Genomic DNA, 279668 nt, shown 5'->3' on the forward strand with positions numbered 1-279668 from the left:
CACATTTCAAACTAATTTTGCACAATTTATTCTTATGTTGTGCTATAACACCACTGTCACAGGTTAAATTTGAGCACTCAAAAACATGTTGACCTCCGCCATATTATGTTTGTATCTATCCCTAGTCAGGAGAATGTAATTTAATGGTTATCGTTGGTTGGTGTCTGTCGTATTTTTCTTTTGTTTTTTTCTTGCATTAAGTCAAATTTTTTTTTTCATTTAACACATTTCTCACTATATTTAATGCCGGAGCCAATGTAGCTGACGGTACAGTGCGGTGTTTGCTTCATTTTTTAAGGTGACCTACAGTTGTTTAATATACGTAGACTTACTCTGTTGGATAGTTATCTGTTTGACAATCATACTATCTTCCAATTTTATAATGAGAGGTGATTGATCTCATATCTATGAATATTAAGAAAGGGTAATAATTGATTTAAAAGCAAAATTACATTTTTATTTAATAAAGCATAGTTAATGAACAGAAAGCAAGAGGTGTAGATGTTGTGTCAAGGGAAATATTGGGAATAAATCATGCATTATTTTTTATGTTTTGAAAAATATAAACAAGTGAAACATCGATAAAACGCGTTTTAGTCGTAATGGCAAAAGCTACGAGTCAGTTCGATTGGTTGACCATGATTAAAGAAAAAATCTGTACAGTCCTAAGAGTCAAAGCAAATATTTAGTCGGAATCTCCATTGACCAAACTGGAATAGAAATTCAGGGAACTAATATTGACTAGTCAGTTTTTAATGAAAGAGAAACAATCGTTTAATGTACTTTTGCTTTTGAGAGAAAACACGCAGTTAGACGTTCATAAATTCGAATTTTACCAGATTGTTCGTGTTGGATAATCAAGCAATTTACTAGTCCAGGTATTAAATAAGGAAATAAAGGAAGAAGTGGTTTGCTTGCGTTTTCTATACAGGGCTATAATTTTTCATTGAATAAGTTTTATGTCTGAACCTTTATCAAATGCTGATTTAAAAGTATGTGTTATGCACTTGTACAAAGCTTAATCATTAGTATACATGAAGATCACCAGTGTATATAAAAACCGATGTATTGGCTTTATTTTGAGATAGATTCAAAGCGTTATGCAAAAAACATATAAGGTTGAAAGAACAATAGTTAATGTTGGCTTGTCTCTTTACTTGTCTAATTATTTTGTATGTGGATGTCAGACTATGAAACTACACCCAGAGATGTTAAAAGGGTTGATAGTCTAATTTGATGGAAACATCATTGCATTTCATTCTACCAATAAGCTGACAAGACAACATTTTCTCGGTAATAAGTAATAATAAACGTTCTTATAGTTCTTACAGATACAGAATTTGATCAATTGGGTAAATGGAAGCTGTTAAAGAAAGAAAAGTATCAATGTACGCAATTTCATTTTTATGTATCATTCACTCTGTAGACTTAAAACAATGACGGTATGTGGGAGGTACACTAAAAAATAGTGATAATAAAACAGTCAAACGCATTAGGGTTATAACTTGGTCATAAATTAAGGTGGTAGTAGTTTATCGGTGTACAAATCTCCAATGAATGACCATTTAACTTCAAAAAGGAGGGGTGTAATGTTTTTTTCCTAAAATCGTATTCTGAACCACAATTTGACCGGGGAGGGGGTATTGCTGTCATGCAGATGTCAAAATAAATTATTTAATCCCGATTTTTCCTTCACATTAACTTGATATAAAAAAAGAAAATAATTCAATTTGATTTATAGCGTCGAAAACTAATGAAAATTGTTCAGACTCGTACAAAAACCATAACCCCTACCACCTTGAAATTAAATGATTGCTTCCTTAGGGCAAGTCAAATCAAGGGAATGTCATGATCTACAAAAGAATCGAGACCGGGTTGGAGTCTGCTGCTATGTATTTTCCACTCGACTTCCGAACTCACACTCAATTAAAATGACACAATCGAGAAGAGGACATACTCTGTAAAATTATATAGGTTTTACTTGTATCCAAGGATCTAACAGGTAAAATATCAAAAATACCTAATTTCAAAGAAAATTCCAAACGTAAAGTCCCTTGCCCAATGGCATAATCAAACACATCGAACGAAGCTTTTGTGATTTGTATGACAGATGAATAAAGGTCAATACAATTGACAACTATGTGTGACCAAAACAAACAGACATACTATATTTAGGTTAAATATGTCAAAAATAGGGGTAAAGCAATAAACATTGTGGTTAAATCTTAATCACTATAAAACAAACAAATATGGCAAAAAGGCATATATACAAAGCACCTGAGCAAAATTAGAATAAAAAAATGAACATAGCGCAATAACACAATGGCGGAATGCATATGTACCGAGCCACACCAAAAAGGATACTAGTATTACCAAAGATTAAACAATACAGTAAAGGTTATTGATGTACAAAGACAAATAAAAGAACACTATATAACACGTAATTGAGACGAAATATACGTCAGTACCTAAAATCTACACTTCAAGACCATTTTCATCAAGGTGTTGGCATCTTCCGCTAAACGTATTTTTTACAAAGGACGAGCGTTCGTTGACATAACCCTGGTTCTTCAACTTTCTATTGTTGATGTATTGTAAAGTCTTAGTAGCAACTCCAAGCTCTTCAATACCGAATGAGAGAGGACATGTTTATCCCGTATGCATATGAATTTCATATATTGCTTCTACGCTTGGGGAAATTGATAATTTCAAAATGAAGAATGTCTCCATTGTACTTAATTCTAGTACTGAGATGACCGATAATGTCAAGTTGGAGGTATAAGTCTAAAAATGAGTCGGAGGAAGCAGTGTCTGTTGCTTTTTTAATGTATGAATGTGTAAGAGTACATTAGTTCTTACACTTTATTAATATAACTTATATATGACTTTACTAATTAAATGTTTTAGAAGATGGAAACTGTATCCCATTTTTCAATTGGTTGTCATTTTATCAGATGTTATACATGAACAGAAAAAATAGAAAGGTGGTACATGTATTATTTGAGATATATCTGGTTTTTATTAAGTTACACTTGAGGTAAACTATTTTAAGAAAGCTGTGAAAATTGCATTTTTTTTTCGAATAGATAGGGATTTTGAATTGATGGTATGGCACCTTCTAACACACAGAACAATGATAAATAATTGCAACAGTAGTACACAGCTGTACCATACACATACAACAAAATAAATATACTGGTCAAATCATAAGCCGCGTAGGCTTCTCAAATTTGAAAGAGGTCCAACACAGTCACTTGAAATTCAGCACTAGAATGCATGTTATGTGTAATGCACCAATATTCAGCCAGTCCAAAGGTATACACATAAATTTAAAGCTGTTTTCGGCAATCATGGTTCGGCACCTTGCTTGATGACAACTTTAAATAATGATGAACAATAAAACCAGAATAATCTGAACATGTTTTGGTACCAACCATTAAACATCTATCAGCTATCCACAACTACCAAAAGCCATATGGTCACCTTTGTTCATTCATATTTTATCTGCATCAAAATAGTCTATGGTAGATAAAAAGTCATTTCCATCATATCCTCCTTTAATAAAATGAAACAGAATAAAAACTGAGCAATAAATCTAAATTATGGTTTAAAAGAGGAAAAAAAATAACAAAAATAACGAACTCCGTGGAAAGTTCTAAAAGGAAAGTCCTTAAGCAAAAAGTTATATCACAAAAATACTGAACTCAGAGGAAAATCCAACCGGAAAGTTCATAATCTCATGACAAAATCAAAAGACAAAACACATCAAAAACGAACGGACATGAACTTTAATATTCCTGACTTGGTACAGGCATTTTCAAATGTTGAAAATGGTGGATTAAACCTGGTTTTAAAGCACTTACTCTCTCACTTTGATTACAGTCTCATCAAATTACGTTATATTTACAATGATGCGTGAACTAAACAGACATACTAAATAAAAACGTCAAATGTCAATACCAAAAGCTTCAACACATATAACACATCAAACAAATTGATGACAACTGTCATATTCCTCACTTGATATAGTTTTTTCTTATGTAGAAAATGGTGGATTAAACCTGGTTTTATAGCTAACTAAATCTCCCATTTGTATGACAGTCGCATAAAATTCCTTTATGTTGACAACATTGTGTGAACAAAATAGACAGACATAATAGTCAAAAATGTCAAAAATAAGGGAACAGCAGTCAAAATTGTGTTAAAATCTTGATCACTACAAAAACAAGCTGCTATTTGATCGTGTTGTATCTTTTGTATATTCCCCATTTCCATTATTAGTTTTAAATATTACAATAAAGACAATTAAAAAGGCATATAGACAAAGCACATTGGCAAAAACGAAAGACAAGTATGCAAAAAATTACCATCGTACAACAACACAACGACTGAATGTACAAGTACCGAGCCACGTGAAATGGATAATGTTGCAATATTTGCATGTAATCATAACCCATTTGATTTTATAAGCAGTTGCATCACTTTTTCCTTTACATTTTTTTTTACATTTTGATAATAGCTTTTTCATACCATCCACCTATTCCATCTGTGTATTGTTTCTGTTGAGACTTTATCGCATTTTTCGAGTAGTTTGATAATGTTCTAATTGGTTTCTAGCCATTTTTACCTACTCATATTCTATAACAGAATAATTCCTGCAAGTCATCCGATGACATTTACTGTAGATGATAAAAAGAACTTAGCAAGGATTATTATCACATTGACGTCAATTGGAATTATTTCAGAAGTACAGTAAAATACTATATTGATTAAGGGTTTAGTCAGGCTTCGAGTTATCCTGAAACTTACTTCTCTAGAGGCGAAGTTACTATGGATCCTACAAAATTAGAAAATATGATGAGAGTACATACAATCTGGGTTTCTTTTCTAGTGTTTGACAGAAGAAAGTTTTTAGCACAGGTTTATGTCCTGTAAAATTGTTTCTCTTCATATGGGATATAATGTTACATGAATGCTTACAATTTTCCTTCATAAAATCATATCGAAGTCTGAATTGTTGTGTCCTCATCTTATGAAAGAGGTAAAACACCGATTTCAATTATTCCCCCATGTCTGTTTCAGCTCCTTAAGTGTATTTATGACTAGTGAATTCAATTCTTCCTTTGTCGTGTATCGGATACTAGCTTTATTCCAATTTAAACAAAATTAGACGAACTTTTATTAGTTTAATGGAATTATAATTGTGTGTTTGAAATGTCATATGAGTTAACCATCTAATTCTAATCAAGCAATTCTTATATAAATAAATGCCACTCATGTAATTAGATGCTGGTACGTATAGGATATTTTCTTAATTTCAAAATATATACAAAGATATTTAGAGTATTTCTTCTATTAGTGATTTGAAATGATTCTTGTCAAAAAGCAGCAACAAATTTAAGTCACATATTTAGTGTAAACTTTCCATGTTTGTTTTCTGTACCACTAATATACTTTGTTATAAACTTTCATGGGTATACCCATTTAATTAATTGCCATTTCTACCATCCTCTCTACCATGCTCACTGTAAGTTGAGAACCAATTTGAAAACTCTTCCAATGGATCTGTATATCCACATTTAATTAGTAAAGTAACGAGAACTTCAAGGGAAATTCAAAACGGAATGGTCTGTATAAAATGTCAATTTATTTAAACGCTGTTTTTTACAGTACCTTTAATATACTTTCTTATAACCTGTAAAACCATTTTTGAACTGACATGTCTAATAACGAAGACTCATTGAATCAGCACTTCATCATATCTACCATGTTCACAACGAGTTTAGAACCCTTCTTAAAACTCTTCCAGTAAATAAGTATGTGGATATTTAAACAATATAACAAGAACTCCAAGAGAAATTCAAAAAAGGAATGTTCTTTATAAAATGACAAAATCAAAAGCTCCTTCACATCTAACGAATATAAAATCAACTGTCCTAGTCCTGACTTGGTACAGGCATTTCCTTATGAAGAAAATTGTGAATGATTTAACCTGGTTTTATGGATGACTAAAATTCTCATTTGTATGACAGTCGAAAAGATCTAGAATTCCATTATATTGACAAAATTGTCAAAGAAATAATCCACAATGCTTTTTTATACAATAATTGCAGCATACGTTTTAAACATATTGCTTTGGGACACCATATGGCATTTTTAAGCCCCAACCGTAGCGGAAGAGGGGGAATTAATATTTCCCCTTGTCCGAATGAACGTCCAAAAGTTGGTTTCCGTTTTCTGACTTTAGTTTGCCTCAATCAAATCTATGAAAATTAGTCACACTGCTCATTGATTAACATGAATAACCGCTGAAGAATGAATTTTGGTGGGGTTACTTTTAATGGTCTAGAGTTATGTCTCTTTACAAATGGAAAATTTGCTGAATTTTGTTTTACCTATAACTTCGTTGTCGTCAAATGTTATGTCCCTTTATAACTTTATATGATATGCTAGCAGGGGGGGGGGGGGGGGGGGGGGGGGCACATTTGTGTCCCATGGACATATTTTCCATTTATGTTCATAGTGAACAAAAAGGAAAAACATGCTACACAGAAGAACAAATGATATATATGGTGGAGTCTACCATTGACAATTTATTTGTTGAATTTGAAGGTAGACTAAGACTTTTTTTTAGCAAGTTGTAGGGTATCCTATGTCGACCTGTTCTTATTTTACTATTGAACGAAATCACTTCAGTCTCACGTCAAAACAAAACAAAAATCTAAGAAGCCCGATCATTTCATTTCACATTCTGATATACTGATTATATTCTTTGCATTTATAATCCCAGCTTTTCGGATTGGGTTCTATTAATATATCATCCAGAACATGTCTCAGAGACATTTTTCGGAGACTGACAAGAAGTGCCTGTGCTCCAGAACTAGAAATTAAAGAAACAACAAAAACAGATTCTTCAACCTCAAAAAAAGAACTATACCTTGAATTTGATATAAGTGGTCATTTCAATACTAAAAATATGACAAACGCGAAGATTTTAATGCTGAAATTATCAATTGTCCCAAACCTTTGCAGTAATATAACAACTGTACCTGCATATAGGATATAAATGTCCTAACTCATTGAATTCGAGAGCTGGCAGAGTAGCTGCTACTCATGATTTATAAAACGTCCCAAGTATCCAAGCAGATTGTTGACGAGCCTAAGTTATGTCAAAAGAACGTCTCGTTCTGTTTCTCAAAAATTTCATTGGAGGATACCAAGACCTTGTTAATAAATATTCCTTATCAACTTCACGAATAATACATGATGGTATTGAAGTAGAAATGCTAGGTACTTGCTTTACTTATCATCCTAATTACGTGTTAAAGTTCCTCTTTCTGTTCGTGTATATAATTTTGACCTTTACTGTGTATTAAATTTTGTTATATATACTTATGACGTGGATCAGTACTTATTCATCCTGGCATTGTGCTGTGATCAATTTTGTGTTTTTGTCAGTCAGTTTTGCTTATGTACTTTGTCTACATGTCATTTTGTGTTTCTTTGTTTATACAGTTTTTTGTTTTTTTCTAGTGATTAAGATTATAATAGGATGTTGATTGCTGTACCCCTGTTTGACGTTTTCACCTATAATTTCTGTTTTTCTCACGCATAGAATCGGACGATTTTTTAATTACACAAGAGGAATGGTGGTATACCGGATTACAAATCAATTTTGATAGAAAAATTTTCACAGAAAGACCGAGATATGCTATTATCAAGAAGTTTATTGTAGTCAATCTGGGGTCTGTTGTTCAACTTGTCGTTAGTGCTAACGCATCGTTTAAATTTCTTAATCATTCGATTAAATTTAATCATATGATTAGTGTGTTGTTCAACTTGTCGTTAATTTTAACGCTGCGTTAAAAATGCTAAAACTGTCGTTAAACTTAATCGACCTCTTTGAGGTGTATTAAATTTTAATCATATGATTAAAGCATCCAAGATGGCTGCAGTACCAATGCAAAAATAAGTTTATCCTTGAAATATGAGATGTTTAAGATATATTTAGCTCCTTGAAAGAGATTTCAGCTATAAAAATTCCTTTCTAGAACATGCAGATAAGCAGGAAATGTATCATTGTTTGTACGGAATCTGGAGAAGCTTAGGTTTCCAATAATTTCTGTCACCGTCCTAGATATCCATGTTCTCACTGGCAATCATTTATTTCTTATCCATGGTTGGACCACATTGCACTATATTCTAGTTGATTTCTATCTAATTTGTTCGTTATGATATGCATGAAATATTTGCCACTGTCAATTTAGTAAACAGCATTAAATCGATCGTTTTATATGTGGTTGCCATCATGATATAATGATTGTTATCATGTCTCAGTTTACTACTTAGTACAGCCGTCTGATGAAAATAATATATGTTCTACTGGGCATAGGTACTTTCTTTCCCTGGAATGAGCAACAATAGTAAAGAAGAAACTGCTCACTTTTCATATAACACGAGTTTAACCCTAATAAGGGTTTTAAATGGGTTCATCTTGTTCTAGTAAGTTTTTTGTGTTATTTAATTTTTTCCATGTTCTTGTTGTTTCTTCCTGTAATAATATAGTGTATTTCTTTGTCCAAAATAAAACAAGTTGTCTTATAAAACTGTCTCATCTTTTATGGTTAGCAAATGCTGTAAGTTGATGACTTTGTCTTTAGGTAAGATACATTTATTGATCTGCTATTGTAAGGTGCCTAATCTGTGACTGGCTATGACTTATCAGTGTATTTTAACAGTAGATGTAGCAATTTCATCCATGTTTTTGTGGGGTTTATAAGTACATCCCTTTTTCTTTGCTGTGTAGTGTTTTGTGGACATGTTTTTGATCCGTTTGTCCCATTTTCTTTAGGTCATTCTTTTGTCTGTTTTTCCTTCAAAATGTGGTTATTTATTGTCCCCTTTGTATCTTCTACGCTGAACGTTGTTATCTGAATTGACAAAGCCATTATGACTATCTGATTAATTAGTTATTCAAACTTTCTACTGAAAGAGGTTTATTTTTCTTTTGTTATAAATTAGACTTATTGTTTTCTGAATTCAGCTATTTCATATTTATCATGTCAGGGAATAAATATAGTGGACTATTAGGTATCCATTTTTTTTTTTTAATTTTCCCCCTGTTGGTGCCTATATTTGCTTACATACACGCACATTATTTGGATAGTTGTTTCATTGGCTTTCATACCACATCACCTTATTTTCATATGTATGTAAAACAAGATTCTAAAGTTCAAAACCTCCATAGAGATCTATGATACAACAGAAACAAATATAAAGATTCAACAATACTTTTATTTTTTATGAATTAAATGAACACCTGACTTTTCTTTGATAAAAAGTGCAAGTTTCTTTCATGTCATGAATTGCAAATTTCTTAATTTGGCAAAACAAAAAATAGCAGCATTAAATGCTAAAATACTGATACAGTGGTTAAATAACAATTATTTGAGTTGTTCTAACCATAACTTAGAGACACACAATTTATATTCTTGTAACGCAGAATACATTTCAATGAATTTTAAGTGCAGTCTCAACCAAACAGATATTTCTAATGGTTTAAATAGGAGATTTGGAGCACACACTTTAATGTGTTATTCAGTGCATAAACTTAAAATAACCGGATTAAAAAAGGGAAAAAATGAGGAAATTCCATCTGATATAGATCTATTTTTAGATTACAAGTTCGTGACATTTCTCAATTTACAAATATTTATATTTTTTTTAAATTTGAAATAATTGTTTTTTTAGCATCAAATTGTTAACCAATAATCAAAACTGAATGTCACTTATCCTTTAGAAATCAAATTGAAATTTGAAAATTTCTGAAATAAAATATGTGTTCTTACTTCAATCAGGTTGTACAAAAAAGTAAAATTATACAATTCTTTAAAAGTTTAAAACAAGGTCGGAGACTTGTAACCAAAAAATGAAAATGTCCACTTTGTTTTTTGGACTGGATTTTACAACAGCTTGTATCGAAGTATACTGCAAAGTATTATGGGAGTAACAAAACAAAGTATAAAAATAAGAAAGAATAATAAATAAACAGAAACATAACACAAATTACTGTAACTATAGCACCTTTGGTTAGGAGAAAACTTTCAGTTTTCCCTTTGATTATAGTCTTTTACAACATTATAACAAAACATTTACACATCCATGATTGTAACGACACATATATGATTTGATTATTTACAATATTTTGAAAGCCCTTTTCAATCATATTATTTATGGTTCACAACATTACTAAACAAATGGCAAAATGAAGCTACAATGAGCACATAGTGTCCATATTAGCAGTTTTTTTTCTCATATTACTTTCCAAAAAACAGTTACTTCCCTTTCTTTAAGAGAAATCTTGAAATTTATATAATTGATAGATACAGATAAAGCTCTTCGGTTTAACATCTTTGGCTTACAACAAACTAAAAAACGAAAATTGCAAAAGATGTAAAATAAAGCTATCCGATGTTAGGCAAATAAACAAAAAAAACATAAAACTACAGTGTTTGTCTCACTTTGGTCAGAAAATTATTTGTTTTTATCAAACCGATATGTTTACCTGTATAATTTTCTTTTTTTGATAAAAAATAATTATTTACATAGTTTTCTTCTTTCAAGTTGGATATTTCATATTAAAAACATTAAAATAACAATATACGACCAATTTTAGTGATCGTATAAAAAAGATGACGCAAATTGTTACCCATATTGTTGGTTTTGGAATTCTTATCAATACAATTTCTAACAACAGTGAGACAAACAGTAGTCAAAAAAAGAATTTGGGATACAAATGTGGTAAAAAAAAAAAATTCAGTTCATTCAATACAAATGCTCAGTTTTCCAGCCATTCTACTTATAAAATCAAAATCTAAATTATCTTTTATTTTTGGTTTTTAAAGTTTCACCAGATAGTCTGCTTTAAAATCTAACACAGATACTAAGTTTCTGTTAATAAAATTAAAAGAAATTGAAGACAGAAGGATGTCTTTTTCTTGAAGTTTTCCTGAATTAAATTCTTAATATTGCAAATACTTCAGTGTTATTTAAATATCATCCAGTGGCAAATATTTCTAGCAAATCTAGGACATATTTAAAAGTAAATTTACAAGGCAGGTTTGTAAAATGAGGTTCTTAGATAAAGAAATCGAGGAATTTTGACAGCCACCGGAAACAATGTTGCCAATGGTCTGACAGAAATTTTTCTTTGAATATAGTCACCTAGAATTATTGCAAGGGTAATCTTTACATGCAGGGAGATAACTATCCCAGATAAGACATTGAAAACAGAACATTTATTTGAATGACCTTCAGTACTATTAAAGAAATTTTGACAACAACCAAGCAAAAAAAAGGTTTTGTCAGTTTTACACTGTCAACAAATATTTTATAATTAAGAAATGTGAAAACCACTGTTTCCTAAAATCAACAAATGAATGCAAGTCTGGAATTTAAAAGGTAAATAATTGGATCATGGTATGTACTAAACAGTTCTATGCATTGTTCTCAGTTTTTTGGAGGCATCTTCGCAAAAATGTGTATGCATACCTTGGTTGTAATTTTTGTACAATACTGGTAATATAGCTTACATATGACTTTAGTGATCAGACTGTTTAGAAGATGAAAACTGAATCCCATAATCATGCTAATGCAATTGGTTGTCATTTTATCACATGTTATGCATGAAAAGAAAGATACTATTTGTTTTACAGTCTCACACTTTCTGTATCAATTAATGGTATTTTCTACAGATCTTCTGACAGTAATAACACATGGACAAAGATATACAACAAAATCTATATACTGGTCAAATCTTGAGCTTCGTAGGCTTATCACAGATAGACAGAGGTCAAATGTCACATGGTAAATCCACCTCTAGAATACACATAATTTAATATGCACCAATATTCAGTCAGTCCACAAGTATACACATAAATCTAAAGCTATTCTCGGCAATTATGGTTACGGCACCTTGCTTAATGACAACTATAAATAATGTTGACAAATAGAACCGGATTATTATGACTGGTTTTGGTACAAACCATTTAGCCATTATCAGCTACGGTATGGTTCAGCACCAACTGTTACACCGTGACCACTACGACCACATGTCATATTGGTCACTTCTGTCCATTCATTTTTATCAGGATCAAAACATTCTACGGTAGATAAAAAGTCATTACCATCATAACCTCCTGCAAAAGAAAAATGAAACACATTAAGACTTGATGAATGAATCTAAATATGGTAAACATAGACTAGGAATATCATCATAACTTTACAGTTTATCATTTTATTTGTATAATTTTGTGTGTAAGTGTGCATAATATTATCAAAATTTTGCAATGTCTATATACATGTAAACATTTAGGGAGACGGATTGATATAAGGGAAACCATGTTTCCGAATCCCTATGTTATATTTTATCACTGTATTTATATGTGTATGTCATGTACATGATTTTTTGAAATAAAAATATGTTTAAAGTAAACATACAAAACCCATTAGATTTTATAAAAAATTGCATTTCTTTCATTTTTTTTTCAATTCTAATACATGTAAAAGATATTTAATAATATCAACTCATTCTGTAAATTCTTTCTGTTGAGACTTTATCTCATTTTTTAAAGATGCTTCATCATTTTCAAATTAGTTTCTAGCCATATTTTTTTTTATCTATTTATACTCTATTACAGAATAATTCCTGCAAGTCATCTGATGACATTTATCGAGGAATAGATAATTAGAACTTAGCAAGGATTATTATCACATTGACGTCAATTGGAATTATTAATTAGTGGTTTGTGAAATACGGCAAAAAAAACCAAAAAAATGCAAAAAAAACAAAAAACGTTTACAGCAGCTATTTTTCTTTTTGTTATTTCAATTTTTATGGTTTATAAATGAAATTGGGTTAACTTAGAAAGAAGTCTTAAATTGTACCTGTACTTCAAAATTGTAGAAACATTTATTCAGTTAATTTCTTTAGTACACTTTTTAAGCTGACAAAATTATATAAAACATAGACTGAAAGCATTATGTTTTTATTCAAGAAAAAAGCACCAAATAAATATCTCCTTTTCATCTGTTTTATAATCCAAATAAGTATTTTAATTTTTGCATTAAAGGTCTTTTTTATCATTAGCTTGTGTTCCAAATTATTTTGTTTTGAAGGTTAAGAAGATTTAACTGATGTTTTCTAATTTTTCTTGTTGATTCTTCTGCTTTTCAGTCCTGGTTTTATAATGATATGAAAGAAAAAATGTTGAAGCATAGATATCTGGTCCCTCATTTACAAACTTTTGATATTTTCTCAACAACTTTTAATAGACAAAGTTTTTAAAGCTTAATAAGTTAATATGTTGTCAGTTAAGAAAGAAACCAATATGATATACAGGTACATGCCAGGGTTGTAGATTATGCAATGAAAACAAACAAGATAAAAACTATATCTTACCTAAAACATAAAGCTTCCCACTTAATACACATACACTTAAAGCACTTCTGGGGCTCCTCATAGGGGCTACAAATTCCCAAGTTTTTGTACAAGTATTATATCGTTCTACTGATTTTAATTGTGAGCTGCTGTCATAACCACCGACTGCATAAATATGATTGTCCATACCAACAACACCTGAAAAAATACATATAATTGTTATTATTTCCAATAATCTTAGGGTTATAACACTTTGCATAAAACACATGTATTGTCTCTAAATAAATGTTTCATTTTCTTTTCTGTGTTTTTTTACAACATTGCAACTTTGCATGATTGAACATATTTTGTTTTATTTAGCATCAGTGAAATAACGATTCAATTAACTGTACACATCTGATATGTAAATGTATTTTGACCACAAACACATACTGGTACATTGCAACTTTGCATGATTGAACATACTTTGTTTTATTTAGCATCAGTGAAATAACGATTTAATTAACTGTACACATCTGATATGTAAATGTATTTTGAACACAAACACATACTGGTACATGTATAATGTACTTATAATGTTATCTAAGCATGCTAAGTAAGCACATCGTTGTCAACTTTTGTCATGCTTACATCTACTTTTTGAACTTCATTTAAACTTTGGTGGATAGTTGTCTAATTGGCAGTCATACCACATCAAAAATTAAGCAGTGTAAAAATTTTAATTGAATGTAACATGTTGCTCTTATACATGTTATATAGTACAACAAAGGATACCAATAATATATTGAGAGCAACAAAAAAAATGGACAGTTCCAAATCTAAATAATAAGATATAGTTTTTTGCATTGTATAAAGCCTACTGTTGCATTTTTTTTTAGTTTTTATGTAAATTACCTGCTCCACTTCTTGTTGTATTCATAGGAGGTATAGGAGACCATTCATTAACTTCAGGATCGTAACATTCAGCACTCCGTAATCTATTTGAACCATCGTAACCACCGACAGCATATAATAAACGGTTTAAAGATGCAACACCAACACCAATTCTTTTAGTTTTCATAGGATCAACGTTAGTCCAAATATCACAGTCGGGATCATACCTGAAAAATAATACAAAAATTATAACGATTTGCAAAGTGTATGAAGTTTTTAAATAGAACTTAAAATAATTGGCAGACAAGTCGAATTCTTAGTTTTAAAGACCCTTTTCTTGGTATGTTTCAGATAAATTGGGTAACTTTTATTTTTCATCATGTTTAAGGCTTTTCCTCATTGTTCCTGGTATGATTTCCGATAAATTCAGTAATTGTTCTTTTTTAAAAGGTTTTCCTTGATATGATAAGTTTGGTAACTGTACTTTTTTAAGGTTTTCAAAAAATATTTGAAATAAATAATAGGCCTTGACAGTCATGGGTCATAATAACATACTAAAATATCATACAAGTATGGAAAAATATTTCATTCATCATGTTGAAGTTGTTTCTTTTTTAACATTTATAAATATCATATAAATATTTGTTTTTCTTACAATCCTATATATCAAGTACTAGGTACTACTATGTGGAAGTGGTTACTTTACTGATTAGTATCTAAAAGTGACCTTTAAAATGACCGCCTTTATTGTCAACATAAGATTACCACAAACAATGACATGCCGAAATATTTGTGACAATTTTCCAGTACCAAAAAACCAAAAGAATACTCAGTTAATGAATTATTTATTTATTGAACTTATTAAATCATCACGATCGCTGATAAATCTGTCAAGTTTACATAAGAAACTGTTGATAGACTTATTCTAACCCAGATCCCCTGGTGGGGGATGAGACAATATCTAGATCTATAAATGTATACATTGCATTTCATAAGATCATGGTGACCATGATAATGCTCTTTTTGTCCTGAAAAAACTGGGCTATGATTTGTTCTATTTTTAGATGACATTTTATTGTTAATTTGATTTACCAATCATTTTAGGATTGTTCTGATATTATCATCATGATCATTGAACAATTTAATTAATCTCAAATTAAACTGTCATAACACTGAAACAACTTTGTAATAGCTATGTTGAAAATATCTCTTTGTACATAATTTAAAAATACTCGGAATCAAATAGAGCCAGCAACCCGACAACTTACAAGATAATTTTAAATGAATCAAGGTATACTTCTTCACCTACATGTATAAACTTCTATGTACATATAAGGAGTACAGATAAAAATAGTGCAAGAGATAAAAAAAAAAAGATTATAAATTAAAAATGATAGCTCTAGGTGAAGTTAAAGGTCAAACAGAACAAACATAATTTTGTACATTAAATATTCATGTAAAGTTTCACCTGGATGATGATGTTGCAAAATACCCACAATTAAAATCCACCCAGGATTTCATTGAAATGGATAGACCCCTATATTTCTGAGTCATTTAGACTAAATGTCAAATGTATTCATTTTCAAAGGCCATTGTGATATGTAATATACTTCTGGTTTGTCTAAATACACTGCAATACATAATACAACTGAAAAGGACCAAATAGTATTAATTCAATATTAAGGCTAATTCTTGATATGCATTGTTGATGAATTCAAAATTGGTACTTGTTTACATGACCTTCATGTATTGTACATATAATTTATTCAAATGAATTTTCTTCCTGAATTACTGGTAAATTCCAAACCAGAAATTTAGAATTCTTACTATAAAATGTCTCATTATTTAAAGTACCAAATATGTATGTGAAAGACAGCAAACACCTTTACAATAAAATGAAATCATACCAATAAAATAAATGTTTTTAAGTAACATCCTTTCGAAGTCAAAGATTTGAAGACCAAATATTTATCAGGAACTATGAATTGGCATTAAAGATAGCTCAGAAGTTGAACATATTTCCTATGCAAAATTGCCCATTCACAAACTAGTTTCCATATGAATAGTATGCTGCATAAAAAAAGGACCGTTATAAACAGCTTAATCTGTATTGGTCATGGTTTAACAATAAGAACTAGAAAAGAGTTCATCAGTGTTTTGAATATTGTTAGTGATTTTTCTGTTATTTTAATTCATTAATTGATCAAAATATTTTTGATAGAATACTGGACCTCAGAGATATTATATCATATAAGCATTACAAAAAGTTTATTAAATAGTGAGAAAATCAACAATATTGCTATAAACTTCAATGTTGTTCTGAATGTATAGCAATAAAAAATAATGAAAAAAATGACCAAGAAAAGTCTTATTTACAAGATAAATCGATGTTAATAATGTTATTATACCATTTATACTGAATTGTGTGCAACCAGTAACTTATGTCTTTTGATTGGCCACAATTAAACCAATTATGTAAAACAATATAATAAATATGCTCTAATTCCCACAACTTACTAACAACACAACACACAGCTATAAAACACTCCATGAATCAATCACCAATCACAAACAATATGTTGCCAATATTGTTTTCTAGGCATTATAGATTGTGTCGGAGTAACCTTTAGTGTTATTCAAGCTGTGCAATGCACCAGCTTTTTCTACTTTTATTAATCCCCAAAACTTGTACAAGAGAGATTTTCAAAACCAACTCACCTTTCTACAGTACAATGATGTTGCTGGCCTTGAGAGCCACCAACGGCATAAATCATATTGTCTATAACTCCTACTCCAACACGATTCCTTGGCACAGACATAGGACACTTTGTCACCCATTGTTTCCTTAAAGTATCATACATTTCTAAAGAATTACAATCCATATTGCCATCTGGAGAATTGTTTCTACCTCCAACCACATAAAAAGCACCTTTTACAATACATGCACTTAATCCACTTCTCGGTTTCGGTAAATCTGGCAAACGATTCCATTGTTTTGTACATGTGTTATAATATTCAAAATTACTAAGGGACTGTCTTAGATAACCACCAGCAGTGTATATAACTAGAGGTGAACACGGTTTTCTTGGTTTTTCGGGTATTGACTGATGTAATTTTAGTCCTTGAAAAATTTTAGTCAAGTATTCCTGACATTGAGGCATTTTCTTTAAAACTTTACAATTGTTTAATTGTTTTTCTAAGAAATGAGGGGCTAAGAAATGACAACGAACAGCATAAAGTAATCCCTCTAATTTGCAAGCACGCTTCTCTAAGTCATGTTGCACCCATCGTATCACAGCATCAAAAACTTCAGATTCACACCGAATATTTAATTCATCATGTTTTATGAAACTTATTAATTGGCAAGGATTTAACGTCAAAAACTCATCACAACGTACAACTTCTGAGAAATTTTTGAAAATAAATTCCCGAGCTTTTGTTTCAAGTTCATGGCACCCATGTTCACTAGCAAAATCTGCTATTCCAATACAGTTACTAGGATCTAACTGATGTTCTAAAAATACACTACATGCTTCCACAACATGGTTCATTTGAAACATTGTAGCGGCCGGTAATAAGTAGCACACATTCCTTTCATTTACACGAACTTCAGCAGTGTATGCAAACTCTATTAACACTGCAAGTGTACATGCAGTTATTCCATGAAGAGGAATCGTGGTCATGCCTTCTTCCTTCATACCACCGGTAAACATTGCACGAAAATAGGGACTAGCTGCAGCTAACACAATTTTATGAGCTAAATATTTGTCTTCCCCGACAACTAATGTCACATCACATAATTTAGTTAAGAGTCTTAAAGTACTCATAACATCCAATGCTTCTTTTGGATGTTTCATTATGGTAAAGTTCATGCTACCATCAGCAGGTTTTTCTGTTGTCAATGGTTGTATCCTATAACAGGAAGAACTGTCTGTTTTCATCTTCGACTCATAAACTTCCTCGGCAGACATTTTGGATGTTTTTGTTATCGTCGATACTAAACTGGATCCAACATACTAATATCAGAATATTTATACTTAGAGAATGTCTTGTATTGGAAATGACAGAACCTGAAAATAGACAAAAGAAGTATAAATTTATTTTTCTGCACTTAAATGTCTTTCAGCTAAATTCTGATGACTAGCAAATAATTCTTACCATGATAGCTATTTAATGTCCAGTGGCAAGTATTACATACATATCAAGCTGAAAACACATCATTGTGATATGAATATGAACCCTTCTCTGTACAAGACTGACATACTGAGCAAGATTGCATGCTTGCCAATAGCATTATTCATTTTTAAAAGCTGTCATTAAAATACAACTGACCAGCTGCAAAAAAATATGAATGAGGTTGGGAGTGTTTCTTCTCCCAAAAAAAATCAACAATAACAAATTGTAATTCATCAAAAAAACCTGTAATAAATCATCATATGTTACTAAACATTTTATATCAAAAGACAATATGACTTTATTGTTTCACATCTAAATTGAATAGTACATTAAAAATAAAACAACCCTAAAAGGGTCTTTTAGTTAAGCGCTTAAAATACTTATTTACCTCAGTGAATAGAAACTAATTTTCTATTAAGACTGATTGAAAGGCATGAAAAACTATTTCACCTTCTGACTTCACAATGACAATGCAGAAAAATATAATCCATTTTATTTATAATGAATTCCTTAAATAAAACACGAGAAAAGTCAGCAAGTCAGCGTTAATTAACATGTTTCAGCTGAGATATCAACAACACTCCTGAATATTTGTCCTACATATCTATCTTCCCTAATTTAAAAACTCATCTTAAAAAATTCATACTTATAAATCCGTATTATATCATTTCAGGAAAGTTTCCTGACAATGATCCTAATTGACAACTTTTACAAAGAATATTCCACCTACATTATATCATAAAAAAACAATACTGATGATGCTGTCGATCTGTACTCTTACTGAAATCCTTAGTCATTCTAATTATTATCATTATTGATTCCTTGATGTATGTATCTGTTATATTAATATTTATCTATATCATTATGCTTTCCCATATATTCACCTGTTATGATTGCTTCATGACGTTAATCGTTAATCGTAATCAGCAGTTCTTATAACTGCAAGTCATCAGCAACATACGTAATTAGGGACACATGCCAATATTGCTTTCAATTTCAATCAATCAATTGCATAAACAAAAACAAAAAAGAAACTTACATATATAGAAAATGTTGAAGTATAAAAAAGCAAAGGAACCTGATGTGTATTTTTAGCTATGAGTTGATAGAAAAGGTGGTGCTACGTAAAGATGATTGAAACAGCAATCCTATAACATAATTATGTCCCCCCCTATTTTTTAAAATTTTCTTTTAAATCCCCAAAACTGAGGTTCAAACTCAACATGGTTTACCAATATAATTTCCCCTAATGAGTCAGTGAAAGTTATTTCAACAGGGAATAGATATAAGCCTTTTAAAATCTCACAAAATATTGTTATTCTTACATACATTTTTGATCTACACGTATTTAAAGCTGAACTGTTATAAGCCTTTTATTATAAAATCGAACTATTATTATTCTATGATATATTTTTGATCTACATGTATTTAAAATATGAATGTATGGTAAACAACATTCCAACACTAACCAAATTTGCATTGTTTTGTACAAGAACTATTGTTTAATGGTAACTTGAAGTCTCATGAACTTTTTGGCCTATCATGTGCCATATAACTTATTTGAAGTACTATCGTTGGGTAGCTGTCTCGTTGACATATACCCTACGGTGTTTATTCATTATGAATTTCATTAGGAGTATCATATCACATTTAAATCTATAGACAAACACAAACTTAAATTACTCTGTAGAAATTCTCATACTGACAACATCTAAGACCTTTAATTGGCATTGTCTTTTGTCCAAATTATTACAATTGTATATCATGTGGTTATTTTTATCTCTTAAACTATTTGAATATTAAAGTTTATAAGTTGGAAATGAAATAATGTAAGCTTTGAAAAAATAGCTGAATCACAGTGCAATGTTTTAATGTGATCACCAAATTAAAATGTCACCATGCGATGTATCATCTTTAACATTCAAACAATTTTTGGTATTTATAAGGAGGACAAAAATGTATGCGAGAAGTCTATATTAAATATTAAATGGCAAATTTACAGTAAATGGCGGTGATATAAAACTCTATGTAAAACATACTGTGGATTCATTTATTTTCGTGGATATCAATTTTCGTGGATTGAAGAAAACTTGCATATTCGTGGATACTTGATTTCGTGGTTAAGCCAATCTCTGTATACAAAGCCTATTGAAAATATGACATTCGTTGAACATTTAAATTCGTGGTTCACTTGTACCCACGAAACCCATGAAAATTGGTATACAACGAATAATAATGAATCCACAGTATTCTATCAGTATCACAGTAATTTCGTAAAGCAAACAACAATCAATGAATCGTTAAAAGTAATAACCTAGATCTCAGCTTCAACAAAGTTAATCTTATCATGCTTTTAGTTATTCATAGCAAGAATACCAAACTTTTCAAAAGTATTCTCCAGATGGTTTTTATTTAAACAGTGCATCAAATATAATTTTAATCCAGAACAAATTTTTAGAGACAATTAATAAATATTGATAAACACTTTTTCAAGAGTTAGTTTGTTATAGGTGTATATCAAAAAATTTGAATGACCATTGATCCCATCTAAATCATAACAGATAAAATAACGTTGATTCAGAGTACTAAGGTACAAAAACAATTTGCTAAAATATACTTTTTTTCTCATTAGAAGTTGCACAAAGCTTAAGCTGCAATGGATAAATTAAACTGAATTTTCTATTCTTACTTTCTCTACCTCTTAAACAGAATGCAGTAAATCCCATATCTCAGAGCCACTTTTACTTAGTAACTAGAAATTGCTTATTTTTATCCAGAAGTGACAAAAATATAGCCCAAGATAACTTGATTTAAAAAAAAATTCAATGTTCTTTAGTAAAAATGGTTTCTTTTTTACAGTGATTATTTTAAAGGAGTGGAGGTTTGTCTATCATTACACTTACATCCATAATTATCTAATGTACATGGAAATACATACCGGTATAAATCTTCAATAAATATGCAAAATTTTAAACAATCTTTAATAAAAAATCCTTTTAAATGTTATATAACTGATAAAACATCCTGAAAGTATAACTTAAGAAAAATTTAATAACTGAAATAGTACAGCTCGTATCGACTCATAATAAAAATAATTCCCTTAAGCTTCCAATTCAGTAAATGTGTCACAACAAAATTAGTTTCATACTTAATTACCTTTTAAGTGAATAAAATCCATTTCTGTTTTCCAGAGAAATATAAAATTTCTCTTTGCACCTGAATATCCATGTTATCACAAATATAACAACTATTATTATAGATTAAAACCATTTTTAGTTAATTCGGAAAAAGTCTTGACACTCACTAGTAGTATAATCTTGGTGAAAATCGCTACCCGTAAAGTTGATATCACATGATCATTTAAATGTCCTACGTATTGTATTGAATGAAATAGCATTTTTTTTCCAAGAGTGGTAATTGTAACAGGTAGTGCTTGGTAGAGTTGCAAGAGATTCAGACTACCATGTTTTATTATGGGGGATTATCTCGGAAAACCTCATTAAAATTAAGCTTATTGGATTAGTAACACTGCTGAGTTTTTCTGATGGCCTTTTATGAATATCCTTACTGTTCATATTTTTGCTACCTGGTCAGTATATGACCTCCAATATTATTTCGGTCAAACCTGGCTAAAGGACAATTGACCAAAAACAAAATAGGAAGAGAAACTGAAAGAGGACAATAATGGGTCATAGTATGAGATAAACTAATCCTGAGTACTTTCAGAACATTGACAAACTATACATGATACTGAATAATGTATAAGATCCTTGCAGAATATTCATCTTTCAAAGTATACTCTTAAGTTCAGTTCAATAATTCATTTAAGCAATAATTCAATTTTTGCAAAATACATTTGATGATATATAAATTCAAGTTGAATTAAACATTTCATTTTAGAAAGCTATGGTCATTTATAATAATTAATCATGTCATATATAATCAATGTTTTAAAATAAACATTGTATTTTTTAAACTAAAATTTATCTTACTGTGAGTATTCGGCATGATGGCAAGATATCACTTTGTAGCATGCTCACATCCAATATAAAACAAAACATGCTATATGTGTCCTCCTACTAAAAAGTGCATGTCATTTTCTATGCATGATTGAACAGTTCAATATAAATGGTCAAATTTAAATGGTTTTGCTGAGTCACAAAGGTAAACTGGACAGAGGTGATACAATAGTATATAATCTCTAGTCAACATTATAAAGCAATTTTACCTGGGAAAATTACATGGTTAATCAGTTAATCAAACAGATGGTCTTTCCAAAGTCAAACAATGACTCAGCAAAAAATCATAACTGTCCACTAATGTTTTATTCATATTATTCTTCAAATTAAAATGTTCATTAAAATTCATGTTTCATATATCTATATGTTACATGTATTATATCAAACCGAAAATCAGTACTAACTATATGTCAGCAGTTCATTTGTTTATTTTCAGGAGTTGAGGTACAAATAAATTAGCATATCATTTATAATTGAATTTGTATATCAACTTAATTTATTAGTCTTTGCATGCCTTGTCATCTCACGTTAGAATGGTAGGAAATTGGACAAACAGAGAACGCATGTTTAGAATCTTTCCATCAAAGAGAAGGGTTCTTTTAGTTGGTTCAACTGTAATACATCTACAGATAAGGACTACCTCTCTTTTGCATTTATTCACTTCTTCAAATTTTATTTATGTAAATATTAACTGTAAGATTTTTATTCATGCAAATATTAAATGTAAGATTTTTATTCATGTAAACATTAACTGTAAGATTTTTATTCATGTAAATATTAACTGTAAGATGAAAAAAATATCTTTCTCTATTTGGTCTGAAGCACTTATTCTAGATGGACCATCATAGGAACTCTCAAACCAATGAATTTGGAACCCAAAGATGTCCAAGTACTTGAATACATAAAAAGCTTAAACACAGGGGTGGATCCAGGCATTTAAAAAAGGGGGGTTCCCAACCTAGGACAAAGGGGGGGTCCCAACTATATGTTTCCATTCAAATGCATTAATCGTCCCAAAAAAGGGGGGTTCCAACCCCCGTAACCCTCCCCCTGGATCTGCCACTGAAACATGACCAAGAGGGACATAAAAAGAAGAGCCAAATCCATCTAAGATCAACTTTGTCTGAGGATGTTATAATGAGAATTTGTTTTAAGAAAGAAACCTCTCCTCTGAGAACAAAGTACTATAGTATGAACATTAGACATTTCTCCATCTAAGTTCAACTTTATCTGAGGGAGTTATATTAATAAGGTTAAAAAATTTGCCAGAATGAAACCTCTCCTCTAAATGTACTATCACAATTGGACAGGACATTGAACCTAAGATGAACAAACAAGGAACAAACAACTATTTAGTAAGATTTGCACACTGATGATGGATGACGAGGCAATAAAAACATTGCCTGACATCAATATTGAACAAATGGTATCGATTTAATCAAATTTGCATCATCATCAAACACATTTACCTGTTCACAGGTATATAGCAAATCGTCAGAAATCATCAAGCTAAAATCCATTAAAACTCCTGTCATTTTGTTTTTAAAAAGATCAATTTCACAAACAATACAGAAATGACAAGATTAAAGTCTATAGAAAATTGTGATGATCTCTTAAAGATTGTAATCAAAGAACAATGGTAGTAGATTATATTTCCAGAGAAAATGGCAGATAATGACTCAGCTGTTTTTAAATGTAGCAATTCTTCCTTCTATGGTGGTTATTTTCACATGGCTATCTTAACTGTGTATTCTTTACGTTAGATTTATGACAAAAATTTGATACAAATCTTAGTGATGGTTCACACTGATAGATAGTATTATATCAAATGTTAAATATCCATATATAATTAATTGTTCTACCTCCAATCTTGATTTAAAAATGTACATCCAGACATATTACAACGAGACCTTCAGGGCAAAGTATTATTTTTCAAAAACAACTTGTAAATAAACTGTTAAAACACAGATTTGTACCAGATATCTTTGTCATTGGTAGGGGATGTGATATGTTTTTTTAGTATTACAAAGCCGATATAAAACACATTAATCTTATAAGTCAATTCTAAAAAGTTTATCTTTTATAACAATAATAAATAGAGACACAGGATTTTAGTTTAATATCCTTTGTAATAATAATGATTGCAGGCATCGAAAATATTTTGGGGATGCATTTTCTAATTTCGTGTAATTTCATTTTTCTATATATAAAACGCAACCACTGCTATAACCAAAACCTTCTAAAAATCTACATAAACAATACAAATAAATCCCTTTTCAATTTCTGCAGTTTTAATCTATTAAAATTTTCAAAATATTTTTTTTTTTTTTAATCTGCATGTAATGCAACTATCGATCTTTTTTGGTAAAAGTATGTTTATTTGACTTCCTATTGACGATTTACCTATGTGAACGTGACTACAGACGGTTAAAGAATGTTGTACAATTACAGGTATGAGGTCAGCAAACCACAAAAATAAAAGTATTATAAGTGGGTCATAATAGATATACATTTTCATTTCGCTGAGTAACACGCATGCCCAGTTGAAGGTAAACGTGAGAGAGAATTTCTACCTGAGTAACCACCATTCACTACAATCCAGACTTTTATAGTATATCATAGGTGAAATTAATCAATGAAATGTACTACAATCAAAATGAACTCAATGACAATTTCTCTACGTAAATAAAACAATAATCAATCCTAGTTCTTTTCGTTAAAACTTTTAATATTAAAGGTTATCTTACAAATAATCACAATATCAGCATTATATTGAAAAACAGCTGACAAATATTGGAAAAAAATCATATTTGTTTTCAATCAGTTTTGTAAATTATTAATAATTCATATCTTTTCAAAGTCAGATGAATTTTTGTTGAAATAAACAAATAAAAATGCTGGACTAAATGTTTACAAGAATAAAAAGACCTTTCATAGGACATGTATGAAGATAAAGCCCTAAGGCTTGAAACACCAAATAAAATTTATATTCTAAAATTATACTTTTTTCAGGTAATAGTATGCATTTTTATCTCTGTGTCCTTGACAGGTACAAAAATACAAAACTGCAACATAATCCTTATTATTTATTAGGACTGTCATAACCACACAACTATGACTTAGCTTAATATATTTTAACTGCGCACTGCACTGCATAATAATATTTTATTCAAATTTGCAATTGAACTTGCTGTACTTTCAAATATTATAGATACAATAAAATTGATAATGGAAATGGGGAATGTGTCAAAAAGACAACAACCCGACCAAAGAATAGAAAACAACTGAAGTCCACCAATTGGTCTTCAATAGTTAGAAAAACCTGCACCCTGAGGTGTGGTTCAGCTGGACCCTTAACAAAAATGTGTAATAGTTCAGTGATAATCCATGTCATACTAAACTCCGAAATATATAAAAGAAACTTAAATTCAAAATCATACAAAGGTTGGAGGCTCTTGACAGGCGCAAAAATGCAGCAGGGTAAAACATGTTTATTGAGATCTCAACCCTCCCCCTTTACCTCTAGCAAATTAATTATTATTTATTAGTACATTCATAATCACACTGCCATGGTATAGCTTAATATATTTTGTCTGCCCACTGCAATGCATTATTTCATAGCTTGATATTGTTTCATTTAAATTTACAACTGAACTTTCTGTACTTTCAAAGATTATAGATACAATGTACATTTTTAACCTTATTTTTATGAGTCTTGATCACTTGTCTTATTATTCTTTTGAAAAAAACACTTTTTGAAAATGTACAATGTAAAACATGTATATGTAACTCAAATCCGTCAGTAGTGAATTGGTCGTAAGTAATGTAATTTCTATTAAATGCACTTAAAATGGCAAAAAAATTTATATGAGGACCAAAGTTCATGCAAATGTTAGAATATAATGTATGACTGCTATTTTTGATTGATGAAAAATACAAATGTTTTGCTTTCATGATATACAATGTAAAAATTCTAGAGTAAATATGCTTTTCACGAACAATACTACCAAGGTAGATGGTATGTCTGCTACTTCCTTTACAGGAATCGTAGTAAACAACAGTATTTCCTTTCGAACCAGCCTTTCAGACTCCTTGGACATAAGCACATTTTACATTTATAAACTTCAATTGTATTAATCCTATGGAGAACAATGTATGTTGAAAAAATTCATACCAATGTCAATTAAAGTTGAAAAAATAATTTCGGCTAAGGAAAATTTATATAATCTTTCTTATATTGGCAGAGGGCCGCAGAATTTAACCTTAAAATTTCATCAATAAAAAAACTTAACCAGAGCAGCACATCAATCTATTAAATCAAATCTTAAAAAAGTTTGATCAAGTGTTATGAAAACAAACTGGTGATGCAAAAATTATACATCTGATAAGGGCATAAAACACCTTTACATAATTACTAATTAATATATATCCCTATTAAAATCATTGAAGAGTGACTTGTCGTGGTTGACTTGAATATTTAAATGTAAGTCTTACATTCCAAAGACTTTGTCACTCACGTTCACCTTCATGACTCGGCAATTCTTCGTCTTTCTGCTTTTTCATGTATATCATAAGGTGTTCTCATTGATGATATTACATTTCTTACTTCCTTTAAAGAAATCATAATAATCAAGTCATATATCTTAATATCTAGTTTTTTTTTATGTTTATGGGCATTAACTTTTTATAAATCTATAAATAAATTCAATGATTTACTTGATAAGATAAGTATTCTTATATAAATAAGAGGAGATTTAGGGTATTATTATTATTTTATGTATAAATCTAAAAAAAGACAGCATCCTTACATAAATAATTAAAATATATCTTCTGCTTATATATGAATTTTTAAAATTTTAAAAATCCCCACTTTGATATGTTTAGAAGAAAAAAGATAAATCAGATTTCCTTCCATTGCCTTTGGAAAGTTCCCTTTTGGTGTTTAGATAAACCACAAAGCAATATCACCATCAATGTACATCATACAAAGAATATACATTTCAAAGTTTCCCTCCTTTTGTTGAAGCCATCTGCATGATACCTGATAGCCTTAATATCAAAACAGAAACACATATTTTAATGTAGCCTATAGCTGCATGTATAATATCATACAACACCTGATGTTTGCACACGAATTGCATTTAAAATATAAAGCAGTTTCAAAAATAATTTACATGTAAAGTATTTTCAAACTAAACAAAGGTGACAACAATTACAGCTGATACAAAAACAATCAAGCTAGGGCTTTCTTGATGCTCATTTTTTAACAAGCTAAACTCTGAGCTATTAATAGAAAATCTATTTTTAACATCATTTTTTTACAGACCTTGCAAAGAATCTATTCCAAATGGATAAAAAATACAAGTGATAAGTTTTACCGTCTTTTGCGCAATATTTATGTTGCCCTTTAGATGACTTTACAAATGTATTTCCATACTTGTGTTGTTGGGTTGTCGCATTGCAATATTCTTATCAATTGTTTAGTTTGCAACATGCTCTCAGCCTAATATATGCAAAATAGAAATTAAAATGGTAAAAAAATTGTTACAGGGTATAAACAGACAAAAAAACATATGTATGCTACTAGCGAAATATAGCTGAACTTGATGACATTTGTAAGCATATACATAGATAAATGATGCATAATTAGTATACATTTATACATAGTTCAAGGTCAACTTAATGATTTTTTAAGATTGCAAAATGCAAGCCTTGCAAGTATAATATTAAGTTCCCTACCTCTCATTCTTATTGAAGACAATTATCTGCATGCAAATCACTCAAAAAACTGCATATAAAGCGATGATCAAACATCAAATGATTAAATCGTCTTGTTAACGTTAGACTTCCAAACAGTTTATATTTATTCAACATTTTAGGATAATGATTAGCTATGACTTATATTTGTGAACGTGATAGAGAAACTAAGAGTGCTACATCATTTAGAGTTAGAGATTTTTACACAGAACTGCAAACGTGACGAATACAAATTCAATGCTTCATCATATTTAAATTTCACTGTGATTAAATCAATCAGCTGTGAATATGATGAGCATTATAAAAATGGTTTATAATTAGTTTGTTTTGTTACAATGAGGCTTATCTTATGTGAACGTGATCAGGGTTTTCTGAGTGCTTAATCATTGTTTCCCTAAGCATATACGTTTGTGGACGTGACCCAATGATTTCTCCTGCTTTATCATTCTGTTTTTAAAGGTTTTTCTGTAGTACCATAGAGAGAGAGGAACTCGCTAATCATTAAACATTCTTTAACGTTCGTCGCTCACGTTCACACCGATGATGGGACAATTTTATCGGAGGTACTCAACACAATATTATAATCTTTATACCTTTATATCCTTATTGATTATTTTCTACAAGATTTACCTATAAAATACAGGTAACAAAAAATAAAACAGAATTTGGAATTATTTAAAGAACACTTCATTTTTATAAAATTAGCCGAGTCATGTATAATACTGTTTGTTTACAATAGTTTAGAATGAATTATAACTATAAATTTATTATATGCATAAATCATACTTCTTGTTCTCCATAATAATGTTTATGTTAATGGTTTTTTTACAGTGGTCATAATAAAATAATTATTTTTTAAAGTATGATAACTTAGTGATAACTTAGTGATAAGTGAATAGCTTTAATATAATTGTGATTTTTAAACATCTCTGCTGAATGACTGTCATTTAATTTAAAAATTCTTCAGGAAGCTTTATTATTTAAATTATTTTTTTTTTTATTAAAAAGTTGCTGGTTCAGGAAATATACAAAAAAAGTCAGGTACCTGTAATTCAGTGGTTGTTGTTTATTGATGTATGACATAAATAAATCAGGCCATAGTTTTCTAGTTTGAATTGTTTTACATTATACCATGTTTAAGGCTTTTTATAGCTTGCTAAGCAGTATGGGTTATGCTTATTGTTGAAGGCTTTATAGCCACAAAAAGTTATCAACTACTACATCATTTATTCTCTGGTGTATAGTTGTTTTTAGTTTCTTGCAAAGATGTTATACGTAAAAATAAATGGGAAATGTGTTCATGGGACCATATCATGCTCCCCCTGGCATGTAACATTATCAAGGGACATAACTCATTGACAGTAAAAGTGATGCTACCCTTATTCATACTCTTATGCGTCAATAAGCATTGTATATAAGATTCATAACATACAGTTGAAGCAAACTTAAGTTAGATAATTTAGGGTGAAAATCAGATTAAACATGACACAAAAAATACTATGACACAATATATTACAAAACAGACTCTTTGATCATTCACTAGCCTACAAATGGATTTAGTAAAACAAGGTTTGTGGATTTTAACCACAACTTTTCTGTTACATTTTAGTTAACCTATGGACACTAAGGCTGGTTTTGAAACATTTGTGTTAATTTGATGGTTAAACTTTGACCTTGTGCACAGTTTTTTAACTGTATTACATTTAACTCAATACATGTGATACTCACATAAAACAAATAACATATTACTTTGATGGTGTCCAAAATAAAATAAGTTGAAATTCCATAAAAAGTTTTGATGACTTAGCCACAATAACATGACATCATATCAGCACATTTCAAAAGATTAAAGCTTTGACTTCTTTTTTGGCTTTGGATAACATCTGAGCTTATTACGTACATTTTGTAGGCGTCTTATCTGTTTTTGTACTTTTTAATACTTTATCATGTATTTGGTTCTTTAAAGAAGATCCTTAGTTTTGATAAACAGATTAAGAATTTACACTCAGTCTGAATGTTAACCAATCAAATCCAGCTATTTGGCAGGAAAGCTTAAAAATATTTGGATTTGCCTATAATTGTTCTTTCTTTTAAAGCATTATTTTCATAATGATAGATTCAAACAAAAATGCAGATTTACAACATATTTCAGTTCTTCTGTCTATTTATTTTGTTCTTGATTAAATGTCAGGGAAAAAGAAGGACATTCAATTCAAACATGTGAATTTTTGCTAAAATATTCATGCATGTACATTAAAATAATTTAAAAGAGGAAAATCTAATTTACCTTAAATAAATAAGTTAGCAGATGATTCCACTTTATATTAACAACAGTACATGTACAATATATGTCTTGATTTCTGGCAAGTTTGCCAAAAACATACATGAAATACTGTGTGCACTTTTAAGAAACTAAGAATAGCATTACATAACACAGTTAGGTTTTCAGTTCATACATTTATTTGTTGTGTCAAAACACTCATAACTATTTATTTATCTATGTCTTTCTTTATTATTTGTTAACATATGGGCAAACTCATGTTTTGCGGAAGGAATCGTTTCTGACAAAAAAAGTATAATTTATGAGAGGTACATATTACCATCTGCTGAAGGTTTAATAAAAGTTGTATTGATACCTATTCAGGGCGGATACACCCATTTTAAAAAGGGAGGGAGGAATCCCAACCCAGAATAAAGAGTATGTCCCAATTTATATGCATTGATTTTCAAAAAAAAGAGGTTTCAACCCCTGGAACCCTCAGGGATCCTCTACTGCTATTCACTGTTTAAAATAATAACTATAAACCTCAGCTTTGGTACTCGGGGAGTATGATTGTGACTTATTTTTAAAACAATTGATAACTTTTTCATGTCACAACTTTTTAAAACTGATACATTAGGAAAAAATACAAATACTACAAATTCAATCATGTCTTGAAATATTACACTAGTTATCACTTGGTTTTATTATAGTCTATTTTTTCAGAGGATAAGATTTTTGAAAAAATCTTTCAAAAATCTTCAGTGAAAGACAGTTTACAAGTGATGAGAAAAGCTCAAACTGTTATGGGACTGTGTTTTGGGATAGCTCAAAATTTTAATTAAAAGAAGCCATTATAAGTCTACCTTTTTTACCTATAACTTTTTAATAAATTCTTATTAGATGATAAGATATTGGTTATAGTCAAGATAGCGTAGAACATAATTCTTAAAAAACTGAAAAGAAACTGTCACAAACAGGATGTGTTAAGTCATCATGAATTCCTAACGTTTAACACGGAGCTAAGTAAGTCTGGGTATTTTTTCAAATAAAAAAGGCCAATAGAACTTTATTATTAGATTATCATCTACCTCATGAGCCATTATAAATCTGGTAGACATAGGAATTATTCTTCAGTTGTAATTCTTATTGTAATTTATTTGGACCAATAGGACCCATACATGTCTACATGTCTTATCTGGGCCTTTTATAGCTGACTATGGGGTATGGGCTTTGCTCATTGTTGAAGGCCGTACAGTGACCTATGGTTGTTTTAAAATGTCTGTGTCATTTTGGTCTTTGTGGATAGTTTTCTCATTGGAAATCGTACCACATCTTCTTTTTTATACTATATTCTTTTAATCAGTTACATTATAAAAGGTCTAATATATTGACTGCACAAAATTTGGGCTTCTTTTGAACAACTGACTATTTGTTGGAATTCCTTGATTATTTTTTAATTGGAATTGACTAAAATACAGGTACTTCATGCATATGGCATCTTCAATTCTGTTCAAATTGGGTAGATTCATTGAAATCAAAAAAGGTAGTAAATTTTTAGACAGGGAATTTATTTTTTTATTTTGTCAATTTGTCATTTCCTGTCATTAATTGACCTGAAAAGTTGCAAATCATTGACATATAAAATTCATGATAAAATATGTCCACAAAATATGGTAAAAAAAAGGTTAACCTGCATATCATAAATACGTACTAAAATAACTACATGTATATATGACATGTTAATTCTGAAATATTAAGACCAACAGAAATGGGAACATACATGCATGTTTCTTTTTCAAGTTTCTATTGGTAATACATTTAAAACTCAGTAAAACCCAAAGTATACAATATTAAGTTTAATAATGTCTATATACATGCACTTTTAAATATTTAATGACAAAAGCTAGCACTCAAAACTGAGTTAACCAATATAAATCAATATAATGAATACCATAGTCATTTTTAATATTCTTACTCAAGTTTTACAATTTAGAGGAAGGGATGAATTCATTTTTAAATAAATATACAAATGTATTAAAGTGTAAAAAATATTTTGTCAGACCATAAATTTCATATACCAGCTAAGTTGCTATTTTTAATTTTTAGAAAACATTGACAGTCTGTAAATAATAAATAAACTTACTATTGCTTTATCAAATCTCATACAAAAAAAAATGAATCTCAGAAAAAAATTTAAGATTTAATAATCTGACGTAAAAAAAAAGTTACCTGTACAATCCATTAAAGATCAATTACCAGCTGAAATGTTGTTCGAACATCAATTAGATCTGTTGAAAATAATCAGGTAATTGACGTGGTTAATAATTCCAGGTGAGCGGTCTCTTACGTTCAAACAGATGTAAACATAGGTAAAAACTTGCATACCACACCTTACTGGCAAAAATACATGTGTAGATAAATGACAATGACTTTGCAAAAATATGTATGGCATTGTTTCAAAACTCAAGAGTCTAATTTGTAAAGACCATTAATATTCTTTATCAAATGTTCATTTAAATATATCTCGTAACATAATTACAATACAAATATCATGCTAGATTTACAAACATATCATTAACAATGTCTATAATCCTCCCTAAACACTTTATTTGATTATCATTTCATATAAAAAATTTAAACACAATAAAATACTAAGTCATACCTCAGAATTCATTACGAAAAACAATACATTCCGTAATCATGATAATGTGATACATTTGTTAATTGAAAAGATTTGTGTCTTGAAAAGACAATCATTCCAAAGGATTGCCCAATATCATCACAATGCAATATACAATGTATATATATTTTAACTCTAACATACATGTAGTACAAAATGTAGCTGAGAATACTGAATACAAAGAAAATTATGAAAACATGTTCCCATACAGATCAAGCTTGGAACAAAATGAACATATTCTTATGCTTACAATGTATATATATTTTAACACCAACATACATGTAGTACAAAATGTAACTGAAAATACTGAAATATTTCAGCCTTAAGTAGATATAGGAAGATGTGGTGTGAGTGCCAATGTAGTCTTTACAAACAAACATATAATCTTTCTAAAGGAACCAATTAAATAAAAGACATTATTAAGAATTTTTACTACCTTCACTAAACTTGTGTAAACTGTGACAGAAAATGCAATAAAATAAAATCTCTCAAAAGGTTTTCCAATTCTAATACATGTGCATACAAAGAAAATCATGAAAACATGTTCCCATACAGATCAAGCTTGGAACAAAATGAACATATTCTTATGCTTACAATGAAGATATATTGTGACACAACATACATGCACAGGTTCTTGTAAAAAAATTACCATCTTCACTTTCAGATGTGCCTTAAAATTAAAGACAATTGTGTATTATAACATTGAAATTTAGAAAAGGAAATATATTATAAACCATGAGAGCAATTTTACAAGCCTGGGCTGCTGCTCAGTGCAAAGACTGTTAATAAACTATCCCAGTATGTTGTCCTTCAAAAGAATTTTCAAAAATATTTTTAGTCTTAATCCAAAACCCCAAATCTTCTGTTACTTCATAATGACCGATGAATACAGTTAATTCACAGATCATTTTCCATAATGCTAAAAAATAATAATTAAACAAAACAGAAAAGCAACTTATAGTTTGGATAATAATTTTCCAAGAAGGCTTTAATTCAATGTTTGAAATATTTGATACCGGATGTATCAAAATGATAAGAAAATTCAATACTGTTATATTAGACATATAATAGGAAGATATATAAAGTTTCTACACTTTGATAAATGATGTAGGTATCAGTTAGTAACATACTTTGCAAAATTATTCAAATTGTTAGATGATACATGTACATTGTATTATACAGAATGAGCAGAGACAGGGAAAAATGTCATAAAAATGGTCATGATAGTGGTCACAGCTGGTTGTTGAAATAAATTAAACAGAAGTGTGACACAAAAATGTATATAACCACAGCTTCCTCATAACCCAATTACAAAAGACCAGGAATAAAAATTATATGTCAAATTAGAACAAGCACTTAGAGCATATTTCCTAATGCTTGTAAGTAAAACTTGGTACATTTGAATTCAATTGAATGTTATCACAATCATATTGGTACAATATACAAAGCAAGAAAGCTAACCAAAGTCTTGCTCTACATGTTTCAATAGGAAATTAGCTCTAAAACATGAAACTGATTAAGCAGATATAGATCTGTAAAGTTTCAATACATTTCAAACAACTAGCTATAGGTAAATTTAAAACATTATCAGACTTTACTTAATATGGAAAACTTGTTAATTTCTTGCTTTGGGAAAAAAATTAATCTAATACAGAATTGAACAGGATATGCACTACAACATGTATCAGCATATCAATGTGAAGTAATTCTATTAATATAAAAAAGATGTGGTATGATTGCCAATAAGACAACTCTACACCAGAGACAAAAATAACACAGAAATTAACACCTATAAGTCACCATACAGCCTTCAACAATGAGCAAAGCCCATGTCGCATATTCAGCTATAAAAGCCCCAAAATGACAATGTAAATCAATTCAAACGAGAAAACTAACTACCTAATTTGTGTACAAACAAGAATATGTCCATAGTACACTATCATTTTTTGTGTTCAGTGGACCATAAAGATGGGGTCAAAACCTACATTTTGTATTAAAATTAGAAGATCATATCATAGAGAACATGTTGACTAAGTTTCAAGTTGATTGGACTTTAACTTTATCAAAAACTACCTTGACCAAAAACTTTTAACCTGAACTTTGCGCTATCATTTTCTATGTTCAGTGGACCGTGAAATTGGGGTCAAAACTTTAATTTGGCATTAAATTAGAATAATCATATCACAAGGAACATGTGTACAAAGTTTCAAGTTGATTGGACTTCAGCTTCATCATAAACTACCTTGACAAACAAAATAAACCTGAAGAGCGACAGACAGACGAATGAACGGTACGACGGACAAACGGACGCAGAGACCAGAAAACATAATGCCCCTCTACTATCGTAGGTGGGGTATAAAAATAAACGTAAAAAAACAAAAAACACATAAACTTTTAAGCTTACTCAGCTGCCATGACAGAGCTAAGAATGCAGAAAGATGAGTAAAACACCCAACAAGAAACATTAATTCTATGATCCTGAACAATGATGAAAATTGGTTCCAAATTGAAGAATTTGTATTAAAGTTGAATAACTGGGAAATGGCAATGTTTTATTATGGGATATGCTGATAACAAAATGATTACTTATCAAACTGAGGTGCAAAAGTTTACATGGTAGGTAAAGTTTATAAGGAAATTCAGTCCGGTTTCATCCTAAATATTTTTGCTGCTTTACCTATCAAGAGTATAACATTATTAATTTCATTTAGAAAAGGAACAAATCAAAAACATTTAATTGTTGACTAATGTACTTTATATCAAATAATATTGTCAAGAGGATTGACCTGATGAGACACACTTTCAGATGCTTCCAAACATTAGTTCCAGGAAAGAAAAAAAAAATTGAGAATGTGTCCCTTGGACACAGATGATTCCCCCTACTGCATATTATTTTTTTTTAACCTTATAAAGGGACATTACTGCATAACAATAAAAGTGATGCCACTCATATTGTAACTTGATCTGTGTTTTATGGTAATAAGAATTGTATATAAATTATATAACATTTGGGTGAGACAAACTAAAGATTGAGAAGGGAAACTTATTTTAGGACGTAATTATCGACAGAAAAGACACTTAATGCACCTTCACACAGCAGGGGCATAAAAAAACCAACATTGAACAAGAATGTACCAACTTCATACAATGGTTTCCGAAAATGGAAAAAAAATCCAATATATCTAAAAGCAAACAATACAATAAAACAAAGTGGTGAATCTGTATTCTACCTACATATCTTATCATGCAAGAGAATTTTTGCTGACTTTTCCTTGTATCTTCTTGCATTTTTTTGTGACAAATTAAATACAAAGGAATATAGTTGTAGCTCACAAATCTTGGATTTAAACCAATCATTTTACAATGAACATGTAGAAATTTAAGTTTCCATTTTTTCTCTTTTTCTATAAAATATCAAAATTTTAATGAAATAGAAATTGCTTGTTTCTATATATAAGTCCTTTTTTCTGAGGTACTTAACTATCTCAATAAATGATATATACAATTGAAATGTAGAGACCCCAAAATTGTTACTGTTATTATTCTAGTCAAATTTCTCTAGTGCCATTAGCAACAAATTATAGTAGTAACTATTTATTGTTAAGCAGGGTTCTCACTAAGGCAGGCAGGTCCATGAGTCCTGGACTCATCAAAATCTGTCTGGACTCACCATTTTCAAAACTGACAAGTCCACAGATGCATCAAGATTGAAATATTTTGTATATTTAACTGAAAACATTTAAACACAAATATCATCATTTTATAGCAAAAGTTTAAAAGTGATCTGAATTTAATGTCATTTCATTGCTCTGTTAGGCCATGGAGACTAAAATATTACATTGTATTGCACATGTTGCAATAAAATATTTTCTTCTTGCTGTTGGACTCATCATGGCCAAAAATGATGAGTTCCTGGACTCGCCTTCAAAAATCCATAGCGAGAACCCTGGAACTTAAGGTTATTCTATCAAAGCATAATATAAATGATATGGGGTATTCTGCATCGCAAAGCAAATATCTCCACATCAAAATGTCCTATATTTCCCTCTGTAAATGACACAAGGCTTTCGAGATGCGACAGCCATACTTCCACATCACACATAAGATGTGTCAGGCATACTGCCACCTCTTCCATAGGACATACATGTATTGTCCATACATTGTAAGGACATTTCATTCGACCCATTGGTGGCCTTCAGTTGTTATCTGCTCTTTGGTCAGGTTGTTTTCTCTTTGACATATTCCCCAGATCCATTCTCAATTTAACAAAAGAATTTATTCCATTGTGGTAATAACATAAAATCAAATCAAAGAGCCAGACAACAAATATAATGGGAAAACTAGATTATAACAAATTCAAAACAATGTGTTGTAATACCAACATGTAAAACACAACAATATCAAATGAATTTTTCATTAAAAAAGTGATCTAGTGGAATAAGCTTGAGGCACAGGTGCTTGATATATATGTACAATGTCAGTGGGTCAGACCAGGTTTTACTGTCAACGAGGCATTCACTATCGTAAATAAATTGGTGTTTTATAAAGGATAGCAACTGCCATTGACAGTAAACTTGCCAGAATACTCATCATGTTGAATGTGGGCAGTATTTGGAAGAAAAAAAAGAAACCCTGTCAAGCTCCTGTGCTTGAAGTGTGTCTCATTGGGGTCTAAGCATGATGTCAGATTGCCGATTTTTTGTAAGCACAACACATGAAAATCAAATTATTGTGTCGTGAAAACGGGAAATGAGGTCTTGCGGGACCCGGGAAATGACAAAAAAAAATGAGAATTGCCTACGTATATAGTGGAAGCGGGTACGGGAATTTGACAAAACAGTAAGCGGGATCTGGGATTGGAACCCCCCAATGAGGCCCCACTTGAAGACACTGTAGACTGTGTGGCCACATCAAGCCTTGAGTGCTTTAAACTGCTCTCATGCACCATCAATAAATTGACTTCGCTCTCTCAAACTTTGTATCTAAGACAGTATTGGTATAAACAACCTACCAGTAGTCGTACTGATACAGATAGGAATCCAGCGTTTACTCTAGTTTTTAAACTTATATTAAAATCATTGAGGTTTACCATCCCCTTTTTGGCTTTTTTAGTTTTTTATAGATACTTAAATTATGAGTTTAGTGGTTAGGTCTACGGAGTTATAAAAAATTTAAGCAGAATATGAACTTCCATATCTTACCACATATTTATATTAATGTTCAGTCCATTTTTTCTTTAACTGTTGTCTAGATTAGTATAATCAAGAATCTTCGATATGTTGCTGATCTAAAATTCATAACCGGAAGTCGATAATTGTGTCATCATTCTACGTCCCAAATACGTTTACAATAATGTGTTTACTAATCAAGCGCCTTTATGAATTAAGTTTAAAACAATATCAGAAAAAGTGAAAATGTTTACAAAAACTGTCATCAAATGATTGATCCCAACAGCTGCTGTGCCTTAGAAATGGAATCTGTTGATATTTATGGTATTGCTTTTCACTTCAAATTTGAAGCTGACAACACTAAACCCGTAAACTGCAAAAATAAGCAGAAGAATATTCTCAAACTTGTAGTTTGTTGAACTGAGACTGGGTACAAGTTAAATCGGCACCTGGTCAACCTAAAGAAAAAGTCAAATCGGCGCCCGGTTAAATCGGCACCTGGTCAAATCGGCATAATCGGCACCCGGTTAAATCGGCACCTGGTCAAATCGGCACCTAATTATAGTCTAATCGGCACCCATTCAAAGCAAAATCGGCATCCATTCAAAGTAAAATCGGCATTTGATATTGATATAATAATAATATAAATAATTATGATATAAACAATAAAAAAAATTCCATACCACAGTTTCTTTTGTCAAGCTTTTTGTTGAGGATTCGACTATTGTAGAAAAAGGGAGACATAGTGATCCTACATACCATCATCAGCAGTGTTGTAGGTAGGGGCGACGTCTACAAATATTCACTCTGTGGTTAAATTTTTTGAAATTTTGATAATTTTCTCAAACTACAGTATCCTGGATTTCTACCAAACTTGGATAGAAGCATGTTTATGATCAAAAGCTAGTTTGTAGAAGGAAAGTTTGTAAAAATATATTTCCTGTTTTTTTTTCTGCATGTACGTAGCTTTCTTCCAGTAAACATTATATACAAATAACAATCTGCAGTTAAAGTTCCTAAAACATTTATTAGCTTCTTAAAAAAGCCAAGACACTGGATTCAATGGAACTTTTACAAATCTTTTATATGTACCTAATGAGGTAGAGGAGTTTTTTTTATTTACTTATCATACCTAAAAGATAATCAGATATACAAATTTATGAGAAACCTTATGCTCCTTTTGGTGTCAATGCCTACATTATAGATACATGTACACAATGTATTGCCGAAAATCATATCCTTTATGTTGATGTGGAAAAATTTGGTAAAACAGAAAGAAGAATTTGGTCTGGCCATGATTTATCTAGCCTTTTCGTGATTACTTACTTGGATTTCAATGAAAAAAACCTGATTTTATTGTGAAATTAAAGGAAATATACCGGTTATCATGGTTATGTGAAAATATTTAAAATGAACCGACCATTAATTACTGTTAATAAGAGTTTCTCAAAAGATAATCATAAATGACCCATCAGAAAAACAGATTGAATGTAGAAATAAAAATATGATTGTTAATTAGCTCAGGGTAGTTTAGTTGTAATAAGCATGTATGATTGTAGCTTTTTCTTTCATTGAAGAAAAAAAATAATCCTTGATTTTTCAGGAGGATCTTACATGGCTGTCTACCAAAATTTAACATATATATATATATATAGATTCTACCACTGCATCGAGTGTAATACGATATTTATCCACTCAAGACAGTTAAATTTTCAAAAACTTTATTTTATTTTTGTATACAGAACGAATTGTGGATGGTTGGGAGAGAACAGAGACAAAAAACGGTGTTCCATACTATATCTGGTAATATTATAGACTTGTTATATATCATGTATATATGTACCATAAAATGACTTTAGCATGCCAATGATTATAAGTCAGTCAAGTATTCATTTTTCATGGTTAACTCTTGTATAAAGTTACAGGTCAAATTTATTGATTTGTCAAAACAGCAAAGAAAAGTGCAATAATGATGTTATTTAAAAAAAAAGTTACAGGTCAGAAAATAATAGTACAATTACTGTGCATATCTTGTCTGAGAGCAATAATACATGTTATCATAAAACATTGTCACAATCTTTTTTCTTTAGAATTGCATAGTAAACAATCTTCATACATGTATATTTGGATCATAAATATGATGAGTGCATTTCTATACTAGTGAACTTCAACAACTTTAATCTTCAAAGAGTTTGTTTTTGATATTTTCACGATCGCCTTTCAAGTTTGATTTATAATTACTATAATGGGATGGTACTAACTTCTGTTTTACCACAATTATCTGGGTTTTTATTTAAGGAATGACTGTAATATTTTTTCTGTCTATGAAGAAATAACATAAAAAATTTGGTGCACACTGAATAATGCACGTAGCAGGTTATTTAACTGTGCACCACATCTTTTATGTTATTTCAAATAGACAGAAAAAAATATTACAGTCATTTCTTATAATTCAATTCTAAATTCCATTTTAAACCGTAGAAAACCATGAAAAACCGTTGATGACGTCACGATCACATGACTTAATTATGTCTATGGGCTCATAACAAAATAACGTCAGCCAATCAGAAGACGCGTTACATCCAAAATTAAATTATTACCAGTTATAAATGAATTCTCTAGTGATTTATACTATGAAGGAGATGACAGGGATTTTGAAATGAGGGATACAGTGGGTAAAAAAGAGTAGTTATTGGATAAAGGGGCTAGAAAAGTGGAAAGTGGGATAAGGAAGGTAAAAGTGGAAAGTAGGAAATGGAAACCCCTTGTCACGCCTTTCTTCTTTGTTTAAGCATATATTTTAGTTTCCATACATTTGGAAATTAGTATGGCATTCATTATCACTGAACTAGTATATATTTGTTTAGGGGCCAGCTGAAGGACGCCCGGGTGCGGGAATTTCTCGTTACATTGAAGACCTGTTGGTGACCTTCTGCTGTTGTTTTTTCTATGGTCGGGTTGTTGTCTCTTTGATATATTCCCCATTTCCATTCTCAATGTTATGTGATGTAGATAAACTGTTTTGAAATTAATTATGCGTCTTATTTAATTACAGTCACAAATTACAAAGAACAACATGGGACCATCCATACTTATTAAAGACAATGGAAGAATTGGGTAAAATTTGATAGATAGAACAAATCATGATCAATGAACTCGCACCATTTATTCTGCCCATTGCATAAGTGTTAATTGCATAACAGAATTAATTGACAATACCAAGAGATGTGGTCATCATTATACTTTTATAAAACGGCAAACATCTTTCTTAGCCACTTCATTCAATCTGACGATGTAACAATATTCAGGAATATGCAAGTTTTTCTTAATCTACAAATATTGGTACACAGAAAAATAAATAAATCCACAGTATTTTATTTACATTTTAGTTTGTCCTTAGATCTTTGTATTCACAATCAAAAGTTGCAACATTATAAAAACAAAACTAATTGTTAGTAAGACAACAAATTTAATGAAGCTTGGAGAGATGCTTTGTCATGTTTATTATTCTCTAAAGATAGAGTTCACAACAAAGTTATGAAATTACAGTTTGCATTTTGCATATTGTGGATTCACTTTTTTTCATGGGTACCAATTTTCGGGGATGAAGAAAATTTTACATGTTCCAGGATATTTAATTTCATGGTTTTTGCCGAAGTCTACATATAGCTTTTGGAAAATTTGTCATTTGTTGAACTTTTAATTTCATGATTCAACTGTACCCATTAAAGCCACAAAAATTGGTATCCAAAGAATAATAATGAATCTACAGTATTACAAACATTTACATGTATATACATTCTTTGATTATAGTTCTTCCTGGAAAGTTTAAAATCTTGGAAATAAGCTTCTTTAAGATCAAGTAGAAGTACCTACAGAACAATTGTCAAGCTTAAATATAAATTTCCTTTATTTTACTGATAATTATAAGACATATTTTTTATAAATTAGATTCATTGATTGAAATTTAATATAATTAAAAAATTAAAAGCATACCCAAATGTTTTACAGGAGATTACAGTCGTATAAAGTATGCTGCTTACAGAACAGCTTTTAAAATCAGACATCTACAAAAGAAATTCAAACGTAAGTATGAAATAATATTATTATTTATCAACACAGGCCATATGCCAAGAAAAAGATAATTTAATTCGCCAAAGAATTTTGAAAATTTCTTAGTCTTGGTGGCTGACTGACTTCATAGCGAAGTCACATTGCTATCAATTGTCATAAGGGAGACAACTTGTCATTTGCAAGTCGCACAGACAAACTAAAATGGTGACTAACAACCAAAGACTTATACTGTTGACATCAAATGTAATAAATATAACAGTGACTTTGAACATCCTCTAATTTAACATTTGTGAAAAGTTGATTAAAAAATTGTGGTCTTAAAAATTTTCCTCATAGAAAAAAGTAAAAGTTCTGTGAATTAGGAACAACATTCTGTTTTATTCTGAGATTGTTTTCCAATTATAGGTTTGTATAATTTAAAACTAAAACTTTCCTTTATTATAAATATACACACGGATTTGTCTTGAAAGTGATATAGTTTAAATTTTAATCTGTAGATATCTTTATCTTTTTAGAGATAATGATTTAATGATAGATGACTTGCTGTTTATATCCTATTACAAGTTTATATAATTACTTTATGGGTGAACAGTCAAGTTTTATAATTGAGAAGTCAGATGATTCATAACTATATGTCTGCTGTCTTAAAATAGCAATGAAACTTTTTTCTCCAGAATTATATGAGGTAGATATCTATCTGCCTTTAGACTTAAATTTAAAATCTGAAAAATGAAAAAAAAAATTAAATTAAAATCTATTTTTTTTATTTTATATTGAGATAGCATTGTGTTATGTGTTGAAATCATTTAGAAAACATAATTAAAAAAAAAAAGGTTAAAAGCCAGTACCGGTAGTCAGTTGGACTTTTATTTAAAAATAAAATTTATGTTTGACTATGAATCTATTGATGTGGTGCAATATTAATCACTGGAAAACCAACTACGGAAAGTTGACCCTTTTTTAAGGGGCCCATTTTGAAACACAAATTTGGGTTTTTGGACCTATCAGGATGAATTTCAATGAGATGATTAATGCTAGTTCTTAATCTTTATAGATTTGCTAACTGTCAAACACAGTTTGACTGTTATGTAAATAATGTCTGTTAAAATGATACATTGAGTTTATCATTGACCGTGTTGACTTGTCCTTAAAGTGCTTTGAACTACATTTGGACAAATTTATTTCTCATGAGGTGCATTGGCCTTGAACTAATTCTTAGCAATATATTTTGATATCAATCAATTAAGTTTAGTTTTAAGTATCAATTTATATTAAAATAAAAATTGAAAGTAGAGTTTACATTGCAAGAATGATTTGGTAATTATTTCATTTTGGTTGTGTAACCTTGTTGCATATCAACAGACAATGAACAATCATAATATACAAGACACAGTCAAAAACAAAGTATAAAAGGTGCAATCACAATAGATATCGGAAGATGTGGTGTGAGTGCCAATGAGACAACGCTCCATTCAAATAACAATTTTAAAAAACCATTATAGGTCAATTTAAGGCCTTCAACACGAAACCTTGGCTTACCCCGAACAACAAGCTATAAAGGGCCTCAAAATTAGTGTAAATCACAAACCTATTAATAAAATTTGTCCTTATTGATTTCATTCTCAGGCATAGGAAATAACTTGGATGCCAATTCCACTAAAGTAATGCATGTAATAGTAAAATGTGTATCTCTGTCTCCAGTGACAATTCATTAAAAATTTCAATTCTTTGGTGAAGATTTCGTCTATTTATCATTTTCTCAAAGAATACATCAAATAAAATTTGAGGGGAAAAACAAGGACAATCTTTATCAAAAGATTGTTGTTGTCCATGACAATTCCAGTACTGTTTTATATAAGGCCTTAGGGGTCATCATTCATCATCTAAAATTAACAAGTGTTAGAAATTCAAGTGCTATAACTCTTCACATCAAAAAAGGATGTTGACATAAACAAAAATTAAATTGTATATCAGTGTTTATGACATGTATAACATTCTATAAAAATGTTCAATCAGTCTGGTTTGTTATTTTGTATTTATCATCTAGCCATATGCATTTTATGGAATAAATAGACATGTGCTTTTTAGCCTTGACTTTATATCAGCTGAGATTAAAATCAAATGAATACACACCTGCCGATTGTTTGCATTATTTCTTTCAAATTATGAAATATAGAAGAGTTTATTTTACAAGAAAGTGCATTCGATAGATTTAAGTACATTTGATTAAGTACAGTGTTGATATCAAAGATACAATTTAAAACTTTTTATCAAATGTAATGTGTAAATGAAAATAGGTTACAGCATGTACTGGTAACCTAACCCCCTTTTGTCATTTAAGCCACAAAAACTGTTTAATAACAATATATATAACATCTAGCTGCAAGGTTAAAAAAATAAATGTATAGAATTACAAATTTTTCTTTGTGATTTTTCAGTGGACCAGATATGTATAGCAACAGTAAAGGATACATTTGATCGTCATGGTTATCCAGATGGATATGATGAAATGATCAGCTGCACAGAACTCTTTGCAGTGTTGAATGACCTTTACCTTCATTTAGATAAGGGTATTTCCCTTACTAGAGAAGAAGCAGAAATACTTGGAGAATTGTTACAGAACTTCATGATGAACCTTTTTGATGTGTAATATATTATTTTTTAGAAGAAAAATACATTAAAAAAAACTTTCCTCTCTTTCAAGTTTGAGCTTTTTTTATACCAATTTTCACATGCACACCAGTTTCCTGACTGTTGAACTCTTCTTGTTAGTTTGATTACCTTAAAATTCAGTCATTTAACTTCTAAGGTGTAGTTTTAAAGCCATGTTGAATTGCAATTTAATTCCATTTTCTACATCAATACCTATTCTAACAATTGGGGTAAAATACATGTGGATAACATCCACTTCAAAAGATTTTTTTTATCTATATACCATATTTAAACAGTGAGGAAAAATGTATTGTTAATCTTTATATATTACAACAGATAGAACATTTCATTATATTGATACAAAAAATGCGTTGAGTGTAGTGCACTCTGCAGTTCTTGAGGATGGGATGGATTGAGAATTAAAGCAAGCACTAACTACACTCTTCTCCCATCCACATGCATTAAATTCTATTATTTAACTACTTCAAATGCATTTCGTTATAAACTTACAGGACACATCTTTTGTATGAAATAAATTAAAAATAATCTGTTTAAATCTATTTTACAGAAACAGAACTGGTTGTATAAAGGTGATGTCTGTCAAGGTCATGTTGATAACTATGTGTGCTGCCAGACTGGCAGAGAAATACAAAGGTTTGTCTATTGTAGCATTTATTTTGAATGAAATCTGCATGGAAAAAACAAATGTTTAATGTTGTCACTTCTTTATTTTTGCATGATTTAATGTTTCCTTTGGGTTAAAAGATCTTAAGGCAAGATAAGTAGGTTTCCGTTTACTTTTACATGTGACATGACCATAAGTAATTACAATAACAAGTGGTATACACATTAGTATTCAGAATAAACTAATGATATAATGTTTGGACAGTCATATTAGGATCTAAAACTGTGTTGATCAGAGATCAGTTTTTGTCGAGCCTTCGACTTTAGTCGAAAAAGCGAGACTAAGCGATCCTACATTCCGTCGTCGGCAGCGTCCACAAATATTCACTCTGTGGTTAAAGTTTTTGAAATTTTAATAACTTTCTTAAACTATACTGGATTTCTACCAAACTTGGACAGAAGCTTGTTTATGATCATAAGATAGTGTGCAGAAGTAAATTTTGTAAAAATAAAATTCCATTTTTTCCATATTTTACTTGTAAATGGACTTAGTTTTTCTGCGGGGAAACATTAGATTCACTCTGTGGTTAAAGTTTTTAAAATTTTAATAACTTTCTTAAACCATCCTGGGTTTGTATCAAACTTGGACAGAAGCTTGTTTATGATCATAAGATAGTATCCAGAAGGAAAATCTGTAAAAAAATAAATCCATTTTTTCCATATTTTACTTTTAAATGGACTTAGTTTTTCTGTGGGGAAACATTACATTCACTCTGTGGTTAAAGTTTTTAAAATTTTAATAACTTTCTTAAACTATCCTGGGTTTGTACCAAAATTGGATAGAAGCTTATTTATGATCATAAGATAGTATACAGAAGTAAATTTTGTAAAAAAAATAATTTATTAGATTCATAAACTATGCTTGATTTTTACCAAACTTGGACAGAAGCTTCTTACAGTCAAAAGATTGTATCAAGAGGAATGTTTTTATTGATTTTATTCATCATTTTTATTGAGCCTGTGATTTACAGCAAAAGTAGGCGAGACACTGGGTTCCGCAGAACCCTTACCAAATTTTTACAGACCAAATTTCATTGTTAAAGAAATATTTAATAAGAATATCCTCATATAATCTGAATATAATAATAAACAGTATGGTGACATTTGCAAGTGACATTGCATTCATTGTCTACTGTACTAGCTACTTTACTTGTATAATAACCTAACATTTTGAAGAGAAAGTTACCAAAGGTTATCAGTGATTTTTTAACTGATAAGTAATTTTATCTGCAAAATGTAAAATTATTATACAAATGAAAGAGAGGATATCTTTCTATAGACCTTATCGCTATTTGTTCACCCTTACTGAATGTCAAAAACCTTCCTGCAACATTTTGACTTCAGAAAAGAAAATTTATTTTACACAACAGCACAATAGTAATTGTTCTATGATGTCATTTCCTCAGGTTATGTGTAGCAAATTTTCAATGTTCATGATGATAGATTTCAAAACAAAATTTACATTCTTACTAAGAATCTATAAATTATTGACTGTTGAATATTACTAACAATCAACAAAACTGCCAAGTGGTCTATTTTTGTTGTAACTTGGACTAAACCTTTGTATGATGTTTTTGTTTTTCTAGTTTTTATGCATTTAAAAAAAAGAAATGTTTGCACAATTTTGTTTTATTGTAGAATAAATTTATATTTTTTTCAGGTTGACCAATGATTATTAGGTACTGATCATTATAGATATATCCTTGTATTCTCCTGTCACTAAATCACAGCATTCTTTCACTAACATACAAAACAATATGCATCCAATATGATAGTATGTATAAAAGTACATGTATTTGTGAAGAGCAAAGAAAGGATGAAATATTTGAAAACATTTTTTTTTTTACAGAAGATGATAAACACTTTTTCTTCACATGCTTTAAACATAGAGATGTCTTACTACAGCACCATACCCAGTCTTTATTTATGTATGCTGTATTTAACCTCTGATATGCCAGTTTGCTGTACACTATCATTCATTATCATCTTTGTCAACTAACTGTTTTGAATATTAGTTTTGAAATTATTCTTCAAAATATATTTTCTAATAGTTTTCATTGTGCATACCTGTAGCCAGAGGGGGTTTGGACACACCCTTGAAAACATATAGGCACTGTTAAAGTACTAAATTATCTGTAACTTGATGTTTGACAATCCATACTCAATAACCAGTATAGTGGGGATTTGGGTAGTATTTACATATATATTCAGATTTATATATCTAAAATAAAATATATGTTTGGTTCTGCTTGCCTGACTAATACTATTTTTGTCATTTACCATACAGCTTATATTGAGTTTTCTAGCAAGTATTCAAAGAGCTAAAAATTATTAAAAGTAGTTTGAGTGTCTCAGAAAAATAGAATATTTTACTTGGCCTGCTACCTATCTGCTCCAATTTTTTACTTTACAAGTCAGAATTGCATTTTTTTTGTTGTTCTAAGAATATTTTTACAGCAATGTTTAATCATTGTTGAATGGGTCCAAAACAATATCTTGCTTCAAAGCATCATCAGAGAATGTCGTAATATATATTCCAACTCATGAGTCTTTAGCTGTTTATATTTGTTTATTGTTTTGTACAAAAATCAGTCTGTTAGTCTTCTCATTTGAATAGTATATATTTTGCATTTCCTGACCTTTTATAGCTTTCTATTGTGAGTTGGATTTTCTCATTGTTGAAGGACATACGGTGGCCTATTGATGTTTACCTTCAACATCAGTTGGTCTCTTGTAGAGAGTTGTCTCATTGACAATCATACCACATTTTCCTACTTTTATATTGACAGTGCCATGGCAAAAAATTAAAAAACGATGAAAAGACAACAGCAGTCTTTCAAACAAAACATAGAAAACTTGAGACTGAGCAATACAAACCTTACCAAAAGCCAGGGAGTTATCTCAGGTGCTTCAGACCAATAACAAGATCCTGCTTCACGTGCTACAACTCTCATGAGAAACAAATACTGTTTTGATGGTGTATAATTTTTATGCCCCACCTACGATAGTAGAGGGGCATAATGTTTTCTGGTCTGTGGCTCCGTTCGTTCGTCTGTGCCTCCGTTCGTCCGTCTGTGCGTCCATTCGTTCAGGTTAAAGTTTTTGGTCAAGGTAGTTTTTGATGAAGCTGAAGTCCAATCAACTTGAAACTTAGTACACTTGTTGCTTATGATATGATCTTTCTAATTTTAATGCCAAATTAGATTATTACCCAATTTCACGGTCCATGGAACATGTAAAAGGATAGTGCGAGTGGGGCATCCGTGTAGTTTGGACACATTCTTGTTTGTTTTTGTCATTGTTCTTGTGGATTTTTTTTCATGACCTCAATTCATAGCTTGACAACACAAATGATTATGACCCAGCATTGATCAAAACATCATGCATAAATGTTTATATGAAATATTCACAAAAGTCTTAATTATACATTTAGATCATTGTCATGGCTCTGTAGTAGTATTACTGTATTAAATGCCAGTCTTTGTAAGAATCAGGCAATTTTGAAAAAAATCAAAACAGGGCTGTAAAAACCCACCTACTTAGCCATCCTATTTTGAAGTAACACTCATCCTGAGTTAGAAATGGATGGTCTTTAGTGTCTGTGTGTCTGGTAACTTGGGAAATCTTTAGATAAACTTTGGTTAGAATGATAGCAATTTATAGAGTTAGCTCCCCTTAATTGTTAATTTCTAGTGCATTGTAACCAAATTTTATCTCCAATTGAATTACCAGAACAGGACAATGAAACTAATGGTATATTTTTGCATCATTATACATTTTGAACATAAATTAATGTCAACCTGAGTGGGTTTTTGTTTGTCATGTTTTCACCACTGCCTGATTCGAAGGTAGACTTGCATTTAAATAGGATGACAAATGCTATTGGGAACTATTTCAAAGCGTTTTAGATAGGCAGTGTTTCAAGATAACAAATTGATTTCATTTTTTCTAATTGTTTAATTTGCCTATTTACCTTGTGTTTAAATGACAAAGACATTTAACTGCAGATATCTTTTATAATCATTGTTACCAAATTCATTTTCAGCCTACTACAATGAAATCCATGATCCTAGTACATTTATCAGCAGTACCAACTTTGCCTTGTTCTTAGAAGATTTAATACAGGTAAAACCAAATTAAGTTGTGCCAGTGGGAAAGATCTGTTTGTGCCAAAAATGCGTCATTTTGCGCCACAATATTTTTTCTCAAATGCACCACCTGTTTTGAAATTACATGATTCATTTGCGCCATAAATAAAATATACGATTGCGCCAATTAGAAGAAAAACGACTTCCCTCCTCCTTTATTCTGACTTGGAACCGGCAGTTAGATATTATAAGTTATCTACGTTCATATCCGTAGATATGGATATTTGAACACCCTGAAGTACCCCATTACACCATGAGGCGTATGGGTTAGCAACACCCAGAGGCTATGGGTTTTGTAGCGACGTGCGTTAACCAATCAAAATCCTAGATATATACTAAGCCGGGGATAAACTTTCTTCTAAGTGTTATTTCTCTCCAGATGATCATCTTCATGGTGCAATATCTCCGAACATATGATACTTGTTAAGCCAAAAAATAAGAACAAATATTAATCATCAATATTTATGATAGATATGTGTACAGATAAATTGATGCAAATGAGTTCAGGATATTGGCACAATTGATACATTTGGAAAACAAAATTTGGTGCAAATGATACCCCTGAATAATAGTAATTGGCGCAAAAGGAATGCTGTCGTGCCAGTTCAAAAAGGTGCCAAAATTTTATAAATATACTGTTGTGATTCATAATTAAGTAAAACCGGCTTCTGTTTTAGGTTTACAGTTTTTAGCAGTAATATATTCTCTTGTGTTTCCTTTTTCAGTTGCCAGATGTTTTACATGAAGCTGGTGCGTTTGGTAAAGATGTATCTCCTGCAGTAACTAACTGTATACAGATGGTAGGTTTTATAATTAATCTTTGTAAATACAGCTTATTCACAGACCATGCCACATAAACATTCTAGCTTTAGCTTTCATGTCAAAGATATACAGTTTGGAATTTTTTCCAGTATAAATGCATTTGGATAACCATCAAAAGAAATTCCAAGGAAGACTCAGAATTAGGGAAGATTAGTTCTCAAAATTGGGAGGGATATTTTTTTGAAAAAAAAATCGACGTTAACCAAAAAAAGAAGTGAATGTGAACTTTCCATTCCAGTTTAATTCATTTTATAAAACTTCATAGTTTTAGTTGAGAAATTTCATTGTATATTATTCTCAGGTGCAACTTATAGTAAATATCTGTTCTATAATAAAAACAAATTGAATCTGGGCAAATGTTGGTTTTATGTTTCTTTTTCTAAATTGATTAGAATGAGTTTAAAGGACACAATCAAAGACATTCTTTTAATCTGACTTCTTTTTGCTGAAGTTGAAAATGCATTATTTTTTCAAGAAAGTCTTTAATATGGAAAGAAAACATTTTAAATTCAATATTTTTTGAGAAGGATACTGATATCTTTGAAAAGGATGATCATGATAATTTGATTTTAGTTTCTTACTGACAATGGCGTTCAATACCACTGAACTAGTGTATATTTGTTTGGGGGGGCCAGCTGAGGGACGCCTCTGGGTGCGGGAGTTTCTCACTGCATTGAAGACTAGTTGGTGACCTTCTGCTGTTGTTTTTTTTCTATGGTTGTTGCCTCTTTGACACATTCCCCATTTCCATTCTCAATTTTATTTACTAAGAATCCACTGTTTTATTTCAGAACAGCAGTGGTGTTGGAATATCAGAAGATGTTTTCTTTCAATGGCTGTTGAAAGAACCCCAAACACTTGTATGGTTACCAACCTTTCATAGAGTAGCTGCTTCAGAATCAAGTAGGTTTACATGTTTTACAATAAAAACAGTCTGTGACATTTGTTTAGTAAAAGGCTTGACCCTTATTATTACTTTTTATGGGTACTGGAACAGATGATTTTCAAATTTTGACTGATGACAAAATGGAGTTCATGACTTATATTAGCCATATTCACTTTTGCATATCAGGAGTAATAGCCCTTGATAGACTTTTATATGCACTTGTGTTGTTTCCATGCAATAATTTATGAACTGTTCAACCCATGCTTTTTTTTAATTTTGTCATGCAATTACTGATGATTTTTCGATATTGAAGATTTTAACCCATACCATTCAGGAGTTATGGCCCTGAATAGATTGAAATTTACACTGTTTGTTGTTTCTTTGCAGTAACTTATCAACTGTTAAAAATTTTCATGTAACTGATTGGGACATAGGATTTGAATAAACCACCATCGATATCAAACAAAAATGCTTATTGGAATACAATAAAAAAAACTAAAAAAAAAATTAAATCTCTTTAATCTGTACTTGCTGTCCTCTTAATTTCCACAATGGTCACCTGCAATATAATAATACACCTATTTTTTTCAATTTACAGCTCATTTTATGTTGGAAATTACTCTAGTTGCAGAAAGTTTTTTCATTAACAATGAGAGATAACTCATTTCAAACTATTGCCTATATAATGAAGTTTCTTTGCTTTATGCTATACAATGTATTGTTTGAATTTCACAATGCAACAAAATTTACATAACTGATTATAGGTTAAACACATGTTAGTTATTATAAACATATTATATAAGAAAATTGAAGCATATTGTTTGAAGTTAAAGATTCTAAGACCACTGCAGGAAAAGTGGGTCAGTCTCTTTAATTCACAGATATTTGTCGAACTGTCTCTTTTCAACAAAAGATTTATAGACAATTTAATGTGTTTTATAACATAATATCTGTTGATTCATCACTTTCATCACATTCTTTTCTTTTGTAGCTTTTTTTGTGCTTAAAATTTGTGTACTTTTAAATTTGAAATTGTCTTAAAACATGCCTCAAGGTTATACCTTGTAAAGTTCACTGTTACATGAGCAGATTATGTTTTAAGTTACAAAATATAAATGAAATTTATACCAAATAAAAATATTATTTTTCATTGTAGTTAAACATGAGGCCAAATGTAACATTTGTAAAAGTTGTCCTATTGTGGGATTCAGGTGAGATCTGTGTTTTAATGACTGACGATAAAAACTATCATCTAAGGTGCTTCAAGTTAAATAAAAGGGTCATGTGATTTTAAATTTGAAGAGGAAACTATAGTCATTTTATACTTTATTTACCTGTATTGAAGAAATGTTTTCTAAGATTTTTTCTTGTACATGTATATTGCCATTAAAACCAAGAGTTTCAATATGAAAAAGTCAACAATATGAAAATGTTATATAGCAATTGTATACATTGATGTTAGTTCAAAAAAACTGTAAGAACTATGATGGTAAAAAGCAAGTATTAAAACCTTTAAATTATTGATATTTGGCTTTTGAACATTTGAAGAATATTTTTTAACTTCTCTGCTTCAAATTACAAGAAAGTTATACACTTATTATAATGTAATAATTACATTAGATGTATGTTTCATTATAATACGTTATTCTGATTGGCTAACAGCACATCACATGTTATTCCGTAAACAATTGCATGAGACAATAACATTTATCATGCATGATGACACGAGGTCCCACAATAAAGTGCACAGGTGAATTAAATAAAACTGGATAAAAATCGTGTTTTCATGATCCTAGCTAAAAAATGTAATTATAAGTATTGAATGCTTCTTTTTGTAACTTTATAGGGTTGTAAAAGCGTTGACCGTGCGTACATTTTAAGAATGAAGCGCTTCTGCGCTTCATACAAAATGTACTTTGGTCAACGCTTTTACACCCCAATAAATTTACAAAAAGAAGCATTCAATTCTTAAATGTGTTCTGTGAAAAGGATATTGATATCCAACTGAAAACTATTCATCTTCTGAAGTCTTCCATTTTAAATAATACAATATACCAAGGGGTGATCAAAATCCATAAGTATAAGAAAGATAGATGGACAACACCATAGCCTGAAGAATAAAGACCAAACAAAACAAAAAAAACAAAACAGCTTATTCATTACTCAATTAAACCTACATTAACTAATAGCTGTGATAAATAAGTAACAGTATCATTTCTAGATTCAATACTTGAATGTCATGAGCGATGATAAAAAATCATCACTCCTACATCATTATGTACTGTTTATCTTAAAACCAAATTGTTTTGGGAACAGCAGAGAAGAATATTTATTTAATATGTATCTTCTTTTGTAGATATAAATGTCTCAAGTGTTTCAACTTTGACATGTGTCAGAATTGTTTTTACACTGGAAGGACAAAGAAAACCCATAAATTAAAACATCCAATCCAAGAGTACTGTATGGCTGTAAGTATGTTAAGTATGTGAAGATAAGATGCTTCGGTGTGCACAACTTTTAAACATCTTTCAAGCTTACATATTAAAACTCAAGGAAAATGTTTCATTAAAACCTCAAAATAAATTTCCTGACACAAACATTTATTATTTCAATTTATTTGCATTTGTTTGATTAAATATAAGATATACAAATATTGCTGCCTAACATTTAGTGTATGTTAATTTTAGTTAAAACAAACCACATTGTTTTGATTTATGTTGATTACAAAAACTTATCTTCATGAACGTAGATAGTTTAAAATTGATATTTACATTTATAACATGATTATCTCTTATAATACATTTGTATCCCTTAATGCATTAACTTTTGAAAGGTTGTAATTGCCAATAGAGGTTAATTAATTATATAATAGTTCTTGAAAAACTGGTCATTTTGGTGAAACATGTATATGGACTGCCTACAGGACAGTGGTATTGACTAAGATAGTGATAATGACTGAGCCGAAGGCAAGGTCATTTTGCTGTCGCAGTCAATACCACTGTCCTATGGGCAGTCCATATATCACCATAATGACCAGTTTTTCAAGAACTATTATGTTTATTTCATTGAGAAACAATGTTTTGGAAAATTCTCATAAATTCAAAATGCCTACAGCGAACTCGAGTAGTTGTACTATTTCTATGGCAAAGAGTGAAGACCAGTCGTAGTAATACTGCCATTCATTTTAGTGCAATTTTTCAGTATATAAATACTTAATCAAGTTATCTTTAATTTTAAGATTAACGAAAACATATTATAAACAATTCAACAACTTTAATATAATATCAAAACAGAAACATGTTTTATAAAAGGTTCATCTCTTTTAACAGAGAAACCACGCCCCACCGGTCATTAACAGAGAAATCACGCCCCAACGGTCATTATCAGACGAAAACCACGCCCCAACTGTCATTATCAGATGGAAGCCACGCCCCACCGGTCATTATCATGTAAAAGTTTGTTAACAACCGTTTTTTTTCTGTTAATGACTGATGGAATTCATTATTGAAGAATGATTTATGTCATGTGACTCCTTTTAATCCAATAAGAGAATCTTATTCTCAACCGATATGAAATATTTTTTAATAGAACAAAAAAAAACAATGCTCTATTCTTTATGAGTTCATGTTGTTTTCAAATAAATGTTTCTTTCAATACAGTTTTGCCTGATTTGTCATCAAAATCAACTGTTACAAAAAGTTTGTATTTTCAGTTCAAGATTTATTTGTTCGTGTATTAATTACATGTATATATTGTAGACTACAACAAAAGAAGACACAAAAGCCTTTTTGACAACAGTCCGTAACAATTTAAGTAAGAAATATAGACAGAAGTCTAAACTGAAGTATTTGCCTATCATGTCAGAAAACCAGTATCATCCTCATACATGGTAAGTTCTTTATATTTGTATAAATTCAGTGCTATTGGGATTTCTTGTGCTGTGAATATTTGTTAAATGTATATATTCCATGAGTTGTATTGCTTATGAAGAAAGTTATAATTACTTATATAAGGCAGTTTTATGCTGTAGTGAAATTATCATTTATAACTTCAAATAATTATACTTTGAATTTGAAAATAAAGTAATGACTCAAAATTATTCATTTTTTAATCCACGAAAAAATTGAGACCTAAAATAATAAGTTATGTCCACAGTAATCTCAAAATCAATTTAATTGAGAACAATTTCAGTTCATTATTCCTATTATTAGTTTTCATGTAACTTTGGGAATATATGTAAAAAGTTATTATGGATTTCTGCAGCTTTGATCAAACATCTTTTTAAATTTCAAACCCCCCTTTTTTTCCTATTGGTAACCATTGGAATGGAGCGCAATATATTGCCAAAAAATTGGTCTGATATATTAACATTGTTTTACTTGACCCACAACTTGAGTAAAAATTGGTTTTTCAAAAAATGTAGTTTCAATAGACCACTTTCGAGTTCATCCGTCACTGGAAAAAACTCGTCAATTATACGCGCCTTTATCACCGTCATTTGTGCGTTTAGGGGCGTCGTCACTTTCCTTCCAATGTTGAGGGAGTGGTTGGAAAACTATAATTCTATATTGTATTTATTATTCGGCAAATTGAATTCTCAAAATTGACAATCAACACTGCTGTCATTAGGGAATTGTCAATAAGTACCTACAGAGTAACCATTATTTCTAGTTTATCCTGCACAAAGACGATCACTTAGACACTTGATGAACGTAAATAGTGCAGGGATACAGGCGACCCCCTCTATCTGGTAAATGACATCATAAAGGCGTGCATAATTGACGAGTTTTTGCGGGTGACAGATGATCTCGAAAGTGGTCTATTAATATTAGGGATGAAGCTTGATGGTTCATGGCATTCCCTCTTAAGTCTTCATCCAAATTTTAAGATATTCTTTAGTCATATTGCATGCAACACATGATCTTGCATTCAGAATAAAATGATAATTCAAACTTATCTGTCACAAGAATATTATAGAACAATTTTGTAACTATTTTGAATAGAAGATAGAGAAAATTTATGTTTATTATGTTTTTTAAAGGAACAATAGAATTGAACCTCCTGTGCCTAATATTCACTCAGCAATGACAGACAATGCTCACAAACTCACTCAAGCAGAAAAACATCCAAGTACATACGACTTGACACAAGAAGTTGACACACCAAATGATGAAAACAAGGTAAGTTTTCCTTGTAAAAAAAAGAAGATAAAAGAACTTTTAACAATTTAAAAGACCACACCAACCACCAACACCTGACTGTTCTATGCCATGCATTGATTTTTTTTCGGTTTAAAAATGCATAGGATACACTTGATTATGGCACAATAAATGAATAATTTGACCCTTAATGAGGCCCTCCTCTGGGTGTGGGATTTTATCACTGTGTTGGAAAACCTTGGTGGTCTAAGGCTGTTTTCTGGTCTTAGTTTGGGTTTTTGTCTCTAGATGCTGGATGTTTAAACTTTACAGTTTTAATACTAGTTAATGCTTCGTTCCTAAAATCATTTTACATGTACTGAATATATGCAGATCTGATGAAGTGTGCATATTATTTGAATTTCAGAAAATAATTGGTGTTTAAAAAAAATTTGAGCAGTCAAAACTTGGGAATCATGCAAACTGGAAACTGTATTGGTCATTTTATACTTTTGGGTATACACCCCCTTTGTTTTAGTTCTATACACAGTCATACTGCAATAAAGCAAATTAAATTAGTTAAATATTTGTTTGTTGGCAAATTTTATTCATCTAATTTTTTTAAATCTCTTGGTCAGATAAAGGTAGAAATTTTACTCATGTTTTAATTTTTTAGGAAAACATGACTTTTACTGTTCTAGTTCATGCTGAAGACAAAAAGAGAAGAATCTCAGATACTAAAGCAGAAGATTCAGATTCATTAATACAACAACGAAAGGAATTGGAAAAATTCATCAAACAGCTGGAGGATGAAAACAGGTAATTATGAAAGGAGGAGCAAAAAAGATTACTGTAACAAAAAAGGTTGGGGATTGGATATCTCTTGATATAAACTTCAGATTTTCAATTCCATGTTGATAATAGATGATCCTTTGACAAGTTTTATTATTTTTGAAATTAAATAACAAGAGTTGATATCTAATTATACCCCACGCAACAAGTTGCGGAGGGTATTATGTTTTTGACCCGTCCGTCTGTCCGTCCGTCCGTCCGTCAGTCCATCCGTCAGTCCGTCCGTCAGTCCTGTTTCTTGTCATCGCAACTTCTCTCAAACCACTCAACAGAATTTCACAAAACCTTTTCAGATAATAAGGACATACTATGTAGTTGTGCATATCGACGGGAATTTGCGATTCAATTTTTTTTCTAGGAGTTACGTCCCTTTGAACTTATTTACTTTAATGTACTACTGCAACAGTTTGTCATCGCAACTCCTCTCAAACCACACATCAGAATTTTATGAAATTTTTCAGATAATAAGGACATACTATGTAGTTGTGCATATCGACGGGAAATTGCGATTCAATTTTTTTTCTAGGAGTTACGTCCCTTTGAACTTATTTACTTTAATGTACTACTGCAACAGTTTGTCATCTCAACTCCTCTGAAACCACACAACAGAATTTTATGAAATTTTGTAGATAATAAGGACATACTATTTAGATGTGCATATTGGCAGGAAATTAATTTTTATTATATTTTTGTTTTTCTTACACTTATTTAATTTCTCCAATGACAATGTGGGGACGTGGGGTATGTGAGCGTGCTCACTAAGGTTCTTTAATTTACATTGTTGTTCAAACTATATGTTAGGTAATGGCAATGAACAAAACCCATACTGCAAAGTAAGTAAAAGAAAAACATAAAATATACAACAACAAACACATATAACAACCACTGAATTACAAGCTCCTGCATGACTTTGAAGCAGGAACAAACACATATAACAACCACTGAATTACAAGCTCTTGACTTTGTAGCAGGAACAAACACATATAACAACCACTGAATTACAAGCTCTTGACTTTGTAGCAGGAACAAACACATATAACAACCACTGAATTACAAGCTCTTGACTTTGTAGCAGGAACAAACACATATAACAACCACTGAATTACAAGCTCTTGACTTTGTAGCAGGAACAAACACATATAACAACCACTGAATTACAAGCTCCTGACTTTGAAGAAGGAACAAACACATATAACAACCACTGAATTACAAGCTCTTGACTTTGTAGCAGGAACAAACACATATAACAACCACTGAATTACAAGCTCTTGACTTTGTAGCAGGAACTAACACATATAACAAACACTGAATTACAAGCTCCTGACTTTGAAGAAGGAAGAGATGATGACAGTCCACAACCATAAGAGAATAGTTGCTTTCTTTCACTTGTCAGTTGATTTAAACCTCCAAATTATGCAGATTAACATAATCCAGTGACGGTTTTCCACAAAAAAGCTAACAAAAATATAATTATTATACTGTATGAATTTTATATTTGTAATACAAAAATATAATTATTATACTGTATGAATTTTATATTTGTAATACAAAAATATTATTATTATACTGTATGAATTTTATATTTGTAATACAAAAATATTATTATTATACTGTATGAATTTTATATTTGTAATATAAAAATATTATTATTATACTCTATGAATTTTATATTTGTAATACAAAAATATAATTATTATACTGTATGAATTTTATATTTGTAATACAAAAATATAATTATTATACTGTATGAATTTTATATTTGTAATACAAAAATATTATTATTATACTGTATGAATTTTATATTTGTAATACAAAAATATAATTATTATACTGTATGAATTTTATATTTGTAATACAAAAATATTATTATTATACTCTATGAATTTTATATTTGTAATACAAAAATATAATTATTATACTGTATGAATTTTATATTTGTAATACAAAAATATTATTATTATACTCTATGAATTATATATTTGTAATACAAAAATATAATTATTATACTGTATGAATTTTATATTTGTAATAAAAAAATATTATTATTATACTCTATGAATTTTATATTTGTAATACAAAAATATTATTATTATACTGTATGAATTTTATATTTGTAATACAAAAATATTATTATTATACTCTATGACTTTTATATTTGTAATACAAAAATATTATTATTATACTCTATGAATTATATATTTGTAATACAAAAATATTATTATTATACTCTATGAATTATATATTTGTAATCCATAGGAAACTTTTGATTTTTTTCTATTGGTAAACAGATTTATATTTATTTTCAGACAATTGCATCAACAGTTGTCAGAATTTCGAGAATCTTCTGATACAGAGAGCAACTTGTCAGGGGGTGAACCTAGAAAAAAGGTATGTATGGATAAGTTTAAAATAAATATTGTATATAATAGGTTTTATGCACCATCTAGAGGCATTATGCTTTTTGATCTGTGAGTCGTTCAGTCTGTCCTTTAGTCTGTCTGTCCAGCTTTATGTTAAAGCTTTTGGTCAAGGTAGTGTTTGGTGAAGTTGCAGTCCAATCTTCTTGAAACTTAGTACTCATGTTCCCTATGATATAATCTTTATTTTAAATGCTCAATTAGAGTTTTGACCTAAATTTCATGTTCTGCTGAATATAGAAATTGAAAGTGCAAGTGGGGCATAGTACTATGGACACATTCTTGTTTTATTTTAATCTTGTTTCCCAAAAAAAACATTGTAAAGATTTTTCAATGGTTAATAATCATGTTTTATTATTTTATTTCAGAGTCTTCCATTAGCACCATTAGAGAATACTTATTCTGTTGGTTTAAATGGTCGTGAGCGTGCTAACCCAAGTCCAATTAAGCCTGAAATCTCTCATGTTTATCTTCGACATCGCAGCCATAGGCCACAGTAAGTTGAAAGTACTCAGTTCTGAAATTTTCTACTCAACATTCATTACATCCATCTCATAGAAGTGTTGTTTGTTGAGATTCTTGCATGAAATAAGGAATTTACAGTTGTTTGGATTATCATCTTGTCCATTAATTTTTTGATATCCGTATGAATGAATAAAACAATTAGGAGAAAAATTCTTAATTCATACCATAACATAATAAGATATATGTAAAGAAGGTTATATACATGTAATATATTGAGCGCTGCAAAGTTATTAAAGGATTTAAATAATAAACTTTACTATTTCAGAATCTTAAGGGTAATGTGTCATTAGTCTGCTGCCAAAGGTGGGTGGTATTCTCAGGGCACCCTAGTTTTATCCACCCATTAAAGCTGGCAACCAGACTTATCAGATGATACTGAAAGTACATCAATTAATCATTCCAGTATTTATACACCCAAAATGACTGGCATGTTTTCCACCAAGTGAAATCCAGATAAAAAAGAAAGGTGTATTAAATGATTTTTAGATGACATTTGTATCCCTCCTTTATTTTTATTTTACAGATATAGTCCACTTTCGTCTCCTGATGATCCAGAGAAATTATCAAGATCCAAGATATCGGCCATACATCGATACTCAGACAGTTTCGTGACAGAACCATGTAGTGACAGCAGAAATAGAATGTCTTATGATAGTTTAGATTACATAGATGTCAGTCCATCACATTTTACATTACCAAGCTATGCACACAGTAGAGCTTACATTGACGAGGAAGCAGAGATGGACAACCTTGTTCACAAAATGGAGCAGGTTTTCCCAAGCAACCTTTCTTACTCAGGTATTTTTCATTTAAAATATGTAACAGATTCTCTGGTTTGTTCTTGGGGGGAAATGGAGTAGGTGTTCCAAAGTATCATATTTTATTTCAGTATTGCTAAAACAGAAAATGGAAATCATTTTTCCCCAACTATCAAATCAATACTTTAAGCATGACAAAAAATAAGTGTGGAAGACTGATTATTTGAATGAATTTTATAAGTTCAAGGACCATCACTCTGCACAAAATTATCAGACCAGAATAAACTTTGATCTTGATCTGTAACTTGTGATCATAAAACAATGTACTAAATATCAGATCAATTTCTTCAAGCACAAAGAAAAAAGGTGTGGAAAACTGATTTGCCGGACTGATTGATGGACAGACAGACTTAAATGACAGTATCAGGAGTCTGACCAGCCCTTGTATTAAAGGCATGTTTCAATAATCGTATATTGTTTTATAATTTCAGCCTACTCTACAACAGCCAATGATGAAATGTTACAAGCAGCATCTACCATAGGAGCTGCCATGTCAGACTATGTCAGTGAAGCTATTCATACCTACTACTAGCAGAGCTTCCATTGATGTCAGAGTTTGTCTTTGGGTTATCTGCTCATTTTTATTATCAAATGATAACCATGTATGAAAAGAAATGTCAGATTTTGTCTACAGATATTGTCATTGAAGCTTTTTATAGTTGGTAATTCATGTACAAGTTATTAAAGTTCATTTTTTACAGCTTTTTTTCTTGCATTTTGGTACATAAAGTTACATTTTAATCCAAGAATAATTAATGTAATTTCAGAAATTTTTCAAATGTTTTTTTATTGTGAAAATTGTGTATAAAGATAAGTGTCTCAAAAATAAAACTTTCATGTTAAAATTTTTATAGCATTTTCTGTAATTGCAATTTTAACATTTTCATTTGCATCGATTGTTTAACATTTTTTATACTTTTTGTTGTGAGTTGATATAGAAAGGTTGTAGCAATCAGTGTGGTGACAGTATTTTACATTTTGTGCAATATTTTTTTTATTTGTGTTGTTGATTTGTAGTTTTCGTAGGGCATCCATTTATATGCAATAATGTTTTGATAGATTTATCCTTATATTTTTAAGAACCATTGCAAAATCGATAATGAGTCAACATGAGTGGCACTTGTAAAAAGGCTATGCATTAACATTTAATGTAGCTCCATAAGTGGGTACCCTGTTGTTCATGAACTTATTTTTAGCTCACCTGACCTGAAAGGTCAAGTGAGCTTTTCTCATCACTTGGCGTCCGTCGTCCTGCGTCCGTCGTCCGTAAACTTTTACAAAAATCTTCTCCTCTGAAACTACTGGACCAAATTCTACCAAACTTGGCCACAATCATCCTTGGGGTATCTAGTTTAAAAAATGTGTGGTGTGACCTGTCAAACCAACTAAGATGGCCGCCATGGCTAAAAATAGAACATAGGGGTAAAATGCAGTTTTTGGCTTATAACTCAAAAACCAAAGCATTTAGAGCAAATCTGACATGGGTCATATTGTTGATCAGGTCAAGATCTATCTGCCCTGAAATTTTCAGAAGAATCAGACAACCTGTTGTTGGGTTGCTGCCCCTGAAATGGTTATTTTAAGGAAATTTTGCAGTTTTTGGTTATTATCTTGAATACTATTATAGATAGAGATAAACTGTAAACAGCAATAATGTTCAGCAAAGTAAGACCTACAAATAAGTCAACATGATCAAAATTGTCAGTCGACTCCTTAAGGAGTTATTGCCCTTTATAGTCAATTTTTATCAACTTTTCGTCATTTTTTGTAACTTTTCTAAAAATCTTCTTCTCTAAAACTGCTTTGCCAAATTTTACCAAACTTGTCCACAATTATCATTGTGGTTTATAGTTTAAAAAATGTGTCCGATGACTCAGCCTTCCAAACAAAATGGCCGACATGACTAAAATCAGAACATAGTGGTGAAATGCAGTTTTTGCTTTATATCTTTGAAACTAAGACATTAAGGGCAAATCTTTCAAGATTTTAATGTCCATCAGAATAAGATATATCCCCTCACAAATTTTCAGTTGAATCGGACAACCTGTTGTTGGGTTGCTGTCCTAAAATTGGTGATTTTAAGGAAATTTTGCAGTTTTTGGTTATTATCTTGAATACTATTATAGATAGAGATTAACTGTAAACAGCAATAATGTTTAGCAAAGTAAGATCTACAAATAAGTCAGCATGATCAAAATTGTTAGAGGACCCCTTAAGGAGTTATTGCCCTTTATAGTCAATATTTAAGAACTTTTTGTCATTTTTGTAACTTGAAAACTAAAACTACTTGGCCAAATTTAACCAAACTTGGCCACAATCATAATACTAGGGTATCTATTTTAAAAAAAAAGTGTCTAATGACTCCTCCTACCAACGAAGATGGCCGACATCAGTAAACACATTAACAGGTGAGCGACACAGGCTCTTGAGAGCCTCTAGTTACAATATATCATAAATAAATTTTGGGGCCAGAAAAATTGGCCCTTACATCAAATTTATTTGTAAACTGTCTCAGATTTACTGAATTAAATACAGAATGTACATCACTACATGTATTTATTTTGCTAAAAAAAAATTATGTTGTTTTAGTTAAAAATATCTCATTTTCATGAGTTTTACAGCCATGCAATTATAGCATAATGATCCTAGTTAAATGGCTTAAAATATGCAAAACCTTGCCTATATATCATATAATTGCTTAAGAATATAGAGCAGGACATTTGCCCAAAATGATATTATTTTGTCTTAATTTATTCATTTACAAACATGGTTTTCGGCAACACGTGTGCTCCTTTATAATTCATAATAACCAAAATGTTCATATTTTTAGCTATTCAGATTAAAAACGTCTGACAAATCTCGCTTTTTGCAAATCAGTTTAAGAAGCATGGACAAAATTTTTGCAGCCAGGTTTGGCCAAGTTCCACAATTTCTGATAAGTCTTTCATTTGATTCTTACGAAAATGTAGTTAGTATACCATTAAGCAATGTTTTTTTTGGTCAAACTATATAGCCAAATTGTTCTTTGATGTAAAATTTCTCTATGTTCTCATGTAAATTTTATAATGGATGTGAATGGTAAAATTAGTCTGCTCTTACTCTCTTTAGATTCATTTATGCTGTGCTGCGGGCAGTTTACTCAGCAGTTATTTGTTGTAAAGATTTTCAAAAAAATTCTATCAGTCTAGTTATTCCTTTCAAATAAATAGTAAACAATGAAATTGCGATCCTGCATCTTAATATTTTAAATAACAAATTATGACATTAAGGGTAAATTTGACTTATATCTTTATATGTCGATGTTTTGAATGTTAGTCTTGCCAGTTTTATACAGACGTCTTAGTTGTGTTTGTATTGAATGTTATTAAACTTATATCTATGCAAAAATGTTCTATTGCTACCTCACAAATTCCAGATATATTTTTCTAGTCCCTACTCTGAGCCCTTTATATTTGCTTGTTTATTGCAGAATATTTTAAAATTCATAGTCACTTTTCATTTTGTATCTTCATGATAGTCTGTGTAGTTTCTACAATTTTTCCATTATGTTTTATAATATGGATTAGACAAATTTTGTACAGTTACCATGTATGATTTGACAGAAATTGTCCTTATTCAATTAAAATCCATTCAAGTTTGGTTTTTTTTGTCAATTAGATAATTTCTTAGTCTTAGTAGTATTAATATTTCAATTATTTATATACACTTATGTACAACTAAATAAATCATAGTTTTATACATAATAAAATTTCAGACTTTATGAAAGAATGATTTTTTTGAGAACTTGAAAAAAAAAAAATTATTTTTTTTATGAATATGCTGTAGCTAATTATATGTAATAGTATCCAGGCTTTAAATTAGATGGTCCCACTAGAATTGTAGCATTAGATCAGAGGTCTGATTAATACTCAACTAGGCGAAAATCCTCAACAAATTTCTGAATAAGCTCAATAAGATGAATAGGTACGAATTTTACACTCTATTCTAGGATCATTTGAAATCATGTCTGCTTAACAGCCAACAATTTCAAATGTAAATATCATTTGATACTTTAATTGTGTTCATCAAATAAATATAGTAAAACATGTACTGTATTGAAATCCTAAAAATGCTAAAAAAACTAAAAAAAACTGGCAGATCTGTAGTCAGAATGTGGTGTATTAATTTTTTAAATGTATGTTTTATTTAAATGTATTGTACAATTTTGAAAACTACAGCATATTTTTTTTTGTATTTGATTAAAGTATAAAGTGCCATAAAAATTTACAGTGTATTTGACATAATTGTAATAATGCTTTAACTGATTTTGTACAATAAACTGTACACCTTAGTTTTCAAGTTTTCCTTTTAAAAGAATTGTTTTTTTGGTTGTTTTTTTTATTCATATTGACTTGAAAAACAGTGGATTTTTTTTTTATCGTTTATGTAATATCTCATAAAAAATTTGTATAATAGTTATAACCTTTAAAATAACTTCTTTCTGCTGAGCTGGTAAAACAGATCCTGTATCCTGGATTGAAGTATAGTTATGACTGGAATACAGTTAATCAAAGAAGTTCATAATTTGATTGTTTCTCAAATGTATTTACATCCTAAATACATGAATATTTACACTTGAAGATCCAACAGGGTACCAACTTCTATGTAGGTTATGATAATCCATTCAAGTGTTAAAACTGTTCGGATCTTTATTCAGTATTGTTGGCTGCAATCTTCCATATTTGTACATCATTTATTGTAAAAAATCAGACCATTAGCTTCTCTTGAATTATTTTACATTTTGACAATTGATAACTTACTATCTGGTATGGGTTTAGCACAATGTTGAAGGCTGTGACTTGACCTCTAATTGGCGACATTCTTGTCCTTTGGTTTCTGATGTATAGTGGTTTAATTTGCAATCTTAACCAAATTTCCATATTTTTATACTGTACCCTGACTTTTGAGTGTGAAGGGGTCAAGATGAGGTAAAAATTACCAGTCAACAGGAACAATAACAACATTCATATAAAATTGTTTTAACTACATCCGACAAAAGAGCACAAAACAGCTTGTGACCACCAATGGGTCTTTAACACAGAGAAAAATCCTGCACCCAGTCTGCTTTAACTAGCCCCTAAACAAAAATGTGTGCAATTAGTGTGACATCATTTTCACTGAACTAAACTCCAAATCATATGAAAGTATTTGTTTGTTAATGCTGCAAAGGGAAAAGCACAACTGAATTCTCAACATTATTTGGGCAAATGAAGGAAAACAAAAATATGATAATTTATTTATTTTGACTGTAAAATCAAAATAAATTCTGACATACAGTTATCTAAACATTGTTATAGTTGTAAATTGTTTTGAGTATATAAAACTACATATATTATGACATTCTGAGAAATAACATACACATTACATTAAACATAGAAGGGATACAATGGTCAACCTACTAGTTTTTTTCTGATTTACAACCTATTAATTCCCAGACAACCTTTAAAGCAAAGCAGGAATACAACTAGGGGAACTATGTTTCAGGGATTAAATATTTTAGGATTTTCTACTTTAAACCCAGTAATTAATGACTAATACGGTGGATTCATTTTATTATTTTTATAGGTACCAATTTCCCTTGATTAAGGATAACTTACATGCTCGTGGATATTTAATTTTTAGGTTTTGCCAAAGTTTGCATACCAGCGTATACGAAATTTGTCATCGTTTAAAAATTAATTTCATGCTTCTTATAAACCCACAAAATCCACATAAATTGGTATCTAACGAATAATAATGAATCGAAAGTATTGTATTTAATACGTTTTATGTCCTTTTATTATTATTTTAGATCTATCATCCATTACAAAATCAAATGAATAATATGGCCAATGAGTATACCTATAAATATTCCATGATATAATTTATGGCACATTATCTAATACTACTTGATGACAAAAGAATTCCTTAATTTAGTCATTACACAGTTTAGAAGATGATTGTCTTTTAGTGAAATCAAAATTTTACTATTAAAAAAGTAATAATTTTTATATAAAGTAAAATTGAAACCATTATATGTGCAATATCTTTTATAGGAAAAATAAGTATGATTCTTTTGAACATATTTGTAGTTTGAATAATGATTAAGAAGTTATTGACAGAGTTCTGAAATTACAAATCCCCCTGGCACTAGCTATTCAAATTTTAATCTCACTGAAATATATTTTGAAATCTGATGCAAGCAAAGCAATCAAAATAGCTTTTTTTGGGAGAAGAATTCTTAACTTTTTAATAGCATATAATTAATTAGTTCTATAAATGTTATACTACTAGAGGATATTTACAACCCTTTTTGAAACCAGAAACACATTAACGAGGCCCCTCATGGGGGGGTCCTAGTAATCACATAATCACCATTTTTTGCCAATATAATCACATAATCATTAAATATTTGCTTATCTTTAGTAATCAAATAATCATAAACTAAAAATACAGTCCTAGGTAATCAAATAATCATGAAATATTTGGCTTAATAATCAAATAATCATTAAAAAAAACGGCCAAGTAATCACATAATCAAAAACCCCATGAGGGCCCTCATTAACTTAAAGTATGAAAAAATCATCTTACATGTAATAATATGTAAGGGGCAATATCTGATAATCATAAAATTTCTGAAAACTGATAAACTGATCCTTATCTGTGCAATTTGAACAAATATATCAACACTTAACAATTTTAAAGAACAAAACAAAGTTACAAAACATGACAAGATTGAGTAAATATGTCAGTAGAAATTGAGGAATTCTATAAATGTTTCAGATCTTACAACAAAACATAGTAAAAAGTCACAGAGGACAGATCTACAAGTACAGAGAAATACATATAACCTGAGAAAGAGTGACTAGATATATAAATAAAATCTACGTAATGTCACTTAAAGCTATCACAATCATATATTATACAGAATTCAAGTCATAAATATTATATGGTTTAGTCATTATTTGCATATTAGGCATCAGAACTTTATCAAAAGAACAGTTATATTATTATGATTAGCTATAGTTTAATTACTTTTATAATAAAACAATTTTACCAATGAAATTCAGACATTTGACTGCTCATCAGGTATATAACCTAAGCTCACCCCCTGAGCTGCATAAAAAAAATCATGTTCACAATTTTTTACAAAAGAAGGTACAGTTTGGGGCCAGATTATATATAAAAAAATTAAAACATTATTTATGAAATCATTTGCAATATCACAGCTATAAATATTAGGAAAAAAAAGATGAACATGCACATCATGTTGCAGATCTCTATAAAAAAAATATTTCCATAAAAAAACAAAAAACAAAACGTGAATAAATGCTTCCTTCATCTGTTACTGCATAATAGTCTTAGATGTTGAAGAATGACAATGTGTGCTTAGAAAAATTGCAAATAGCACTTAGCATTTTCTTTTTAAACTCAACTTTTAATTTTGGCTATATCTTTTTCTTTATACATCGCAATGAATGATCTTAAAATAATAATCTGATCTACACTACATAAGATATTTGATTTATGTATAACTACAAATGGTCTTTTTCTGTGCTTTTAGTAAAAGAACAATTTCAAGCATTGTTTTTTTTCTTTTTCTTATGATTTAAATAAAAATGCCTACAATCAAATATCCAGGATTGCAATGTACTAACAGCTATACAAATTAAAAATCCTATGGAAGTGTTTCACTGTGGTATATCATGGTTCCCCCTTTTTCCATTTACATCCTAACGTACAATACAAAAACAAATTATGAAATGAAGAGTTTTTAACATTTATGAAATATTCCAAATGTTTTCCATGACTTTTACAGTAGTTTTGGAGTTCTGTAAAAGCCCTTAATTCACTTCTAAAATTTGGTAATTAGATAAGTGAACCTTAAAATGCCTTTATTAATATGATTTGACATGAAGAGTTAACTTGATGTTTTGTTTTGAATTTTACAGTCTAAATGAAATATTCTTGCATTCTACAAAAAAAAATTAAAAAATTTCAATGAAAATGGGGAAATTAAAAAGACACACCTCATACTGCAATATGACAGATTTGAGGTTGCATGTATAAATACTGAATTTTTGTTACTATATTAAAATACATGTGTATATATCAAACATTTTAATTTGATCTAATCTTCTAATTTACTAAAACCTACTATATACATTTATGATACATCCTTATAATAAATATTTTATAATAACTATGTACACTTCTGTACAACAACAATGATATTATTACTGGAAATTAACATATATATTGCACAAATGTCAAGGGCAGGGAAAAACAAACAAACATAAATATGCACCAACAAGGTTTTCTTAAATGCATTAAATGACCAAACACTTTTGTGTCAAATCATGAAAATTTGGTTAAATTAAGGACTTGTCTGATGGTTTGTTCAAAAGAAACCAAAACATTCATTTTTTTTTCACAACACATTAAATTAAAATTGCCCCACATAATTTGGTCCTTCAAATCATAATAAATTATATAAAACAAAATTCATAGAAAAAAAAAAGATTATTGCATTTTTTAAATAAGTATTACCACTAAAATAACAACCTTACAGCTAAGATTTACAAGGTCATAATATATGAAAAGAAAGTGAAGAATTGCTTGACAAACAAAAACAAAATAAAAATCCTTAAACAAAGAAAGGTCTTCTTTCTGTCTTAGACTTCTTACTTGTCTTCTGTCCACTTTTATCAGATGATTCCCGAGTACTAGCAGATTTAGATAAAGCAGTTGTATCTGTAGTTTTGCGTGGATACGATTCAGTTGATATTTTTCTAACAGGTGCTTGTTTACCTTTGGCCTGTTGTTTCATAGGTGGTTCTGAAGCTACATTACTCTGCGAAGCGGCTCTCCTCCTTCCACATGTGGCACAAGAAATATGCCCTGTCCTACTGCTATGAGCTGCACTTGTCCCCATCACACACTGACTATGAGAATGTTTACGTTCAGGTTTTGGATCAGATTTAGTAACAGGCTGTTTAGGACTAGATGAGACAGAGGGAGAGCTTAATGATCGATGAGCACCACTACTGACCGCCCTCGCAGCTATTGCAGCTTTGCCCATAACTATACCTAATGGGCCTTTTTTTTTACGTTCTTTCACTACAGGCTTTGATTGCTCTGTTTTGTTTTGAGCAGTTTTAGTTCTGACTGTGGGTACAGCAGATTGTACGGACATATCAATATGAATGTCATCATCATCTTTACTTGAAATATCAGATGACAAGGACTGTGTATCTAAGTCTAAAGAAAATGTCACATTCTTTTTCATATCTGTTTTTTTCACATTCATGGTATCAAACATACCTGATCTTACTGTCATATCCAAATTTAATGTATTATTTTCATCTATTTCCATATCAGCGCTTGCAGTTTCATCTGTTTTATCTGATGTATTCGTATGAACAGAGAGAGGAGAAATACTCCCTTCTTTACTATCTAGTGAGGAAGAAGATCTTGTCCATAATCCAGACAAAGAACCTCCCTGTCCTGAGAATCTTCGTGACATTTTAGGAGATAAACTACCCATGTGACCATCTGCCTCTCTAGACTTATTCCCAATGTCAGTCAGTGAAGTCCTAAATAAAGGAGGTGATCTTTTCGTGGATGTATTTCTACGAAGGACAGGAGGTGATATATTCCCAGCCTCTTTCTGAGCTTGCATTAAAGCATGTCGTTGAAGCAGTGGTGACGAAGGACAAGTGATTGTCAATGTGTTCAAGGGAGGTAAGTCTGAAGGTTTTGGCTTTGTGGGAGCATTATTGTTTGAGTCTTCATCGTCAGGTTTCTCCACATCAACCTGTGGTAAAATAACCTGCTTTTCCACGGCTAATGAATCTGTATCTGTTTGCGCTGTGAGTAAAGGTTGAGATTTGAACTGCTCTATGGAGAATGTAGCTTTAGTTGCTTTTATCAATGCCTGGATAGTAGGTGTTTCTGTATTAGATATCATTTGTGAATCATGAGAAGCCATTGGCAATGGATGGCTTTCCGACAAGGCATGAGTAGTAGAATTGGATTGCGTTGTTGTTTGGGCAAGCGTGGCTGCAAAGTTGTGTTGTGGCGGGTATTCTCTGATAGGACTACTTTCTATAACAGTTATTGTGGGAAGATTTATTTTCTTCTTTTCCAGTGTTAAAGGTTGTATGGTGGCAGGCTGTATCTTTAGTTGCTGAGGTGGGGAACGTTTCACAATTTCAGGCGGTCTGACAAAATGATGTTCATGATTGCTATTCAATACCATACTACTTTCTCCTGAAAATAAGCAAAAAAGTATATTTATTTTTCTTATGTCTACAATATTTTTTAGTTCTTATGCATTAAAGAGGAAAGGAAGCACAACTTAAAAAATTGAAAGTTAAAATGCAAAACAAGAATAAAGGAAATATGCAAGTAAGGAAGTTTTGCTTATACTGTAAGATTAACTCGCTTAAGATGCTTGTTATATAAGCATGTAACAACATATATACCATACTAACTCATTGGAATCAAAAGCTCAGTACACAACAAAATTAATAGGTTAAATTGGAATATACAATTAAGTAAAGAAAATAAGTATGGGTGAAAATTGTTTGGTTTGATGAAATGAATAAAAAAAAATATCAAGTCATGCAAGATATCCATTAAGTTACAACATTAAGAAAACCTGTAAAAGGACAAGCTTTGAATGATGTTATCAAATTAAATGTATAGATTTAATTATAAAGATTGCAATGTCAAATGTCAGATATTCAAACAATCAATCTTTGAGCAATCAATCTTTCTAGAAAAAAATGCTTAAATTATTATCTACAATTAAGTATAATGTAAAGAGTTAAAAAAAATTCCTCTAAAATTTTGTTTACTTGTTTGTGTAATTGAGTAGACACATCATCCTACCAAAATCACAATCATAATTACAATAAGCAAAACAATTTTCAATAAATAATGGTAAAACAAAATTTAATTGCATGTAGGGGTTCATATATATACAACAATTATCCGAAATAGTATTAAAACAGCTGTTGGAAACATTCACTAAACAGAAAATTATTACTTGTCATCTCCTATAACATCCAGGATATCATTTTACATATCAACCGAGGTTAGTAGCTGAGGACCTTGTGAGTGGTTGAGGATAAATACAGAGACTTTTAATTACATTATATAATATATATCATCAACTACCACTTATATCATTTGAGTTCACTCGTTATATATTCAAGTGCAGTAAAACTCATTCCAGTGAATAAAGCATTGTTTATGAACAAATTTAAAATTTGAAATATATTTATTAGGTGACACAAATATAAGTATTTTTCCAATGAGTATTAGACGTGTAATGAGATCTAAGTAAATTGTATTTTTATTAAGAATAATGAAAGACTTCAGTATTTTTCTTCTTATTTGCAATACAAGTAGTCATTCTAGCAGGATTTTCTTGCTGTTTTGAAGACCGATTGGTGGTCTTCAGCTGTTTTCTACTTTTTGATCAGGTTGTTGTCTCTTTGACACATTCCCCTTTTTCATTGTTGAAAAAAAAGTTTCGAAAACAAACAATTTTCTTATTTGAGAGACTTAAGTTTGACACATACTGTCACTCTCAATGAAATAGGTTCGTTCTATATTAGCAAATCAAAATTAATGGCCGATTTACCTTTAAGAACATTTTCTCAAATAAAAACATGTGTTTTGTATTGTTTAATCCAATAACATGCTTTTAGATAGACCATGTTATAGGTTATTCTGACTTTGAATGTTTTATGAATGTTTAACCAACAACTGACCATGTAACAACAATAAACACACCATGCATTAGTTTACCTGTCCCATCACCTGGGCAGCTTACCTGTAAGTATAACTGTCAGTTATATAACCAGAATATGACAGTCACTTCATCTTTAACAATAACACATGTAATTGGAAAATTTATGTGCATAGTAATCAGAGTCTGTAAAGTGCATTCAAACTACATGTAATACTGGATTTCAGAAATTATTGCAAGGTTTTAATCAATGCAATTAATGCAACTACTTTACAGCTAATTTCCTACAGCATGTAGAGCAAGACTTTAGTTAGCTTGCTTGCTTTGTTTTTATATTGAGCAATCATTAGGATAACACCCAATTAAATTCAAATATTATATAAACAGGTTAAACTTTGCCTATATATATTGTTTAGAGATGCCAATCTTATTTACAAAGCTTATATAAACAACTATACAAACAAAGCAAGCAAGCCAACCACAGTTTTGCTTTACATGCATTAGGAAATTAGCTGTAATGAGTGTTGCAATAATAAGAATGATAAGAATTCTTTATTAAATACATATATCTGTTGGTAGCTTATCCTGGAATCACAATAATTAAACTCACATTTTTGTTGATTCTTAAAAAATCCCAATAATAATTTCTGATTTTACAGTAGTCATAGAGATTCAAAAGAGCAGACTAGATCTAGACTTTGTTAATTAACTGTGCTTAAGACATGCAACTAAACTAAATCAGTGTTACTTCTTTTCAAACACTGACCTTTGTATAATATAAATACTTGGTTGTATGTTAAAGATTCAGTGACTGTATTTTAAATTGATATTCATATTTGTATACCCAACCCGAACTATATAACCATTAGAAATACAAATCAGATGATATCTAAACCCAAAATACAGAAATGTCTAGTTTATAAACAATATAAGCTGGCATTTTCTAAACTGTTTGTTCATCAATTTGGTGAACCATGAAATCTTAAAATACTGTTACTTAAACACTGTTTCAAAGTAAGATTGCCAATTCATATGCAGAATGTTTTGTATTTGAGGCCAATTAGAGTATATTGTATATAAACTATTGTTCCTCAACTCTTTTGATTAGCATCCCACCTCTCAAAATATTTCAAAACATGTATGTACATATGGGTTACACATATCATCAGCTTTTATTTATTTCACTGTACTCCAATACAAAAGCTGTGCTACAAACAAATAGTTCCTTTCCATCTCTTATCTACCCCCCCCCCCCCCCCCCAAAAAAAAATCAAATCATACAGGTCAAAAATGATACTGTGCAGTTTATCATTTACAGCAGATTCCATTAAGTGTGTAGCCAGTGGTAATATCTTTGGTAAGCTTGCTTGTTAGCTGAACTGTGAAGTCATTGTTAGGATAGGTAAACTACCCTCCTTTCAAAGTAGCATAGTCCAACAGACAGATTGATTTGTTTTCGGTAGGACTAGTCTATTCCTATAGTAGAGTAGTTTACCTAACTTAACAATGACTTCACGGTTCAGCTAACAAGCAAGCTTACCAAAGATATTACATTTGGATACACACTCAATGGAATACGCTGTAACTATTTTTTTCTCTAAGTTTTGAACTTGTATTCTTTTCAAAAGATTTGATAAATTTAGTAAACATATAACTTATAAGGAACAGGGCTTACACGAAAAGGAACTATTGTGAGTGAGGGTGTTTATGGAGGGTAGGTTGAAACTTACACTATATTATAAGTACCCATAATACTCTAGTTGAACTGTAAAGAAGACAAGATGCCATATCAGTATTATAATGCTTAAGACTATATATAATAAAGAGCAAATCACAAATTTACTACCAGTAAATGAATTATGCTTAACTCAAAAAATATCAAGGCAACAAGAAGAAACCATAAGTGTTAGTAAACTTGAATACATGTTAACACAATACTGGTTATTAATTAATTCATAACAATTAATTCAAAACCCAAAATGTAAATTATCATTGTGCAGACATAACACAAACAAAAAGAATGAAAACATACAATGCACAAGTAAATATTACTGCAACCAGATATATGCTACATACAAATAACAGTTTTAATTAAAAAGTTGATTTTTTCTTCTATTATTAAGCTTGATGTACGGCTTCTTAACAAATTAATAACATACTTCATACTGTCTATGTGAAAACTGTCGCAACATACTGTTCGATAAATGTACATGCAATTCAATGAAAAAAAAATTCAGAAATATTTTTCTTGCCCTTAAAATCTTTCTCTTCTAGAGTTTTTCAAAATGAAATAAGAACTTCATGGATTTCAAACATATTCTTCTCGTAACTATATTGTATTCAAGGAAGAAAAACAAATCACAATGTAATATGACAACTTGTGAAATACAATCATGCATAATTATAAATATAGCGACAGAAGAGAGAGTGAAATTTTACTTGTTGGCAAATACTGACCCATAGTTAAAATATAGGTTTATCCAAGGTTAACATATAGGTTTGTCCAGCTAATATTTAGAATACCCAAAGTCAATATATAGGTTTACCGAAAGTTAATATATTAAGGTTTAAGGTTTACCAGGGTACCCAAAGTTAAATTTATAGGTTAACTAAAGTTATAAAGGTTTAACAAAAGTTAAGGTTTACCCAAAGTATATATCTAGTTCTAACCAAAGTTCATATCTAGATTTACCCAAAGTTTAATATATAAGCTTACTGAAAGTTAATATCTAGTTTTACCCAAAGTTTTTATGTGTAAGCTTATCCAAAGTTAACATTTATTTATCTAAAGTAAAAGTTTACCCAACATCAATATACTGTAAATCCAGAAATCATTCTGAGGTATTTATCAATGCAATTAATTTTTTTCCGGTGATGATCACAATAATAACTCCTATTCTGATATCTGATAAATAAATCTGATCACAATCATTAATCCCCCTTTTTTGGCCATTCTTAAAACATCGCAATAATAAACACGCACAATAATTTCTGAATTTACATTATAGGTTTATTGGAATCATGTTAAGTAAATAATCTGCTAACTCCAACTTAAAACTAATTCTTATCAAATTCTTGTATATCTTTTTTTAAGACACTTAAATTGTCAATCTAAACAAATACAGTTGGTAGATAGCAGATTTATACAATTATGTGGGGAATACATTTCAGTGGCCATAGAAAATGCAGAATAAGTGCAGTGACCAAGTGGCTTCTTTATCACATTGTGATACTCAATGATTTTGGTAATTTAACTCAATTTGTCCCCTTCTGAAATTGAAAATTCAGTGGTTTGATTGAGAAACTGAAAATTAATGATAAAGAAGCCACTATAATTAGTTGTGCTAGTTTCTCTACCTGTTAATCACACGTCAGCCATTACGGTGTATATAATATCTGGATCTGATCCTGTCGAAAGTTAGTTATAATTAATTCATTTGCTGTCTGATTTTCATTCATACAAAATAATTTTCTATTTTTAAAGAAATCAGATGTTAACCAGATGCTCCGCAGGGCGTAGCTTTATACGACCGCAGAGGTTGAACCCTGAACGGTTGGGGCAAGTATGGACACAACATTCAAGCTGGATTCAGCTCTAAATTTGGATTGTGATTAAATAGTTGACACAGCATAGGTTTCTGACACAGAATGAATGTGTTCTAATGAAATTAAAATTTTTGTTTTCTCTTAGAGCAATTCACTATGCTGTTGAATATTATTCCTCTCAAAAAAAATGTTTGAAGAAATTTTCTTTTTATTTATGAAATTTCAAATGAGAAAATTGAACCCAATTTTTTTAATCACATCCCCCTTTCCCTTATTCCAAAACTAATCTCAATTAAAATTTCTAATGGAGTTTGCAACAATTACTACTCATTTAAATACATCATAAAATATTAAGATGTAAAAAAACTGCTTGTTATCACTGAATGGTAAAGATTATTTTAATTTATCAGTTGGTAGTAAAAAGTGAATATACATTGTATATTGTATATATAACAAAGATTTAAGTTGATTCTGGACAAAGAAAGATAACTCCAAATAAAAAAAATTCTTACAATTAGATATTTCTTGCTTACTATTCTGGACAAAGAAAGATAACTCTAATTAAAAACAAAATTGCTATTTCACAATATTTTGCAATAAGATATTTCTTGCCATTGCGCAATACTGTGCAATTGAAAAGACTTGCTATTGCACAAAACTTAATATAATAATTTTAGATCCTGATTTGGACCAACTTGAAAACTGGGCCCAGAATCAAAAATCTAAGTACATGTTTGGATTCAGCATATCAAAGAACCCTAAGATTTCAATTTTTGTTAAAATCAAACTAAGTTTAATTTTGGACCCTTTGGACTTTAATGTAGACCAATTTGAAAACAAGACCAAAAATGAGGAATCTACATACACAGTTAGATTTGGCATATCAAAGAACCCCATTTATTCAATTTTTGATGAAATCAAACAAAGTTTAATTTTGGACCCCGATTTGGACCAACTTGAAAACTGGGCCGATAATCAAGAATCTAAGTACATTTTAAGATTCAGCATATCAAAGAACCCAACCGATTAATTTTTTGTCAAAATCAAACGAAGTTTAATTTTGGACCCTTTGGACCTTAATGTAGACCAATTTGAAAACGGGACCAAAAGTTAAAATTCTACATACACAGTTAGATTCGGCATATCAAAGAACCCCAATTATTCAATTTTGATGAAATCAAACAAAGTTTAATTTTGGACCCTTTGGGCCCCTTATTCCTAAACTGTTGGGACCAAAACTCCCAAAATCATTACCAACCTTCCTTTTATGGACATAAACCTTGTGTTTAAATTTCATAGATTTCTATTTACTTATACTAAAGTTATGGTGCGAAAATCAAGAAAAATGCTTATTTGGGTCCCTTTTTGGCCCCTAATTCCTAAACTGTTGGGACCTTAACTCCGAAAATCAATACCAACCTTCCTTTTGTGGTCATAAACATTGTGTTTAAATTTCATTATTTTCTATTTACTTAAACTAAAGTTATAGTGCGAAAACCAAGAATAATGCTTATTTGGGCCCTTTTTTGGCCCCTAATTCCTACACTATTGAAACCAAAACTCCCAAAATCAATCCCAACCTTTCTTTTGTGGTCATAAACCTTGTGTCAAAATTTCATAGATTTCTATTAACTTAAGCTAAAGTTATAGTGCGAAAACCAAGAAAATGCTTATTTGGGCCCTTTTTGGCCCCTAATTCCTAAAATGTTGGGACCAAAACTCCAAAAATCAATACCAGCCTTCCTTTTGTGGTCATAAACCTTGTGATAAAATTTTATAGATTTATATTCACTTTTACTAAAGTTAGAGTGCGAAAACTAAAAGTATTCGGACGACGACGACGACGACAACGACGACGACGACAACGTGATAGCAATATACGACGAAAATTTTGTCAAAATTTGCGGTCGTATAAAAATAGTGTATTTTTTGTCAAAAAAATTAATGACCTAATTTCAAACTGTCATTTATCATGTTTATATGATTGAAATATGAAGCAAATGAAAAAATATCAAACTGAGAAATTATCTTATAACAATTGCAGTCATGGCAAATCATCACACAAGTGCATTACATTTCTAAATCTGATTAACATACAACAACAAAACTACCTTTTTACTTATAACTAACACAGTATTTGTACAAAAGTAATAACATATCACATTAATCTTTAAAGAGACCTTGCCATTGTAGGGGGTCTCATTGGGGGGTTCTGATCCCAGATCCCGCTTACTGTTTTGTCAGATTCCCATATCCCCCTTACACTATATACGTCAGCAATTCTCATTTTTTTGTAATTTCCGTGTCCTGCTAGGCTTCATTTCCTGTTTTCACAGCACGATAATTTGACTTTCACATGTCACACAGCACGCTTATAAAAAATCGGCAATCCCGCGTCACGTTTAGACCCACATTATATTCACTACTAACACATTTTCTTTTTTCTTTTCTTCATTTAATGGTAATTATGGAATAAAGTTCATACTTAATACTGTTTATGAAAGCATCTCTTTTATGAAGATTATGCAGGGTTTTCAAAATGTTTTATGGCCCACTAGACATTTTTTTGCTGCTTCCTATTCACTGTTTAGTATAAGTATCAAAACTAGGTCTCACTATGATATCCAAGGATAAGAGACTTTTGAAGACATAATAGATTAATTGGTACTGTTTTATTATGTCATGTTTTATTCTATTAAAGAACAGCTGTATAAATGAGTTTAACCAATAGGAAACAATGTTGCAAAATAGTCATGGCCATTAACCCCCCCCCCCCCCCCCCCCCCCCCCCCCCCCCCGCCCCGCCCCTCCCCCCCTACCTAAAACGCTTTTATGACAACAAATTCAAATGCTGAGGCAGAAAATTTATTTTCTGAATAAACTTATAAAAAAATATAAAACCTATTTTTAGTAACTAAAATTCTTTTTTTAAAAGGATAAAGAAAATGAACTCCATGCGACATGTAACAGTTCTTATTTTTACCCAGTTTTAAGTTTTATCAAATACCTAAAATAAATTTTCATTAGCACCAAATTTCTTTGATTTAGGAAACATTGTATTTTTATGGAAACATGAATTAAGATTTTGAGTGTTGTGCAAATTTGTACTTTTTTAAACATTTTAATTTGCAGATGACCAACATTCCCACAAGTTGGTACTTCACAAATGTAAATGAATCTGAAGTATACAACAACAAAAAACCAGGAAGAGTTGAATATTTAAAATACTCATGCATAAAAGAATCTATTACTTTAAGAAATTGTTAAACAGTATTACATATTATAATGGAGTTTATCATAACACACAAGATGGCTGCATACCTTTAAATGCATTGGAATGTAAGGCATGCTGTGAGTCATCAGGTAACATTGTATCAGGCAGATCCCCATCAGAATCTATATCTCCATTTTCTTCCCCTGTGTCAGTAGTAAAATGCATTCATAACTATATAGCATGACCAGATTTTAGAAATTTACATTATGAATATTCATAAATTTTGCATATGCTGATTTTAGAAGTTTACATCATTAATATTCATTTATTTTGCATATGTTGACATTTTGTAGATGTTCACATGACTGACCAAAGGAGTAAAATTGAATATGAATGTAATTTGAAAACTCTGATCATACCAAGAAAGTTTAGACAAGTATTCAAAATACTCATGCAATAAAGAATCTATTAATTTAAAAAATTGTTAAACAGTTTGTAATATTATTTCATTCAAAACAAAAGTTACTGAACATTACATTGGTAGTATAAAATTGAAATGTAATACAATTTGTTGAAATACCACAAACAAAGAGAATCAAGCTGACGGAAAAAGTTTATATATTCTGTATAAATAATGTCTAATGCACACACGTTTACAAAACAAAAAGAGAAAATACTACACACAGAATGAAAAGTACTGTTTTTTTAAACTTGGTTGATAAAAACAGTGAACTTGATATATCTGTTTGAATTGTATTATTAAAGTTTTAGATAGATACACTTTTTGAAATAATGGAAATATTTGATTCAGATTAAGGTGGTACCTAACACTTTAACTATAATTAATTTGGCTCGTTTAATTTTCTTAACATTTTTGACAAAGTATTTACTGTGACCCTTTGACAAAAATATATCATTGAGAAGCTTAATATTATGAACATAACATCATTAAAACGTTCTGCTGAATTTACAGAGTTATCTCCACGTAGTGTTTGGTACCACCTTAAGTTTGGAAGACATCCAATGTGTAGCATCATCTTTTTAAAATTTACATGCAAATCAAGGATACTAGATATGTGCATATTAATTAGGAGTCCAAACACCATAAATAATTATTACTCCAGAAACACTCAAGATACAATAATGTGCACAGTATACAATAACAATAACACACAACACATATTTAGATCATGCATGCATATGTATGTGCTCTTATCAAGGATTTCTCAAATAAAACTTGATAAGTGTTATATTTATCAGATGATAAGCTTAAATAAATCAATAGAAGGGGGTTGCTTATCACAATTTAATGCATGGTGACATGACTAGCTCCTAATCTTAGCTGCCATGACAATTTATAAGTTTCCCCATTAAAAAATCATTTTTTTTCATAAATAGATTTTTGGGAGAATAAAACATATATAATGCATGTGAAACATGTATAAACTTTGAAAGAACTATATTCTTCTTACTTGCTTGTATTTACTGCGGATTCACGTTTATTTATTGAATATCAATGTTTCCTTGATTATGTGAGAACAAAGGAACCACAAGTTTAAATGTTCAATAAATGATTTATTTTCTTTAAAAATGTATGAATACATTGAAAACACACATATTAAAGCAAATATTCATGAAAATCCAAATTTTCCTCAATCCACGAAATTTGTCCCCCCAAAAAATAAATGAATCCACAGTATTACAGGATTTAAAAAAAAGTATACTCTGGGATCAAAGGATTGTGTACAAGTCCAAGCTTATACTGAATGAAGGCTTTAAAAAATGTTCAGTTTCAATAGAAAAAGTTTAGTCAAAACTCAGTAGATCTCATTAAACGCAAATTATGAGTCTGTAATACACAATTCAAAAACCATTTGGTGCCCTATTTCTACACAAATGCCTAGCTACTCAATTATTAAAAATGCATAATTAAAAGTGCATTAAATCTCTTATAAAATACCTTCTATATAAAAAGTCAAAAGTGTCACTTGTGCTACAAGACTGTTAGTTGTGGCAGAGAAAAAGGCTAGCCTATTACAAGACAAGATTTATTACACAACACATGATATTACCATCTGATAAAGCCACAATTTCTTTTTTATTACAATGAGCGCTCCCTGGTAATACAAAATCTGCGTCTGATGTCTGAAATCATATATACTTATCGGTAAAAGACTTCATTTCATACAACTTATGTTTCCAATAACTGACTACTAAAATCAAATTAAGCACATATTAGTACTTATTAGTACAAACAGGTATGGTAAAATCTTTAGAAATATGTATTAGTAATTCACATAAATCAAACAATAGGTTAAAAGTTTCATCTAAAAGCCTAATATGGTCATATTGTAATTTTGTTCATAATTTAAATAATAAAATAAAATGTATAAAAAAAAATGCTATTTTAGTTTACACTATAAAAGTAAAATGAAATACAAATCTTTCATTAAAAAACATTATAAACACAATTTACAGATTTCACTAATATTCATTTTGTTGAACAAAATGATTCTCATTTTAGTCCATTTTATTTTTTTAAATGCATGCTAAAATATAAAATATCTTGTAAATGAAAAGGATGACAATTTTAGTTAATATAACAACAAATCTCATTCAATAAGCTTGAACCCAAAACTTGCAAACAGTAAATACAACATAATTATTTTTATTGATTCTGAGACAATACCATCACCAATACATGGCTGCATCACATTTAATGTAACATCTCATTATTCAGAAACACCAAGTGTCATTTTTTTTTAATTTTTTTTGATAGGTTGTGAGCATTTATACTGAAAAAAAGTCCCAAGATAGTAGGCAAATGATAGTTATAAGCAAAGAAATAACTAAAAAAAAATATCGGGGAAGTAACTGAACAATGAAAATTAACAAAAGCATTATATTTTGATATTCCCCTTCCTAGTAAATATAATGAGTCCCTTCTTTGAACTCTGGCATATTTTGATTGGAAAAAAATATTCAATGATTGAGTAACCAGTATATCAACTATATAAAAAAAGAAACTAAATACCATCTTTACTAATCATCTGTGATTAAATGTTTCTTGTTTACGGTCATATTCATTTGTGTGTGCATCAAACAAAAATTAGCATTGGTAGTCCTTACAATTTGGTAGTCCTTACAAATGCTAATCAATTTTATATTCCCTGAAATGACATCTTTTATATATAAACTCAAAATAAGAAAGCTTTTGTTATTACTCAAAACAGAAAAGTTTTTTTGGGGCGAATTCAAATTTATTAAAGGCAATATATAACATAGAAAACCTGCTATGTTGGAAAATTAAATAGCAGAACTGAATTTGATTTTGTAAGACATGTTCTGATTTCTTAAAGCTTAAAGTTAAGCAAATGAAGCAATCTTGAAACCATCTACTGTGCTCAATTCCAAGTGTTACATTTATCCTTCAAGTAGACCCTGAAACAATTTGTATCAGAAAAGGACTGTAATAAAATATTCAAGGAATTAGAAAGATATCCAATACTTAACCATAAATAAGATGCACAACAATTCTATGATCCAACAAATGAATTAGTAAAGACAGCAGTTGGTTTCATCTTCATTTGACCTTGAACTATATACTGACCTTTGATTGAACAGAATTGTCATTGTCTCCCTGTACTAATTGATCTACAGTTTTCTCTGCAGATAAGCTGAAATGAAAATAATATTTTTTTAACACTAACTTAAGACTGACATCATAAATAGTTTTTTTTTTAAATAATTAACAAGAGGTGCATGAAAATTTTAAAGTTTTCCTAAACTCATATTTTTTTTGGTATTTGGCTATAATAGATAAAGCCTTTTATTGATTGATCGATTGATTGGTTGATTGATTGGTGTTTTATGCCACTTTCGATACGCTTGTGCTATTTTGTGGCGGTCATTTTTTGTTGTTCTGCACCATTTTGAATTCGAACTTACAAACTCAGTATTGACTAGCTAATCAAGGTATTTATATACTGTAAATTCAGAAATTATTGCGTGCATTTATTATTGCGATTTTGTCATTTTAGACTTAAATGCGATTTTAATTGTTACAATTTTGAGAAAAATCCTGTTAATTTCATTAAAATATTTCAAAATGGGAGTTTAAATTATTGCATTTACGACAGTTGCATTTTTCGCAATAATAAAAACCTTGTATTAATTTGTATATTAACAGTAAGGTATAATGTATGATCTTACATGTTAGGACTGGATGCTGCTTTGGATGATTTGGATGCTGGTTTTACATCATCTATAAATACAAATATTCCTTTTCGTTATTTTAATGAAAACTACAATGTGTTTATAGAAAGCTGATAGAATTCACCATATAAATTTCATGTTTAATAAGTTTACATTTCCCTCTTTTTTTTAAATATGCAAGTTACTACATAAAATGTGTTATCTATATGTTCCTCTTCTGTTTCATCAAAAAAATTGAGTTTCTTTGAATAGTTCAATTATTCAAATTTCAAAATATTTGTTTATATGAATTATAATTAGGTTGCTTTATGTACATCATCATATAGGCTGTATTCCAGTCTAGTTATTAAAGACTACGCTACATCTAGTAATGACTATTTTTGTACTAGTGTCAGGTTTTGGTTGTGATTTAAGACTACTCTACCTTTAGAAATTACTTTTTGTGTACTAGTTTCAGGTTTTTGTTGTGATTTAAGACTATCATATCTTTAGTAATGACTATTTGTGTACTAGTGTCAGGTTTTGGTTGTGATTTAAGACTACTCTACCTTTAGAAATTACTTTTTGTGTACTAGTGTCAGGTTTTTGTTGTGATTTAAGACTATCCTACCTTTAGTAATGACTATTTTTGTACTAGTGTCAGGTTTTGGTTGTGATTTAAGACTACTCTACCTTTAGAAATTACTTTTTGTGTACTAGTGTCAGGTTTTTGTTGTGATTTAAGACTATCCTACCTTTAGTAATGACTATTTTTGTACTAGTGTCAGGTTTTGGTTGTGATTTAAGACTACTCTACCTTTATAAATTACTTTTTGTGTACTAGTGTCAGGTTTTTGTTGTGATTTAAGACTATCCTACCTTTAGTTATGACTATTTTTGTACTAGTGTCAGGTTTTGGTTTTGATTTAAGACTACTCTACCTTTAGAAATGACTTTTTGTGTACTAGTGTCAGGTTTTTGTTGTGATTTAAGACTATCCTATCTTTAGTAATGACTATTTGTGTACTAGTGTCAGGTTTTGGTTGTGATTTAAGACTACTCTACCTTTAGAAATGACTTTTTGTGTACTAGTGTCAGGTTTTTGTTGTGATTTAAGACTATCCTATCTTTAGTAATGACTATTTGTGTACTAGTGTCAGGTTTTGGTTGTGATTTAAGACTATCCTACCTTTAGTAATAACTATTTTTGTACAAGAGTCAGGTTTTGGTTGTGATTTAAGACTACTCCACCTTTAGAAATGAATATTTGTGTACTAGTGTCAGGTTTTGGTTGTGATTTAAGACTATCCTATCTTTAGTAATGACTATTTGTGTACTAGTGTCAGGTTTTGATTGTGATTTAAGACTACTCTACCTTTAGAAATTACTTTTTGTGTACTAGTTTCAGGTTTTTGTTGTGATTTAAGACTATCCTATCTTTAGTAATGACTATTTGTGTACTAGTGTCAGGTTTTGGTTGTGATTTAAGACTACTCTACCTTTAGAAATTACTTTTTGTGTACTAGTGTCAGGTTTTTGTTGTGATTTAAGACTATCCTACCTTTAGTAATGACTATTTTTGTACTAGTGTCAGGTTTTGGTTGTGATTTAAGACTACTCTACCTTTAGAAATTACTTTTTGTGTACTAGTGTCAGGTTTTTGTTGTGATTTAAGACTATCCTACCTTTAGTAATGACTATTTTTGTACTAGTGTCAGGTTTTGGTTGTGATTTAAGACTACTCTACCTTTATAAATTACTTTTTGTGTACTAGTGTCAGGTTTTTGTTGTGATTTAAGACTATCCTACCTTTAGTTATGACTATTTTTGTACTAGTGTCAGGTTTTGGTTTTGATTTAAGACTACTCTACCTTTAGAAATGACTTTTTGTGTACTAGTGTCAGGTTTTTGTTGTGATTTAAGACTATCCTATCTTTAGTAATGACTATTTGTGTACTAGTGTCAGGTTTTGGTTGTGATTTAAGACTACTCTACCTTTAGAAATGACTTTTTGTGTACTAGTGTCAGGTTTTTGTTGTGATTTAAGACTATCCTATCTTTAGTAATGACTATTTGTGTACTAGTGTCAGGTTTTGGTTGTGATTTAAGACTATCCTACCTTTAGTAATAACTATTTTTGTACAAGAGTCAGGTTTTGGTTGTGATTTAAGACTACTCCACCTTTAGAAATGAATATTTGTGTACTAGTGTCAGGTTTTGGTTGTGATTTAAGACTATCCTATCTTTAGTAATGACTATTTGTGTACTAGTGTCAGGTTTTGATTGTGATTTAAGACTACTCTACCTTTAGAAATTACTTTTTGTGTACTAGTGTCAGGTTTTGGTTGTGATTTAAGACTATCCTATCTTTAGTAATGACTATTTGTGTACAAGTGTCAGGTTTTGGTTGTGATTTAAGACTACTCTACCTTTAGAAATGACTATTTGTGTACTAGTGTCAGGTTTTGGTTGTGATTTAAGACTATCCTACCTTTAGTAATAACTATTTGTGTACTAGTGTCAGGTTTTGGTTGTGATTTAAGACTATCCTATCTTTAGTAATGACTTTTGTGTACAAGTGTCAGGTTTTGGTTGTGATTTAAGACTACTCTACCTTTAGTAATGACTATTTTTGTACTAGTGTCAGGTTTTGGTTGTGATTTAAGACTATCCTACCTTTAGTAATGACTATTTTTGTACTAGTGTCAGGTTTTGGTTGTGATTTAAGACTACTCTACCTTTAGAAATGACTATTTGTGTACTAGTGTCAGGTTTTGGTTGTGATTTAAGACTATCCTACCTTTAGTAATAACTATTTTTGTACTAGTGTCAGGTTTTGGTTGTGATTTAAGACTATCCTATCTTTAGTAATGACTATTTGTGTACTAGTGTCAGGTTTTTGTTGTGATTTAAGACTATCCTATCTTTAGAAATGACTATTTGTGTACTTGTGTCAGATTTGGTTGTGATTTAAGACTATCCTATCTTTAGTAATAACTATTTTTGTACTAGTGTCAGGTTTTGGTTGTGATTTAAGACTATCCTACCTTTAGTAATGACTATTTTTGTACTGGTGTCAGGTTTTGGTTGTGATTTTAAGACTACTCTACCTTTAGTAATGACTATTTGTGTACTGGTGTCAGGTTTTGGTTGTGATTTAAGACTATCCTACCTTTAGTAATGACTATTTTTGTACTAGTGTCAGGTTTTGGTTGTGATTTAAGACTATCCTACCTTTAGTAATAACTATTTTTGTACTGGTGTCAGGTTTTGGTTTTGATTTTTCTGTAATTGGTTCTATTGGTGTTTCACCTGGTATCAACTCATACTCAGTTTCTGGTCCAAATATTAACTGAAATAGAATAATTCTAGGAAATTAGTATGGCGTTCATTATCACTGAACTAGTATATATTTGTTTAGGGGCCTGCTGAAGGACGCCTCCTGGTGCGGGAATTTCCTGCTATATTGAAGACCTGTTGGTGACCTTCTGCTGTTGTTTTTTCTATGGTTGGGTTGTTGTCTCTTTGACACATTCCCCATTTCCATTCTCAATTTTAATTTTTCCTGTCAATTTTAAAATACACATACATAACATAAAAATATCTATTGTTCATTAAAATGCTATTACTGTACCTACTATCATATCCTATTATTTTCACAAGAAAGAAAATATTGAAGCATGGAAAATGTTTACTGATTTTTGGTCCTGTTGTTTTCTCTTTGACACATTCCCCATTTACATTCCCAATTTCAATATTTAAGTTAATTTTCTAATTCATGAATTCACACACGAATTAAAATTTCTACAAATACTGACTGTTATACTTCATTTGAATTGCAGACTTATGGTATTATGCAAGCATGTGGACTTTTCAATTCCTTTCAATGAAGTCCTTTTCAAAAACATGAAACAACATTTGTAGAATCACTGGCGGATCTAGAAATTTTCACAAGTGGGGCCCACTGACTGCCTTAGAGGGGGCCCACTCCAGTCACGCTTCAGTGATTCCCTATATAAGCAACCAAATTTTGTCCCCTTGGGCCTCCCCCTAAATCCGCTTCTGCGAATAACATTTCTTTTTAACAGCTTTAAGTGTAAATATTGTTGCAATGTAAGATAGCAGCTCTTCCTAAAATAACTTTTCAGTTAATTAATATTAATCTTACTTGTGCATGTGTTATAAGTAATTCTACCGTTCTGGTTTGATGTGGAGTATCTACCAAAGAGGCTAAAGATGCTGTACCCTCCCTGAAAAAGAAAAAAAATTTCTGTAAACACATGGTAACTGTATGTTAATATCTTAATATTACTGAGACAGTATGTTAAGTAGTACAATCAAGAAGTCACACTTTGCTTAGGTTGTTATAAAATTAGTCCATACAAAAATTAAAAAAAGAAGTAAATATTTTTAACATGGGATAAAAAAAAAAACCAGTCAAATAATCTTCCCAACATAACTTTGATCCAAATGCATGAAAACTGTAAATTTACAGTACAGTAAATTCAGAAATAATTGCTTACACTTATTGCAATTAGTTTACATGGATAAAATGCAAGATTAATTCTGTATAAAAATAATGCTAGCAAAATTTAAAATGCATCATATTATTGTGAAACCTAGTTGCAATTTTCAAATTAATAAAACATCGCCAAAATTTCTGAATTTACAGTATCATAGAGGTCTGAGTAGAATTCTTTTCATTAAGTTTTAAAAAACAATTACAAAGTAATTCTAAGAACCACTTCCATTTTAGAATAATAATAATGTCTTCCAATCAAAGCTGTATATACATCTATAAATATGACAGTGTTATTATATTCAAGGTCAACAATTGTTTCCCCATTTCTATCCATAACAAGACAGCACAAAAATATTTACTAATTTCATCTGTTACAGTAATTTCAATGATCATTTTTAATCTTCAAATAACCAACTTTTCAATTTATTCGAATTTATGATCAAGTTTAAAACATAAAGGAATAGCTCTGATTTTGTTACGTGTTAAAATATGAAGGTTACAATTACATTTTTTTCCACCTTAGTAAGCCATAATAAAAGAAATAGTTGAATACTGACACCTACAATAACTAGAGGCTCTAAAGAGCCTGTGTCGCTCACCTTGGTCTATGTGAATATTCAAGTAAACAAAGGAAGCAGATGGATTCATGACAAAATTGTGTTTTGGTGATGGTGATGTGTTTGTAAATCTTACTTTACTGAACATTGTTGCTGCTTACAATTATCTCTATCTATAATGAACTTGGCCCAGTAGATTCAGAGGAAAATGTAAGTGAAAATTTACAAACTTTGTGAAAATTGTTAAAAATTGACTATAAAGGACAATAACTCCTTAGGGGGTCAACTGACCATTTCGGTCATGTTGACTTATTTGTAAATCTTACTTTGTTGAACATTATTGCTGTTTGCTGTTTATCTCTATCTATAATAATATTCAAGATAATAACCAAAAACTGCAAAATTTCCTTGAAATTACCAATTCAGGGGCAGCAACCCAACAACGGCTTGTCCAATTTATCTGGAAATTTGAGGGCAGATAGATCTTGACCTGATAAACAATTTAACCTCAGTCAGATTTGCTCTAAATGCTTCGGTTTTTGAGTTATAAGCCAAAAACTGCATTTTACCCCTATGTTCTTTTTTTTTTAGCCGTGGTAGCCATCTTGGTTGGATGGCCATGTCACCGAACACAATTTTTAGACTAGATACCCCAATGATGATTGTGGCCAAGTTTGGTATAATTTGGCCTGGTAGTTTCAGAGGAGAAGATTTTTGTAAAAGATTTCTAAGATTAACGAAAAATGGTTAAAAATTGACTATAAAGGGCAATAGCTCCTAAAGGGGTCAACTGACCATTTTGGTTATGTTGACTTATTTGTAGATCTTACTTAGCTGAACATTATTGCTGTTTACAGTTTATCTCTATCTATAATAATATTCAAGATAATAAGCAAAAACGGACAAAATTTCCCTAAAATTACCAATTCAGGGGCAGCAACCCAACAACAGCTTGTCCGCTTCATCTGAAAATTTCAGGGCAGATAGATCTTGACCTGATTAACAGTTTTACACCATGTCAGATTTGCTCTAAATGCTTTGGTTTTTGAGTTATAAGCCAAAAACTGCATTTTACCCCTATGTTCTATTTTTAGCCATGGCGGCCATCTTGGTTGGTTTGACTAGTCACGCCACACATTTTTTAAACTAGATACCCCAATGATAATTGTGTCCAAGTTTGATTTAATTTGGCCCAGTAGTTTTGGAGGAGAAGATTTTTGTAACAGTTAACGACGACGACGACGACGAACCTTAACCTGATAAACAATTTAACCTCATGTCAGATTTGCTCTTAATGCTTTGGTTTTTGAGTTATAAGCCAAAAACTACATTTTACCCCTATGTTCTATTTTTAGCCGTGGCGGCCATCTTAGTTTGTTGGTGGGGTCACGCCACACAATTTTTAAACTAGACGCCAAGTGATGAGAAAAGCTCACTTGGCCCTTCGGGCCAGGTGAGCTAAAAATGTAAGGCTACATTTTTTTTTGGCTGTGCTAGTGCAGTTCATATTTAAAGTCCACTTAACTTTGCTGTGAGTGACTTCATTTGAATTACACCAGATCCCTTTATTACAAATAATGGACAATCAAATGGTTCACAAAGTGTATAAAACCACAACATGTGTGTATATGTGTCAAATCACTCTGTACTTACACAAATAATAACCTGTTAGATAAACATAAACATCTGATCTAAAATCCAAATCTGTCATATTGTGGATTCCTTAATTCTCGTGATTTTACAAAAACTTGCTTTTCAATGAATTTTAGAAAGTTTCAGCATTTGCTCCTTTCAAAGCAGTCAAAAATTTGCATTTATTCCACCATTTGAATAAGCAATTTCCACATAACTCAAGTAAATTGGGGGGAAATTGGCACATAGAACATGACTACATGTAAGCTTCATACATAAATGTCAGATAGTATTATACTAATACATGTAAGTCATCTGTGTATGTATCAGAATAAATTAAAAGACAGACACAACGAGTAAACCTACCTTACTCAAGAGTCAGCTTGTAAATGATATAATATTTATCTACACAAACTTATTGTTAATAATATTTTACTATGAGAGTTTGGTGTAATAAAAGCTTGAAACTGTAATTACCCATTAGCAGGATTGAGAATATTCTGTGCATTTCAATATGCATTAAATATGGTTAAAAAAATTGAGAAATATGACACATAAAACAAAAGAAAAATTTATAGTATTGAAAAATAACCTGTGTTTCATTTACTTCTAACAGTTTATATACCAGGTGGTCCAAGCATTTTTCAAACAGTTTTGATGTTTCAATTTAAAATACCAATACACATGTAATTTGTTTTACGGTACATAGCTCATGTAATTTTAATATTAAAGTCATGACTCATGTCATTGTGTTCTATGTGATGTGTATGTATATATACTTTTATAGTCATACTTACAATGGTCTGAGCAAGGTTGGTCCAAACACTATACCTAAGTTACTAGATGTCATCTGGTTTACACTGTTAAAAGAGGCAACTCTGAAAAATGCATATTTATAATATTATCCTTTTTGCCATGTCTGCATGAATATTATTACAAAAATTAAAAAAAAAAACGCCACATTTTTTTTATGCCAGTCCCAAATCAGGAGCCTGTAGTTCAGTGGTTGTCTGTCAGTGAGTGTGATTCATGTCTGTCAAATTTGTTTTTCATAATTCATTTTATCATAGATTAGGCTCCCAGTTTTCTCATTTGAATTGTTTCGCATTGTTGAAGTCGGGCTCTTTTAAAGCCCACATACAGTATGAGTTTTTCTCATTATCGATGCTGTACTCGAATGATGGCATATACTTACTGATATTCATTTCATTTGAACTCTTCTGAATAGTTATATTTATTTCTCATTGGCAATCATATTCTTATTTTTATATAATTAAGGACTATATTATTGTTTTGATTGTTGGTTGCTTTACGCCGCATTTGCACTATATCATTGGATCCTTGTCTCATGGGTTTTCATTATATTAAGGTGGTACCTTACACTACAGGGAGATAACTCTGTAAAATCAGCTTAACGTTTTAATTACTTTGTGTTGTAATGGGAATAATAAGCTTCTCAATGATCAAAATGGGTGTTTGTCAAACTACTATATAACCAGTGTAATTTTTCTGACAAAACGGTTGGTTCAAAATTTTTGATTTTTTTATATTTTTGTTAAAAGGTCAAAGTAAATACTTTGTCAAAATTTTATGAAAATTAAACGAGCCAAATTTATTTAAGTGAAAGTGTTGAGTACCACCTTCAGAAGAGATTGTGCAGTCACAATTTCCATTGAAAAAGCTTGCATAGTCTGAATTCATAAGATGAACGAAAACATATGATCTGACGATAAAATTGTATGAAATGCAGCAGGATTTCGTACATGTTCCTTCCATTTGTAAAAGAAAAAATATTTCACGATGTAGATTAAGAGTTTATATTGCTATTTTTCACTTTCTCAATGCAGCCAGGTCTGAGAACCAGGTTTTATCATTAATTCTTACCTTTGTAAATGATACATAAGTACTCCACAAGTTTTGAAATTGGAATAAGGAAGTTTTGATATTAAAACACCAAGTTTTTCTATTGTTTCATCTAATGTCAAAGCACCTTGGCTACTTTCCTGAAATAAATTGATTGTTTTATATATTTTATAAATATTATTGAAATTTTAAGATTAAAAAGTAAACTTTGTTTAATTTGTCATGCAGGAATATTAAAATGATATCTTTTATAGTTTCTGCTTGACTTATTCTCAACAATTTTAGACTAGAGACAATTTAGGACTGAAAAAGACTGTGTGTTGCCACCTAGATGTTTTTTTTAAATAGTTTTGTCATTAGGGTGCTTTACTTCTATGGATAGGGTTGTCCACCACCCATATATATTTATTGATATTGGAAAAGAAAATCAGATTATACAAATGTGTCAAGTATGTAATGATATTTCTCCGTAGGAAACATTAATATAGATATCAAACTTTAAAAAATTAGGTTGCTGTTAATCTAAATATATGTTAAAAGAGTATATCAAAGTTGAGAAGTAACATAGTTTTTTTTATAGAGATTCATACAATGAATTTTACTTACTTTTGCTAAATGGATAAATTCTGAATACATTTTAAATGTCAATAATGGTTCTGGAAGCTAGAATATAAAAACACAATTAAAATAGGTGAAACATTTATCAACAATGAAAACTGTAACAAACACCTGACAGGTTCATTTATATTCCACAAAACTGAATTGGTTGATTAATTGTTACTTTCTGTTCTGAACATATACACATGTTTTTATTTTGTGCTGTTGCACCATAGTTTAAGGTTAGGGGAACGTTGAGTGCTCACAAATATGTCAAATCCCGCCCCATTCAATATGTGCCTGTCCCAAGTAAGGAGCCTGTAACCTAGTTGTTGTCCTTGGTAGCTTTCTGTTATAATTGTTTTTGATTTATTTTAGATCTTGTATCATAAATCAGGCCGTTTTTTTTTGTTTTTTTTTACATTTTGTCATATCAAGGAAAACTGAGAATGTGTCAAAATGACAACAACCCAACCAAAAAGCAGAAAACAGCTTGAGGCCCAATATAGCTGATTCCACATTTCAGGTTTTGCTAATTTTTGAAGGCAGTACAGTGACTAAAACTGCTTTAATCCACACACATCATTTGGATTCTTGTTGGATAGTTGTCTCATTGGCAGTCATATCTACTTATTCTATCAGTATTTAGGATGAAAACATCTGAAACAGATGTATCAAGAAATACTGTGGATTAATTAATCTTGGTGGGATACCAATTTTCTTATATTTCATTGTTTCAGATGATCCATGAAATTAAGCATTCAACAAATTGAAAATTTCCAATAGTCTTATATCTGCAATCTTTGGCAAAACAATGAAATCAAATATCCATGAAAATGCAATTTTCCTCAATCCACGAAATAATACACAGTAGTATAATAATACATGTATAAAGTTACTTACCTGCCGTAGATAAAGTTTTAATACATTAGATATAACGTTGGGATGTTCTTCCGATAGTTCTATCGAGTCAGGATCCTTCTCAAATCTCTGACATAAACCTTCAACTTTACTTTTCACACCTGACACTCTGTATATACCCTGAAATTAAACAAATCTAGTGACTTTTGGAAGGAGAACAGGCAGTAAACTTTCTTCTGTCCCTGTTTTACTTGCTTAAAATGATTTGGATGCAACAGGTGGTTGAAATTTTAACAAGTGAAACTGCGAGCTACAGCTCACTGATGAAATCCCACTTGTTGAGTGATGAATCACAAGGTAAAGTTGACTTATATAAAACCTGCAACAAAATTTTATTGAAAGATATGGGATACTAAAACAAACGACTTTTTATATGTAAGTATCACTGACAAATTCTCAATAATTATTTTTACAAAAAAATATCAACAGTGAAATTAATCTTAAAACTTCTATGAATTTTCCCATGATGAGAAAAAACATAGGTTCTTGATGGAATCTTTAACGTTATATTCAATTTCAATTAAAACTTGTTCTGTTGACCCTGAATGAATATAAGACTTGCATATTTACCCTCAGAGTGATTCCCCTTTGTTCTACTTCCTTTAAACATCTTTTAACAATAGGAGGAACAGCTGATTTCCACTGCTCCACCTGCTCTTGGAAGTCTACACCAAATGTTGTATTCCTTCGTTTACCACCTCCCTGAAACATTACAGTAAAAATGTTACAGTTAATACACATTTCAAATGATAAACAGTAATAATTTTACAAAATATAGTTTGTTAGATACTGAATTCTTTTGGGAAATAGCATTTTCATTTGCTTTCATAAATGTTACATGATCATAAATAAGAGTAGTTATTGTAATTGATAATCAGGTGTCATCGATAACAATTTTTTTCAAGTATTCATTAATCAGCCCAAATTCTGATTTCATGTAACTACTTTTCAAAATATTTTGTAAACTTGATAACTTTTTGATTCAAAACTCAAAGATTTAGCGGTAAAATAGTATGTAACTGTTAAAAGTGACTTTAAATACTTTACCTTATTCGTACCCTGTATGGATACATCTACACCTTTCAGTATACATGGTGGTATCTGTAGAAAACCTGAATATATAAAACAGATTCAACCATTTTTAAAAGAGATCATACTGAGGTCATTTAAATCATGTATCTATACCAAAGACATATACACAATAAATTAATAGGATAAAACCATATGAATAATTCTACGGAAGCACGGGACATATACATGGTATTTCCATTATTTTGATACAAACTCTTTTAAGCAGACATAACAAATATATTTTTCAGATATATAAATACAGTTTCAACAAAGTACAATGGATTTTAATCTAAAATATTTGCATGATAATTTGTCCTAAAATTATCATCCACACAATCAAACAATGCAAAGTTTCAGCAACAGGAAAGAGTTAGAAACGAAAAATAAAAATGCATAAAAAATTGCCACACTTACCTCCCCCATGCTCTGCTTCAGTGAGTTCATCTAATGATTTTGCTGTTGTGAGTGTACGTCTGCCAGTTTGGTGTGGACTATTACTTGGTGAAGATTTACTGCTACCACTATCTGTATCGCTACCAACAGGCCAGGCCTTCACCGCTACCCTGTATTTATCTACAATGTTAAATAGTTGTATATTACAGCAAAAAGTGAATTCATCATGATCATACCCTTAGCCAGGGGGGTCAGGGTTTCAGATGAACTCTGCCTTGAAAACCAAAAAAACACTGTTAAAGTCAATGTTCTGTTCAAGTTGTGACTGTGAAAGTCGAGTTGGTGAGTCCAACGAACCCCCCTTAAAAATTGCTGGCTACGGCCCTGATGATCTTAATTCACCTTAATTTGTCACCAGTAACATCATACAATTTGAAAAGCATTAGTTGAACAGTTCTGAAACTATTGCACAGAAATTACTTAAAATGCCATCTATCAATGTCCATAACTTCTAAATGGTAAAATTGAAATTGTCAATCTCAAAAATGACGTCAATTTTGTCATCAATGATAAATAATCAAAATACTAACTGCTAACCAATGATGTGTAGTACTAAGTGATTCATAAATACCTTTTCTGTCCACTGAAAATGACGGGGATTCGTCTTGTGAATGATGATCAGAAGATCCTGACCCTGTAGACTGTGTACTTGTTTTCCTCCCAGAATCTCTGGAAACGCAGAAATACAAATACTTTATAATATGAAAAATCATTAATTTTTTTTATAGCACATGGCACTTATTTTAATCATGAATGTGTAGTATTTAATGTTTTGTTTCTGAGTTTTTTTTCTCATGTTATGTGTATTATTTACTCCTAAATGTACTGTTCTGTTTTCAAAAGTTGATACAAAATATCTTCAGAGCTAGTCTTATTTGTAAATAGTGCACAATAAAATCTTTTGACTTCAAAAATAACAAATAAAACATATGAATTTTAAAGAACATAACAATATAATTTCACTTCACTTCTCATTTATATAAGTAGTAGAAGAGTACTTTAAATGAACCATAGCAAATTTTTACTGGTTGTTCACAATTAACAATGAATAAAAGCAAAATGTTATTTGTATAAACTCACCTAGCACCATTGATATAAGGCTCAAATGCAAATGGTTCAGCTACCATACTATTTTTATCAGTAACAGGCAATCGTTTGACAAATTCCCCATATTGGAAGCCCACTTCATACTGTTTACTGGTCTCTGATATTGTGTGGTACTAAAAAAATATACTCTTTCTGTTCAGTGTTAATCTTATGATCACTAATAACAAATTTCACAGTAAACAAAAGATTTACAGAGACTGAGAAAAAATTCAGAGGTTTCAACACAACTGAATAAACAAGGATCCACAGACAAGAGCCTGCAATTTACTGTGGATTCATTGATTTTCTTTGGATACCAATTTTCAATGATTTCGTGGTTACGGTTGAGCCACGAAATTAAATATTCAACGAATGACAAATTTTCTAAAGGCTTGTATGTAGACTTGATCAAAACCACGAAATTAAATATCCACGAGCAAGTTTTCCCTAATCCACGAAAATTGGTAGCCACAAAAATAAAATGAATCCACAGTAGTAGCTGCCGTTTATTATTGTGTAACATATTTGTTTTTTCAGTCATTACATTGTACATGAATAAGGCTGTTAGATTCCTTGATTGAATTGTTTTACATTGTTTTTGGGGGTCTTTTATAGCTGACTATCTGGTATGGGCTTTGTTCCCATTGTTAATGGCTATACAGTGACCTAGAGTTGTAAATTTTCTGAATCATTTTGTCAATTCGGGAGAGTTGTTCATCTCCACATCTTTTTATTTGTATATTTAACTTATAAACTGAGTAAAAATCATTTTGTTAATTCAAAAGATGTGAATTTTTGCATCATTTGGTCTCTCTTTATAGCTTACAATTATATTTCACCAAGTATTCCCATTTAAAGTTTTTTCATAACAACTCAATCAACCAAAATTTGTACCTTACAAATAACAAGAGGCTGTCACAACGACAGCAAACCCGATTTTTTAACATTTATTTGTGTCCTGGCAATATCGCAAGAACCATTACTGATGATTGGTGAAAGTGAAAATCGTCAATATCAAATTTGACCTCTATTTTGTCATCAGTATCAACATATTAAATTTTGATAAGCTTAGATTGAATGGTTTGTGAGTAAATGCAACAACGTGAATGGAAACACCATTTTACGATCTTTCAAGAACCATAACTCCTGAACGGTAAAAGTCAAAATCGTCATTATTTAACTTGACCTCTATTTTGTCATCAGTAACAACATATTAAAATTTGAAAAGCTTTGGTTGAATGGTTCATGAGAAAATGCATGGACACGACTGGAAACACAATTTTTCAATCTCAAGAACCATAACTCCTGAACGGTAAAAGTCAAAATCGCCATTATTGAACTTGACCTCCATTTAGTCATCAGTAACAACATATTAAAATTTGGGAAGCTTTGGTAGAACAGTTCATGCGTAAATGCACAGAAACGATCAAAAACGCCATTTTATGATCTTTCAAGAACCATAACTACTGAACAGTAAAAGTAAAAATCATCATTATTGAACTTGGCCTCTATTTTGTCATCAGTAACAACATATTAGAATTTGAAAAGCTTTGGTTGAATAGTTCATGAGAAAATGAACGGACACGACTGGAAACACCATTTTTCAATCTTTCAAGAACCATAACTCCTGAACAGTAAAAGTCAAAATCCTCATTATTGAACTTGACCTCCATTTTGTCACCAGTAACAACATATTAAAATTTGGGAAGCTTTGGTAGAACAGTTCATGTGTTAATGCACGGACACGACTGGAAACACCATTTTTCAATCTTTCAAGAACCATAACTCCTGAACAGTAAAAGTCAAAATCGCCATTATTGAACTTGACCTTCATTTAGTTGTCAGTAACAACAAATTAAAATTTTAAAAGCTTTGGTTGAACGGTTCATGAGTTAATATATGTACTACATTTGATTGACGCCCGCCAGCCCGCCCGCCGAGCATCCCAAAATCAATAACCGACATTTTTGTCACAAGAATCCGGTTAAAAATGAGTTAAAAAAGTACAACAAAAACTTACCTGTACAGGTATAGGAGCAGTCACAGTTTGCAGTAAATGAAAGTATTCTATTGTAACCTAAAAAGAACCATTCATATCATATAAATACATTACAGATATCTATATTTTTTCAAATTTTGTGTGCATTTAAAAAGGTTCAATTTTGATTAACTGTATTGATCCTCTCGTTAAGTTGTGTTTTTAGTCAGGAGCCTGTTGTTCGGTTATCGTTGTTTTTTAGTGGTTCATAGGTGTTTCATGTTTTTTTATAAAGATAAGAACAAAAGTTTTCCTGTTTGAAATGTTATACATTAGTCATTTTGGACCCTTTATAGCTTACAGTGTTCGGTGGGAGCCAATGCTCAGTACTGATATTGAAGCCCGTATTTTGACCTATAATTGTTAACTTTTTATACATTGACTTATAATGAGAGTTGTCTCATTGGCACTAATACCACATCTTCTGATCTATATTATGTAGTCATGTGATACACTGAACAACTTAGCAATGAAAGCAAAACATAAAAATATCAATGTACTTACTGATTTTATGACTTGATCACACAGAAATATTTGCTCCCTTATTTTTGCTAATAAATCAGTCTGAAAAAGAAGTGCAAGACTGGTTAATTTTCACAAAAAAATGATGACATAAGCATATTTAAAATATCAAGAAATTAAAACACTCAATAGAAAAAGGTACATAATCAGGGTACATATCTGGCCTAAAAGTCTTACTGTAAGTTTAGAAAATTTAAATTATTGTGAGGTTTATGTTAATGCAAATAATGTGACTGAATGAGTACTGCAATAATAAGAATTTGGATTTAGATAACTGAAACATCGATCAGTATACTGATTTTTTCAAAATAACAATAATCAAATGCAGATTTTTGTCCATTCTGGAAAAATTGTAATAATAAATGCATGCATTCATTTCTGAATTAACAATACTAAATTTCTTTCAACCTGTGATGCCTAGTACACAGTATAGTTAATTCTGTTACAGTTAACACAATATATGTATCACAGGAATCAGAAGTTCTATCAATAAAATTCTGTAAATAATAAAGTCGACTATCAATAGAGCTTCTCGTACAGCTCTCGAAGATCTACAAGAAGCTTTATTGATAGTCGACTTTATTATTTACAGAATTTTATTGATAGAACTTTCGATTCCTGTGATGTTATTTCTGCATTATTCACAGACAACTAAATAGATGCCATTTACCTTTGTATTCTCTAAGTCGGTCTTTCTTGTGTTAGCCTCTACAACACATGCTTTATATGTCGTCTCTGCTTCGGCTGCCTAAAAGTTAAAAAAGTATGTAATAACTTGGGGGAAATATTTTAAAAAAAAACAAATGACAAACACTTGTTGTTTGCTAGCTAACACATAACCAGTAAAGTTATGCTAGTCTGCTATGCTTATATAAATTTAACTGAAGAAATTGACAATTCTGACATACCTTTATTTACTTGGTTCACAGGTTTTAATTTAGAAAAGAATTATAATATAAATGTTTTTTACATAGAAAGGAATCATATCCCCAAAAAAGACAACCATCTGTAGACATATATAAAACAATAACAATTATATGGAACAAATCTTACTGCAAGAACTGAATACTTTACTAAGCAATTCACAAAAAGAAATCGGAGTAAAATATGGACACAATTCCATAAAAAGATAGTTGACCAAATCTTGTTTCAAAACAGAAGGATTTTCTTATCTAAAAATTTAAGAAAAGGACAGTCTGAAAATAAGCTGTAAAAATGTTAAAATGATTATGTACGGACTAATTAAACCTCCATCATAGAGATAATTAACCAAATCTACCACCTTAGTCTAATATGAACATCTACTCCAAAGATTAATCTCAATCACCATTATCACAATGTTAAGTTCATAATTTATGTTAATAGTTTTATTACTTAATATAGATATTAGCTTTAATAGTACACCCATATCAATTGGCCATTTCAGAATCTAAAGCATCATGGGTAATTTCATTGTGCGTAACCTAAAGTGAAAATAACTTTACGTCATTGGTTTAATTTCCATTGTTAATAACGTTTAAAACCAATCAAAACACTTTGGTGTACGCTTTTGAAAATATTACCCAGGATGCATTAGATTCTGAAATGGCGAATTAGTTGTTAATAAGGAATCAATGGAGCAAGAATATACCTTGTGAAATACTTTCTGAAAATAGCAAAGTTATAAGAGTTGACAAAGCATCAGGTATGATATTGACTTCAAAGGTAACACAGTTATTTACAAATAATTTAATTTTGGATGTAACAAATCTTCTGATTGGCTGACGTTATTTTGTTATCAGCCCATAGACATAATTTAGTCACGTGACCATCAACATTTTTTCATGGTTGTCTACGATTTAAAATGGAACTTTGAATTAAATCATAAGAAATGACTGTCATATTTTTTCTGTCTATATGAAATAACGTAAAAAATGTGGTACACACTGTTATATATCCTGCTACATGCGTTATTCAGTGTGCACCAAATTTTTTATGTTATTTCTTCATAGACAGAAAAGTATTAGCCATTCTTTAAATGTATAATATATATTCTTTTAAAAATAACATGCTTGATATGCTACAAATGAAAACGTTTCTTTATATGCTATAAATGGAAATGTTACAACAATAATATTTCAACATAATTTTAAGAAAATGTTGATGAGTAACAGTTTACACAGAGATATACAGAAGCCAGGAATATGCATCATGCATATAAAAGCTGTGTAAATCACAATAACAACTGGTTATATAATTATACACACTATTATAAAACTTAATTCACCTAAACACATGTTTCTGAACAGAATGTGTACTTAAAACATTCTATATAAGCCTTTTTGACCCCTAATTCCTTGACTGTTGGGACCTCAACTCCCAAAATCAATCTCAACCTTCCTTTGTGGTCATAAACCTTGTATTTAAATTTCATTGATTTCTATTTACTTATACTAAAGTTATTGTGCGAAAACCAAGAATAATGCTTATTTCGGCCCTTTTTTGGCCCCTAATTCCTAAACTGTTGGTACCAAAGCTTCCAAAATCAATCCCATCCTTACTTTTGTGGTCAATCACCTTTTGTAAAAATTTCATAGATTTCTATTCACTTAAACTAAAGTTATAATGCGAAAACCAAATGTCTTTGGATGACGACGCAGCCAACATGATACCAATATACAACCAAAACATTTTCAATTTTTGCGGTCGTATAAAAATATATAACAATATTATAATTCATTTTCTCAACAAAATAAAAACATATAAAAGCAAACCACAAAATAGCTAAACATTCTAATGAATCATCAATCAAGTATTTCTTACTCTGTGCATGGCATCATCTTCTAACTTTCTGCGTTTGTCCATCTTTGTCAAAGCACTAGCGCTACTCTGACTCAACATGTCACTCTCCAGTTTACTGGCTTGTTCCTTGGCCTTCTCATATTCTTGTTGGCGTTGGAAATACATGGCCTGTGCTTTTCTGAGACTTTGTACAGCTTCATGCTACAAAATGGTATGTAATTAAATCTTTTTCTTACTATGGATTCAATATTCATAATATACAAAATTTTAAAGATTTTGTGGGAATAGGTTGAACATGAATTTAAATGAACATGTTTGTATGCATACTTAAGCAAAAACACAAAATCAAATTTTAATTGTTCTCAATCCAGGAAAAAGTAAAATCACAAAAAAACTGAACTTAAAGGAACATCAATTCAGAAAGTCCATAATCACATGGCAAAATCGAATAACAAAACGCATCAAAAAGGAATGAACAAGAACTGTCATATTCCTGACTTGGTACAGGCATTTTCAAATGTAGAAAATGGTGGATTAAACCTGGTTCTATAGCGCTAACCCTCTCACTTTAATAACAGTCTCATCAAATTCTGTTATATTTACATTGATGCATTGATAAAAATAAACAGAAATGATGGATCATAACAATTGTACACAATCCACATCTAATTTATTTCTCAATGCTTATTAAAATGCTTTCTTCAAATGAATTGATGCATTTTTCTTCTAATAAGAGTATATTATGATATTTTCAATTAAATTCTTTCGAAACAAAAGTCACTTAAAAAACAGCATAGCACAAATGTCATTTGAGATATGATGCAAATGACCATTAGCTACTATATATTTACCAAATAAAAGTATAATGTTGCTGAAAAAAAACAAAAAAAAACCATACCATTTTCTTAACTTCTTTCATCCAAGAATCTTTCACAGATTTTCTCATTTTGTCGTGTTCCAACCTTCTGGCCGTCAATGGCTGCAATAACAAATATATTTTAGTTTAGTTTATGTCAGACTTTCACAGAGAACTGAGGCTCTTCTTGAGTTTCAATACTAGAAAGGTTATCAATCATAAACATTTAAAGTGAAGACAACCTTAATTACTTAGTTACTTTTTATCTTTAAGCAACCTATGTTCATAAAATGAATAAAATAAATCTCAAAATTATCTCCCCCTTAAATTATATCGTAGAAATACATGTATTAGGTTACAACAGAGTAGACAATATCTCTGATTGAATTTTTCACATCATTAACAATGCCAAGGCCCTTTACTCCTGTGATAACTTTAAAGCCTCTGTGCAAGGGGAAGTATAAGAAACATGCATCGAGCCAGCCTCCATATGGAAGCTAAGAAAATAAAACAAATGTATGTTAATCATTTTTTTCACAGGATATTTCCATAAAAGATAATTGTTTGAAACTTACCTCGACAAATTTTGAAGTCTGTAACAAAATTTGTGTGGCCTGGCATGTACTAGCATACTCTATGTCCTAAAAAATAGCAATAGTGTGTGATAATTGTGTATTTGAAAATCAATCTTGTTGCTTTCCAGTTTAATGGAAAAAAAGTTATAAATTTAATAAACTTTCATATTCCTGAATGAATATCTTAATGAAATTATTTTTTACAGCTAGGAATACTGTAAATTCAGAAATTATTGCGAGGTTTTTATTATTGCGAATAATGCGACTGAGTTGTAAACGCAATAATTAAAACTCGCATTTTGTAATATTTTAACTGAGTGAAGCAGGACTTTTCTCAAAATCGTAAAAATTAAAATCGCATTCAAGTGTAAAATGACAAAATCGCAATAATAAATGCACGCAATAATTTCTGAATTTACAGTAATAGAAATTGCAAAATGTATTATCATATAATATGTGTTTGTGAAAGTATTTCCATTCAAGCTCTGTTGTTGTGTATTTAAATGATATATATCAGAAATACATCATTGAAAGTTTTATGTAGAAAAATATCATAGGATGAGCAGAAACGAACTTTTGGTATGGGCTTTGTTCATAGTTGAAGGCTGTACAGTGACCTATAGTTGTGAATGTTTGTGTCATTTTGGTCTCTTGTGGATAGTTGTCTCATTGGCATCTTCTTTTTTATATTAAAGAGCTCTATGGTGATATACTTCAATAACTTATAATTACCTGTGATAATATTGTACAATACACAGATTGTAACGGTAAAAATCCCTGAAAAATAAAAATTGTAACATGTTTAAAATTGCTTTAGAATGGATATTGAAATTAACAAGAGGCTCTCAAGAGCCTGAATCGCTCACCTTAATTCTTTTGGTTAAATCTCTTATCAATGATTATTTTGGCTTTTCAATTTATTTAAATGTTTTTAGATCAACCTATTTTCTTCAAAAGCAAAAAAAATCATTTTCTCCTATGTTCTATTTTAGCCATAGAAGCTATGTTTCTTGACATACAAGGAAATAAAATATAAAATTTATACCAGATACTATGAAACTCATTTAGCCTAAGTTTGGCTGAAATTGATACAGCAGTTTCAAAGGAGAAGATTTTTAAAGTAAGTCAACATGATGAACAAATAGTGAAAAAAGTCTTTAAAGGGCAATAACTCTTTAAGGGGTCAATTGACAACTTTGGTCAGATAGACTTATTTGTAGATCTTACTTTGATGAACATTATTGCTCACTTTACAGTTTATCTCTATCTATAATAATATTCAAGATAATAACCAAAAACAGCAAAATTTCCTTAAGATTATCAATTCAGGGGCAGTAACCCAACAACAGGTTGTCCGATTCATCTGAAAATTTCAGGGCAGATAAATCTTGACCTGATTAACAATTTGACCCCATGTCAGATTTGCTCTAAATGCTTTGGTTTTTGAGTTATAAGCCAAAAACTGCATTTGACCCCTATGTTCTATTTTTAGCAATGGCGACCATGTTTGTTGATAGATCAAAACTTCGGATACAATTTATAAGCTAAATACCCTAAGGAACATTCAGTTAAAGTTTGGAAGTATTTGGCCCAGTAGTTTCAGAGGAGAAGATTTTTGTAAAAGATTACTAAGATTTACGAAAAATGGTTAAAAATTGACTATAAAGGGCAATAACTCCTAAAGGGGTCAACTGACCATTTGGTCATGTTGACTTATTTGTAAATCTTACTTTGCTGAACATTATTGCTATTTACAGTTTATCTCTATCTATAATAATATTCAAGATAATATCCAAAAACAGCCAAATTTCCTTAAAATTATCAATTCAGGGGCAGCAACCCAACATCAGGTTGTCTGATTCATCTGAAAATTTCAGGGCAAATAGATCTTGACCTGATTAACAATATAATTCCATGAAATTTGCTCTAAATGCTTTGGTTTTTGAGTTATAAGCCAAAAACTGCATTTGACGTTCTATTTTTAGTAATGGCGACCATGTTTGTTGATAGATCAAAACTTCGGATACAATTTATAAACACGATACCCTAATGAACATACAGTTAAAGTTTGGAAGCATTTGGCCCAGTAGTTTCAGAGGAGAAGATTTTTGTAAAAGATAACTAAGATTTACGAAAAATGGTTAAAAATTGACTATAAAGGGCAATAACTCCTAAAGGGGTCAACTGACCATTTCGGTCATGTTGACTTATTTGTAAATCTTACTTTGCTGAACATTATTGCTGTTTACAGTTTATCTCTATCTATAATAATATTCAAGATAATAACCAAAAACAGCAAAATTTCATTAAAATTACCAATTTAGGGGCAGCAACCCAACAACGGGTCATCTGATTCATCTGAAAATTTCAGGGCAGATAGATCTTGACCTGATAAACAATATTACCCCCATGTCAGATTTGCTCTAAATGCTTTGGTTTTTGAGTTATAAGCCAAAAACTGCATTTGACCCCTATGTTCTATTTTTAGCAATGGGGACCATGTTTGTTGATAAATCAAAACCTCGGATACAATTTATAAACTAGATACCCTAAGGAACATTCAGTTGAAGTTTGGAAGTATTTGGCCCAGTAGTTTCAGAGGAGAAGATTCTTGAAATAGTTTACGACGACAGACGACGACGACAGACGACGGACGCCAAGTGATGGCATAAGCTCACTTGGCCCTTCGGGCCAGGTGAGCTAAAAAGGATATGTGTGAAGAAAGATAAAATCCTGTTAAAGATTTATCAATACCTAAATAATTATAAATTTCTAATATATCTGGGGTTCTGGTTAAATGTATACCAACAAATCAAACATCTAAGTATTTTGCTTATGTAGGGTTTTTTAATACATGTTTTAGGTGTATGAAATAAATCAATTATTGTGAGAAAAAAGCAATTACAGGTTTTATACAGTCAAAAAAAATAATATTTGAATATTCTACATCGTCTTTTTGGCTTCTTTATGCTGCATTCCACTTGACACAAGACACAATTTAACTATACATCTTTCAATTTTCAAAACAAACACTAACAAGAAATTATTTGCCCTCAATATTATGTTGTAGTTTGTCGAGGAGAAAGACCAATTTTTCACATTAAATTATGAATATAGAAATCATGCATTAAAATACCTCTTCTGTTAAAACAGGTCGCATAGTCTGGGCCAGTCTTGCCAAGTTTTTAGAATACTCTGTTTCTGTACAAAAGACAAACACATAAATCTAATAAATAGCAAACTTTTGAGAATTATTTTTTTGAGCAATCAATTAGAAAGTAAAACCATAATTATTTTGGCAAGTGATTCTATTTGTTACGTCAAATTTAGAACTTGACTTAATTTTGATGCCTTATATGAATATGTCATCTAATATGTAATTAGATATTTAACAGTTAAATTCAATTTTCACTAGTAAAATGTGAACCAAAAATTATTAAAGGTAATTTCCAAATTTTCAACAATTTCTCAAGTATGCAAGTTGACAAAACAAATCCTGTGTAAAATAATCAAAATTGTTTAGAAAGGATGTAGAAAAAACCCACATAAAATAAACGACTTTAAATTTATTACTTTGAAGAGGAGATATAATTATTTTTGTGATAATGATATATTACCTAAATGAGCCTTGCGTTCAATATAGGAGGTGATATCCTTCATGTACTTGGACCAAGCCTTGGCCCTCTGTAATGCAACGTCTACTCCTGCTTCTAACTGAGACAACACTCTGTCAATTTCTTCTGTTGATAACTGTTTTACTGGAAAGGACAATATTCAGATAACATAATCATGAAATAAATCTTTGTAAAAATTCTTTGACAACTTCAAGGAATTCATTACACATATTTACTTCAATGCGTGTAGATGTTTTGAACAGAATCTTCCAATCTGACATTGATTCTCTCAGTTTAATTTCATTGTACTTTGTAGTTTCAGAGAAGATTTTTGAAATATGGCCTATTGAGTAAAAAGATGTTTCCCTAAAACCATTCTTTTTAATGAATCTGAAACAATGAGATATTTTTGTGAAAGATCTTCCATACAGTATTCCTGTGAAGTCTGGTTTAAATTTGCTAAAAGGTTTAAAAGTAAAGACGAAAATGTAAAAGTTTACAGACAACTGCAAATGATACCAGAGATTTAATTTGTCATATGCTTTAAAGATATAATATTTCCTAGTTACAACAATTACATCATCATTAAACATTACTTAATAGATAAGAAAGTTTTTTACCTTCATTTTGATAATCTGCTCCTTTTTCTTCATCCTTGGCAGAAAGTAAATCTTCACATGACTAAAAAAGTAAAGGGAACATGATATGAATAAATTCTGCCAATTAGAAAATCTCTAAAACAAACTCAGCTTACTGTTGTCAGCTCAGACTAATGACAGGGAAAGCAATATTTCATCCATTATGCCATGTAAAATAAATCATTCTGAGGTTTCGATCTCAAAGAGGGTTTTTTGTTGTTTTTTTTAATAATATTTTAAGATCTGTGAATAACTGTTTCTTCATTCAAACAAGTTTTTAAAATATGCAGAGTATATCCTCATGGCTGTTTTCTTTAAAGTCCAGTGGCAAATATTGAAGGTTTACACATGACAAAAAATTACGAAAATCAAGTACAAAGTAGTACACTCCACAAAATGGATGTATCAGATTTGATGTCAGTTTTCCAAAATATTACACATAATAAATATTTGATAAGACAGAGTTATTTTACCTTTGTGCCTTTCGTTCCTTTTTCCAAAAATGCACTGCCCATATCTCCCATGAGGTAGTCTGATACCCTGAAATAAAAAGTTAAGAAGTATGAATTTCAATCATATTCCCATATGCAAATGTTTTATAAAATTTACCAACATTCAACTAAATTATTTATATTCTCGATTGAATATGACCCAAATAAAATTATGTCATTGGTAAGTAAGACAAAAGGAGTAGGTCCGGTAAGACCCATTTTTGGCCCCAAAATATAGCAGTTTTACAAAATTGTTAAATTATAGATTTTTCGTTATTTATTGGACACAAGAATGCTTCTGCTACATAAATATGGGCTGTTTTTGACAATACAATGCACATATATCGGGTTTGTAGCACCATTAAGTCATGCTAAATTACTGAAATCTGCAAAATTCTAGCATTTTAGTTAAATTTTAGACAGTTTCCGTGTAAAACGAAAGTGGCCGCATTCGTGTTCATCCTTAATATTGAAATGTAAGTTGTATTTTATGATAATACATAACATATCTAAAGGTTGTGGATGAACACGGATGCGGCCAGTTTCATTTTTGACAAAAACGACCTATAAAGTGACATTTTTCGGCATATTTGGTAGATTTTTCATATTTGAGCTTGAATCGGATGGTTTTCAATGACTAAATCAGTTAAAATCTTTCAAATAAACTAATTGAATCAAGTGAAATAGACACTTAAGTGTTTAAAAAGTGGTCAAAATCTTTCGTCAGATGAACCTGAAATTTGAGGCCAAAATAAGTCCTTACCGGACCTTTAATGCTCATTATTATCTGTTTAATCCAAGTTTTGCAAAGAAAATGCATCTGCTTATAAAATCACTGTTAACTTATAAATTTCGGTGTAAAAGCAGCTATTGCATTTAAAAATTAAACAGCAATTATCGTCAACCAGTATCACAGCAATACATCTACCTTCAGCCCAAACGCAGTAATACACAAAAACGGCTGTTCCGCAATACGTCCAACTTATTTATACTACCAGATATTTTCAATTTTCGACATTGAAACCCCCCAGTTTATGTAGGCCAAGATTTAGATACAATACATTTATCTCTATTCTATAGCCAAATAAACAAATTTGTCCATTTCAATTTATTGTTCATGGTAAAAATTCTTAAACGAAAATTCTGCTAAATGATTTTATTTTCATGGTATAGCAACGAAACAAGGTGACGTCACAAGTATGTTTCCGTAAGCATAAAATCATATGTATATACAGGGCGTTTTAAATTTTCTTGTTAGACCTCAGAACGAATAAAATTACATTGTATGAAAATATATTTATAAGCGAAAAATATTCATTGAATAATATAATATTACTAATATTATTAAAATAGGGTAAAACAACAGCCGAAACAGTATCGTATGTACATTTTGTATAGGGCATTCACAATTACAAAATTACAAAATTTGTCCTATAGGAATCAAAATAATTCATGGCAGCCGTAGATTTGTTTTCATTTAACCCTGGGTTGGGCATTTATATTCAATTATTATTTTACCCTGAGCATAAGCGAGATTTCTTAGAATGACAGTTGTGTCACAGTTTACGGATGAGCATCAATACCTACCCACTACTGAATGCCAGTGCTAGCTGATCAATAGCTTCAAACAAACTAGGATCTTTGACATCAGGATTAGAACTGCCTTGGTTATATGCTGAAAACAAAAATTGTGGTTTGTAAATCATTTAAAAGTTATAATTTGTACAATTGTGAGCAATCTGCAATTTCATACTACATGTATACATGTAAAAAGAGATGGTAAAAAAGTCTTTTATCAATGTGAAACCCCAGATTCAGATATAATATTAAAATATATGCAAGACATATATGTACCGATAGAACTTTGTAATAATGTTTCTTAGTAATTTTCCTACACTGTGTAAATCCCTATTTACCGCTTCATGTATGCGACACCTAGATTTCTTTTTATTGCATTGTTACAAATTGTTTTCAAGTTTACTAAATACTTTATATATGTATGTGCCAACTCAAAATCTCTTTTTATTCAAAATTCACCATTCAGGTACCACATGTAATGACTAATAATTGAAAGTTCTGAATATAAATATAACATTTTCACAATTTTTTTTTATCATACATACATTTGACTTTAGTTATTAGACTTCCTGATGCAGCAAACAGTTCTGTAGATTGTAAGGCTGGATATCGATGTAGTAAATTCTTTAATATGGACAGAACTTCTCCAAGCCTTTCATGAATAGTAACTCTCACTTCTTCTGTAGAATCTGGAAATTACAACTTTATACACTATTATATGTCAAACATTAACAGAAAATATCATTTATTTTATTCCATTTTTACAGTGATGTGCATTGGTGATTAACACATAGATTTATAGATTATCATTGAACATCGCAAAGAGATTGATTTTCTCGCTTGAGCTGGTACAGCGATAGTGAGAAAAGCAATAGAGTTGAGATGACCAATGATAATCTGTTTATCACTATTTTACCTATGACGACGTTGTCAATTTCATGTCAATTTCGTTAGCAACGCCACATGGCCTCCTTAGTTTCTAGCGATAATTTTCCCATCTCAAGCGAGAAGCATGATATGAAAATTATCACAAAAAAAGATCAAAGGCAAAATGCACAAAATAGCGATAATAACAGTTACATCACTAACATGTACATATATTCTACAACAAGCTCACTTTAAATTTCAAAATGTATTACTTTTAATAAAATCAATCTTTGCTGATTCAGACTTTCATGATCTAATTTACATATTTTAGTTCTTAAGTGCATATAGTGTTGTCATATATATTTATTTCTTTAAGCTTTTTTAGTTTAATATTTTATTCTGTAGCATTCTAGATAAAATTTCACCTTAAACTATTATACCACCTGCTAAAGTTAATTAAATTTCTCCCATAAAACAACCATTAATGGCCTTGTTTATTTCTGAATCAAGTAACAAACTGGGTACATTACATTAAAATTTACAACATAAATCACCCAAGCATGAAATTACCATTATCCAAGTAATCAGTATTAACAAGGATTTAATTTCAAGAAATGATGCATATTAAAGAGTTTAATTCACTTTTAATAAATTATTCATTTTGACACCAGCAAAGACAATGGACATTGAAAATAAGAAATTAGATTAAATTTGATAATTCTTTTATATATTTTTTTTATATACAAAAGATGTTTCTTTAATAAAGAGATTAGCATCAAGGTTTATACATGAAGGTATTTTAGATAGACTGTATATAAAGTGTATTATTATGGTAAATAACTAAATAATCAACCAATTAAATTTGAACTAAAATATATGTAAAACAAATAGGTATGTCTCAATTAGAATTTATGGTTTATCCATTTTATTCATTTGGTTCCCCTTTAGGTCAAAGCAAATATTTTAAAGTTAACCGCTTCTCTCTATAGCTAATATATGCAATTTTTATGAGTACATGTACAAAAAATGTAAGAGCAAATTTAAATGGACAAGAAAAGATCTGTACGATAAACAATGAAGTGAAAAACACACGATACATGTACATTATACTACCAGGAAAAATTTCTATTGTATAAATACCATGATCTTCAAATACTGTTTTAAGACGATTGAGTCCATCGGAAAAACATTTAACATCCTGTGTTAGCGTAATGATATCACTCTGATCCACAATGAGTTTTTCTGGTTCACTGGTAGGTATACTGGTTAATGAGGAACTTTTTGTCATTTTGTTTGTGGCTTCTACCTGATCGCCTTCATCTGTAGAATTCTGAAATGTAATATGTATGTGTTAAAATAGTCTGAATGTCAAGCTCATAATTTTTAGCATTTTCACATTCCTTGTATTATTAGTATGTAATCATGGTTTTAAAAGCATGATACAAAGGCTTATATGTTTTTAATTTAATGTTTTTATTATTCAATAAAATTTGTTTAAAATGCAGTAATTTTCCCTCCTTTTTTTAATGCACATAAAATTGTTTTTAATGCTATACCATTCATTAGAAAACATAAATTTGCTCTTTTTCTCACTGACATCGACTGAAAGTTGCATAAATTATCTTTAATTTCCTAGCCACATTCGATTCTTATTATCTTACTTATAGGATAATTATTATAATTTTTTTAAATTATAAATTTCCCGTATTCTACATTAAAAGGACTAACATTTTATTTGTACCTCTGACATACCCATAAACATCAGATTTTTTCACTTCTTTAATGTTAATTTTTATTGCTATCTAAAATATTTAGGTTTAAAACCTTCAAAACCCTGTTTATATATACAAAATTTTAAAATCTGTATTATTTTGGCCTCAAATATGGTTTTTCCTCATGAGAACAGAAAAGATGACATGTCAAAAGATCCTTAAAGGGGCACTAGCTGTCAAATTCATGGTCACCAATTTGACTCAAATTCTCATATTTGATTTATAACAATGTGAAACATTTATCCACACTATCAAAAGTCTAAAATAAACAGTTTACAGATAGCATGGGGTAGATGAAATATAGGTTCCTTTCGTGTGTACTTCAGTCCAGACGCCATCTAATTAACTATCGATTTGACCTCAGATGACCATATAAGTGATGTAAACATAAAAAAAGATATGAATAGATTAAACCAACACATGCAATTGGATTTTTATTGGTCTGTTTGATTTTATTTATAGATTAAAAATAGATGTTTCTCATTGCTTTTAACCATATAAGAATGATTTTATGTGCATCGAATTAGTAATCAAATGATTTACCGTAGTTTCACTTTCATTGTTGACATTCTTTTTCTTTAAATAACCAGTACACGTACAATGCATGCGTTGTCAATCTCTAGATAGGGGTTAAATTGAAGTTCACATGAATACGGATTTAAAGAGGTCGACTCATTTACGTGCAAGTGAAAACCTAATTATCAATGTTTCTTTGCGTAATTTGACAAAATTGAACCTTTTTGGCTGCAAAAAGCGAATTTTTATTTCACTATTTCACTTTCATTATTGATTGATAAAAAAAATCAAACTTTAGATTTTTTATACATCTCGTAGCTAGTGCCCCTTTAAGCAAATCACTCAAAATCTTTACAATGTGTAAGGTCAATATGAAAGTAGCTATAAACTTGTACTGCTACAATGATTTGAGCTTGACTTTTAGGTTTTCACTTTGGCCCTGTATGATCTTCAATACATACATTGTACATTGTAACAACATCATTTCTCAATTGCATTTTTAATTAAATAATATTGCCTAAAATTATCTGTTGGACAGTAATTATATATCTTATTTTCATATCCACACGTATATATATCATTCATCCTAAATTGCTTCGCCTAGCGCAGCTGGATACGACTGCAGAAGTCCAACCCTGAACCGTTGGGGCATATTCATGCTTAATACAGGTCTCAGAGCTCCAGATAAGCTGCGTATTTGCGTGATCACGCAATACAAATAATAGAAATGTCCTTTCGTTCTTAAAATAGATCACTGCATCAAGTAGCTGAAATGGGTCCCTGTTGGAATTTTCCCTTGCTCAAAAGGTACACGTGTTTTTGAAAACATTTCGATCTTCTCGGCATTTATCCAATTAGCGTGTGTCATGTCAGATTTTTTTCGAATTGCTCGAGACTTATCTTAACCCTTTCCTCCATTGAAATTTTTTTTTTGCATACTTGATTCGCATAAGGATTTTTTTGATAAAATGCTGAACTTATGATTTGAAGTATTAAAGCATTGTGAAAAACAACTATTTCATCAAATAAATTTAAGACAGATATTCCTATGATATTCCTTTTCATATTGGATACAAACTTTATTAAGTCAACTGCAGACACTTTGTAGTCGAAGTGTTTCAACTGAGGTACTACACAGGCGTCAAAAGGCGTCATTATGGAGTAAAGGGGGTGGCGTCAAAAGGCGTCATTATGGAGGAAAGGGTTAACATACATTGAATTAAAACGAAAGTGAATGTCTGGTAAAAATATTAAATAGAAGCATGTTTTCAGCTTCTTTTGAATAGCTGAGGGAAAGATATGATGATTACAAGACTCAGGCAGTGTTTTTAGGAAGAGTCCGTCGAACGCATGGGCGTGTTTGCGTACCTTAACGAGAACATTATTAATAAACACAGGACATCGTCAAAAGCTGAATCAGTTGGCGTTAGAAAGTGAAAGTGAAAGGCCAAATCAATTATGAAATGATATGTAATTGGAAACCAAAAGTTCTATAAATAACGGACAATTTAACCCAGATTTATGTAAATTGAATAAAACAAAAACATTCAAGTATAATTAGAGTTTATATACTTTTTTTTTTTCATTTCACCGTAGCTAATAGGTCCTTATGTCTTGGTCCGCAAATAGTAAAAAAATAACATAAGGACCTATGAGCTACGGTTCTGCAGCTAGGTTAATGAGTGAATACACACACAGGCACAACTATCAGAATTTTTTATAAAAAGGCATATAAGAGAAAAAAAATCTGAAACGAGTGCCTGGGAAAACACATATACATGTATCCGATATTTACAGTTTACATAAGTTGTGAAAAAATACAAAACTGGCAGAAGGTTTGAAACGGGACACAAATTAAACCTACAATTGCTCGTCAGTGAATTAAGAAATAAAACAGCTATAGCACATATTATTCAAAGAAAGAAACATATTTAAGATGGAAAAACATCTGGGGTTGATATTGCCTAAATATTCAATATTGTGTTGATGAAAAAACCCAATACATTAAGGAGCTTGGTGGTGAAAAACCCAATTTGATATTAACTTGAGGGGTGAATTGGAATTGATAATGCAATCAAAATTCTTTATCACTCAATTACATAAGAAAATGGTGGGTAAAAACCCCAATTTGTGAATTCTTATCTGGAGCTCTGGGTCTGAATAATTTGTTATTGACACATGTCACATAATAAGATACAGAATAACTGTAGTCAAAGAACTTAGAATTGGTTATATGATTTGAATTTCATGCAATACACTATGCTGATGCGAATTGCCCCCACCCAAAAATTAAAAAAATAACCCCCCCTTTTTTTAATTTTGTGCAATACAAATTTGAAAACAGAATTTCAATTGTGCAAAGTTGCTGCCTTGTAAACATATTTACAAAATGTATCTAGTTATCTTTGATCAATACCTTTCATGCCTTTTTTAAATGTATATCCTTCACAAGTAAGTATATAATGGTACTTTAGAATACATGTACAACAATTTATAGACTGAACAGGATTGTTGTTGCATAAAGAAGATCATGGAGGAAAGAATTGGTGTTGTTCCACAAAAAAACACTAGACTTTGTGGCTTATACAGCAATAGGTTATTTGCATATTCCTGTCAATTGACCCTGTTATTAGAGATCCCTCTTAAGTTGTCTCCCTTATGAGGGACATTAATTTTTATTTACAATGGGGAGCTAGCAGAAAGAGCAAATTAACCTGTGCGTAATGTGAGTAATCTCAAAGGTTTTCAAATCTTTTAACTACATTAAATTGTTGTTAATTAAGCTAAATACTTTTGATATCAGAAATTTTTTTTTCGTAAAAAAAAAAAAGTTGAACCGCCGGTACACCACTTTCAATTTGCTACAATGTATGCTTTACATTGGCAAAAGGCAATTTTGTCCGGTATGGAACCAGTCTACAATTCACAAAGGGAAGTAACTTGATTAAAAGTGTGTAATAACAGAATCAAATCGGTAATTGGCAAATGGACTATTACATTACAAAAGTCATCACATGCTTTGAATGAAGTCTTGTTTGTTATTAGTTGAAAATTGTCTAGAATAAATGAAAGCATTATTGAAGATGCATGAAGGCACTTGACATGCTCATGGTTAATTGTATACTTTGTAGACATTGAGGCACGTTTATTCTTAGTGTTAGGGCAGAAGGGTGCAGCCTGAAAATGGATGCAACCTCCATCAATTTTTGGCTAGAGAGCACACTAGAAATTGCAGATTCTAGGTGCATAGACAAATTTATCAGAATATATGGTTGCTTTAGTAAAAAGTTTACAATGATGCTGTTTAGAAAGGATTAAGTATTCACCTCAGCTTTATAAACAGTTTCTTCATTCACTTTTCATTCATGTACTCAACATGACCAATATTGGCAATACATTCATGTATATATGCCATACATAGATATGTGTGAAACATTTGATTGATAATTTTATTTAACCATGTATTTAATCCAAATGCATACATCATCAGCTAGTTATTCATATTGTTGTCTTGCTTGGATGTCAGTCTCCCAACAGCCAAAGATGTCATAATTCTTTAAATACTTTTATCAGAGTCTTTGCATAGTTTATCTTCTCGAAAGATGTTGATTGAAACAATTAAGATGTATAAAGTTGTAGTACAGTGGAAGATGATTTATCTTTTTAGATTAAATGCATTTGAAAATAAAAGTAAAATCATTGTTGTTTTGTCTTTACCTGATCTCGATTATCTGTATCATTTGATTTCTTCTTTGATTTTGATCCGATGTGTATTCCTAATATTCGTCCCTTCGTCGACATTACACGCCCACTTTAAAAGTGCATAGTATGCATAAGTGTTAAATAAGTTAAATCCTTTAATTTATACCATAATTTGCATTAAATTGTGTATAAGCAAACTATTAGAAACTTTTTGACATAATTTATGAAGTTTGCAAACTTTTCCAAAATGACAGACCGGATATTGACATAGTCACGTGACATTATGTACATTCTTTATAGTCTATTTCATTATCTGTCAATCACGCCCAGGTGTCTTCAACGACGTCCGATTTCAATATCGCGGACGTCGCAGGCGTCACCAGACCTCATTATGGCATAATGCAACAATGATCCAAAAAAAAAACTTTGAAATTGATTTTTGTTTTTTCATTGCTAAAGATCTTACATTTTTTAAATTTTCATTATTTGAAACAAAAAATCATCAGAAGTCATCCAAGATATTTTAGCATGATAATAGTCATGCTTGAACCTCGGCTTGAACTCTTTGATTGATTTCAAACTATTGTGACAACAAATAATTTTACCCTCTTTTGATTTAATACAGTCTATTACATAAGACTAAGATTTATTTGGGTTTGTTTTTTTCGATGGACAACGCTAGTAATTTATCTGAATGTTCCGGCTTGTATCCGAAGTAGAGCCTGAATTGAAACGGGGAATGTATCAAAGAAACAAACTGAGTTTCAATAGGGGTGTTCGGGGTTGGAACCCCTTTTTTTTACGATAAATGCTTTTGAATGGGGACATATGATTGTAACCCCCTTTTGAAAATAGCTGAATCCGCCAAATGGGCTATAGCGCCAGTTTGTCCCTAAACTATAATGTATACTAGACAGTCAGTGAAATGGACGACAACCTGACTTAACCCGAAACATACAAATGAACAAAAAGAACCCATATCGCACTACTTGTAAATTAATCTATCATTTTAACATTCACTCTTAAAAGTTTTTCAGTCATCACTGGCATCACCAGAGTTTTATCCTCTGTATAATCGCAAACAAACAATTAAAGTTAATTAAATCGACAGTAATAAGTAAATTCTAAAAATCTGTGGTCTTGTGGCTAGTGTGTAATCGGAATTAAAATAACATTACTTTCCTCTGACTTGTCGGAGGAGTGTAAACTGAGACAGCATAGTTTGAATTAACATGAAATATATTTAGAAAATTGAAATACCAAAGAGAAGTCCGAAAAGGCATTTTTAAAGATAGCTTATATTGAAATGAATTAAAGGGAAACTTCGCAAAAAAATCAAAAATTGATATTATGTCCATTCTGTATAAAAAGGCTCAAATTTATAGATATTAAAGTTTTATTCCGCTAGATAAGAGATCAACATCGATTTTAAATTTTGAGTATCAATTTTCTACGCTCCGCCATTTTGTTACCTTCTACGATTATAATCACGATATGTCTATAAAACACAAAGAACCAAAACTACAGTAACCGATGTAGTCGTAATTGCGTGTCGATATCTTGTCAATCGTACGATCGTTTTATCTGACTTAACTATAAACTTGATACGGAAAATGTTCTTATTTTTTTTTTAAATGACCATTATTATATATCTGTTATTTTTAAACTGTTAATATTGGAATTAGTTAAAAAGTCAAAGTTCAAATAATAAATAAGTGTTCCGTGAAAATTGTTTTCAAAAATCTAATTCGTTCATAATTCTTTAAAGTAATAAACTTTATTCAAATAAATTCGGATCTTTCCTCATCTGATCACCAGCACCGCTAAAGGTATTACTCCCAAAGGTATTGTGAGGGGTGTGAGGACTCAGGTGACACGTCCAGGTATTCGGCAAGCGATTTCCTGTCGGGCTTGCAAGTTCATGCATCGTTTCACTTCTGTAGGTATTGATCAGTGTACACGGCAGACTTATAACTTTACATTTTGAACTATCAGGTGTATAATACACATCAGATCTGTCTTGTGTGTCCGAAAGTGATATGATGCCAATTACTTAACTCGTACGCTTGTTTATAAATAACATTTCTGGTGTAAAGAATATTATTTATGAAAATATAAAAAATACCACAAAAAAAAAAAGATTTGAAGAAATAAAAATCTATATCCATATTTTTTCCGAGGGTTAATTTGGGAAAATGTAATTTGTCAATAGTAAAGGACAGACTGGAACATACCAAAAATATTGATTTAAAAAATGTACGCACTTGTCGATGTTGACTTATACGCCTGGATAGAAAGTTACGGAACTATAGTGCAATTTAAAATATATGCATGTATCAGACTATATTGTATAACAAAAGAAGAAGAAGAAGAAGAAGAGAACCAGTTTGATTTAAATACAGGTCGATATATATCTTGGTTTGGTTCATCGAAGTTATGAACATAGTAAAATCCCAGTTTTATATATCAATTAAATTGTTCTCGAATAAAGGAAGAAATTCATCATCATCACAATTGTTCCGACATTCATGTAAAATATATGCAACTGGACGTACACTAATAATCCCAAAGGGGTGTGAGTATTTTCTAGGAAAACTATTGAGTATTAAAGTTTCAAATCAATTTCGGGATTTATTTTCTTTCTTGTCGTGATATGATAGCAATTTAAAGAATAAACTGCTTGTCCGCTTTAGCGGTATTCTTGCCAGTTGAACAGCCTTATAAGTACATTCAAAAATAGGGAAGGATGACATAAAATTCGTTGTCTTTTGTTTTTGAACATCGTTGGTCAAATAGATAGAGTATTATACGTTGTGAGACGAGGACTATTTCAACAAATACTATAAATACAAGTGGAAGTTTTCGTTTTTTGCAATTTGAGAGTAAATGATGTATCAAACGTTCAAGAATACGCATGTAAAATGTGTCACTGGATTTAAAAAAAATATCAATCTCAAAACCTACTTCCGTATGGAACTTCTCCTTTCAGTGACCTACAAATTAAACAGATGATACATTTTATAAGATTTACATGTCCAACAACGACCCACTGCTCTACATGTGTTACTGACAGCCTAAGATAGTAATTCTTTTGTTAGGTCAATTCTCTTCCTAACAAAACCAGAAAACATGGAAAATAAGTTCTTTAAATTTTGACTCTGGAATTAACACCATTTTTTCGTGCGACAAACTTTTTTTCTGGCGATGAGAAGACATGGGCGGAAAAAAATAAACAGATAGGTTTAATATTTGTTCATTCATTTAACATGTAAAATATGAATACGATTGTACTTAAAAAAACTTATATAATTAGTTCTAAGAACAACCGGGTTCAGACAAACTGTTATGAAATCGATGCTGTTACTTAAAACTAGCGATGGTTGCTAAGGATATCTTGATTTCGGGAACTTTCTGCAGCTTCCATTTCATGGAGCTCTTCTCCGGTATACTCTGGCTCTAGTGCGTACCCAAAATGACCATACTCGTCAAAATCTGACTCTTTTGACTGACTGGAACCACTGTTATAGTACTATCATTCTCCGAACAAGACATTTTTAGTTATGATTTTATGATAAATTTTTGGACCATATATAAACTGTTCTATAAAAACAAGCACGCAAAAATCATAAGATAGAAATATAAGTAATATGTGAGTAAAGTTAATTGAATCATTTAAGTTAATTTGCTTTGGTCTCGAATGTAGTTAACTAATAAATGTGTTTTATAGGATAGCTCAAATCCTCATCCAAATAATATAATCTAGTATATGTAATAACCCCTTCCTACTACACCGAGTTTTAATGCCAAGCGGTAGCCATATTTTAGGTACCAATTAAGTAATTGAATGAGTAATAGATAACAATAATTAATCATAAATGTGCAAAGATTTAAAAACATTTTTTTTCTTTGTTCGTACATATTATACTCCGCTTCGGTAGAGTTATCTACTTATCTTCAGATAGTTTCAGATATCTATTAATACATGGCTTTCAAAAGTCTAAATGTAAGTGTTCTCGTACATTTTTTGCCTAATAAAGAAAATCAAAATGCTTTGGTAAAGCTATTTCTAATTTCCCCTTTTTAATGAGACATAAATCAAGGACAAGAGGTGTATATCATTTCATTCTGACACATGAATTAAGTTTCCCGTCTTTAACCGAAAATTGTTTATTACTTAGTAAATTAATTTATTTGAATTGAAATAAATGATACAGCAAATATAATTAAATAATTCCACGGCGATCTATTTTTATTTGCCACCAACTTGAAATAGTATTATAGATATGTATATTGAATGCTCCCTTGTTTTATAATTCACTGATCCGAATAGACAGTCACACCTGGCAAGGTGTGCCCTAGGGGCGTGGTTAAATACCGAAGTGCAAATAACAATTTACCTTTCAACAAGCCATCTACGAGTATTCAATTTTCCACAGAACCGTGAATACACACATCGTATAAATCAAGTCATAGCAGAGATAGTAAAAGGTCAATAAGAGTACACCAACATATTGTCTTTACAGATTATTGTACTTTAATTTGTTCACCTCATATATCAGTCCGAAAATGCATTAATTAATAAATTTATAACTTTTTTGGTTGTCTACAAAAATAATTCGAATATATACGTTTAACATAGAAAATTTATTTCATGAATGTGTACAATTGCACGTATGTGCGTCTTATCTTCTTATTATCGGATGTTCATTAGATAAACCATAAGTCATCGGCGCGCTTACGATAACGTTTAAATATCATTAAAAACCAAGACTTTTACTGATTGTATTTTAAATCCCGGCATGCAAAAACCAGGAGAAAACGTCACGACCTACAGGAAGTAGTTAATAATTTTTTATTAATTGTTGAATTTCTCCTTTATTACTGGACATATAGCGATAAAACTTTGTGAATATATATATTTTGTCATAATGAACATATTTAAACCATAAGTAAAAAATCGCGAATTTTCCCTTTAACTCTTTACGCGTTTTTTGAAAAAAAAACCATGACTTGCCGTTTATCACTTAAATAAATATTTGACTTAGTATAGTAGTATACGAATAAAGTATCGTACTTCATATCAGGGGACGATCATTTGATATTCGAGGAGGGGGCATGAGGATTTGTTTTGGATCGATTATTTATTTTTGTAAATTAAGAGGACATGTTATCTATTTTGTGCACTATTGAAGCAATATTTTTCATTTTCATTAGAGCAAGGGACTGCTTATTTATTTTCACAACTATGTTTATATTATTCGAGCTCATACAATTTTAAAATTATTTGTTTATTATAGATAATACATGTATAGTCAAGCCTTTATGTACCATTTAATCAGAATTAATAATTATCTTCTGCATAAATGTATCTTCTATATTCCGAACTGCATATACATGTATTGCATATGATGAAGACATAGTCTTTCAATCAGTTTAATTGAAGTCTGGAGCTGGCATGTCAGTTAACTGCTAGTAGTCTGTTGTTATTTATGTATTATTGTCATTTTGTTTATTTTCTTTAGTTACATCTTCTGAAATCAGACTCGAACTTCTCTTGAACTGAATTTTAATGTGCGTTTTGTTATGCGTTTACTATTCTGCATTGGCTAGAGGTATATGGGGAGGGTTGATAGCTCACAAACATGTTTAACCCCGCCGCATTTTTGTGCCTGTCCCAAGTCATGAGCCTCTGGCCTTTGTTAGTTGTGTACTATTTTTAATTTTAGTTTCTTGTGTACTATTTGGAGTTTAGTATGGCGTTCATTATCACTGAACTAGTCATGATATTTGTATAGGGGCCAGCTGAATGACGCTTCCGCGTGCGGGAATTTCTTGCTGCATTGAAGACCTGTTGGTGACCTTCTGCTGTTGTATGTTCTATGGTCGGGTTGATGTCTCTTCGACACATTCCCCATTTCTATCTTCAATTTTATACACAGTATTAAAGTTTGCCTTGTATCTAGCATCTTTTTTTTTTTTTTTTTTTTAAAGTATTGGCAAACATTTTTTGCCGAGCGGAGCCACTGAACCCCAAGTAGCTATGGAAAAAAAATGACGCAAAATCATGCTTTCTGTGTGTTCCCCAGACCCTTCCTTAATCTGAAAATGCAAATAATGTTTTAATATTTTGACAATATTTTGGTCTAAGGACATCAAAAGAATAATATGGATGATAAAACAAAAATGTGATTTACATAGTTAAGTTTGTGGCTTCTGGTTTTTTTTAACTCATGATCAAGTTGATATGAAGAGAATCATAACAAAACAGCCAAACATTGTGCCGATACATGATAAGTAGGTGACGGAGATTGGGAAAAATCATCGGATATCATATTACAACAAAATATGTTTACAAACGTATATTCTGTCGAGCAACTAGTGCGCCATGTTCTCGGGATACAGCTAGGCTATCAAATGTGTAAATACTTATCATATCATATTTATGTGATCGTCCGAGATATATAAACACAATGGTAGATGTGTGATGGCTAATGCAATCTAATAGGTCACTGTAGGGCCTTCAGAACAATCCATATCATATAGTCAGTCACCTTATAACTTGAAAGACCCGGTCCGGCATGACAAAATTAAAAAAAAAAACATATTTAAAAATCACAATATGAAAATATAGGTTTAGACAAGATGTATGACCATCAGTGTTCATAGTTATATGATTTGATTTATTAGAAGAAAAGATACCAATATCAGTTTAGACAAACTTGAGTATACCTTGAGATGATTTTTTCTTTCCTATAGATATTTTCCATTTTTAGATGGGGACGTTCCCTTGTCACCATCTTATGGTATTTATTCATCTCAATTTAAAATGGAATTACTTTAGTCCTTATTATTTTGTTGATTAAGTTGCTCTTTTAATTTTGGGACATTCGATTATGCCGAAAACGGATTTTAAATGAAATTTGTTAGATTACCTGAAGAAAATTTGCTATGGGGCGAACGCTAAACCCGTCCTCTTGTGACGAGAGTGTACGATTAAAGTTGGTTATCGCACTTGCATTTTGACTTCCGCTTAGAAACTATGTAAACTTTCACTTTGTTGAAAAGTAATTATCTTAAAGCAGGAAGTCGTCCTGTCTGAATTAAAGAGGTATTAGGTTTAATGTTAAAAAATCATAAAATCGTAGCGCCTGTCATTCATAAAATCAAAATCCATGTAGCTTATAGGTTTTGCCTTTGGTCTCTTCTGAAGTTCTGTTTCTCACTGAATCCAAGGAATTGTATATTTAAATTTAAATATACAATTCCTTGCTGAATTTTAGCTGAGACAAATTATTCCCAAGTATGAAGGCATCACTCTATCATATAAACTGTTTTGTAGAGAATCTCTAATGTTAGAAGTTGTCTCCTTTTCAAATGAACAATATAAGAGTATTATTCCTCCTTTCAGTTTCCTTGAGAAATTTTGATATTTAAGGTTCATCATAAGGAATTGATAAATATGGCCGCGTTTTTACCTCAAAATTTACTATGAGTACAGACAAACTGGTACGTCTAGGAAAGTTTTAAGGCATGGCAGGAACTAGATATATAAAAGTTATATGAAGTCTACGTTTCAGAAAATTAAAAACTTACGTTGATTTTGATGTCCAGTTTTTTCCAGTCTGCAGAAGATAGCAAAATAAACAAACACCCGAGTTTCATTTGGTACGGTCCACTCAGTTACACAGTTTAAATCACCTATTATCTGCAGATGTCTATTGTCCATTTAAATTAATACTACTCACAACATGTATTATATGAGGGGAGATTCTCAAACCTGTTTCCCAACTTAGTCTATTTTGACACCTTCTGCAGGAACGAAAAAAACTGGATAGCAAAATCTAGTAATATTTACAATTTTCTAAGATATAAAATGTATTTAAAATTGATATCTAGTTCCTGCCATCCCTTAAAACTTTTGCAGGTGCATAGGTTTGTCTGTACTCAGAGTAAAATTTGTAGTGTAATTACGGCCATATTAGCCAAAAGGTTATGATGAACCTTAAGGTTTATGTACCCTTCTGTAGCCATTTTTGAACGAATTTTTCATACCTCAATTGTATCAAAACTACAGATATAATGAATAATAGAGATAGGCCATCTAGAACATATTCCAAGGGGAAACTTGATGAAAAGCATTGCATTTGATAGAAAAAGAGGACTTTGTGGCAAATAAATCAAGATTTTTAAGAAAATCCACAGCCTTAATACAGAGATTTTTGTTATAAAATTTGAAACATTAATTACTAACTTGATTTTCTATGACATGTATGGTGTGCTAGTGTTTATTTTTTACAAAAAAGTTCTAAGCAACCTGTAAATTAATTCCAAAACACCTCGTGCTGAGTCACTAAAGTCGAGCGCACCCTAAAAGGTGTACTTGATTTTGGCCATATTTATATTTGTTTTAACCAATAACTACATTTATAAACTTGTTTTAAGGAAATCAATGCTAGCACTGCATGCAATAATCCTATATATCTATCAGTCATCAAATTGCCATATATGAGAGTACAAACTGTACAAGGATGAAGGCTGTGGATTTTCTATAAAAATCTTGATTTATTTGCCACAAAGTCCTCTTTTTCTATTAAATGCAATGGAAAAGTAAAAAAATAATGCTTTGTATCAAGTTTTCCCTTGGAATATGCACAAAATGGCCTATCTCTATTATTCATTATATCTGTAGTTTTGATACAATTGAAGTTTGAAAGGTTCGTAAAAAAATGGCTACAGAAGGGTACATAAACCTTAAGCATCCAGATCTTTACAGCATTGCAATGATTCAACCAAGATAGGCAGAGGGTTGGGTGTTTGCAAAACATGTTTTGTACAAAGTATGTGCTTGTACCAAGTCCATGGTTTCTTTGGTTACAGTCTGAATCTGAAATAATACGTTGCAGGGCCAGAATATGGCATCAATGGCAACAGGAAAGAGGCGCTGGAAAATAAGTCCAACATTGTGAGATCAACTGAAGTTTTAAAGCTCTCAATTTTCTTAGCACACAAGAGATTGTCTTGTAGTCTATTCCGATTGGGTATTGTTCTTACAAAGAATGACTGTTTGTATTGTTCTGATTTGCTAGATGGAATTTCAAAGCACCAGCTGTTGTTTTGAGCAAATTTGTCTACAATGTTTTTTTGTTTTTAAAGCCACTAAATTGTTTTGATTTAATTTGTCGTTTTGGTCTCTCTTTGACTAATACTGAGTCTTTTGGTCTGTCATATTTGTTTTTCATTCTGTTTTTTAATGAGGCTGAAGGTTTTTTATAAAGCTGATTGTATGGTATGCCTGGGTTCTGCTTTATATTGAAAACTGTTTATAATCCATTGTCACTAACAGATATGTCAGATCTCTAACTGCTAGCCAACCATAGGAATTTCTCTTACATGTAAAACAAAACAACGTATACTTACAATTTCTTGCTTACTTAATTTGTTTCTTTAAAAAAAAGTCTAACATCAAAATAGGAAACTATTAAGTAAAATCTATGTGTATTTCTTTTCTTTTTCTAGAATTAAGTAATATGACATAGCATAAAAAATGGCAAGAGGATTAAGCCCAGAATTTGTAGAAAATAGAATCCACACATTGACTCATGTTCCAGTGGAATGGAGTGTGGACTTGCGAGATAAGTACTATGAACTGGACTTGAAGATGAGCCAGATGAAAATGCTAGTCTTTGGTTTTAAATGGGGAGATGAAAGGTAATGAGAAGATTTTATTGCTATTTTTATTGTAAATTGAAGTTCAGTATGGTAAATGATTTTACAATGTTTTGGAATTTTAATGATTAATTGGATAGTTGCTTAATGACCAGTGACAAATATTTCAAGCATATTCAGGATAAGAGATGTTTATGTCATTGCAGTGTTTCTATCTTGAAGGTTATACCTTGAAACTTTGATATTGCCAACCACTTTTAACTCTAGAGTTTCAATTTTAAGTGAAAGATTAAGGCGTACAAAATGAGTTTTGATATGCTGATTGAACTAAGAGGGTGGTAAAGGAGGACTAAGAACACAGAAACACATGAAATTAAAATCGCAAAAACTTTGCACAGAAAATAAAAATTGCAAAAATGAAGTACGAGAAATAAAATCGTAAATATTAACTTAAGGAGAAAGGACTAGAAGTTATTACTCAGCCGTTCTTGGAGATCATGAAGTCATTATTAATTGACATGAAGACAATGCAGTTATCTCTCAGCGTCCTCTAGTTGCATCTGATTTTTAAAAAAGTTGCATCAAATTTAAAAAAAAAAATATTCATAGTAATTCTCCAGACAATCTCCGGACTGATTTTGAATTTATTCTTGGTTTACTTTTTAATCAAATGCCAGACAAGCACTAGAAATTAAGAGTACTGACACGAAACACAGAATAAATAAGGGGAAACACAAAGCAAGCACGTTGAACCAAACATGATAAAAAGAGAAATAAAACCTCAAAATATGAGAACAGGTTAAATAAAAAGGCCAAAATGTTGCACCAAAATATTTGAGAATGCCATTGCCTCTTTCTATTCTTAAAATACTTCTCATTTATCTTTCTATCCATCAACTTTACAGTGAAATCTGACCTTTAAAGTTACACATTCTATTGAACAATCCTGAAGGTCTTTGTATATGCCCTATGATTTTCTAAAAAACTAGATATTGTTTAAACCTGCTAAATTTTTCTTACAATTAACAACTGAACATACATGTATGATTTCAAAGAAGGCCATATTTTCAAAGACATTTTGAAAAGATCATTCTTTTAAAAACCAAATCAACTTAACATTTCAGCATCATACAATGAATGATGAATTTCATTTAGAAATGATACATAAAAACAGGAATTTCTTTAAGTTAACCTTATACAGTTTTGTTTGTGTTTTTAATCTTAATGACTATGAAAAAACGATATTTTTTAAAATACAGTGCTCGGATTTTTAACCAAGCAATTTCTTCAGACTAATGCTTATCGACCAAGTAAGATGATGCCTTTAGAATATATTACAATGTTAATATTCATCCATTGTAGTGGACCTTTGCCAAGACTTGCAAACATCACAGACACTCCATCAAGAATTCTCAAGTTGGATCTGTCTTTGAATGAACTTATTGCACTAGAGCATGAAGGATTGTTGCCCTTTAAACAAGTTAGAGAACTGAATGCATCCCTCAACAGAATTAACAAGTAAGTCTGATTTAATTTCTTTCATGTTGTCTATTTGATTGTCTTGTATAACAGGAATAAAAAATACTCTTTTGATTTGCATGATACTTTTAGAAGAAAACAAATTTGGTTAAAAACATTATTTTGTGATTCATTCATGTATGGTTAAAGCTACATGTAATACAATATGCTTAATAAATAGATTGCATTTTTTTTTATTATTCAAAAACACTAAACTAATTTTACCAGGTAAACAGAAAACCAATTGCAGAACTTTTAAGTGTTTTGATTTTCCCGTCAGAATCATATTTTAGATTTAAGATTATATGTTGACCTTTAGATGTCTTTAGAGTTTAGTGTAGTGTAAATGGTTGCTGATTCGTTAACTTGGCTACCCCAACATCACAATAATTATCTCCCTTTCCTGTGTAAAAAATGTGCTATTAATGGTTATGTATTTATTTTCAGATTTATTGGCATAGAAGTGCTGAAGAATTTACATTCCTTGGACTTATCTCATAACTCAATAAACAAAATAGAGAACTTAGTCGGGTTATCTTCATTAGTGATTTTGAATTTGAGTATGAATGAATTAGAAGATATCTCATATATGCCAAGCATGGTCAGTTTGAAAGTACTGAATCTTAATAATAACCATGTAAGTTTCACACTTCTTTTTTCATACACTCAAGTTATATCATTAGTTCTATAGAAGTTAATGCTTTTGGTGCACAATGATATATCAACTGTTTATTATGGTAAATCTAAGATTAATCATTGAAAATACTGTACATAGAGATCCACAGAGATGGTTTCAAATAGTTTTTCATTTTCTGAATGTTATTTTTTAAATTGACAACTGAATTCAACATCATAGCATTTTAACAACAATTTTACTGCTCCATATGCACATTTTGACGAATAATGTCTTTCCATTGATGGTAGATTCCAATAATTTGAAAACCCTAAGCCCAATGCAAATGTTGAAGATTTGATAAAAAGGAATTGTTTTAAAATAAATAGAATTGAAATTGATGAACTTAAAAGACATACATACTCTCTTGTATTTCAGTTGAAATCCTTAGATGGTGTCCAGGCATTACCTAAACTGACAGAATTATCTGTACAGAGAAACAATATCGTAAGACTTATAAACTGTCATTTATTTAGATAATCATGTAAGGTATCATGTGATACGTTTTGATGCTTACCAAGGTCAATAATGTTTTGAGTCGTCTATCGTTAGTTCTTGATGGTAAAAAGTGTGTCACATGCCAAATAAGAAATAGCTCTTGATGCTTCTTTGTTTTATTTGTCAGAGTATAATAATATAGATAAACAAAATCAGTGATGGGGAAGGAAGTGTGCCCTGCGCCTATAGCACATATTCACCAGAAATGGCGCATAGAGTGACAAATGTAAGCGCCCACGTGGCGCATGGTATTTTTCACATCGTTTCGAAAACGTTTAGATATCGTCAAATAGATTTCTGATCGTGTTCCGTGCCGCCATGTGTGTTTACACAACTGTATATTGTTCCTCCAAACATAGGAGCACCTATATATTTTTAGGACCTCTTGGGTGTTTTCCTATGGTAATAGAACCATGCGGTTTAACGTCTCGGGTGTTTTCCTATGGTAATAATAGAACCATGCGGTTTAACTGATAACCCAAAAAACGTAATTAACCATCATTCATGATATAATTTTTTATAAACAACTTTACATTTGTGAAATGGCTATTACAGACGAGATTTAACTTTAATAATAATCTTTTAATTTAGTTTAGCTTGCTATTATTACGATTGAAAACCCCTGAAGCCTTTTATAAATATAGTTTTTGTCTCCATAAAAGGCGCTTAACTGTCCTTGTCTTTTTTTGGTCTTTGGCTCGTTTTGACATTTTGTAAACATGACTTCAGCGAATTATTGTTTTGTTCTATCAATTAATGGTACTCTCTACTGTTATTCATGTCATCTTGATGAAGTAGCAATAATAATAATACAAGAAGTGCAGAGGACGTTCCTGAAATGTCCTCTAATACGGAACGTCTGGAATGAGTATGGTATCGACGAAGACCCAAATTTAATGTTAAAAAAAACATGAACATGAACACGCCAAGGCAACAGTAACAGTTTAAACATTGTAAATAAAGGTTTATCTTTAATATTGTCCGTTTTGGAAGAAGTTATTGTATATTCATTGAAATTACAGAATCACAGGAACAATATTATTTAAAATCATGAAGGTAAACTTGTACCAACACCTCTTTTCCAAAACATGAGAAAATAATGATTCTTTTTATTTTTTTACAGAAGTCAATTCGAATGGCCCACTCATTTGACAACATGGCCCATTATTTTTTAAAATGGCCCATTGAATTTATTTTTGAGGGGCCCTGGGCCCATAGTGAAAATAACCTTCCAGATCACTGCAAAATCAATCAATCTTTTTTCAAAGCTCAACAAAACAGAATGATTATGCTATCGGAAAAACTTAGAATAAAACAATTAATTTGTAACATGTTTTTTTTAAATGATTGAATAATTTGCTTTATAACAGAATTAAATTGAAGGTACATGTACTTATATTTTTCAGACAAATATACTTCCTTTAACCAGTTGTTTTCACTTACAAATACTGAATGCAGCATCAAACAAAGTGAATTCTCTCCATACAACAGTTGGTGTGCTGACAGAACTGAAAAGATTAGAGGTCATAGCTTTTCATGTAGGTATATGTCTGCTTTAGGTCACCTGGTTCACTTTTTGTCCATCTATTTGTTGTGATTAGCTTTGATTTTTTTTTTTACTTTGCAACTACTGGACCTAATGGCTAATGTTACCAACATTTTACTTGAATCTGACTTAGGTTATCTTGTTTAGAAATTGTATTTGATCCATCACCATTTATGGTCACTATTGCTAAAAATGAACATATGGGGCAAACAAAGGGTCAAATTGTATGATAATTAAAAATGTCACTGAAAAAGGTTAGGCTAGATAGTAGAGATAATGATTTAGACTTTCCTCAGACCACCTTCATACCCCACAAAAAGCTTTTCTAGTATTTATGTATTGTTTCTCATCTATTTACAGCACATATCCTTTTTTCTAGTCAAAATCAACCAATGCTGTTCATGTCATTCAACATAATATTTATTTTATTTTTTGAACAGGGAAATCCAATTGAAAGAGAGAAAAATTACCAAACAGATATTTTACGCAGTTCTAATGTAATGACATTGGATAATATATCAGTCAGACCTTTACCTAAAGAAAATTTACCAAGTGTATGTATAATTCAAAGCTATATTTAGATCATTCATGTTTCAATTTTGAGGTAAAGTATCCATAGTAAAAGCTGCACTATGGAAAGCATATCTTTAATTTCATATAATTATTATTGTTTCATTTCCCAGACCTACATGTAATCACACGAACTTTAAACAATGAAATATTGCTGCTATTGCAGATATGATAAAATTTCTATTTTTCTTTGGCAAAATTAGTTGTTCCATCTTGAATTTCAATATAGCCTTTTTGTACTGATGCGGCTTAAAGTATTCACCAATTAACCATTCAATGGAATTCCTTGGTACACAAAAAAACAGTCATGCCACTTCAAAAATACACAATACAAGAAGATATATGATACTTAAAAGGTAATATTAGGATATCATTCGTAAAAAAAAGTATGTAATACTGTTAACCTTCTTTTTGCACAGAAACTTTATGTTGGCGTTTCCAGCTGACTTTTCACTTTTCAGTGATTTATTTTTTTAGTAACTTTCAACCTTTCTTCATGTATTTATATAAGAGAAGACTTAAATTTTACATATTAATGATGATTTAGAATTGAATTATTTATAAGTTGTGAAAATTGAGCTGGTTAACATAAATTGAGGCTGTGTTTTTAGTATGATGCTGGTAGTGGCAGACATGTACAGAATATTGAAACATTAAAAGATGCTGCAAAACAGGCTTTCCAAGAGAGAATGAAAGAATCAAAAGGAAGGATGGAAGAAAATGTTAATTTTCTACAGAGACGAATAATGTAAGTTACATAATATTTTATCTGTATTGATTTTGAAAATAAAGTAATTAGAAATGGCAAATGACTGTAAAATTTTGCTTATGCAGTTTGGAATACTGTGGATTCATTAATTTTCGTTGGATACCAATTTTCGTGGATTTCGTGCATACCGAAGAACCACGAATTCAAATATTCAACGAATTAAAAATTTGCTTAAGGAATGTATAAAGACTTTACAAAAACCACAAATTTAAATATCCACGAATATGCAAGTTTTCCTCAAACCACGAAAATTGGTACCCACGAAAATAAATGAATCCACTGTAAAATTGATTGATTAATTGTTGGTTGCTTAATTTGGAATGTCAAATATTTCATGCATGTGTAGGAAAAGAACTAATTACGGATAAATACAATATGAAGGTCCCATAATATAGGCTGTCTGAGAAGAAGATGGGGAAAATTTAGGCTGCCATTGGAAAATAAGGGTTTCTTGGATGACAATAGGCCACCTAAGGACACCTTCAAGAGTTGTTGCAAGAATAATGTGCAAAGAGCATGACTCTCTTTTGACACAAGGCATTAGAGATAATGACCCCAATCAAGATATAAACAGAACTAATTTTTGCCCTGCTTTAAAGCAGTTCAAATTGTAGTCCTCATTTTTAGCTCACCTGGCCTTAAGGGCTAAGTGAGCTTTTTCCATCACTTTGCGTCCGGCGTCCGGCGCATTAACTTTTACAAAAATCTTCTCCTCTGAAACTACTGGGCCAAATTTAACCAAAGTTTGCCACAATCATCATTGAGGTATCTAGTTTAAAAAATGTGTGGCGTGACCCAGTCAACTAACCAAGATGGCCACCAAGGCTAAAAATAGAACATAGGGGTAAAATGCAGTTTTTGGCTTATAACTCAAAAACCAAAGCATTAAGAGCAAATCTGACAAGGGATAAAATTTTTAATCAGGTCAAGATCTGTCTGCCCTGAAATTTTCAGATGAATCGGACAACCCGTTGTTGGGTTGCTGCCTCTGAATGTTCAGCAAAATATGATTTACAAATAAGTCAACATGACCGAAATTATCAGTTGACCCCATTAGGAGTTTTTGCCCTTTATAGTCAATTTTTAACCATTTTTCGTAAATCTTAGTAATCTTTAACAAAAATCTTCTCCTCTGAAACAACTGGGCCAAATTTAACCAAACTTGGCCACAATCATCATTGAGGTATCTAGTTTAAAAAATGTGTGGCATGACCTGGCCAACCAACCAAGATGGCCACCACAGCTAAAAATAGAACATAGGGGTAAATGCAGTTTTTGGCTTATAACTAAAAAAACAAAGCATTTAGAGCAAATCTGACAGTAGTAAAATTGATTATCAGGTCAAGATCTTTCTGCCCTGAAATTTTCAGTTGAATCTGACAACCTGTTGTTGGGATGCTGCCCCTGAATTGGTAATTTTAAGGAAATTTTGCTGTTTTTGGTTATTATCATAATATTTTTATAGATATAGATAAACTGTAAACATCAATAATGTTCAGCAAAGTAAGATGAACAAATAAGTCAACATGACTGAAATGGTCAGTTGACCTCTTTAGGAGTTATTGCCCTTTATAGTCAAATTTTTTACCATTTTTCGTAAATCTTAGTTATCTTTTACAAAAATCTTCTCCTCTGAAACTACGTGGCCAAATTAAACCAAACTTGGCCACAATCATCATTTGGGGTATCTAGTTTAAAAATGTGTGGCGTGACCTGGCCAACCAACCAAGATGGCCTCCACGGCTAAATATAGAACATGTGTTAAGCAAATCAAATTGGTAAACAAGTCCAAAAATAATTATTTCAAAATGTAAAAAAACAGAGGTATCCCGTCATTTAAATTTATCTGAAGAAATATAAATATATGCGTTATAAAAAAGAGTATATTACCTTTATATGGCCAAATACAGCCGTCGTTGATTACAAATGAGTAAAATTCAGTTTTTGGCTTATAACTGAAAAACCAAAGCATTTAAAGCAAATCTGACATGAAGTAAAATTGTTTATCAGGTCAAAATCTATCTGCCCTGAAATTTTCAGATGAATCGGACAACCCGTTGTTGGGTTGCTGCACCTGAATTGATAATTTTAAGGAAATTTTGCTGTTTTTGGTTATTATCTTGAATATTATTATAGATAGTGGTAAACTAAAAAACAAGAAATGTGGGCAAAGTAAGATTTACAAATAAGTCAACATGACTGAAATTGTCAGTTGACCCCTTTAGGAGTTATTGCCCTTTATAGTCCATTTTTAACCATTTATTCGTAAATCTTAGTAATCTTTTACAAAAATCTTCTCCTCTGAAACTACTGGGCCAAGTTAATTATAGATAGAGATAATTGTAAGCAGCAAGAATGTTCAGTAAATTAAGATGTACAAACACATCATGAATCCATCTACGTCCTTTGTTTAATATTCACATAGACCAAGGTGAGCGACACAGGCTCTTTAGAGCCTCTAGTTTCAATTCAGGGTAAAAAACAAACATTTTCTATTTCAGAGATTTACAGAATGAATATGTTGATTATGAAAATAAACTGAAAACAGATTTAGATGCATGTGTAAGGTAAGATGACAATTATTTTGTATTAGGCTGTATATTTTATCAAACAGATTTACCTTCCAATAAATATAGATAAAGTTCAGTAATTTTTATCCTGGTCTGTTAAAATGCAAGAATATATATATTATCATACTGGATTTAATTGAGTCTTTTGTATAAACTTGGATATCTACCTTTTAATATATTTGATTATTTGAATTTCAGGTATTTGGATTCGTTGACAGCATCAGAAGTAGGTGGAGTTGACCACGATCAACTTAGAGGAGCAATTGGAACACCTAATTCTAAACCTTGGCATGTAAGTAATTGGAACACCTAATTCTAAACCTTGGCATGTAAGTAATTGGAACACCTAATTCTAAACCTTGGCATGTAAGTAGATTTTTAGTTCATTTGAACCTAAGGTGTATTGCCATCACTTTGTGGTCTGTCATTATCATTTTATAAAACTAACCACCTGGCCAATCTGGTCCAAACTTGACCACAATCATTCTTACCCTCTAAATAGTAAAATAAAGAACATATGGGTAAAATGCAAGAAATCAGCTTCTATCTTGAAATCTGTTGTATGTAGAAAAAAATTGTAGCTAAAAATGTTTTAAGATGTGCATCCTATTTATTGACAATGTGATTCAAAGGAATTATTACCCTCTACAGAAGAAACATATGATCATTTAAAAATGACAACATTACATAACATCTATTTAACAATAATTTAATTTTGGATGTAACACATCTTCTGATTGGCTGACGTTATTTTGTTATGAGCCCATAGACATAATTTAGTCATGAGACCGTGACGTCATCAACGTCTTTTCATGGTTTTCTACAGTTTAAAATGGAATTTGAATTAAATTATAAGAAATGACTGTTATATTTTTTCTGTCTATTCGAAATAACATAAAAAAAGTGGTGCACCAAATTTTTTATGTTATTTCGAATAGACAGAAAAAATATTACAGTCATTTCTTAAAAATATATAAACATTATTCTTCCTGTTTCAGAGGAGAAAGGAAGGAAAGCCAGATTATGGAGGGATTAAAGACACAGATGAGGTAACAAAGATAACTCTTAACATGCCACATTTTATTTGTCTATACAATGTATAATAGAACATAGTGATAGGAGGAAATATAAAGGGGGTCTCATTGGGGGGTTCTGAACCCAGATCCCGCTTATTGTTTTGTCAGATTCCCGTATCCCGCTTACACTATGTACATAAACAATTCTCATATTTTTGTCATTTCCAGGGTCCCCCTAGACCTCATTTCCCGTTTTCACAATACAATAATTTGACTTTCATGTGTCATGCTTACATTACAAATAACTACAGAAAGAAAAAATTTAGATAGGCTACAGTTGTTATCTTTTTTATTTTTTATTATTTTAGTTACTTAAAGCTACACAGAAGGAACTTTTAAGGCAGACTCCTGGTGTGTAAAGAATGTGATCTTGTATGCTGAATATAAAGACTGTGATACATTCCTGTTATACCTATTTGATGCATGTATAGACCGATAAATTTCTGCAATACTTGTATGCTGTATCTATTGAACTGTGTTCATTATATTTTTCTAAATGAGATTTACGTAGTTCAGATTCTATTTGCATGAATGTTTTTAAAAAAACATGAGAAAACTTATATTTCATCAGGTTATACTTGTCATAAGCTGTTACTATGCATTATGCAGTTTTCAATAAGACATGAGTAACACTTACAGTCAAGTCACAGTAATTAATCAAATTATTGATGTTGTGTAAATTTCACAATTCATTCCTAAAACACAAAAAGAAATGTAACCATTTCCTTAAAATATCTCGAAAGTTTTACTGATTTACATGTGCCAATCCTTCTTTCTGCTGTCAGTCCCATGACCATTTTTTTGCATTTTTCTCAGGATCTGCAAATCAAAGCTTCCTGAAATTTAGTAGCAAGCTTTATGCTGGGCCATGGATTGAGTTGTGTTTTCAAATTGATCTCTTATTAACTTCCTGTTAAGCAAACTCTCAAGTTCTCAACTGTACATATTCTTACACATACATGCAGGCTATGTATCAAATGTTTGTCATAGTTTTCCTAAAACTACAAGACCTATTGAAATTTGGAATCAAGCTTCATTTGAGCATCTTATACTATTTTTCATACATCAAATTCATTAAACTAAACATGTGTACCAGGGTTATCATTAATGAAATATAGTGAGCAATGGCACCCAGTTTAACTTTATATTTCTATAGGAAACAACACTGCACAAAGGGGGAAATAAGATGGGTTGAATAATAGATATAGAGTGAGGGGCCCATATTTGCCGGGGACACAATTTCTCCGTTGTATGATTTTGAGGTGTAATCACTTCAAAGGATGACTGAAATGGAAGAAATATGCCGATAAATTATTATTTTAAAACAAATATGATTATTTTTTAAACTTAAACAAAATTACTGCACTTACTGCAAAAGATCGAAAAACGGACAACGATTTTCGGTCAATTTCTTGAATGAAAAACAGGATTTTCAAAGATTTTTTTCTTAGTAATTTTTTGACTGATTGCCCTAAATTTCTGTTTTTTTCACCTTAGAAATGTCTGCTGTTCATCTAGAATGAAATTTATTTTATAAATAGTATATAAAGCTGCAGTTATTTGGTTTTAGATAGATGTGTAAAAACGGCGAATATGTGTCCCCCATTGACAAAACTTCTGGAAATTTCAAACACCCTTTAATCTAACTTTACAGATGATTATTTTCAAACAAACATGTTTTCAAGCTAAGGAATGTTTTGCATTTGAAGTTATCTTCATATAGAAATATCAGTATACTTCAAAAACATATAGACCTGAACATAAACTGTAGAAAACATTGAAAGATATGGCGAAAATGAGCACCCCACTCTACTAAATCTTTGAAGACGCTTATCGTAATGATTAACCTTGAAATATCTTATGTATGAAAAAGGCAAAGTGATTTGTCTATAAAGAACTACTTAAATTCTATTAATTTATCCGAGTAGTGAAAGGTTAGGCTCTATGAATACAAAAATATTAAAAAAAAAATATCAGAAATTTCAGAACAAAATTTGAAATTGTTTCTCCTATTTTTATATGACCACAAAAATTGAGAATTTTTTGGTGGTATACTTTTGCGTCGTCAATGTCATCGTCCATAGACATTTGGTTTTCGCACTCTAACTTTAGAAAAAGTAAAGAAATCTAAGAAATTTAAACACAAGGTTATTGGCAATAAAAGGAAGGTTGACATTGATTTTAAGTGTCTTGGTCCCAACAGTTTAGGAATAAGGGACCAAAAAGGGGCCCAAATAAGCATTTTTCTTGGTTTTAGCACAATAACTTTAGTATAAGTAAACAGAAATCTATGAAATTTTGTCATAAGGTCTATGACCACAAAAGGAAGGATGGGATTGATATTGGGAGTTTTAGTCACAACAGTTTAGGAATTAGGGGCCAAAAACAGGTCCCAAATAAGCATTTTTCTTGGTTTTTGCATAAAAATTTTAGCATAAGTGAATAGAAATCTATGAACTTTTAACACAAGGTTTATGATCACAAAAGGAAGGTTCGGATTGGATTTTGGAGTTTTGGTCCCAATGAATTAGGGACCAAAAGGGTCCAAAATTAAACTTTGTTGGATCTCATCAAAAAATGAATTATTGGGGTTCTTTGATATGCCAAATCTAACGGTGTATTCAGATTCTTAACCTTTGGTCCTGTTTTCAAATTGGTCTACATAAAGGTCCAAAGGGTCAAAAATTAAACTTTGTTTGATTTCAACAAAAATTGAATATATGGGGTTCTTCAATATGCTGAATCTAACCATGTATTTATATTTTTAATATTTGGGCCCGGTTATCAAATTGGTCCACATTGAGGTTTAAAGGGTCTAAAGTTGAACATTATTTGATTTCATCAAAAATTGAATTCTTAGGGTTCTATGATATGCTGAATCTTCCCATGTATTTAGATTTTGGATATTGGACAATAATAGGTAAATGTCCAATTTAAAATTTTTAAGTTTCTATACGCCTGTCAAAATTTTGACGGGACGTATTATGGTATACAAATGTCAGGTGTCCGTCCGTCTGTCTGTCCGTCTGTCCGGCGTAAACATGTCGCACCGTAACTTGAGAACGACTTATCCAAATTTCATGAAACTTAACATAATTGTTTCTTATGATGGTCAAATGATCTGTATACTTTTTGGTGAAAATAAAATTAAAACTTTTTGAGTTACGGCACTTTGTAACTAAAGCAGGGGTGTGTTTTTTTTCACATGTCGCACCATATCTCAAAAACGATTCTTGATTATGGCTTAAAACTTTAAACACTTCTTAGTTATATTAATCTTAATATCTGTATACTTTTTGGTGATGATTCAAAATTTTATTTTTGAGTTATTGAGTATTTTGTAAAAAAGGGGGAGGGTTTTATTACATGTCGCACCATATCTCAAAAACAATTTATGATTATTGCTTAAAACTTTACACATGTCTTTGTTATATTAATCTTAAGATCTGTATACTTTTTGGTGATGATTCAAAATTTTTATTTTTGAGTTATTGAGTATTTTGTAAAAAAGGGGAAGGTTTTTATTACATGTTGTGCCGTATCTCAAAAACAATTTATGATTGTTGCTTAAAACTTTACACACTTCTTTGTTATATTAATTTAAAGATCTGTATACTTTTTTGGTGATGTTTTAAAACTTTATTTTGGAGTTATTGAGTATTTTGTTAAACAGGGGAGGTTTTTTTTACATGTCGCGCCGTATCTCAAAAATAATTTATGATTATTGCTTAAAACTTTACACACTTCTTTGTTATATTAATCTTAAGATCTGTATACTTTTTGGTTTTTCAAAATTTTATTTTAGTGATATTTAGTTTTTTGTAAAAAAAAAAACGGGGTTGGGGGTTTCACATGGTCTGCCGTGTCTCAAAAACAATATATGGTTATTGCTTAAAACTTTCTCAGAAACTATTTATGATTGTTGCATAAAACTTCCATACACGTCGGGCGTATCATGCGCTCATGGTGCAGCTGTTTATTAAGTTTAAGTTCTAAGACCACATTCATTCTGTGTCAGAAACCTATGTTGTGTCAACTATTTAATCACAATCCAAATTCAGAGCTGTATCAAGCTTAAATGTTGTGACCATACTTGCCCCAACTGTTCAGGGTTCAACCTCTGGGGTCGCATAAAGCTGCACCCTGGGGAGCATCTGGTTTTACAAGAAATCATTCAGATAATTAACTGTTTAAGCAACAATGTATTTATAATGTTAAAAAATACTTGACAGGATAAACCATTATCTGTACTTCTCTTTGAAGTTATTGGTTTGTTTAAACTTGTGAACTTAAAAAATAAATTAAAAGTAGTCATGAAATCTATGTAACAAATGCCCTTTAATCAAATAATTTGAAAGGATGATAATCTCAGTTTTACCAATCCATACATTCCAAAATTTGCTGTTTTTTGTTTTTTTTGTTTTTATTTTAATGTTGTTATTGACAGTATATCTTAATATATATTTTTTTGATGTTTCTAGTTGTTAAAAAGAAGTCTTCCATTTACTGTCCAGGTCAGTAGATGAAATGTTAAATTGTAGATGACTTTGTCGTAAAAGTGTTTCAATTTTAATTGAGTTTATTTGCATAAAACTGTTATAAGTATGATTGGTTATTAGTTTTTTTCTTGATTATTTATTTTCTGTCATCATATACTTTGACAAAGCTATGCTATGTATTTAATACTAAGGATAGATCTGTGTAAGTGATGATTTGTAGTTGTTGAATTACTAGTAGATAATTTGTTAACTATTAAAATTTATTTTTTATTGACCAGTCAGATATCCTGTCTGCTTTCTGGCTTTGTATTCTTATGTAGATTATTATAGATGGGCGCATTTCATTTGCGCCAATTTTTGAAAATTACAATCTTTCATTTGCGCCACAAGGTTATATTTCATTTGCGCCATAAAATAAAAACTTCATTTGCGCCATTTTACAGGTAGTTCAGGTAAGATATAAAGGGAAAAGTTCAGTATTATTTGCTCGAAAAGGTTTATCTCTACAGTATTCCCCCTGGATAATGGAGTGAGTTCAATGCCATATTCTGTTCTGTTCTGTTTGAGAAGATCCCTCCTTCAAAGGAGCACTTCGCACAATGACGAATAATGTTACTCATTTCTGAAGCTGAGAGTCACTAAGGTGTATAATTATATATAGTGTTCACATGTTCGAGGTGTCAAGATGGACATTTTAAATTTAGACATAAACCAGTGTAAACAGCAGAATTAAGTCTGTGATTTTTTTATGACCACACATTTAGGCCGGATATCATTAGATCATATGTTCTGAAAAATGAAGACAAGTGGTTTAGTGGTACCTCAAATAAAATAAAACCTTACAAAGCTATTATAACAACAGACATGGACTGGAGGACTATCTTTTTGATCAATATGGTATGCACATGAGAGGGGGGATTTTCCAGACATGAATACATCAGGATCGTCGCTTACAAGTTTTGTGCCAGGATATACTTATTACTTTACTATTGTGCATCATGCTTAGAACTGTCCCAATGTATTACTCCAGTTTTTATTATCAAAAGTCTTTTTTTAAATATCTGTTTTGTACTATATACCTGTATTTACCTTTGACATTGGCGCAAATGAAAGGTTTTATTTTGGCGCAAATGAAATATGGTTTGTGGCGCAAATGAAAGATTTTTTTGGCGCAAATGAAATGCCAATTGGCGCAAAAGCAAAGCACCGTTATAGATATTTTGAAATTCAATATTTTGAAACCAAATAATAGCAAGAATAAATCTGTTGAAAAAACACTTATTTAAAACAACTTATATGAATATAATTGTATAAACATTGAAACCATATCACTTCTAATTAAAATTTACCTCATCTTTTATTTAGCTTGAGTTAGTTATATAATTTTTTTCTCACTGTGTTGGTGGATCCTATGACAAATGTGATATATTTGCTATCCAATTGTCAACTTTTATTTGCAAAGCTCAATCGATATATGTTACGAATGACTTCACATTATAGTACTTAATTAACAGCTAGGTTTTTTTTATCCAAATAAATTTAAACAGACTGCTGCAGCATAATTAAAATGATATCGACTGAAATGGACTGCAATAGTTAAAATAGGCAAAATCACAAAAAATACTGAACTCTGAGGAACATTCAAAACGGAAAGTCCTGAATGAAAATCAAAAGATCAAACACATCAAACGAATAGACAAACAAATGTCATTTTCCTGACTTGGTACATGCATTTTCTTATGTACAAAATAGTGGATTGAACCTAGCGCTAAACCTCTCACTTGTACGAACTTTTTAAACTGTTACCATTACGAATTGGTTGACCGATAATTTGTTCTTGAGCCTCAACAAAATTTTAATCAATGTAAGTCTACGATCACATGTCAGAGTGGTAACGAATGTTTTTGTTTTGGCTGCAGATATTGACCATACTTTCATTTATACATGTATACTACAACAGCATATCTTTAAATATTTCATTTGCTCGTTTTTGTCCAGCCTGCAACTTTTTTTGCAGAAAGCTTGACATAGGGATAGTGATCCGGCGGCGGCTACGGCTACGGCGGCGTTAGCTAACTTCTTAAAAGCTTTATATTTTAGAAGGTGGAAGATCTGGATGCTTCATACTTTGTATATAGATGACTCATGTTACGAAGTTTCTGTCAGTCACATGTCCAATGTCCTTGACCTCATTTTCATGGTTCATTGACCACTTGAAAAAAAAGTTCAGATTTTTTATAATGTTGAATTCTCTCTTATTATAAGTAATAGGATAATTATATTTGGTATGTGCGTACCTTGCATGGTCCTCATGCCCGTCAGACAGTTTTCACCTAACCTCGACCTCATTTCATGGATCAGTGAACAAGGTTAAGTTTTGGTGGTCAAGTCCATATCTCAGATACTATAAGCAATAGGGCTAGTATATTCGGTGTATGGAAGGACTGTAAGGTGTACATGTCCAACTGGCAGGTGTCATCTGACCTTGACCTCATTTTCATGGTTCAGTGGTTATAGTTAAGTTTTTGTGTTTTGGTCTGTTTTACTCATATTTTATGCAATAGGTCTACTATATTAGTTGTATGGAATGATTGTAAGGTGTACACGTCTAGTGGGCAGATGTCATCTGACCTTGACCTCATTTTCATGGTTCAGTGGTTATAGTTAAGTTTTTGTGTTTTGGTCGGTTTTTCTCATATTTTATGTAATAGGTCTATTATATTTGTTGTATGGAATGATTGTAAGGTGTACATGTCTAGCGGGCAGATGTCATCTGACCTTGACCTCATTTTCATGGTTCAGTGGTCAAAGTTAAGTTTTTTAGTTTTGGTCTCTTTATCTAATACTATAAGCCATAGGTCAACTATGACTGGTGTATAGAAATATTTTATGATCTATATGTCAGTGGCTCAGGTTTTATTTGACTGTGATCTCAAATTTGACGGTTCATTGCACAGTGTTAAGTTTTTGTGTTTTAGTCTATTTTTATTAAATTATAAGTAAAAGGTAAAACTATATTTGTTGTATGGAAGCATTGTTAGCTGTCCATGTCTACCTGGCATCTGTCCTTGACCTCATTTTCATGGTTCATTGGTCTTTGTTTAGTTATCTTGGTTAATGTTAAGTTCATGTGACAGTTGTAATAAAGCTTTATACTTAGGACTATCAACGTAATATCAATGATTAGTAAAAAAAGGTGAGACATTTCAGTGTGTCCACTCTTGTTTTATTTAAGTTAATTTTACTTCTTGAGTTTTCGTTTATTTTAAGAGCTAATAGTTTCAGTTGCTTTTATGTGATTGCTTTAATGTTATTCTATAGGCATTAAACTAATGCTTGACTACTTTTTTATGGGTTAACTGTATGTATAAATTGTCCTACGTCTTGTGTCGTTCTATTGTTTCTGTACGCACTGCATATACTATGCAAGTCTTAAATACATTATTTTTGTATATTATGTTACTCACTATATATCCTATTGCCTATTGTGACATGTTGCCGTCTGAATTGGAATTTGATGGCAAGTGCTGCTTGAGCTCAATGTACCCTTCGTCGCGCTTTTTAAGCTCTCCTTGCCCAAAGTGCCAATTGAGATTTTTCATCACTTGGCGTGCTTCGTCCGTCGTCGTCGTCCGTCGTCGTTAACTTTTGCAAAAATATTCTCTGAAACTACTGGGGCAAATTTAACCAAACTTGGCAACCATCATCATTATGGTATCTAGTTTTTAAAATATGTTCGATGACCTGGCCCGTGAACCAAGATGGCTGACATGGCTAAAAATAGAACATAGCGTAAAATGCAGTTCTTGGCTTATATCTCTGAAACCAAAGCATTTGGAGCAAATATCGCATGGGGGTAACATTGTTTGTCAGTATATCTATTTGAAATTTTGATATTTTAAAACTTTTATCAAATTCCAAAATTCCAAAATTTTAAAACTTTTTAAAACTTTGATTGATAAGTGTTACACGGACCGGGAAGTCTATCTTTACCTTTTGCACAGTTTACGTTCCATAATAAAGATGTTACATTGACCGTTCTATAAAACATTTTGAATGTTTATTATTTTATGTACTACATGAACACATCTACAGTTGTAGTAACTACAATCCATTGAAATTGACCTCAACATAAGAATAACAACCTGGTTTGTACTTAAATACGAAGCTCTTACGACGGAGCACCTCGAAATTAAGGAATTGAGGACTGTTTTTCCCTCACGCATAGTTCTGATTCGGTGTACAGGTTTGGCGTTAACTTAAATTTCTTTCAACATTTCTCAAATAGCTTGACACGGAGCAACACTCAAGAGACATTAATTGTCGAATTGCGCATTTGAAGCAGCAGTAGAATAGGTTCAGTCAAACTCATAGATCGAAAATACACTGAAAACGCTTTGGCTAAAAAAGACACAATATAGAAAACTAACGACAAAGCAACACGAACCCCACCAAAAACTGGGGTGATCTCAGATGCTCCGGAAAGGGTTAGCAGATCCTGCTCCACATGTGGCACCGCCGTGTTGCTCATGTTTTTACAAACCCAGTAAATAAGCTTATTCGGTATGTCACACTCATGAAAAGCGAAGGGGATTGTAGTTTCGACATAAGGAACATATCCAATATCATCTTTACGTGGCACAGTTATTCAATAACGGTCAACCAACTCGTGATGGCGTCTGTAAAATTTACAAAAAAATACTTCAACTTTGCAATTAAGAATCTTGGTTTAATAGCTTCACCTCTATCAATGAAATCATGATAGGAAATACAAGCCCGGGAATATCGTATCAAATTGGAAAATATATACTTCATATGCAGGGGCTGCCGGAAAATAGCATATCAATACCTTTATTGTCATGATAATTGATTGGACTGGTATTGTGGAAAAAAATGTATTTAGTTCAAGATTACATATTTGTAACATAAATGGACCCCTTATTGCGATGTCCTGTGCTGTCTGTCATGAAAGTTGTACGTTGTTGTTTTGCGGTTTGCATCTTGTGTCTATTATAGTATTATTTTTGTGCATTTCTCTGCGATTAGTGTTCATGCATGTGTTTGTGCTGTATTTCTGTCACGTAGTGTTATAATTTTAGTGATATTTTTTCACATAATTATCAAATAGTTCGTATCTATGTATACTGACCGGCTTTAGAAACGCAACATTAGATTATTTTTGTGTTGTTTTTGAATGAATGCTTCACCGTAAAAAAAATGACTGCCTGTTACAAACACCAAAATGATTGTCAGAAAGGTCATCAAATACTGTCTGACATGTTTTAGGTTCTGTTTTACACCTTCTGATTTTGCATTTGTTCGACCCATTAATTGCTTTTGGCAATTATACGGTTGGAACTTGAGGGCTTTAAAGGTTTTCCTTCAGTCGATTCTTTGGTAATTCAGTTTATGGGAAACATTTATGGCATGAATCTGTACTCAATGACACTCGGCAATTTGATTAGCAGTTGACGTTGCGGCCGTAAACATGTCTTGCAATTGACGTTGCGTATTCAAATTCTGTTGACGTTTCATTGTCACTACACGTTGATCTGTTCATTGATGGCTAGAAACAAATCTGGTCTACTTGTTTCGTTGTCGGAAGGACAGAAAGACGAGTTTCTGAAGTCATAAAGTATGGTTGCAGCACGTTTATGTGTTCATGTTTGCAATATTCTTAAGGGATAATTCAGTTATTTATTTCTCAGTCTTGGCAAAATGGGGATGCAACATTTTTAAACTGAATTAAGTGAGTCAAAGGATTTAAAGAACTGTTTCACAAAGCAAAAAAACCTGAAACAATCTTTCATGGGTCCAAAATTTCGCTTTAAGAAATTCGTGCGACTTCAAAAATTCGGTATGTTCAATAACCACAGGTAAATCAGATTTAGGTTTTTTGTAAGGAGAAAGAAGTATGATAAGCATGGACAGAAGTTATAAGAGAATCAAACAAGATTTGGTAAAAAAAATCAACAAAACGAGTGTTGCGTTTCTAAAGCCGTTCAGTATATTTTGTAACTTGGTTTTGTTGCACTGCAGTGTTTTAGTTGTTCCTTTGTGTTCCTCTCATAGTTGTGTTTTCCCCGGATTGGGTTTCCCTCAATCGATTTATTGTTTTTGGACAGCGGCATACTACTGTTGCTTTTATCTTTTGTGAGTGTCATGCTGAAGTGGCAAAGACGATGGGAACTAAGCGACACAGGAAGAGACCTCTTTGATATAACACCAAACGTCAAAACCATCCCAATCTTTGACTTTCCATCCAAAAAAATCTTCAGCATCCTTATACAACTTAGAACTAGCTACACAATCCTTAACTATAATTAACAACGCACAGGGCAAAACACCACCGACTTATGCAGCTGCGGAATTAAGGAAACACAACAGCACTACCTCACAGAGTGCCCCAACTACGAGAGTTATAGAGAAGAAATGTACCACCAAATTACAAAAGAAATTGGAATACGCAAGATCAACACATGCACCCTGCTAGGAAGACTAGATCACGAAAACACAGAAGAATATAAACGGAAGTTAGAAATCATTTCGGCCTTTATCTCAAAAACAGGACGTTTCGACTTACCCGAACATCCACAACCTCAATCGTAACAGCAATAACAAAATTAAAGTACATGGAGGAAAATACATTGAAAGATTAAAGATTGAGTATTCATCTGTTGTTATTAGATGTCATGTGATTGTATGCCAACATCGGCTCTGACGTGTTTTCTGTTATTAGAAATAAAAATAAATACAATAAAGGCAACAGTATTATACCAATGTTCAAAACTCATAAATCGATAGAAAAAAAACAAAATCCGGGTCACAAACAAAAACCGAGGGAAACGCATTAAATATAAGAGAATGACAACACTACATTAAATGTAACACACACAAAAACGAACTAAGCATTAGACAAAATCCGATGAGAATAATAAATATCACATCAGCACTAAATACATGAATTTGGGATAGAAAAGTACCGTGACACGTCTTATAATACTGTGAATTCACACTTAAATATAACAGGAAACAAACGACACAAAAGAAACACAACGTTAAAATGTAACACACATAGAAACGAACTATAATATAACAATGACCATATTCCTGACTTGGTACAGGACATTTTTTTAAAGAAAAAATGGTGGATTGAACCTGATTTTGTGGCATGCCAAACCTCCCTCTTTTATTGCCATGTTAAATATAACATTAAAATGACAACACAACATTACAGGACTACAACACAAATAAATAGGAGAAAACAATTGACAAAGAAACACACGAATAATAGCTAACAAAAGGCACCAGGTTTAAAATTTAATACGTCAGAAATGCGTTTTGTCCACACAAAATTTACTAGTGTCGCCCAGATACAAGAGTTTGAAAGCCAAAACAAGTACAAAGTTGAACAGCATCGAGGACCAAAAGTTCAAAAAAGTTGTGCCAAAAATGGCAAGGGTTTTCCGGTAGGTACCAGAACATGATACAACTAAAGTATTAGCTAATTACAGAAAACAACCGGATACATTACATAACCCGACAAAATCCAACACAAATACCGGTAATAGACACACCCGAACTAGTCAAGGCCTCAACGCAAAGTGACGTCACATTTGAAATTGTAATAAAGGATAAAAAATTACGTCACATTTGAATTTGTAAAACAGCACACCAAAATTGAAAAATGACGTCACATTTGAATGAATAAAACTATCAGTCAAGATAGAATTATGATTGATTGAATATTATATTTGTATTAAATACTGATAATTCATTTAATAACAATGAAAATTGCAATACTTATTAGTATCAAACTGAGGTAGCAATTAGACAATTACCTATATTTTATGTCCGGTTAATTCAGAATATAACTGCAACCGTAATACATCCCAGTTTTTAGTTTCAAATACTATTCAAAAAATTCTGTGCACTTTAGAGCTATGCTCAAATTATACACGATATTATGTATGTGTTTTTCTTTTGACTGAAATTAACATAGTAGTTGAACCATAACCATAGTTACAGCACTACAAAACAATACGTATTTGACGGATTTGGCTGCACTCGTGCGACTGACTTTCTGATATACTTTCAAACGGTTTTATATGTCTTATCCGTTTAATTTGAATTTCTAAAGATCATATTGAAAAAAGATATGAAAATTTGCACAACTTTTCTGTTCTGTCCATTCAATATGTTATGCATGTCTCGTGTATTTTAAAGTTAGTATGATGGTTTTATCGTATTGCTTTATTGATATCTGCATTAATTCGTTATGCTGTTAAAATATAGCAACTATATTCGTTTCTTGTACACAGTACTAAAGTGTTCTATTCTTGTTTTCTAGAAGTTTCCTTACATATTAGGTTGATGGTTAGATTTTCATAGTTAGATACCGTACGTGTCATTTTGCAAAACTGAATATTTCTTCTACACCTTTTACTTTGAGACTTTGGACTAGAAAATAAATACTAAGAAAGGTCGGAACTCGTACTTTTATGTGCAAAAACAAGCTTTCTCTAAAACAGAGTTCTACGCAAATGAAACGATAACACATAATGAAAAGCATATCAGTTCCTGTCAAAAAATAATGTACAAGTGTATTAAAACACATCGGCGTAACAGAAATTTATAGCACCTTTTGAAAAAGTGCAATTCTCAGCCTATCCCATCCAACACTATCGTCATTGTCCCACCATTCTATGAATATAATATCATCCCAAATCTGTCGAAGTTCTGAAGGAAAGTCTTGCACTGTAATGTTGTACTTTTTTATTATAATGATGTGCTGCAGATTTCCGGCATATTTTTCGTACTTTGCTCTTTGTATTTCAAACTTCCCCCATATACGGTCTTGAAACGAATCATCTATAACAAAAATCACATTCCTGCTATTACTTATTGATTCTGCAATCGCGTCAGAACATATGTCTCCACCAAGAATGTCCCGGTCGTCTAAGCATGTAATCATCTTCCACGAATTTTCAAGTTTATGTATTAAAGTATTTATTGTCCAGTGTAAGCTTTGGTCCCCATATGATATGTATATGTCATATTTAGATTTCAACTTCATTCTCTCCTCGATAACTGATCTAAACCTTCTATAAATCCAATAAGCAAGTTGCCATCTGAAATTTACTGCAAGAGCAACGGGAATTGTTAACACAACAAAAGAAACAAGTAGAGCGATTCCTATCCGAAGCCAGTGCCCACTGTTGCAGTCTATAAAAAGATCATGATAATTCTGCATCACTTCTGGAATAGTCATAACTGTACCATTTTTTAATGTGCACCAGTAATCTCTTTTAGGTTTATCTAAACTTATATTTGTTTTGGTGATCCATTTGACAAACTTAAGAGTATCACAAGTACATCTGAAACGATTTCCATTAAGAAACAGTTGAAATGTATTCCTATTCTTTATGTTTTGTTGTTCAAGCCATTGGCGTGCAGTTTCATTAATGGATTGAATGAAATTGTTACGAATATCGAGAAACTGTAAATTTGAAAGAGATAAACATGCCTTTGGTATGTCATAAAGCAAATTATATGATATGCTGAGGTTTTGTATTTCACTGTTGTTCACAAAGACATCTTCTGGTAGAAACCATATATTATTATTTGAAATGTCCAATACCTCAACTGATGGGATAAATTCTAAGGCGGTTGGACACCTTTGAAACGTGTGACCTAGTCGAGTATATTTCATGTGAACAATTGTTGTATTTACTAGTTGAGGCATCGATTCTAAAAAGAATGTTGACAATGTTGTTCCAGAAAAATTGATAAACCTCAGATTATTTGACCCATTAAATTGTATTATCGGAAACCAATTAGCATCAAAGTAGCTAATATCAAGATACTGTAAATTTGGGGCCGTCAGAATTAAAATATTTCCAAGTAATTCTAGTTTTCTAAGAAAATGTGATAATCTTAATGTATGCAAGTTTTCTGGCAGCTTTAAATGAAATTGTACAATCCCCTTTTTGTCCTCATATTCAGAATAATACTTTGATTCAATATATTTCGTAAATGCATATGGACTTTTTTCCAATTCGTTTCTTTCTTCATCATACACAGAATATTGGTCAGAGAACAATCGAGTTTTAATGTCTGTGTCTGTAACATCTTTTTCATAATGTAAATACTTTATTTCATCAGAGAAAGACAAAGGATTGTACGAATAATCAAATAAAGTCAAATTTACCGATTTATGAGCTAGTGGCAATAACTCAATGAATTGATTCATCATCGGAAATCGGTTTCCAGAAAAAACTATTTTTTTGAAACATTCTGGCCTTTCATAGTATAGTAGAGATTTCGGTTTAAAGTCTACAATTCCACACTCAGCTAAAATCAGATTGGACACACATATCTTTTGTAAGTATCTCATCATTTCTGAAGTAATTATAACAGCGTCTGGAGCTGCCACTTCTGTTGGCCCACGATAACCAGAATTCACCTGTATGAACTCAATCGTTTCCATTGTCTTATTTTCATAGGGATTAAGTATACTGAGGGCATCTAGAAGTGACATCGTAGATTTATGAATACTTATTGTCCTAAGGTATTTAAATGGCACTAAAACTCCCTTTTGTACACTTTTAATATGGTTACAGTTCCTGAAATGTAATTCTTTGATATTTGAAGGTAAATGTATAAATGTGATATTCTTTAGATCATTTACAATGCATTGGTCGAATACCAGTTTTTCTAGATTAATCAAATTTGGCAAACCTAATCTATAAAAATCAGAATTATGAATAAGATCCATAGCAAGAAATTTCAAATTAACTAGTTTACCTAAGAACGGATAATGCTCATCAAAACTGTCGAAATTTCTTTTAATGTCAAGGTGATTTAATGATTTCAAATTATTAAATACGTCACCGGTATGTTCTGTAGGTATATTTAATTGGTTGTTGCTCAAATCGAGTGTTGTTAGTCTTGTTAATCCATTAAATGAACTGCAACGTATCGTTGTAAGCTGGTTTCCATGTAAACTTATATACTGAAGTAGTTGGTAACGTGCGAAAGCATTAGCTTCTATTTCGATAATGTTGTTTTTGCGCAAGTCCAGTCTTGCAATTGTTCTTGGCAATCCTTTCGGAACATGTGTTAAATTCCTTTCTTCACATTTAGCAGAACATTTGTCAATTTCACACGTCGATTTACATACACTTTTATCCCAAAGCAATGCCAGGTAAAACAAAAGTAAAACAAACATGGACATGGTTTAAAAGGTATGTACCTTCAGGTGCAACTTTATGTGATAATAAAAATACGAATGTTGTTCCTCATTCACTGGAATTTTCATCTATTTTTTTTTGTAAATATATTATTAAATGCGATGTTTACATGAATATGACCTTGTATTGTGTATTGAAAAATATCTACTTCCTCTTCATGCACTGAGAAAAAAGAAAACAAAAAATACCCTATTTACAAAACACAAGGAAATATTCATATTTGATGTGAATACATTACGTTTACCTTGGGAACACTACACTATACTTTATTCTAATCCTTTATCAAAGTTTTGCAGGTTTTCCAATTGAACTTTCTGTTCGAAACACTTTCCATATTGTTCTACTTCTTTATAATTCATAACTCATTTGTATTTAGCAGTATTAGTTATATTGATTGATTTCATTTTAAAGTACATCGTTTTCTACCTGTTGATGGAAATATAAATAAAAATATAACAAAAAATACCGAAATTCAAAATAAATTAAAAAAAAAGGGGTAGAACATAACATTGACAACAGCAAACTTTATTAACCAATGACGACGGGAAAAAAACATCCTACATGTTCCTGTAAACAGAGTACTAATGACACTCCATTTGTTGGCGACAGTTCTCAACCTTTAATATTTCATGCGGAGATTCATTAATAGGGATTCACATTATAATGTTATACCATTTACACACAGAGGTTTCAAAAAAACACTTTAGTTTCTTTAAATTCACTGCTTACAATATTTTATTTTTTTTAAATACTAAGGCTTTTCTACCTCAGGAATAGATTACCTTAGCTGGATGTGGCAAAACGTTTAGGAATTTTGATCATCAATGCTCTTCAACTTCGTACTTTATTTGGCCTTTTTAACTTTTTTGGATTCGAGCGTCACTGATGAGGCTTTTGTAGACGAAACGCGCGTCTGACGTATGTACAAAATTTAGTCCTGGTATCTATGACGAGTTATTTATACTCACAGGCCAGGGGAAAAACTAAATATTTTCTGCGTTTTTACAGAAATGGATATTTTGAATAATTTCCATTTCCCTTTTTTACTGTTTTGAACTGCATAAAAAGCATACACGTTTAGAAAAGAAAACAACAAAAAAGGGTATATAAAGTAACACAAATATGGATTACTGTAAACTTGTACTCAATTTTGTTATGGAACGGAAGCTGTATTTTAAATCTTATTCTACAACCTCTGCTTTCTGGGGAAATAAATAATTTTTGGAACACCAGATAATTGTTATTTTCTGTGAATTGTTTCTTATCCCAGGCATTGATTAGCTCAGCCGTATTTGGCACAACGTTTTGGAATTTTGGATCCTCAATGCTCTTCAACTTTGCACTTTATACATATTTTGATATGGGCGTCACTGATGAGTCTTATGTAGACGAAACGCGCGTCTGGCATCCTATTACCTTTGATAGCTATTCGACCAATGTCATTTTGATTAAGGTTTAATCTCCCTTGGTATCAATACCAATTCACAAAAAAGACCAGAGATAAACAATAGTACATAAAACACAACTAAGAAAGCTTAAGACTGAGCAACACGTCCCCACCAAAACATGAGGCGATATCCGTGCTCCGCTTGAGTACACCGATACTGATCCACATGTGGCACCCAACAGTTTCTATGTTGCGTCGAAATTCAAATTATGATAAAAAAAATTAACATAACTTTTCGGAAACAAAACACAAGAAAAAAATGCAGCAAAAAGTGTTACAACAATTTAATCAGGCAAACATTACGTTCCCACTCTTTTTCCTAAAATGTCCTGTACTACGTCAGGAATTTGGCAGTTGTTATCAAATAGTCCGTTTCTTTATAAGTTGGCGTTGTTTTTTTGTAGTAGTTTAGTGTTATTCCAATGTTTTCCTCTAGTAGTTGATGTGCTTCCCTCGGTTTTGGTTTGTTTTCGCTCACTATGTAATCGATTTACATGTATGACTATTGAACAGCGCAGTAGGCAACTTTTGAATTTATGTGTAATACCACCAAATCATAGTACCTCACATCCGATTCCATACAAAGAGGTATCGAAAAAATATTCACTTGAATATGACTGTTGTAGGAAAATGAAATTTTAATCCTACATTTAATTACAGTCTGCGTCTGTTCCGTCTGTCACATGTCCATATTTCTTGACTTCATTTTCATGGTTCAGCGACTACTTAAAAAACAGTTAAGATTTTTTTTAAATGTTAAACATTTCTCTTACTATGAGTAATAGGATAACTATATGTGGTATGTCCGTACCTTGAATGGATTGATTGCAAGCTGTACATGTCTGCCCTTGCAGGGTTCATCTTACCTTGACCTCATTGTTATGGTTAATTGGTCAATGATTAGTTTTCAAGGTTAGATCTGTTTCTGTTTAGAAACTATAAGCAATAGGTCAACTATATTAAGTGTATTGAATGATTGCAAGATGTATTTCTTGTTCGGTTTATCTTACATTGATTTAATTTTCCTGGATCATGTTAAGTTTGTGTGATAGTTGTAATAAAGCTTTATGTTGAGGACTATCAACATAATATCAATGATTATTAAAGAAGGTGTGATATTACAGCGTATGCACTCATGCTTTCTTATACACAAAGAAATGTGATGTAAAATTTTGTCTCTAGGAATGGACAGAAAAGCACTCCATTCCAAGTATTTCTTTATTTGAAACAAAGATAAATCATGCACAATAAAATTGAGAATGGAAATGGGGAATGTGTCAAAGAGACAACAACCCGACCAAATAAAAAAACACACAATAGCAGAAGGTCACCAACAGGTCTTCAATGTAGCGAGAAATTCCCACACCCGGAGGCGTCCTTCAGCTGGCCCCTAAACAAATATATACTAGTTCAGTGATAATGAACGCCATACTCATTTCCAAATTGTACACAAGAAACTAAAATTCAAATAATACAAGACTAACAAAGGCCAGAGGCTCCTGACTTGGGATAGGCGCAAAAATGCGGCGGGGTTAAACATGTTTGTGAGATCTCAACCCTCCCCTATACCTCTAACCAATGTAGAAAAGTAAACGCATAACAATACGCACATTAAAATTCAGTGCAAGAGATGTCCGAGTCTGATGTCAGAAGATGTAACCAAAGAAAATAAACAAAATGACAATAATACATAAATAACAACAGACTACTAGCAGTTAACTGACATGCCAGCTCCAGACTTCAATTAAACTGACTGAAAGATTATGATTTCAAACAATGTTTTTAAACGTACAAATTAAACAAAAACTAATAGTGGAACATCAACTGAGGTATTACATAAAGATACATGATGCAGAATTATAGTGTGTAGTTGGTGTTTTCAATTTTTGTTTACCACGTTAATGATATTATAACATTTTAGGGATCTAAATCTTATAAAAAAACAAAAATAACGCTTTGAGAGCACATTTATTAAATGAAAATATATAATCATTTTTCTTTTCTAAAATTAATCATCAAACATAATAAAAATTAGATTTAAAACTCTGAACTTTCTCACAAAAACAACATCCAAATGTATTTATCGTACTAAAATAGAACCTAAACTAATCCCAGAAATCATCATCACCCATGAACTTTCTTTTTTGTTTGAGAATAACTTCGTCTAACACGTGTATGACGCCATTGATTGAGCTCATGTCACATTCAGTAATTTGAGATCCTCCGATTTCAGTTTTGTTACCCATTTCATCAACTGTAAATCGTTCTTCAGACACTGATTTTAGATGCCTCGCTCCATATCCTACGTTTGCAGCAACTATGCTTAAACCAGAGCAACAAATCTGATTTGAAATTAAACAATAAGCTATTATATTCGGTGTTGACATGAACATCAATTATATGGTCATTTTATAAATTTCCTGTTTACAAAACTTTGAATTTTTCGAAAAACTAAGGATTTTCTTACCCCAGGAGTAGATTACCTTAGCCGTATTTGGCACAACTTTTTGGAATTTTGGATCCTCAATGCTCTTCAACTTTATATTTATTTGGCTTTTTAACTATTTTGATGTGAGCGTCACTGATGAGTCTTATGTAGACGAAACGCACGTCTGGCGTATGAAATTATAATCCTGGTACTTTTGATAACTATTTACACCACTGGGTCGATGCCACTGTTGGTGGACGTTTCGTCCCCGAGGGTATCACCAGCCCAGTAGTCAGCACTTCGGTGTTGACATGAACATCAATTATATGGTCATTTTATAAATTTCCTGTTTACAAAACTTTGAATTTTTCGAAAAACTAAGGATTTTCTTACCCCAGGAGTAGATTACCTTAGCCGTATTTGGCACAACTTTTTGGAATTTTGGATCCTCAATGCTCTTCAACTTTGTATTTATTTGGCTTTTAACTATTTTGATGTGAGCGTCACTGATGAGTCTTATGTAGACGAAACGCGCGTCTGGCGTATGAAATTATAATCCTGGTACTTTTGATAACTATCTACATGTTCCTCCTTAATTTGTCTCGTAAAGTACACTTGCTATGGCCATTTTGATTGCGACAAAATATTGTTTTGTTATGTTTATAAAAGTTTTAAAAAACTTTTAGATACAAAAAAAGGAACTACCAAAAAATATTGGACACTGAGAACATCAGATCACATACGCACAATTACAAACTTAATCCCCCGGACATAACAAAGCATACAAATAAAAGATACTTAACGTTCTCAAAAATGTAGCACAAAAAGAGTCTAAAGTAATTCCATTCAAATAAAATCAACTATTATCCCTAGCTGTAAGACCAGATATGGTTGAGTTACTGCAAATAAACTCATCATAGATACCAGGACTAAATTTTGTTTATACACCTGACGCACGTTTCGTCTACAAAAGACTTATCCCAAAAAAGTTAAAAAGGCCAAATACAAAAGACCCAAAATGAACATGGCACTCACACCACATCTTCCTATATCTATTAAGTTTGCAAAACAGCAATACAAGCATTAATTATAAAATTATGTTTGCTGAGATTTTCCTTAAAAAAACTTTATGCAAGTTTATTGTCTTTTCAGATCATTTTTTTTCAAATATTTATTTGCATCCTCAACAATTCAAAAGTAAACTACTGTACCTTTAAATATGTGATTGAATAGTACATGTTTTAACTTCTCTTTGTCGTTTACAATGTTCTGTAATTCTGCATCATCAATGCGTTTGAAAGACCGAAATAAAATATTTCTTGATACTTAAAAAACAGCAATAATCTTTCATTCCCTACCTTAAATACATTCCAATGTCCGGTGTATGCAGACAATTAATTTAAACAACCACCACGAACTGGTTAATCTTTATGTGACGAGAGGGGTCAAGTGAGCTTTTCTTATCAATTTGCGTTCGTCGTCCGTCGTGCGTCGTCGTCGTCGTCGTCGTCCGTCGTTAGGTTTTACAAAAAACTTCTCCTCTAAAACAACTGGGCCAAATTAATCCAAACTTGGCCACAATCAACTAGTTTAAAAAAATGTGTGGCGTGATCCGGCCAACCAACCAAGATGGCCGCTAGGGCTAAAAATAGAACATGGGGGTAAAATGTAGATATTGGCTGATAACTCTGAAAGCATTTAGAGCAAATCTGACACGGGGTAACATTAATTATCAGGTCAAGATCTATTTGCTCTGAAATTTTCAGATGAATCGGACAACTGGTTGTTGGGTTGCTGCCCATGAATTGGAAGTTTTAGGGAAATTTTGCTGTTTTTGGTTATTATCTTGAATATTGTTATAGATAGAGATAAACTGTAAACAGCAATAATGTTCAGCAAAGTAAGATTTAAAAAATAAGTCGACATGACCAAAATGGTCAGTTGACCCCTTTAGGAGTTATTGCCCTTTATAGTCAATTTTTAATCATTTTTCGTAAATTTTGGTTATCTTTTACAAAAATCTTCTCCTCTGAAACTACTGGGCCAAATTAATCCAAACTTGGCCACAATCATCTTTGGGTATCTTGTTTAAAAAATGTGTGGCGTGAACTGGCCAACCAACCAAGATGGCTGCTACGGCTAAAAATAGAACATAGGGGTAAAATGTAGTTTTTGGCTAATAACTCAAAAGCAAAAGCATTTAAAGCAAATCTGAAATTTTGAAATTGTTTATTAGGTGAAAATCTATCTGCCCTGAAATTTTCAGATGGATCGGACAACCTGTTGTTAGATTGCTGCTCCTGAATTGGTTATTTTATGGAAATTTTGCCGTTTTTTGTTATTATCTTGAATATTATTATAGCTAGAAATAAACTGTAAACAGCAATAATGTACAGCAAAGTAAGACCTAATAATAATTCAACACGACCAAAATGGTCAATTGATCCCCTAAGGAGTTATTGTCCTTTATAGTCATTTATAACAATTATCATAAAATTTGTAACTTTTTACTAACATTTTCCACTGAAACTACTGGGCCAAGTTTATTATAAATAGAAATAATTGTAAGCAGCAAAAATGTTCAGTAAAGTAAGATGTACAAACATATCACCATCACCAAAACACCATTTGGTCATGAATCCATCTGCGTCCTTTGTTTAATATTCACACATACCAAGGTGAGCGACACAGGCTCTTTAGAGTCTCTAGTTTGTGTTTTTTATAATGTTGTTATTACAGTTTATCTAGATATATTTTTTTTAATTATTGTAGTGGTTAAAAAGAAGGCTTCCATTTACTCTCAAAACCAGTAGATGTAATTCTAAATAGTAGATGACTTTGTTTTATAAGAGTCTTAATTTTTAATGGAGTCAAATTTGCATAAAGATTGTTATATTACTGGTTATAAGTTTGTTTTCTTTATTATTTATGTACTGCCTTCATATACTTTGGCAAAGCTTTGTTATATAATTACGACTAAGGACAGATCTGTGTAAATAGTGATTTTTATTGGTTGAATTAGATAATTTTTAATTATTATAATTTATTTTTTTTGATCAGTCAGATATCCTGCCTTCATATACTCTGGCAAAGCTTTGTTATATAATTAAGACTAAGGACAGATCTGTGTAAGTAGTGGTTTTTATTGGTTGAATTAGATAATTTTTAATTATTATAATTTTTTTTTATTGATCAGTTGAATTTATCTGTTGAATTTTTATAGATACTTTGAAAAAAATAGATATTTTGAAACAAAAGAATAACAGGAAGAAGTCTGTTTGAAAAAACTTCATTTGTAATAACTTATATGAATATAATTGTAATATTGAAACCATATCACTTATAATTAAAATTTACCTCATCTTTAATTTAAATTGAGGTTGACATATATAATTTTCTTGCTGTGTTGAACACACATATTTGTGTACAGAACCTTTCAGAAAAAAAATCAATAGATCGTAATGTCAAATTGACAATGGAACAAGATATTTATGAATACAGGAAATCGTCACGTCATTTTCGGCTAGCCAATTGTCAACTTTTATTTTACATCAGTTAAATAACCATTGTCTCTTCATATGGGGTTTCCACAGGTCAATTGATTCGAGCATCACTGATGATTTTTTTTGTACCGCCTTGACGGAGTCATATGTATGCTGTTTCCGTCAGTCACAGTCTAATGACTTTGAAACTTATCTTAGTTCAAATGTATTAGTTTGTGATTAGATTAGTTTAAGATGCACTGCTAATGTTTAGTCAATGATATTTGCAAGTATTATTTCCATGGAGATTATATAGCCCCACTCCCTCTTCATGGTTCATTGACTTTGAAACTTTTACATAGTTTAGAAGTTAATGTTTGTATTTAGGTTGGGGAACGACTTATAATAAGTCAATGGTATTTGGTATGCAGTTGTATTAGCATTGGCACATCTTATTAACATGGAAATTGTTTAGCAATGTAACTTAGTCATGGTTCATTGACTTTGAATACTTGCAAGATTTGTAAGATGTTAAAGTATTGCTATTTTGATTTCAACATTTGCATAATCAAAATTACAAAAAAGGCGCGACATATCTCTGTGATAACAGTGTATGTAGACGAAACGCGTGCATGTCGCTATACTTAATTTAATCCTGGTATCTTTGAGGATTTTATAAACAAGCAGTGGATCCAGGCTACAAGGTTAATTATCACTTTCCCAGTAGTCAGCACTTCTGTGTTGACATGAATGATCATTGGTATGTTCATTATTATAATTTTAAAACTATTTACAAAACTTTGAATACATGTATTAGAAAAACTAAGTCTTTTCTACTACAGCAATATATTACCTTAGCTGTATTTGGCAAAACTTTTAGGAATATTTGGTCCTATGCTCTTCAACTTCGTACTTTATTTGGCCTTTTTAACTTATTTTTCATTCGAACGTCACTGTTGAGTCTTTTGTAGACAAAACGCGTGTGTGGCGTAAATACTAAATTTCAATCCTGGCATCTTTGATGAGTTCATTTTATATGTAATGCGAGTGCATGTACACATTAGACGTAATTTATAAACAGGTGTGTTTTAAGGCAGAAAACTGACTGCTCTAGCACTATTACGAAGATATCGACTGAAATGGGCAACTCAATAGTTAGACTGATATCATTTGTTGACCGATAATTTGTTCTTGAGCCACACATTATTTCAATCAATTTATGTCGATGCTTGTTAGTTGGATTGGTAAAGCATGTATTGTGTTTGCTGCAGATAAGAACATTCTTTCATTTATACAAGTATATACTTAAAATCATACTTATAAAAATTTCATTTGCTCGTTTGTAAATTGCCTTAGTTTATTCTACTTCTGGAGCATTGCTTATTTTCAGTGATATTGTTTTTCGTTTAGTTAAATGCCTTTTTGACTTAATGTTATGCTATCGGCATGTATGCTTTGTACCTCCTGTTTATGTAATAACTGAGTTTGCTTAACTGTTGTATGTCTTGTGTCGTTCTTTTGTGTATGAACGTACTGTATTTACTATGCATGTCTATAATTAATTATGTATGTATTACTATCAACTTGTACGATTCGCTCGTGTATGTAACAATGTTTTAGATTTTATCGAGAGAAATTCATGTATTACTGAAAAATTATTAAACCAGGGTTTTCGATATAACAAACTAGTCAAAACATTTACTAAACGTAATCATCGGTATACAGACATCATTCGTAAATATAGCTCAACATGCAGACTTCTTATACGTTCAGGTATTTCACATCCAATTTTTTATGGAAATATTCTTAATAAAGCACAAAAATTTCAGTGTTCACCTCAGAAACTAACAAAACCTTTAAATAGACTGATTAAGAAGGGATATAGTTACGATACTGTTGTCAGGTCATTAAAGATTGCATATTTTGGCGTTAATATTGATTCACTTATAGGGTTTTTGCATTGGAACTAAACATATTTATTTAAAAACCAGTTGTTGGCATGACACGGGTTATGTTCTTCTCATATATGTTATGATGGTATGATACTAAACCCCTCAACGGGAAGGATTGTGCCTGATATTCATATGATGAAGACATAATCAGTTTAATTGAAGTCTGGAGCTGGCATGTCAGTTTACTGCTAGTAGTCTGATGTTATTTATGTACATTGTATTATTGTCATTTTGTTTATTTTCTATGGTTACATCTTCTGACATCAGACTCGGACATCTCTTGAACTTAATTTTAATGTGCGTATTGTTATGCGTTTACTTTTCTGCATTGGCTAGAGGTATAGGGGGAGGGTTGAGATCTCATAAACTTGTTTAACCCCGCCGCATTTTTGCGCCTATCCAAAGTCAGGAGCCTCTGGCCTTTGTTAGTCTTGTATTCTTTTAACTTTTAGTTTCTTGTGTACAATTTGGAGTTTAGTATGGCGTTCATTATCACTGAACTAGTATATATTTGTTAAGGGGCCAGCTGAAGGACCGCCTACGGGTGAGGGAATTTCTCGTTGCATTGAAGACCTGTTGGTGACCTTCTGTTGTTGTCTGCTCGGGTTGTTGTCTCTTTGGCACATTCCCCATTTCCATTCTCAATTTTAATGTTACGTACTTTTTCTTCAAAAAATTGCTTGTTGTTTAAAGACTGAACCATTGTTTATGTGTACTAACTTATATAGTTTACAATAACATGTATACTTTAACAAAATGAAAACACGAGAGAGAGAGAAATAGTAGAAAAAAAAACAAATGTTTTCAGAAATTCTTGTTTGGATCGAATTGATGGGTTTGCCATAAATTAGACAGATATGATATGAATTTAAACAATCATGGTTATTTTCTACTAATTGAATTGTTGGTTTTTTTTTAATTAGTTCATCTGTTGTTATAGTAAACGGTCTTTTTTTGATTACAAAAGATGTAATGCCAAATTTTCCTGAACATGCGAAGACATGGTTGAGGCTTTATATGTCGCAAGATTCAAAACAAACGGAATGTCTATCTTTACCTTCTGTGCATTTTACTTTCTTTAAATAAAAGCAACAGTAGTATACCGCTGTTCAAAATTCATAAATCGATAGAGAAAAAACAAATCCGGGTTACCAACTAAAACTGAGGGAAACGTATCAAATATAAGAGAACTAGGACACAATAGAGACACAACAACAAAATGTAACATACACAGAAACGAACAGTGATGTAACAATGGCCATTTACCTGAATTGGTGCAGGGCATTTTATGAAAAAATGGTGGGTTGAACCTGGTTTTGTGGCATGCCAAACCTCCTGCTTTAATGGCAGTGGTAATTATAATATTAAAAATGACAACATTACACGACAGAGTGACAACAAATAAACAGATAAATGGGAGAAAATATAGGACAGAGAAACAAACGAATAATAGCTAGCAAAAGGAAACAGGTTAGAAAATATTTAAGTTGTGAAGCCAGGGTTATCCGCCTGGGACAAAAACATCATTATTATCAAGAATAATACATAGTTTTGCAAACAGTTTATTTTATAAAATGACTATACATATTTAACACAGGTGTAACATTGAATTTTCTCTTCAATATTTTTTTGTTTGTTCATTTGTAACTATTTTTATAAAACACATCTACAATTGTTATAACCAAAATCCCTTCCTTTTCCTTGAAAATTACCTACCGACTTAGATCTATCATCGGGTGTTTACTTTAACGATTTACATGTATGACGGATGCCACATGTAGAGCAGGATCTGCTTACCCTTCTGGTTTTTTGTGGGGTGTGGAGCCCGGTCTTCAGTTTTCAATGTTGTGTTGTATGTATTGTAAGCCCAAGAGGGATTAACCAGCCAAGTAGCTCAGTACTTTGCTACTGGCATGAAAATACGGGTATTGATGTTATATCTAATTACAACCACAATTTGATATTGATTAGTATGTAATTGAACCATATTTATGGTTGCAGCGGCCACAAAACAATTAATATTTGATGGTTTTGATCGTACCCGTATGAAGCTCTTTAAATACTTTCAAATTTTTTCATATTTTACTAGTATATCCGTTTAATTTGAATTTCTGAAGATCATTTTGAAACCATGATTTGAGAATTTTTACAACTTTTTTTATACACAATAAGCACTCGTTCTCTGTCTATTCAACATATTATTGTAGTTTCGTGTATTTTTATGTAAGTCTTGGGGTTTAAACGTATTGCTTTGTTTATATCTGTATAAATGCGTAATGCGTAATGTAGATATTTTATTCGTTTGTTTTGCATATGACTAAAGTGTATTTTACAATCTTGTTTTTATGACTTTCCTGAAATATATAAATGAATTGTGAGATTTTCATGGTGAGATATCGTGTCATGTGCGAAAAAGATTATTCTTTCTGCACATATTTCTTTGAGACTTTGGACAAGAAAATAAACACAAAGAGAGGTCAAAGCACGTGCTTTAATGTACAAATGATAAGCTTTTTCTGAGTCAGGCTTTTACGAGAAGGAATAGACAAAACGTAATGAGAAGCATATCCGTTTCTGTCAAAATATAATGCACACTGAGTGTATTACAAAAATATCAGTTGGAACAACGGTGTAATAAAAAACTCATAGCACCTTTTGGAAAAGGGCAATTCTCAGCCTGTCCAATCCAACACTATCGTCATTGTCCCACCATTCTATAAATATAACATCATCCCAAATCTGTCGAAGTTCTGAAGGAAATTCTTGCACTGTAATATTGGGCTTTTTTATTACAATAATGTGCTGCAGATTTCCGGCATATTTTTCGTATTTTGCTCTTTGTATTTCAAACTTCCCCCATAAACGGTCTTGAAATGAATCATCTATAACAAAAATTACATTCCTGCTATTACTAATGGATTCTGCAATAGCATCAGAACAAATTTCGCCACCAAGAATGTCCCTGTCGTCTAAGCATGTGATCATCTTCCACGAATTTTCAAGTTTATGTATTAAAGTATTTATTGTCCAGTGTAAGCTTTGGTCCCCATATGATATGTATATGTCATATTTAGATTTCAACTTCATTCTCTCCTCGATAACTGATCTAAACCTTCTATAAATCCAATAAGCAAGTTGCCATCTGAAATTTACTGCAAGAGCAACGGGAATTGTTAACACAACAAAAGAAACAAGTAGAGCGATTCCTATCCGAAGCCAGTGCCCACTGTTGCAGTCTATAAAGAGATCATGATATTTCTGCATCACTTCTGGAATAGTCATAACTGTACCATTTTTTAACGTGCATCGATAATCTCTATTAGGTTTATCTAAACTTATATTTGTTTTGGTGATCCATTTGACAAACTCAAGAGTATCACACGTACATCTCAAACGGTTTCCATTAAGAAGTAGATAAAATTTATTCCCATATTTTAAGTTTTGTTGTTCAAGCCACTTGCGTACGGTTTCATTAATGGATTGAATGAAATTGTGACGAAAATCAAGCAACTGTAAATTCGGTAGAGACAAAACTGCCCTCGGTATGTCATAAAGCAAATTATACGATATGCTGAGGTTTTGTATTTCACTGTTGTTCACAAAGACATTTTCAGGTAGAAACCATATATTATTATTTGAAATGTCCAAAACCTCAACTGACGGGATAAAGTTTAAGGCGTTTGGATTTTTTTGAAACAAGCGACCTAGTCTAGCATATTTCATTTTAACATTTGATGTATTTACCAGTGTTGGAATCGATTTTGGTAATAAAAAAGATGACGATTTTGTGCCAGAAAAGTTGATAAATCGCAGATTATTTGGCCCATCAAATTCTATCCTTGGAAACCAATCAGCATTAAAGTAGCTAATGTCAAGATACTGTAAATTTGGAGCCTTCAGAATTAAAAATGCCCCTTGAAAATCTACTTTTCTGAGGAAATGTGACAGTCTTAATGTGTGCAAGTTTTCGGGTAATGTTAAACGAAATTGTGCAACCTGCCTTTTGTCAATATATTCTTGAGTTGTAGTGTTATGTCTTCGATCGATATATTTGGTAGAGGTATGTGAACTTATTTCTAATGCGTTTTTGTCGCCATTGTACAACGAAACTTGGTCACAGAACAACCCACTGTTTATGTCTACAAAAGGTTGATCATTGTGAATATACTTGATTTTCCCCATCATAGGACAAAGGATTATACGAATAATCAAATAAAGTTAAATTTACCAATCTGTAAGTGAGTGGTATGACTTCTTGGTATTTATTCAACATTGGAAATCTGTTTCCAGACAACACCACTTTTTTGAGACATTCTGGTCTATCAAAGTATAATAGAGATTTCGGTTTAAAGTCTACAATTCCACACTCAGCTAAAATCAGATTGGACACACATATCTTTTGTAAGTATCTCATCATTTCAGAAGTTATTACAACAGCCTCCGGAGAAGCAAATAGTTTTGGCTGATTATAACCAGAATTCACCCCTATGAACTCGATTGTTTCCATTTCCTTATTTTCAAAGGGATGTAGAATCTTCAGTGCATCTGAAAGCGACATCGTAGATTTGTGAATACGTAATGTCTTGAGCTTTTTCAATGGCATTAACACTCCTGCCCCTGCACTTTTAATATGATAGCACTTTCTAAAATGTATTTCTTTAATATTTCTAGACAAATATGTAAACGTTCTATTTTCCAAATGATTTAAAAAGCAATTTTCGAATACAAGTTTTTCTAGATTAATCAGATTTGGCAAACCTAATTTATAGAAATCAGAATTAGGAATAAGATCCATAGCAAGAAAATTCAAATTAACGAGTTTACCTAAGAAAGGATAATGCTCATCAAAAATGTCGAAATTTCTTCTAATGTCAAGATTATGTAATGATTTCAAATTATTAAATACGTCATCGGTATGTTCTGTATGTATATTTAATTGGTTGTTGCCTAAATCGAGTGATGTTAGTCTTGGTAATCCATTAAATGAACTGCACTGTATCGTTGTCAGCTGGTTTCCATGTAAACTTATGTACTGAAGTAATTGGTAACGTGCGAAAGCGTTAGCTTCTATTTCGATAATGTTGTTTTTGCGCAAGTTCAGTCTTTCAATTGTTCTTGGCAATCCTTTCGGAACATGTGTTAAATTCATTTCTTCACATTTAGCCCAACATTTTTCAAATTCACACTTCGATTTACATACACTATTATCCCAAAGCAATGACAGGTAAAACAAAAGTAAAACCAACATAGACATGGTTAATTGGAATGTACCTTCAGGTGCAACTTTATGTGATAACAAAAATACAAATTTTGTTCCTCATTAACTGGAATTTTTATCTCAAGTTTTTGTGAATATATTATTAAATGCGATGTTTACATGAATATGACCTTGATTTGTGTATTGAAAAACATCTACTTCCTGTTCAGGCACTGAGAAATCAGAAAACTAAAAAATGCCCTATTTAAAAAAAATCAAATAAGGAAATAATTATATTTGATGTGAATACACCACGTTTATCTTCAAATCAATGCACACGTCGTTTTGACATTGTATTCCTATATTGAGCTTTATAAAAGTATTGAAGTTTTTTTTTTTTAACTTTGTGTAGAACAAAAATCATCATCATAAATGTGTACGAGTTTTCTTTATAATTCGTAACTTATTTGTTTTCAAAGAGTACTTGTCCTATTGATTGAGTTCATTTAAGAGTTCATCGTCATACTACAGTTCAAGTAAAAATAAGTTTAACTGAATTCAAGGGAATTTTAACTACAGGCTCTAAAGAGCCTGTGTCGCTCACCTTGGTCTATTGCATATTAAGCAAAGGACGCAGATGGATTCATGACATCATTGTGTTTTGGTGATGGTGATGTGTTTGTACATTTTACTTTAGTGAACATTCATGCTGTTTACAACTATCTCTATCTGTAATGAACTTGGTCCAGTATTTTCAGTGGAAAATGTAAGTAAAAATTTACATATTTTATGAAAATTGTAAAACATTTACTATCAAGGACAATAAATCCTTAGGGGGTCAATTGACCATTTTGTTCATGTTGACTTATAATGTTAGGTCTTACTTTGCTGAACATCATTGCTATTTACAGTTTATCTCTATCTAAAATAATATTCAAGATAATAACCAAAACTTACCAATTCAAAGGCAGCAACCTAACAATGGGTTGTCCGGTCCATCTGAAAATTTCATTGCAGATAGATCTTCACCTGATTAACAATTTTACCACATGTCAGATTTGCTCTTAATGCTTTGGTTTTTGAGTTGTAAGCCAAAAACTGCATTTTACCCCTATGTTCTATCTTTAGCCATGTTGGCCATCTTGGTTGGTTGGCCTGGTCACCGGACACCTTTTTAAACTAGATACCCCAATGATGATTGTGGCCAAGTTTGGTTTGATTAGGTCCAGTTAATTCAGAGGAGAAGATTTTTTTAAAAGTTAACGACGACGGACGCAAAGTGATGAAAAGGGCTCATTTTGCCCTTCGGGCCAGGTGAGCTAAAAAGGAGGTGTCCATAACATTGACAAAAGCAAACGTTATTTACCAACGGTACGACTAAAACAAGAATGTGTCCATAGTACACAAATGCCCCATCCGAACTATCATTTTCTATGTTCAGTGGTCCGTGAAAATGGGGGAATATTTCTAATTTTGCTTTTAAATTAAAGAGATCATATCATAGGAAACATGTGTACTAAGTTTCAAGTTGATTGGACTTCAACTTTATCAAAAACTACCTCAACCATTTTCAAAAACTTTAACCTGAAACAGAAAAGACGGATGGACGAACAGACGGACGGATGGACGGACGGATGGACGAACGGACGGACGGATGGACGAACAGACGGACGGACGGACGACGGACGCATAGACCAGAAAACATAATGCCCATAAATGGGGCATAAGAACATCTGTCATATTCCTGTAATCAGAGTACTTATTACGGTCCATTTGTACAAGACAATTCTTAATCTAAAACATCATTTCATGTGGAGATATCCAATTCAAAATCATATCGTTAAAACGTCGAGGTTTCAAAAGCACAATAGTACTTTTTTCACTCAGAGGTCAGGGAAAAAGTATGTCTTTGAATGTTGCAACAATTGAATCCCAGACTTCTTTTCCATATATCTCAGTACATCACATTTTTAAAAGCAGCTTTGAGTTAATTAACAGATCATAATAGTTATCAAAGGTACCAGGATTATAATGTAATACGGATGATTTTTGTTTTATGACTATCATTTCACTTTCTGTTCAGAAGAATATAATACCAAAATTTTACCATTTTCATCTCTGTCAAAATTTGATCTCCCAGCTTGGAGGGAACATATTTTTATTTAAGATAATTCATTTTAATAACATATTCAATTTACTTAAACGCATATTTTTGGTCAATATCTGTGTTCCTCTTTAGATGTATGGAACTATATAAGTAACATTAGTGTTTCCAATTCAGCGGGCAGAGAAAGATGTAGTTATTGATAAAAATATGCATTTCTATAAAATTCCATGACTTTTTTTTAACGGAACGGAAGCTGTATTTCAAATATTATTCTATCAAATTTCTGTTTTCTGAAGAAAGAAATATTTGTTTACACAAAAAAGTTATTTTCTGTGAATTATGGGCGCAAGCCAAGATATTTCAAAATTAATGGAACTAATTCGAAGAAGAATATGAATCAAATTAGAGAGGCATTAGAGAACATTTTGATAACGATTTAATCTGTCTCTTGGCACTCAATATAATAATACAAATAACAGAGACGAAGCAAATTCTTATAAAAAAATCCTTTATTTGGGATTTTACCAGCATCTAATAACGGCATAATACCAGACTCTGTTCGATATATGCAGAAGAGAGAGGACAGATACCAGAGGGACATTCAAACTCACAAGTCGAAAATAAACTGATTACGACATTGCTAAAAAGAAAAGAAAAACATACAGACATGTATTCTATTGTTATTTTTTTTTAATCGAAATATATCATGGCCACGATATATCGTGTGACTATAGAACAGCTGTATACTACTTTATTGAACGAACTAAAATTTCAATTTCATTACAGTGTTTACGATTTTTGCTGCAAAAAATAAAACTTACTTACAGCTTGAGACTGTAACTACAGCAGTTATCAACAACCACGTCATCTATTCCCCGAATGTGACCTACCGAATTAGACTCATCACCTTATTTGTGCTTACACGAGCAACATTTCGATTGTGGTTGCTGGTAATGGAGAAGGATCTGTACATCATCCGCAGCACATTTGATCACATGCGGTTTTCGGTGGTGTTCGTGATGCTCAGTCATTCGTGTTTTATGATGCGTTTTATGTACTTTTTGTCTGTATGTCGTTTTGCCGTGGCATTGTCAAATCGCTTTCTGTTTTCAGTTCGAAAATCTCATTGGTATCTCTTGCGGGCACCAAAGGCACATGTTTATTTATTTACATTAGACAACAATCCCCCAGATATAGCCGAGTTTGTAAAATATGTGTAGACGCATTCCATCTCCTGTTCTGAAATTATCAGTATTATAATCTGCTATATTCAGCATTGTCTCTGATAAAAGATGTCATTTCCTTACATAAAACCTTATCAAAGATACCAGGAATAATGACATTCTTATCAAGTGCGCAGCCATTAATGTATTACGTATGCCATAACCGTAACGCTAAGATAAAAGATAAAGGATAAAGCAAGTAACAACTATATCAATCATCTGTTTACATTTTGTTTCCGCTATTTTTCTTTTCCTTCAAAAGGGATAGTTAAAATAACATAATAGATAAGGCTAAGTGTTTAAACCTTGGACCCTAACATTTTCGTGAAAGACGTGTGTAGTTGTGTGTATTCAAGTTCTGTTTACAAGGTTTAATGATATATAGTAAAATTCTAGGGACTTCAAAGTTATAAAAACAAAACCATCCCTTTGAGAGCACATTTATTAAATGAAAATATGTAAAATCATTTTTTTTCTTTTAAAATTAATTATCAAACATAATAATAAACATAATTTTAAAACTCAGAACTTTCTCACAAAAAACAAACCAATAGTATTTATAGTACTAAAATCAGAACCTAAACCAATCCCACAAATCATCATCACCCATGAACTTTCTTTTCTGTTTGAGGATTACTTCGTCTAACACGTGTATGACGCCATTGGTTGAGCTCATGTCACATTCAGTAATTTGTGATCCTCCGATTTCAGTTTTGCTACCCATTTCATCAACTGTAAACCGTTCTTCAGACATTGATTTTAGTTGCCTCGCTCCATATCCAACGTTTGCAGCAACTATGCTTAAACCAGAGCAACAAATCTGATCTGAAATTAAACAATGATCTATTATCTACATAATTTGTCTCGTAAGGTACACTTGCTATGGCCATTTTGTTGCGACAAAATATTGTGTTGTTATGTATATAAATGTTTTAAAATACTTTTAGATACAGAAAAAAACCCAGGAACTACCAAACAAATGTTGGACACTGAGAACATCAGATCAAATACGCACATTTACAAATACAAACTTAATCCCCCGGGCATAACAAAGCATACAAATAAAAGATACTTTAAGTTCTCAAAAATGTAGTACATAAAGACTCTAAAGTAATTTCATTTAAATAAAATCAACTATTATCCCTAGCTGTAAGACCAGATATGGTTGAGTTACTGCAAATAAACTCATCAAAGATAACAGGACTAAATTTTGTATATAGGGTTGACGCGCGTTTCGTCTACAAAAGACTCAACAGTGACGCTCGAATTAAAAAAAAGTTAAAAAGGTCAAATACAAAAGACTCAAAATGAGCATTAAGTTTGCAAAACAGCAATACAAGCATTGATTATAAAATTATGTTTGCTGAGTTTCCCCTTTAAAAAAAACCTTAATACAACAAGTTTATTGTCTTTTCAGATCATTTTTTTTTTCAAATATTCATTAGCAGATAAAAAAAACCCAACCATCATGCATTCTCAACAATTCAAAAGTAAACTACTGTACCTTTAAATATGTGATTGAAAAGTACATGTTTTAACTTCCCTTTGTCGTTTACAATGTTCTGTAATTCTGCATCATCAATGCGTTTGAAAGCCTGAAAAAATATTTCTTGATACTTAAAAAACAATAATCTTCCATTCCTTACCTTAAACACATATGCAGACAATCAATTTGAAACAACCACCACGAGCTGGTTAATCTTTATGTGACGAGATAGTACCTCAAATTTTTTACAGTGATTTACAATGGCATTAGTTATGCATTTAAAGTCGAGTATTTGTATATCAAATATTAGATTTGCTGTTAATTTTCTTATGAAATGTTATCCAATTTACATAAACTCCTTTTTTAAATCAACAGCATTTTCGAAATATTTTTTTTTTATTCTATTGAAATAGCTGCAAATTCTGATATTTGAAAATTGAACTACAGACCCTTTTTAAGGTGTTATTTATTACTAGAAACGATAGAACTTATACTTACATCGTCTGTAGGTGCAAATAAAGTGAATGGACCATCTCCCTCTAACATATCACCAATATCTGCTATTTTGATCAGTTGTACCAATTCAGTAAACCTGTTGTCCAGAGCAAGAACATCTAAAAGTGTTCCAGCTGGAGGCTGCAGAACCTTTTAAAAATGATGACCATTAGACATAAAAAAAACATGTGCGAAATAGAAAAGTCGTAATTTAGAATATGTTCGTTTCATACAATCCCCTAGAAAAAGATTGCTTCAGGCGAATTTGTCGCAACCTTTTGGAAGTTTGGGATTTCAAAGCTCGTCAACTTCGTATTTGTTTTTGCCTATAGTAAATATTTATTCGAGCACAACTGACGAGTGTTGTTAAAATGAAACTTTGACGTATTCAAGTATAAAAGTTTTGTATCTTCGATAGCTTCGTCTATATGCCTTTTTCTGCTTCTTTGTTATATATTTGTTAATTTTTATAGTAAATAAGATTATAACGCAATGTTGACTGATGTACCCCTATTTGTAAAAAATATTCTATGATGTCTGTATTGTATACACATCGGTTTCAGTATAATAGAACTGCGAGTGTCATACAAGAGAGATGATAAGCTAACTATCGCTTTAGGCAATATATAAACAAATATTTCTGTCGAATATAAAAAGAAGATGTGGTATGATTGCCAATGTAAATTATGCTTTACAAGTCGCCAAACTTTCGCCTTAGGTTCGTCTAAATTTGTCCAGGAACATTCCATAACATGTAACCATACCTTGTCAACAATATGAATTATTCCATTACATGCTCTGATGTTCGATTTCTCAATGGTAGCACACTGTGCAGTCTGAACCCATTTCCAATCGAATCTCGCAAAAGGGAATGGCTGAAAATACTTTTAAGTCATACTGAATTTAAAGTTCACTGGTAGATTAAAAAGATAAAAGCATAAAAACAAAATTGATAATACAACATTAGCAGTTCCCTCAATGGCAAGGATATTCATAACATTTGTGTGTGAAAAAGAAGCAATTAAAATCGTCTATGTTTATATCTTTTAATTTGAGTGCTCGTTTTGTTCTCAATCATTAGAATTTCGAAAAATCACATATATCAACAGAGACGAAATACCAACTTTGTTTTGTTTATCTATACTAACCGTTGTATACTCGTTGAATCTTATTTGCTTTCCATTGTTTAGTGTATCTAGCTGTTGGTCATTATACAATCTGCAAGTATGTTCTTCTGATGGAACCACGTGGTATGATAGTAATTTCATTAGTTCTGTGGGATCTGTTGGAATCTTCTCTAAATTCTATAGACATAATAAAACAGACTTCATTTTGTTTGTGGATGAATTGTTATTTGTAACTAAAGATTCAACGTTAAATATGCATTTCAATCCATAATTATAACATGTCAAATGTTGAACATACTTTATGTTTTTGAATGTTACATTCTGACTTACAATATCCTAGCTTTCAACCAAAATGCTTTTCGTGTATTAAATTTCGGAGGTCTGAACTCGGATTTCACATCAAGACACATGATTAAAGTTACGTTGCATCTAACACATACGTTTTGAAGTCGACCTTAATAGTAGTCAATGTAGAATACAAAATATGTCAGAGGGATTCTCATTTATTGGAGGTTGCTGAACTCTCCAAAATGCATCATTGTTTACTGTAAAATGATTAGAATTCATTACATACCGGAGATTTAAAATATGTAAATGAAATGAACATACTTCATAATCCTTCACAATATAAGGGACATATGGAGCATGGTCGGTCTTTTAAAGATGCATCTATATGCCGAATCTTTTAGCTGAATTTATAAGTTTACTGCAAACGTGGGTGCATGTTGCACTTTTTTTGGCCGCTGTCAGCTACGTTATACAATATATGTTTGACAATACTTACACCAATGGCTGCATCGCTTGGAGCAAACAGTGTTAGATTTTGTGTCGTCTGTAAAGTTTTGGCCAAACCTGTGTCCTCAATCAACTTTACAATAGCTGATGCCCCGGATCTTCGTGCTATTTCCAACACATCCAATGCTGAATAAAATTACGAATCATGGTTTTATAAGAACCTTTCAAATGCAGCCTTTTATAGTTAGTGTCCATTCGTTTGATGTGTTTTGTCTTTTGATTTTGTCGTTTGATTAGGAACTTTCCGTTTTGAATTTTCCTCGGTGTACAGTATTATTTTTTTTACTTATTCGTGATTAATTAAACAATTATTGCAAATTTAGATGGTTGAGTTACTCTTGAAGAGGGGTCTTTGAATACACTTTCGCCCCTTTATTTCGACTAAATAGCCTTCATGTATATATCGTGATTAATAAATCGAAAGTAAGAGATGCTTTATTTTTTTTTATCTTCTTTTAACTTTACAATTTATTTTCAGGGTATTTCAAAATTGTAAATTTATCAAGTATTTATTACAGATGGGTATCTCATCAAAGATGAGGCGATATTAGTTTACCGATGTTTAAATCCCGCAATTCAATAGAGTAGAAACATCAATGTAGGAATTAATGAAAAATAATATATACAAGGCAAAGCTTGATACGATCGACGATGTCGAACCATGAACGGTTGTGGGAAGTACTGGCAAAGAATACTAGTACTTTTCTGACACAGAATGTATGTGGTCTAAGAACTTATAAGATTCAAATGTTTAAACATAACCCCAAAAATGATTCCAACCTTCCTTTAGAGGTATGGAACTGTTGATACAATTTCATATAGATCCATACACTTAAACATAAGGTATTGTCCAGAAACAAGAAACATGTCAAGAAAATTCAAGTTTAACAGAATAAATGGTACTTCGCCATAAATTAAGAGACATTCTGGTTACCTTCATCAGGGACCAAAATATCATCTATCACATATAATACTCCATTTGTAGCCATGACATCAATGTCAACAGATTGCGCGCCATTGACAAATAGTTTGTCGTCTGCAGCTCTTGTCAGATTAAGCATGTGGCCTAACAAGTTCCTAGACTTTGATCTGCCTTGTATGGCTTGAGAACATATCACATTAGGAAGAACGTGATTTTTTAACAATTCTGAAAAGAAAGAAAAACGTTTTTGGAGGTCAAATACTATCACACAAGGAAGGACATTATCATAAATGTTATCATAAATCTTTCCAATGCCATTCATCTTCCTACACACACTTCATTTTTAAAAGCAGCATATAAAAAAGCCCCACTGTAGGAAAGAAAAGTTACCTATTACAAAAATAGTTATGTATCAATGGTAATTCTTTTTACCTTTTTAAAAAGGCATTTCTTTTCTAATTAGAGAATTTCCATTTTGTATTTTCCTCGGAGTTCAGTATTTTGTAATTTTGTAAAACTTACTGCTGAATGAAAACAATACTTACTTATCAGACACTCAGTATCACCATCCAAAATTCTTGAAAGAAGGATTGGATCCAATTTCCTGAATGCACTATCGCTGGGTGCAAACAACGTTAACTGGCCTTCATCGCGGAACATCTTTCCTAGACCACTCTTGCCAATTGCTGTATTCAAAATTTTGAAATATTTTGCTTATTTGAAATTTCAATTTTTACACTTGAAACCTTTGAAATATATTATGCAAATTTACTTGATTAATACAGAATCATAGAGAAACCGAGACATACCATAAGTTTATCTTCTACTGACCTTGTTTCAAGTTCATGCGATTCCATACTTATCGGATTAAACATGAACTTGCTTCGGAATTCACCTTCAAATAAACACACATACCACGACTATTTGGACCGCAGCCGCAAGGTTTACTTTAGTTGAAGTTTTAAAGGACGCATTCAACCAAAAGTTATACTGAGCGATTTGCCTTCTTCTGTGTAACTTATAAACGCTATACTTTTAACTATAGGATGAGTTCATGATAAATCCTTATAAAAAATACAAGACTTTTGATTGCCCGATTCGTGTTTCTTTTACATTAGACTCATAAGTGGAGCTTGGTTGAAAGCAGTTGGAATGATGCTCAAAGCAATTAAGAAGTTAAAGAAAGAAAGTAATTCATCAATATCATTCAATGTTAAATTGACTAATTTCCTCTCGTATCATGTTAAATGTATGTTTTGCAAGTAGAAGGACAATTTTCCCTGAATTTGCTTCACACCAGGGCCATTTTCTAAGCATCTTAAATTTTATTTTCAAATCACACAGTTTTAGTAATTGTAGCGACGTCCTTCGATGCAAAGTACTAGACTGTTTTAACAGGAAATAACATCTTGATTTTATGAAAAAATTATGCTAAACATTGATAACAATTTTAATAAATTACTCTTTAATATTCAATATCCAGTCTCATTTTAATACCTTTAGGCTTTGACCATGTCAGTAAAAGTAATTCAGAGTAAATATGTTTTTACCCTTTCAAACATACGAATTTTTTTATGTTTATTTCAATGCATACTCAGTTTAACAAATGTTTAATATGATATTAGCATACCAGTTTTCATGTAGCTCATTTCAGGATCAGACGAAATTATTTCCATCAACGTCTCAGAAACAGGTTCTAGGACCTCTTCAACAACGTTTATTACTCCGTTTGTGGCTACTACATCACGAGATTTGACTTTTATGCAGTTGGCAGTCATAAGCTTAAAAAAATATATTAATAGAAATATAAAAGAACAAAATTGCAAAAAAGTTTTTAAAGTTCTAAATAAACTAGAATGAGGAAAGTAAACAATATGCCAATAAAATTTCTACCAAAACATGGTTTCAGCGTATTTCGCAACTTCAATGAGTATTACAAACACATTTTTGAAATGTTATAGTAAACTTTTTTCTATCAACAAAGAACACAATGAACTTGCAAAAACGATGTGGTAATTCTGGCTATTAATGTTAACCTCTTGAATAAGAATTATTTGCTCATTAGTAAAACCCACCATTTGAGCACAGACACACCCGAAATGTATACTTCTAGATAAAGGCAACAGTAATTTACCACTGCTCAATATGTTCTAAAAGCATGATAGACATTCTTTTGGTTAAAGACTAGCCAGCTTAAATATACGTTATCTGAAATTTTTCCCAACAATGTTATCCAACGTTCTTCGCTCGGTTGGATTCGAACCCCTGCTTTTTTTGACATCGTGGCATAGAACGAAAATTGCTAACGCATACGTTTGACATGAGTTATAAATACGCATTATAATAAATCAAAAGAAAATTGAATTAAATTTAGCAAGTTTTCTACAGAAAAAAACCCACAAACTTACTTCATTGTCATAGAAATTAATTCTGATTTTGTTTTTGTATGGACTTGCTGTATCAATAAGTTGTTCGTCGTTTAATCTGCTGCTGGTATAGACCTCTGGTGATAAATGACCAAGTAACATGGCCTTTAAATCGGAGATCATTGTATCAATCAGTGGCTGAGATACCATCAAGACACCAGTATCCTGCAAAAAATAGACAAAAATAAAACATTTAAATAAAGGCAACAGTAGTATACCGCTGTTCAAAACTCATAAATCCATGGCCAAATAACAAAATCGGGGTAACAAACTAAAACCGAGGGAAACGCATTAAATACAGAGATCATTGCATCAATCATTCAGCGGATGAGACAATATCAAAACGCCAGTATCCTGTAGGTAAAGGACAAAAACAGAAAATTTTAATTAGGTATCTTGGTCAGTGGCTGAGACACCTCCAAACGCCATTATCCTGTAGAAAATAGACCGAAACAAAAACATTTTAAAAAACAGAAGTCATTGTATCTACCAATGACTGAAACACCATCAAAACGCCAATAAATAGACCAAAACAAAACATTTGAATTAGATATCATTGTATCAATCAATGGCAGAGAAACCATTAAAACACCAGTTACCTACAGGTAATAAACTAATACCTCATTTAAATCGGGTGGCATTGCACCAATCAGCAGCTGAGAAGGTAAGAGAACAAAGCAAAACTATTAAACTCAGATAACATTGTATCTATATTAGGTTGAGAAACCATCAAAACGCAAGTACCTGCAGACAACAGACAAAACAAATATTAAATTATCGATCATTGTATCAATTATTTGCTGAGAAACCATCAAAACGCCAGTTTTTGCAGATAAGAAACCACAAGTAAAACAAAACAAATAACTAGACATTGTCTTATCGGGGCCTTTTAAAGCTGACTATGCGGTATGGGCTTTGCTCATTGTTGAAGGCCGTACGGTGACCTATAGTAGTTAATGTTTGTGTCATTTTGGTCTTTTGTGGATAGTTGTCTCATTGGCAATCATACCACATCTTCTTTTTAGACATCATTGTATTTATAAATGGTACAACTGGTACAACATCAAAACGCTTGTGTCTTACACTTATAGACCCCACAAATTATTAAACAGACATCATTGTATCAGCCAGATTTTCTTTGAGAACAGTTGAAGGTTGAAATCAATTAGACAGCCAATAGAAGGCAAAGTAATCAAACAAATAACTCCATCTATGATTTGTCAACGATCCCATGTTTTAACATACAACCCCCTTGTACGAACGCGAGAGACAGCATAAACAATTTGTTTTTTAATTAGATAGAACATAATCTTCTGGTATGCCTAAAGTTTTGAAACCTTATTCAGTAGCGTCCAATCTATACTTGGAGACAACATAAAACCATATTTACCTGTAGTGTAATCTGAGATTTAGGTGCCAAGAGATCAGACATCTGATCAAAGGACTGGTCAACAGGTGCAAATAGTGTGATATTCCCATTCTTTAAATCTTGTTCTAATCCAGCTATTTTAATGGCTTCTATAAACTTGGTGAGATCCAAGTCTTTTGCTTTTTCCAGCAGATTCTTTGTTTCTACAGCTATATATAAATGAAAAGGTGAAGAAAACTCAAATAAGCAAATACTATGTACACCGTTTTATTTCTTTTGAAAAAAAAAAATTGTAATGGAAGAACACATACGGGCGAAGTACAGGACACGATTGTACGTACATTCAAGAATTGACATCTATTCATTTCAACCAATAATAAATCCTATTTACCTCATGCATTGTATCTGTCTTTATTTTGTAAGATAACAGTCGCAAAATACAAACATTTGTTATATTGGATTCAACATCAAATACCGTACGCGAAAGATACCAGGTTAGAATGAATCTAGATTTGGCATTTTGTTTATATAGATTAGACCGTTGGTTTTCCCGTTTGAATGGTTTTACACTAGTAATTTTGGGGCCCTTTATAGCTTGGTGTTCGGTGTGAGCCAAGGCTCCGTGTTGAAGGCCGTACTTTAACCTATAATGGTTTACTTTTTAAATTGTTACTTGGATGGAGAGTTGTCTCATTGGCACTCACACCACATCTTCCTATTTCTATTTGGTTTTCTATATTTCAATCTTTTGTGACTGCTTCTTTAGATATTTGCTTCGAATCTATTTACAGAACAAATATATAAATGAAAATTTCATTTTATTTTACTTTACATACCAGTGGGGCAACCAATTTGATTTGTCTTTCTTGTAAATCCAGGACAACATTCCTTTACCTCGACAATCGTTTCCTCTTTTCCACCCACCACCATGCTGAAACGTCAAATTTAAAGTATAAGTTGATCACAATGTATAAATAAAGGCAACAGTAGTATACAGCTGATCAAAAGTAAGAGAAAACAAATACAGGTTACAAACTAAATCTGTTTAAATGAAAACAACAGAACAACAAAAACACTGAAGTGTAACAAAAACAAACGCCAATGCAATATATATAGAAACAAACTATCTTAGAAACGAATTATTTTCACAACAACTGTAAAAATGCATACATATTATGCCATCTATCTAAATAGTGAAGAATCCTCACCTTACAGAAAACCAGTTAGCACCAAATTCGATATAGAGTTTAGGTCATATAAAAAAGAAAATGTTCAAGATATAAATCCTAATTATAAAATAATTACATAGCAGTGTTAAGGAATATTTACCCTTTGTTTAAAGTTTAAATAATCTTGCTTTTTTACATCGATAGAAAACCGATTTCTTCATTTGTACCATAGTTTGATTTCAAGGAAAACTACGTAAAAATAAGAAGATGTGATATGAGTGGCAATGAGACAACTCTCCATCCAAGTAACGATCTATAAATGTAAATCATTATAGGAAAAAGTACGACCTTCGATACGGATCCTAGGCTCTAAATGAACAGCAAGCAATAAAGGGCCCCAACTGACTAGTGTAAAACCATTTAAAAAGGAAAACCAATGTTTTAATCTACATAAAAACGAGAAACGTCAACAAACGACAACCACTGAACATCAGGTTCCTGACATACATATCTTGCCTTCTATCTATATGAAGAATCCTTACATTACAGAAAACTAGTCAGCACCAAGTCGATATAGAGGTATGGTCATAATAAAAAACAGAAAATGTTCAAGATATAGGAAAAACGGTACTATTTATTCTGCCATATGCGACAATACTAACATTTTTTAAATGTACCAGTTTTTATAATAAAAACCTGGATAAAACAGTTATGTGTGGCGTTAGTACTTTATTACTGTATTCTAAAAATTGAAGCCAAATAGTATAATGACCAATTTCCAACGGAGCTAGTTTATGTTATCCATGCCCACCGTCATTTTGCACCAAATTTATGAAATTTTGGAAGCCTATTCGAATAATTCTCTAGAAAATATTTCAATAGGTTTTAAACTAACCCAACCTAATGCTGGGGAAATGTAATACTACCGTTTTCCCTATATATCGTTTTTATACTAATTACAAAGCAGTCAGCATTAACTCGATACAGAGGTTTGGCCAAATAGAAAAGAAAATGTTCCAGATATAAATCCTTATTATAAACTAAATTATATTACAAAGCAGTGTTATAAATTATTTGATACTGGAAAAAATATCCTGAAACAAGTTTAAATTATTTTGCCTTTTTACATTCATTAAAGAATGTTCGTATGATTTATACCGATGTTTAAATTGAAAGAAATCTACACTTAACTTTGCTTTCTGTGAAAAACTCGAAACATAAAAAAAAAGATTGACATAAGAAAACCACTGCATGTTGATATGACATTTTTCTACTATCGGCCACTGTACTTTTATCAATTTAAACATATTTCAATGTTTATAAAATCTTAAAAACCTTTTAGGAATGCTGCAAAACAAAAACAAATCAAACGAATTATAATATAAAAAAAATCAGACGCAATGCTGGGAGAACAAATAGTTGCATATTTGTTGAACTAAACACTTTATAAAATCTCAATGAGAACATTTGTAATTTCTAGTGTAATTGTAACTCCTTTGTTTACAACTGAGTCAATTTTACAATTTCACAAGGGACTTTCTGTTTTTAGATTTTCATTGGAGTTCGTTTTTTTTTGTTGCTATTCTACTGTTTAGCACGACCGTTACCTGTTAGTACACTTGTAGGAAGATCCTTTGTCATCACAGACTTGAGATATAATCACGTGATGACTGGTAATCTCAGTTTCGTCAGAGCTGGATTCATTCTTGATAACATCTTTGTAAGTACAAATATTTGGCCTAAAACGACAAATGTACCAACAACAAAAAAATACAAATGGCAATATCAAAACACAAAACTTGCAGAACATTCTTGTGATTTTACCTTTTTTTCAAAGGGTAATTTTCAGTGTCCGAAAAAATTGTTATTGCGAAATATCTTTAAAATGTACTTTCATTATAGAAAGCGTTTGCAACTACATTTTTGTTTCATTTTCTGTTGCTGCCATGAATCCTTATGTCTGGTGAGTTTAATTGTTGTAGAAATCCTCTCGTCACCAACAGGAAACAAGTACATCTTTTAACTTGACTGTCTGTAACATTTTGAAACCAACATAAAAGCGCTATTGCTGTAAGATGCGATGAAGTTAAATATACTTAATGTATATATAATGCAATGATGTGATATAAGACAGGCACGTGACATAAATTATACTTACCCTTCATACCATGGTTTTCTTTGATCAAAATTGAAGTCAAAGTCAAAGTCAAAGCCAATATCAAAACTATAACCTCTCCTTCTGTTGTTGAAACCCAGTTGGAACCTTTTGTTCCCTGGCCTAAAATAAAATACAGATTTTCATAAAATTAAATAAAGTCATGATAGTGGCTTCTGCTGCTGCCGCTGATGATGATGATATTGATGATGATTATCCCATTTAGTTGAGTCAAATATGTTGGTTTTAAAATTTATGTGGTTGTTTTAGTTTAGTTAAGTGTAATTTTCGTTTACTGGCACTGGGCGGATACCACTGGTGTTGAAATAATTGGAAAAAATAATGGTCCAGCTCCCTCAGACAAAGTTATCCTTATATATATATGATTTGGATGTTCATGTTATGTCCCTTTTTGGTCTTACAGCTCTTCTAGTATTTAGGTATTCATACATTCTTGACTGTCATATTTTTCAGTTTGAATTTTCCTTATGATAATCAATCCAAAAAAGGGCTATAGACGCAAGATATTTCTATAAAGGTTTTGTTTTCTATGGTACTGAGCCGGATTCGGCGATTTCGCGTATTTGCGTTTTCTCCTTTCATTTTCATGCAAAATCGAGAAATCATTACCCGTTTTTCGCGTTTTTGATTTTTTAATTTCTCGATTTCGCGTTTTCGTTTTCCCGATTTCTCGATTTCTCAATATCTCGATTTCGCTTTCTCGAACTCTCGATTTCGCGATTTCCCTATTTCTCGATTTCTCAATACCTCAATTCGCTTTCTAGGACTCTCGATTTCGCGATTTCCCTATTTCTCGATTTCTCGATGTTGGGTTTGCAAACTGAAAGGAGAAAACGCGAGATGGCCGCATCCGGCAACCATAGTTTTCCATTTTGAGTCGAGGTCTTTTAAACTTATTTTTACAATTTGGTTTGATGTTGTGTTGTTCCATAATTTACCAAGGTGCTGGAGGGTTGAGAGCTCACACACATTACTTAACCCTGTCAGTTTCATAAACGATGACCTATATATAAAAAAGAAGATGTGGTATGATTGTCAATGAAACAACTATCCACAAAAGACCAAAATGACACAAACATTAGCAACTGTAGGTCACCGTACGGCCTTCAACAATGAGCAAAGCCCATACCGCATAGTCAGCTATTAAAGGCCCCGATAAGACAATGTAAAACAATTCAAACGAGAGGTCTTTTAAACTGATTTTTACAATTTGGTTTGATGTTGTGTTGTTCCACAATTTACCAAGGTGCTGGAGGGTTAAGAGCTCACACACATCAATTAACCCTTTCAGTTTCATAAACGATGACGTATATATAAAAAAGAAGATGTGGTATGATTGCCAATGAGACAACTATCCACAAAAGACCAAAATGACACAAACATTAACAACTATAGGTCACCGTACGGGCCTTCAACAATGAGCAAAGCCCATACCGCATAGTCAGCTATAAAAGGCCCCGATAAGGCAATGTAAAACAATTCAAACGAGAAAACTAACAACCTTATTTATGTACAAAAAATGATCGAAAAACAAATATGTAACACATAAACAAACGACAACCACAACTGTTTCATTCGCAATAATACCACATTTTTTTTTGCTATTCACTTACTTTACTAAGTGGTTGGTTGGGATGTACCAATATCATAATGAATATCAGTTAATTGATAATGTATAATTTGATATGAAAGTGTAGATGAACTGTTTTCGTCCAGAAGATGGCTATATGCCACTGACTTGTGTAGACTCAAATTTTTAACAGAAATTCATTTTCATTTAAAAATGGTTTTATTATTTCCTAAATAAGAAATGAAAAGTGAGGTTTTGAAAAACTTGCATCAGGACACAGTCATTCCGATTAATTTAATCTACATAGTAGTATATTACGGATTACAAATGTGTCGAGGTTTGTGATTGGATAACAACACAGAGATGTCAGTATATATTCAGGAAACTGCCGGGGTATATACGACGTTTTTATCCCCAATTGGAACCTCAAAAACGTCATCATAACACCGGTTACTATGTGACGTAGTCAAAAGCTATCAGACTGTCAGAGGCTCACAGAGGGAAAATAATGACGTGCTTCAGTCAATAATACATTTTTAATACAAAATCACCCAATTTAAACTTTTAATACTGAAATTTAATGTTATAAGTGGTGTTATAAATTATTACATACACGATAAAATTATGTTCACAGCAAATTAGAAAATCCTTCACGTATGAGGACATATCAGGTTGGAGTTTTCAATATGTGTGTTGTCAACAAATACCTGCACTGGGAAATAACATTAAGTTAGGGGTAATCCGTAATATATGTGTAATTCAGGTCTCCGACAGGGTATATACTGTGACATTCCCGGCTTAGGGCTTATATCCCCTTCGCCTTCGGCTCAGGGGATATAAACTCTAAGCCGGGAATGTCACAGTATATACCCTGTCTGAGACCTGAATAACATATAATATTTTTTTAATGTATTATTCAGGCAACCGTTCAATCATGTCGCGCTGAGGGGTCGATTCTTCATGCAGAATATCTTGACTGTAAATCTTTCAAACTTGTATATAAAATCACTATGTAGAAGAGAGGTTTGTATCTGCATGCTACAGAAAAGAAAACATGCCAGTTTAATGTCAAGAACATTCTATTAGACTGATGATACTATTGCATTTGTTTTGTTTGGCGCTATACATAGTGCATAATCAAATAATCGTGTAACCTCACTCAAATATGTTTTGTATATTTTTTTTATATACATTACTTTATTTACTTATCTTTTCACTTTAAAATAACTTTATTATATCACGAGTCAAGTACTTGTTGTTTTAAGTGTTCTTCGTATTATTCAAGTGTTTACACTGTTTACTTGTTTATTACAACAACATATAGAGTATATATATATATATATATACATAGTATAGTTATTTATGATAAATAGTGCAATTTTTCCTTCTTGCTTTATTTGCAAGTTTCGACGTCAATATGTGTTATTTTGTTTTACCGTTGCAAATTAGATATATAAAAAAAGAAAACGATTATTTTCAAAATTATAATAATAATCGCTTTCTTTTTCTTTTATATATTAAACAATTTATAATATATAAGAAAAACAAACAAAAAACTGGAAAATAATCCGGAGTAAATATTTAAAATAATCTAGAAAATATGAAAAAATAGAAAATAAAGAAAAGTCCTTGGTCTTCCTACCTGCGATGTGACCACCTATACGGGCGTCTAAAAGGTATGTCGTCTTCATCACTGTCGGCTTCCCAATCGTCGTCATTTACGACATGTCGCCTAAATCCAGGAGCATGCTTGTTTTTCCTGTACCGTCTCCGAGAACCAGATTCTATTGCTATCACCAAAAATATGGCGAAAATCAAAACAACTATCGCAATCTTATTCATGTTGCTGATGATGAGGGTGTTATGTCAGTACAGTTTATTTATGTGAAGGAGAATGTGGATTATTCCATTTCTTCGTAGGGGATTTGAGAATATGCATGACAAACAAAGAAAGACATTAAAACAGTATGTTTAATTTTTTTAAATGTTATGTGTTCGAATATGTGATAACTTAAGTATTAAAGATAAGAGAGCGTCTTGTTTACATTGTTAGAAACTTAGAAATATTTTAATATTTTGAACCTTCCCTGTTGGAAAGATCCAAAACCAAAATATGAATCATTATTGCTTATGTAACAGAAAATTTGCATATATCTGTAAATAAAATCTTTTTCCGATAAATGTTAACCGCTTTGCTCTATTTCAATCCAAATCATCATTTGCGTCAAGAGAAGAAATCAGAGAAGGAAATTTGTAAAGACCCTGTAAAGGGTCATAGAAAAATATTTATATTCATTTCTTTTCTTTTTTATTTAGTTTTGTTCGATCTAGTATATTATATACGTCAACTAATTCTGAAAAATTATTAATCAACAATTATCACTTATGTGACCTTCATTAAGTGTACGTTTGCATTTCGTTTATATGCTGCGTATCAATTTACAGTTATATAAGAAACTTTAGACTTATTCTACTGTATATTTCTCTGCGAAATATCGGAAACGAACATTTTTTTTGCGATCTTTCTAATTGTTAAAAAATTAACCACATTTTTGCTATGGGTCGATATTTTGGTATTTTTTTCAACATGTCTACAATATTAAAGAACGTACTTTCTAACCTTTTGACCAGTGTTATGATGTGTTTGTTTACCCATGCAGAGCTTACAGACTTCTCAGAAAGCTATTTCGATCCAGGATGTTGTTTTTACTTTGAACCAGGGTTTTTCATGTTGATTCATAAACCATTCAATCTAACAGTATAATATAGTTTACCATACGGTATGAGTTATGCACACTGCTGAAGGCTGTACGGTGCACGAAGTTTAGTAAATTACATTTACGTAATTCTGGTCTTATGTTGTATTGTTGTTGCCTTTTCAATCATACAGTCTTTGGTACTTACTATAGATTTATACCATGCTGTTTTTCCGTTGATAAATTTAGAAATAGTCCGACTCCCTCATGCAAAGTATCTACTTTTTGGTTATATGAACTTGCATAGCCCCTGACGTGTTAGAGCATCTATAATAATGGTTGGGTTTGCGCGTTCCCAATGGTGTTAAAATTTGACAGAATCACGATTATTTTTTTATTGTTATCCAGTTTTTTTTAAATTTTATTCAACAATCTAATACGTGTAATTACGATTTGCACTATTCAAACAAAACTTCAGAAAAAAAATAACTAAATAAACTTTAGGAAAAGTTTAGAGTAAACCCAAGGAAAAACGTAAAACCATTTCATCCAATACTTTATTCTAGGTAATGAAATGAAATAATCAAGGACATTTATAAGTAGTTCTGCATTCATAAGGTTAGTTGTTTACAAACTAATACATGATCGTAGTCCGAAGCCAGGCATGGTAACCATTCCTCTTGAGTTTAATGCACACGAGTAAAAATTATGCAATATTAACCTATAAGAGCAATTAATGATGAATGGATTTTCGGACTTCTGGATTGTTATTTTTTTCCTTTTTCTAGCTGTTACGGTTTCTGGACTTGTTATTGGGTTTGAACTAAGTATCAGTGTCAAATATGCAGGATATCTAGGAAATGTGATAAGATATATATATATATATATATAACTTCCTGTTGAAACACTCCTAAAAACAAACAAAAAACAACCTTGTATTTGAGAAAAGCTAACCTTAACAGAAAAAGTTGATCGATTGAATCCCCTGTCTCGTCACGGTGGCTCTGGAAAAAATATTTAGAACCATTGAAAAAAAATCGTTACTACACATTACTTAAAACTTTGAAAACTTTTCGCAACGATAAAATATTTGGTTTAGAAGTTTTATTGTTCCTAAAAACAACTAAATACAAACAGACTAATGTACTTACTTACTTACTGACGCCTTGCTATGCCTTATGGCACATAGACAAGTTTCCTCTGTTTGCTTTTCTTTCCACTGTGCCCCAGGAATATCCTCTTTCCTTTAACTCGTTTTCTGTATTGCGTCTCCATGAATAAATTGAAGTGTCGTTCTCCAGTTTTTTTTGCGTTTTTCTTTCGTGCAGTTAAGGCTTCGTGTCGATTAAATGGAGAGGTGTAGCATGATATTACTGTATGGTTATATTGCTCGCCGTTAATTATATTTTTTTACTAATGGTAACAATATCAAGAAAAGTAAGATTACTGAAAAAGTATAATTCTACAATTAATCATGACTAGCTTGACATTGCCCAGTTGTGACTTATGGGAAGACAGGAATAGTTTACCCTTTAAAGTCATATGAAACGAGTGACTGGTGAAAATTACTGTTCATCCAATTCTTGAACCAATGCATGTATATATCATTAACATGGTCTTCTGTTCACAATTTCATCATTTATTACGCAAATGTTTCGTATACTCGTCATTTTTTTTCCTCTGTTATGATGTGAAAATATTATTTCTTGTTGTATGTGAAGCTGAAGCTTGCCGATTGTCACCTTATAGTAAACAACCAACAAACAAGCATGGATATTGAGCACGTGTTTAACATGTACAACCAGATATATGCAGTATTAGGTCAATGTCAGAAAAATAACAACTTTTTTGTATGAGGCTAAGAAACTGGGGAAGGGCGAGGTTCTACCGAGCCCTTCTCCAGTTTAGCGCCGAGTACAAAAAAGTTGACGGAAAATATGTCGACGAATTGCTTCCTGCACGAGGCAAGCAATTCAAAAAAAACTTATTCTTAATGTCGACAAATTAAAGAATTTTCTAGAGTACACAAGTTTAAAATGAAAACTATCCATTTTGATATAAAAAAAACACTAGAGCACACCCGCGAAATCGCGGGCATTCAGAGCGTATTTGAAAGGATGTTAAGTGTTGTAGGAAGAATTTTGTAAAAGATTTAATGACTTGAGAATTTCAGGAAAAGTATCAAAAGTCATAGGTACTTGGGGACAGGAAAATGTTTTTTTTAACCCTCCTCGTTTATTTCCTAAATTCCCATTTTTTGTTTTCTATTTATTTCATTATGAACATACATTTAGTGTACATGTATTATGAACATTCCAGTCAGGAGCCTGTAAATCAGTGGTTCAGTGATATTTGTTTTTGTTCATTTTTTGTACATAAATAAGGCTGTTAGTTTTCTCATTTGAATTGTTTTACATTCATTTCGGAGCCTTTTATATCAGACTATGCAGTATCGGCTTTTGCTTATTGTTGAAAACCGTAAGATGACCTTTAAATGTTAATTTCGGTGTCATTTTGGTCTCTTGTGGAGAGCTGTCTCATTGGCATTCATACCACATCTTCTTTTATTTGTAAAACATTTAGCGACTTGAGAATTTCAGAAAAGGTATCAATAGTCATAGGTAATTTGGGACAGGATAATTGTTTTTCTAGCCCGGCTCCTCCTTTTTCCACTGTTTGTTCTCTATTAATTTTAATGACACATGAATAATTTAAGCGCTTATCTGTATAATATGAATAATTAAATTTATTAATATTTAATCAACGGTTTTGTGATATTGCTAGGTAAGCGTTACCGGGTCACTTGGTATTTTGAGCAACACCAATCCTGTAAAGTCTAAACAAAACGGCAGTTGGCGTAAAAATATGCATATTTCTAAAAATGTCTGATTTGGTTGTACATTTTGTTTGCAAACCAAACACATGTACATGCAATTTCAATTTTTCAAATCTACTACTAGCAGACGAATAGGGAAGTACATGTATTTCAAGTGGTTCATACTTAGGATGAAGTTGCTTATGAACACACATGCACTTCCGTGTCTGTCTTTGACCCTACTGAAAGGATGTTTTTATTTTCTGCGTCTGAAGCTGACAAAACGTTAAATATTATTGAATCGGTAGTCCAATCGTTTGCTACTGGAATGCAATTCCTTTTTTAGAAGAATTTATGAAATTTCATTAAACACGAATAAATGATAAAAGAAAAGAAAATCGTTTCCTCGCGGAGTAGAAGATATTTAACACCTAAGATTTATTCTCGTGGGACATTTGTTATAGATCAAAATTCTGAGATTCTACAAAAAACAATAATCATTATAAAAAGTGCAAATAGTATTAATTCCGATAAAGTAAAACTCCAAAGTTTAGATTCCTATGGGAAAAAGAAAACTTTAAATATCAACGAATAGAACAATTGTCACATCTTACCATGAAACAAACACTTGTATCACAAACAGGAGTGAAAAGAGTTAATATAGAAAAATTTCAAACTTATATTGTAAATCAATGATATGACCATTAAGCTTCAACAACATCTTAAGACTGTGCTGGAACCTCTTTTAGGTTAAAGATCGGTTGTATTTGAATACCGTTTTCTGCAACCTGCAGTTTTTTGTAGAAACCACAACCAAGACAATTTGTTTAGTTTGAACATATATTTATCACAGTCATGCCTAGCACCATCACTTAACATCCATTCGTTTAATTTATCTCGTTCGTCTTAATTCAACCTGCCCTCTCTTATTATCGAAGCTGCCTTCATTAAGTTGAAACACGATTTGACAATCAAGAATCTTATAAGTTATACCTCTAGACTACTTTAAAGGTTCACTCAGTTCATAAAATTCTTAATCGGATGTTCATTCACTTGTGTTTATTTGTAACACTATGATGTCATTTTTAAGAGATCATATGCAATTCACTCATAAGTCTCAAATCAGTTAATCATAGTTTGAATAGTTCCTGTACTTACAACATCAATATAATCTGATAAAAATTTAGATCTACCACAAAGATATATATCTTAATCAGATAGTACATCAAATTAAAAACAAATATGTTGTGCTGAGAAGTTAAACGCCAATGTGTTCTTGTTCATTTCATATAGCGAAACAGATGAATACATAACTGTCTGTCCGCCTTTTCCTTTACATATTTAGCCTTGGGTATATTTGACGTTTATTCTTTACTTATGGTCACTGGCTCCTTATGTATTCAAGTTCTTTTACATCAAACAAGTTCACCAAACACTTATTGGGAGTTAAATCGGATAGTGTTTAATACAGTATACAAAACGAATAAATTGAATTCACCAATAGATAGCCTTACAACAATTTCGGATGATACTCAAGGGCTTCGATTTTCTTGATTGTGTGATCCTGCTTTTAATCAAACTATTGAATCAAGGGTTTCATTTGGTAAAGCTGAAGATATCCCTCCAAAAGATTTTCGTACGCTATCATGATATGGTTAGCAATTGAGGAAAGCTTTTGTGTTGTAGCCACAAAACCGTCCTTTTTACTCTATAACGACACCAACAGTTTAATCTTGTCAGCAGTTTCTACTTGAATCTAGTAACATGATAGGCACTAATAGCGAAGCAGAAACTTCTGATCCATTAGGAGCACATTAGTTCACCCTCAGTTGTGTTGCTTTAACATGAGTTTTTTGGTCCTCAATGCTCTTCAACTTTGTATATGTTTTGGCTTTTTCACTATTTTGATCTGAGCGTCACTGATGAGTCTTATGTAGACGAAACGCGCGTCTGGCGTATGAAATTATAATCCTGGTACTTTTGATAACTATTTACACCACTGGGTCGATGCCACTGCTGGTGGACGTTTCGTCCCCGAGGATATCACCAGCCCAGTAGTCAGCACTTCGGTGTTGACATGAATATCAATTATATGGTCATTTTTATAAATTTTCTGTTTACAAAACTTTGAACTTTTCGAAAAACTAAGGATTTTCTTACCCCAGGAGTAGATTACCTTAGCCGTATTTGGCACAACTTTTTGGAATTTTTGGTCCTCAATGCTCTTCAACTTTGTATATGTTTTGGCTTTTTCACTATTTTGATCTGAGCGTCACTGATGAGTCTTATGTAGACGAAACGCGCGTCTGGCGTATGAAATTATAATCCTGGTACTTTTGATAACTATTTAGTGTTGTATTTTGTCCGAATTTATTTTCAATGTCTTTGTCCTCCCTTACTGTATAAGTATTTTATTCCACTGCATGTTGATTTTGATTGCGAAACTAACATTTGATTGGTTGAAACTTTCACAAGTGACGTCGAACAAAACTTCTTATCCTGATTAAGAGTAATTTCTCGCAATTTGATTGGCTGATATTGTCTTAATAAATTTCAATACAATTCTTTATTACGTCAATTGGAATTATCTCCCTTACACCATTGACCTAATAAAAAATAAAAATTTGAGTTGCTTTATACGTCCTAATATTTTTTATTTTTCAGTTTAAGATTCAATATCTAAAATATATAATAAAACACAATCAAGATAAATTCGTTTCACACTGTGTCCTAATACGGAACTTATCGAGTCAAAACACTGTGTAACTAATAATATTCCCCTCTGAGATAATAAAGTTTAGATAATATTCAAAGCTTAGGCAATGGAATAAAACATGCATATCCCTTGACCTTGAGAGATATGAAGATTTGTTCACCCTCGAAATTCATCTCCGAAATATCGTAAGCCATTGATTTTCCTCTACCTTTGATTTTCGGTTCCCCTGACCCGACAAAAGTATGGAATAAAACGTCCATTTCTTTGGCCTCGGGAGATATGAAGATTTGTCATGTTCACCCTCGAAATTCATCTCCGAAATATCGTAAGCCATTGATTTTCCTCTACATTTGATTTTCGGTTCCCCTGACCTGACACAAGTAAACCCAGATATCGAAGTAACAGCAGTCACTACTTGCTCAATATGTTCTATTCTTTACATAATGGGACTGCCCCGGATTATCTCTGTGATTTAATGCCCCCCGCTTGTTGGTCAAGTATCTAACTACGATTTGCGAAACAGTAATAATTATGTAGTACCCGGTTATAGACTAGACATAACTAGAAAATCCTTTTTCCCATCCACTACTATTGAATGGAATAGCCTTCCCCCCGACATACGTACGTCCAAAAACATAAATATTTTTAAACGAAAGATGAAGTCCAAATTGATACAGCCACCTTCCTATTTTAGTTGTGGGGATAGAAAACTTAATATCATTCATACACGTTTGAGACATATGTGCAGTTCTTTAAATTCAGATTTACATCTTGTTAATATTAAACCAAGTCCCGCATGCAGCTGTGGCCACCCTGTTGGGGATAGTATATACTATTTTTTAGAGTGCGCTCTTCACAAGGAAGCAAGAGAAATACTATTTACAAAATTAGAAAGTTATGCTATATCCATTGAGCTTCTATTAGCTGGTGACGGTGACCTTTCTTTTCAGCAAAACAAAGACATTTTTGAGTCCGTACAATCTTTTATCAGAATAACACAAAGATTTAAAACAACCAATTAACATTCTAAATTTCTACTTTACAACCTTTCACTCCAGTCTTGTTGTTTCATTATTATTCCTTATTATATTGTATTTGTTTTCTTTTTTCTTTTTATTTCTAATTTTTGTTTGAAGTATGTATTACATGCATTACTACTATGTTGTATTTTTTTCTTTTTCGCCATTATCTAATGTACTTTGTGTTTATATTTATATTGGGAGAGGACGTCTCTAATGTTGTTATAACTTGTGTCCAATCCCTTTTGCTACTTTTGCAAATAAAATATGTTAAAACTAAATTAAACTACTTGCGGAGTCTGTTTCGTGTTTTCGTTGGATTTTAGTTTGATCAATTTGGTTTTTAGATTAATTATTTTTTTTCCAGTATATCATAGTTGGTATCTCAAAGTCCATGTCTGATCTTACCAGAGACGTAAAAAGCTTCCTTACATTCTAACTCGATTTGATTACAGGAATTTATCAAATAGCTTTTCAGTAAGATAAGATTCAATTAGTACTACCGTATCATAATGGCATGTGAATAAGGAAGCAAACTGAGGATCAATCGGCTTAAGTTTCGTTGGAATTGATCAGTAGTTTCAGAGGAGAAGACGTTTGAAATAGTTTACACCGGACGGACGACGACAGACGCCAAGTGATGGCTAACTTGATCTGAAATTTCTAATGGAAAGGTGAGCTAAAAAATAGTACAGAAATATTTCTAAGTATTAAAATGGCAGCAGCAGAAACGTCTTTATGGCGCTTAAATCAATCGGCAATCCTCGGGTGACTCCGCGTCTCTCCTTCTATGAGATACGAAATCGGCCGAGTTGTGACGAATGGCGCTTAAATTTCATTTGTTCATGTTCTCTACCATAGACAATTGGATGATCAATCCGCCTGAAAATTTAGAGACGACTCTTTAAGTTATTGACAAAAGGTATGTTATGTATGGCAAATGATGACCCTGAGATGGGCAATAATCAAAATCTCTTTTAACACTACATTTCACTTTTTTATTTCACAACAAAGGTATGTACACGAAAATATATCAGAAGCATATGATACGTTAAACAAAACTTTTTTTGTAAATAAAAAAAATAAATAATTAATTAAAAATAATAATTAACATTACAGGTTTACATTTTGGCAAACTTTACCTGTATATCTGTTTCAAAATAATGCTTTTCATGAATTATTTAAAAAAAAGTTTGTAGTTTAAGGGATATTCATAAGATTTTCTACGGGTATTTCCATATATATTTTTGGTTCTTGTAAAATATATCCCAAATTTGCAATGTAAAAAATAATTATTCTATATAGAGATAATAAATTTCTTTTTTCTCTAATTTACAAGATCTTATAAAAAAAATCTAATAACACTAAAACGGTAACCAAGGGTTTCCTGGATTGCATTTAAATTGACTTGAGATTTGTTAATAAATAACGTCTTAAATCATTTTAAGAAAACTCCAAAACACTGCAAAATATTACAAATGATCAAAATGAACAAAACTGGAAAAAACAACCTTTTACAACACAACAGTAAGACTATATTTGTGAAGGCAAATGACTGTAATTTCAGACATGTATACATCTTTTAAATTACACTTACAAACAAAAAGTATAATATAATGATACTGGTATTTGTGTACAGATTTTTTCAAGAATCAGAAAACGGATAGCCGACTCTTTTTTACGGTCCTAATAAGATGTTACCATTTGGGTAGTCACCAAAAGCTTAAAATATAATTCATTTATTTTTTAATATCCAAAAATTAAACTTGTATATCAATTCATATAAACGGGATGTAGTACCTCCATATTATTAGAGAATAACAAAATGTTTTATTAGTACCTAAATGCCAACCATGTTTCGGATATCTTTCAAAAATCAGATTTCCTTATTATCAACAAAATTTAAACAATCAACATTTAATGTTAAAATGAGATATTGATAAATATTTATGACATATTAAACAAGAATAAAAAACTAAAAATACACTATAAAAGTTTCTGTCTTTAGAAGTCAAAAATTGAGAGTATAAAAAATCAAATTAATAAGCCACAACCATGATAATGCCTTTTCACTAACAAGAAATGTACACAGGCCTTGGCCCTTTATATACCCCTGTATTGGCGAGTGATCTGGGGAAAGCCCCAGATTATCATCAATTCCATAAAAAATTATCTGAGATATAGTTTACATCATACCAAATCACAACAAAATATGAAAACGCGCGCTGTTCTTTTCACGTGCACCCATTCAGGCCATGACGAGAACAAAAATTGACAAAAGTGCCAAGATTTACATATAAATGATTACATTTGAAATGACATGAAATAAACGATTTCAAAGAACAATGTGTTCATAAGCCACTATAATATCGAACAGTTGCCCTTTTCCTTGAAGGGATTATCTCCTGGCCTAGGAAATCCTTTAATTAGAACGTCTGTTTCTGAGTGCTGTTCACAGTATTTCATAATTTCTTCAATACATTCGGATACTCGTACCCTCTGAATGGCTGCTTCCTGCCTCAACTGTTCTACTAACTTCCGCTGTTGCTGGAGACCTTCTTGAAACTTGTTCATTTTGGTTGTCCTAAAACGATAAATGGTATGATTTAATTTTAGGCGACCTAGTATGAAATAACCATAAAAAAAGGATACATCATACATGCATGCATGCAAAGCGGCATAAACTACCATACATGATAAAAATCACGAAAACAAATATACTCTTAAAAATGCATAATTTTCAGTAAATAAAGCCGTAATCGTACACCGACTCCGCTTCTTTAAAACATTATCAACATTTGAAAATGAAGTTTGTGCTGTATCAAACCAATACATGCCCTACCTTACCTAATGTATTTATTCAGAGTGGATATGCTTCAGTGTGTAGTTATGACATCCAATACTTTAGTTTCATATAGCAAGTTGGACCATGGTTCGGTTTCTACTGTTCAATTTATTCTAGATCTATTTGCAGTAGAATAGGGGCGAAAGATACCAAAGGAACATTCGACAAACTCGTACATTTAAGTCGAAAATTAACTAACTGAACGACATTGCCGAAAAAGAAAAAAAACAACAGTATACAAAACACAGCATAGAAAACAAAATACTGAACAACACAATCTACACAAAACAAAACCGGGGTACCTGATGTGATCCGGATTGGTAGTAGGAGTTCAATTCATAAAAATTATTCAAGTGCTGATCTTTTAGTAGCTGAAAGACGATAATTTGATACCGTTTAATATATGCTTCATCAAATATGAAAATGATGAATGCGACCCAATATTTCGCGTCTTCGTCTTCCATCTATGCAAGTTTCAGTCTAACCAAGCAAAAAGATGTCGGACGCACAGAGTATGGTGGTCCCTCAGTGCATCAAAAAGGAGACAAGGGCAATTCGTATTAGGCACCGATCACAAAGCGAGAAAAAGATGACACCTATAGAGATCAGTGTCAGGTCAGTACATTGTCTAAAAAGTACAATGGATAACTGATGGGTTTACATTGGTAACAACAACGATTAAAGTAATTTCGATACTACAAATGACATATTTCATACCATGATGCATGAAATTCGATACACAGGTTGAACTAAGAAAACTACATTAAAAATTGTTACACAATTTGGGTACATATAGACATAGCAAAGCGTATCCGCGCTGACAAGTTTCTATCAAAAGCATTTGTGTTTACGTTTACGTGGTGTCTCGTCTTGAAGTGAATGTGAATAAATTATTTGCTCAGGGAACTATTTCTTGATTTAGGCTTAAGGGTAGGAAATCTTATATAGAACAATAGACTGACTTGTTAAGATAGTCAATGCCTATAAGACATGCATGGTAAGTTCAATGAAATCAATTTGTTGTTTCCAATTTTACACCAAACCTTTTTTTTTTATTTATTTAAACAATATTTAATAAATGATTGCTTCGACTTACCTTTACTCGGGAGAAATAATTGAAGAAAGTATAAGTTTGGTGTGGAAATATAATTAATTTTAATCCATACTTATAAATCCATTATTGGACGGACACAGTGGTTACTATTTGACCTTCTCTGTTGCTGACGGTGCAATAAAATGAAATTATCAATTGAAGACAGACATATTTAGTTACCCACAGTGCAATATATAGAATCTCCGAACTTTCTCAGAAACCGGAGAGAAAAATAAGCAAACATGAATCTCAATAAAACTATAAATAAAATAAGGTCATCCAGAAAGATAGCGATATCTGCTCCCCTGACACTCGTCGTCCAGTTGTTCAGGGTAAAAGTCCGATAGTAAGAAAAACAGACGAGGACTCAGATACAAAACTTAATACTAGAAAAGGTGAGAGAAAACTGTCTAGCTTATTCACTGCGTGACTTCATTAGATGACACCAGTTCTAAAATCCCGGCTTATATAGACATACTAATACAATTCAGTCACGGAATCCCTGAATCGAATACTGGTTATGAAACAAGCGTTCCCTCATAATATTTTAATGCGCTCAAAATAGCCCAAAGGTGCAGCCTTCTATATAGAAAGTAAACAAATATAAACATACAAAACTTGAAGCTATATTCAAAATGTCAATTTTTAAAGGATTTCATGTATCTATATATATTTGAAGTCTCAGGGTAATACATTTTTTCGAAATTAAAAAAAAAACTACGTTTTTATGCAGTTTATTATCATGGGAATATCATTATAAAATAACGTTTCTGCATGAATATATTAAAAATCAAAGTTATGCCTGTTAATGTGTCAATGATACGCCACCACTGAAATAGATGATAGAGCTTCAGTTCTTTCTGTCATGACAATTTAATGTGTTGTTGACTATTTGGTTGGTCTTATCTTGTCCATTATTGTTACAGTAAGCACTTTCCCTCCTGTTCTCGAAAAGATATTAAAACCAGATGCTCCGCAGGGCGCAGCTTTATACGACCGCTGATGTTGAACCCTGAGTTACGGTTGGGGCAAGTATGGACACAACATTCAGGCTGGATTCAGCTCTAAATTTGGATTGTGATTAAATAGTTGAAACAGCATAGGTTTCTGACACAGAATGAATGTGGTCAAATGAGCTTAAAAAATTTTGTTTGCCTTTGAGCAATTCACTATGCTGTTGAATATTAATCCTCTCAAAAAAATGTTTGAAGAAATTTTCTTTTTATTTATGAAATCTGAAATGAAAAAAATTGACCCCCCCCTCCCCCAATTTTTTTTCACATCCCCCTTTCCCTTATTCTAAAACTGATCTCAATTCAAATTTCTAATGGAGTTTGCAACAATAACTGCTCATTTAAATACATCATAAAATATTAAAATGTAAAAAAAGTGCTTGTTATCACTGAATGGTAAAGATTGTTTTAATTTATCAGTTGGTAGTAAAAGTGAAAATACATTGTTTATTATATAAAACAATGATGCAAGTTGATTTTTTACTATTCTGGACAAAGAAAGATAACTCCAATTGAAAATTTCTTGCTATTGCACAATATTGTGCAATAAGATATTTCTTGCTATTGCGCAATACTGTACAATTGAAAATACTTGCTATTGCACTATACTGTGCAATTGAAAATTTCTTGCTATTGCACAATACTGTACAATTGAAGATTTCTTGCTATTGCTGAATACTGTGCAATTGAAAATTTCTTGTTATTGCACAATACTTAATATAATAATTTTGCATCCTTATTTGGACCAACTTGAAAACTGGGCCCATAAACAAAAATCTAAGTACATGTTTAGATTCACCATATCAAAGACGTTCAAGAACTTAATTCTTATTAAAATCAAACTTAAGTTAATTTTGGACCCTTTGGACCTTAATGTTAACCATTTTGAAAACTTGACCAAAAGTTGAGAATCTACATACACAGTTAGATTTGGCATAGCAAAGAACCCCAATTATTCAATTTTTGATGAAATCAAACAAAGTTTAATTTTGGACCCTTTGGGCCCCTTATTCCCAAACTGTTGTGACCAAAACTCCCAAAATCAACCCCAACCTTTCTTTTATGGTCATAAACCTTGTGTTTAAATTTCATAGATTTCTATTTATTTATACTAAAGTTATGGTGCGAAAACCAAGAAAAATGCTTATTTGGGCCCCTTTTTGGCCCCCAATTCATAAACTGTTGGGATCTCAACTCCCAAAATCAATCCCCACCTTCCTTTTGTGTTCATAAACCTTGTGTTTAAATTTCATTAATTTCTATTCACTTATACTAAAGTTATTGTGCAAAAACCAAGAATAATGCTTATTTGGGCTCTTTTTTGCCCCTAATTCCTAAACAGTCAAAACCAAAACTCCCAAAAGCAATCCCATCCTGCCTTTTGTTGTCATAAACCTTTTGTCAAAATTTAATTGATTTCTATTTACTTAAACTTAAGTTATAGTAAGAAAACCAAGAAAATGCTTATTTGGACCCTTTTTGACCCCTTATTCCTAAACTGTTGGGACCAAAACTTACAAAATCAATCCCAACCTTCCTTTTATGGTCATAAATCTTGTGTTCAAATTTCATAGATTTCTATTTACTAAAGTTATAGTGCGAAAACTAAAAGTATTAGGACGACGACGCAGACGAAGACGCCAACGTGATACCAATATATGACTAAAAATTAAAATTTTTGCGGTCGTATAAAAACGCAATATCAGTGAGAATTGTCATAAATGGCAAGATCGATGATTTTTTTAATTCTTAGCAGGTTCTGTTTTCTTTATCTACCCTGATATAAACAAGAGGCCCTGGCAGGCTCTCCTCTAAAAAATTGAAATAAAAGGCAAATCTTCAGAAAGCAAAAAATTATATGCAATGGGTCAGCCAATGGTTTCTGTCATAACGACATTTTTATAGAGACTTAGTGATCGTTTATGCTGTAAACAGTTCTTCCTATCTATTACATTTTCTAGAATTACAGGCAATGTCTCAAAATTAGTTACAAATGTAGATTTTGAAGGGCAATGATTCCGAAAAGGAGTCATCTGATAGCAACGGTGATGTTAGCGTTTTGTAGATCTTCGTTTTGTGGTCATAAACCTTGTGTTAAAATTTCATAGATTTCTATTAACTTATACTTAAGTTATTGTGCAAAAAACAAAAAACAATGCTTATTTGGGACCTGTTTTTGGCCCCGAATTCCTAAACTGTTGGGACTAAAACACCCAAAATCAATCCCTACCTTCCTTTTGTGGTCATAGACCTTATGTTAAAATGTCATAGATTTATGTTTACTTATACTAAAGTTATTGTGCGAAATCCAAGAAAAATGCTTTCTAGGGCCCTGTTTGGCCCCTAATTCCTAAACTGTAGGGACCAAAACATCAAAAATCAATCATAACCTGCCTTTTATGATCATAAACCTTGTGTTTAAATTTCATAAATTGCTTTTTACTTATACTAAAGTTAGAGTGCGAAAACCAAATGTCTTCGGACGACGACGACGCCAACGTGATACCATTTTCAATTTTTGCGGTCGTATAAAAATTGTTAACCAGATGCTCCGCAGGGCGTAGCTTTATACGACCGCAGAGGTTGAACCCTGAACGGTTGGGGCAAGTATGGACACAACATTCAAGCTGGATTCCGCTCTAAATTTGGATTGTGATTAAATAGTTGACACAGCATAGGTTTCTGACACAGAATGAATGTATTCAAATGAACTTAAAATTTTTGTTTTCTCTTAGAGCAATTAACTATGCTGTTGAATATTAATCCTCTCAAAAAAAAATGTTTGAAGAAATTTTCTTTTTATTTATGAAATTTCAAATGAGAAAAATTGAACCCAATTTTTTAATCACATCCCCCTTTCCCTTATTCCAAAACTAATTTCAATTAAAATATTCTAATGGAGTTTGCAACAATTACTACTCATTTAAATACATCAAAAAAAAACTGCTTGTTATCACTGAATGGTAAAGATTATTTAAATTTATCAGTTGGTAGTAAAAAGTGAATAGTAAAAAGTGAATATACATTGTATAATGTATATAACAAAGATTTAAGTTAATTCTGGACAAAGAAAGATAACTCCAATTAAAAAAAATTCTTGCAGATATTTCTTGCTTACTATACTGGACAAAGAAAGATAACTCTTAATTAAAAAAAAAATTGCTATTTCACAATATTGTGAAATTAGATATTTCTTGCCATTGCACAATACTGTGCAATTGAAAAGACTTGCTTAGTATTGCACAATACTTAATATAAAATTTTAGATCCTGATTTGGACCAACTTGAAAACTGGGCCCATAATCAAAAATATAAGTACATGTTTAGATTCAGCATATCAAAGAGGCCCAAGAATTTAATTTTTGTTAAAATCAAACTTAGTTTAATTTTGGACCCTTTGCACTTTAATTTAGACCAATTTTAAAACTGGACCAAAAATTAAGAATCTACATACACAGTTAGATTTGGCATATCAAAGAACCCCAATTATTCAATTTTTGATGAAATCAAACAATGTTTAATTTTGGACCTCGATTTGGGCCAACTTGAAAACTGGGCCAATAATCAAAAATCTAAGTACATTTTTAGATTCAGCATATCAAAGAACCCCAAGGTTTCAATTTTTGTTAAAATCAAACTAAGTTTAATTTTGGACCCTTTGGACCTTAATGTAGACCAATTTGAAAACGGGACCAAAAATTAAGAATCTACATACACAGTTAGATTCGGCATATTAAAGAACCCCAATTATTCAATTTTGATGAAATCAAACAAAGTTTAATTTTGGACCCTTTGGGCCCCTTTTTCCTTAACTGTTGGGACCAAAACTCCAAAAATCAATACCAACCTTCCTTTTATAGTCATAAACCTTGTGTTTAAATTTCATAGATTTCTATTTACTTATACTAACGTTATGGTGCAAAAACCAAGAAAAATGCTTATTTGGGTCCCTTTTTGGCCCCTTTTTTCTAAACCGTTGGGACCTAAACTCCCAAAATCAATACCAACCTTCCTTTTGTGGTCATAAACATTGTGTTTAAATTTCATTGATTTCTATTTACTTAAACTAAAGTTATTGTGCGAAAACCAAAAAAATGCTTATTTGGGCCCTTTTTGGCCCCTAATTCCTAAAATGTTCGGACCAAAACTCCCAAAATCAATACCAGCCTTCCTTTTATGGTCATAAACCTTGTGTTAAAATTTCATAGATTTCTATTCACTTTTACTAAAGTTAGAGTGCGAAAACTCAAAGTATTCGGACGACGACGACGACGACGACGAACGACGACGACGACGACGACGCCAACGTGATAGCAATATACGACGAAAATTTTTTCAAAATTTGCGGTCGTATAAAAATTGACTATATAGGGCAATAACTCCTTAAGGGTTCAAATGACTTATTTGTAGCTCTTACTTTGATGTACATTATTGCTGTTTATAGCTTATATCTATCTATAATATATTCAAGATAATAACCAAAAGCTGCAAAATTTTCTCAAAATTACCAATTCCGGCGCAGCAACCCATCAACAAGTTGCCCGATAGGTCTTAAAATTTCAGGGCAGATAGATCTTGACCTAATAAACAATTTTAACCCAGATTTGATTTCAGAAATATGAGCCAATCAAAGCGCTGTAAGCACTGTAGGCAGTTAACCAAAACCAAGGCAAACATAATTATGAGAACTGGCAATGTTGCTTCAACTTTTTTTTTTAAAGATTTTAAAGAACAAACATCAAACATTCATATATAATTGTGCAGTTATGTTCATTTAATGAATTAAACATTAAGGCAAATAATTCATATTTTATCAAGATTTTCAATAGCAACACACATGACCATGAATGGCCATGAGTCTTTCATGAGTCAGCAGTGGTACAAATTTGCAATGATTGCAGTTCTTATAGTTGAGCGTAATTGTTCGTATTAGTTGACTGTAAAGTAGTTCAAGTTGACTTTAGTATGAGCTTGTAAAACGGTATGAATGGACTTGCTTCAAAGACTCCCTGGAAAGAAAACTGAGTTTGTGTTTTACAGTACAAAAGTTATGAGACACAAATCAGACAAATGTTTATTACTACAGGGATCAATGGTGAGGTCTGACTGACCTGTACATAGTAAATGTAAATGACTCCCACCTTCACCCCAAGTCCATGATGTCTAAGTTTGGAATAAAATGACAGGTGTTAGATCTAGCAAAGTGATATGCATATGTGTCGCCTATGAGATTGACCTTGAATGTCATTCAATCTTTTTGAAATGAAAAACAGGAATGAATATGGTTTAGGCGTTGGTATCTAAATCTTTTACAAGTTCTCAAAACACACACAAGATCTAATCATTTGATTAGCTCTCATACATGAATATATATGGTTTAGTTCAAAGGTGGGGATCTCAACTGTTTCCAATTTCTCAATTAGATGACTTGCAGGGACTCCCCCTTTATTTCATTTAATTTAGAGTTGGGGATCGCAACTGTTTCAAATTTCTTAAACATGAGGGGTAGGGTGACCACAGGGACTTCACCTATATTTCATTTGATTTGTTATATGGTCTTATACATGACTATTATATATGGTTAAGGGGTGATGATCTCGAATGTTTCCAAGTTCTCAAAGGTGTACAGTGACCATAGGGACCCCCTTATAATTTATTTGATTTGTAATATTGTCCCATACATAAATATAAATATATTGTTTAAGATTGTGGATCTCGACCGTAATTAATTCTAAAACAGAAAGGGGTAGAGTGGCCCCACGAACTCCACCTATATTTCATATGATTTGTTATATTGTCCCATACATGAATATATATTGTTTAGGGGTGGGGATCTTGACCGTTACCAAGTTTTTGTCATTTTGGTTTCTTGTGAATAGTTGTCTCATTGGCAATCATACCACATCTTTTTTTTTATATAAGAAACTTCCAACTATTTTAACTGACCTATCAAAATTGAGAAGAAAAAAAATGCCCCTTGAAATTGCAGTAATATGTTTAACTTGAAAAGCATTTAACATGTATAACCAACAATTATTACTGATAAAAAAATTATATTGTTACCAGGAACATATATATTGTTAGATAAACTGTTCCCAGCTGTCACTTGTATTGGATTTTGACATTAAAATTGGTGTACAAAATATTTTCTGCTTTTTATTTCTTTTAAACAATTTTGGTTTTCAATTCTAGTGTTTATATTTATTTACCATGCATAACTGTATTTTGTCACCTGTCTGGATTTTTTAAGTTGATGGCCCCAAAACCCGGGATTACCCTTATCCGCTTCCGGAATCGGATCCGATATTGTAATCTCGCGGCAGCCATTTTGTTAAACTGGAATCCGCTTGTATTCGCTTCACTTAACTTGTCTATGAACAAAGTGTAGTAGTCAGCCGAGAACCAGCTTACCATTTTGTTTACAATGTTGTTTTTGACAGAAAGTGAGATATATAGATTCTTACATTGGTGCCAGTGGATTATCGGATTTATCCAATCGAGATACGGTTAAAGTATCAATTTTAAAGTCCGAGCCGCCTCGGCGAGTACTTTAAAATTTATAATTTAACTATCGAGATTGGATAAATCCGATAATCCACGAGTAACTATGTAAGAATCTGTTTCTCTAATGATTAAAAACTACATTTTCTTTTTTGTTAACCAAAAATTCCCTTCGGGTGCCTTTCACATTGCACGAAGTTGTCAATTTCATTAATTATATAATAGTTCTTGAAAAACTGGTCATTATCGTGATATATGGACTGCCCACAGGACAGTGGTATTGACTAAGATAGTGATAATGACTGAGCCGAAGGCGAGGTCATTATCGCTGTCGCAGTCAATACCACTGACCTACGGGCTGTCCATATATCACGATAATGACCAGTTTTTCTAGAACTGTTATGTTTATTTCATTGAGAAACCATGTTTTCAAAATAATTCATAAATTCAAAGTAACCTCATGTGTATGTATTTATATAAGAAAGAGTGAAGACCGGTCATAGTTTTAAATGACTATAAGTCACTGCCATTCATTTGAGTGCAATTTTCAGTATATGAAATACAAAATAAAATTTTCTATAACTTTATAAGTAACAAAAACATTATATGGTTAACAATTCAACAACAACTGCAATATAAAATGAAAACAGGAAAATGTTCAACTGGAATAAATCCATAGTACATGTATAAATGTAGTCTTTTGAAACATAGAAATTAAAGACTCCTCCAGACACATTTTGAATATTAATGCTATGATCATTTCTGTTGCTCATGGACTCTTTTTTTTAGTAATTGTTTTGCACATTGGTTTGAGACGAACTCATTTCTTTTAGTACTTGATCAAAGTCTGCAGACTCACTGATAAAACTGTTATTACGTTACGTCACTCAAATAGACAAACCACGCCCCACCGGTCCATATCATGTAAAAGTTATTGTTAATGACCGGTTTTCCGGTCCGTTTAAAACTTTTGTTCTGTTAGTGACCGCTGGAATTAATTACTGAAGATTAATGAATGTCATGTGGCCTCTTTTTATCCAATAAGAGAAGCTTATTTTTAACCGATATGAAATAACACCTGTTATAGCATATTTTGATTCATCCAGATAGCTAAAAAAAAAGGTAATGACCCTTAAAATCATCCAATGATCTGTTGAGATCACAGGTCAACCACACGTTGATTAAATTTTTTTATACAATGGGTTCGGAAAGGGATAAATTTCCATAGAATTGAAACGATTTTACTCGGATTTACACATTATTTATCGGCGATTTTCTGTATAAAGTAAAGCTAATGGTTGAACAAATCGAACATCGCTGTAATGAATAGTAATGATGAAAATAAGTTTGAGATCGTTTTTAGGAAACTTTGGTAAAAATGTTTGCAAAGTTATTTTTTTATTTTCTTTCAAGATCCGTCCGGCGTAGCTAGTAATTAAGTAGAAAGTCCGACTGCAAAAGTGGAAGGTCACAGACCCGGACCACCGCTAATTTGAACCCCTGCGTCCAAATTAAAAAAAAAACACGAAAATTTCGTCTTCTAATTCAAAATTGCCGCCAACAGCGTGATCAGTTGAACTTATATACGTAATTGACTACGTATTGACGACAAACAATATTCCTACGAGTTTTGCAATTTGGGAAATCTTAACTACTTGTCTTTAGAGATTTTCGGCGATTAAATATTTCATACATTTGTTCTTTGACATCTTAGCCAAAAGCTCAGGGGATAATAAACTACATAAGGATTCCTAATGTGCTCTACTTCCTATGTGCAACTTCAAAACTTTTGGGAAAATCGACGATCATTTAAGGTTTTTCTGGTCATATTTTTTGTAATCCAGAATTAAAAGAATGATAAAACTGTCCAATAAGTTATAAATAATATAGTAGACAGCTAGATAATAACAATGGCACGTATTTCAGCATTTATTGGGTAGCACACAAATCCAGGGCGCTCGCATAAGGCAGCTTAACTGCCTAAAAAATGCATTATACCTTATGTACTATTTTAAGCCATGTCGGCCATCTTGTTTCGCGGGTTGGGTCATCGGACACATTTTTAAACTTGATACCCTAATGATGAGTGTGGACAAGTTTGGTTAAGTTCGTCTTTGTAGTTAGAGGAGAAGATTATCAGGGGCAGCAACCTAACAACGGGTTGTCCGATTCATCCCAAAATTACAGGGCAAATAGATCTTGACCTGTAAAACATCTATACCCCATGTCAGATTTGCTCTAGATGCTTTGGTTTCAGAGATATAATCCAAAATCTACAATTTACTCCTATTGTCTATTTTTAGCCATGGCGGCCATCTTGGTTGGTTAGCCGGGTCACCGGACACATTTTTAAACTAGATACCCTAATGATGATTGTAGCCAAGTTTGGTTAAATTTGGCCGAGTAGTTTCAGAGGAGAAGATTTTTGTATAAGTTTACGGACGACGGACGCCAAGTGATGAGAAAAGCTCACTTGGCCCTTTAGGTCAGGTGAGCTTAAAATGGTAAATAAGCCAAAATTCATTGGTTAAATGCGATCACTTTTTAAGTCATCTCAACGTTTTCGGACATAGCACATTAATTGTGTATACGTTCGTTTCATAACATTTAGTTGAGGTAATCTAAAGTTAGAGAATGGAAACGAAAAATCCAGCAATTTATCGATTTTTTTTAAAGGGGCTGTATCACTCTAGAACAGTAAAAGTGGCACCACCACAATTCAAACTTGATCTGTGGTTTGTGGTAATAAGCATTGTGAATAGGTATTGTAACAGTATGTTGAGGCAAACTATAGTTAGAGAACAGAAACAAGTATTTAGTTTTGCAGTTTTTTTCCATTTGATAACGGATAACTCTAGAACGATAAAAGTGGCACCACCAAAATTCAAACATAATCCGTTGTTTGTGGTAATAAGAATTATGAATACGTTTCATAACATTTGGTCGAGGCAAACTAAACGAAACCAATTTTGGGATTTACAGGGATGTGGCGGCGGGGGCTTAAAAACGCAATTCAAGTGAAATAACTCGTGTAATGAATCATCTGACAAGTTTGATGCAGAGAAGAAATAGGAAGATATTTATATTTGAGCATTCATTGCATCAGATTTTATGAATCTTCTATTTTTCGAAGTAGGACAATACATTCATTTTATGCCCAATTTCAGCCATGACCATGTTTGTTGACGGGCTAGAAAAAACTTAAGTTTATACACAGTTCTAGTTACGACCTTACCGTGATTAGAAACGTTCATCCATAGTATGGTTGAAATTTGATAAAATGTTTCAAATGAGGTCTTTGATATAATGCCCCGATGGCCGCAGAATTCATAACACATCTTCTAATTTCTACACCTAGACTAACTTACGGTCCTATACGTCCTGACGATACTTATATTTTTGCATTCCACTTTGAAAGGTTTTTTCATACTAACCTCGGGGGATGTGTACTGATTGATATTTGTAAGTATTTGTGTTTTGTGTCGATCAGATGATTTCATTTATTTTCCAATTTTTATTCTAATCATATGTTGTTGTGGTGCTACGCCACTGTTCCAACGGTCAGGAGAGGGAGGAGCGCCCGTGAGCATTTTACCCCCGTCATATTCTGTTTGTGTCCGATCCAAGTAAAGAACACGAAATTAAGTGTTTGTTGTTGGTTGAAGTCCCTATAATTTCTTTTCGTTTATGGCTTGTTAAATAAATCATTTGTTTTCTCAGTCAAGTTGTATACACAAGCCTTAGACCTCGTTTTTCTTGTTTAAAATTGTGTCATGTCATGTTTATTTTCATCTAACATTTTATATGGTATAGGTTCTACTCTTTTAAAATTGTACGGTGAACTGAAGTTCTCTACATGATCACTGGTGGTTAGTTTCCAAAGCAACAATACCACACCTCATTTTTTACTAATCCGCGAAAGTTCGTTTTATAAAGTGGGTCTCATTGGGGTCTAAGTGTGACGCGGGATTGCCGATTTTTTGTAAGCGTGACACGTGAAAATCAAATTATTGTGTCGTTAAAACGGGAAATGAGGTTTAGCGGGACCAGGGAAATGACAAAAATATTTGCTTACGTACATAATGTAAGTGGGATCAAGAATCTGACAAACAGTAAGCGGGATCCGGGATCGGAACCCACCAATGAGACCCCCTATAAAGCATATATTAAATTTATTATTATTAAATAAGAATTGAGCGAAGCAGTCCACAGCTTTTAAGAAAGCTAAAACTTGTTTGATATCTAGATTCAGATCCACTTATATATATAATTATCATAAAGTCTTCAGTACAAAGGGAATTAACTGTTACTTTCCTTATCTGTATCAAAGTACGGTTATCTCGTTAAAAAGCTTCATATTTGAGTTACAGATATTTTGCTGATATTATTTTATTCTTTTAAGATGTATATTGTCAAATTAATGTCAATTTTGAGCAAAATACTCAAAGCCATGGCTTCGGTTCGTCTTCTTGATGGGTCATTGCTCTAGTAGAGTCTACGTGTAGGTTGAATATAAAGTAGCCCAAAATTACTCTGACGTCCAACGGCTGTTGGACGGCTTTATATTAGTCCGATATTACTCCACTAACGAGTTTCAATTCTGGTTTGATTTAAATCGGGACAGGACCCATAAATTTCCGCTCTTGAGAAAAACAACACAGAGCTAGTTAGCAGTTTGGGGACTAGACCTGTCAGTAATATATACGATATAGTCGCTTGACTATGAGGCTATTGTTCGAGATCGTATGATATATGTAGAATTCCCAATGAAGTTAGGAAGATAAGATGACAACCGATATGTCAGACAGATAACCTCTCCTTTATACAAAATGCAATACTCGTATACCGACGATCTGCAATATCTCATATATATATACTCAGAAATTTCACAGTGTCCTAAACATGTAGTGCCATAGGGGAAACAACACCAATATCTTATTCAAGAGTAGAAAGACATTAATAATTTAGTGTGGCTAGTACTATAATTGACAATCTGATTTATAATCAACAATAAATTTTTAATTGCATGCTTTCAAATATCCTATGGCCCATTTCAATTAAATACAAAATCTTGATGACTTTAAGATATATGCATAGGTGGTTCTTTAACGATTTTTTTTTACAATCAAGGTCAAATACGTAAATGTATGTAAGGTTGTCACTCGTTGTCAGTATTAAATTCTGAATTAAGATCTATGCATCATCGCTTAGAGCATCTGTTTTGTAACAGAATTGAAACAACCTTAAAACTGTCAGCAATCCTCACAAATTAACTTTGAAAGACTCAAGTTTCATTTTCATGCATTTCCTTATTTTTAAATCTATATTTTCACTTTAAAATTTTATCAATTCTTTAGAAATGTTATTTTTCCTTTTTTTAGGTTTAAAAAAAGATGGGTAAGGTAAGCACCTTTATATTTTCAGTAATTATACATGGAAAGAAACAGGAAATTAATTAACTTTTTCCTAATACTAAACAAATTTAAGGATTCAACTTCTTCTTCTTAGATATACTAATAGTCCCTAAAGCTTTCTTCCAAATACAAGTATTTACTAGTCACTGACATGATCTGAAATGATTTGTTCGTAACCATTTTCACAGCTGATCAATTATTTTTTTTCAAATGCCTTTCCTTTGTCAAGTGATTAACCCTGTCTTATCACATAAAATATCAGACTTGTTCATCTGAGTTGATGTTCATGTCAAAGTTGATGTTCATGTCAAAGAAATTTCTGACCTCGGCTCCAAATTGGGATTGGTGTTCTCCTGTTTTTGAAATAGCAATGAACAGCATATGTTACTTACCTAAGATAAAATGGAACAATTATCAATACAAGTCAGGAACCACATCTTATATATATATTGGCAGAAATTGTATTATAATCAGTGCCACAAGATGTTTTAACCCTTCAGTGGGTTGTGGTGTGTTTCTGTGTGAAAACGATTGAAGCTGATGATGATGATCCTTTAGTGTACAGTTTTGTCAAATGCATAAGGGATTTGTGTCATTTTCAAGGCATCATTAATTCCCTATTGTATTCTGTCCATATATCAACACAGTACAGCCAAGGATGTGCACAACAAATATATACTGTGTATCAATCAAATCTTTCAATAGAGTTAGTTGTACAAGTATTTGGAAATATGGACAGACAAATGCACAGAAATAATTATACAAAAATACATCCCTTTACCTCATTCAAAAAAGGCAGGGAGTGCGAGATACCTGATTTTCTAATTGTGTTGTATGCACCAGTGAATGGGAAAACTCAACAATCCAGAAAATATACACTCTCTTTATTCAACTCTTATATACAAATATTGTGCATAATTTCCCTTATATATATTGTGGAAGACAATTAATTACACTGACGTATAAATTTAAGTATCTTAAAGGTGTGAACCTTCAATCTGGAGGATAATGAGCAGTATTGACGATCGGAACATAAATAATAATGCAGGTTAATTACACACATATAACAAGATTACTTTTGTGCTACTGAGTCAATATCATTGATTTTATTCCGACAATATATCTGAAACAACAATAATATGGTACCTTATAAGTCTTCTATCTCATAACACAGCCAGGTATACAAAATATCGTAATGTAACAGCACCAATATTTTATTCCAGATAGAAAGACATTAATATTACATTGTCAATAGTAAACTTAGCTTGACAATCTAATTATTGATCAGCAAAAAAATTTAATTGTTTAATTTCAAATATCCCTATCATGCCTGTGGGCCATTTCAATTTAATACAAAATATTGATGACTTTCAAATATAAAGTAATATTTCTTTCAAATGTAATCCCCCTTCACAAAGTGTTATAAACTAAAAATATATTTAACATTGTCAGCCTTAATTTTCTGAACACTTATAACAACTGGCTGAATTGAGATCTATGCATCATACATTTGAGAATCTGTTTTGTAACAGAATTGAAACAACCTTAAAACTATCTGCAATCCTTACAAATTAACTTTGAAAGAACTCAGATTTTATTGGTTTGAATTTTACTTATTTCAAGTTTATATTTTCCCTGAATTTTATCTTTTGTTTTGGTTTTCTTTCAACCTTTCTTGGTTTAAATCAGCATTACCCATTTTTTATAAAACAACCAAAGAATATGAGCTGTATGCTGATGTAGACAAATATGTAACTGTTTTATACAAAGGTTAGGGTAAGACATTCAAAGTTGTATTAATAAAATGAACAAAACATTCTTAAAACGAAAAACAAATATTCTGCAATAAATTAAAATATAACAATTTTTCATGCTAGGCAGAAACAAAAACAAAATTTGCATGTAAAGACACCTTAAAACATTTCTTTTGAGATGTAAACATATCCTAATTTCAAAATAGAATAAGGTTTAAATAATCTGTATATTAAATCCTAAAGCTTGAAAATCTCTTGATTTAAATTTATTTATAAGATAATATTAACCATGAACATTTAGTTCTCATTTTTTTAAATTACCTAATTGGAAATTAAATCAATATGTCTGGATAATTATGCAATTGAACGTGATTTCTTTACATGCAAATGAATACCTGTACATGGTCATACTAAATCTAAGATGGAACATGTGTTCATTTTCAATTTAAGCAAGATGGCTTTTAATCTTATGGTTTGGAGACTTCAAATTTCTTCCAATACAATTTTCATAGAAATCTATCTATCTGCATAGTAAATTCTTGTTCCTGAAAAGTTTTCAAAAAATTTCCTCTTTTTTATCAATTTTGTATTTTTTTGCAGGGAGGGCAAATTTAAGGAATACATCAATTAATAAAATACTTTTGTCAAATTGCTCTTCTAGGTATATTTTTCAAATGAATATTGTCGAATACTTTACAGAAAGCTAGCTTATTGATAGTTTTTTTCTTCGAATCCTTGAAGTATCAAGAATCATAGAAGTGCAGTATGAAGTTCTTGATATCATTTCAGGAACACATATTTCATCTAATAGATATAATTGGTGATCATCTGTGGGTAAGATATGTAAACTCAAATGATACAATTACAACAAGCATGAACATGCAAACTAAATCCATTTAGACTCTTACAATCATTTTGTAATTTAAATTTGAAAAGTTAATGAAACATAACTTTCGAAATTACATATTAGTTTAAGACTGAACATGTCGAAACACATATTTAGAAGTAAACTTTTTATATATTCACTTTACTTTGAATTTTGTGGCCTTATGACTATAGCTATATTTGAAGTTGTACTTGTCAGAAATTATAAAAATTTAAACAACTGTCAATTTCTTTTTAATCTTAATATCTTTTGATATGACAATGATAACTGTATTGACAGTATGGTGAATAAATATAAAAGCTATTTAGTACATTATAAAAATTAACTGTGAAATATAAAGGGCAGGTAAAGCCCAATCAGATCTTCCATGACAACAAAATTCATAATGTCTACCAATTGTACACCATTGATACATTTGTCAATTAGGCCACACCAATTTGATTCCTTGTTCGACGGACCCGCCCGCACCTATTTTTTTCAAAACAGATTTTTTTTATTTTTATTATATTCCCGCTTCCCGCATCCGGAAATGAAATCATGTCCATTTCCCGCGCCGTTTTTTTGTAAATATAATATAAAGATTTCAAAATTTGTTTTTTTGAAATCAGTCTAGCCTTTATATAACGATTTTAAACCTATCAGCACCCCACAACACTGTAAATATATGTGAGAATATTTGTTTCAGCATGAAACCAATTTATTCCAAGCGGGAGTGCTCCGATATAAATAGAAATACCAGTACAGAACAAAACGTTGGTTTCTTTCCCCCTAACTTATATTCCCTATAAAAAAAATATTCGTTGTTAAAAATAAAGTACAAAGAACTTCTGAAGGATTTGCCTTCAACTGCAATTATAATGTATGGTGACGGTCATACTCGCTGCAGGTTTGTGCACCTGTCCTGGTTGATTCAGGGACCTGTCGTTCAGTAGTTATCGTTTGTTGATGTGGTTCTTTGATATTTTCCCGTTTGGAAATATAATTTAGATCGTTGGTTTTCCTGTTCGAATTGTGTACAATACTAAGTTGTGGTCCCTTATAGCTTGCTGGTTAGTCTTGATCAAAGCTCTGTGTAAAAGGCCGTACTTTGACCTATGTTTGTAATTATCAAGTTGGGACCAACCCTCCCTTAGACAAGGGCCTTGAAGGGGTAATTTTACCATGTTTACTGTTGTAGAAAAAAAATAGAAATACTAAGGATTTGTACAGTGCTACTATACAAAACCTTTGACAACTTAAAATTTTTTACTCAAAAAGAGGAGAAATACATTATATTTTAAACAACTTTTCTAAAAGAGGGATGGGTTCACTTATTTTGAATAATATTAAACTGTTAAAGTAAATGTGTTAACATGGTTAAAGTCCAGGAATATTACAAAATTCTTGGACATGTTTTGACCATTTTATACCAAATATTATAGTTCTTTGGGAAAATATAAGCCCTTTTGTACTTTTTTTACCAAAAAAATATATAATAACTTACATGTTGTATTTTGACCCTCATAAAACATAAAAGGGATATTCATAACATTAAGGGGTTGTTCTGAACCTGATTATGACTTGGATGGAGAATTGTCTCATTGTCAGTCACACATACATAGACCAGATTTGATTATTCAATTATTTCTTGTTGAACAGGGAAAAAATACTTCATAAATTAAAGAAATGTTAAGGTACAAGTGATAAATCAAGTTTTGATATAGTCAAAACCTACTATTTTATGTTTACAAAAAAAAATATAATCGCTCGCCTTTACTTTTTAAGCTTCGCCTAAAAAAATTGCAAATTAAATATTTTTTTATTAAAATTTTCAAATCGCTCGCTCGCCCCAATTTTTGGAGTCCAAAAATCCGTAGAACAAGAAATTAAATTGGTGTGGCCTTACAATAACATTATAATAGTGTACATGTTTTCTTGTCCTTGAAAGGGTTATCTTTAACAGGATGAATCAATGGGTCATCTGCCATTCTTTGATTACAAAACTGTATCATTTCCGGTAAAGTTTTTGTCATTCTGACTCTATCAATTTTGAGGTGGTATGTCATTTGTTCCCGTTGATTTTTCAGCTTGATAATTTGATCATTCTTTGATTGGAAAGGCATGGTGTTAGGAGTCACAGTACCAAAACCTGTACAGGAGGAAAAACAACATCAAATATCATGCAAACAGAAAAAAAATTACAACACAAAAAATAGTAAACTTCAGTAAAATTGGTTTTTATTTTTTAAATTTTAGAAAACATTTTAATTCACACAAACCCCAGAGTGATCATAATTAAATATTTTCATTTTACATGAAATTCATATCCTTGTTTTCAAAATTCCAATGGGAAATACAAATGTAATGTCAGCCATGTAGTTGAGAGGAAAAATTGGCCTTAACTTTTTGAAAATGGTCTTTTTTATACAATAACATAACATTCATATCCAAGTGGTCAGAATTTTACTTGCCGATGAATAATTAGGTAGCCAAATACAGAACCCATAATGGCATAAAAAGTTTTTTGGAAGATACAAAAAAACTGTATATAATTTTCAGCACCAGAATTTACTGAAGTTTTAAAATTGGGAAAAAAACAAAATAAATAAAGAAGTTATATACATGTATATGATCTAATAACCAAGAGAACCATTATTTCATGGCAGCATGCTCAATCAAATGCAGGAATTGGGTGGTTTATCCTCTGAAGGATAAACTATGGTAAATACTTGGTACACTTGTACCTGCTGCTTCTCACCCTTACATTAAAAGTACATGATAGTAAATACTGTTCGGCTTTTAAATACTTAATAAAAAAGCTAATTTGTCTTCCTAAACTTACTCTAGTGCACAAACATATTAAAATCCAACAGCAACCATGTATGCCTGGTTGGTAAATTTTGAATATACATTAAATAATTGAAGCTGGACAAATAGGACAAGATTCATACTTGCTCTCGGCATGCATTGCCACATGCAATTGATTGAGGTAAAACATATACATTTCCTGGAGCATATACAATGTAACGGATTTGACATTCACAGGTTCCAAGAAAATATAAACTAAGATTTTCCTTGTGCAATAAGTGTTGCAAAATATCGTACTATTAGCAAACAGTTCTGTACATGCTAGCTGACGTCAAATTACTTACAGACCAGTGGCAGATCCAGAAATTTTCATAAGTGGGGGCCCACTGACTGACCTAAGAGGGGGCCCGCTCCAATCACAGTTCAGTGATTCCTTATACATAAGCAACCAAATTTTTTCCCAAAAAGGGGGGGTGGCCCCCTGAGCCCCCCCCCACTAAATCCGCCTCTGCAGACTACAACTCAGCATTATCAAGCTGCTGACCAAATATTTAATTTTTCACTTCATTTTATAGCAGCCAAGAAACACAAACATGTGCTTAGGAGTATTGTGTATGCCAGTTCATGTAAATGGAGTTTGACTGTTTGACTTTTACATCTAGAAGACAGGAGTACAGAAATGATTTAATTTTATATATTCAATACAAGTTTTGCAGCACATTAAATGAAATCTTTGCAAAACTTATGTCTTTCTACATCAACATTTATATATATAAAACCTTTTCATTTCAAACCATGCTATTTGTCGTCATCATTCTTACTCATGCATGCATCATATTTAATAAATGCAATACCAACACTTTTTCATAGCCAATAAATCAAAACAAATTATTCATTGTATATATATCATACACATGCTTTCTTTGTCTGACTTGCTCCTTTTCACTCTTTACATAATAACTTGACTGGACTTTTATCATTAGCCTGTTTTTGAAGCATTGGATTATAGATCCTACATGTCCTACCTCTTTAAAAAAAATCTGAATTCATGCATATGCAATTTGTACAATTTATTGAATATTAATATGTACTACACAAAATGGTGAACAACTTACCGGTACCTAGACTATCTAGATGTTACCACACAGTTTGGACTAGATCCTCTACCTGAAATGTAAATCGAACTAATTAGTGGTTGAATGGGATATTAAGTGTTTCTATTAATGCATGTTCTCCTTCTGACTCAAATTAACAATGTTATCTTGATATGATATTAACTAATTCTTCTGACGCAAGCCAGGTGCGGATCCAGAGGGGGGGTTCTGGGGGTTGGAACCCCCCCTTTTTTTTGGAGATCAATGCATTTGAATAGGGACATGTGATTGGAACCCGTTTGTCCTGGGTTAGGAACACCCCCTTTTTAAAATGGCTGGATCCTTCCCTGCAAGCATAGAGGGAGGTTAAAGTGTCTGCAGGATCACAGCTTTGAGGGTATCACTGTTAATGAATGATCTAATTGATAGAAATGTATTTGCTTGTACAGTTAAATTTACTACAAATGTTATCCAGGTAAATAAAAGGGACATCCTATTGTATATGGAAAATGTTTAATTTAACTTATCATGGTGAAAGTTATTAACAGTTAGAGAAGTTAAAGAGAACTAGTCTTGTTTTTAACCATCAACAAAATTTCTTTTGATATTATTTTTAGTCTTGTTTTTAACCATCAACAAAATTTCTTTTTATATCATTTTTTTGGTTAATAACCATGATAACAGTACATATATTTCAAATTATACATTTAGACATGTTGGATATTGTGATGCAAAGTTGAACACGCTTCTTACATAATAACCATCCAATGGTTTACCATAGAACTGGATGTATACGACGCCATAGGAAAGAAACAACTAATTACAGTCAGCTACTTGTAGCTCCATGCATATAAACCTGGCACTAAATTATTCAGAGATGGTGGTAAACAGTTGTGAATTGTCTCCCCTTTGACCCAAATATTGTTGGAGTGCATGACTGTTGGGATAATAAACATTCTTAACATTTGCTTTTTCAAAATTGAAAAATTTGAAGGAAATTCGTTGTTATTTATACCATAAAAAGAAAAAACTGAAACAGTTTACAATATATGGACTACTCTAGGATTCACATTGTCAAGATTATTATTGCTAATGTAAAAGAATCTTGAGAAAAAATTACACAAATTGCATTAAACTTTGAAATTGTGATTTCTAAATGGGATCAGATATATCCATGAACAAACAATTTTTCATAAATACATTGTAATAAATAAATTTGGTGTTTTTATAGTCTTCTGATTGATTAAAATTATTAGTTTAATTTTCAATGTAGTCAATTTTGATGGTGACACGCCCACTCTGACGTTGTGTATTCATACGCAAACATGTGTGTACGTTGTTATTGTTAATATGAAAATTATAAAAAGTTCTTTGAGCCTTATTTTTGATAGAAATTTATTTATAATGGCAATAATTTATTTTGATTTTATTGAACCCTAAAACTAATTTTTGACTCTTCACATTTAACATAATCCGCGAATGTGAAGAGTCAAAAATTTGTTTTATGGTTCAATAAATTCAAAATAAATAATAGCCATTCATTAAATCAATATAAGTAGCATTTATACTCTTGTAGTGTTTTGTATTTATATATATTATTTCCATTTATAGTCATGAGTGCAATCATATTTGTTGGTCTATACTCTAGTGTCATTTACTTTAATTTAAAGGAAAATTGTCTTTGAAACATTTGCTACTCTGAGAATATTTGTGTTCACAAAATTTGTGAATTTGGAATACATTTTACTTTTGATTTTTTTCTAATTTTTCTGTTATACACTAGGTTGGGAACCAACCCTACAAATGGGGAACTAATCCCTTCTTTGAAGTATTCCTCATTTGTTATTTGGAAAACTATGTCCGAGGATAGTTACTCTTTGGGGAATTTTTCCCAATTTGACAGATTGCAACATATATAAAATAGCTAGAGATAAAGTAATTTGCCAAATTTGATAAAAAAAAAATTAAAAAAATTTCACCATATGAAACATGTTTACCATGTTTACACAATGAAATTATTCTGTGACATTTCAAAATATTATGACAATGTTGTTTATGTCATAACTGTCAGACAATGTCAGCTGAGGCTTGACTTTGATCTTTTTCAATAATCATATCATATTTATTTATTATTTAAACTACAGTTTTTCACATGTCTACCTCTTAAAAGATTATTCAGGTAGGCATATTTTTGATTACCAGTCTATATTTATAGCCCCACCCAGATGTTCATGTATTATCAAGTATAAATTGTCGAAGGCATTACTCGTTAACATCTTAGCAAAAAAGTGTATATTTTGAGATTGTTAGAATTGTTGTTAACACATAAACTTGTGCTACAATTTCAGCAGTTGAATCATCATTATTTTTGACAGTTGTATGCATAAATTTGTAAATATTCTATATTGACAACGGATATAAGCATGCTATTATAATCACCTTTACACCCTATAAATACCGAAATTTCTCACTTTTTGAGTCTGCTATACCAGGTAAAACAAACATTAAATAATATAAAGCTAGAATGAATTTCAGTCGCCGACAGGTGCTTGCTTTCTTTTCCAAACCAAGTCAAAATGGCGACGTATTGATTTCGACAACCTATAGTCTGTTTCCAAAAATAAGACTGGTTCCGATCTTTATTAATTTAATACAGCGCCCAGTTTAGAAAGTCTATATTTTGGAAAAGGGGGGGGGGGCGGGTCAAACATATTTTCCTTTCAAAATTTTGACAAATGGTATCAAGTTTACAATAAATGTTTTGTTAAATGGATGTCTCACTAATTAGCGACAAGAAGAGTCAAGAGGCGACCTGAAGACTAGGGACAGGAAAAAATGAAATGATTCTTACTAAACTATCTTATTCCAAATAAATATATTAAAAAAATACGCAGAGACAGTTGAAGATAACAGTACATAACATCAAATGAGTATATAGACGTTATACTAAGTTAAAAATAAATATACATGTGTCCAAGAATTTGTATAGATCTAACATCCATTTGTCCTTTTTGAAAAAAAATCTAATGAGAAAAGCGATACACATGTCCTATGTCCTATGTTTAAATTGATACAATAATATTATCCAGCAAGGATTTGTATAGTGCCACTATACAATCCTTTAAGGGAACAGTCATTATTTATCAGCTGAGGGGGTCGGTGCATTTTAGGGGGGGTCATTACCAAAAAAATCACACTACTGGGGGGGTTGCCATCAAAATTTTTATTTTACTGGGGGGGGGGGGGTCACACAATGAAAGTTTTTATGTCTGTCAAGTATATAAATTGTTGACGATATTGTAAGTAAGTGTGCAATCTCTTTGATGATTTCTGTCATTTTAAAACCTTTGATAGGACCAGCAGGATGCCCAATCTCTCATTTGGAGTGTATCTAATCAAGGATTTGTATAGTTACTATACAAATCCTTGATCTAATCACTCATTTGTTATGGTTCATTATCCATAGGATGTGAAAATTTACAACCAATTCATAAGATTAACAACTGTATAAAACATGAAAAGTTTCTGAACATGCAGTTGAACATGTTTATTCCAACTTTCTCAAGTGTTAAAATCATGTTGATATTTCTTAGGATAGATATGGGACTGTTAAAGGTGTGTACATACTAAAATCATTTGATAATTATATAGATATTATTAATTTATTAAATTATTACAAAGTTATCGATTAAGATAAAAAATATTTAATGATTCAAGTAAGGGCCTTTAATTTTGTTGGGTAGCATGGCATTCACAAACAAAAAACAGTACACTCAGGGATTTTGTAAAACATTTCCACATTGAAATAAAATTGATTGTTCTTATAATAATAAACCTATATATATACATATATATATATAAATATAAGCTCCAAAATAATGTTACTGTATATTCATATTTGAAGCAGGACGGACCAGAACCATAAGTTGCACTCCTTAGAACTATATGATTAGAAAAATAAAATCCACGAAACATTTATAAAACTTTAAAATTTTAATAAAGGCATTAAATGTATTGAGACATTTCCTTCATTCTGTACACGAACCTTCGAATTAAATTGCGATCTGTATTTTTTTCATTTAAATGCTTATTTTGTCTTTTTTTTCTTCTTCTTGCATGTGTCAGAAATTCGTGTTTCAAGAAAAAAAAAATCTGAAAAAAAATCGATGTGATATTTCATGTATCAGGCTGTTTTATTCAAAGTAGAATTAAAATGAAAAATATTAACCAAAATCAGTTCCATCAGCTTCAAAACAAATTTAAAGAACATTGAAGGTCATGATGAACATCAAGGGAATATACAATTACCTTATAGTTTTTTTGCTTTATCCAATATTTTTTAAAAATATTTGGAAATAGTTAGAGAATATCAGTTATTAATGACTGCTAACATGCAGTCAAACTGAATTATCTTTATCAAATTAATAAGTTCAAGCTACTTATACTAAATAATAGAACAGAGGGACGGAAGATACCAGAGGAACTTATAATTGTAGAATGTTATATAAAAAATCAGTACAAAATCGAAGAGAAAATGACTGAAATCAGTGAAAATTCTTACTGCCATGCATACTCGGTAACAGATAGTGTCAATGTCCACATTCTTCCCATAGTTATTTGCCCACTGTTAATTAATTGTTGGTTTTTTTTAAGTAGGGGGGGTCATACTTATGAAACATCATTTTAAGGGGGGGTCATTATGTGGTTCATAAAAATTATGGGGGGGTTGCCAACAAAACTATTTAATGTGAAAATTTGAACCGACCCCCTCAGCTGATAAATAATGACTGTTCCCTAATTTGTACACGCGCCAGACTATACAATTACACGCGCCTGAATATACAAGCATTTTAAATAGTTAAATAACATCGGTTCCTGTTGAAAACTCAACATTGTCTTTAATTACCTTTAATCTTCAGTCATGCATAAACATGATAACTTTCGTTTAATGAGGCAGTACACAAAATGAAATGATGTATAAAACGATTTTTTTTGTCTCCAAACTTCAGTGTCACAGTTTTCTTTCATGATAGATACAAAAAAAAAACATTAGCATTCCCTCATATAAGTAGGGATATTGAATCTAACAAACAACAACTACTTGGCAATTGTAAAAATAAAATTAAATAAAATTATCACGATTTTTTATCTATTAAAAAAACAACCTTTAAATACACATGAGTTATATAATTTTACGCAAATAATTAGACCAATATTTGACTGCTATTTTACAATTCCAGAGGTCGACATCTATCTTAATTTACCTATAGATCTTGGGTTTAACTAATTGAATTTAAAATAAATAAAGAAGCCCAATATAGCTCAGGTTAAGATAAGAACGACATAGACTAGGTTCCTGATTTTACCCTCTACCGAAATTTTATTGTTAAAAAGTAAAGTAATTGGAAAATTCTATGCCGGTCTCTGATTCGCGTCATTATGTTTACTTGTTCATATCCTAAAATCATATTTGACACGAGACAGGAATTACAGACTAGACAGGAGGTGCACTATGCAATTTGCAATTTGGTCTATATACAATGCCAAATTGATCGGAATTGGTTTCGGATACCCGTATTGTTTCAGCAAATATAGTACTTCCGGTAAAAAAATGACTTCCGGTGAGGAGAAAATTGGTACGAAATTTTGAACAGATCGACTAAAATTCAAAGAAAACATTAGTGTCTTTTCGTTTTATCATCAAACTCAATTGCATTGCTATGGTGGTAAAGTGATTTCAATGACATACATTCCGTAAACAAACCCTTTTACCTTTATTTCTCAAACGTTGTCTCAACTTTCATTTTCATTGCACCAGAACTTCAAGCACATGTGAAAGTAAACAAAAAATAGTGTTAAATGGAAAATTATAAAGCCAAGATTATAATATTATTTCAGTGAATTTATTCCTTTTTATTCCTTTTTATATCTCATCATTTAAAAAACAGACAAGACTCTAAATCATGAAATGTCTAATAATCACATAATTTCTAAAAAAAATAACATGGTAGCAAGCTAATTCATATGTACAACCCATTAGCAACAGGTACATCTTCAATTTAACTGAGTCAAATTCATGAGGAGCATTTCAACGACCACATGTCTCATATTGTCACTTCAGACGTATGCAACCCTCCTAAATATTTTCACTATATTATTACTTGTTTTAACAGTCACCTGTCCAAAGCAGTTTGCTTTTTCAACATAAAAATGGCATTTGAATGTTTTAACTGCCATAAATATTCATGATGAAAACTTTGATGTAGTCTAGGTGCAGGATATTATTGCTGTGTTAATTCACTCACTCACTCATCCTCTTCGTGCCTGTCAGCACATAAGGGTCAACTAGTACTCGCCACATTTGCCTGTCTTTTGCCTTCTTCTCGATCTCCTTCCAGGTTTTTCCTAGGTCTTTCATCTCTGATTCATGCTGCGCCAGGTCTCTTTTGGCCTCCCTCTTTTTCGTCTACCATCAGGTGTCCATCTCAAAGCAATCTTGGTGATATCCTCATTTCCTTTCCTCAATACATGGCCAATCTTACGTCATCTCTTCCTTTTAATATCTGTTTCAATACAACACTGATTGGTTTTGTGGTACAGGTCTTTGTTGGAAATTGTATTGGGCCAGAATATCTTACAAATCTTCCTCAAGCAGGTGTTATGGAATGAGGAAAGCTTTTTCATGTCTGATTGGATAATTCTCCAACATTCTGCCCCATATAGAAGGACTGACTTCACATTGCTGGTGTATATGGACCATAATTTGGTATTCGGCCTTTGGTTTCTTTTTGTATCCTTTTTTATAAGTTCTAAAATTTTAACTTTTATTTTGTGGGTTTTGTTGGTGTTAGAATAGTATGAATGGAACAATTGAGTTTTTCGAGAAAAAATTAATACATTTTGATTCACCGTTTACGTGACATGAAACCAAACAGGAAACCAATCTTTATTTTCTTTATTTTGCACAATATAATTCAAAAGGCATAAATAAACACCATTACTAGTGTTACTTGCTTCATGTTAATATTTAAAATCTATTTTCGATGTTATATTATAATTTTTTTTAAACCTGACAGGAAACCATAAGAATCCGAAAGCATTTTTTTAGTTTTATTTTATTGCAAAATCTGCTTAAAATAATCTGAACAGTATCCTTTTTCTTAAAATCCATCTTAAATGTAACAGTATTATAAAACTCCTAAATATGTGCTTGTTTTGAAAACAATTAGTACAATTTATTCAGAATTTTCCATATTTTTTCCATTGATACAGGATACCATAATCATTGTATCTTGATATTTAAGCAAAAAAAATGTATTTATATTTGGTTTTGATATTCCAGTTATATACAATTTATTCCAAATCATTGGCAATGTAACATTCTTTAAATCCAGTAAAGAAAAAAACTTTTAACTTGGAATTAAAATCTTTAAAATAGGCACAATTTGATACTTGTGACCTGTACACCATCTACATGGTTTCCACATTTTAACCTACTTTAGTGGGCTAAAATCAATAAAGTACTTCCTTTCAAGTCATGCATGGTAAAAGTTTACTTCTCCTTTGACAAGTTTATTGCGTTTCTGATAAGTGTTTGCAGAACATGAATAAAAAATATTAATTAAAAACTGTGACAGGATTCCAACTTTGTACATTCTAAGTGTAACGGTATATTAACATGTATTTGTTATTAAATTATATTTATTCACCTAAAATATCCAGTAATATTTTTCTGCTGAAGTTAAATCAATCCAACGAGCATTGGTACAATGATAAGAGACGTAATTTCGATTGATTTTTCCAAGGACTCTTCACGTCATTATCGGGAAACGAAGTGTGTTCTAACGTCTGTCAAATATGAAATCGATTTTGTCAAGTCATTGGGCATTTATTTTCACACAGGATCGTATGTAACATTATGCACATAGGAAAAATAACAGACCATCGGCGCAATCTCTTTGACAATTGTATTTTCCTCTTTTAAACAAGACGAAACAAGTCTACAGATTATGTTTGCTAACATCCCGTTGGAAACAAAAACAATATTTAGACCTAGTATTTCGTACATCTGGCCGTAATGGCGTTATCACATGTTAGTCACGTGTTTCACGTATGACCAGAAGTGGTTAGAACTTAAGGGCAAAAACAATTTTAATAAATAACTGGACTTCTGTTTCGTGTGAAATGTAACGCATAACAACAACGTAATTTTCTTACTTAATTATTACGAAGATCAAAACAAGAATGTAAATCATCTCGGATTTACCTGTTTGAACATCTCGCGAGAGTTCATATTTGCATATTGTTTTTAAGAATTCTATTACAACAAAGCAGATTACATCATCTAAAAATTGCGTTACGAAATCGGACACAAAAATCACGCCACTGTTCTTACATCTACTACATAAATACTTATAGTTCTCGGCATTTTCTTCTCACTATTCTTATTCATGTTATTGGTCGATGTTCTTTGTTATTTGAAAGCAAAAGTTACGAATTTGCCGGTGACGATTATCTATAAATCAGTCAGCGTTATGCTCTTCGGAAGCAATAAATAACGCGAGAAACGACACAAAAATACGGTTGTAGAAGCTTTGAAATTAGTATATTTTAATTTTTTTTCTAGGGAATAGTAGCATACACTTGTATGTTGATAAAAATAATGGCATCTTTAGATGTAGTTGCAACTTTTCTTACAGTAATTCACATTTTATCACTTTTCTATAGTTATAGGAAACAGAGCCCAATAGCAAATTATGGTCCATATTTAGAGCTTTGTTTTCAGGCTGATTGACCTTCTCTTCCATATGGGCTGTAGTTGAAAGAATGCATATCTGGCTTTGCTTATTCTGGCTCTTATATCTTTTGCTGTTCCATTGGTGTTACTTAGCATGCTCCCAAGATATGTAAAGTCCTCAACCTCTTCTATGATGTTATGTCCCAAGTACACTGGTTGTATTGTGTTACTGCTGATGTTCATGAGCTTGGTTTTCTTCTCATTTATAGTCAGTCCTATACTTTGTGCTGTTTCATTCAGTCTGGTGGTTTTGTTCTGCAGGTTGTTTCTGTTGCTGGAAAGTAGACAGATATCATCTGCAAAATCTAAATCCTCAAGAAAAGAGTTCATGGTCCATCTGATGCCTGTGATTTCATTACCCAATGTTGTTCTCATACATCAATCTATTGCTGTAATGAATAAGATAGGAGAAATTACACAACCTTGTCGTACTCCAGATGTTACTTGGAACCATTCTGACTGTTGACCATTATGTAATACACAGCATTCATAGTTGTTGTAGAAAGCTTGTATTAAGGTGATTATTTTAATAGGTATTATGCCCTAAGGATGGCCCATAAGCAACTTCTTTTAATACTGTCAAAGGCTCTACAAAAGTCTATGAAATTTAGGACTAGTTTGTTTTGCCACTCTATACTTTGCTCTATTATATTTCTGATTGTAAAAATATGGTTGATACATCCTCTACCTGATCTAAACCATGCCTGCTCTTTCCTCAGAATTTCATCTATAGCATCATCTATTCTGTTTAAAAGTACTCTCAGTAGTATCTTGCTTGGTACTGACAGCAAAGTTATACCACGCCAGTTGTTGCAGTCACTTTGGTCACCTTTCTTGAGTAGTTTGATTATAAGACCCTTTGCCCAATCATTTGGAATAGTGTCATGCCTCCAGATATGTTTAAACAGTTCATGAAACATGGTTGTGCTTGTTTCTATGTCTGCTTTAAGCATTTCAGCTGTTATTGCATCTAAGCCAGGTGACTTCCCGTTCTTGAGTCTAAGTATTGCCTTCCTGATCTCATCCCTTGATACTTCCCCAATATCGATGTCTAGTTCCATTCCAAACTGTTCTATAACTGGAACATCTGCCTGATGTTCTGCATTCAATGTTTCATTAAAGTGTTCAGTCCACCTCTCCAGTTGTAAACTTTCTGAGGCTAGTGTTTTACCATCCTTGGACTTACATGGTACACTGGAGCTCATGTGCTTACCACTTAGTTCTTTCGTGATTTTATACACAGTGCTAAGTTCTCCTTTAGAAGCTGCTGTCTCTGCTTCTTTAGGAAGTGTCTCTAGGTATATTGCCTTATCTGCTTTTGTTTTACGTTTGACTTCTTTGTCCTTGACTGAATATTCTTTCCTAAGAGTAGTTTGGATTCGTTCTGATTTTGTGCTGTTCAATTTTGTCTTTATGTCTTTTCTCTGCTGAACGCTAGTCCATGTGTCATCACTTATCCATTTCTTCCTTTCACGTTGTCGGAGCCCTAGAGTGTTTCTTGATGTTTCTTTAAACACAGTTTCAATCCTACTCCATCCCTGTTCTAAGCTTTCTACAGTACTTGGCTTGTTGTCTTGTAGGTTTTCTAACACTTGAAACCTGTTTCTTAGCGCGATCTTAAATTTCTTTAGAATTTCAGGTTGTTCTAATTTGACTGTGTCGAATATTTCCCTCTTGTTGGTTCTATTCTTGACTGCTTTTCTTAGTTTCAGTCTAATTTTACCACAAATCAAGTGATGGTCACTACCACAGTCTGCTCCTCTCATAGCTCTCACGTCACAAAGTGAGTTGCTGTGTTAATGACCTTCTACTATTTTCTGCTCTTTGGTCAAGTTGTTGTCTTTTTGACACATTCCCCATTTCCAATCTCAATTTATTTCAACATCATAGTCAATCGTAGAAGTAAGTGATGTCAAAATAGGCTTATTTGTAAATATAAAAAAGAAGATGTTGTATGATTGCAAATGAGACAACTCTCCACAAGAAACCAAAATGACACATAAATTAACAACTACAGGTCACCATACGGCCTTCAACCATGATCAAAGCCCATACTGCATAGTCAGCTAGAAATGGCCCCCAAATGACCTCTTTTCTAAGGTCACCTCTCTTGAGCGGTCATTTCTAATACTTCCCAAGAGTAACTGATTAATACAGTTGACTGTATTTAAAAAATATGTTGATAATAAAGACAACAACACTCAAGTTTTTACCGCAAAATATCTGTCTGTTTATTTGTTGGACATGTTTCACCTAAATATGACGCCTTAGTATCTAAAGGTGAAACATGTCGACCAAGTAAACCGATACCTTGTGGTTTAAAACTTGAGTGTTGTTGTCTTTATTTATCGACATTCATTTTTTACAAAATGACTGTGAATACCTAGCAGTATAATCCACTTGTTTTAACCCTACCTTACCATTAGCACTTCAGGTGTTGGTTCGCTTATATTTTTACTGTATTCAAAAATGAACATATGTCAGTGTTGAAGAACTGAGATCAAACAAGCCACACGTTGATTTTTTTTTATATACTATGGGGGCAGATAGGGATAAATTGACAAAGAATTAGAGAAACAAGCTTATGAAACTCTTCAAAATTTACATTTTTAATATGGGGCAACTAAAAAGTAGGTTTGTTGAAAATAAAAATAAAAAGATTATCATCATGATCATTCTTATTCCGGAAAAATTACCAGGATCAACTAACATGACTAAAAAATGAATGTAACTGTACATAATGGTAAAAATTGTGGTCAGAGAATTTGTTAGGGACAATTTTATGCTTAAAGAATTTTAATTTTCCAATCAAAGGATTTTATCAGACAACTATATCATGTATATAAAAATGAAATATTTTATTTAGAATTTTTTTTTACTTGAGGAATATTCACTCATTCAATATGATATCTATTCTCTGCTGTCTTTATTTTTTTTAAGATTAACCTATAAAACTCATTAAATGGTAAAAAATGGGTACATTTCTTCAAAATATTCTGAAACATGTATACTATTATTATTTATTAAGAAGGGATATAATTACGATACTGTTGTCAAGTCATTAAAGATTGCATATTTTGGCCTTAATATTGAGTCACTGATAAGGTCTCTGCGTCGGAACTAAACACATTTATTCTAAAAACAGTTGTTGGCATGACACGGGTTATGTTCTTCTCATATATGTTATGATGGTATGATACTAAACCCCTAACGGGAAGGATTGTGCCTGATGTTCATATGATGAAATCATAATCTTTCAGTCAGTTTAATTGAAGTCTGGAGCTGGCATGTCATTTAACTGCTAGTAGTCTGTTGTTATTTATGTATTATTGTCATTTTGTTTATTTTCTTTGGTTACCTCTTCTGACATCAGACTCAGACTTCTCTTGAACTGAATTTAAATGTGCGTATTGTTATGCATTTACTTTTCTACATTGGTTAGAGGTATATGGGGAGGGTTGAGATCTCACAAACATGTTTAACCCCGCCGCATTTTTGCGCCTGTCCCAAGTCAGGAGCCTTTGGCCTTTGTTAGTCTTGTATTATTTTAATTTTAGTTTCTTGTGTACAATTTGGAAATTAGTATGCGTTCATTATCACTGAACTAGTATACATGTATATTTGTTTAGGGGCCAGCTGAAGGACGCCTCCGGGTGCGGGAATTTCTCACTACATTGAAGACCTGTTGGTGACCTTCTGCTGTTGTTTTTTTATTTGGTCGGGTTGTTGTCTCTTTGACACATTCCCCATTTCCATTCTCAATTTTATACTACATGTCGGATGTTTTAAAAAATATTTACCGTAATTTTTTTAAGTACATGAATATACATTTTCCATATAAACTAGCTTATTAAACAAAGCTGTCTGATGTTGTGTGGTAATTTATTGTGTCTGTTCTCAATGAAACTTTCTCAGAATCTAAGTACTCCTCCTCAAAATCAAATTAAATCATTTGAAAACCAGAAAACAATATACTCTTATTCTCTATGCTTAGTTGCAAAGTTCTACATTTGTACACATAACTTGTAACAGTTTTGTATGACCAAGGTCCAGTTGATATTCTTGTCATAGATACAACAAGTTATATTGGTGACTTAATTTTAGTGTGTTGCTTTCTTTTACTGTTACAGTGTAAACAGATAATTTAAAGAAAGATGTTTGGTTCAACTTCAGCATTCAGCACCACAGCAAGTACCAACACTAATGCAATGAAAGATGTGGAGGTATGGTTATATAATACAAAATGTTGAAAGACATGCAAATTATTTTGTTACATAAAATAACGACTTTAATATTTATCATGTTTATCATTTCATTTTATTTTATGCTGGAAAATAGTTGAAAAGAACATACTGTATTTACACTTATGATCACTTATAGATCTACATGTAACTAAAGTTTCACTCATACACATAAAAAAACCACTGAGGGAGTATAATTGTAAACAAATACATTGTTGATTAATTATATTCACATGGATGAAAGTACAAAATGTATATAGTAGGAATTAATCAAATCAAATATTTTAGAATAATGGAAATTTGGTACCCAGGAAAAGTTGATAAGTTTGACCTGAATTTATAACATCAATTTCCTGTTTGCTGGTGAAAAAAGTGAAAAAATGTGCCTATTATCAAATTGTCTGAATATTGATATTGTAACGTATGAAGATTTATTTGAGTGAGTGCAGCAAATGAGTTCTAAAAGGCCTCATATTTGATTTCACACTTCAAAGATTTTTTTATTATGACTTGGAACAATTTCTTTGATTATTTTGTTGACAGGTTCAGAGTCCTCCAGACGACAGTGTGAGCTGTATAAAGTTCTCTCCAACATCAACAGGTACATCCAGTTTTCTCGTTGCTGGGAGTTGGGATAATAATGTAAGTTTATTGATTCACATGATTTTATTGGAGACACTAATGGATGGACATAATATTACTTATACAAGTTACATAGAATCTTTTTGTTTTGTTTACTCAGATGCTTTATTATACACATAATCAAAGTTCCCTTGTCAACATGCTTCAGTCCTGAATTGATCCCTGTGCAATGCATTGAGGGGTATATATCATTCTGGGCGTCTGTCTGTCTATTTGCTATCCTTTCTAATCAGCACTCTCATGTGTACAATTCATGCAAATTTTGATGAAACTTATTTCATACGTTTATTATGATAATAATTTATCATCAATGTCTAGGACAAGTTTGACAGATTTAAAACATTCATTATATCAAAAATTTCATTGTTAGCACTCTCATGTGTACATTTCTGTCCATCCCTTTGTCTGTACATCCAAAATATGGTTTCAGTTCTCTAACTATAGTTTACCTCAACCAAATATTATGAAACTTATACAAAATGCTTATTACAACAAAACACAGATCAAAGTTGACTTTTGTTGGCGTCACTGTAACTGTTCTAGAGTTATGCCCATTTACAAATTAATCAATTGTTGAATTCTTTGTTTCTGTTCTGTTACATTAGTTTTCCTCAACCAAATTTTATGAAACTTATACATAATACTTATTACCACAAAACTCAGACCTAGTACAAATTTGTGTAAGATCACTTTTACTGTTCTTCAGTTATGTCCCTTTATAACTTTATATAATATGCCAGAGGGGGCATTATTTGTGGACTCTTTCCTGATTTATTTGAAACTTATATCACATTTACATGTATATTAGCAGGTTTTAATGACCCACCTATGATAGTAGAGGGGCATTACGTTTTCTGATCTGTGTGTTATGCCCCACCTATGATAGAAGAGGGGCATTATGTTTTCTGGTCTGTGTGTCCGTTTGTTCGTCCGTCCATCTGTCCGTTTGTCCATCCGTTCATCTGTCTGTCCTGCTTCAGGTTAAAGTTTTTGGTCACAGTAGTTTTTGATGAAGTTGAAGTCCAATCAACTTGAAACTTTGTACACATGTGCCCTATGATATGACCTTTAAAATTTAATGCCAAATTAGAGTTTTGACCCCAATTTCATGGTTCACTGAACATAAAAAATGATAGTGCAAATTTCAGGTTTAATTTTTTGGTCAAGGTACTTTTTGATGAAGTTGAAGTCCAATCAACTTGAAACTTAGTAAACATGTTTCCTATGATATGATCTTTCTAATTGAAATGCCAAATTAGAGTTTTTACCCAAATTTTACGGTCCACAAAACATAGAAAATGATAGTGCGAGTGGGGCATCCGTGTACTATGGACACATTCTTTTTGAAGTCCCATTTTGCATTGAATTTAGTTAAATAGTCTTGAAAGAAACATTTGTAAGTTTGCTTTATTTATATTATGTTGTGCACTGTAGAACCTTTAATTACATGTTATATCTTGCATATAAAGTACCTTCTCATGATACTTCAGGTCAGATGTTGGGAAGTAACACAACAAGGACAGACAATACCTAAAGCTCAACAGACACATACAGGTCCTGTCTTGGACTGTGACTGGAGTGAGGTAAGTACCTAAAGCTCAACAGACACATACAGGTCCTGTCTTGGACTGTGACTGGAGTGAGGTAAGTACCTAAAGCTCAACAGACACATACTGGTCCTGTCTTGGACTGTGACTGGAGTGAGGTAAGTACCTAAAGCTCAACAGACACATACAGGTCCTGTCTTGGACTGTGACTGGAGTGAGGTAAGTACCTAAAGCTCAACAGACACATACTGGTCCTGTCTTGGACTGTGACTGGAGTGAGTTAAGTACCTAAAGCTCAACAGACACATACTGGTCCTGTCTTGGACTGTGACTGGAGTGAGGTAAGTACCTAAAGCTCAACAGACACATACTGGTCCTGTCTTGGACTGTGACTGGAGTGAGGTAAGTACCTAAAGCTCAACAGACACATACTGGTCCTGTCTTGGACTGTGACTGGAGTGAGGTAAGTACCTAAAGCTCAACAGACACATACAGGTCCTGTCTTGGACTGTGATTGGAGTGAGGTAAGTACCTAAAGCTCAACAGACACATACTGGTCCTGTCTTGGACTGTGACTGGAGTGAGGTTAGTAGACTACTGATTTGAAACTCTAGAGATTAAGAATTGTGTACCTTTTCTTGTCAATGCTAAGCATTTGGATGATTTGTAGAAATAGTTCATAGCCTTTCAAAATGCAAGATCAAATATAAAAATTCAGTACTGGGAACAACTTTATGCAATGCTAGGTACATGTATAGAAATTATTTAATTTAAAACAAGATTTAAAATAAAGATATTCATTTAACCTTAGAACAAATATGGAGCTATTTAAGGTGGTAGACCTTGGTTCAGGGAGATAACTCTTTACATCAGTAATGAGTTTGTAAAAGTCAAGTTTTATCAAAGTATCTTAAGCATTTACCTGAAACAGATTGGAAAAAATCTATGTAACATAGAAGCTTAGAATATATCTAGGGAAATGGTTGAGACAAACGTACTGATGATTTTAAGAGTTATTTCCCTTAACCTAGGTCTACCTCCTTAAGTACAAGTGATTAACTAAACACATGAGTTTGAGGATTAACAAGTAAGTTGAGCACTTTCTGAGAACGATAGATAGTAGTACAACACAAATGAAAAACTGAGTAATCTTTATTCAAAATATTATAAATAATTTTTTTTTCAAAAATCAAATCATGAGTTGCCACAAAATTTACATTTTCCATTATATTCAATGTTTCAATAAAGATAAGGTCTGTGAATTAATATTATGCTTCTTTGTTGTATTGGTACAAAATGACATGTCTAGCATCCAGTTTCTTTTAACTTTTTGATATTAATGCACTCTGAAATATTGCTAGACACTTGCCTTGATAAAGAATGCTGCACCTTCGAATTCATGAACATTGCAATGAAGGGGGAACATTGGACAAGTTTCAGTACTTACAGAACTATACACAATCCATCCTATCAGACACCTATTCAGCAATTTGAATTTCTAAATATCACTTCTGAGAAGAAACACTTGTTTTAAGGTTGCAATCTTCTTTTTTTATTTCTTTGATTGATATGATTTTGCATTTGTGTCATTAAATATAAGACTTTTAAAAAAATCATTCTCTTCGTTGTAAGTTATAAACACTTATGTTATATATTTTACAGGATGGAACTAAAGTGTTTACTGCATCTGTTGATAAAACAGTCAAAATGTGGGACTTAAACAGTAACCAGGCTGTACAAGTAGCACAGGTAATTAAATTCTATATATATGTCGTGTACAAGTTGCGATTTTGTACAGGTTATAACGTGTACAAAAATATTGTACATGTTATAACTTGTATAATGCAAAAATACAAGTTATAACATGTACAAAAGTACCTCGTACATGTTATAACTTGTACAAAATATTGCTTAAAAATGGTTTTAACTTGTACAAAATCGAAAAATAAGGATATGTTTCTATTATCGTAACAGACGTTATTAACCTCAATAGTATTTTCACTACTTTTTTATTATTCCTTCATGTTAGTGTGTTTTGTCCTTTTTTGGTATAGTTAATGGCCAGGGGTCGTTATTACGAAGCATTCCTAAGACCTGTCATAAAATATATCTTAGGTCATATCTTATGATATATCTTAGAACATGTCTTATGATCCTGTTATGTCTATCTATGGTCATATCTTTATTTGATGAATTATAATTATGAGTGTCCACTTTGAGGGTAATAGTAAAATAGTTTCATTCTAGTTGACACTAAAAGACATAAGAGGATAGCCAGGACAGATGTGTCTACAAATAAAATTGGGAATGCAAATGGGGTATGTGTCTAAAAGATAACAACACACCTATGGACAACATCCAAAGGCCACAAAAACATGTTTTCAAAGTAGAGGATATATATTTAAAACATCAAAATGACATTCGCCTCATGCAATAATCTTATAGTTTATAAACAAAAATTAGTTATAAATTTACATAAGTGACATGCCGAAGGCCAAAAATGTTGAAGAGTAGATCCAAAGACATTGATAATGAAGCGTGGTCCAATGAAAACTATTTCAGCTCTCTCTTGCTTTTACAGAGTAAGCATATAAGACATTGTTTAAGTCTTTGCATGCTATACAAAGAGAGGGAGGAATATTTCCGAAAATTATTAGGCATTGTTCTTAAATTTTTTGGAAGAATTTAGTTACTAGAACTAGTATTTAATGTAATTGTCATTTAGAAAATGCACCCAAAGGATGACTGGGGTATAGAAATATGGTCACTTGGTCTTCTCCCGACCGGCAGTAAAACGCTTGCCGAAGTGGGGAGTCCGTTTAGCTGTGCGGGATGTATCAAGTTCGCAGTCACGTCCGGTCAGAAGGGGGGCGTTAAATCCGATGCCTCAAGTAAAGAGAGTGCCACGCTCTTTGCACGTTAAGAACCCTTGCAACAACTCTTTGAGGGGTCCACACTTATTTAAGCCATGATGGACTGCATAAAACATACAATTACATGAAAACACATTTTGCCAATATAAGTCATGAAACAAATATTCCTGAAACTTTGTGATCATTCTCCTCTACGGAAAAAGACACGTTCTGGCCTTTTTATTGTTGTTCTTTATGCATTGGTGAATTTAAATGTACATTTTATTTCATTAAGATTTATCTTAAATTTTGTACAAGTTAAAACCATTTTTAAGCAATATTTTGTACAGGTTATAACATGTATGAGGTACTTTTGTACATGTTATAACTTGTATGTTTACATTATACAAGTTATAACATGTACAACATTTTTATACGACCGCAAATTTTGAAAAAATTTTCGTCGTATATTGCTATCACGTTGGCGTCGTCGTCGTCGTCGTCCGAATACTTTTAGTTTTCGCACTCTAACTTTAGTAAAAGTGAATAGAAATCTATGAAATTTTAACACAAGGTTTATGACCATAAAAGGAAGGCTGGTATTGATTTTGGGAGTTTTGGTCCCAATATTTTAGGAATTAGGGGCCAAAAAGGGCCCAAATAAGCAATTTCTTGGTTTTCGCACTATAACTTTAGTTTAAGTTAATAGAAATCTATGAAATTTTGACACAAGGTTTATGACCACAAAAGAATTTTGGTAGTTTTGGTTTCAACAGTTTAGGAATTAGGGGCCAAAAAAGGGCCCAAATAAGCATTATTCTTGGTTTTCGCACAATAACTTGAGTTAAAGTAAATAGAAATCAATGAAATTTAATCACAATGTTTATGGCCACAAAAGGAAGGTTGGTATTGATTTTGAGAGTTTTGGTCCCAACAGTTAAGGAAAAAGGGGCCCAAAGGGTCCAAAATTAAACTTTGTTTGATTTCATCAAAATTGAATAATTGGGGTTCTTTAATATGCCAAATCTAACTGTGTATGTAGGTTCTTAATTTTTGGTCCCGTCTTCAAATTGGTCTACATTAAGGTCCAAAGGGTCCAAAATTAAACTTAGTTTGATTTTAACAAAAATTGAAACCTTGGGGTTCTTTGATATGCTGAATCTAAAAATGTACTTAGATTTTTGATTATTGGCCCAGTTTTCAAGTTGGCCCAAATCGAGGTCCAAAATTAAACATTGTTTGATTTCATCAAAAATTGAATAATTGGGGTTCTTTGATATGCCAAATCTAACTGTGTATGTAGATTCTTAATATTTGGTCCAGTTTTAAAATTAGTCTAAATTAAAGTGAAAAGGGTCCAAAATTAAACTAAGTTTGATTTTAACAAAAATTAAATTCTTGGGCCTCTTTGATATGCTGAATCTAAACATGTACTTAGATTTTTGATTATGGGCCCAGTTTTCAAGTTGGTCCAAATCAGGATCTAAAATTATTATATTAAGTATTGTGCAATAGCAAGTCTTTTCAATTGCACAGTATTGTGCAATGGCAAGAAATATCTAATTTCACAATATTGTGAAATTGCAATTTTTTTTTTAATTAAGAGTTATCTTTCTTTGTCCAGTATAGTAAGCAAGAAATATCTGCAAGAATTTTTTTTAATTGGAGTTATCTTTCTTTGTCCAGAATCAACTTAAATCTTTGTTATATTCACTTTTTACTACCAACTGATAAATTTAAATAATCTTTACCATTCAGTGATAACAAGCAGTTTTTTTACATCTTAATATTTTATGATGTATTTAAATGAGTAGTAATTGTTGCAAACTCCATTAGAATATTTTAATTGAAATTAGTTTTGGAATAAGGGAAAGGGGGATGTGATTAAAAAATTGGGTTCAATTTTTCTCATTTGAAATTTCATAAATAAAAAGAAAATTTCTTCAAACATTTTTTTGAGAGGATTAATATTCAACAGCATAGTGAATTGCTCTAAGAGAAAACAAAAATTTTAAGTTCATTTGAATACATTCATTCTGTGTCAGAAACCTATGCTGTGTCAACTATTTAATCACAATCCAAATTTAGAGCGGAATCCAGCTTGAATGTTGTGTCAATACTTGCCCCAACCGTTCAGGGTTCAACCTCTGCGGTCGTATAAAGCTACGCCCTGCGGAGCATCTGGTTGTACATGTTATAACCTGTACAAAATCGCAACTTGTACACGACATATATACCTAATTGAAGGTTATATTATGGTGTATATTTGCCAGCTATCTGTATGTCTAGCTCAAAACATATTTCACACCAGCTAAAGTACGTCCAACTTTTGAATTATTGGTCTATGGTGAAGAGTTACTTCATTGGCAATCATATCATAAATATATATACTGTATTTTAAAAGGCACAGCCATGAAAAATGGGATACAATTTAAATGGAAAAATTAACAGCCTAATTTAACAATAAAATTTAAGAAAATAACATATGAAAGACATGAACCAGTGGTGGAAAGAACTGCACATTTTAAGTACTAAACATTATGTCAAGATTTTTCGGGTCAAAGGTGTAACTGAACAAAAATAATCAAATCACTAAAATCAATTTATATACTTAAAAAAAAACGTTACAATAACTACATCTTTTTCAGCATGATGCACCTATAAAGACAGTTCATTGGATAAAGGCACCAAATTATTCCTGTATAATGACTGGTGGATGGGACAAATTACTTAAAGTAAGATAATTAATGTATGAAAATTCCAGACAATATCATAACCAAAGACAAATCTCCTCAGAAACTTTATTTCCAATCAATGAAGTGAAAGGAATGATAAATAAGGATAGCTTATTCAATGTGAAATTTCTCATCTGATGTAAGCATATAGAGAAAGATGTATAGATATATATATGTCTGATGGTTAATTAGTTAAAGTATCTGAAATGCTTTTCATTTTTGGGATGATACATATTAATACAGTTTTGAAACATATTCTCTTGCATTGGGACAAATTTCTTATACATCTTGCAAGTTAGTAATCTGCCTGTCCATGTGCTTTGTAAGCACCACTTGTAAGGAAATATGCTTACAATCAAAGGCATGGAACTTAAAAAATAAGAACATTAAAGCATAAATATATGAAGCATAATAACAGATTGTTAAAACACAAACCCAATAGTTTGTCATCAATATAAGACCAAATATGTGAAATTTTCTATTCATCATTCAAATATTAAAGCTCAGTTAAATCTTGTCTTTGTATTAACTTTAACATATTTTGTATGTCTAGTTTTGGGATACAAGATCACCTACACCCATGGACACAATACAGTTACCGGAGAGATGTTACTGTGCTGATGTTGTAAGTTACATGAATTATTTAAGAAATTATATATGCAATGTACAGAAAGTTAGAAAGTTAGAAAGTATGGCGTTCATTATCACTGGACTAGTATATATTTGTTTAGGGGACAGCTGAAGGATGCCTCTGGGTGCGGGAATTTCTCGCTACATTGAAGACCTGTTGGTGACCTTCTGCTGTTGTTTTTTATTTGGTCAGGTTGTTGTCTCTTTGACACATTCCCTATTTCCATTCTCAATTTTATATCTTATCCAGATTATCAAGAATAAGATGAACACATCTATCTGTATTATCTTTAAAAATTCTGTCATGAAGTAGATTACATCAAATTATTTTTATGCTGTGATTTTCCAGTTTAATGTTATCACTTGATCAGACAGAATCTAGGAAGCTTACATACATGATAAGTGTTTATAGGCTTCTATCCAAGATATTTGCTTTAACAGCAAGATAACCTGAAGTGCAACAGATTCAAGGGGAAATATTTTTATTGTTTTATGAATGTTATTGTTATATTTTTCTTTGAATTTAAGGAGATGAAGTGAATACTTCAATCAAACAGCAACAAAACATCACAAAAACAAGATATCACGAGATAGACATAATAATTGTCTTTTCTAAACTATAGGCAATTAATTTATTAAACAGAGGCTATCCAAGCTTTGCAATAAACAACAAATTCTCCAAATGACAAACTACACATGCCAGTTTATCCAAAAAAAAAGGCTCACTGTGTCTTATGTTGTCTTAATTTAAATTCACATGTAACAATATTGATTTATTAGATATTAGCTTAAAATTAAACTGCAGCTTGCTAAGTAGTTCTAACTGACAATGTTAAATGTTATTTTAATTAATGTAAGTTTTTACCTATTGGATTTTATCAATTTACGAACAAATAAAATGACACAAACATTAACAACTATAGGTCACCGTATGACCTTCAACAAGTTTATTTTTCTCTTTCAGCGTTACCCAATGGCTGTTGTAGGAACAGCTGGTAGAGAACTTATTATATACCAGCTAGAGAATAGACCACAAGAGTTCAGCAGAATAGAATCACCATTGAAATTTCAAGTTAGTAACAAAATGCTTGCTTTGCGATCTAAAAGTTCTCAGAAGCAAATGCATCACAAATGTCTTGAATTCACAAAGTAGTCCATGTTTTTGTAAAGGATATACTGTAGACCAATTTATTTTCGCGGATACTTTATTTCGCGTTTATCCCCAGCTAGTCCAATTGACGGCCATTAAGTTTCGCGATTTTCTAATTTACGTGATGTAGTTTGATAAGGAAAGATTTAAGTTAATCATATTCAAGACAATTTAATTTCGCATTATTTTTCTACTCGCGAAAGTCGCTAAAATAAATCGCTCGCGATACAGTATTTCATGTATTGTATAATATGCATCATACATGTTTATCACTTGTTTGACTCTGATCTTAATTGATTAAGACAGCTAGTTTTCCTGTCAAAAATTGTGGTTCTCTTAGACCACTGTAGCTTCATCTACCACTAAATCTTGCCACCATGATATAGGAGCAATGGTGCTGAAAGTGGCATTTAGTACCAACTATCAATCAATCGTATATCATTTACACTACATTATAATAGATACACATAATTTAACTTTCATATGAAAAATTCTTTTCATGAAAAATAGATTTTGACAATAATGACTTTAAAGTTTGAATTATACACACATATTATTTCAGTCTGATTTGTATATGATGTGCCACATAATGATATCAGCATCCACAGAACTATGAACGACTTTGATACTTTCTATTTTAGCATAGATGCATCAGTATATTCCTTGACAAGAAGATCAACTCGCCCACAGGTTTTGCATTAGGAAGTATAGAAGGGAGAGTAGCAATACATTATGTCAACCCAACCAATCCAAAGGATAACTTTACCTTCAAATGCCACAGATCAAATGGTGCCACCAATGGCATGCAGGATATATATGCTGTAAGTTTAATTTATAACTTTGAACATCAGAGTTTAACATTGTTAATGAAAGTAGCACTTTATAGATTTTGTGTCCAAAATGTTTTTCTGTATTTACCTTCATCAGTAACGTTAAAACCTAAAACATTTGAAGTCCAAGGATGTATAAATGAGCTATAGGACTGAAAATTACCAAAAGTTAAGTTATGTTGTCTATACAAATTGTTGCTTTTAATTTAAAGTCTTAGTTACCAATATTGTCCTAAATACTATGGTAAGAGTGTAGAATCTATATATCTATACATATATGTATTCACATTTTGAACTTGACTTTAAATTATAATATTTATTTCCTTTAGGTGAATGACATATCATTCCACCCAATTCATGGTACCTTAGCGACAGTTGGTTCGGATTGTAAGTTCAGTTTCTGGGACAAAGATGCCAGAACTAAACTGAAGACATCAGAGCTGTTTGATCAACCAATTACAGCATGTAACTTTAATTCACAAGGAACAGTTTTTGCATATGCAACTAGTTATGATTGGTCAAAGGTTTGTACAAATAGTCATTTATTTGTATTAGGAAAGATATTCGGCGCAATTATTGTTAATTTCTGTGTTGTAAATTGAAAGTTCAAAGAAATATACTTATTTTTGGAATCAATAAGTTAACATTGATAAAAGCAATCAATAATAATAAAAAAAAACAAATCAAAATTGTACAAAAACATCTCAATTAGAATAATCGTCATTTGGGTATTTAGACATGTTAGATATGAAAAATAAGAAGGTGCAAAAACTTTTATTCCTACAACTAAGAGAACTGCATTACAATAAGTATTCATTCGTTGCAATTATTGTTTTCCATTTACTCACATTAACATTAAGCTATTCAATTTCAGGGCCATGAAGGATTTGATCCACAGAAGAAACCACACATTTTCTTACGATCCTGTTTTGATGAACTGAAACCTAGTATGAAGAAGTCATAAACATAACTCGTCATATCCAACAGAATCGTTAGGTGTGGAAATCAGAAATTTATGTGTAATACAAGACATGCCAGATTGAGTCATATTTGTTTTATATACATGTATATTGACTTGGCAATGATAAAATGTTGTATTGTTTAAGTGATTGTCTTTCAAGTCTTGTTTTATATAAGGACTGTACTAAAGATAGATAGTCATTCAAAGAGATTTTTGGACTAGCCATAGATAGTACTGATATTGCAAATGTTTATTATTCTCATAAACTAAGTGTATTTCCTAGAAATATGTTAATCATTAATCATTAATTGTGAAATAATAGAATGTTCTTTTGGTACATCTACAATATCTGTATACTAAATTATTCCCCACCACCCCATTAAGTTTTAACCTCCTGTCTGTAAGTCTAAAAACTAGTTTCTGTTCTCTAACTTAAGTTGGCCTCAACAAAACGTTATGAAACTTATGCACACTGTTTATTACCAACAAACACAGATCTAGTTCAAATTTGAATGGCATCAATAGTACTCTTGAGTTATGTCCATTTACATATGTAAACATTGCTAAATTTGCAGTTTCAGCACTTTAACTTTTGTTTGCCTCCACAAAAAGTTATGAGACTTCAATGCGTATTACTTACCACCCAACACAGATGTAGTGCAAAATTTTATTAGGTGGCGCCACTTTAAATATTCTTTTGCAAATGGATTAATTGCATAATTTGCTGTTTCATCACTCAATTTCTATTTTTGGCTAACACATTGTTATAAAACTCTTACACAATGCTTATTAACTCCAAGCACTGAATAAGTTCAAATTCTGATTGCATCACTAAAGTCATTCTCAAGTTGTGTTCCTTTTTAAATTGACAAAAATCAATTGATAATAGATTTCTTTGAACACGATGCAGAATACCCTAACTAAAAAATTCTTATTGTGGTAATTTTGCATTATTGTAATTTTAAATAGGATATTATTTTTGATATACTCTCTTACAAAAACATTGATTTATAGTTATACAAATCTACTAAACAATATGTATTTAGTCACTTGCATTAATTTATGTGAAGAGTTTCGTACATGTATCTGCTCAAAATTTTAAAGTCATAAGAAACCTCAAATTAAAAAAAAATAATGCATATGTTTTTTATAACTCAATGGATAGTTTTCATTATAAAACTTATGTACATAGACTTTTTTTCTGAAGAAAATTCTTTAATGTGTTCATATTTAGAAGAAGCAATTCCCCGACATATTTTCCATATGCAAAGTGGCTTCAGTGTGACCCATCTCGTAAAATTCTGGTGATAGCAATATGCATGGATGTCCTTAAAATTAACTATTATCTGATTGTACATGTTAAACATGTGCACAATATCCATGCTTTTTTGTTGTTTGTTGAAAAACAGGTGACAATAGTTAAACTTCGTCTTCAAAACAGGAACTTTAATACCTGCCATATTTTCAATGACCGTGAAACACTGACCAATTGAAAACAAAAATTGATGATTATATGAAATTTATGCGAAAAAAATGATAAAATCATGCAAAGAAGACTAAGTTTATGATGTTTGTATGCATTGGTTCAAGAATTGGAATAACATTATTTATCACTGGTCACCCGTTTATTATGACATTAAGATTTTTCCATGAATTGATGTTAAAAATTATCTAGAAGCATGGATGAAAATGTATATTGTTCACAATATGATTGTTTTAAAAAAAAGATCATGTTGTCAAGTTCATTTTTCTTCGCTTTGATATGTTTTTATTGAAATAGCTTTGCTGATGATGCACTGATAAATAGCAAAATAACATTTGTATCTTGAATAAATGGTTAAGTCCATATATTGTTTTATAGTTTTTGCCAGTGAGTGGTTGTAATGTAAGTTTATGTTATCTGCTCTTTGATCTGGTTGTTGTCTCTGAGAAATATTCCCCATTTCCATTCTCAATTTTATGATTATTTATTCATTGTTTTGAATGACTCTCCAAGTTTTTTTGGGGATATCTAGGTTCAGAATCTTGAGTTTTTAGCAATGCTTTGATAAATCTTTAAGAGATTGTATTATGTCATTGTCTTAGATAATGATAATAAATATAAATATTGGTGTCCTTGTCCCTGAGTTTTTTTGTTTGTTTTGGAAAGTTGGAATATCTCTTGGGTCCTCTTTGGCTGTTAATACACAGAAGTTTAAAGGGGCTCAAGTATTAATAAATTACCAATTTAATATAAAAAATTAACTTTAAAAACTCTATATGTTGACGTGTCTTATGACTCCTTCCTTGTTTTTGATGAGGCAGTATTTAAAACAGGACTATTGGATTGGTTTAGTATGACACTAAAGTAGTACACATTTTTTATGCCCCATGTATGGGCATTTTGTTTTCTGGTCTGAGCATCCCTCTGATCGTTAGTCCCCCTGTTTGTCCATCTGTTCGTCTGTTTGTCCGTCGGTTCGTCCGTCTGTCCTGCTTCAGGTTAAAGTTTTTGGTCCAGGTAGTTTTTGATGAAGTTGTAGTTCAATCAACTTGAAACTTACTACACATGTTTTGTATGATATGATCTTTCTGATTTTAATGCCAAATTAGAGATTCTACCCGATTTTCACGGTCCACTGATCATAGAAAAGATAGTGCAGATTGGGCATCCGTGTACTTAGGACACATTTTTGCTATATAGGGGACAGCTGAAGCCCATTTCCGTTCTCAATTTTACATTAGATATACAGTTTGAGACTTGGCTTCAATGACTCAATCAAATGATTTTGAGAGACAAGTTAACACAAAGACAACCTGGTTTGTCTACAAAAATACAACATATATCTTCCAACTAGACAGCTAGCACAATTATTTAACATAACTAAGCTTTCCTAATTATCAAGATAATGTAATTTTCAATTTGAGTACACTCTCAATACTGTAAAACTTGCTTCATCTGTTGGCAGCCATCTTGAATAACAAATCAGCTACAAAGTAACACTTGGTCAGCATCTCAAAAGAAACATTTATACCATGTTTGAATGAAATCCATTAACTGGTTTTGTAGAAGAAGTCATTTTTATATATTTGTGATAGGGTCCTTTATTAAACTAAGTCACCTGTTGGTAACCTTCTTGATTGATGGATTATCTACAAAGTAACAACACTTCATCAGCACCTCTATAAAAAAAAACTGTGACATGTTTAGTTTCATTCCGTTAAATGGTTCTGCAAAAGGAAACATTTGTTCTTTTTCCCTATAGGATACTATGTTAAACTTAATCCTCGCTGGCTGCCATCTTGATGATGGATTAGGTACAAAGTAACAACACTTGACCAGCGCCTTATTAAAAACAATCATGTCATGTTGATTTCACTCCATTCAGTGGTTCTCAAAAAGAAACCATTTGTATGTATTTCTCATATGGTCCAGTTTTAAACTTAGTCCATCTCCGGCGGCCATCTTGGATGATGGATCGGCAACAAAGTAACACCACTTGGTCAGTACATTATAAGGAACATTCATGCCATGTTTCGGTTTCATTCAATTCAGTGGTGCTCTAAAATGAAGACGTTTGTATGCATTGCCCATAAGGTCATAGGTTAAACAAAGTCCCTCTCTGGAGCCAATTTTGATCCTCTTGAAGAATCATTTGTATATATTTCCCATAGGATCAAAAGACTCAAAACCTTCAGACCAGGTGAGCTAAAAAGGAAGATGTGGTAAAACTGCCAATAAGACAAGTCTCCACAAGTGGCAATATGACAAAGAAAATAACAACTGTAGGTCACTGTATCGCGTAAGTTGACTTTTAAAATCTAACAAGAAAGTTCATTCAATACACAAGAAAAGATGGTAACGAAAAAAGGGCGTTAAATATTTTATCGGGTTTGTTGTACCTTTGACATTTTAGCAAAATGTCATTGTACAAAGCAAAAAATTTGTATTGCAAGAAATTAAAATAAGTGTCTTCCTTAGTATAGTTGCTGAAAATGTAACAGTAATTAAGGTTTACAAAGGCAATGAAATATTAATAATTTCTGAACATCAAATGCAAATATAAATTTGCTATTAACCCGTTTTAGCTCACCTGATCCATCACTTTGCTCCATTTGTCGTCGATTTTGTCATTAACTTTTTCAAAGATCTTCTTTAAAACTTATGAACTAATTTCAACCAAACTTGGAATGAATAATCCTTATGGTAACTTTAATACTTCAGTTAACAAGAATGTGTCCCCAGTACACGGATGCCTCACTCGCACTATCATTTTCCATGTTCAGTGGACCATGGAATTGGGTTAAAAACTCTAATTTTTCATTAAAATTAAAAAAGATGATATCATAGGTAAAATGTGTACTATGTTTCAAGTTTATTGGACTTCAACTTCATCAAAAGTTGACTTGACCAAAAACTTTAACCTGAAGCGGGACAGACGAACGAACGAAAAGGCGGACACACGGACGGGTGTCTTCTGGCTATTCCTACATTTTGTATTTTACTATTCTGGCTATTCCTACATGGGGGATTAGTGGAAGAACAATACATGTTGTTATTGCAAGCTACGATGTTTTAGTCATTAGTCTCTAATTAGGTACTAGGTAACTTTACATGTGGAAATTTAATAAAAATAAGTACATGTATTTATATGATATTTACGTTAAATGTTATTTTTTTGTAGTTGGAAAACTGTATCAAGTATTATAATTTAGTACTTCTAATATGGAATTTCTTGAAAATAAAATCAATTAAAACAAAAGATTATAAAAGGCAAACAGTATTCTGGCAATAGTTTTTTTATAAAGAAAAAGTCTAGAAAATACTGTTTAAAAGAAAAGGTAGTTAAAGCATTTAATAGTACTACATGTATACCCAACAATTTCAACTTTTGATTCAAAGATTTAATTGATTCCATTATTTGAATAAATAATTCATTTTGAACAACAACAGAAGGTCAACAACAAATCATTTAGAAGGTTGGCACTGTAAACTAAAGAAGTTAGTCAATGCACCACACCCAAACATCTTCAGAATGATCAAGTTGTTTAGACAAGAAGAAGCCGTCTGTGCTTCCACAGTAAGCAATGCAGAACATATTTAAAATTCCGTTCAACTGGTGGTAAACTGTTCCAAGAAAGAAAAAAATTACAGGGAAATAGATAACATACTTTGTGACATCTTTTTTCTAAATCCATAGGAGGTTGGATGTGTACAGCTTGGTATTTTAGTCTGAGATGCTTGAATTTTTTTTTATTAGTTGTAATTGGCTTTTAACTAGCAGTCAGTAAATGCAAGTACTCTCAGATCTGTGCAAATTGTCGTTTTGTTGTGGGAATGTATTAGTATTCGTCCACATCCAATTAGTGTTTTTGCAAGATGTATTTCTATTTGTATTCATCTGATGAATTGAGCGGCCTTTTCAACTGGTTTTTTTTTATAGTTTGTTCTTATGTTGTACTGTTTCACCACTGTCTAGGTTAGAGAGAGGATTGGCGCCTTCAAACAAGTTTAACACCACCACATTCTGAATGTACTTGTCCCAATTCAGTCGTCGCCGTTTGTTGCTGTGTTATATTGTGTAGTTTTCACCTAAATATTTCCAAATATTTGTGAATTAATAAATTGAGCCTGTAAATTCATTTTGTGTTTTCATTATTTATTTCGTACCTAAATTTTGATTTTTTATTATTCTATAAAATATTATAATATAAATTATTCTTTTTCTTTATTTTCAACAAGATTTACCTGGGTTTACCTTGGTTCATTAGTTAAGTGTTGTTACAACATAATCCTACATAATCCCCTTGTTTACATACAAATTCTGGGAACCCCTACATACAATTTTACTATTTTACCTATAAAATTCAAAATGAAGGAAAAGCCATAATGAACCCACGGACGAACGAATGAACGCACAGACCAGAAAACAGAATGCCTCTGTACTATCGTAGGTGGGACATAGAAAGAAATTGTTTTTTGTTCCAGTCAGTCAACAAACATTCCATCCGTGGCTAAAATTGAACACGAGGGTAAAAGGCAGATTTGTGCTTATACTCATATCACAACAATAGGAGCAAAACTGACATGGGGTAAAATTTATCAGCAAGTCAATTTGATACTGGTGAGGAAACTTTAAGACATATTTGACAATCCAATATTGAGTTGTTGTCCCTGACATAATATTCTTAAAGAAATTTCTCAGTTTTTGTTTTTTTTATGTTTTTATTATTTATTTTTGCTGAGGAATTATTTTTTTCTCCAGAAAACTATGATAGATAGACAGAAACTGCAAACAGAAAAAAATGAATTATCTGAGTAAAAGCTACAGAGAAGTCAACATGACCGAAATTGTCAATTGATCTTATGTAGGAGTTAGTGCCCTTGGCAAATCTTTTTTTATTTTTTTGCTGAAGATATTATAGTTAACGAACTGAAAATTTAAACAGTCATAACTTTCAGCAATGTCAGACATATGAATAAGTTTGCTTGACTGAAAATGTCAATTGATTTCTTCTAAGGAGGTATTCTTCTTGAAAAATGAATTTTACCATTTGTCTTCAGTTTTTTTGTTGGCAGAAACTAAGTTTGATGGATAGTGAGAAAAATCTTTGAAATGCATTTCATACGTTTAACAGCGCAAAATAATCATTGAAGGACAATCATCACAAAACTTTCATGTGAGAGAATCAGGCTTTTAGGAGACCCCTGTTTACTTTTCTACCACTTTAATATGTAAAAAAATTTAGCTGTGCCTCAATGAAAAGAAATTTCATACTGATCATGCTTCTTCATTGTGTGTGAAATCTTTATGTGGAGTTACAGGTATAAATCTTGGAAGAGTTGAGAACAAAACAACTAATACCATCTTTTGTAAGTATTAAAACTTAATCATACCCAATCATGCTTTCGACACTGACAACTATAGATGTATTGGTTCCCAAATCAAATGAGCATTTACCGGTATCGAAATACTCTTTTATTTTTTTCTCAGTTTCAAAGAGCTTCAGACATATCACATGGACAAATATTCCGAAAGTTTTAACCTGAAACATTTGTAATTGCTGGTGTTTTGATATTTATTCTCTACTAACTGGTTCTTCGGAGGTCTTCAGAGAAAGATATACCATGTTTATTCTAGTTAATCTCTCTCTTTTTTTGGTATATTGAAATCATGTATTACACTGATATAATATTGCGTCATAGATCAAAAGGGTGCTGAAGATGAATACATTCCTTAATACCGTTGGTAAGACCTCAAGTTTTTACTAACCCATAGTACATTTGATGCGACTGTCATACAAGTGAGAGGTTTAGCTAGCTATAAAACCAAGATCAATTCACTTTCTAAATAAGAAAATAAAATGTTTGGTGTGTTTTAGCTTTGATTTTGCCATTTGATAAGGCCTTTCCGTTTTGAATTTTCTTTGGCGTTCAGTATTTTTGTGATTTTACTTTTTTCTCTAGAACATTGTATATATGTTTTTCCTTCGGCTTAAGCGGTTATAGTTATTTATTGACCATTTTGTAGCTTCATTATTCGTTCGCTGGGAAATATGATACATAGACTTTATTGAAATAAGAAGATGAGGTTTGATTGTCTATAAGACAGCGGAACACCAGGCTGAGTGCCAAGATACAGAAAATGTCCAAGTTTGAAGCAATTTTCAAATTTTCTATATGTTCTCAGCTTGTTGCATTGTTTGGCATTTCTTTCATTGTCATATTATTAAGTTGATTTGGCCATGTCTCATTGAATTTGGAGCATGATGTCCTCTAAGCTCATGATACAACACTTTTATTTACATTATTCTAAAGATTTGTTTCCTGGAGTCCCATCCAATCTACAGCTTATTGTAGAATGATGTATACATTATTCATAGAAGTTTTTTGAGGTTTATAAACCGCTTTGTATGTGAAAATTAAGATTGAATTCTTTGTAGATCGTCATTTTTTTAAAACCATATCCTGTCCGTTCTGTTTGTACTGATTTTTATACAGTTGTTATCTTTAAATTCAATGATGACATGATACACAATGGTATGAAAAAAAAATCATAGTTTCCTCCATAGATACAATTCATCAATTTTTGCTGAAAAACAAGATTTTCAGATAAGATATCGCGTTAACAATTGATTTATTATTTTCTTGTCGAGCCTGCGACTTTTTAGAAAGTTCGACATAGGGATGTTTTCCGTTGGTGGCATTAAATAAATTCTTGACAGCTTGATATTTTAGAAAATGGATGTCCTGGTTGCTTCATATTTTGTATGAAAATGCCTTATGCTACAAAGTTTCCGTCTGTCACATGTCCATTGTCATTGTCTCATTTTCATGGTTCGTGACTACTTTAATTGTTTTTTTTTTGTAATGTTAATAACTCATTTATTATATTTGGTATGTGCGTACATCGCAATGTCCTGCCCGCCAGACAGTTTTCACTTGATCTCGACCTCATTTCATGGATCAGTGAATAAAGTTAAGTTTTGTTGGTCAAGTCCATATCTCATATACTATAAGCAATAGGTCTAGTATATTTGGTTTATTGAATGATTTTAAAGTGTGCATGTCCAATTTTCAGGTATCGTCTGTGCTTGGCCTCATATTCATGATTCAGTGGTTAAAGTGAAGTTTTTTTGTTTTATCAGTTATTTTCTTATACTGTATGCAATAGGTGAACTATATTTTTGTTTGTATGGAATGATCGCAAGGTGAACATATCCAACTAGCAAGTACATGTCGTCTGACCTTGACCTCATTGCCATGGTTAAGTGGTCAAGGTGAATTTTTTGAGTTTTGGTCTTTTTTCTAATATTATATGCTGAGGTAAATTATATTTTGTGTAATGCTGAGGTAAATTATATTTTGTGTATGGAAAAAATAAATGATGTACATGCTAGTCTTGTAGGTTTTAATTTACCTTGATTTCATTTGCACGGTTCATTACTCAGTGTTGAGTTTTGTGTTTTTTTCTGTTTTACACTAAGGATTTTCTTATTCCAGGCTTAGATTACCTAGCCGTATTTGGCACAATTTTTTTGAAATATTGGATTTTCAATGCTGTTCAACTTTATACTTGACGAATGAGTCTAATGTAGGCGAAATGCGCATCTGGCGTAACATAATCAGTTAGCAATAGGTCAACTTTGTGTGTAGTATGGACGGATTGTAGGCTGTAAATGTTTGTCTGGCAGATATCATCTGACCTTGACATTATTTTGGTGGTTCATTGGTCAATGTTATGTTTTCATGATTAAGTTTGTTTCTTAGATATCATAAGAAATAGGTCAACTATAGTTATGCATAGATACATTTATAAGGTGTACATGTCTGCCTTGACCTCATTTCATGGTTCATTGGTCAATGTTAAATTTTATTGATTAAGTCTGTTTTTGGAAACTTTAAGCATTAGTTCAACTACTATATTTAGTGTATTGAATGATTGTAAGTTGGCATGTATTTCTCGTTTGAATTATCTGACCTTGACCTCCTGTTCTTGGACAATGTAAAGTGCATGCAATATTTAGGATTATTAACATAATATCAATGGTAAGTAAAGAAGGCGAGACATTTCAGTGTGTGCCCTTTTGTCTTAGAATGTCCACTCTACGTAAATTTTAGAATCAGCTCTTTGAAAATATTCAACACTTACATATAGTTGCTATTTCCATAGAGCATATCGTATTTGGAACAGAAGAACATGGTGTTGAACAAATCACAATCCTTTTTAGAAATATGCGTATTCGAGCGTCGCTGATGAATCTTTTGTAGACGAAACTCGCGTCTGGCGTAAATACAAAATGTAATCCTGGTATATATGATGAGTTTATTTATATACGCCATACAAAATGATCCTTTGACTACTATTGATGTGTCTTAATATATACTCGTATCAAACTGTTACTGTTTGAACATATGATATATTTATTGTATACACTTTTTATATTGTACTGAATTATATAATTGCTGTCATCTTGCAAATTTGTAAATGATAGAGGGTTATAACTTATATCCAATCTAATTGTATATTTAGACAATCAAAATATGTTTAAACTAAACCACGTATTGTCCGTTCAACAATTCTATTCACAGAAGTATTAAAGTTTTATATGTGTAAATTAAGATAGTGTTTATTAATCGTTTTATGTTAAATTGCGTATGCATCTCCGGTGTTATGCAGTTGTTTCGGTACTCATGTATTTATGACCAAATATGTTAACATACAATACAAAACAAAATCAAAATTAATCTATCACAAAGAATGCATACTTAATCTTCAACTTTTAGATAAAGTTGTTGTGTTACCATTATTATGATTTTGCCATATCTCATTAAATTTTATCATTATTCTATTATTAATTTTATTTATTAGAGAAGTATGTTTTCTATCTTACATGATTATCAAAGTTTTTTTAACGCTGTCAAGATTTGAAAAAAAAAATCGATGAACAAGTCAAACAAATGATTCTTATTTATCCATAAATTTGGAGAATGATGTCCCCTATACAACACTGATTTTAAATTATTTTTAAGATTCAATTTCTGGAGTCCCATCTAATATTTAACGTTATATAGAATTAAGTCCTATTATGAGCTTTTAACCAATGATATTCCTAGGATAATTATTGGAGGTAAGACAAACGGCTTTAAAGGTGAAATTGTAAATCGAATTCATTGTAGAACGTCTTTTTTTAAACCGTACCCTCTTCATCCTGTTTGTTCTGATTTTTTATACAGCTGGTGCTTATAAAAGCAATGATAACATGATTCACAAAAGCACAATCATTTTAATGGTATGAAAAAATTTTCATAGTTTGTCTATTGTCAAACACCCACAAAAATCCACATTTATCAATAGCGATAGGATTATCTTCCTTAAAATTTCCATTTATTATTTGAGACGGCAAGTTTCGCAGAAAAACACCATTTTCTGACAAAATATCAATTACATAATTTTTGCAGTCCGCTACTAAAATATGTCCGTAATTATCAACAGTTAAACCTCGGAATCTTGCATTGGATCGTGTAAATGTGTCCAGAATTATTCCATGCTTATCGATAATTACAATTGTACTATTGCGGAATGTCATAACAAGATTTGAATTTTTATTTTCTGACATCATATCTGTACTTGTAAAAATGTGGGTGATCTTCAGTTTATTTTGTTGATCCGTGATTTCAAATTTGTTTTGAACACCTTCTAGTTCGGATACTTCAAAGAACACCTTTTCCTCTTGATTATACACAAGCAAATTCCCATTTTGCACGAAACAACCAACCAATCCGTTTTGAAATGGAACTTTAAACCCTTCTTCATATTTCGTGTTAACCCTCTTCTGTGCAGACTGTCCAGTCCAGAACCAAACTTCATCTGGTGACTTTCTAAGCATTCTGCTGCTTTCGTTTGGTGGCGCATACGTAGAACGCATAGTCCCATCACGATTATATAGACCAACTGAATTCTCAAAGAATATCCACATATTGTCGTTATTAGCGGAAACAATATCTTTAATGTTTTGTGCAAGCTGAAAGTTGTGTACATTTTCTACCTTCGAGAACAGTTCAGGAATAGGCAATGGTGTATATACAGGTGTTATAACATTTACTTCCGAAGAAGTATTAACCTTTCCAAGCAATTTTTCAACGGTAGCTTCAGTGAATGGCTCACAGTTGTATTGTAACTTATGCAAAGTCAAAGGATTCACAGTTTTATTTAGGACTCTATCGAGTTGACTCCCGACGGTAAAAAATTCCTCCATGAACTGTTTCACTGGAGATCTGGTAATGAAATCCTCCGATGTCTTGATAAGACCAGCCAATGACAATTGTTCTGTTTCTATCTCATTCAAGTAAATATCAATTACTTTAACATCTTTCTTTTTAATATTTTCTATTGTAGTCAAACTTTTGTTCGTCAATACATCAACGGTATTACAAAATACTTCCTTCATGCTTGAAGTATGTGCTATAATATCCTTTTTCACTATGTTAAGGTGTTTGTAATAGTTATTTTCTTCTTGTTTAACTAACTCTGTAGTTGTTCCAAGAACCGATATTCTCGATTTCAAGCTTGCTGTTCTAGCCAGAAGAGTTTTCTTCCTAGTCTCAATCAGCAGTGTAAGGTTCTGGATATCGTGTAAACCATGTGCCTTTTCTGAACACTCGCTACACAACAATAAATTACATGGTTTACAAAATACGGTCAACACTTTTCTATGTTCCTCGCATTCGTTTAATGAATCTTTATCGTGTTCGTTCAATCGATCTTCCTTCAAATTCTCAATCGAGTGATTCAGTGACGTTTTCAGTTTTTTGTGGTAGTCGCGACAGTTCAAGCATAAGTTTATCCTACAGTCTAGACATTTAGCTACCACAAAATTCTCTTCCGAACATAATTCGCATATGTCCGTTATTTCATTGCCACTGTTAGATGGTTCAACGTTGAAAGGATAAGATTTTAAGCCACTTACCCCTTTTTCTGGTATAGAAATATTTGTCCTACATAACGGACAAGTCAAGTAGTTATCATGAACATCCAGTTTTTCGAGACACGGTGTGCAAAATGAGTGGAAACAGTCCAAGAGCCGCGGTTCTGTGTACGGAGACAAACAAATCCCACATTTTGATTCAATATCGGAATAGTTTCCATGCGCCATGTTGAATCGCTGTAGCTTGACAACCAAACCAAACAAGGAAGTTTTGATATATCCAAGTGTTGTCTTTTCAAAGGCTTATTAAAATAAACTAGTACTCACCCGTGACTGAATTTAAATACACACGCTTTATTTTTAGCCTGATTTTAGTATTTGTTTTGTCTTCTGGAACAGTCATATTAATAATAAGGTGCACAGTTTTTTCAAAAAGTTTTTGTTTGAACCCTTCCTATTTTTTTTTACTATAAAACTACTTGTATATTTGTCGATCGAGCCTGCAACTTCTGTAGCAGAAAGTTGGACATATGGATAGTGATCCAGCAGCAGCGGCGGTGGCGTTAGCTAACTTCTTAAAAGCTTTATATTTCAGAAGTTAGAAGACTTTGATGATTCTGATGATGTACATATATGCCTTATGGTACGAAGTTCCCGTCTGTCATATGTCCATTGTCCTTGACATAATTTTCAGGGTTCAGTGACTACTTAAAAAAAAAGTTAAGATTTTTTAATGTAAGTTTTTCTCTTATCATGATTATAGGATGAATATATTAAGTATGTGTGTACCTTGTAAGACACTCATGACGTCTGACTGTTTTCACTTGACCTCGTCTAATTTTATGTATCAGCGATCAAGGTTAAGTTTTCGTGATCGAGTCCATATCTCAGATAATATAAACAATAGGTCTACTAGATTTGATTTATGTAATTATTATTAGATGTACATGTCCAACTGGCAGGTGTCATCTGAACTTGACCTCATTTCTAAAATTCTGTGGTAAAAAAAAAGAATAGGTAAAAAAAGAACAATGATACATACATTAACAAAGCTCTACTAGCAGGAACTGACATGCCAGCTGCAGACCTCGTTTAAATCAATTGAAAGATCATATCTGCAGCATATGAATATCAATGTCAGTTTGCCAAATTTTGTTTGAAATTGAAAAAACAAAAGGTCAATCATATTTTGTGTATGAAAATAGTTTACGATGTACATATCCGTTAAATTGGACCTTAAACTTATTTTCAAGGTTTATTACTCAACGTTAAATTTTCGTGTTTTGTACTTTTTTCTAATACTGTGTAACAGGTTACGTTATTTGGTGTATGGAATTATTTTACGATGTTCGTGTCTGTCTCCCATTTTTTATTTGACCTTGACCACATTTCCATTGTTCATTGCTCATTGTTAAATTTTTGTGTTTTTGATCCGTTTTTTTTTTTTAACTCTAAGGAGTAGATTATATATATTCTGTGTATGGAATTATTGTAATAAAGGTTTATATTTCTCGCTCGGTTTATCTTACCTTGACCTCATTTTGTTGCATCATAAATGTTAATGTGATTTCGTGCTACCTTAAAGTAATATTAATATATGTGGAAAATAAAAAGGGTCTGTAATGGTGCACTTTTTTTTATCAACACTACTGTCCTATATTAGTTAAGTAAAGTTAAATTTGTTGATTCGTCGTTTTTATATCATACCGACTAACAGATGGCACATCTTTATTATAGATGTGCAAATCCAGATACTGAGATAGTTTGGATCCTTCAATCCGTAATCTTTCAACTTTTATTCACAATTAAGTATATAGCGTTTAAGGAAGGGATTGTGATGAAAATTTATTTTAAGTTGCAGTTTATACGAATTCGCGTGAAGATTGTTCAAATCAATAAGCCTCGGTCACACCTTACCGGATAGCTCAAACGGACGCCTAACGGATATTTTTTTTCAATCCGTTCATGTCCGATAGACGTCTGTGTTTTCCGTTAGACGTCCGTCCATACCCGTTGCATGTCTGTTAATCGTACGTTTTATCCGTCGACGTCTGTTCTGTCTGGTGGAAAATTTTGAGCATGTTCAAAACTTTGAACGGACGTCCAACGGATAAAATGTCCGTTGAACGTCCGTTAGGCGTACGTTTAGTACGATACTCGTCCGTTTCGTGTCTGTTTTGTATCCGTCAAGTGTCCGTTATACATCCGTTGGAGGTCTGGAAGATAAATTCACCAATGGACTTCTACCAGACGTATAACGGATAGAACGGAAGATGAAAGGATCTGCAACGGATAAATGCCAATTGAAAATTTTGCGTCAGAAATGCCAATTTTGGTATGTCAGATTTCTTAAGGTTCATGAATTCTTATTATTCATAATCGATCTTAGAGTATAGGCACGTCTTCACAATCAATCAGTTCTTATTTAGGCCAGACACTGTCCTTTGACGGAATTTTGAAGAACAAACCAAAACCAGAAACATTTTGAATATTTATGCGATTTACATTTATTATTATTGTCGTATTTGATTTTTCCGTATATCTTGTTTATCCGTTTTATCCGGTACGCTTCCGTTATGTGTCCGTTTTAAGCGGCACTCGTCCGTTGGATGTACATTCGAAATCCGTTCTGTCCGGTTCGTGTCCGTTTATCGTACGTTGCATATCCGGTGTGTGTCCGTTATGCATCCGTTACACGTCTGATTTATTTGGTCAGTACATCAACGGACTCCCAACGGATAACAATTTTGTCAACAGACAACTTTTTATTTTCATCCATTAGGCGTCCGTTCGTGTTATCCGGTAAGGTGTGACCGAGGCTTTAGTAAACACATTTATCTGTCCTTTTTATCTTTATTCGTTATTTTATTTATTTGAAATTACCAATTTCCTCAACCTTTGTTGAAATATACCAATATTCACCTGCAGATAGGATATACATCCATATATGACACACATTTCCCAATTCATACGATATTCAGCTGCGGACGCGACATTATTAAAAGTAACCAGTGTCTGAGCAGATTGTTGACAAACCTTGATTGGCAGAGAACGTCTCGTCCTTTTTCTTAAAAGTTCATTGGAAGACACCAAGACCTTATTGACATATATTCCGTATGAACTTCATAGATAATGCATGATGGTCTTGAAGTATAGATTCACAGTCCTGACTTTGTTTATCATGTCAACTGTTAAAGTCAGTGTTTATTGATTTATTTTTTTGGTGGTAAATTACAAGCCTAGACAGCCCAGTAGACAGCACTTCGGTGTGGACATGAATATCAATAATATGGTAATTTTTATAAATTTCCTGTTTACAAAACTATCGAAAAATTAAGGATTTTCTTATCCCAGGAGTAGATTAACGTAGTCGAATTTGGTACAACTTTTGGGAATTTTGGGTCCCCAATGTTTTATAAATATTTCGAGTTTAGCGTCACTGATGAGTCTAAAGTAGACGAAACGCGCGTCTGGCGTATTAAATTAAAATCCTGGTACCTTTGATAACTATTTTAGTCCATATTTGATGAGATTCTTTTGGCAAGGTTCTTTTCCATCCTGCAATAGTATTATTGTGCTATGTTTATTTTTTTGTATTCTTGTCTTTCATTTGTACTTATGTGTTTTGTTTATGTGCCATTTTTTTTTCTTTGTTGACATATTTTTTTTTTTATAGTGATTACACTAGTAAAGGAATATTGACTGCTTGCTGTTCCCCTGTTTTAACATTTTAACTTTTTTGCTTTCTACACATCTTTGTTAATATAATAAAATTGTATGCGACTATCATATAAGTGAGAGGTAGCTATAAACCATGTACCAAGTCAGAAATATGACTATTGTTTTTCTTTCGTCTAATGTGTTTAAGCGTTTGAATTTGCCATTCGGTAGGGGACTTTCCGATTTGAATGTTCCTTGGAGTTCGGATATTGTGTTATTTAATTTTTTAAATCAAATAGTCGTATAAGAGACTGGGCTGTTTCTTTAATTAGACCAAAACAGAACCAAGAAATATGATTTGCATACTGAATATTTATAGTAATGTGTTTCTATCAGAACTCGGAATAAAATTGTATCTTTATATTTAAAGCTGGTGAATAATATTTGTGTTTTTTCTAAAATAAATGCGCAAGCATTCATATTAAGGAAAACACCTGAATTAATGAACTATTTTTGGATCTATGGTAAATATATTTCATATATAAGTTTCTGTTAAGCATCAGAATTCAATATTTAACCCGTTGAAGACGTTATTCGAAGTCCATTTTCATTTTCATTTGAAAAAAAGATTAGATACTTATACTTAATTGAAAATCTCAATTTACCAAATACGCATTTTGATTAAACATTTTTTATGTTGTACTGTTATACCACTGTCCCAGGTTAGGGGAGGGTAGGGATCCCACTAACATGTTCAACCCCGTCACATTATTTATGTATGTGCCTGTCCCAAGTCAGAAGCCTGTAATTCAGTGTTGTCGTTTTTTCATGTGTTACATATTTGTTTTTCGTTCATTTGTTTTTATATAAATAAGGCCGTTAATTTTCTCGTTTCAATTGTTTTACGTTGTCATATCGGGGCCTTAATAGCTGACCATACGGTATGGGCTTTGCTTATTGTTGAAGGCCGTACGGTGACCTAAAGTTGTATGTGTCATTTTGGTCTCTTGTGGACAGTTGTCTCATTGGCACTCAAACCACATCTTTTTTTTTTTTTTAAATTTTTAACATTTTTAAAGGGGCACTAGCTACGGGATATATAAAAAAATTGTGTAATAATTAATGAACGTAAAATAATAATTTGCTTTAATCGGCTAAAATGGTTCAATTTTGACAAATTAAGCAAATAAACATTGAGACTGAATTATTCACTTGCAAGTGAAGAATTCGACATCATTAAATCCGTATTCATGCGAACTCCAATTCAACCCCGTAGAAAGAGACAGAATAAAGCATGCATTGTCCGTGTACGGTTATTTAAAGGAAAAAATGTCAACATTGAAAGTGAAACTAAGGTAAATAATTTGATTAACTGAGTCGATCCATACAAAATCATTCTTATGAAGGTAAAAACCACGATAAACATTAATTGTAAATCTATAATACGAAAATTTACAGACCTATAAAAATCCAATCGCACGACTTGCTTAATCTATTTATATCTATGTTGATGTTTACATCGCTTATTTGGTCAAAGAAGGTCAACTCTATAGTTAATTAGATGGCGTCTTTACTAAAATTCACACGAAACAAAGCTACATCTTATTGAGACCATGTCCTGTAAATTGTTAATTTTATACTTTTGATAGTTTTGAAAAATGTTTACTATTGTTATAAATTAAATATGAGAATTTGAGTCAAATCGATGAACATGAATTTGGTAGCCAGTGCCCCTTTAACATTAGAGAAGAAATAATCATCTTCCTCATAACCATAAGCTAAAAATTTCAGTGCAGTTATGATTAAATAAAAAGTCGACTGATGGTACAATATATCTTTATAAATATACAGTGAATGGATAAATGAATGTTCTTCGTCTACAAAAATTGTAAACGATTGAACTCGTAGTTTCCATGAAATTTTCTCCAGGTTATATAAACCACTTATGTACACTTTCAACCTGTAAATATAAGTAGTATAAAATCACTTTTGTAAAAGTTGTCCAATCTTAGTATAAACCACAATAAATTTGTTCTGTGTGCATCGCTTATTTGCATAATGCATGCCGGATTTTGATTGTTTTTAATCACGTGCTTAAAGTTATATCCCTGCATTTATGATATTTTTACAGATCAGAAGCAAAACTTATTTCATAAGTCAGTTATTAATCTGTTGTGCGAAATAATTTCTGGTTGTACCCATTACACTCTTTTTTACACTGTCAATTTCAGGTTTATTATTGACAAACGATAAATTGAATGTCTTCACAGAAAATGAATGACAGAGCAACACGACGCCCTACATAAATTGGTAGTGATCTGATATGACTCCATCTTCGCTAGGCAATGTATGCATCATTGTCATTTTGCTCAGTTTCTTATGTTACCTTTTCTTACATCGGACTTGGAGACTTATTACAACTGATTTTATTGTGCGTATTGATGTGTGTTTGTTTTTCTACATTCGCTAGATGTATAGGGGAAGGATGAGTTCTCACTTTACATGTTAAAACCCGTCGCGTTTTTGCGTCTTTCCCAAGTCATTAGCCTATGTCCTTTGTTAGTCTTGTAAGTTGTATGGTTTCTAATTTGAGTTCATTTTATGTTTTGAAGTTAGGTATAACGTCACTTTACTAGTATATATTTTTGTTTTAGTGCCAGCTGAAGCTCGCCTTCGGGTGCGGATTTTTAAAGCTGTGTTAAAGACTCTATGGTGGCCTTTGTCTGTTTTCTACTCTTTGTTTGAATTGTTATCTCTTTAACACATTACCCATTTCTATTTTCTATTTTATGGTAATCAATATCTCACCTCGTCTTCAACATTTGCCAATTTAAGGTATAACCATAATTAACAGGCAAAATGTACACAAGAGTTATCTCACAATTCAAGTCATGTTGACGTATTTTCAGATTTTTGATAATTATTATTCTTGCAATTTAAAGTTTCTATACATCAATTACAGTTGACGCCCTTTGGGTTCCATGGGCTAAAAAAGCAAGACTGTCCTTTGTACCACCCTTACCTGTGTTTTGCTAATTCCATTCGAATGAAAGCTTTCTAAAAGGGTGATATATTTCTAATTAAAACTTTTAAAACATCGACCATGTCAGTACGACTTACATGGATAAAACAACACAGTTAAAGATTGCTTTGAGTTTCTGTTTCCGCGATAATAGTTTCTGTTTCAGTGGTAACAAATTTACTGAAAATACAATACACTACAATATCAAATGATGTACAAAATTGATAATTGTAACATAACGTCTGAAACCTAATTTAAAGGGGGACAGCGATGGGGAAATGTTGTTGGTAATACCTTTGATACACATGTACAACTGTTTTAGCAAGTTTGGTGATATCATTGCTGATAAACAGTTCATTCACAAGATGTTTAATTACGTATTCAAATGCTTAGAACTGTCCGTCTTTTTGTTTCACAATTTTTTGTGTTATGAAAGGTGTATATAATTCCGCGCTTCTTTAAAGTTTGATGGTCACTTTCTTTCATTTGTAGAACTTTGTACAACTTAAAGAAAACAATACTACAGCATTCAATTCTTATATTTACAATTTTTCTAAATAAATGTGCGTCTTTCTGATTAGAAAAAAAATAAAATATGCACACACAAATGAAATCAATTATAATAGCTCATATTACTGAAATAAAGATGATTTAAAAAAGGTTAGCTAGTCAAAATTAGAAAATAAAAAAATGTCGAATTCCGAAGAAAATTCAAAACAAAAATTCCGTAATCGAATGGAAAATTCAAATGCTCAAACACATCAACAACTTTCATACTCGTGACTTCGTACAGGCATTTTCTTTTGTAGAAAGTGATGGATTAAATCTGGTTTTAAAGCTAGTTAAACCTTTCACATGTATGACAGTCTCATAAAATAGCATTATATTGACAACGACGTGTGAACAAAACAAACAGGCATAATGAATAAAATAGGGGTTCAACTGTCAACACTATGTCTCAATCTTAATTACTATAAAATCAACCAAATATGTCACAAAGAAACACAAAAAGGCATATAGTCAAAGCACATAGCAAAAATGAAAGACAGGAATACAAAAAGGAGTAGGTGGTAAGGGACGGTTTTGGCTTCAAATTTCAAATTCAACGACAAAAGATTTTGGACACTTTTTAAACACTTAAATGTCTATTTCAATTGATCCAATTATTTGTTAAATATTTTAACTGATTCACTCATAAAAAAACGCTCCGATTCTAGCTTAAATATGAAAAATCTATCAAATATGCCAAAAACTGTCATCCGTGTTCATCCTCGACCTTTATATACGTTATGTATAATCACTAAACACAACTTACATTTCAATATCAAGAATGAACACGAATGCGGCACTTTCATTTTAGACGGAAACCGTCCAAAATTTAACTAAAATGCTGAAATTATGAAGATTTCAATAATTTAGCATGACTTTATGTTGCTAGTACCCGATATATGTGCATTTTTATGCCAAAAACAGCCCATATTTATGTAGCAGGGGCATTCTACTTTCCAAAAAATAACTAAAAGTTTACATTTAAACAATTTCGTAAAACTGCTATATTTTGGGACCAATAAGGGGTCTTACTGAACCTTCTCCTTTACCATAGCACAATGACACGATGACGGAATGTTTAAGTACAGAGCCACGTCATAATTATGAAACAACGAAACATAAAAAGGCCATTACCAAAAATGAAAGACAATAATACAAATATTGAACATAACACAATACCACTATGACGGGATGTACTGTAAGTACAGAGCCACGACAAATGGATATCATTCAAAAACAGACTAAACAGTGAAAGAAATATTCATAACAAGAAAAGAATACTATAACACATTATTAAGATGATAAACAACGAAGGTACCAAGAGTCAATACTTCAAAACCATCGTGTATTGTTTATGAAATTTGTACGGAATATTTACTAACAAGGTCTTGGCACCTTCCGAATGACTCTTTTTAGAAAAAGGACGAGATGTTCTTTAACATACCCCCGGTTGACCAACTTTCTACTCACACACTGGTAACGTTTTACAATATCAGTGCAGCTTTGAATACCGAACAAGTTGGGAAACATATATCCCATATGCAGGTAAATTGGTATGTAAATACTAAGGTGGGACTTTACGATTGAATTTTCCTCGGAGTATTTTTGTGATTTTACTTTTTGCTACTAAGGTAGGGCAAATTGATAATCTCGTTTGTCATTGTTTCTTATATTGAGATGACCGCGTAAAAAGAGGGACGAAAGATACCAAAGGGACAGTCAAACTCATAAATCTAAAACAAACTGACAACGCCATAGCCACAAATGAAAAGACAAACAGAAAAACAATAGTACACATGACACAACATAGAAAACTTAAGACATAATTCCTTCGTGTCATTCTCTATGCTCATTTTAACATGGGTAGGCATTATATTTGTCGATATTTTACACTTAGCGAGGTGTAAAATGTGGTCAAATATAATGCCTACCCTTGTTAAAATGAGCTTAGAGCATGACACAAAGGAATTATTTCGATTCTAATAGGACATAAACAGTAATTTTATAGGTCGAAGCGTACGAAAATACCGTAAAAATGTTCAAGCTTTTCACGGTTTTTTTCCCGAGGAGTCTGTGCATTACATTTCATATTTGATAAGTGTAAAAACTACAAGCAGGGTAATTATATGTTGTTTTATAAAAAATATATAATAAAAGTTAATTCCTGCTGCTTAAATGTAGACATTTTAAAGGATAACGATGTAAATAACGTTTATATACACAGTAAGTTCGTGCGCATGTGTCAAACATACTTTTTATGCGCATTCGAACACGGCTTTGTTTACAAAGCGTAATAAGGACGTCATATTAGAATAAAGAATAAACAACACGAACCCCACCAAAACTAGGGGTAAAATTTGAGGCATCAGTTTAAAAAAGCCGTGTCTGTTGTTTCTTCAATTTCTAGTTCTGGGGAATATATAAACGGAATCCAATCAAAACAGTTTAGATTGTTAATGGAAGAAACATCATCACTATATCTGAATGTAAAAATTATGTGATCTTGCAGTGCTATATTTTCATATAAAAATGTTTCCTACCCTGTGTATTTTTGTTTTTGCTTCATTTGAGTCAAAATTATTCACATCTGGTAAACATACACGTAATTTTAATGACTCATTTTGACATGACTATGAATGCTCTATGCTATCCTCGATTTCTTGTATAACTAGTCAAGTCTTACGTTGGTCATTCTTTTCCATATTCCAAAAGAAGTTAGTCTACGTGCTAAAACGATCAGTTCAATCTTAAAAGGAGTCATTAGAAATAGCATACCTGTTTTAGGATCCATTCTCATCACCCTTCCACCAAAGAAACATGCTATCCATAACATGCCATCAGTGTCGATTGTCATCCCGTCTGGAAATGGTGATCCAAATGGACCTTTCTCAAATTCAGCTATGGGTCTTTGCCTACCTACATTTTTAAAAGAGACGTATTACGTTTTACACGTGGTTGATAGGAATATAATAATCTTATTACTCATCCTTTTCAATATCAAGGTCGGTATCATTTAAAGACTCACATATCAATAAGAGTATAGATGGTGATCTTATGCCAATATATTATGGAAGACTTTTTTAACTGTGCAATGCAATTATTTTATTTGCAACAACAACAAAAAAAAAATATTTAAGTTCACGCAAAGTTATGACATTTGTGAATCATAGTTACCTACAGATTGTCCCGCTGTCAATATCATAGTCAAAAGCATATACAATTCCTGGTACAGAATCAATATAGTACATAGCCTTGTTATCAGGTGACCATGCTAGTCCGTTGGAAATAGTAACATTTTCGACGTGCTTTTTAATTGTCCCATCCGTATCTAGAGAATACAATGATCCCCTTTCCTTTGGTATTAGTGCCAGATCTTTTCCGTTACCCATTGTGCCTAAAACATAAATCGTCAATGTTAAATTCTGTCGATTTAGAAACTATTGCGTTCTTTTATTGCCTTTTCTAAAATTGGAAATGACAAACTTGTTTAAAAGGATTAATTTTGCGATGTAATGAAAACTATATACAGTTTATATGCGAGTTATTATTATAACGATAGTCACTCAGTCGCATTATTCGCATTTATAAAATTCTCAAAATAATTTCCAAAAGAACTGTACCAAATATTTAAGGAAGAGGTGGAGCATATTATTGAAATTGATATCCATTTTGTCTCACAAACAACGGTATATTGTTAGGTCTTCCCAGTGCTCCACGAAACCTCTTTAATAATTAACATCTATTTTATCAGCAATCATAGCCGGGCTGCAAAGTCAATGTGAAACTGCCTATTCTAGAGATGGCGAGAAATCCAAAGATATTTTAGAGTACATAAAACCTAAGACTCCCTCAGCTTGCAATAGCACTAGTATTAAAACTTTTGATATTTCTTCACTTTACACAAGTATTATAAATTCCAAACTAAAAGACAAATTGAAAGAGTTGGTATTGCTTTGTTTCATAGAAATAGAATGGCGAACGTAGAAAGTATTTTGTCTCGGGGAGGATGAATACTACTTTAAAACGAATCACTCTTAATTAAACAAAAAATCTCTGAAACTGACATTATCAAGATGTTTGATTGACAACATATTTGTTACGTTTGAAGGACGTGTTTTTCAACAGACTGTCGGCATTCCAAAAGGACCCAATTGTGCCCATCTTCTTGCCGACTTGTTTCTTTATTATTACCGGTATGATGTTGACTTCAAACAGGAACTTCTTAGGAAGAAAGATAAGTAGTTAGCAATATCATTTATCTTTACTTTCCGCTATATAGATGATGGTCTCTCACTTAATAGTTCCAAATTGGTGACTATGTCTAACGCATCTATTCCATCGATCTATAGAGGATACATCAGATACAGTTAAGTCTGTCGCATATCTTGACTTACATCTTGGAATTGACTTGAGGGTCGTTTGATAACAAAACTTTACGACAAAAGAGATGAGTTCAGCTTCCCAATTGTGAACTTTCCATTTCTATGTAGCAACATTCTAGCAGCGCCTGCATACGGTGTATATATCTCCTAATTTATACGATATTCCCGGGCTTGTATTTCCATCATGATTTCCTTGGTTGAGGGTTGCTGCTCACAAGGAAGCTATTACACCAAGAGTTCCAAATGCTAAAGTTGAAATCATCCCTTCGTAAATTTTACGGACGCCATCACGGATTGGTTAGACGTTATAGAATAAGCGTTTAACAGATTATATCGGATATGTTGCTTATGTCGTATCTAAAATCCACTTCCTATTTTACCAGGAATGTGACCTACCGAATTCGACTAGTTAGCGGGTTTGTAATATCATGAGCAACACAATGGGTGCCACATGTGGAGCAGGATCTGGTTACCCTTCCGGAGCACCTGAGATCAACCCAAGTTTTTGAAGGGGTTCGTGTTGCTTAGTCTTAAGTTTTCCATGTTGTGTCTTGTGTACCATTATTTGTCTGTTTGTCTTTTTATTTTTTAGCTATGGCGTTGTCAGTTTATTTGCGATTTATGAGTTTGACTGTTCCTCAGGTATCTTTCGCCCTTCTTTTACAATTGTCTCAAGAGTAATTGTATGATAAGTCTCCTCAGTAATGCTCGAGGGTAGACAATCGTTAAATCCAAAAGTATAGCCAAACCCGGTAAAGAAATCAGATCCTTTAATCAAGGATATACTTTTCTGAAACGTTTAAATGGTATCCCAAGTTTTTAAAAACTATGTCATGTTATCAAAGCATACTATTTTGTACATATTTCGTTTAACCAACCTGCCCATATCCTACCACGCGGATCACATTTGCCATCATTGAATCTGTTGTCAAGTCCATTATCAACTTCATGTAATATGGTAGTCTTCTCTGTGTTCCAATCCAAATGTGTGAGAGTCTTTCCAAGACCAACAATAACACCTCCTTTCGCCCATGGAACAACGAATCCGACGGTGTTATCTCAAATATAATGAATACAATTTATAGCGAGAAATTAATCATAGAGCCTCGTGGATTTCAAAAACATGTGGAAAAATTATGCAAGAGTACGTTTGATCAAAACAAGATTCTGACAAATTTACAGAAAATGCTTCATTATAATGACATTAACGGTACCAAATTTACTGCAACAGATGTTGAATGCCAAATTATTGAAAGTCTAAAACCCAATACAACAAATATAAAACAAATGAAAAACGATATCCTGAATTATAAATATTGACATTACGGCATAATATCAAATACATGAAATGGCACATACAACACATATTCCTAAAATAAAACATTCCATACGTTTACCGGAGACTGTATTTAAGGCCAAAATGGATAATGTAAGATAAAAAGCCATACGACTAAATAAATAAGATAAATAGTACCTAGAACAATTTTCTGTTCCACACCAGTGACAGCGTTCCATCTGTGTACACTATTAGCGCAGATGTCGACAAAAAATAAGAACTGCGAATCTTCGTCCCAATGAGGTGCTTCACCTATTGTACTGCATGCATTTTTTCTAACTACTTCAATCGGCATGGTCTTCAACTTTTACAAATTTTAAAAGATATTGAACATTCAGTAACTATCTAATAACACATAAAACATAAATATTTGTTGTATCAGACCTCCCAAAAAGGTGTTATTTGAAAATCACTAAATGGTGTGCGTAACTATGTTCCCGTTTCTTAGAATCAGTACATCTGTTCTGTTTTCAATTATTGTTTTTGAAATGATATATTGTGTATGGGTTTTAACATTTGTTAAATTAATTCTAATCTTATAGTGTTAAAAACGCTCTTTTTCTAACAAAAAGTGGACTGAAACTAGCATTTATCAAAATGCTCGATTTTGTATTTGAAATATTGTCTATCTTTGCTGAACGAGTTGTTCTCTGTATTCCTATGAGAACAAATTGTTCTCTCCGTTTTGTACCATTTTAATTAGATCTGTAAAAAAACAGACATTTTTGGGTGAAGGATATCACAAATCTTTAACTTCACGTTTACCATCAAGATTATTGTTTTAGATATGGCGTCGAACCTTTTCCCTAACCTGGGACATTGTGTAACAAAACAACATAAGAACAAACTATAAATATCGAGTATGGCCGAAATATGCTTTTAACCAGGTTTGTACTAATATACACAACGCGACGGGTGCCACATTTGGATCAGGAACAGTTTACCCTTCCGGAGCACCTGAGATTACCCCATTTTTGTATGGGTCGTGTTGCTTAGTCTTTAGTCATTATGTTGGTTTTTGTGTACAATTGTGTATTTTTCTTTTTTTGTCATAGTGTTGTCAAAATGAATGTCCCTCTGGTATCTTTCGCCTGGTTTTTGACATAGAGCAGAAAACTTCGTACGAAAACACATACCGTACGTGGCAGCTGTGTATACATCTCACCACTAAAAGTTACTAAGTAAAGACCAAAGCCGATAACAAGACATGAAAAACTAAACTAAAATATCAATCAGTACAAATTCAACATCAAGTACCACGTATGTACGGTGCGCCGAATGGGACTTTTTGTAATCAAAATTAATTTTGTATGCACAAAATTCAATTCTGTCATAACAAAATCATTTTTGTCGTACAAAACTATGTGATACAGACTTATTTTATGAGAACTTCAATTTTGTAATGGCAAAATTCATTTTTTTAAGACAAAATTCTTTTTTTTCATGACAAAATTTGACATTCAATTTTGTCAAACAGGTATGCAAATATAAACTTATTTGCATACAAATTGTCTTTTGTTACCTGATATGGAAATTAATAAACAAAAGTCAATTTTGTGTCACAAAATTGAATTTCGTCTTTATTTTTGTGTAGATAAAATTGACTTCTTATACCAGGAATAGATAACCTTAGCCGTATTTGACACGACTTTTTTGGAATTTTGGGTCCTCAATGCTCTTTAACTTTGTATTTGTTTGGCTTTATAACTATTTTGATCTGAGCGTCACTGATGATCCTTATGTATACGAAACGAGCGTCTAGCGTATTAAATTACAATTCTGGTACCTTTGATAACTATTGTGACTTTTGTGGCACAAAATTGAATTTTGTGTTAAATTTTCACTTCTGTTTAACAAAACTCAATTTTGTCTGCACAAAAATAAACACAAAATTGAATTTTGTGACAAATCTCAGTTTTGTATTCAAATTAGTTCACAGAATCCAAACTAAACTAATTTGCATACTAAATTGTCATTTGTCGCCCAATTTTCAAATTAGGTATAATAAAAGTAAAGTTTGTGTTACAAAAATGAATTTTGTCATGACAAAAGGTAACTTTTGTCCACTGAAAGATAACTTTGTATCACAAAATTTAAATTTGTGGTATGCTCCAAATTTTGTTAAACTGAACTCAGTTTTGTTGAACAAAACTCACTTGTGTCCGTACAAAATGGAATTTCGAGTACAAAACCACAATAGTCCTATTAGGCGACCAGAAGTGTGTGCATGTGTTTGATTTTAACTTACTGATGAAAAAATCAATATTCAAATTGATAAAACAATATTCAAAGATGTAATTACAGTGTTGAAATGGCAAAAGAGAGACGAAAATACATTGACAACGCGATGACTAAAAACAAGAAAAAAGACCAACAGTACACAAAACACAACATAGAAAATTAAAGACTGAGCAACACGAACCCAACCAAGAACAAGGGATGATATCATGTGCTCTGGAAGAGTCATCAGATCCAGCTCCACGTGGCACCTGTCGTATTGCCCATGTAAGTACAATTTCAAACTATTTGATAAGTCTAATTCGGTAGGTCACATTCGGGGATATGAGGATTTAATTATGATAATTGTTAAATATCTGTCGCCATCTGCGAAATAGATATCCCATTACTTGTGAGCAGCAACTTTTAGAACAAGTTTATTTGAAGGATAGATAAGTTTTACCAAAACGAAACTAAATTTTCGGGCTCAGCAAACAACATTCCCGAAAAAAAAAAATAGGATGTTAGGATGTTATGCTCTTCTGGTAAGACCTCTTTTGTTGTGATGCTCACAGAGCTGTCTTTTGTTTTCTGACCTGGACTATTTAAACCTACGTTTTAAAGCAAAATTGACCAATGTTTTTTATCAATCTTTAAAATTGATATTACACTTAAAATTTAAAGATAACGTTAACTTTATCAGTATACTCACGGTCACTTTACGTGGATGATGTTATCACTAAATAGATATCGTTTTGTAAATACAGAATGTGATGTCTAGGTATATTCTAACTTTAATTCATGTTTCTTGTTTCTTTTCAAAGTACAAATTGAATGAAACAGAGTGTTTACCTCTTTTTTAAAATATAAAACAACTGGGACATTCAATCAATTCATCCTTATACTTTCTATAAAATTCAATCAATTTTTAAACGAAAACTTCTATTTGTTCAAACACTTGATCAAGTTCTAAATAAATAAATAAACTTTAAAAAAATCGTCCGATTTAAATTGGTTGCATTATCTACTATGACTATGAATTAAATTCGCTATGTAGGTTGAACGAGAAAAACGTCTGTTGATATTGCAGCTAAAGAAGTAAGACTTTTAAATGTTAGCTCCTAGGTCTACAAAAAAAAAATAACAAAAAATAATCTTTTACTTCTTTGTACACCTTTATGTAACTTTGTTCAATACTTTAATTAGGTAGTTAGTTTACTTGTCATCCCTATGTGGCATTATTTGAATGAATCTAAAAATATTCCAGTGATTCGTGATTGAAATAAGGCGTTGCTCAACCTCGAAAACTAGTAGATTCATTTTGAATAACTAGTAAATGCATTTTGAATAACTAGTAAATGCATTTTGAATATATATTATGCAAATAAAAAGAAAAACTTTTAACTTTCGAACAGCGGTATACTACTGTTGCGTTTATTCAAGGTAATAGTACGAACTTTAAAAACGATTGATTAATTGCTGGTTGCTTAAACGAAGCAAATCAGTGTTCGAAGACTAGATGTGCATATTCTGCCAGAGAGAGAATCCATAAATCCAACATTTCAGTTGAATTAGATGAAAATGAGTGCCTATTGTTTATTCACCATGCTCGAACCACATCAACAAACGACAACCACTGAACAACAGGTTTTTGAATTTTGACAGGTGCAAACAAGTACAGCGGGTTTAAATATTTTAACAGGTGCCAACCTTCACCCTCACCTGAAACTATGTTTGTTTTGGGGATCCACAAAAGATGACGATACAATCCGCTTACTAATTATATTTTTTCAAGGTGGTCACATTTGACATAGAAACGGACATGATCAAAACAGAAACTTGATAGAATTTTAAAATTAAAATGTACTGTAAGTAGACTATAGAAATTCAACACCTTGTAGGCCATACATAATAAAATATTTTTTGTCATAAATTATAATCTAGTATGAATAAAACGAAATAATGTAATGCTGATTGATATTAAGTTCCATGCGATGTTCTCTTTGTCATTTATCCCTCGTACATCACTGCAGGACAACCTTTAATGCCTAGACCAGATACTTTGAATATCGAGCCAGACAAAGGAAACTTGGATAATTCGTCTAATGTGCAACCATGTCGGCTACATGTTACGAACATGTCGTCATAATCTTTACCACCAAAACAAAGTGATGTTGTCCTTAGGCCAGGTACTTCGACTGTTTGAATTTGTTTACCTTGAAAAAAGAATAAACGGTATGTTTCAGTATGTTTTTAATCTTTCTATATTCAAATTTTAACAGAAATCAGAATTTTCGAAGAAAACCAACCAACATAATAATGAAATCAGATGAAGTGTATCTGTTTTCAGAAAAATAATGTAAAAAGATTTAAACATTACACACAACACGTGAAGGATGCGTACTGATTGATACTTTAGTCTGCGAGAACTCATGTATAGTTTATTCGCCGATGAGTTCTATTTTGAATACTTTTTTAAGACACAAAACCAGCTTGTCGTTTTCATATTTTTGATGGAGGTTATTTACATTTTCCCGTACTTTTCATATCATAAATCACCTACCTCGCTGAGGGAAATTCGAGAGGGACAATAAACTTGCTACTATCCGAATAGCCAATAAATAAGATAATTTTTAATAACACATCCAGCGTTACACGCCCTTTTCAGATCTTCAAATATTTTGCTTATCTGCGCAGTATTTTGTTTCAATTTTCAAATTTCAAATACTTTTTTAATACCATTACAGATCATTATGATCATTATTAATAGCCCTCATTATTTTGTTCTTTCTATCCAAATTAAGACAAATAATTTCTGATATTAAACACAAACCTGTCTCAGGATCGAATCGTGTAACCCTTCCACCATAGAAACATGCCACCCATAATTTCCCTTCACTATCAATGGCCATACCATCTGGATATCCTAAAGTTTTTTCGGTGTCTGGTGGTAATTGCACAATAACTCGTTGGTTACCTGATAAAAAATGGTTTGTTTAGGCTTATATTATCACAACAATATTGCAGTTCTATCTCCAGACATGCTAAGCAAATGCAGTTTATCGTCCTTCCCTTCGTCCAACTCAGTCGACGCGCAATTTTTTCTTGCCAGACATTTATAGTGGTTTAAGGGAAAATAGACAAAACTTGCCTTTGAACTTCTGTTACACCTCTATCCATGTCGGCAATGTTAGTTGATGGGCGGGATCATTTGACACACATTGTTTACTACATACCCAAATGATGATTGTGGTCATGTTTGGTTAAACTGCACTCAAGAAGTTTCAGAGACGAAGTAAACAGACGACGACAGACGACTGATGCCAAGTGATGGGAAAAGCCCAAACTGACCCAAAGGGCCAGTAGTGCTAAGATGATATACTTCACAATCGTTCCGTAGAAAACCAGGCTATCGTTTCACAAAAAAATTCGTACGACAATCTTAGAGCTTTAGAGGCAGAAACCCGATAAAACCAGAACTGTTGCTCTACGGAAGAGGGAGAAGAAATGGTGCATGTTCCTTTGTGTTGTTCGTAGAGAGTCCATTTAAGTGGATAAGACAGACGTGTCTTCTCTATATGACACATGGAACTTATCTGTTGTAATTTATGACACCGATATCTAAATGGAGAGAGTTATATCTTTGACAATAAGGACCCTTAGTAACTTCGATTAGAGATGCAACACTGAAAACGACCTCATAGTTTGTTTTCTCGTTTGAATTGTTTTACATTTGTCATTTCGGGACCTTTTATAGCTGACTATGCGGTTTGGGCTTTGTTCATTGTTAAAAACCGTACGTTGATCAATAGTTGTTAATTTATGTGTCATTTGGTCTCTTGTGAAGAGTTGTCTCATTTGCAATCATACAACATCTTCTATATTTTAATAATATAACACTTAAATATAAAAACAATGATATATTGATAAAAACTTGCAGGAATCCATGTTTTCCAGAGTGGTATTAAATTAAGCAGTGGAAATCGATATAAATTTTAACAAACAGAAAAAGATAGAATGCACTGATTTGTCGGTTCAATGAAAGCCTTCTTAATGAGGTCTTTAAGGAAATGTATTGAAAAACAATTCATATGTACGTAAGTTTTAAATAATATTACAAGACACATTTATTGCAGTGTCTACTTACTTGGGGTACCAGTATCGATATCATAGTCAAAGGCATACACACATCTGGGTGTAGAATCGATGTAATACATCGTTTTGTTGTCAGCTGACCAGGCCAAACCATTTGAAATGTTCACTTTGTCAAGATGTTTCTTGATAGTACCATCAGTATCGATACAATATAATGAGCCTTGTTCTTTTTCAACAACAGCTACCTGTTTCTCAAGTCCCATTGTACCTTTAATTAGAAATTATACGGGTATTTTATTAAAATATAATAATACCGCCATTATTCGATCACTATTGAAAGGGGCAGTACACATCCAACGGATAAGGTGTAAAGACGTCATACACAGGTTGAGTAAAGTATGACCTTGCTAAATGTCAAAATTATATAGAGGTCATTACTACATGACAAAAGATATTGTTATCGAAAGCAAGATAAAACAAAATAAGTTATGGCAATTACTGGGAATGATCTGTTTTACAGAATTAATTACAAAATGTATTTAAAATCTTCTGAAACTACAAAATAAATGCTTATAAAGAAGTTAAACAATAGAATCGTCACCTTAAAATATGAAGCACAACAAATATTGGTCATTGGAATAAAGTGTATGTTAAAAGTAGATAGCAACATTTTCGATATTATACTAAGTAAAATCGTCACATTTCAATAAATTTGCATACCTGCCCATATTCTTCCCCGTGGATCACATTTTGCATCATTAAATCTGGTGTTTTTATCCTGGTCAACTTCGTGTAAAACAGTGATTTTCTTGGTATCCCACTCAAGACGAGCGATTGTCTGTCCCAGACCAATAATTACATCCCCTTTCTTTGATGGTATGACAAATCCGATAGTCTTTTCTACATTGTAAAAAAAAGGAATAGTTATGGAAAAATAAATAAATCTTTTGATAATAATTTAAAGTCGTTTTCATGTTACAAAAAAATGCATCTTTTAATAATGGTTTCTGCCGTTTGTGTAAAAATATTAATATATTTTATCATTGGTTCACTGTTTTATTTAAAAAAAATAATATCTCGATTATGTAGATTGAAGTATTTATGTAGAACTGGACAATGACCGGGGTGCGTAACCGCCTTATACTACTTCTGGATTTATATATACATGTATAAACGAAATGGAATGTTGGTGCAACAATATCAATAATGCAACGGAACCTATCAAGACAACTCTAACTAGATCTTAAATTGACGAATATCGAGTTAGATGTAGAACGCTTAACTTGATCTCATCTAGTTTCTTTGTGTATCCTGTATATCATTTTATTTCTTATGCATTTAATTCTATGGAAATGTGTTCCATGCTAAATCCATAAACAAAATAATTATTACCTAATTTAATTTTTTGAACTCCCCCTGCAGCAGAGTTCCATCGAGATACACTTTTATCTTCTATATCAACATAGTATAGTGTCTGTGACGCTTCGTCCCAATGAGGCCCTTCTCCAATTGTACTGCATGCATCCCTAACTGCTACTTCTAAAGGCATTTTTAACTAACTTGTTTCCTATAAACAAATTTGAAAAAAAATAATAGATTAGTAACATTTCCATATTGAAACAGTGTAGCAATATTAGTAAAAAAGTAGATACCGAACTGCTGGAACTATAATTTTTAGTTTAATAGTCCCAGCGAACTCCAAGGTAAAATTCATAACGAAAAGTGCCTTTTCAAATGACAAAATCACATCAAACGAATGGAATACAGCATTTGTATTCCTAGACTAGTATATACGGGGTGCCGAATGGAACTCTTGTGGTTTTGTACTCAAAATTCAATTTTGTACGGACAAAAGTGACTTTTGTTCAACAAAAATGAGTTCAGTTTAACAAAATTTGTATCATACTACAAATTTGAAATTTTGTCATACAAAATTATCTATCAGCGGACAAAAGTCACTTTTGTCTTGACAAAATTCATTTTTGTTACACAGACTTGACTTTTGTTACCTAATTTGAAAATTGAGCGACAAAAGTCAATTTTGTATTTAAATTACTTTAGTTTGGTTTCTGTGAACTAATTTGCATACAAAATCGACTTTTGTTACACAAAATTGACTTTTGTTACACAAAATTGACTTTTGTTACACAAAATTGACTTTTGTTACAAAAAATTGACTTTTGTTACACAAAAATTACTTTTGTTACACAAAATTGACTTTTGTTACACAAAATTTACTTTTGTTACACAAAATTGACTTTTGTGAGACAAAATTGACAAAATTGACTTTTGTCTCAATAAAATTGACAAAATTGAATTTTGTCTCAACAAAATTGACAAAATTGAATTTTGTCTCAACAAAATTAACAAAATTGAATTTTGTCTCAACAAAATTGACAAAATTGAATTTTGTCTCAACAAAATTAACAAAATTGAATTTTGTCACAACAAAATTAACAAAATTGAATTTTGTCTCAACAAAATTGATTTTTGTCTCACGAAAGTCAATTTTGTCTCACGAAAGTCAATTTTGTCTCATAAAAGTCAATTTTGTTGTTACAAAATTGAATTTTGTCATCACAAAAATGAATTTTGTCGTCACAAAATTGACTTTTGTCTCAACAAAATTGACAAAATTGACTTTTGTCGCAACAAAATTGACAAAATTGACTTTTGTCTCAACAAAATTAACAAAATTGACTTTTGTCTCAACAAAATTTACAAAATTGACTTTTGTCTCAACAAAATTTACAAAATTGACTTTTGTCTCAACAAAAATGACAAAATTGAATTTTGTCTCAACAAAAATGACAAAATTGATTTTTGTCTCAACAAATATGACAAAATTGAATTTTGTCTCACAAAAGTCAATTTTGTCTCACAAAAGTCAATTTTGTCTCACAAAAGTCAATTTTGTCTCACAAAAGTTAATTTTGTTTCACAAAAGTCAATTTTGTCTCACAAAATTGAATCTTACCGTACACAATTGACTTTTGTGATTTAATTTCTATATCAGGTAACAAAAGTCAATTTTGTATGCAAATATGTTTATATTTGCATACCTTTAAGACAAAATTGACTTTTGTCATGACAAATATGAATTTTGTCTACAAAAATGAATTTTGTCAACACAAATGAATTTTGTCTTCACAAAATTGAAGTTCTCACAAAACAAGTCTGTAGCACATAGTTTTGTAAGACAAAAATGATTTTGTTATGACAGAATTGAATTTTGTACAAAACCACAAGAGTCCCATTCGGCGCCCCGTAGTATATGCATTTTCTTATGTAAAAAAAATGAGAGATAAACCTGGGTTTCATAGCTAGCTTACCTCTCACTTGTATCATGTATGCCAGTCGCAAGGATTCCATTATATTGACAAAAATGTATGAGCAAAACAAACATACAAGATAGTTTGTAAAATGCATAAAAATATAAATACCTTCATATTTACATAGACAATAATTGTGTAGTGACTAAACATGAGGTTAATAAGTATGAGGCTTAGAAACGGGGAAATGCGAGACCGTGTCGAGCTTTTCTCCCGTTTCGGGTCGAATCCTTATATTGTTGATATGTCAAGAAAATACACTATTATTGTCTTTGTACATCAATCTAGAAAAAACATTTTCAACTGTTGTTTATTGAGTTATTGTTATTTATTTGATTTAGATATTGGGTAAAATCCCCCTTTAATAAGGCGTAACATCTGGCGGAGAAATATACATCACAATGAAATGTACATAATCAATCGATGGTGAATGAATTCGTAGAATCGTTTGAGTTTGGGCTAAAATAACAACAATAAGCATAAAACATAATGATTTATAAATAGATTTTAAACAAAATATATTATCAAGAGAAATATATTTTTTCAAACAATTGTAAAAGAAATAAGTTTGATCGAGTCGTTCCACGCTTTGTTGTATACATTGGAAACAATGACAGGTTGAAGAGGTTTCATGAATATTTAAAAATAGTCACGGCTTTAATATTTAAATATTCATGAGGAAAAGTGATATTTGGTCAGTGACTGTATATGACCAGAGACATATATACCATATATGTTTCTGATATGACATGATAGAATATACAGTCAACGCATTTTTACTTCTCAAATAAAACAAGTGCAGTTTAAATAGAAAGATACAACGCATTTTGACAGCTCAAGGTAAACGAGTTAGATCTTAGAACTGTTAGAATAATCTGTCATAGAACTATTCCAAAACTGTCCTAGAACTGATCTACCTTAAGCTTTGGTAGAACTGACCAAATCAGTTCTAGGTTAGAACAGTTCTAGCTAAAACTGTCTAAAATGTGTCAGGATGACATTTCTAGATACTGTCCTGGAAAAAGTTTCCTGACAGATTCAAGGCTGACAGATTAGTTGAGTGGTTTGAAGTAATCTGACTGTATACTAGTATGTTATGTTTTTTAATCAAAGTAAAAAGCCATAAACAATTCTTAATGTACATGTTTCATAGCCCCCTCCCCGAACCTAATCAAAATGGTTCTCCCCAATATGTGCGCAAATAGTTATCACCGAAATAAGTTATTGTTCTCAATGTGTTTATTTATTAAGTTTGCTGTTTTCGAGGATGTGTTATGTTTGCCAATTAGATAACTATCCATCGTACTTCGAATGACATTGATGTAAGCAATTGAAAAAGTAAAATAATAAACGAACAAACATTGCAGCCAAAGACAACTACTTTATTACAACATATTCACGTGACTGACTTGGGACAAGCTCATCAGGAAACAACTTGAATATTGATTGTGGAAATTATGAAAAAGATGAAAAAAAATAGGCATAAAATTTAGAAAAAGACAACAACATGGCTTATTAATTCAATCCCTGAACCATTATCTAGTAGGGCTGAAATAATTGGTTACACGTATATGTATTGGTAGTTCTGCAACGATAAACAAAATAGAATTGATCTCTCACAAGCAGTGCTTATAAAAGTGACTCATAAAAAAGGTGTGGTATGATTTCCAATGAGACAACTATCCACAAGAGACCACAATGACACTCAAGCACAAAACTAAACTTTGAAAATTGCTGATTAATCCAAAGCCACTGGACCTAGGGGATCTTTCCTTAGAAGTTATTACCAAACTTAACTTTAACATAAAACTTATCAATTATTGGCACCGTGCAGGAAAAGCAATCTCTTTGTCTCGCTTTCTGCGACTTTCCTCGCAAGCGAGACACAAAACATCGATCGAATTTGCTATTTTTACCAAACTTCTATTCTTCGATGTGAACAAACACATCGTATCTTGAAACAGTGAGCAAATAAGCTATACAAGGTCTCGGTATGAGAAATTGTTAAAGAATTCAAGAGAAAACAAATGGCCTGGTTTATACTAGTGATTATTACTCTGGCCTGAGTAGTTGAGTCATCGACTAACTCCTTATTTTCATATACATAAAGTTGAAATACATTTTACTCCAAATTAGCTCATAAAAGAGAGAAACGTTGGAAAAAATGACACCAACGTGTTGTTAGTCAACCGATGAGAAAGAAACAATTGCAGTGCTGAAACTGGGATGCCGCTGAACACTGCAATATCGTTCTTGTTTTAGAAAATTTCAAACAATTAAAAGAAGTTGGATTAAGCCTGACTATTTAAGGAATTTAGCGCCATTAAATGCTCAGCTTCTGGGATTGGAATAATTTGGAAACTATGCATATATAATATTACGTCAATTTTCGATATTCATTTGTGCTAAAACCGGTTCTAGGATCCATAAACATTCCGCCATGTTGAAGGCAACGGAATACTGAACAAAGTACAGAACTATAAAGTACTTACTCAGTATCTTCTTCTCTCGTGTAAGCTACCTTGATAGTACGAACATACAATATTATCAAATAAACTGATTTTTAAATGACCTATATAACCTTTATCCACAATATCTTTATGTCAACAGATAACGAATCTTGGTGTGTGCGAGTCGAAACTAAATTTGTTGTTTTGGCTATACACAGTATATCTACAGTGTAAGAACAAAAGGTTTGCTGCGATCGAATTCTAGTTCTCATAAAACCATATAACCTGTCGATTTTTCTATGCTTCAAAATGCGGGTCATCTTTCCCTCTCAAAACACTCCCCTCGCCCCGTTATAGCCGTCTTGTTGCGGCATTTTTTAATTACTAAAGTATTACATTTGGTTTACGTGATATCCGCTGCATAGTTTCACAGAAAAACAGCTAGTCGTGACGGGAATTTCTTGCAGAACTCCATCTTTTGTATATCTATTTGAGTCGTTTTCAGCATAATTGCTTAAACCATATAAAAAAAAGAAAATCGTCTATTAAGGACAACAACTCATAAATACACTCAATTATTTGTAATTCTCATGTTATACTAAATATTTTGGCTGTTTGCAGTTTCTGTATCTGCTGTAGTTAAATCGCCGAAATTGGTAACAAAATCCACTATATACAGGGACAAATCCTATAAGACGTCTGATAATTTGAACCAAAAATAAATGGTGGATCGATGTTTTGAGAATTCTGCTACTTCCAGCTTTTCTATTTCTGCCATGCTTATTTACACTCAAACCACATCTTCCTATATCTATTATTTAAATATTACTTGCAGTTTAAAACTATATGTACAGCCCTAGTTGTCGTTGTTATTATGCACAGCTGGCATATTAAAGGGACACTAGCTGTCAAATTCATGGTCACCCACATTCTCATATTTGATTTATAAAAATGTAAAACATTTGTCCAAACTATCAAAAGTCTAAAATAAACAGTTTACAGAGCATAAGGTAGATAATAAATAGGTTCGTTTCGTGTGTATTTTAGTCCAGACGCCATCTAATTAACTATCGATTTGACCTCAGATGACCATATAAGCGATGTAAGCATAGATAAAGATATGAATAGATTAAACCATGAAGATATTACTTCCATGATTAAACCAACACGTGCAATTTGATTTTTCTAGGTTTGTTTGATTTTGTTTTATAGATTAAAAATAGAGGTTTCTCATTGTTTTTAAACGTATAAGAATGATTTTTTTTTGTGCATCGAATTAGTAATCAAATGATTTACCGTAGTTTCACTTTCATTGTTGACATTCTTTTTCTTTAAATTACCAGTACATACGTGTACAATGCATGCGTATACTTCTTTAATCTTCTTATACGTTCAGGTATTTCACATCCAATTGTTTATGGAAATATTCTTTATAAAGCACAAAGGTGTCAGTATTCACCTCAGAAACTAACAAAACCTTTGATAAGACTTATTAAGAAGGGATATAATTACGATACTGTTGTCAAGTCATTAAAGATTGCATATTTTGTCGTTAATATTGAGTCACTGATAAGGTCTTTGCATCGGAACTAAACACATTTATTCTAAAAACAGTTGTTGGCATGACACGGGTTATGTTCTTCTCATATATGTTATGATGGTATGATACTAAACCCCTAACGGGAAGGATTGTGCCTGATGTTCATATGATGAAATCATAATCTCTCAGTCAGTTTAATTGAAGTCTGGAGCTGGCATGTCAGTTTACAGCTAGAAGTCTGTTGTTATTTATGTATTATTGTTATTTCACTATAATTTCACTTTCATTATTGATTGAACAGAAAAAAAATCGAACTTTAGATTTTTTATATATCTCGTAGCTAGTGCCCCTTCAAATACATTTAATTAAATATACTCATTTAGAGTGACTGTGGCAAACTTTGGCCAAGATTGAACATTTGGCTTCAGAGGAGATTTCAAAAAGAATTTTAAAGTATAACGGACACAACGCCCAATGATTGCCCTACTTGTAGTAATTCATAGCAAATACAATAAAAATAAACAGCTGGGGTGATGATGTATGACCTCATGGATTACAACATACTATCAACCGTTCAATGCGTTTAGTCTAAATTAATTGTCAGTTTCCTCTGTTTAAGTTATTCTATTTATGCTATGTTTACTTTCTTCTGTTTCCTATTCTTATATCGAACCCGGACTTCTTTTTAACTGAGTTTTATTGTTCGTATTGCTGTGTGTTTGTTTGTTTCACCGATTGGCTAGATGTTTAGTGGACGGTTTAGATCTCACTTAACATATTAAACATGCCGCATGTTTGCGCCTGTTCCAAGACAGGAACCTCTAGTGTGTTGGTCTTGTGGAGCTGTATTCTCTCGCTTTGTTGGAAGATTAATTG

General features: G+C 31.6%; 11 protein-coding genes, 2 long non-coding RNA genes and 1 pseudogene across 35 annotated transcripts; 3 read left to right on the plus strand and 11 right to left on the minus strand.

Moving 5' to 3' along the window:
• Positions 1-9276: 9276 nt before the first annotated feature.
• LOC134721892 (kelch-like ECH-associated protein 1) lies at positions 9277-38525 on the minus strand. Of its 6 annotated transcripts, none has more exons than XM_063585176.1 (5): positions 38408-38525; positions 17030-18381; positions 14333-14538; positions 13460-13636; positions 9277-12197 (listed from the first exon to the last, which is right to left on the minus strand). In XM_063585176.1, exons 2-5 carry the CDS (start codon positions 18280-18282, stop codon positions 12058-12060), a joined length of 1776 nt encoding a protein of 591 aa, XP_063441246.1. In that variant the 5' UTR covers positions 18283-18381; positions 38408-38525; the 3' UTR covers positions 9277-12057. The 6 variants fall into 6 exon arrangements, with proteins under 6 accessions (XP_063441246.1, XP_063441264.1, XP_063441272.1 ...); XM_063585194.1 differs by lacking the exon at positions 38408-38525 and adding an exon at positions 32756-32871; XM_063585202.1 differs by lacking the exon at positions 38408-38525 and adding an exon at positions 28246-28447.
• Positions 38526-38582: 57 nt separating this feature from the next.
• LOC134721920 (dystrophin-like) lies at positions 38583-62579 on the plus strand. The gene is made up of 18 exons (XM_063585224.1): positions 38583-38698; positions 40117-40177; positions 41430-41491; positions 42386-42460; positions 44887-45094; positions 45669-45754; positions 49830-49909; positions 50658-50732; positions 51546-51657; positions 52797-52851; positions 53997-54108; positions 55399-55529; positions 56682-56820; positions 57455-57597; positions 59937-60018; positions 60416-60543; positions 61096-61370; positions 61822-62579. Exons 1-18 carry the CDS (start codon positions 38644-38646, stop codon positions 61920-61922), a joined length of 1980 nt encoding a protein of 659 aa, XP_063441294.1. The 5' UTR covers positions 38583-38643; the 3' UTR covers positions 61923-62579.
• Positions 62421-63942, minus strand: LOC134721927 (uncharacterized). The gene is made up of 2 exons (XR_010107945.1): positions 63834-63942; positions 62421-62586 (listed from the first exon to the last, which is right to left on the minus strand). It is a non-coding gene; the product is annotated as an uncharacterized LOC134721927 (long non-coding RNA).
• A 2706-nt stretch (positions 63943-66648) lies between these two features.
• On the minus strand, positions 66649-117043 carry LOC134721932 (rho GTPase-activating protein 45-like). 12 transcript variants are annotated; one of them, XM_063585297.1, is made up of 34 exons: positions 116791-117043; positions 111926-112115; positions 110464-110607; positions 109928-110015; positions 108323-108389; positions 107832-107892; positions 107215-107355; positions 106734-106798; positions 104330-104374; positions 103598-103663; positions 103065-103145; positions 102188-102367; positions 101016-101030; positions 100056-100133; positions 99368-99427; positions 98846-98902; positions 96820-96959; positions 96311-96408; positions 95701-95859; positions 95263-95327; positions 94786-94917; positions 94198-94335; positions 93304-93360; positions 92719-92837; positions 91632-91712; positions 88292-88373; positions 87358-87475; positions 84142-84193; positions 83540-83606; positions 82002-82074; positions 80037-80132; positions 76527-76577; positions 74916-74934; positions 71422-71680 (listed from the first exon to the last, which is right to left on the minus strand). In XM_063585297.1, the coding sequence occupies exons 1-32, from the start codon at positions 116872-116874 to the stop codon at positions 76534-76536; spliced, it is 2943 nt and encodes a 980-aa protein (XP_063441367.1). In that variant the 5' UTR covers positions 116875-117043; the 3' UTR covers positions 71422-71680; positions 74916-74934; positions 76527-76533. The 12 variants fall into 12 exon arrangements, with proteins under 12 accessions (XP_063441315.1, XP_063441324.1, XP_063441333.1 ...); XM_063585272.1 differs by having other exon boundaries at positions 71455-71680; positions 74900-74934; XM_063585279.1 differs by lacking the exon at positions 71422-71680 and adding an exon at positions 71699-73253 and having other exon boundaries at positions 74900-74934.
• A 6723-nt stretch (positions 117044-123766) lies between these two features.
• On the plus strand, positions 123767-139155 carry LOC134721975 (protein phosphatase 1 regulatory subunit 7-like). 2 transcript variants are annotated; one of them, XM_063585359.1, is made up of 12 exons: positions 123767-123883; positions 126292-126483; positions 127804-127959; positions 128407-128596; positions 129011-129079; positions 130537-130668; positions 131117-131230; positions 131858-131994; positions 134517-134582; positions 134784-134877; positions 135584-135634; positions 135970-139153. In XM_063585359.1, the coding sequence occupies exons 2-12, from the start codon at positions 126320-126322 to the stop codon at positions 136018-136020; spliced, it is 1224 nt and encodes a 407-aa protein (XP_063441429.1). In that variant the 5' UTR covers positions 123767-123883; positions 126292-126319; the 3' UTR covers positions 136021-139153. The 2 variants fall into 2 exon arrangements, with proteins under 2 accessions (XP_063441429.1, XP_063441438.1); XM_063585368.1 differs by having other exon boundaries at positions 123788-123839; positions 135970-139155.
• Positions 139156-148431: 9276 nt separating this feature from the next.
• Positions 148432-151440, minus strand: LOC134721986 (toll-like receptor 7). The gene has a single exon (XM_063585381.1). It carries the CDS (start codon positions 151394-151396, stop codon positions 148793-148795), a length of 2604 nt encoding a protein of 867 aa, XP_063441451.1. The 5' UTR covers positions 151397-151440; the 3' UTR covers positions 148432-148792.
• A 10912-nt stretch (positions 151441-162352) lies between these two features.
• LOC134721993 (toll-like receptor 2 type-1) lies at positions 162353-166050 on the minus strand (annotated as a pseudogene).
• A 3622-nt stretch (positions 166051-169672) lies between these two features.
• On the minus strand, positions 169673-184675 carry LOC134721999 (transforming growth factor-beta-induced protein ig-h3-like). Its single transcript, XM_063585406.1, has 15 exons — positions 184426-184675; positions 181196-181315; positions 180645-180776; positions 178705-178799; positions 177890-178077; positions 176482-176664; positions 175704-175854; positions 174619-174759; positions 174086-174298; positions 173141-173277; positions 172378-172533; positions 171994-172104; positions 171233-171379; positions 170753-170843; positions 169673-170073 (listed from the first exon to the last, which is right to left on the minus strand). The coding sequence occupies exons 1-15, from the start codon at positions 184623-184625 to the stop codon at positions 169820-169822; spliced, it is 2319 nt and encodes a 772-aa protein (XP_063441476.1). The 5' UTR covers positions 184626-184675; the 3' UTR covers positions 169673-169819.
• Positions 184676-213536: 28861 nt separating this feature from the next.
• Positions 213537-218042, minus strand: LOC134722038 (uncharacterized). Its single transcript, XR_010107956.1, has 3 exons — positions 217856-218042; positions 215438-215489; positions 213537-213663 (listed from the first exon to the last, which is right to left on the minus strand). It is a non-coding gene; the product is annotated as an uncharacterized LOC134722038 (long non-coding RNA).
• On the plus strand, positions 217566-239993 carry LOC134722006 (mRNA export factor-like). 5 transcript variants are annotated; one of them, XM_063585451.1, is made up of 11 exons: positions 217566-217595; positions 228344-228436; positions 228998-229096; positions 230587-230679; positions 232306-232392; positions 236144-236230; positions 236784-236855; positions 237825-237932; positions 238652-238831; positions 239170-239364; positions 239715-239993. In XM_063585451.1, the coding sequence occupies exons 2-11, from the start codon at positions 228368-228370 to the stop codon at positions 239802-239804; spliced, it is 1080 nt and encodes a 359-aa protein (XP_063441521.1). In that variant the 5' UTR covers positions 217566-217595; positions 228344-228367; the 3' UTR covers positions 239805-239993. The 5 variants fall into 5 exon arrangements, with proteins under 5 accessions (XP_063441521.1, XP_063441488.1, XP_063441505.1 ...); XM_063585418.1 differs by lacking the exon at positions 217566-217595 and adding an exon at positions 220993-221052; XM_063585435.1 differs by lacking the exon at positions 217566-217595 and adding an exon at positions 221022-221037.
• LOC134712639 (uncharacterized) lies at positions 224750-225979 on the minus strand. Its single transcript, XM_063574417.1, has one exon. It carries the CDS (start codon positions 225977-225979, stop codon positions 224750-224752), a length of 1230 nt encoding a protein of 409 aa, XP_063430487.1.
• A 10575-nt stretch (positions 239994-250568) lies between the features above and the next one.
• LOC134712701 (E3 ubiquitin-protein ligase TRIM45-like) lies at positions 250569-252437 on the minus strand. The gene has a single exon (XM_063574554.1). It carries the CDS (start codon positions 252435-252437, stop codon positions 250569-250571), a length of 1869 nt encoding a protein of 622 aa, XP_063430624.1.
• A 9448-nt stretch (positions 252438-261885) lies between these two features.
• Positions 261886-265458, minus strand: LOC134712779 (regucalcin-like). The gene is made up of 5 exons (XM_063574676.1): positions 265297-265458; positions 264701-264880; positions 262615-262834; positions 262216-262352; positions 261886-261920 (listed from the first exon to the last, which is right to left on the minus strand). Exons 1-5 carry the CDS (start codon positions 265451-265453, stop codon positions 261886-261888), a joined length of 729 nt encoding a protein of 242 aa, XP_063430746.1. The 5' UTR covers positions 265454-265458.
• A 3873-nt stretch (positions 265459-269331) lies between these two features.
• LOC134707565 (regucalcin-like) lies at positions 269332-277429 on the minus strand. Of its 2 annotated transcripts, none has more exons than XM_063567447.1 (6): positions 277295-277429; positions 272863-273037; positions 272191-272370; positions 271523-271738; positions 270209-270352; positions 269332-269591 (listed from the first exon to the last, which is right to left on the minus strand). In XM_063567447.1, the coding sequence occupies exons 2-6, from the start codon at positions 273017-273019 to the stop codon at positions 269386-269388; spliced, it is 903 nt and encodes a 300-aa protein (XP_063423517.1). In that variant the 5' UTR covers positions 273020-273037; positions 277295-277429; the 3' UTR covers positions 269332-269385. The 2 variants fall into 2 exon arrangements, with proteins under 2 accessions (XP_063423517.1, XP_063423526.1); XM_063567456.1 differs by lacking the exon at positions 277295-277429 and adding an exon at positions 274803-274821.
• Positions 277430-279668: the final 2239 nt, after the last annotated feature.

This window comes from Mytilus trossulus, chromosome 1 (assembly GCF_036588685.1).
Source record: "Mytilus trossulus isolate FHL-02 chromosome 1, PNRI_Mtr1.1.1.hap1, whole genome shotgun sequence".
NCBI lineage: Eukaryota > Metazoa > Mollusca > Bivalvia > Mytilida > Mytilidae > Mytilus > Mytilus trossulus.

Bases quoted from the DNA above. Each gene is read 5' to 3' on its own strand.
- LOC134712701 (XM_063574554.1), bottom strand. From the start codon at position 252,437: ATGGCGCATGGAAACTATTCCGATATTGAATCAAAATGTGGGATTTGT.
- LOC134721932 (XM_063585245.1), bottom strand. From the start codon at position 116,874: ATGTCGACGAAGGGACGAATATTAGGAATACACATCGGATCAAAATCA. The intron at 104,375-106,733 runs GTATTTTAATGC...TTTATTTTTCAG, and splicing joins GACCTGTTTTAACAGAAGAG to GGATTTTTACCGTTACAATC. The intron at 84,194-87,357 runs GTAGGATAGTCT...TTGTATTTATAG, and splicing joins AAAAATAGTTATTACTAAAG to ATGATGTAAAACCAGCATCC.
- LOC134721975 (XM_063585359.1), top strand. From the start codon at position 126,320: ATGGCAAGAGGATTAAGCCCAGAATTTGTAGAAAATAGAATCCACACA. The intron at 129,080-130,536 runs GTAAGACTTATA...TATATTTTTCAG, and splicing joins CTGTACAGAGAAACAATATC to ACAAATATACTTCCTTTAAC. The intron at 131,231-131,857 runs GTATGTATAATT...CTGTGTTTTTAG, and splicing joins CTAAAGAAAATTTACCAAGT to TATGATGCTGGTAGTGGCAG.
- LOC134721986 (XM_063585381.1), bottom strand. From the start codon at position 151,396: ATGTCCATGTTTGTTTTACTTTTGTTTTACCTGGCATTGCTTTGGGAT.
- LOC134722006 (XM_063585451.1), top strand. From the start codon at position 228,368: ATGTTTGGTTCAACTTCAGCATTCAGCACCACAGCAAGTACCAACACT. The intron at 229,097-230,586 runs GTAAGTTTATTG...ATGATACTTCAG, and splicing joins CTGGGAGTTGGGATAATAAT to GTCAGATGTTGGGAAGTAAC. The intron at 236,231-236,783 runs GTAAGATAATTA...TTGTATGTCTAG, and splicing joins GATGGGACAAATTACTTAAA to TTTTGGGATACAAGATCACC.
- LOC134707565 (XM_063567447.1), bottom strand. From the start codon at position 273,019: ATGCCTTTAGAAGTAGCAGTTAGGGATGCATGCAGTACAATTGGAGAA. The intron at 272,371-272,862 runs GTAATAATTATT...TTTACAATGTAG, and splicing joins AGTTCAAAAAATTAAATTAG to AAAAGACTATCGGATTTGTC. The intron at 269,592-270,208 runs GTTTGTGTTTAA...TCTTTTTTCAAG, and splicing joins ACGATTCGATCCTGAGACAG to GTAAACAAATTCAAACAGTC.
- LOC134721999 (XM_063585406.1), bottom strand. From the start codon at position 184,625: ATGAATAAGATTGCGATAGTTGTTTTGATTTTCGCCATATTTTTGGTG. The intron at 174,299-174,618 runs GTAAGTATTGTT...CTTTCTTTTCAG, and splicing joins TGATACTGAGTGTCTGATAA to AATTGTTAAAAAATCACGTT. The intron at 173,278-174,085 runs GTAACCAGAATG...AATTTTATTCAG, and splicing joins TATTTTGGTCCCTGATGAAG to CATTGGATGTGTTGGAAATA.
- LOC134721892 (XM_063585176.1), bottom strand. From the start codon at position 18,282: ATGTCTGCCGAGGAAGTTTATGAGTCGAAGATGAAAACAGACAGTTCT. The intron at 14,539-17,029 runs GTGAGTTGGTTT...ATTATTTTTCAG, and splicing joins CATCATTGTACTGTAGAAAG to GTATGATCCCGACTGTGATA. The intron at 12,198-13,459 runs GTAAGATATAGT...TTTCTTTTGCAG, and splicing joins TGGGAAGCTTTATGTTTTAG to GAGGTTATGATGGTAATGAC.
- LOC134712639 (XM_063574417.1), bottom strand. From the start codon at position 225,979: ATGAGAGGAGCAGACTGTGGTAGTGACCATCACTTGATTTGTGGTAAA.
- LOC134721920 (XM_063585224.1), top strand. From the start codon at position 38,644: ATGATTGATCCCAACAGCTGCTGTGCCTTAGAAATGGAATCTGTTGAT. The intron at 45,095-45,668 runs GTAATATATTAT...TCTATTTTACAG, and splicing joins ATGATGAACCTTTTTGATGT to AAACAGAACTGGTTGTATAA. The intron at 60,544-61,095 runs GTAAGTTGAAAG...TTTATTTTACAG, and splicing joins CATCGCAGCCATAGGCCACA to ATATAGTCCACTTTCGTCTC.
- LOC134712779 (XM_063574676.1), bottom strand. From the start codon at position 265,453: ATGCCGATTGAAGTAGTTAGAAAAAATGCATGCAGTACAATAGGTGAA. The intron at 262,353-262,614 runs GTAACTATGATT...AAATGTAGGTAG, and splicing joins GACAGCGGGACAATCTGTAG to GCAAAGACCCATAGCTGAAT. The intron at 261,921-262,215 runs GTATGCTATTTC...TTTTACATTCAG, and splicing joins GAGAATGGATCCTAAAACAG to ATATAGTGATGATGTTTCTT.